Source organism: Prinia subflava, chromosome 3 (genome assembly GCF_021018805.1).
Source record: "Prinia subflava isolate CZ2003 ecotype Zambia chromosome 3, Cam_Psub_1.2, whole genome shotgun sequence".
NCBI lineage: Eukaryota > Metazoa > Chordata > Aves > Passeriformes > Cisticolidae > Prinia > Prinia subflava.
In genome coordinates, this window is record NC_086249.1 from 33,502,493 (window position 1) to 33,758,310 (window position 255,818).

At 40.4% G+C, this 255,818-nt stretch overlaps 7 protein-coding genes and 1 long non-coding RNA gene across 13 annotated transcripts; 4 read left to right on the plus strand and 4 right to left on the minus strand.

Annotated features, from left to right (window-relative positions):
* Nucleotides 1-35,769: 35,769 nt before the first annotated feature.
* Nucleotides 35,770-57,130, minus strand: SLC35F2 (solute carrier family 35 member F2). The gene is made up of 8 exons (XM_063394586.1): nucleotides 56,347-57,130; nucleotides 50,118-50,293; nucleotides 49,463-49,590; nucleotides 44,294-44,453; nucleotides 42,512-42,668; nucleotides 41,680-41,732; nucleotides 41,022-41,176; nucleotides 35,770-37,121 (listed from the first exon to the last, which is right to left on the minus strand). The coding sequence occupies exons 1-8, from the start codon at nucleotides 56,502-56,504 to the stop codon at nucleotides 36,903-36,905; spliced, it is 1,206 nt and encodes a 401-aa protein (XP_063250656.1). The 5' UTR covers nucleotides 56,505-57,130; the 3' UTR covers nucleotides 35,770-36,902.
* Nucleotides 57,131-78,067: 20,937 nt separating this feature from the next.
* RAB39A (RAB39A, member RAS oncogene family) lies at nucleotides 78,068-88,675 on the plus strand. Its single transcript, XM_063394587.1, has 2 exons — nucleotides 78,068-78,764; nucleotides 84,541-88,675. The coding sequence occupies exons 1-2, from the start codon at nucleotides 78,442-78,444 to the stop codon at nucleotides 84,965-84,967; spliced, it is 750 nt and encodes a 249-aa protein (XP_063250657.1). The 5' UTR covers nucleotides 78,068-78,441; the 3' UTR covers nucleotides 84,968-88,675.
* Nucleotides 88,676-94,134: 5,459 nt separating this feature from the next.
* On the plus strand, nucleotides 94,135-125,646 carry CUL5 (cullin 5). Its single transcript, XM_063394590.1, has 19 exons — nucleotides 94,135-94,481; nucleotides 101,891-102,000; nucleotides 104,319-104,418; nucleotides 105,773-105,949; nucleotides 106,712-106,853; nucleotides 107,868-108,013; nucleotides 108,090-108,170; nucleotides 109,373-109,466; nucleotides 112,345-112,475; nucleotides 113,242-113,349; nucleotides 113,912-113,976; nucleotides 115,959-116,091; nucleotides 116,620-116,751; nucleotides 117,390-117,513; nucleotides 118,251-118,426; nucleotides 118,545-118,706; nucleotides 119,382-119,500; nucleotides 120,773-120,896; nucleotides 122,021-125,646. Exons 1-19 carry the CDS (start codon nucleotides 94,458-94,460, stop codon nucleotides 122,213-122,215), a joined length of 2,343 nt encoding a protein of 780 aa, XP_063250660.1. The 5' UTR covers nucleotides 94,135-94,457; the 3' UTR covers nucleotides 122,216-125,646.
* Nucleotides 122,506-128,697, minus strand: LOC134549132 (uncharacterized). The gene is made up of 2 exons (XR_010080006.1): nucleotides 128,578-128,697; nucleotides 122,506-127,207 (listed from the first exon to the last, which is right to left on the minus strand). It is a non-coding gene; the product is annotated as an uncharacterized LOC134549132 (long non-coding RNA).
* Nucleotides 128,698-129,279: 582 nt separating this feature from the next.
* On the plus strand, nucleotides 129,280-143,505 carry ACAT1 (acetyl-CoA acetyltransferase 1). The gene is made up of 12 exons (XM_063394591.1): nucleotides 129,280-129,401; nucleotides 131,352-131,399; nucleotides 133,950-134,067; nucleotides 134,955-135,050; nucleotides 136,167-136,267; nucleotides 137,930-138,073; nucleotides 139,919-140,069; nucleotides 140,602-140,697; nucleotides 141,359-141,472; nucleotides 141,838-141,902; nucleotides 142,545-142,702; nucleotides 143,139-143,505. The coding sequence occupies exons 1-12, from the start codon at nucleotides 129,342-129,344 to the stop codon at nucleotides 143,257-143,259; spliced, it is 1,272 nt and encodes a 423-aa protein (XP_063250661.1). The 5' UTR covers nucleotides 129,280-129,341; the 3' UTR covers nucleotides 143,260-143,505.
* Nucleotides 143,506-143,976: 471 nt separating this feature from the next.
* LOC134549128 (protein NPAT) lies at nucleotides 143,977-166,854 on the minus strand. 2 transcript variants are annotated; one of them, XM_063394589.1, is made up of 18 exons: nucleotides 166,708-166,854; nucleotides 163,648-163,766; nucleotides 162,015-162,075; nucleotides 160,662-160,734; nucleotides 160,127-160,170; nucleotides 159,190-159,420; nucleotides 158,598-158,679; nucleotides 157,443-157,575; nucleotides 156,869-156,960; nucleotides 156,698-156,785; nucleotides 154,889-154,985; nucleotides 154,346-154,477; nucleotides 151,885-153,573; nucleotides 150,516-150,631; nucleotides 150,314-150,422; nucleotides 149,230-149,287; nucleotides 146,018-147,179; nucleotides 143,977-145,264 (listed from the first exon to the last, which is right to left on the minus strand). In XM_063394589.1, the coding sequence occupies exons 1-18, from the start codon at nucleotides 166,742-166,744 to the stop codon at nucleotides 145,187-145,189; spliced, it is 4,401 nt and encodes a 1,466-aa protein (XP_063250659.1). In that variant the 5' UTR covers nucleotides 166,745-166,854; the 3' UTR covers nucleotides 143,977-145,186. The 2 variants fall into 2 exon arrangements, with proteins under 2 accessions (XP_063250659.1, XP_063250658.1); XM_063394588.1 differs by having other exon boundaries at nucleotides 158,598-158,682.
* Nucleotides 166,855-166,884: 30 nt separating this feature from the next.
* ATM (ATM serine/threonine kinase) lies at nucleotides 166,885-223,966 on the plus strand. Of its 2 annotated transcripts, none has more exons than XM_063394592.1 (63): nucleotides 166,885-166,979; nucleotides 168,630-168,730; nucleotides 168,816-168,928; nucleotides 170,130-170,275; nucleotides 170,685-170,849; nucleotides 171,624-171,789; nucleotides 172,067-172,305; nucleotides 173,030-173,193; nucleotides 173,442-173,611; nucleotides 174,155-174,526; nucleotides 175,076-175,270; nucleotides 175,605-175,700; nucleotides 176,186-176,411; nucleotides 176,540-176,671; nucleotides 177,391-177,516; nucleotides 177,639-177,728; nucleotides 178,644-178,812; nucleotides 179,436-179,635; nucleotides 180,175-180,257; nucleotides 180,346-180,501; nucleotides 180,960-181,035; nucleotides 181,173-181,303; nucleotides 181,659-181,779; nucleotides 182,862-183,038; nucleotides 183,789-183,958; nucleotides 184,282-184,528; nucleotides 185,108-185,226; nucleotides 186,530-186,656; nucleotides 187,842-188,041; nucleotides 189,353-189,527; nucleotides 191,137-191,301; nucleotides 191,552-191,684; nucleotides 193,581-193,676; nucleotides 194,385-194,556; nucleotides 194,955-195,096; nucleotides 195,734-195,910; nucleotides 196,297-196,465; nucleotides 198,960-199,047; nucleotides 199,402-199,557; nucleotides 200,324-200,432; nucleotides 201,212-201,300; nucleotides 201,396-201,498; nucleotides 202,560-202,708; nucleotides 203,714-203,818; nucleotides 204,312-204,431; nucleotides 205,319-205,553; nucleotides 206,915-207,082; nucleotides 209,036-209,155; nucleotides 210,494-210,711; nucleotides 211,402-211,609; nucleotides 212,191-212,304; nucleotides 212,691-212,849; nucleotides 214,001-214,139; nucleotides 214,483-214,565; nucleotides 215,844-215,984; nucleotides 216,937-217,053; nucleotides 218,204-218,353; nucleotides 219,081-219,246; nucleotides 220,453-220,539; nucleotides 220,618-220,732; nucleotides 222,116-222,179; nucleotides 222,852-222,988; nucleotides 223,109-223,966. In XM_063394592.1, exons 2-63 carry the CDS (start codon nucleotides 168,659-168,661, stop codon nucleotides 223,290-223,292), a joined length of 9,201 nt encoding a protein of 3,066 aa, XP_063250662.1. In that variant the 5' UTR covers nucleotides 166,885-166,979; nucleotides 168,630-168,658; the 3' UTR covers nucleotides 223,293-223,966. The 2 variants fall into 2 exon arrangements, with proteins under 2 accessions (XP_063250662.1, XP_063250664.1); XM_063394594.1 differs by having other exon boundaries at nucleotides 223,112-223,966.
* Nucleotides 223,967-232,622: 8,656 nt separating this feature from the next.
* Nucleotides 232,623-252,572, minus strand: POGLUT3 (protein O-glucosyltransferase 3). Of its 4 annotated transcripts, XM_063394596.1 has the most exons (10): nucleotides 252,251-252,570; nucleotides 247,469-247,666; nucleotides 246,805-247,091; nucleotides 245,825-246,041; nucleotides 244,255-244,451; nucleotides 243,098-243,292; nucleotides 241,994-242,098; nucleotides 238,574-241,155; nucleotides 236,402-236,514; nucleotides 232,623-232,906 (listed from the first exon to the last, which is right to left on the minus strand). In XM_063394596.1, exons 1-8 carry the CDS (start codon nucleotides 252,495-252,497, stop codon nucleotides 241,030-241,032), a joined length of 1,572 nt encoding a protein of 523 aa, XP_063250666.1. In that variant the 5' UTR covers nucleotides 252,498-252,570; the 3' UTR covers nucleotides 232,623-232,906; nucleotides 236,402-236,514; nucleotides 238,574-241,029. The 4 variants fall into 4 exon arrangements, with proteins under 4 accessions (XP_063250666.1, XP_063250665.1, XP_063250669.1 ...); XM_063394595.1 differs by having other exon boundaries at nucleotides 236,402-241,155; XM_063394599.1 differs by lacking the exon at nucleotides 252,251-252,570 and adding an exon at nucleotides 248,060-248,184 and having other exon boundaries at nucleotides 236,402-241,155.
* Between the last annotated feature and the right edge of the window lie 3,246 nt (nucleotides 252,573-255,818).

Consider the following 255,818-nt stretch of genomic DNA (forward strand, 5'->3'; position numbering starts at 1 on the left):
CTCTCATTCTTTGTGCTGAGGATCTTGCAGTAGACCATGGATGAGCATATAAGATCACAAGTGTTCATTGTTGAACAAGAACAAAGTTCGTCTAACCCAACACACTGACTAATAGGGAAATCTGGGGAAAGTATACAGAAATACAGCTAATACAACATGATCTTTGCCTAAATATCCTCAAACATCTGGGATTCAGTCTACTGGGATTGCTAGATAGGGACTACAAACAGGCTGGGTTTATGGCTCCCTCTTGCTCATTCCATGAATAATTCTAGATCAGGAAACTTGTTCATAGTTAAGCTTTACCTATTTATTGCATGTGTACAAACACACACAGACTCTTGGGAAAAGAAAAGGGCTTAGTTTATTGACCAGGAGGTCCAATAAACACCCCTGGGCTGTGGAATGTGCCTGGATGCTAACAATGAATCCAACCAGAGTCTGAATATCTGACTTCAACTCACCACAGATTAGAGTTTGTGGTTTTCAGAGGCTTCAAATTCTGCCCCCTCCACCCTCCAAAAACCCCCACTTATTCCTGCTCTTCATGAACTAAAGGCATAAGGGCCTTAAAGGCTGTTTCTTTAAGAAGTTGGTTAATTTATCCAAGTGATTCAGTACTGATTAGGAAAGCAGAAAGGAGAGGAAGAGAATGAATGTAGTGATTTTACTTAAAATGCTAATCCAGAAGTTTAGACAGAGTGTTGAATATTTTTCCCATTGTCACTTTTTCTTCTTTTTTCTGACAGATCTGGATGTTCTTAGCTTTCATATGGCCATGCCAAAGCTCCATTTTCATGCCTGGCATACTCAAACTTAAGGCTTCCGTCTATATTTAAAGTTGCTGAGACTATCTCATGTTCTTCCCAGCCTACTAATCAAGTACCATATAATCTTTCAAAGCCATTCTTACACAGTTAGAGGATATTGTGTTCATTTTTGCTCTCAGCATTACCTTTCTTACCAAATGCAGTATATGTATGTATCGTATAGGCCATGAGTCATGCAGGTGTTTCAATTGTTGCCAGCATAATTCCTCATTCTCTGGCAGAGCTCACATCTTTTTATAATATTATTTTCTTACAATATTTTTATTAGGTTTTGGGTGTTGATTCATTAATTTTAGACTTCAGAAGGTACTCCTTTTATTTCTCTACAACATTTTCAAGCAATACCATGAGACAAACTACAACCCTCTGTGGTAATGTACTCAGGCCAAAAAAAGACCACATGCAACCCTGAACACAGAGGGGAAGAACACCTGAAATTGCTTCTAAAGTGCCACAAATTAAATGTAAGATAAGAAAGATAAAGCAAAGGAGGCCTTAATTTTAATCTTTTATAGCTAGCTGTCTCAAAAAATACTAAATGTCAGGTCAGGAGTGAAGAAAACATCAATTCACCTTCAACAGCAGTGATCCAGTCACTCCAGGGACAATCAGGCAGTGAATAGTGTTAGGAGATTAAATATCACAGATGGAATTGTGCAAAAATGCTGTTGAAAGTTAGACAAAAATGGGTGCATTTTACATCTTGGCTCCTGTATTCTTACATCCCATTTCTTCTGAATGGAGCTGAATTCTGGGACACAGCCCTTGTCTTTTACAGGTCTTATGGAAAACCATTAAAAGCCAACTTCCCTCGGTGATGCTGAATGTCAGACCTTGAAGTTAATGAGTTTCTCCAGGAAGATAACTAAAGGCTGGTAGGGAATTCATGGCTATGCACTGGGATGTGCTATCTCTGAGCTTCCTTGTCTAGACAGTACTGATGGATGCTATGGAGAGGGTTTTGAGCTTAAATGCTTTTAAATCTAATTTCAGCAATCAGGATCAAGTTCACAGATATGTGGATTACTGAGGCCACTCTTCCAAATCACCTTACAACATGCTGCCAGACAGAGCTGCAGTTTGGGCAGACAGAGTAGGTAGGAGCATGTTAAATCCCTGAGAATATGAACTCCTGCACTGGCAACATCTTCAGAATCACGGAAGTTGTGACTTTTAGAAACATCTGTCTTCCGATGAATGCCATTTATGAGGTTTATGCTTGAACCAGCAGACTTCTGTCCACAAGCATAAGGTGTTAGCAGAACAGATCAAAAATCTAGTCAGCACTGGTTCAAAGAGAAACAATCTGCAGACTAGTGAAGAAACATGAGAGAGATTGATGGCAGAAGATGTAGTGGAAGAAGAACGCATTCAAATCAGAAACAAAATCAGTCTCTTTAAAAGTGATTTCTAAGTGGTACAGAAAATTTCTACAGGTGGTGGGGGAGAGACTGGTGCAGCAGGGTCAGAGGCACAGGCAGAGAAGCAGAGATTCCTATACTCAGGCCATGGTGTACAGTGCTTTTGCATCAAGAATTATTGATGCCCTAGTAGCTATCAACATGTCACAAGTCTCCTGCAAAGGGTTCAGCTGTCCCAGAACAGGTATGGGCACAGAGCAACAAGGGTGGCTGTGAACCTACAGCCTGTTGATTGCATCCTGGTAAATGGGCATATAGGCAAAGACAGGGTGCTTTTCTCTGGGAAAAAAAAAAGAGAAGAAAAAAGAGGGGAAAAAAAAAAAGAAAAAAAAGAAAAAAAAAAAGGAAAAAAAAAAGCAGGGGGGAAGCTTTGTAAGTAACTGTAAAGTAACTTCTGAGTAGTTTTGCCAAGAGTTTCCACTGATGTCAGTCAGGTTCTCCCCTTACTCCAGCACAGAGTGAGGCATCTGTGCACTTACAGCCTGGTTTGATCTCTTCCATGGAAAGAAGTGAGTCTTCAATAAACTATGTCCTGGCACCATGAAGAAACACAATTTTTATCTCCGTGAACAACAATATCAGCACTACTGGTATGTGACAAGCTTTCAACTTACCCCATACAGCTGTTGTGTGAGTTCTCACATCTCTGAAGTCACTTACAAGGCAGCCCCTAACCCCTCCCTGAGAAGGAGGTTTGCCTTTAGTTACTGAACAGCCACCATCTGTTGTGCCAACACTCCCTGGTAGTTCCAGCCCACGGTGTTTGCATGGTTTGGTGGGGCTGTGGGCTGATGAACTTGCCTCTGAGGGCTCCCAGCCTGGGTGTGCTGTGTGGTCCCTCTGTCTGTGTCACATTTACCTGGAACAGCAAACACAGGTGCCATGGAGCATGTGCTGCACTTCAAGAAAGCAGCATTATTTCTCCTCAGACAAAAAACATCCTGCCCAAATCCTCACAACAAAGCTGTGGCAGCCACGGGGAACTGTGAAACACCCCTGGTTGGCCATGAGAATACAGAGAGGGGGGTGCTCCAGAGGGGGCTGGGAGCTGTCCTGAAAGATTGGCACTGCTGAAGGGGAAAGTGGCAGGAGCAGCCTGTGAAAGCAAAATCAGAAAGGAGTGGACAGGACCATTCTCTGTGCACCTGGGAAACAAATCCTTTCACAGCCCCACCTGAGTCCAAAACACAGTCCCACCTGTCCCAATCCAGCAAGGAAAAATCCTGGAATTTGGACTAAACCTTGCCCAAAATGAATATTCAAATACCACTGCAAGGAGCAAGAAATTCTGGCTATGCCCTACTTGTTAGTACAAGGTTTCATTCCCTCCCATTCTCACTATTTTACAAACACCACCAGCAAACTCTGACAGAACAGTGCACTTGTTTCAATGAGGAAAAAAAAATCAACAAACCAAAGAGCACCATGTTGGGACCTCACCCTCAGCCAGGAGACCATCAGGAAGTAACTAGCAGCTGTAGGCATTTTATATAGTCCAGCATCCACAGTAAGAAGAGAGAGATCCCTTTCCTGGGAACACGGAAAGGAACTGTCCTTCCGTAGGGATGCTCAGAGAAGCATGTGAACAGAACCAGCCAGCTGAAGCCTTAGCCTGGAACCTGTCTGGGGGGTAAAAAAGGAAAAAAGGAAACCAAACCAAATGCAAGCAAACAAAAAAATGCACCCAAAGAAACACCAAACTCCACTAAGAAAAACAAATAGAAAGCAACTGCCCTGCTCCGGGAGTTATGGAGCTCAGAGGTACATAGAAAGCAACACACTTTCATCCAGAAATCAAGAAAAAGAAGCGTGGAGGTCTACAAAAGAGAATGTGTGGGATGAGCTCTGGGTCCAGCTCAGGACTGATAGACAGGAAACCACACTAACCTGTGTATCTGTATTAGAACCAAGAATATTGTTGAATTTAAACAACAATAAAAGCTTATCTCTAGAAATGCTTCACAGCATGAGCCCTGGAAAAGCACAGTTCAGCATTCACCATCAGTTAGATGCTGGGTTTTACAGCAGTCTGAGTTTCTGGATGCTGTAGACAAGAACCTTCAGACAATGCCTGGAACAGGGGGAACCAACAGGCCTGGAAGACTTAACACTCCTGCAAGATTTAGGTATCCTCTACAAATATAAATGTATATGAAGAATAGATAAACCACCACTAAACAGGACCTAAAACATCTCTTCTGGCCCACCACTACCTCAAATACCCCTTGCAGAGATGTTAACACTCACATTTCAATATTATCCATTGAGACAAATCCAAAGCCAGTATTATTTAGCAAGAAAAGCCCATGAACAATCTCATCCTTCTCTCACTGAATTCCATAGAAATCTTGCTATGGGTTTTAGCAGGGGCTGAGCTGAACCTAAAGCATTGGGTTGCATTGTTTTGTGTTCATTAGGAAAAACAGAGCTAATAAGGGCTGGATTGTCTTGGTGGGGGAAGGCAGGAGCAGATCCTCTTTCAGCATGGATTCATCTTTCATTTTTGAGGTGTTTATGTACAGCCAAAGAGAGTCAAGGGGTCTCTAATGACTTTCTAATCACAGCAGCCATTGACCCTGTGTGAGTGGGGTGAAATCTAATATAAAGCTTGACTCAAGACATTGCAGAATAGTTTTGTAAGAACTAATGAAAATAAACTGTTATTCTTTCTCAGAGCAATGTACTTTTATGGAATAACTGAGAAGAAGTAAAATACAGCTAGTGTAAACAATCCAGTAACATCTTCCCTGTCCAGGACCCAGACACTTGCTCCAGGCTTTGAAATGCACCTGAAAAAAACTTTTGAGACTGTCAGGATTTAATACAGAAAAAAAGTCTGAACAGCCAAACTAGTGGAACAGTCCAAAACAGCACCCTCAGCCCGGACCCCACCAGTGCTTCTTTCCTCTCAGTCAAAATCCACATCTGTCGTAATTAGCCATTTGGAGATTGCTCTCCCAATCTGTTTTGCTGGGCATACAATTCTGGGTCTTGGAAAGACAAGTGTTAAGAGTGAACAATAACTTTTAACAGGACTACTGACCAGTCATGTATTGGGAGCAAAGTCTTTTAACACTAGATAGCTGCATCACTAAGGTTAAGATTCCTCCACTGTTTGTGATAAATGTTCTTTGCCCTCTCCTTGTCTTAGTAATCACAGTTTGTGCATCACTGATGAATATTAAACCCACTTTTTGCTTTCTACAAAATCAATTCACACATCTCTGCATGAGCAGATGGAGGCTTCATTACCTGAGGGTGTACAGCTGCAGAGAGAAGCAAGTGAGCAGCACACAGACACCCACACTTACACCCACAGACTTAAGTGTTATGTGGCTGAGGGGCAAATAGGAGACCCACTCCCTGCTCAGCTATCATACCTTTCCTTCCCTTCCTCTGTTAGCACATTATCTTTCATTCCCAGCCCTGGAATAAGGAACTACTTGTTTTGCCCTCTCAGGGCTTGATTAGGCAACTGCTAATATCAAACCTTTGCACTACCAAACCAGCTGGCAGCATGGCTCTCTTTGGATCAGCTCATGAACATAATGCTGCAGCAGTGAAGCTGACCTGCCAGTGTGCACTCAGTGTTTATGGCAGCTGGAACTGGGCACCCCAGCTTCCCTTCACCCTTGAGTGTGCTCCTCAGTGCTACCCACTTTGCACAGTGCAAACACTTCAAGGTGGTTACAAGGTGCTCTGCTTGAAAGTGCTGTTTTGAGGGTATTGGCTCAGTGCACCTCTGGCCCTCTGAAGTATCTTGCAGTTCCTCTTTATTGGAAGATGTGTTATCTGCCATCTTCCAGACCTCTCTGCATCCCAGGAGACACTTTCCAGGTAGGAGGTCTGGCTAAACTGTGAACAAGAATGAATTCCTACCCATTGCAGGACATGATCCAGACTGTGCCCAGGGGGCCAAGAAGGCCAATGGCATCCTGGCCTGGCTCAGCCATGGTGTGGGCAGCAGGAGCAGGGCAGTGACCGTCCCCCTGTGCTGGGCACTGCTGAGGCCACTCCTCCAATGCTGTGCTCAGTTCTGGCCCTCACTGCAAGAAAGACCTTGAGGGGCTGGAGCGTGTCCAGAGAAGGGCAGCGGAGCTGGGGAAGGGTCTGGAGCACAAGTGCTGTGAGGAGCAGCTGAGGGAGCTGGGGGTGTTTATCCTGGAGAAAAGGAGGCTCAGGGGGGACCTCACTGCTCTCTACAACTGCCTGAAAGGAGGGGGCAGCCAGGTGGGGGTCGGCCTCTTCTGCCAGGTAATAAGTGACGGGACAAGAAGAAATGGCCTCAGGTTGCACTGGGGAAGTTTAGATTTTATCAGGAAAAATTTCTTCACTGAAAGGATTACCAAGCATTGGAACAGGCTGCCCAGGAAAGTGGTGGAGTTGTCATCCCTGAAGGTGTCTGAAAATGTGTAGATATGTCACCAGGGTTTGGAGTGACATGGTTAATGGTGAACAGTGCTGGGTTAACAGTTGGACTCAGTGACCTTAGAAGTCTTTTCTAACCTAAATGATTCTATGATTGTAACTCTTCCCTGCAAGAGAAGGCCAGGGGTGCAAGTCAGTGTACTCTTTGGCTCGATTTGATAATATTAACAAGACCAGTACTTTGCCCATAAGACCTAAGGAATCATCTGACACCTAATAGACTGCTCAGGCTGGATGACATGACACTGACCTGTGTCAACTCTGGATAATAGAAGTATCTCTTAATCCAGCAGGAACAGCCAGGAAACCACACTCTGATCCTCTGCAGAGCTCCTGTGGGGCTTGTTATGCTTTTGGAGAGAAAGAGCAATTTGTGCCAGGTCAGACAAGAAACTCATTATTCCAGGAAACATTAGAGGGATGTTGCTTCAATAGCTTGAACTAAAGTTCAGTTTTTCCACCCTGACACACTGACAAGGGTGGAAGTTGTTGATGATTACCTGGTCAATAAGGGCATGAGAACCTTGCTAGCTTGTGTTGTTTTTTCCTATGTGCAATCCTCCTCAAAAAAAAAGTTATTGGTGCTGTGCCAATTATTTTCTGAGGTTTGCCGGCACATGGCTTGGGTATGACCAGCCTGAGAGGATGGAAGGTGCTGGGGAAATGTCAGCCAAGGAGTAATGGAGGAGTGTGTGTGGTGTAGAAGGGGGGCAGGATGCACAGGATACCCTGATCCAAGGAGCCTGCTTGCTCCCCACCCCCAGAGGCATGACTGCATGTCTTTGCCTGCTTGCTGACCCCCAAGCCATTTGACTTGGAAGAAAAAGGTCTTGCCCTGTGAGTGCTCTCAAGAAATACAGTCTATTCAATTTGGTTGGAGGGTAAAGTGGCTGAGCGGAGCCCCATTCAGATTCAGGGAAATGGTGACAGACGAGTCACAGTGACTTAGAAAATGCTGTTGGGCCTCAAGTACTTACAGTGAGGTTGGCAGGACTCAGAGACCACGTCCAGATAGAACAGGGCTGAACACAGCTGGAGACAGAGGTAGGGCACAGAGCTTTCTGCATCCAGCAACAAATAATTTTGAGTATGATTGACCTCACCATCAGTTTTCACTTGGCCAGAAGTGGTACCCAGAATGGAACTTTCTGTGATTAATGGCCAAGGCTGGTGCTTCTGGCTTTACTGCATTAACCAGGCATAACAGAGCTGGTTTAGAAATGTCAGGGAAATGCATCTTATTTTGGGCAGAAAACTGCAGATAAAAACATGATAAATAACTGTATAAATAACTGGGTTTTACCAACTAACCTCAACATCCCTTCTTCCACAGAAATTCAGACAATTACAGATTTAAAAATGCAGTAGGCAAGAGCACAAAAAGCACATCCCAGTTGCATTAATAAATAAGAGATTGTTTCTAAAATCAGGTTATGTGGGCTGCTTTCCTTCCCTCACAACAGTCCTCTGTTCTTCAATCCATAACCACTCAGCTCAGACCCAGGTTATCTTAATTGTTCAAGCTACGAATTTCATAAACACCTTTGGCACCTTAGCAGGTTGATGCCTGTAAAATAACCATAATCTCAGCAAGAAGTATTGCTGATCTCACCTACATATCCAACCTTGGATTTGGGTTGCAATCTCATTAGTGCATGTCTTGTCCAAAACACATCACAGAGGACATGAGGAGGTGATGAGTTTTCTGACTGACCTTCTGAGTGCACAACAGGGACAAAAATTGCAGCCATCTGTCTGCAGTAACCCCAGTGCCCTGAGGGACTTTGTGACGTACTTGGTACCCACCAAGCCCTGTTCCCGTGGAGGAAGGAAATTTGTCCTTCTGAAATCAGACCCACCAGCTCTGCATGTCTGTCACGTTCACTGCTCTGTATTTTGTATTCCCTTTCTGTTGTGTTTCATTCAGGAGTTTCAGATTCCCATCACAGGTTATCAGGTTGCACATGACACAGCAAGTGAGGGAAAAGGTGTGTTGTATTATTTGATCTCAGTCCCACCGGGTTTGCCATAAACCCAAAAGTATCCCCTGTAGGAGGCAAGCCCTTTTACTGAACAATGCACAGCTTGCCACACTTCACACATGGCTGGGTGCAAATCCTTACTTACTTATTTACTTACTGAAAATTTAGCTAAGCTCCAGTCTGCAAAAAAAAAGATGTGGCAGTATTCAGCTAACCATAAATTTGCCAGGACTGTGTCACTGCTGCTCCTTGTCTTTTCTGCAAAGTGTCCAGGCACACAGGAGGAGTGGAGGGCTCTGCTCCCCTCTAAAACCCCAGGGATTCCCCTCTTTGCCATACTGATGGCCCCACCTCTGTGCTTCCCACCAGTCCCAAAGGTACCATTTGTCCATCCAGGACCCACAGGCTGAGCCCCACAGAGGCAGCTGCCCAAGCACGGCTTGTGCAGCGTGTTACTGGATATGATCCTCCCATCTAAAAAGGGAAGAGAGCTATGGGCAGGGCAGCTGGGCCACACCTCCCCCTCTCAGGGGAAATAATGGCCCGGGTTTGTTTTATTCAGCAGCACAGGCACAGCTGTGCAGGACTAACTCTGTGCCAGGATGGTCAGCCTCAGGGTAGCCTGACCTGCCCTTGTTCCTGCCCCTTGCCCAGCTCTTCATGCCTCCTCACCTGGTACACCTTGTTGGACCTTCATTTGAGTTCTTTTGGTCTGAGATTGAAAGCAAAGTGTTAAACTGAGCTGGGAGAGGAGCAGCAGCTCCAGGACTCCTGACAAAGGGGATCCATGCTATTAACAGTGTCACAAGGGAACAGCTGTCCCAATTACAGTCCATGAAATATTTCTGAAATAAACTTCTGGAACGTGATAAGAAGGTCTGATAGGACATCACCTCCTGGAATTAACAAAGCACTAGGAGTACTGTAAGGTCACAGTCCTGCGGCAAAGAGCAGCTCTGAAAGAAAGCCACTGCCCTCCTCTGCTGCTCGGATTTGTAGGATGTAGGCATGTAGTCAAGAGGCCCCTGGTGCCAAGGGCCACTCAGGCACAGGATTAGCCATGACCACACATGCAGCCCTGGAAGGAGGTGCCAAACCCAAGCAGGTCTCACGACTCAGAAGGAAAGACACAGCCTTGTCTTCTCTAGGGAATTCATTCGCCACTTGACTGCCCCTGGCTTCTGTACTTCCACGCAGGCTACAAGAACATTCCCTCCCTAAGCTGGACTGTGGGTCTGCCCAGCCTCTCATGCTGATGTTTAATATCCACCTCCCAGGGGAGGAAGAGGTGAGGCTGGCGGCTGAGGCAAGGTGGAGCACAGCACCCATGCTGCACCCGTGCTGTGGACGCAGCACCCCAGCACAGGAGGCTGCTCAGGAGCCTCTGCTGTGATCTCCTGGTGTTGTACAAGTCAGAGCCAAGTCAGGCAACCTCAGAAAGCCAAACTGTGGGAATCTTATGGCGTTTTCCTGCTTACATTCTAGGCACATTAATCAATGCATGTGGGAGGAGGTCAATCGTTAATAGCCACCCTCCTAATTTGGGGTGTTTCTAAAGGGCAGTGTGCTGTACACGTGGGAACTGCTGATAGGAGGAACACCTCACCACAGGAATATCCTGGTTTCTGCCATAGAAGGATAATGCAAGAAAAGTGGCAACCTCTAATTTCTCCCCAGCCTTTCAGCCTACAACCCCTAATTTCTCACTAGCCTTTCAGCACATTATAACCTAAAACCAGCTGGGTGACAGGACAGCAGTAAGAGGAGACAGGTCCTTGGGCTCCAACAGATTTTACCTGACTTATGCTGCCCGATTTCCTCATTCTGCATGATCCCAGCTACCAGAAAATGTCAGAAGTATTAAATTAGCTGCATTGGGGTTTGTATGCACCTTTTTCTATTAGTAACATTCCCTGAAATCTTCTGGTAAAGACTTATTTCAACACCTTTTTATTTTATTTTATTTTTTATTTTGCTAAAAGCATTTGAGCTAAGAAAGCCTGGAGAAAATCGCTGACACTTTGAGTGAGATTTTTAAATGCTTCTTCTCCTATCTTCCTCTTGGTAGGACTGAGAAGGAATTATTCACAATTTATTTTTCACTATCTTTCCTTCATCACTGAGGTGATGAATTTACATAAATTCATTTGATCTGTAAATACTGTACTATTTCTTAGTTTTCCTATAATATGTCCCTGGACAAATGTGAAAATTTCAGTAGAGAAGGAGTTAATGTTTACTGCAAATTGTAGCTGCAGTGAGCTCAGGGAGAAACAGCACCGCTGGCAAAACAACAGCCCTCTAGGGCCTGATTTAAACCCCAGGAAATCCAGAGAGACTCTGTCATGTTTTCAGTTCAAGCAATACTTATTCTGTCCATCTCTTGGACCTTTCACACTCTTGTGAAAATTGGATGGACCCGCAGGACAAGCTACTGCAAAAAAGTTGAAAATATTTTCAGCTCTACTTATTTAATTTGAATAAATGTTGGATGTTTCATTCAAGAGACAGAAAGAGGAAACCTGAAAATATTACTTATGAAAAAAAAAGAAGTTGGGGGGTTTTTCCCATTCAAAAGCATTATTTGTTTACTTTATAAACATCAAATCCTTTTCTTTCAATTTCAAAGCTGAGGATCACTAAAGACCAAGCTGTAGTCTTTCCATTTCAAAAAGGGCAATCTGGAAAGCTGTTTGCTGTAAGTAGTTCATAGACAATGAAACTATTGCACTGAATCTTTTGTATTCCTGGATAAACCCAGAGGAGAGAATGGGGTGGGGGAAAAAAAGATGAGAAAGACATCTACAGAAAACCAGCATTTTTTTTTTCTCACCTGTCTGTATGATGAAGTCTTAGGTGCAGACAGCCAAAGCACAACTTCAGCCCGACAAGACCAATCTTTCTGAGATTGCCCCAGCAGTCAGTGGAGAGAAAGGCCAAACTCAGCATCTCTGGAGACCCTTCCATGGGATGTCAGCCAGTGCAGGCTGCTGTGGACAGCGGGGTGGTGCTGTGGCAGATGTCTGCCTTGGTCCCAACCACCCCTTGTGGGGAGGGTCTAACCTGCAGCCCCCAGGAATGGGGATGAGCCTTCCTGAGCCAACTTCATGAGATCAGTGCCAAGCCTGCCACAGGAGCACAAGGATCCCTGCATGTCCAGCACTTTCCAGGAAGAGTTGTGCTGCAGTTCAGCTCTACGGGACTGGGACAGCTTTGGTGGTATCTGCAGAGGCCAGAAAACCCAAGAAGAAATTCCTGAGACTGCTGAAGGACTGGGTCAATTTTTCCTTAACACAGTTTGAGTTCTCCAGCTTTCACAGGCCTCCTGCTTCAGTCTCAGGTGGAGATAGGTAGAGAAAAAGCAGCTGTGTAGATATGTATGAGCACAAGATATTTACATTTCTTTCTACTGTAGTCCAAAGAACTACGTAGTCCAAAGAAGGTAAGTTCTTTTGCTGTTCTTGGAGATGGAGAAGAACCAGAAAGAATCATTCCATAACTAGAAAACATTAAGGATGCCAAAACAACCCTCATCTGTTATAAGCATTTTATTCCAATAAAAATCTTCTTCCTGAGAACAGAAAGAACATGGCCATGGCACAAGATGCTCTCAGCAAGGAAGAAAGAGAGTCTAGATATGAAGCCTGGAGTTCATGCAGGATTCACCACTAATCTCTATATTGCAACTGAAATAAATTGTCTTAAAAGTTGCAATCCAAACCCAGCTGGAATCAGTCTCACTTGTCAAAGCTATACTTTTGAAAATATTTGTATTATTCATATACTTTATGTGCTGTAAATATCTTCTGTAACAATCTAGGATAGTTGTGGGATTTTTAAGCCTATTTCAGAAATTATTTTTTCAAAAAGAAACATACCAACCACAAATTTACTGCTCTTGTTCTAGGTAGCAAGATTTCCCTGTTGGCACTGTGACTTTTTATGATTGTGAATATGGATCTTTTACCAGACCTTGGGAGCTTATCATTCCTGTGAGGAGATAATCAGAAGGCCTTCGTGCTTATGGACAGGCAAAGGACAGATTCCAATGGTTTATAGAGGGTGAAAGCTAATCTTCATAGACAGTGAATTTCAAGGAGAGTTTGCCTCTCAGTCATTAGTCCTTGCTGCAGCAGCATCTGAAGTATTCCTTACAGCTCGCAGTTCTGTGTATCCACACCAGGCCTGCTCCAAGGCAGTCTTGAGGCCTGGCAGGTTTCCTGGGACGAGCTGTGTGGTCTCCAACAACCAAGGCACAATGTACAGCCAGAGCCTGCTGTTGACAGTGTGGCCAAGGCAACATCATGCCTCTGCTGCCACGGGTCTGGGCTCCAAAGCTCCCCCCACAGCTATCCCTGGAATGTGGATCCATCCCTGCCACAGGACACCTGTCAGCTCTTGCTTCAAAATCTCATTAAGGAATGGCTGGGCATTATCTAAACCCAGCAGGACTTGTTTGGATGAATTATTTCTACAGTGAGGATCCTGCAGTATAATGTTTCAACTAAAGTTTGGCACTCTTACACTTCCAGGCGTGGAAATCAATGGAGAAGGATCAGGAGGACTGGATAACTCTTCACAGAGGGAACTGGTTAAATAATCCACTGCCCCCTTCAGCCCTTGTCTGACTACTAAGACACAATCCCAAAATAGACATAGCAGATGAAATCAAAGCAACAAAACCACAAAAACTCTGTGTCCTTGGCCTTAAAAAATACCTCTTTACATAGAAGCAAAGTGTTTTAAGATATTTAAGTCAGTGCCTTAGTTGTACAGGGGAAGGAATGTGGGTGTGCAGTTAACTTGCTGGGTGCTTGCAGCCCAGCTGACAACACAGGAGGGCACCTTGACTTCAGGGCCTCCTGAGAGCCACACTCCAATTTGGAACTGAAGGGAGCCAGGACAGGGAAGGAAAAACTCACCGGTGCCACTGGCTCTGAGATCCCAAACTCTTTTCTGCCTAGTGGCACAAAAAAGTGACAATATAACAAATGTGCAACTCAGAGGGTGGGAGGTGCCCATTCCCTCCACCCCCAGCCTGGCTGGGGGCCGAGCTCCCCACAGGCAAGGAGCCACGCTGCAGCATCCCAGCAAGTGCTTAAGTGCATGTTTAGCTGTTTGTGAGTCAGCTGCTGATTTCAGAATAGCTCTTCTCCCTCGGAGTTGAGTGCACTTGAGGAGCTTTGCTGAATCAGGCCGCGGGCAGATTGTTACGCAGGCATGTTATATTCAAATGGTGATGTCCTTAATGAAAAAATGTACCTAGTCTTGTTCCAGCCATTTGAGATTTTGCCACTGACCAATAAAAGGCCTTTCTGTACTCCAAGAAATGTCATGAAAATGCCAATGGAGCTGAAGTGTAACCGGTTTCAGCTTTCTAGAAGCTTTCCATTCCATTAGCCAGAAGCCACGCGTTCAGGCTGTACATGAAATGGTAATGATGGGTACATAACCCTTGCTCTGTGTGTAGCAGGGTGATACCATGTACCACGGCCCACAGAGACAAAGGGATAGACCATGGCCCAGTGTTCCTGCAGTCTGGTCCCACATACTCAGCCAAGCCAGGCTAAGGACACTTTGTACCTCAGTTATTGTCCCCATTTTCCCCAAACTAGAGTCCCTATCATCCCATGAGCCTTCGATGCCACATTTTACAGCACTGGGTGAAAAACATTCCCCACAAGCTGTACTGGGAAAAGCAAACCTGGTCTTCCCTAGGCTGAGGGAGCTGAATCCATGTCTTTAATTTCCCATGTGAATGCTGCAGCCCTTTCTCATTACAGTCCAGGCAAACAGCTGTCACAACAGTCACCAGTGCCACCACTGAATTTAGTGAGGACCCTGTTCCTGGAGGCATGGAGACACAGGTGCAGAAACCAATATATGGGCTCCAAGAGAACCAGGTGACACCTCTGGAGATCTCTGAGTGAGATGTGATGCCAACCCATGCTCCCTGTTCAGACTCTGGAGCCAAACACTGGAGCATGATGAGTGTGGGCAACATAGAGGAACATACTGTTGCTTGCCTTGAATCACTTGAGAGGATACGTTGGATGTGTGGAAATTCAGTTCTGTCTCAGTCCCTTTTCAGATCCCAATGATCATTACTACAGCTAGCCTGACAGGCTTAATTTTGGGATCACTGACCATCTCCCTATAGGTCTTCAATGTCATTGAGTCTCATCCTGGTGGTGGGTCAGTAAAGGAAGGTGTTGTCCTTTGGACCATTGTTTTGCCTGTTGTAGCATTGGTACCTTCTGGAAACCTCCAGGAGGATGTCAGAAGTCAGCCAAAGTGAGGGCAAAGTACTCCATAAAGACATATAGAGAAAAGGCTCCCAGGAATCCTCAACAAACCTCAGAAGTCCTGCAGCCAGGCTGGTCTTGCCAGAAGCAAGAGGTTGATCTTACCACCAAAAAATTATGATCCTGTTTTCTAATTGATTTAGCTCCTGCTGTTTCTTTGCTAATCTGGTTATTTTTATTCTATTTTGCATTTGGCTTTTTGAGGTTCTTTTAAGTGCTGTGATGCCTTCTTTAGTACCGTGTCCTTTAACGCATCAGTTATAGAAGTGCATTTCCTTGCAGTATTGCAGAGGGAGTATTGGTTGGGTTGTTCCGTGTCAGTACAGTGTAGCCAAAACAGAGGCCTGACACCTGCAGAAGAGACGTGCACTAGTCAGGATAACATCAGTAAGAACTTGCCTTCAACCTGGACACTAAAATAGGGCAATTACCAACTGCATGCAAGTATTTTGTAACATTGTGATGGCATCAGTAGGCACAATTTTTCAAAAGCATTTGAGCAAGGTAATCCTCAAAGGGGTAAAGACAACTGTAGTTACACATCAGAGGTATCCCAGTAAAAAAAGTTTCCAGAGAGAGGAGAAAAGCAGGGGCATAGAAATAGATGGGATAAGAACGGTTGGCAAGACAACAGAAAATAGCACAAGTGACATCAGGAACAGAGGAGACCTTCTGCCCCTGCTTGGAGAGGGCCAGTAGCACAAAAACACAAGGCATTAACAAGGAAAATCAAAGAAGAAGGAGACTGCCTGTGCTCTGAGTTCTTCTTTCTGATGAACTCTCAGAAGCTCAGTGATTATGAATGACCAAGGCTGCAGCCAGCACTCCAAACTCTTATCTCTGTGGTATCATGGCTGTCAGGGACTAAGACTTTTCCCTCTGTACTGGAAATGCTTAATATGGTGCAAGAAACACTCATTTGCACATGTCTTGCTATTGAATAAATTTAGAGGATGATTTAAAGTTGATATGATTTGCCCGTCTTCCAAATGCTGCCATCCATGGTCTTGAGCAGCCTGGAGGATATAATGAAAGATATGTTCAGTTACATAGGCAGGACCCACCCAAGCTGTAGGTGTATCTTGTGTCAGCTAATATGTAAGTACAAATTTATTCCCACATTAAGAGCTGCAGGATAGCCAAGGGCTGCTTATGAACTTAACAGTGATATTGTTGCTGCCCTTTGAGTTAGGACCTGGAAACCTGAACATTTGCTTGAGTGGTGAAACACAAATTGCTGGGTTAGGTGGTTATCACTGTGGAGGCCTAGCTAGAAAACAGACTGGGGACACAGATTTGGGTGTAACAGAGCAGCAGGGCAGAAGACCTGGTTTATTTACAAAAACCTACTTTTATACTTTTTCTATTAGGCTTGTGGATTGGAGGAAGGAATTCTCACCTCTACACTACATTGGTGAAGGGGACTGTCACACAGTCTTGTTTGTCTCAGCAGGGAATGTAAAAACAATGGCTATGTTTATAGAACATAGCTGATGTTTACATTAAAAGAGCATGAGAAGGTACGGACTTCTCCTTTAATATGAACGCTCAGCCAAACCAGGAAAAACTCATGACAACAGGAGGTCATTTCCCTGATGGCTTTGTACCTCAGGACTCCCATTTTCAAGCACTTCTAACTATAGTATATGCACATTTAACTGGAGTATTCCTGTTTGCTGATATGCTTCCTCAGGCTGGAGCTGCAAGGGGGACTTCAAAGTCACTGTGTAAATCATTATGAATCACAAGACTTGACACATTTATACCAACTGAAGTTCTTAAAGATTTAACCTGGATTTTGGTTCATAATGGGATCCCAAACATATCAGAACTTTGAATCTGTTTCAACAAGGGCAAGGAATTAAATCAGTCCACTGACTCTGTTGCAGTATCAGGGAAAGGGCTCAGACTCACAATTAAGAGACCCCTCCTTCATTTCAGGTTCAGCTAAGCCTCAGTCTTTTCTGTTAAGAGCTCACTGATCAGTCTCCAGACGTTTCCCTGCCTATCAGGCTTATCTGAAAACCTCCTTTTGGTGTATTCTTCCTTTCTCATTGCCTGCAGTCAAGCATGGATGGTTTTTTTTTCACGATCAGTATGAGCTCAGTGCTGATAAAGATGTTCTGGTCTTGGTTCCTCCACCAACTGCTGCCCATCTGCCTTTGTAATGAAAAGGATGAAGAGGAAAGTGATTTGGAAAAGATGCTGTGCCTATTTACAAGGCCAGCTCGAGCTATAATTAGGCAATGCTCAACTGAATGTGAAGGAGGCCCCTGAACTGTAATGTAATACTTGTGTGGAATAGAGTAGAAACAAATTTAGAACAACAAACCCAAAGACTGGATAAAATATGGAATAAAACAGAGCAGATGAAAAGGGGGCAGGAAAAATGAAAATGCAGGATTAAAGTCTACACTGGATTTTCTATCCACATTTTACACCAAACCTTCTTTTTAGCCTGCAAATTAACTCCCTCTATGTCTAAATGTTTCCATCTCAGAAAGAAAGAGAGGCAAGAGCACAGGGGAGAGCATTTGACAAGTTGCAACTATTTTTTTTAATCTCATTAACTATTTATCTTTACCTCAGGATGTGTAAATAAAAAGCATCCCTCAACTGTAATGCTGCCTTGTACCTGCCAGACCTTCTGGGGGCTCATGGGATCTCCCCAGGCAGGGAGAAGTCTCTGACTACTGATAGCATATGGACCACATTTGGTAAAAATGGGGATGAACCAAAAGTACAGGTATTTGGAGGCTAAATGAATGCACAGAATCACAGAATATTCTAAGCAGGAAGAGACCCAGAAGGAGCATCAAGTCCAGCTCTGAAGTGAAAGGCCCATAGGGCTGGAACCCACAACCTTGGTGCTGTTAGCACCATGCTCTAACCAACCCCATCCGTTCTATCTTGCTGATTCAACATACTCCAAATTTCTGACCTCATATTGATTTCTGATTTTAGTGGAGATGGTGTTTATAAGAACCAATTGTAACTTGACCTAGTTATGCTTTCCAGGTCTAAGAATAGCATGTTTGGGCTGCTGCTGCCTGCCAGGACTGGCAGCTGTGTCTCAGATCACCATCAAACATACTTGAAAGGGTGTTTTCCACTTAAGGAGATCAACAAGATGCCTTTTGCCTTTTTTTGGGTTTCACCTATGGATGTGGGAAAAAATTACTAATTTCAAAGTATTTGTGACCTAAAATGAGCCTTTCAAGAAGTCACCCTCCCTGTCCCTGCAGCAGCCCTCACTCAGCCCACCTCTCTGTGGTGCTCAGGACTCCGCTGTCCCTGGTTCACTGCAGGCTGCACCAGGCCCTAATTTTGCACCTGTCTTTCCATTATCCTTTTCTGGGTTTTCCACTTCATTTTAACATATTTTTTTTCCAAAGATCAAATATACTCATGGGTTTCTGGTGACAGCCAAATGACTTTGATTTTTTTTTCTCCTTTTATTTCTAATTTTAATTTTTTCCTACTTTTAGGATTATAGAGCACCCTCTAGGTAAGAGCTGTCAGATTTCTCTCCCTGAGAAACATCTGTGTTTTACAGAAACGAAACTGAAAAATAATTAATTGCAAGTATTAAAAGTTGTGGGGAGGTAGTGAGGGTGTGGAATAAGGCTCGAAATTTTATTTTAAAGAAAGCAAAGGAGGAACCTCCTCTCCCTCCTCACTGAAGGGTGGTGATGTCTGTGCAAATCCCTGGGTGCATTTCCCAGGGAGTCTGAGGGAGGCTGCGGCTTCCCCAGGGTCACAGCATCACACCCAGGGCCAGAGCCACTGCCAGGGGCTACTCTTGCTGCTGTCTGAGATGCTGAGTGCCAATTACACTGCACATTCCTACCCACTGAGAGCAGCTGACTGGTCCTAGGGACAAAGTACAAGCTTCAGGGCTGCAGTTGGAGGCACAAATGGTTCCTTGCCCAGGGAGCACTGGGGACTGGCGCAAGAGAAATCGTAGAGGAGGCCCCATGGGGGTCTTTGTTGCATGGACACCAACACTCCCTGCCTGAGAAACATGCCTTGTGCTGCTCCAGACCAGGGCCCAGAGACCCCAGTGCCAAGTGAGTGGTGAGGGCCAAGCTGAGTGAAGGGAAAGGTGACTGTCATGCCCTGGGCAGCTCTGTGTGGGAGAGAAGAACTGTCCTCCCTGCACAGCCTGGGCAGATCCTCTTCCCCTGCTACCCCTGTGCTAGCACTCTCTCTGTCCCCAGCTGTAGCATCATCTCTTCCCACAGGTTTGCCTGTGAGATATTAATTTCCCCTTTTCAAGCAGAGGAACAAGCAGGACCTTCACTGGGGTGAGCCTGGGCCCCCAGCTAATTGAATCTTGTTTTGATGACTGTTGGGCAGCTTTCCACCATGGAGTATGGCTGTGAGGCATCTTCTCCCCTACAGACCCCAAGATGCACACCAAGCCCTTTCCTTTTTGGCCACCCACACTATTACTGTACCATGTAAATGTCACCATTTACACTAAGTGCCTAACAGAAAGTCAGAGCCAGCCTCTCCATTCCCCAGACCTTCAGAGACTGAGGATAGGATTTATCCAACTCCATGCACAGATCTCCTGCAGGCAGGAGCTGGAGGATGGGTCTCCACCACCTTTTTGTTCCCTTGCTTCAGCTGCTGTTTGTGAAGACTGTGGCTGGCCAAGGACATGCTGTGGTAGGGCATGGCCAAAAACTGATCCTGACTGAGAGGTCGAAATGTAGAAGATTTAAGACCTATACACTTTCAGCCTTTGAGACAATGGCAAGGAAGACAGACTATTTAAAATATGAAGGGCTTCTCAGTGGAATATGGTGTTTATTAATGAGATGCTTATTTGCATTAAAATCAGTGGTATTTATTAATACTTGTCATTCATAATGGGCATGTTTTGTAGAAACATGTTTTGACCCATCGTTCTTTGTCACCTGATAGCCATTACTAACTGCCACAGCTTTGTGATTTTCTGCTTTAGAATAACATAGATCACTTGAATCACACCATTGTCATCTTTACGACTGAGCACTGCAGAGTTTATGAACAGGAATACCCTTATCTCCTTGGAAATTACATTTAGATAAGTTTAAATTTTAATTAGTACCTCTAATTTATAGTCTATTATCTATTTGGTAAATAAAAGTGCTTGACAACACCTAAAAAGTAATTTCAGTGAGTGTCCTCCCAAAGACACTGTTATCATCATGTTTTATAACAATGGTATTGTTCCAAGATCAGACCCCACCCAGGATGCACCAAGCAGTTATTAATAATAATAATATCCCTGTCTTAAATAACTTGTGTCTGTACTCAACAGTGTAAAAAGAATAGCCAAACAGACAGGTTTTCTTAGCATTTACTGCAAATAAATGCATGAGGAAGAACAAGTAATCTAAAAATGTTACTGGAGGAAAAATCTTTTCTACTGACACAATCAAATATAATGTGCTTAATTCAAATAACCCAGCAGAGAAAACCTCTCCACTCAAATACCTGCAACATTGTGTGACTCATTTGCTGTGCTGTGATGATAAAATTCTCCATGTTGGTTTTGTTTGGCTTCATTTACGCTTTCCTCATCTTCAGGACAGCCAGGAAGCATCACTAGGGCAATCATCACCCTGCTACTGTGATGCATAAGGAAACCAGGGCTGTCGACTGCAGCTTGCTCTGAATTGCCTGGGTAGTTGCTTCTATTCATCCAAGGAATTGAATAAAATTGCAAAGTGTTTCTACTAGGAAGAAAGGCTAAGAGGTATGTCCTTTTGCAAGTATGTAAAGCATTCTTTCCCCCTGAGTATAGAGTAAGAGACCACCAGGAACATACATTGTCTCTGGCCTGGACTCCTTCCACCCAAAGTTTCATGCTTTGTTTCTCTTTTTCTCATAGTTTCACAGAAAGCAGTTCTCTGCCTACATACCTGAACCCTGATGGTTTTTGTCTGTGTCTCACAACTATGCAGCAGCTACCACACCTTTCCTTCTACTGAGGTTTTTAATCAGAGCATTGGGAAACAACCTGGACCCTAGGGTCCAAACTCATAATTTTGTCATATAATCATAGAATTATTTGGGTTTATAGAACCTTTAAAGATCTAGTCCAGTCTCTGACCATGGGCAGGGACATCTTTCACTAGATCAGGTTGCAAGCCTAGTCCAACATTGACTTTAAATTCTTCCTGTGATGGGACATCCTTCTCTCAGGAACCAGTTCCAGTGTCTCATCATTCTCATCACTTTGCCCACATGCAATAATTTTCCAGTATGTCTGAGGGCCTGATATTTCTGGGTCTGAGAGATTTTAGCCTGCTAGCAGCTGCTAACTTTTTTCCCAAGGGAAAATTTCTCAAGAAAGCTGCTTATCAAAACAATCTTGGCAAACAGCTATCCTTTCTCAAAACAATCTTTCTCCAGGTGGTATTTTGCCTTTCTAGCTCTCAAAAAAACCATTTTATTTGTTTCTCTAGTTTAACCAATGGAATTAGAGAGGTGTCAGTCCTATTCACCAATTATGTTAAGTCTGTATCGGAACAGCTTATAAAAAGTAGTTAGAGTTATAGAGTTAGACAATAAATCTTTCTATGCTCTTTGCCTTCTGAAATATTTGGAGTCTCTCTCTCTTTTTTTCTTTTTTTTTTTTTTTTTTTTTTTTTTTTTTTTTTTTTTTTTTTTTTTTTTTTTGTGTCCTACAATGACACTATATCTAAGCAAGGGGGCATTCAATCTTCCCTTGCTCCCCAAAATGAAAGCAGCTGCCATGGCCAGAAGCTTCTGCATGCTGATATGACCACTCAGCCCCAAGCACACTAAGGATTTGTTAATTCTGCTTCTGTTTGGTGGTGTTTTGGATGCACGAAGTCAAAACGCACAGAGCAAATAGAAGCAAACACACAGAACAGCAAACATCCAATCCTTGAGTAAGGCATCAGCCTCTCAGAGGATAATGTATGCAGGACCAAAAAAATTTAAGCATTGACTTTACTACTTCTGCCACATCCATTTTGACCTGGCTGGAAGCTACTTTGGCTCCAGAATGAAACAGATCCATGTCAGGGTGAGGGTATGGATAACATGGACATTAAGCTTTTGATAGGCACTTCCTAGCATGGTAACCAGAGAATTATCTCACAGGCTGCATACACCCCGTGTTCCCTCTGCAGTGACAGTGACCCCTGAGCTAGCAAATATCTTTGATAGGAAGGAGATAGGAAGGAGGTTGAATCTAAGCTACCAACTTGTGCTTTGCTTTGAGCTTTTTACTTCAAAAAGGCAGATGAAGCCTTTAAAATGAAAACCCTTGCTCTGTTTCTTTTTTTTTTTCTTTTTTTTTTTAATTAGCAAGTAACATGGAGCTCAGTGAATGAAAATAACATTGGAAATGAAGAAAATGCTTCATAGAACTACGTTATGCCAATTGTTTTAATGGAAAAGCATGCTTATTTTCTTGGACCCCATTTTGCCTGCCCTACAGCCTTGTTTCTAACCAGACTAATTGCTCTTGTTTCTGCAGGACTTTCTGCACACTTTCTGCGGAAAAGACATGGATGCATGCAATTGTCAATGTCAATTAAAACTCATTTACAGCCCCAATATCTGCACCATGCTGTGCAGTCGCTCAGCTGAGCCACAGACCCACAGCCCCTCCCCTGCCAGAGCCTGATGATATTGAGAGTGGCAGCAGCTTCTTGCAGGAGTGCTGGAGTTGTGCTAATGCTCTTCCCTGGTTTTAATTTAACCAGGCTCTCTCTTACAACAAGATGACAAATAAGAGCCCCAGGAATTGAGGGGATGTGCATGGACATCTAGTGAGTTCATAGTGGTGGTGCTGGTCTAAGAACTTGTCTCTTAGGTGACAAAGGCCTCTGGAGCAAATTCCCACATGCCAAAGGATTGCCTTGCATGTGCATGAGGTGCACAGTGAACAGAAAGACAGCTGGCCTTCCTCGTACTTGTCCACATGGGAAAGGTGATTTTTATTTGGGAATACATCGGTGACCGGGAGCGCTGTTCTGAAGCACCTTATTTGCCTAGGACAGTGATAGGCAATCTGCCACGTGAGACAAAAGTGTCCAAGAGCTCTTGTGCTCTACCTGTAGGAAAGATTTCCATAACATCCCCATTCTCCATATGGAATTTTTTCATATGAGACACAAAAGCCTGCTCAAGAAGCCTGCATCTCTCCGTGCCTCAATATGATACTTTAGTGACCTCTTCTGCAGTAGTAACTTCAATGGCAAACATTTCTTGTAAAATGAAAATAAGATACCTGCAAAATGGCAAATGATTGTGCTTCCATCTGTCAACTTCCTTGAGCTGAAAAAATGTGAGAAACTTCCCATTTCCTGACTACACAAGACACATATTGCTAGAAGAGCTGGATCTTGATTTGAAATATGATAATTTTCAGATCATCAATCCAGGTCTCTGCCCTTTCAGGATTTTCCTTGGAGAAGAGATCCAAGCCAGCTAAATCAATGTACAATTGGATGTGGATCTTGACTTTCTTTTGCCGTTTGTTCTTGTTTCGGGACACCAAAGCTCAAAGGTGTGCTATTGCTGTGAATTCTTGCTCAGATAGGGAAAACTGAGTGTTGTCACTTCCATGACTACTTTGTGAAGAGCCTGTGGAAGTTTTAAGTGGAGAAACAGAATTGGGTTACTACTTCCAGGCTCAAATACTTAAATATGATGAGCCACATTCTCCCAAGTTCAAACAATTTTTTCTTTAAATAGCAAAGGTGTTCTCTTGACTTAGGCTGTTGTTATTTCTTTGGATCATATTTCCTCTGCAAGCACAAGGGCAAGAAATTTACTTTTTGTAAAAAGCAAGATCTTCATCTCAGATCTTCAGAACCTACATGTCTAAAATCTTCCAAGGTGAATAAAAACATCACAGGCTTAGTGCTAAATAAACCTGTCTCTAAATGCTGCCTTGTTTTCCAAGTGCATTGACTTGGTACCTGGACTTCTCTTTTCTTCAGCACTTTTTTGTTTCATGTACAGAGGGGAAAATAGTGTTTTAGACAGTAGCATGATAACATTCTTGCAAGTAGGTCCAGAGTCTTTTTTTTCTTCTTTTCAATGCCTTACATTATGACATATTTTCAAGTTTAAAAACTGCTAGGGAAGGAAATTTCTTCAGAAGTGTCCTTTGAGTCAGAGATAAAAGTGATGCCCAGCAGGTATAGGCTAGCAGTAGTCAAAGAAAAGATGAACTCCCAGCAGAAGCTATGAAATTCACTCCCCCTAGTTCTGCTACTGTATGAGATTATTCTTTATTTCTGATCTTTTCTTTTCCCATCCGCTGACTGTACCAATAAATGTGCAAAAAGTCTGCCTGTGAATCTGCATTCTTAGCCTAATTATCCAGCTGTTTATGATGCTTTCCCTAAGGATCGGACTCAGACTGCCAGCCACTTCATGCAGTGACCCAAGCTCCATCCAGGGATGACACATCTGGACACCTCTGCAGAAGGTGGAGCACACCCCAGGGCTGTGGGAGCAGGCACCAGCTTGGACCTCAGGAAGGCAATATTCAACTTCTATGTTTAGCAACAGTCTTTTGATACACCAGTGAGCATTTAACATCTTCTGCCTCGGTAAATCTGAGGGTTTGTGAAAGTTCACAGATAATCTTTGGAATTATACATTTGGATGCAATGCTATGAACGCAGGAAATGTTAAGATTCTTTTGCAAAGGGGAAAATTTTACCTGGAAAGGTGGGGTAAGAGTATCCAGATGTAACAAGAGAGATGCTGGTGGTGAGAGGAGTGCTTCTGAGAAATCTGCTTTTATCTCCTGCAAATCTGTTTTGCCATTTCAGCCCATATTCCTCATGTGCCCTCACTTCATGCCACACATGTTTAATTTAAACCTGAGACAAGCCAAGAACAGAAACACAAACTCTGTGTCCGTGGCTCTCTCATGCCATCCCCAGCTTCCTCAAGAAAGCCAAACATGCAGAGGAGAGTGACACAGAGACACCTGTTCTGGCACAGCAAATTAAAATGTTGGATTCATTGGTGCTACAACATAAAATCAATGTTGCACATTAAAGGGTCCTTTAATGGACATCAGGGAAGAAACTACATTCTTGTCTGGCTAGATAAATTAAATTTTAGATAATAATATTTTGATATTAGTATTCCTAATCCATTTCTAACTTCCGGCCCTTTAAGATTGTTGAGAAACAAACCCCTCATAAGTTGTTTCTAACTCCAGAAACATTTACAAAGGGAGCTGCTATAACACCTAGAAAACCTGAGTTTGGAAGATCAAATTACTATTCCTAACCAATTACCAGAGCTGAGACAGACTGAGTCTCCTGGCTCAGCTCCTGGGGTCTCAGCTATCAGTACACCTGCTCAGACCACGGCAGTTTCACTGTGTTATTTGAGAACCTGTAATAAAATACCTTATTTCCATGCTTTCTAAGTTACCTGCACTCCATGCACCTCCTCTGTGACAGTATTGCAGGCAGAAACCAAATCAGCCTGTGCTGACTCCTGCCTACCCAAACAGCAACCAACACCCCTGTATGCAAAATGCCTCAAACACACCTCTTCCAAGTAAACTAAATGTTGCTGATGTTCTCTGATAAATAAAAGCCCTATAAACTGTTCCCAGTGTACAGTACTGAGCAGAGAGAAGTGTATCTGAAAGCAACTCCTTTACACTGAAGTTTTATATGAAGAATATGCTGAAGCTTCGTCATTAATAATTAAATACCTTGCTAAACTATTAATGCAGCTTGTTGATGGCTTCTGTTTTGCTTATGGCGTTTCAAAGGTGTTGACTGTAGGCAAGTATAGATCTTTGTGAAGAAAAAAAAAAGCCTTGAAAATATTAAAACATCTTTGCAGTTGAAAGTCTTTCTCCAGACAGGGACTTGAAACTGAAGTGTGCTGTCTGCAAGGTAGTATTCCTGAGGAGGAAGATCTAAAAATCAAAACAGAACTCAGTAAAGTCACTGCAAACAAATCTATTTGGTGTTTGACCAGCTAATGTCAGCCACTTACAAAACACAGAAGTTTCACTGCATAAGGCCACCATGAGAAATATGCTGGGCTAGACAGAAATTATCTGAAGTAGTAATTGGCATTATTTCCAAACTAACTAACACCAAAAGTGGTTATTCAAGACATTCCAGTGCTGAGAAATCAGGTATGAGACTGCAGTACATCACTTTTCCTTGCAGTTCCCCTCCATTTAGAAAGAGCTTATGGATTTCAAGGCAGATGGTATCTAACAGACGAGTACTATCCCAGTTTCTGGAGCCTACCATGACATTGCAAATTATCAGAACTGCATTTTTGAACTTGGAGAAATGTGACAGAGGTTTTCCAATTATTTTTCTGTTCAGAAAGATTTCTAATCAGCTGATGAAGGGTTGCATAGAGAGGCCTGGAGTATTCCAGTCTCAACCTCCACCAAGCAGAGGGCACAAATGCCATAGCTCTGGTGCCAGATTTATAAAAAATCCCTGTCTAAGCTCACTCTGCTAAGAGTGATCCCACTTGGCCACGAGCAATTTTTGCTGTGAGCCACATCCCTCTTCTCCGAACAGCCCTAAGCTGATCCACAAGTAATATTTCTCTGGTGATGATGACAGCCCATTAAGGGCAAGTGTCCCAGTGGACTGCATTAGTAATTTCATGTTAAAATGGAAAGGTTTACATGAAAGGAAAGAAGGAAAACTAAGCTCAGAACCAAAAAAATATTCTGCTAGCTTGTAAGTAGAGTCCCAGATGTGGAAAAGCTCCCCACCTCACCCCAACCCCACATCCTTGCCTTTGTGTTCACACAGTTAAACAACCAACTTCAAAATGCCAACATTAAATCATCTCCTGTTAGTGCAGTAAACCTGCAGATGAGCACTGCTGACCTGTCCTACAGAACACAGGGAGCTCCTGTTAGTGCTGTTATCTGCTGAGCTGGGATTCCCGTGCTGCTCATGGCTGCAAGGCATTGGAATGCTGGAGCCCATCTGCTCTGATGTTTGTGTTAAATGGGTTGTTCATGTAAACACCAATGTAAATGTTCAAACTCATTATTTCCTCGTAGGAAGGTGCTCTATCTGTTTCAGCTAGAAGGGGCTGCTTCTGTTGACTCCTGCAGCCTGCCTGCAGATCTGTCATTGCAACGTGATCTCTAATCAATTAGGCCACTTCAAAACAAAATGAGAATATTGAGTGTCACTGGCAGTGGTGAAGATCTGTACAAAGCAGATAAAGTCCCTTTACATTTTTGACGAATATGAATGAAAATAATAAGAAGGAAAAAATGAAATGTTGCTTGACTCTAGACAAAAAAATCATGTTCTGCTTCAGCTGGACAGGAATAGCAGAGCAAGGAGCAGTGGCATCAGAGGGCGTGTTCTACTGCAGCCTCATCTGCATCACTGAGATTCCCAAAAGCCTCCACTCACAAACAGAGCCTAAGAAAAATAATTGTAGTTTTGAGTACTTTGCAGTTCAGTCCAGTTACCATGGATAATGCACAACTTCCTCCCAATGTCATATAGCACCAATATTTTTTGGTACCAAGTTGGGGCAGAGATATTTTTCTGAGTGGCTGGCCCATCTTCCAGAAAGGGCACTTTAAAAACTACCAAAAAGCTTTCAAATTGCTTTTGTGTAACGATATTGGTCTGGATCCTTATCTTGGCAATTTAACATCAAAATGTCACTGCCTGATCAAAGTGCTGGAATTCACACTATTTTTCTTTGCTTGAAGAAGCAAAACTATTAACTAGGTTATTAGAATAAAAACTTAACAGTGTTGTATTCACAACATTTTGCTCCCACTAATTAATTTCTGATCGAATAACCTGCCAGAGGATCAGCTTACTACTGAGATGGAGATCACAGCACACAGAAGCTTAATTGGATGGGAAGTAGTCCCAGAAGGACACAAGTCCACTGCATCCTGATGCTGTGCTGGATCAAAGGCTGCCAGGGGCTGGGCAGAACTGGAACATCGTGAATGTGGCTGCAAATGCAGCTGCAAGGCTGTGCTGGCAGCAAGGCCCTCATTGCAAGCACCAGGAGAGAGAGTGTGTCCTTCATAATGAAAAGGGTCTTTACCCAGCTTTGCATCCCTGCAGGAGGCTAGCTTGCATCTCTTACTGTGAGAAGTTAAATTGGCAGTTGTCATCTGCTTTCTCTTCACTGCTTTAAGGGAAGGGTGTGAAGGACTTGGTCACAGCTCAGCACTGTCCTGCACTGACTTTAAGGCCTGTCTTGTTTTCAGTACATGGTCAGCACCCCATGGACACAAACCTGTCAGCGTTGTCTGGAGGATCTGGGGCACAATGCTCAGAAAAGTTCTTCTGTGAGGCTAAAGGTCAATCCAGGAATGAGTAACTCAACATGCAGCTTCTCCAAATTAAAATCAAAATTGAATATTGGATCACTTTAATGAAATTAATCCATCACTTCTGCTAACTGAATTGTGGTTAAATGACCTGGGGCAAATTGAAGCAGTCCCTGTGGAACACTTCTTAGCACAACAAGCAAATTAAAAAGAAAAATGCAGGTCTTCTTAAAAACAACCTTAATTCAGTTGTTATGAACCTGACTCCAAGTTCTGCCAGCAGCCTGATAATGCTGCTAAAAGACAGACATACTCTGCTGCAGAAATAAAGGAGAGCAGTTCTTCAGTTCTCCTCATTCAATACTGAGATGAAAGGTCCTTTCCTTTACAAAAAAAGTTACTAGCTCTCAGTAGACCATAATCCTCATGTTTGAGTCGTAAGGTTAACAGCCTGGGTTGGGACATTTGTCTTTTGAAATGTCTTTCATACTTGGATAAATCATTTCTTTCCCTCAATGCAGTCCCTTTTTTGCCAGCAGCCATTCAAAAACGAATGAAAAATCTATGAAGGAATTGCAAACAAAAGACAGCAGACACCTCAAGCTTACAAGGAGTTCTGAAAAGAACTACAGAAAATCCAGATGGGTGTGTGATACAGCATTACATGTTTTATTAGCAGCAGTCTTAGTAGCTCACTGGAGCCTCTGAAGGATCTCCCTCTCTCCTCTGGGTGACTCATTTCTCCCTCGTCCCAAACACTGCAGCCCATCACAGTGGAAAATACTGACTTTGCAGAGCAGCATTAAGGGATGAAGAGCATGCACTCTGAAAGTTCCCATGCTGTCCTTTAACAGAAATAGACCTTGCTGAAAGAAAGCAGGGCCCAGGCGTGTGCACAGACTTGACATTTGAGATTGTCATCACACCAGCACTAATGAAGTCGGCACTAACGCTCACCACTGTTGTACCTGGGTGAAATACGTGCAGATTCCTGACATCCAAGTGATTTGTTGCAGAAATCACTCAGCAGAGGGTAGCAAAGGACATTATAAAAGGAATCTGGAGCATGAGTGAGGTGGGCCTCACAGGTTTAACCTTGCTCAGTCTCCTGAAAAGGTGTCACAACAGGATCATGGCGCACACAAGGATGTGGAGGAATTGCTGGATCTTTCCCTACTGACTTCTCTTGTGATAACCAAAGGTCCAGCTAACTTCTGCCAAAATCTTCACTGGGTGAAACATGGAAAATAAGGTAAAGACTGGCAAATTGTGGCCTCTGTTGGCTGAACTTCCCCAGGCAAAGTCAGGGAAGACAAGCACAGAGCAGCAGCTCATCCTGGAAGGCAGATCCACGAGGTCCCAGCCTTTAAGCAGGGAGTGTAGGTGTAGGGACACAAGCTGTGTCACACCACCTGCCTGCAGAGCCAGTCAATGGGTCTCAAATACCTTCATTTCCTTGCTGACTCCTGGATCTTGCTGCTCTGATCATCCAAGTCAACAACTTCTGAGACCAAACCCAGCCAAGGGCTGCTCCAGGTGAACAGCATGGATAAGGCTGCACTGGTCTGGGCTCCCACAGCCCTCTGCAGCCCCCAGAGGGCTCTCCTGGGGGATTCAGACACAACTTGCTACTGCCTAACAGGGCCTGTGAGATGCATCCCCAGTTCCATGAGATGAGACCTATGGTTGCCTATCACTCACCATTCATGCTTCTTCAGACTCTGCAACTAAGGAACCCCAAAATGATAACCAGCATCTCAGAGATTTCCCCTGAGCCCAGGGAGGATGAGAGCTGAGTACCATGGCAGGGGAGGCAGCTGCCAGCTGTGAGCACAGCTTACAGCTCCACACCTCTCCAGGAGACCAGAGCCTGAGCCCCAGGCAAGGTCCATGATGATCCACAGTCTCTCAGAAAAACCTGCTGTTACTGCAAGTCTGTGTGTGAGGCAGCCAGCCTGACAGAGGATTTCTTTTGCTCCCACTGGTTTCTACTTTCTGCTGAGAAATGTTTTCATGGCAAGAAGCACTAAGAAATATATTACTACATAGCAAAACAGGAAGAGGGTTAACAAATGCAAGGATTAAGTTAAATATGGTGTTTTCATGGTTTTTCTCAGGACCTTCTTCATATCAGCTGCCATGAAGATGGGGATGCTTTCCTCTGCAGAAGCAAGACCTCAGCTGTGGCTGAACCTGCAGTTTTGGTTTAGGGGCCAGAAAAGAGCCTCTTGTATTTACTGGTGCAAACACACCCATAAAGTTGTGCCAGTGACCTGGCTCTGCAGAACATGTCTCATACAGTGTTTTGCATCCAGAGTTGGAGCATCCCAAATTTATGTAGCAACCCTGCACTTGGTGTCTGCTTAAGATCCTCACCAGAGTGGAGGGCTGAGGTAACTCCAGCTCCTGCCACATATTTTTCACATCCTGCTGCAAATCCCTTCAAGGAAGCCATCACCTGTGTATCCCAAAGTGGGCTGCAGAAAGTGAGACTGGACCCAGGTTTCACTGCAGCTAAAATGATTTGGTACCCAGCACCTTCACTGTGTCCTTGTGAGCCCAGACTGATGCTGCCAGGGAGCCCATGGCAGCTCTACTGCTGCAGTAAATGTTCTTTGCAGAGACCAGGGGACACTCACCTTTGGCAAAGGATGCTCCCCTGGAGACCAAGACCATGAGAAAGCCACTGCAGCTGCAGTGCATCCCAGCCAAGGGGTGCACTCCTGCAGGTCCTTCTTGCTGCCCTAGGGGAATCCCCACAGCAGGTCCTGGAAGAGTTAGGGGAAAGTGAGATGTACCCAGCCCCCTGCCCTTCCTCCTGATGTTCCTGTGCAAAGAGAGCAGCAGCTCTCAATAGCAATTCACTTCCTGCCTCCCTCAGACTGAGGAAAACAAGCGGGATAAGAGCAAAATCTCTCTGACAGAGCACAGCATGTGTCGCTGCCCATGAGCTGAGGTGGCATCTCCCGTCTGCGTGCACGGAGCCCACAGGCAGTCCTCAGGTCCTGTTCAGCTAACATGGACATTTCCATGTCAGCACAAGCAGACAAACACCATAGGAAGGGAGGAGGTGCATCTTTGTGCACACTGGTTCCTGTTTCACTACATTCATAGCCTTAATATCACATTAACACAGCAAGTGCATCGATGCTGTAATTGCGTTCCAGCTGTCTGAATGCTCCTCTTAATTTAGTCATGCTACTTTAGCTTTGTTGTGAATTACAAATCATTCTTGCTCTCAAGAAGCAAATCAATTTACAGATGTTGCAGGAGATAGGATTACCCAGCAGGTTTTCTTTTTTAAAAACATGCATGTATAAACTTTATTAAATGAAAGCAATTTCTCCAGGGAAGTCCAACAGGCACTTACACTGACAGCAGAGGGAGACAAATTGCAAAGGTTTTTGAGCTTCAAGGAGCATCACAGTCTCCTTGCAACTGATTTGAAGCAATTCTGCCACAAACAATAGAGCAAAGCAAGAACCCAAGTTGTATCCTGTACCTGTGCAGGTTTTTAAATACTCATTGATTTTTCAAGGGCACAGATATTATGCATATACATATGTTATTATAAGACCATGAAGCATTGGCTTGTTTGAGATTAGTGGCATCTTTTTTACTCTGAGCAAGATTTCTCAGTCAGTTTGAATTTTGCCATGGTTTTGACAAGGAAAGGTGACCCAAGTTAGTTTGAGGCTAAAATATAAAACATTCTTTACTTTGTTACAATGATCTGTATATGAATGGGTTATCTGGTTTATTAAAAAATAATAACTGGTTAAAGCAAAACCATTTTTTCTGTTCCACTGGCAAGCAGCCAACTCTTGTGCAGCCTTTTTCTGCAACGTTTACCCCATTTCCAATCACCCCTTGGTCATGCATTTACTGAATTACATGGTTCTGCTGGGGAAGCTGCACTTTTGCCTTATGATTGCTGTTTCTAATTAAAATAATTAGAGACAGTGTCAACAGATGGTGCTGAAGAGCAGCAACATCACCCTGGTCTGCTGTACGATCAAAAATATTCCAGAGAACTGCAACCACTGTCACCAGCTGCTGGTTATAAACTTCCAGAGATGGGTACTTCTGGAGATACTGCACTATTTCCAGGCATCAGTACATAATAAATTTAAGTATTTCTATGAAAACATCATAATATCTCAAATAAACATCAACATTTCATTTTGTACAATAATAATACATCTCTATAATTTTTTCAAGCCACCTTCTTTAATGTCTTCTTTGGAAGTTGTCTGTAATGCAGTCTCAGTTCCTGTTGTCTGCTCCTTTGGAGTTCTCTGAAGACTGTGATACTATGATTTATGGGGATGAAACACACATTTCACCTGTAGTGCCAGTGATCTTTCTGCCTTGCTGCACAAGCTCTGCTCCTGGTACTGACACAGGGAGATGAGCTGGTGAAATGAAGTTTATTTTGAATAGGGTGGTGTCATGGGCCTGAGTTCAGTGATAGTGACCCCAGTCCATACATCTAAGATGAAAATAACACAACTGTTCCCAGCTGGCACCTTAACAAAAATACATCGGTCTCAAAGGGCATGGAAACTTGCTTTTGGAGGCTGTCTGCTCTCAGAGGGCTCTGAGAACAGTAACTTTCTTCACCCTTTATATATCCAAGAGCCAGTTCATGAAAATAAAATCAATCCTCCTAATTCCAGAAGGGATTAATTCAATATCGCTTTGAGAATTTAATATCAAGATTTAAAAGAAATGCTGTAACCTTACTAAAACCTATACCTTTTTCTGGTTTTGGCTGGGATAGAGTTCATTTTCTTCCTAGTAGCTGGTAGAGTGCTGTTTTTCACTTGTGAGCAATCAGATGCAATAAGTTGACCTGTGTTGTACAAGAAATCAGATTCTTCCTTCTGGCTCTTTTCTGTAAAATCTATAACTTTCAGTCTTGAATGCTCTTATACAAGAGAAAAATTAAATTGTATCAGGAGAGGAGTGAAGGATGCACATTTTAGATACCACTGCACATAAAATCTTGTTGAACCAGCCACAGGCTTCCCATAGCTGCTAAGAAAATCTCTCTGTGCCTCTTTCATCTCTCACATAAATTGTAAAAGTTTCAGTTTGTATAGCCCCTTACGACAAGACACCAATGTCCATAAGAATGGGACACTGCACTTGGTTGGGATCCCTAGATTTGGCTTGACTCCATCCAAAACAAGCAAACTCAATAAATAAATATTGGCATCTCCAAGGGAGAGCTGAATTGCTCCTTCCAAGGACTGCAAAGAGAGGGTGAGGTTGCAACACCTTGGATGTTGTTTCCCTGATTAATCTATGTTTAGGTGTAGTGTCAAGTTAAACATTAAATCTGCAACATCACAGCTCACTGGATTCTCATCAGGTGTAACACTGAAATTGCCAGGACGCTGTACTTTGGTGAAAGATCAAACTAATTGCAAGATCCTTCACTCTGCATTTTTAGGAATCTCTGTCTGCTTGCTCAAAATTGTTCATGACTGATCACAGAGCACGTGCAGCCAAACCTCCTAAATTGATTGAAATATAGTTCCAAGACAAGCAAATATATAACACAATGAAATATCCCACAATAAATAGTGTGAATGAATGGTGCTGACAAGAACTCATGTGCTTGTTCCAGACATCACATCTTCCAGAACTATATGCGAGCTGGAAAAGGTCAAAAACCCTAAAATAGCAGATGTCCACAAGTCCATCCTCTCCCTCAAGCTCTAGAGATGTTAGGACTCAATTAGTGAGTCCTAATTCCTAATTCCTTACTTCCCAACACACCGTGACATTTTGATGCCAGATAACTTTTGCTGTTTTGTAACCAAACCTTGGAGGAAGGCTGGATGTCACACATTTTTATTTGGATTCTTGTGTTTAATGCAAGTGACAGATGGAGGGGTTTTTTTCTCCAGCTTATTCCAATATTCCAGAAAGATTTGTGTTAAAGACTCACCCAGGCATCTTGTCTCAGAGGTACCAGAGGATCTGGCATATGATTTGTTAACCAAACATTTGTTTCCCCACAAGCAATTCATGTGTTACTTGTGCTCTGAAGCAATGCATCTTTCTTCAACAGTCTGCACCCACTTCCTTCTGATTCATGGGACAGACAGCGAGGATGACTGAGATATCTGCCCCCCTCCCACACAAAGCAGGTTCAAGGGATCAGCCCCCCATGCTGAGGACTCTTCGAGGTCAGGCTTCAAGTACCTCATGTGGCCAGAGCTTGGACCACACCATGGTGCTGGTTTGTGATGCAGAGCTCTTCTGCAAGTCACCTTTGCCTCCACTCCACCAAGCCAGCCATTCCATGGGGATGCAGTAGAAATTTAAGGTGATGAAAGGCAGGACACTAGGTGTGCATGACCATCAGCATGGCTGGTCACCATCCCAGGCTGCCAGAGGAGGCCCCTGCAGCCAGCAGGATCACAAGGAGATAAATGGGAGCCATCATCAGGATGGCAAGAGCACAGATTTATTGGCAGAAGGATTGACAAAAAAAAAAATCAACCTTGTCCTCACTGAGAACTTGAAATCCAGAACTTGCCACCTTCTTTGTGGCATTAGCACACGTGAACTTGAGCTACCCCACAATATGCCAGGAAATCTTTCACATGGCATGAAATTACAGCATAACAAATTAAATCACAGCCTGTATCTGTGGAACAGAGTTTTAAAGTTTCCAACTCAGAATATGAGTGTCAAATCACTAAGGTGTCCCAGTGTCCATGCTGGGGAATCTGAGTTGCCCCACACGGCTCCCCTCTCCTTGCAGATCAGCAGAAGTCCTGCCTGGCCAGCCAGATTCCAGCCCCTAATAGAGTCAGATTTTAAAAGTCTTGGAAGAAAAAATCCAGGTTGTGCCTAGAATCTCATCCACGTTTTACACCATTTTGGTTTCAGTGGTCTATATCTTAAGAAGATGAGCCACAGCCTGAGCACTCACACCAGTCCTGTGTTTCCAAGAGCAGTCAAAGCCAGAGTGGGTGCACGCTTCCATTACTTTCAGATAAAATCTATGTTACGTTACACTGATTATATACCACATAATTTTAGAAAACAAAATAAACACCATCCCCCCTTAAAAGGAGCATTCTACATGGGAGAGGACCCAAATGCTTTCCATTAAACATCAGCACCTCTTCACTCTTCTGTGCAGAAGTACACACTGAAAGAGCAGTGATTGTTGCTGCAGTATCTACCATTATCAGACTCTGCACTGCCTTCATTTTCAGAAACATTTGTTTTCCTGTTGCTAAATACACAATCAGGTAAGATTTTTCCTGGAAAATTTTGCTTGAATAACCTACACCAGAAGAACAAACCTGGTCTGTGTCATTTGACCACCAGTACCTTCAGAAAATATTGTGCTTCTTTCTAGAGTAAAGCTTAGCCACTAAAATGATACATTAGCTGGCAAAATTAATGAAAACAATTTTGAGCAGTAAAGAAATCCTAGCTTAACAAATAAGCAAACCAAGACAACTCTCCAGCTAAAGAATACTTTATTCTTTTTTTACTCCATACACCTGAGATATGAAGGCTTGTACAAAATATAAAATAAAACCCCAGTATAGTTTTACAGATCTTAAAACTGCAGACTTGTATTTTTTAAACATTTAATGTAAATATAAAGGTAGGAAAATTGCCAGTGTATCTACTGAAAGCACCTAACCTTTTGGATATTGTATCATTATTGTTGCCATGAGAGTTGGCTTAGATGATTCAATTTTTTGAAGAAACACCAATTTTATCACAACTCTTTCAGCAGAAATGTGTCCTGTTTCAGGGAGAAATTCACTGAGAAGTGAACTTCATTCAAACCTTTTTGCCTTCTCATCCAGAAAAATAAAAAACACTCTAAGTTCTACTGAAGAGAAGAAGAGCCTGCCCTTGCCTCCCCCACAGCTAACAGGAATGCACCAAACAAAAGGCCACAGGGAGAAACAGGGGAAATTGTAAAAACGGATATCTAAACTTTTCATACCAACAAAATTAAAAATAAAATACACGTAGCAGCCCCAGTGGTGACAGGGAGTGCAGCAATATGAAGAGACAAACGATTGGGTGGAATGTAGGCAGCAAATCCTTCCGTAGAAGAATGAAGTCCAGTGGCACCTGGAAGGAGTATAAATGTACTATGGCTTGGAGAACCAGGTCCTGTGAGATGATGAGAAGCTTTTGCAAGATGCTATCTGAGGGCACTCTGCACAGAGGTGTGGAAACCATGAAGCCCTCAGGCAGCATCGTGCAGATTTACATCTCTAATGCAATATAAAACATATCTGCTCCCCATGATGTGACCTGGGAGCTTGCTTTGGCTTAGTGTTTTTCTCCAAGCATTTGTTGTTAAGTTATTTTAAGTGCTTAATTAACAGTCTCTCACTTTCCAGAGACTCCACGTAAATACTAATCTGTCTTTGTCTAAAGCCCAGATTTTCTGCAAGGGCAAATCAATACAGTTTCACCGACTGAGGATCTGGCCTTAAAAGTCTATCAAGTGCACAAAACCCAGCATAGTATAACATGTGCCTTGGCAGCAGGACAGTTCTCTGGATTAACGTTTGAGGGAAATTTGGCAATTAAAAAAAAATTCTCTGTTTTGAAGTGCTGCCATTTCTTTAATCAGTGCTGACCACCACGGTTTCTCCCCTGGTGAACTTCACAGACACGGCCGGGGCGTCACCGTCGCTCTCGTCGAGCTTCAGCGCGGCGTTGTCCTGGCCGGCGCTGCTGGCCTGTGGCAGGACCGTGTGCTCGGACGTCTGCGTAGGAGTGGAGATGTACATGATGAACCCCACCAAGATGATAACAAAGGACACGATGTAAAGACCTGAAAACTGGCAGAGGAGAGAAAGAGATCCATTAAGTTGTGCCTGAGGTAAGAATATGCCAAAGCTGCCTTGTTTCGAGAATGTGAAAGTTACCCTTCCTTGTAAAAAATATTTTAATGAGGATTATCACTATGAGCTGGATTCAGGTCTGAAAACCAAAATTCAACAGCTCTATTTACTCAAAGACTTGGGCCACTGGCTGATTCTCTGCATCTCATTGCCAAGACTGTTGGACAGGGAGATTTCTCAGGTCTACATACAAGAATCTTAACAGAGAGAACAAATGGGTGTAAACACAGTCATACTGAATGGAAGTTGTTTACACACATGAATACTGAAACACTCTACTAATTTTGATCCTGCACAAGCAAGTATTTCATGTTCTGGCAAGAGATGAATCTCTGCGCTATTGCAAGTCACCAGAGCAGCTGGCTCTCTACACAGATCTCTTACCATCTGCAGGGCCAGACAAGTGTTATTGCTGGATCAAAACCAGTTTGCTCTCTACACCCAGCAGGTCCTTGAGGGGACAGAGGCTGGGGCTCCTTTTACAAGACTGGCATTTTCAAGCTGTGAAGTGGTGAGAGCTAAAGAGTACAAATTGCAGAGGTACATCAGGCACTCTATTGTTCACTTGCCTGTTAAAATTCCAGTAATTGCCAAGATTCATCCACCTTGACAGAAAGGCAAATACTTACTTCATAACATCAGATTCAGTAATACCAAGTGTTGAAGTTATCCACAGCCAGGAACACTTCTCAGCAGGTTTATTAACATCCTCCAAATTCCTTTTGTCAAACCACACTGATTAAACACTAGGAGGAATGACACAGCATATCCTACATACATCTGTCAATATGCTCTAACTTCCTTAGCTTCCTCAGACATGCTTGAAAAATATGTTTTAGTTTATCAGGATGAAATGAATGGTAGAACCTAGACAGTGGACACTCCTCTAAAAAAGACTGAGGCATCTAAAATTAAGGCATTGCAATTCCCAGCTGGCAGTCACTTGGCTTGGAAACTCTTGGATGGCAGCACACAAAAGGAAAAGCAGACTGAAACACAGTAGGCCTTGTGCTAAGTGCCCTCTCTCCTCACCTTGTTGGCTGTTTGCCTGGAGGAGCTTGGACTCAAGCGTTCTCTTCACACAGGAGGAACCATCAAGCTCTGAACTATCCCAAGAGAGGCCACAGGATCACCCATGGTCATACCTCTCACTGACCTGTTCCCAGCAAATGGGCAGAGCCTGGGGCTGTATCCAGCCACCTGCACAAATTCAGCCTAAGGCCCTGGGTGAGCACGTGCCTGTGTGCAAGGACCTGAGGCTGGGCAGTCACAGAACTGCAGAGCCCTCTCACAGCGCAGTGCACAAGGCTGGAGGACAATTCCTCCAGGAGTGGATACAGCCACCAAGGCAGGGTGCCAAAGCTGTTGGACTGCAGCTGTCACTCAAGGTCTGCCTGTATTTTTGCATTTATTGACACAGGTGAACATTACCCATGCTGTTCCATCAGACCTATACTCTTTCTTTTTCTTTTTGAGAAGAACTCAGTGGTTTTTCCTGGGTTTCTTTCTTTCTTTTTTTCTTTCTTTTTCTTTCTTTCTTTCTTTCTTTCTTTTTCTTTCTTTCTTTCTTTTTCTTTCTTTCTTTCTTTTTCTTTCTTTCTTTCTTTCTTTTTCTTTCTTTCTTTCTTTTTCTTTCTTTCTCTTTTTTTCTTTCTTTCATTTCAACTATTGCAACAACTTTATTGCTTCAGACACTGATTTCAGTCATACTTTGTGCAGCTGATATCCTCATTCCCACTGCTGAGCCCAGAGAGTACTTTAAATGTTACTGGAGGACTGTACCTCCATCTAGTGTCTGTTTGTGCAGTATATTCCCTTCTACAGCAGTTTATACAACTAATGCATGTGAAGATCTTTCTCAGTATCTCTAGAGGGATTACAGGTATCTATATAATGAGTTCATTAGGAAGCACAGCAGTATTTATTATGGAGTAAAAGGAAAAAAATAAAAAAGAGTTCAAAACAGGCATGAAAAATTCACATTTCACTTAAAACAGAGATGGCTGGGGCCAAAAAGTTAAGTGCATTAGCAAAACACTGTGCACAAGTCAAAATTTTATCAATTCCTGGGCCTGGTCTCTGCTGTAGCTACTGAGTGTGGTCCTTCTGTTTGTTTGTTTCAGAGCAGGCTCAGACCATGGCAATTCAGAGCTCTCCATGGCCCTCCTCACTCTACAGCCCAGCGAAGCCTCCAGCAGCTTGTTGTGAAATATCACATGCTAATGGGGAATACAGAGCAATTCCCTGTACTTTTGCTTGTAGATTCATGTGTCCAGAGTGCTTCTGAATCCAGCAAACATCCCACTTGGTTTCTTTGTTCCATAGGTAAAGAAACTATATGGTTAACTCAGCAATAAGATTTTCTACTGCTAAGAGCCATGTCAAAATTAGGCTCTCAGTTCATGGTTATCTCAGATAACAGATGAGATAATAACTTATATCAGATCCTCTCATTACTAAAGATGTGGCACTATTATTGCTCCCCTTTTTGCTCCTTCATTGTTTCTAACCCCAGATGCAAGTTCCTATTTCAATAAATATCTGAAGTTCTCTCAACACAATCCTGAAGTCTTCACCTGTTCATTTTTCCTTTTGGTACCAGAATACCTTGCTGTTAGCAACTATGAGATGGCCTGCTCCCAGAAAAACTTCTTCCCAAAATAAGCTAAAAACCTGAAAAATAAAAATTTAATAAATCCCTTCCAAATCTCTTCTTCCTCTTCACTGTTATGAATATAAATTTATAATCACTTCTTGAGTTAAGCTATCTGGTGCAAAAATCCACATTTGGAAGTGACTTAGAAAGGATTTAATTGTTAGACCATAAGAATCATTTCCTTCCTGCATTCATTTTTAATGGATGTTTTGTAGTTTGGAGCAAAGTTTGGAACCCAAAACAGGGAGGAAAGCTGAGCTAAGAGACTCTTGAAAAGGAAAATCTAGCTGCTGTCAGACCCTACCATTACCAGACTCTGCACTGCCTTCATTTTCAGAAAACAAATCTGACCTAAAAGCTTCTGGCTAAAGAGAAAGCAACCACATGGAATAATACAAATTAAGTTCTTAAGCAAAGTTCACAAGCTTCTCACTCAGCTCTTCCAGTTGCCAAGTGGCTGACTCAATTACTCCAATTACTGTAATGAGCTAGGTTCTCACAAGTGATTCTGGATGAAAAGTAGAGGGTGGAATGAAATCCTTTTAGCACTGTCATTTAGCTTGAGCAGACACCGCCACAAATGTTTTAGAGCACAATAAAAGTAACTGCCTTTTGGAGAGTGTACAGAATAATACATTTATCTGTATTTTTTCAGATCCTTTATTCTGTCCTTAGCAGCAGCCCTTAGAGAGCTTGGTTCTCATCCCAAAATGTGGGTAATGAACAGATTAAACTTCTGAAAGAAAATATTATTTTCTGAAAATCAAACTGGTCCTCTTTCAGACACCAAATGCCTTTCAGGACAGGGAGATTCAAGCCCTCTCCTTGGACTCTTGGAGTTAATGAACCAGATCTGACATACAGTTCCACAAAGGGCTTTCAGTGAGAACTCTATTATTGGAAAACCTCAGGAAATTATTTACTATCTCTTAACATTAACTTATTCCTTCAAGTGTGAAATGGTTTGAAAATGGCTCTCTGGCTAATGGTGCAAGGCTCTGTCATTAACTAACACGACTCCTCCTGACTGACACCTGCCAACAATGGACGACAGAAGCTGCAGAAATGCCCAGGTGCCAACAACTGTTCCGGGGCTTTTAAGAACAATATGCTTTATTTATAAATTTGGGAGTAGAAATGTAACAGAATGAATGTGAAAGGGAAGGAATGAATGTACTCACGTTGTAGTAAAACAGGAAAAGGCCAAAGAAGAGGCTGTAGAGATCTGAAGTCAGAATCCCCAGGTTGACAGAGGTTGCGCTGGTAACTTCCATCACGACTGGCATGAAGCTGTACAGCGCAAACATGCACAGGGCAAAGGCTAAGAACAGCAGTGCTGCAAAACAAGGGGACAAGTTACTCCTCAGAGGCTTTCAAACTATGCATTTTTCTCCCCTAAAAGATATGGGAATGTACTTGTAAGAGCATGGAAACATGGAAGCTTATCTTGTATTGCAAGAATGACTGTATCTATACAAGAAAGTTCTCGTTCATTCTTACATAAGAGCTGACTGAAGAAATTTAGAGACATACTTCTTGATAACACTTAGTTCTTAGTTCAAAATGTGTCAAGTTTTCCTGTACTTCATTTAGGAAGGACAACAGAAAAATGTTCTTGTGATGTTTCAACAACAAACATGTCAGTAAATAAACAGGTTTCATTTTTAATTATTTCAAGTTATATGTAAAATGAAAAACTTAAAGAAAATAAACTTGTGAAATATAATAATAATAATGCTGCTTGTTATTCAGAGAAAGAAAAGCCCCACCATTTAAAGTCTAAATGATTACAATTTTCCAGTGTTCTGTAACATGTACATTATTTTGTCATACACATACCAACTGTCCAGTTCCACTGAATTGCCTTTATCTGCCTATTTTCCACAAGGGCTCTAGAGTTAGAGAAAAGATACAATACAGTAAAAAAGGGGGAAAAAACATACTCAAATAGAAAATTTAACTACCAAATATATAAGAAACATTTTAATTTATAAGCCATTCTTTTTTGTTTCAAATTTTACTGAATGACACTAGCTCAAACATCTAACAAGCATGAAAAAAACCATGAAAATTTAAGTGCCTGAAAGTCAAAAGCACTGTTATTTAATTCTTATGTCTTCTTCACAGGTGTTTTCAGTGATTTTTATTTGATACACCATTTGACAAAATTATTTACTCTAATGATGAGAAATGAGGACTATATAATTCATTAGACAGACTTAAGTGCATCTTGTCTGTTACTCAAATGTGGTTATTTGTAAGAGTATACATGGCTTTATTTTAAACTTGAGTGTACTATGGAAGATCTCCTGCTAACAATTATCTCCTAATCTTTTCCACAGAGAAAATCCATTAAGAAATACATTCCTATAAACAGTCCTCAGCATACTGAGTGTCCTCACAAGCATTAACAAAATCAAAAATACAGCCAAGTATCCTATGTCTTCAAGTGCAGGAGTTCAGCTTTAAAACTGCTGTAATAAGAGTAGTGCACATAAAAAGGATATAAAACAGATGCTGATCAGGAACAAAAATCAATTCAAGTGGAAGGACTCCCATATAGGCCACATACAGATGCAAAAAAGAATTTAATAACATCATTTCGGGGTATACAAGCAATCATTTGTACTATATTTCTTAATTAGTTTTAAAATAAATATGAGATCCTTACAGCTGTAGACCGCTGATAATAGTCCCAAACAAGCCCACCATTCCTAGAAACTCCACTCTGCTCAGATTTTTCACAATGTATTCCTCACTCACATTAGAAATGGCATACAAAGAAGCACCAAGAAGCACTAAGACATCTCCAATCACCACGTCACTACCTGTACAGAAATATTAATCCACAATAAGGGTAATGCTGCAAACACTTTTTAACTTTCCTTAAAAAAGCAAGCAAATTTATCTTGAACATCTCTATCTTCCTAGTTCATTCCAGGGGAAGGGGGAAGGGGGAAGGAAACCCTTCCTGTGTGTGCAAAGGAGTGTCTGAGCACAGACTCTGCTCACCTCACCCTGCACAGTGTGGAGTGAGCTAAACCAAGAATTTACATGTCATCCCAGCCAAGACACTGCTGCATCATCTGGTCCAATCCTACTTCTGCTGACCTCAGGCACTGTAGGGAATTGAGCAAATTCCCAGTTAGAGATGCTCTCTGCATTTTGAGAATACTGTCCCCACTTTTGCAGTTAGGCCTGATTCAAGGCTTGCTAAAATCAGTCTATTGATTTGGGAAGGGCCTGGACTGAGGTTTATGACATGTCCTGAGTGGGCACTGCAGACAGGTGGTACCTTGTGTCCTGCTGCAGTGTATTTATTCTGCAGATAGGACTCCCCATGCTACAAGCACTCATCATTAAATGTCTCTGTGCATCAGCTAAACAGCAAGAGTATCACTGCTGTTTAAATCCTTTGATTGGTTTAAAATTTCCTTCCCTAAGCAATCACTAAGAAGTTATGTCTAAAATATGAGGGTAAGCAGCAGTAAGGATCCCCAGGTCAGCAAATAAATCACAAGTGCCTGATGTCTCGAGGAAATATTCTTCTCCCTCCAAGAGAGGGAGTGGTACTTGTACCACAGAGCAGTAAAGCTAAACTTCAGTTTGTCTTATGTCTTACTTACGGTAAGGCCCCAAAGTAACACCACACAGTCTTGTCTCTGTGCTGCCTGATGAAGGCAATGCCCTGAAATTTACCTTATCTCATACACTCTAGTTCTGAAAATTCAAAATTCTGATTCAAAATAAGATTGCTATGATATGGGTTGATTTAGGCATCTGTCATAGAGAAGACAAGTCCTGCCCTTATCTGCACCCAGCTGGCTCCTGGCCCCAGAGCTCAGCCTCCCTCACAGAGGTCCCAGGAATCCTGGCATCCTGCCCCACCTCCTCTTGCAGTCCCATAGTAAGCCCCTGCTTCGAGGCTGTGACCCTGGGGACACATGGACCATTTCTGTTGGGTCTGCCAAAGAGAACTCTGGGAGGTCAGCTGCAGAAGTGAGCAACTTTTTATGTGGTACTTGCACCCAGAGAAAACCAAAAATCAGAGAAGTCTGGCTGCCAGCAGGTTGATACTGTATAAATAAGGTTTGCAGGGAGAGGCAGCTTCTTCTGTTCAACCATCTCACATGACAGTCAAAGTCAACAAGCTTTCAGGAAGGAGACTTTCCATCACATTGTCTAATGAAAGCAGCTCATTGTCTGATGAACAATTTAAACTTAACACAAGTGGGGTTTTTTTAAGGTGCAAGAAATATCCAAACATACATGCAAAGAAACTCCACAGCTCCCCATAAAATCAACATCTCCTCTTCCTGGAGAAGAAATAAAAATAGCAACATGTTCTCTTTTAAAACAGAACTGTATCTGCTACTATTTCTGCTTAACAGGTTCCTGTCCACAGCACGAACCATCTCTCTGCTCTTCCCCCCCGCAATAAAGGACTCCTTACCTTCACCTTCCTGCCTTCCTGCCAAAATGTCTGCACCCACCATTGTTCCCACACCCAGCAAACAGATGGCAACAGCAATAAAATGTATCAGCTTGTATCTTGCTCCAAGAATGAACCAGGACAAAGCCATCAGCACGGGAATCCCAAAACAGTCCAGGAGCTGTGGGTACAAAAAAATTGTTTGAGTTAGAAACCCACCCCAAATCTGGACTGCAACATCCTGAAAGCAAATGCACAGGATCTTACTTCCAACCATCAGATGTTAAGGAAACCTGCAGAGCAGCCCCAGTAGATTTGTTTAAGAGAGGGGCAAGACCCACATTTCACCATTAAAAGCATTTTGCAAGTGAAAGAGGAGCTGGAACAGGAGTTCACTTTCTCTTGGTAGGAAAGCACTGATTTAGAAACTCTTCTAATGATGGATCTAATCAATCTTTGCAGCTTCACAAATGAATGCCAGGTTGTTGTTCTGAAACAGCATTGCTCCCCAGGGCTCCATGTACAAAAATACAGAACTATTGATAGGTACAAGTAATCTGATTTTACATTGATGTGCCTGTGACAAGGACCTGACCCTGCAGCTTTGGCTTTGATGCTGACTTATCTTTATTTTTTCTTTGTCTGCATGCTTCTAGGTATCTTTGCTTCACTGTTAGATCCACCCATAGAATCACAGAACTGCTTGGATTGGAAAAGACCTTAAAGTTCATCGAGTTCCAACCCTCCTGCCATGGGCAGGAACACCTTCCTCTCAACCACTCCAGCCTGGTCTTGGACACTTCCAAGGATCTTCTGCCTATTCTCCTTTAGTACACGAAGCATCAAGAGTTAGCTGTGTACTTAACACAGAAGTACACATGCTGTATATGTGCTAATCATAATTGGTTTAATAATTAATTCAACCAAATAGATTTTGTTTCTGAATTTGTTGAAGGAAAGAAAAGGTGTCTTTTCTGACCTGTCTCGGTAGAGTGCCACAGAACTACATACGGGAACAGCCTACAGCAGAACATACAGTCAACTTCCCAAAGGTTCCTCAGACAATACTCTCAAATGTCAGCCCTTAAAACTTGGCCTCTTGAAGCCCCAACAAAATATGTCCAGATCAGTAGGACTGGGGCATAATCCCTGCAATCAGGACGAGAGCCCTTAGTTCTTAATGTTCTTTTCTAGACTCTGCCTGCCTCAGTGCACCACTGCAGTTGACTTCTGTGCTGTGCCATTGTCCCCAAGGGCTTCAACCAAACTTATTAACATTTTGATGATGTCTGGTTTCACTTGTTCACAACTATACATAGTAAAGTCTTACAAGCATAGTGCTTATTGAAGATTAAATCCTAACAGTGCCTCTAATCCTTCCATCTATTTGTCTTTGCTCCTCAGGTTGCCTCCAGCTTGTCCAGTTTATAAAATCTATCCAGTGTAAAAGTACTTCTTCAGACTGTACTATGAGACTTTACAACTATCTGAGTCCCAACATGTGATACCTAGTACTTCAATACAACTTTACACCATAGAAAATATCCCACTGTGACTTCCTAGCTTGTCACAGGTCTTGTCCTCTATCTTACCTTTAGTCAAGACTGAAGAAAACCTCTAACATTTCCTTCAAATTTGACTGTTTTGACTAGTATCAACAATAAGAAATACTACAAGCATTAGAAAGCAAAATGTTTACCCCTCTGATGGTAGACACCTCTTCTACTAATTAAGTAAGCTTTCATTTCCCATTAATTGAGATGCTAGCATGTAGCCTTCCAATCTCCCAGCCGTTTTTCAACTCAGAGAGTAGAAACCCTTTAAAAAATATCTTAATTAGGATGTAAGGGAGTAGAAAGAGCCAGAAGCTCTTTCAGTAATGCCAGATGGGGAATTGCTGCATCCAGACCAAGGACACACTGTAGAACCACAGCACTATGGTTAGAGGACTTGCAGCCAGGACACACAGGCACCAAATGATGAACACCACACTCTGGTAATCTGTTCCAGAAGACAATTACTCTCAATTACAGACAGATGAAATCAGATTTCCAACTACTGGATCTTACCTTCCCTTCATCTAGTATACTACAGAGCTCTTCTGTACAGAATGAAGATCAAAGAGGTGCAAAGCAGACGTAATATCATGATGAATTGTGTCAATGGAACCAATTAAAAGAATAAAGTTTATTTATTGAGGTTTTACAACATTTAGAGCAGTACTGTGCTACTGACTATTTCCAGCAGAGCCTCTTCAAACTCTCATCTTACTCAATTCTAGCCTATATTTTTAACAAGGAGGGAAAAAACAGATAACCTAGTGATTTGATTTACAAATGTTTTAACTCAAGCCATGCTTTGGCCACACTGTTTATAGGAGGTTTTGAAAGCAGGGTAAATTATTAAAAGACGTTTTAATATGTGGTTAATAAATTACCATAGACAGTTGGAGGTCATTGGTTTGCTTATAATTGCCAGCTTCAAACAGCTTTGTAAGCAAGAAAGCTCATCCTGCTCATTCCCCACAAGACTCTGTCAGGGCAGCCTCCAGCTGAGCCCCAGGAGTTCATCCTATATTTTCTCCTATTGAGCCTAGCACTCTTCCATCAGCTGACAATCTCTCAATAGATGCCACAAAAACATTTCTATCTGAATTATCTTCAGAGTGAACACTAAATGTGCACAATAACATGTTACAAACATCAAACCACAGTTATACTGCTTGGTTTTTTGCTATAAATCACAGAACTGTTATCACAGAATATCCTGAGCTGGAAGGGACCTATCAGGATCTTGAAATCCAACTCCTGGACATGCACAGCACACACCAAGAGTCACGCCATGTGCCTGTTGTCCAAATACTTCTTGAACTCTGTCAGGCTTGGTGCTGTGACCACTTCCCTGGGGAGCCTGTTCCAGTGCCCAAATGCCCTCTGGGTGAAAAAACTTTTCCTGACATCCAACCTGAACCTCTCCTGACTCAGCTTGGTGCAATAATAGGTGGTCAAATCACAGCACAAAGTCCTGCCACAGGAAAAAAAGGACACTGGCAGCAAGGAGTATCCTGGCACTGGCTCAGCCACAGCCAAACAGTTCAGCTGTGGACCAAAGTCTTCTTCTGTATTTACCAAGAAATGACAGCTGCCATCCCACTGTTATCACCTTAAAAATCTCCAAACCTCTCCTGTAAACTGCTGGTATTTGATGTCTAAAGGGAAACCAGTTCTGCCTGTGTGTGTGTGTATGTGAGAAAATACATGGAAGTTCCTTGCTGAGCTGAAAGAAACTTACCTTTGAAGCTACATTTCACAGTGGTGAGCTGAAGCTCCAGCCAGACCGCATTTTAACAATGATTACACTGCATTTGGGAAGGTGCCATAAACCTCTGTGTTGTTTTTGTGGTCCCTGGGCATCCACTCACAGCCTGTACTGCAGACAGGACACCAGGCTGGGTGCTCTGAACCACAGGTACTGATGTAGCTGCAAAATTGCTCTCCAAAAACAAAAATAAAATGCCTTGCACTAGAGCAAATCACAGGCTTTTGTGTTGGTTTTTTCTTTTCCTGTATCTCATTTCCGACAACGGTGAGAAGTTGGTGACTTCAGAAAAAGTGCAAGAAACCTCAGGGAAACAGGCAATTGCAACAAAATTACAATTACTGAACTGGCACAAAGAAGCATCAGTCACAAGGTTGCTACAAGGGAAAAAGGCTCAGAAAATGCTTGAGGTTTTTGGCAATTGGACAGGACAATTTTTATACCCATTCTTAATTTTTATGGAAGAAATCATGGGAATAGCTTTACTACTTCTGAGAACTTGGATCAAAGTCCTGGCTTGTTCAGCTGTGAAATATAAGGTCAAACAGTGTCTCACTTGCCAGCTTTACTTGATCTTGAGACTGAAACAAGTCACTCTTAAAAACTTTGATTTCTTAGGCATTATTTGTAAGGAGATTAAAGACCTAATGAGTCATAACACATAAGTATGAAGTGGAAATGTGACAAAAAAACCCAAGAGACACAACTGGTCTTCAACAGCGCAAAGAAAAGTTACTGCAATTCTCTAACGGGAGCCCAGACTGCAGGAATTTATTGCTTTACATGTAATTCTCTTAAACATTAACCCCTATTACTTTGACTTTGTAAAATACTGACACCTAAACACTCCTTTCCAACTAACAGCCAAGTCTTCATGTTACTTTTGTGGGTTTTTTTTTAAATTCAGGTAAGTGAGGCCATGACCCCAGCCACAGATCACCACCACTGCTAACAGCAGGCATGAACTGGCTCAACCTGGACACAGTCCCTACTTGCTCCCTCCTACCCTTGTTCCCACAGCAGCTGTGAAGTGCCACAATGAGTTAACTTGGGCCTGACACAGCTCACCAACAGTGCAGCCACAGGCAGGGTTACTCCTGCTCTGCTCAGTGTTCTGAATCAGTTTGTTCAAGAAAACTGGCCCTGCAAGCTCAGGAGACTGCAGCTGGAGGCAGGAGGAAAGCACTGACTCTTCCAGCAGCTTTTGTCCATGTGGGGTGACAAAGAACCAGAAGGCTTTAGCCCATCTGTTTATAGAGCTTTTTCAGAACACAAGATTTATTCTAGTGCAGCAATGCAGCATCAAGCACTGGTGTTGCAGAGGATGTCTTCCATTACTTCATTTGTGCTGACCTTCCTCCCACCTCTTCCAGAGCGGGCCCTGAAGTGCCACATCCAAAAGCCACAAGGCTGGTCCCTCACGGCATGGGCAGCAACACCAGCTGACATTCAGTGCCCTCACAGGTGGGGTTACATCTCACAGCGCCTCCCGCAGCTGCTAGGACTAGCAAGGGATCCACCTCACTGCCATCAGCAAGAACCTGCACTGAGTGACTGTCATCTGGTCATAAATCTTTATCTTGTGTCAGGAGAAAAAAACTGAGTGGCTGTCAGCAAACTCTTAGAAGTGCTTTTATCAAAATAATTAGGGTTCAACTCAAGAGCTGGCACAGGGTAATACCAGCCAATCTTCTCTGCTTCCTGGAAAGGTTATTCGTAGTACAGGATGCTCTTCCATGTACTGCAGAGAGAAAATAGATACTGGAAAGTTCTTTTCAAGCTTAAATAGCTTCTGTCCTATGAATCTCATTTTAGAAACCAGTCCAAAACTGCGATAAAAACAACAGTTCAAAAAGAGAGATCGGTCCTTACCTGCACACTTGTGAGGGTTGTATATTGGTAGGCTTTTACCATCACAAAATTGGCTTCAACATCAGCCAGTGCCAAAAAAATATACTTCCACCACTTCTGTTTCAAAATCTGCCAAAGACTGTCATTGCCTGTTTTAGGAGAAAGCAGCAATCAATATGTGTTTCTTTCCAACCAAATGCTGCACAGGAATTTTGCTTTTTAGAAGCATAAATGATACCAAGGTTGACTTTGCCTGCCCCTGCTTAAGACACAATAACAGGAAACACAGCCTGGGAGGAGACGATGCAAATGGTGAAAAGCACAGAAATTCTTCCATATGAAGAAAAACACAGCAAGACTAGAGTTGTCTAAAGAGTAAATTAATAAGAATAGGAGGAATACTAAATAGCCTCTGGTAACAAAGTGTGTTACAACAAAGCTTATTTTTCCTAATATAACAGAGGACTTCAAACCAAAGAGCACAAAACTGTTAACAGATATGGCATTCTATCAAATTAAATGCACATTTAACCTGTGAAGTTAATTTCCATGTGTAACGCAGAAACTTTAAAAACTAGGATGACTATTGAGGCCTTTATTTTCAAATTCTGAAAGGAAAATGTAGAAAGAAAAAAATATGGATGAACCAGAATCTCCCATCCCGTATTTCACATACCAGTCCTAAATGCCAGCATTGTTGTATAAGTTACAAGGATCAAAAGATAGTTGATGAAACTTTGCAGCATTGGAGTGTTCACTTCATATTTTTCTGCCAGGTACTGGCTTGTAACAGCAGTCCCACAGATAAACAAGGAGATCATCTGGCCCAGAATTATCGTTTTCCAAACATACCTGTGAACATAAAAGACAAAACAGAAAGCTTAGAATCAAACATTCAAGTTTCTAAAAAAACATTTGCTAGTTTTACAGGGGAAATGCCATTTTTTTAGACTGTCACTTTATTCTTTTTCTACTCCCTACCAATGTTGCTCTGATCTACAGGTAAGCAGGGGTTTGTGTATGCAGAAGGTCTAGTCTGACCTCAGGACAGCCACGTGAGAAGTGAGGCCAGTTCAAACCACCAACCATGGAGACTGCAGTTACTTGCAAGGATCCTCAAACAGGTCACCTGGGCAGGCTCTATCCAATAGCAAGTCCTATTCTTATTAAGCAAGTTTTGAGTTAAATCCTTTGTCCTCCACTGAATTCCATCCTGACTTTGGTCAACAAAGATCTACAACATGGAGACAGATAAAGCACAACTACCTTCAGGCTCACCTGAGACCTGAGTTTTAGTGAGCTCAGACCTTAAGATAAGCAGTGCTAAAGAAACACAAAAGTATTGATGATAAAACCAAAGGACAGCTCGGTTTAGAAGGATCTTCAAAGATCATCTGGTCCAACCTTTCATGGAGGGAGCCTCAACGAGACTATTTAGTGCCCTGTCCTGTTGCATCTTGCAAACCTCCAGTGATGGGGACTCCACAACATCCCTGCAGAGGTCGTTCCAGTGATTGTGTGTTCTCACCTTAAAATAAATCTTTCTTATAATAAAAATCATTATAATTAATACTTATTGTGGATTTTTTCAGTTCTATTACATCATGTTCTGCTGCAACTGAGGATGGAGTTAAGAACACATTTTGGGTAAGATAATGTTTGCATTTACAGCTCTTCTTAAGTCTCATGCACAACCAGCAAGGAAAAAACAAACAAACAAAAGCTCATGCTCTTTTAGTAGCAATTCTTCACCTAATGTAAGATGAATATTCCAGATGTTCCTAGACAAACAGGAGCATGTAACTCTATGTCTATTTTTTTCAGCTTGCTCTTTCTCCTGCCAGTGGAGCTATGCAGATTTGTACCACCCCAGTCTCAGCATGTGCACAATATACGGTGACAGGAGCTCAGCCCTGTGCTGTCTGTACAGGTCTGCTAAGTTCACATTTAATCTGTTTACTCTGAAGACTGCTGATGACAATTTAACTATACAATCAGTTAATTTGTTTCCACTCAAATTAATCGAGCAAGGAAAGAAAGGATCCCATTAGGATTCTGCACCTACCCCGTGCCCCCATCTCTCCATGCTGACTTGTGGCAGGCTGCCCCCGTGTCAGGCACACCACCTGAGAGCAACACTGGCTGTTGTCCCCAGGTGGTGGCTTCAAGGCAGCAAACACCAGCTGGCCCTGCCCTGCTGTGCAATGCAGCAGCAGGCAATGAGAAGGGTGTGCTGGACAGTGCCAAACCCCACTACAATCATACAATCAATCCCTCCTTTTGGAAGGGAGGCATCTTCCTTGCACAGGCTCTAATGCACCTGCATGAATCCTGTTCTCAATTCAGCCTGACACCAAGCTCTTCTGACTTTGAAATTGCTGCTGGGCACATTTTTCTCTCCAGGTCCATTCTGATGAGACAGCAAATCTCTACAAAGTCCAACCGTGCTGTACTTCCAAGAGATTTGAACCCCATGAATGCTTTACTACTACTACTACTGCTGCCTTGCCAATCCCAGGAATGGTGCACATTCACACTCTAAGTATTATATATCATGTGACAATCTTATAAGGTACTATCCTGTCTCATCTGAGTAACTCTTACTGGTGTGTGAAAGAAAAATATTCTCATTTCTAAACAGATTTCTAAAATACATATGGGGGTTTTCATTAAAAACAGCAGGAGAAAAATTTGAAGGTACCTCACTACTGTTATATTTTAACAGATTTCTTTTTCATTTCTTTATATTCTGGTCAATGGTCTGATTGTGCTATTTATTGAACAAATCAGACGCATTCTGACTAATTCTTCTGGCTGGTGCAGAAATATCTTTTTACGGTCATGTAAAGAATTTAAGCAGTTGCCATTAGAACAAATGTGATGTAGGTTAGCTAAAATTTCAAGCAGGCGTGGATGAGGATTTCACCTTGCCCTTTGCCAGCCCTGTGAACTCTGGCTTCTTCACAGCAGGTGAAATGACAGAAGACCCACTGAAATTCAAAGGAGGATATACACTGTGGTGAACAACATACAAAACGTGGTTTCAGGCATTTGAAAAAATATATGTATGCTTTTTATTATTCAAATAAAGATTCTTGCCCCAAACTTCTTGCCAGCAGAAAAGTTTTTCTTTTTCACCATCAGCACATGAGGAACACAGCAAGCCTCAATAAAAGAGTTTACTGGACTAAACTCAGGCTGCACTTGGACTAGCTGGGAGAAGAGTGTGGAGGTAGGAATCAGACATGAATAGAGGCGTGACTGGGCAAAACTGCTGCAGTTTTACTGGAGCAAAGCCTGTGTGCTGCACAAAATAAACAGCACTCGTCATTACACTATCAGGAGAGGTTCAAGCTGCCTTGGCTGGCAGAAGCCCTGATCTGGACACAAACTCCCCTTCACCCACCTCCTGGGTGCTGCCACAGAGAAGGGCAGAAGCACAGGCAATTCCACCCCACAAGCCTGTTTAAGTAGGCTCATTAAACAGGGACTTCTGTGGTAGGGTTTTAAACATTTTTGTCTAGGATATGAGTTGCAAGGGGCCACTTTTCTCCTCCTGAGCTACAGCACCTCCTCTACAGCAAAGGCCTGGACTCCAGTGCAGCATTCTGGCAAACTGGATAGCAACCATGTTCCAATGAGAGGGTAAAATGGGAAAAACCTGCTGCCACTCAAATCTGTTAACAACTGAGCTGCTTCAACCATCATTTACTGAAGACAGGACAGACCCACGTCTTGTAGTGGAGTAACTCCACTACGCTGATCTTCAGCTTTTCTAATAACCAAATTTCCCCAGTTTAAAGTACCTAAGGAATCATCTCCTTGCATTTCTGCATTTGGGAAGAGACACAGGTCCAGAACCTCCAGAAGTGTTTGCTTTATGGTTGCTGCCCTAGCAAACATTGCTATTTAGTTAATAGATGTCTTGGCAGTGCTACAGCATTTACTTCTACCATAACAAAGGTGTCTGACAAAGCAAGCAGGCTTATCGCATCTCATGTCCTTCTCTGTTTTTGTCTATCTTAATTCAGTTTTTTTCTTCTTGCCTGAACAGATTCAAACAGATTTGTTAACATCAGAAAACACACAGAAAGACTTACTCTACCAGAGTAAGAAAGACTTACTCTGCCCTCAAAAAATGTCTTCTGTGAATCCCAAAATGCTCCATACCTGGCAGCTTTCTCAGCTGTGTGAGTGAGGTAGCAGCCTCTTGCCCTGACTGCTCCCCAAGGCCAGCTGGAAGCCTCAGCAGGAAGCAGCAATGGTTTCCCCTCACTACATTTGCCAAAGCGTGAAAATGAATTTCTTTAAACTGAGAAGATATCACCATGCTCCTGGCATGATGCACTGAGCTCACTGCTTATCTTAAAAAATATGTTTCATGTTCTCTAAAACTTGAGAGCAAACTCAAAATCCTACTGTTTGCATTTTGCAAGGCAATTTCTTCTGAGAAAAATGCTTTAAAGACACAAGTTTCCTTTCCTTTTGGTATTGATGTGAGTATCGATGACAGTGACAGTCTTATTAATAATTGATCCCTTTTTGAAATATATTAATTATTTACTTTTCCATGCCAGAGCTTAATTCTCTCTGGTTTTGGGGGTTTTTTTTAATGCATTGGAAAGGACTAATTCACTTTGGAGTCTCAGATGATGCAAGGTAAGTGGTCTGAAAAGGCCTTTAGTTTTATAGTTGAGGGGGGGTTATTGTTGGCTTTTAATGCTTGCTAGCAAGATACTAAGTAATTACTCCTCCCCTCCCTTCAGTCACCCTATCTCAGCTAGCTGTATCTACGGCTTTGAGCAAAACTTAAGTCATTTTGGGATTTTTAGAGCATGTAAGTTTGCCACAAATCAGTCTAAAGTGAACACTGAACAATGTGCAGCTCTCAACATCATGAGAAACTCAGGCTGGCTTTCCTTGGCTCTATGTGAAATGCAGAATAAAAAATACACCAAGGCACTAAAATACAATCAGAGTCTATATCAGAGACAGTTAAAGAAAATTTAATAAGACCACAGTTAACAATTTTACTGGCAAATAGTTTACTAAATCCTGTAATTTTAATGTGAATTTATAACTTACAATAAATACAGCTTTTCAAATATTCATTTTATTTTTGCTACCAATCTAATAATGACATGGCAAAGGCTGGCACCACTATTCACATAGAGTGTTTACTTGCACTTAGTTTTAACTACTGCGTCCTTCATAAACAGAGGGGGGAAGTGACCTTTAAATTTCAATAATCTCACTTTTTCATGCTAGTGGTTAAGGGAAAATGCAGGTTCAGACCAAATCCATATTGCAATACAATTAATAATTAACTAAGAACAACAGAATATATATTTTAAGAACTAACACCATCAGAAGTTAGTTTTTCCGTGTTCTGCCTTGAAACTGACATCAATGAATTTGTAAAAGGTAAGAAACAGAAAAGCACCAGAAATATGTTTTGTAATGGTTCTACTAAAAAAAAAAACAAACAAACTCACAAAGAACAACACACAAAAAACCCCAAAACTAAAAAAAACACCCCACAACGAGCCTAGTTTACTACATACAACTATTAAACCTTCCTATGACTCAGAAAGGCCTCTAACAAAACTGAAGTGGCTGAGCTTGCTGTCACCTGGAGGAAAAAAAAAAAAGAAGAAAAAAAAAATCAATTCAGTATCTCAGACAACTCTTTGTAAAATTCAGTGAAAGCTCTTGATTTTCCTTCAAGTACCTTCCATGGACTCACTTAGTGTAGCCCTTTGGCAAAGCTAATGGCAGAGGTGAGGTTACTGAACAACTCAACAAGTTTCTGTCTTGCCTTTTGGGTCTCTCCTGACAGGCAGGAGGACTAAAAAGAGAAAAACTTGTAACCAAAAGAGAAGATGAGGCTTTGTCCACTGGACTAAGGCTCTGCTTGGCCAGCACACACCATCACATCGTCCAGCAGCCAGACTACAGCTTACAAGCAGGAGGCTGGCACAAAAGCCAGCACCTCCTTGGCTGACAAATCTGATGTAATAACGACCAAACTTATGGCTCAAAAAAGGCCTTTTCAACAGGGACTGCTTTTCCCCACTAGAGGGAAAGTAAAGCTGTAAGTGGATGGCCTAGAAGTCTGAAGGATGCAGTCCTGCTCTTCTGGAAGATAGTGCTTCTCAAGTACCAGCTTGTCTGCACAGCTTGGCAGATTATTTCCCACAAGTTTGCCACGCTTAACTAGTGCTCATATTTCAAGAGATATACCTGAATAGGTCTCTACCCTAAGCTGATTCACGGAAGGAGGAAATGGGGATATTGGTCTTTCTGGACTCCACACCTCATTTCAGTTACTTTGTTCTATTGCCTTTGCTATCCCCCATGACCTGTCCTTCATAACGATACTCATCGAAGACTACAAAACAGATAAAGTGCAGGGGAAAAAACGGAAAACAGAAGAACAAAAACGCCGAATGCATGTGGTTATGCGTCAGAGCACAGTCCTACTCCAACAGAGTCAAAGCGTCACTCGCTAAATCCACGCTCGGCGGAGGCGATCCTGAGCGCGCTCGCACAGCAGCATCCGCGGGCTGCAGCTCGGGCCGCTCCCGGAGCAGCCCCGGCATCCGAACGCCCGCTCCCGGGGCAGCGGCCAGAGCTGCCCGGGCCCCCCTGCGCCGGCCCGGCCGAAGGCTCCAGGCTCCGCTCAGCCCCGCGCCCCCGGCCGTAGCCCCGGGCCCGCACCCCGCGGCCGCTCCCGGCGGCACAGAGCGGCCTGCGCATCCCGAGCGCGCTGCCCGCCGAAGCGCCGAGAGCAGCAGGGGCGCTTCCCCTCTCCGCCCTTCCTTCCCCCGCCCCGGCGGGCGGCCCGGAACCGGCGGGCGGGGAGGCCGGCGCCGCGCGGCTCCACGTGGAGGCCGGGCACTCACCAGGTGCAGAACTTGGTCCCGAGCCGCACCAGCAGCCGGCGCCGAGAGACGGCGGCGGCCCCGGGCGATGGCTCGGCCCCAGCAGCGGGAGAAGCAGCGGCAGGAGCAGCGGCAGCCGCGGGCGGCGGTGCCCCGGCAGCAGCGGCCGCCTCCTCCATGGCGCGGCGCTGCCCCGGCCCCGCGCCCAACGGCAGCGGGCAGGGAGCGATGGAGGGCGGGCACTGCAGGGGCGGCACCCGACGGAAGGAAGGGATGAGCAGCACCACCGGGACAGCGGCACACTGCTCCGCGGACCTCGGCCGAGCCCGGCTTTGTGCCCGCCGAGGGGCCGCCCCCGGGAGGGGCACGGCTCCTGCTAGGGCGGGGGGTCGGAGCTCTCCTGGTGTTACTTCCCCTGGGCGCGCTCCGGCCCTGCAGTTTCCTCCAGCCGCTGGGTTTAGGTGGGATAAGTCAAGGGCTTTAGCAGCGCCTACGCCGACTCGGGGTTCCCGCTCTCCTGCGGGGCTCCCCGGCAGCAGCCCAGCCTGCTGCCCCGGTGCGGGTCCCTGCAGGGCTACTTTGCCCCCAGCCCCTGCGCAGGCATCGAGCCCCAGGGCATGTAGGAGCCTGGCAGCAGCTGCTCGGTGTGCAGGCGGTCCAGGAGCATCTGCCAATTACAGGAGTAAAAGTTCCTGTATACCCTTCAAGTTTAACTTCTGGCAGCTTTCTGCGCAGCCTCGAGTCTCCTAACGCTTCACTCGGAAACGTTAGAAACGAACTCCAACTCCCACTTCTTTGCTGCTTCTTTCCCACACCTCTGGATTTTTCACGTCCTGTTTGTCTTCACCCTCATCTCAGGACAACTCACCTGGAGAACCGGGTGACATTCTGCATACATTGGTGGGGTTTTAGCAGTACTTCTAATGATGCTCTGTATATGTCACAGATTATGGATTTGAACCCCTGAGCTGTCTACAGGAAAAGCAATCTTCTGCCCTCATTGGGGCAAATATTTATCACTGTCCTGGCTGTGCCAGCAGAAAGGATTTTCTGCCACAAGACACTGTTGGTCTCTACCCTCAGCTGTTCCCCACAGAGCACCACGATTTAATCTTCCTCCCCCCAACACCATAACATTTTTTTCAGATGTGTTTTTCTCTGTCATGGTTCTCTCACTCAAATTGTGTTTATTTCCCTATGCTACTAAACAAATTCATCCTCGTAGGATTAGATTTAGGAGAGTCAAAGAGGCATTACTGTGCCATTTTCAGGTTATCGTTACAATTCCATGTACCTGTCATTAATGAAGGTGAATTTTGGTCTCCTCCAAGGGCCCAGGCCCAAATAACCACTAAGGTATTGGCTACGTGGAGAGGACCCCAAACACCCTCTCTGACTCTGTGATGGTGCAATGTTAGAGGTCATTAGAAAAGTTGTATAATATGTTTTGAAAGCATTAATCAATATACTTCTATATTTATAAAATACATACCCATTTTTATTACTGAGATTTTATGTATTTTTCCTTTGCTTGTATAACAGAATAGTTTCTTGGTATTTTAATTTTGAATTCCTAATCCAATAAAAATCCTGCTGTGCAAGAAATCAGTCTGTCAAGATTAGTCTCAGTGTTATGATAGTTATGAATCAGGTCATGCTGGTCCCGATTCTTCACAGTCTAAACTAACAAAAAGTTTAAAAAGAAGCAGACTTATCAGACCCTGTGTATTTAGTCATATCTGAGTTCCACAACTGTGATACTATTATCTTCACATTTAATTTCATTCATCCTATGTCTGCAATCTGCTGCCAGTTTTCCAGAGATGAGGAATCATGTCTTTGGTGCTCTTTGTCTCCATTTAAGCTCAGCTCTTGGAGTTCCTTGCTGGAACAGGTAGGCTGCAGCAGCCTCAAACCAGAAAGACACTGCCAGGCCAGAGCTTTACCCTGGTGCTGCTCAGCTGCAGAAAGATTGCCATGCCCAAGGGCTATCTATGAACTCTAAAAAAATGAAACAGGATAAAGAGTTTGAACAGGCTGGGGTCTCTTTTTAATTTAAACAACAATTAAAAAAAACCCCAGCAACAACAACTGTAAAAAGTGCCCTCTGTTAGATTTTGGGGACTAAGTTCATTGCAAAGTATAATAAACATCACTATTGCAGGAGACTTTTATGGCTCGAGGACAACACGGCCATGAATGCAGAGATATCTGAGATGTCTAAACATGACCTCGTGTTCAGCTACTCCAGCTCCAGGCTGCTGCTCTACTACAATTCAGAGTCAGTGCCATGTGTGACTGTGGCTGTGTGTTTGTGGATCTTTGCTGGCCCCTGAGTTCTCCTCATGCCAGTGAGGAGATGCACGTGGCTGCAGCATGTGCCAGCCAGGCTGACGGGCCCTGCAGACCCCCTTCACTCAGCCCGAGCCAATGCTACCCCTCCAGTGGAATATGGCCCTGTGTGCCTTTAGGGCTGTGCATCCTCTTTCAGAGACACAAACTCTGTTCCTGGGGCTCCACAAAAGTAACTGGTTTCACTGTAACATAGTTTACTCATCTTATCCAGGATGAGAGAAATCTCTGGGAATGACTCCATGTATTTGGAAGCTTAACGGGCCCCTAGACTAACTGGTAGGTATATACCTCCTTTTGACTAAGAGTGTTTAGCAATAAAATTATTGAATTCCTTAAAAATTATATGTATTCAAAAGTTGTGTCAAAAGTATCAAACTCTTTTGAAGTGTGACTGAAAGGAACTAAGAATCCAAGTATTTCTTACAGTTGGGTATCTTCTAGAACAGGTGAGGAATAACTCAAAAGTACCAGCATAGCTTTTTTGCTGCTTAAAAAACCCCAAACAAACAAACCCACCAATCTTTTGAGCTGAGGACAAATAAAATAATTAGCACAGCCATAACAAATATGACAAAGACATAGCTCTGGTATCCTCATCTGCTTTTAACTCCTTTTTGCTAACCAGTTTCATTTCAGTGTGTCCTATCAGGCTGTTCCTCCTGCTGAGAAAATCCTAAGTTTGACTAGGTGATAAAAAGTAGATAACAATGATAACAAGTAAAGGGCAAAGCCATTGTTCAGCTAGACACTTCGTTGTACAGTACTGTAACAAATCTATATTTTTTGCATCTGTGTCAGCCGAAGGAAAGACAAAAAATATTACATGAATTGAAGTCAAAATCTGAAACTGCAGAAGTGATTCCTTCTAAAATGCTCAGCAAGCATAACATCAGGCTTTTTTAAACTGAAAGTGTATGTGCCACTAGAGGTCCTTCATGGTCAGATTATGTTTTCCTCCACAACGTTTTGGGAGGGTTTTTTCTATTCTTTTATCCATGGTATATATGAGAATTATGATTTCTAAATATATTTATTTTGTTTAATGTATTAAATTCTTAGAATAATAAAGTGATTTTATTGTGATTAAGCCTTTTCTGGGAAGATACCAACACATTTCTTCAGATAGCATTTCTTCAGTCAAAGCTCTTGTTTTATTATGAAATAATAAATGTTATTTATTTTTACTTCAATAACTGCATGTTTTCAAATTTGCGATTTTTCATTGTCTTACACCATGTCTTCAACATAATCAATTTTCTCTTAGAAAACAAAGGAAGGAAACAAATGTCAAACTAATGAGAGAAATTAGGATAAACAACTGGAACAATAAAATAAGATGTAAGGTAATTTTTCTCTTCTGTGTCATTATTTTTTTACTTCTCCTAGTTAGAAGCTGGTTTAAAATGTCTGAACACTGTTTGGAAGAACTGTGCACCCTGGGGACTGATATTAAATTTATCACTATAGAACACAATGTAATTTCTTGGGAAACTAGTAACAAAGATTCATAGCTCATTAGTTGGAAATTATTAGGAACTAAGGCAAAGAAATACTTGCTGTTCCTGGGATGGTCATGAGCTGGAAAGGCCTGATAGCTGCACAAAGGGGAAACAGAATCACAGAATGCATCAGCTGAAATTGAGACAGAGATGTGTTACACTGTACAAAGTCCTGGGGGAACTTTTAATGAAAGGTATGTGTTGGTTACTTGTATTTGAGACAAATATGCAGAAAGAAGCAAAAAGATCTGTGGGACATCATGGGTTCATTGCAAAGGCCCTGATAGCCAAAAGATTCCTTACTATCTTGTATCTTTAAAAAAATCTGCAGATGAAGGAAATCAGTATTTTAAAACTAAAATATTGTAATCTTCTCTAAAATTCTCTAAAAAAAATAATTATCTGAGAAACATCACAGTAAGATACTCAGAGGGAAAACACACCTTATGTCTACACTGCCATATCCCGGGCTGCAGGGGTGGTTCTGATGTCTCTACCAAGAAGGACATGTGAAGAAAGATGTGTTTTCACATTGTAATGTCAAAGAAGGTACCTACTAAGCAAAAGCAACTGAATGAGCACAGGTGAGAATTTCAATATATGGTGAGGTTTATTTAGGAGAAAATATCAAGAATGGAGCTTAGGTACTTGACTGTCATTGAAAATCATCAGAGCCAACAGAAGTGGCAAGGCAGATGCATTTTGGGGGCAATCAGGACGAGGTCACACAAGTCTATGCATCTGTAATTCTGATCTCACACACCATCCTCACTTCCCACTCACCTGAAATGTGACCTCCTGCTTGGAACTATACCAAGACAAAAAAGTGGGGTTTTGTTGCCAACATAGTGTTTCCAAGGCCTAAACAAACCAACACGGATGTTACTTTCAGTAATAACTTGCAAATTCTCAAAGGACTCTGGTTTTGCATCCAGTCCAAACAGAGCTCCCTCAAATCTTTAACCTTCCAGCACTGACACAACATCTATAATATTGAAAGAGCTAGTGGGACAACTGGAGATTACAGCTTCAAACCATGAGCTCAGTCTCAGAAAGGCAGACATAATAAAGCCCAAGGACCATCAAAATTTAAGCCTATTCAGAACATGTTGAAGGCTTTTTTTAAAATCAAAACTTTCTGTCCCTGAAATAAAAGAAAATGTTCTTCAACCCTCTGACTGATATCTTTCTCTTAAAAAAATTGCATTCTTACTGTGGTTTTATGGAATAGCATCTCATACCTCTGACTCCGCATCTGCAGGATCCAGTAGGTCCTCTATAACAGGCATCTTCATCTCTTTGGACTATATAGAATAATTTGGGATTTTAGTCTTAAAAAGAAAATCACAAACAAAATAGACTTTTTACTACATTGACCCCATTTTTTAAATCAGAATACCCTAAGACATTGCATTCAGCCTTGCCATTACATGAAAAATAAAATCTATGTAAATTTAACTGCAAAACTTGCCAGTCTGAGATCTTCCTTGATTAAGACTGTGTAGTTTTCATTTCAGTTTACTTGCTTGTCTGTGATGGAGCATTGTTAGAGTAATTGAGACTAAACTTGGAGTAGTGAAGGCCAGAATCCACAATTCCCTGCAGAATGCCAGACTTTGCGCTGTGTGGTGCATCTTTAAATCTTACCACTCCCATACAGACTAGGGCTGAGAAGAGACTAACCAGACCCTGACTAAAACAGGTTTAAGGGTAGGATAGTATTTTATAGGCAGGTGAGTCCCCTGTTTCCACTCCCAACCTAACAGAAGAGTTGGGACAACCTTTCCATGATTGTTTTTACACCTTACTGGCACTGGTACTTTTCCTTCACACCTTGGTGAAAAAGTTGTAGATAACATGATCTAAGGTATCATTGCAATGATCCACCACAAACGAAACATGGATTCCAGGCAGAAGAAATTATTTAATTAAATCAACTAGTGTAATTTGAAAATACTTTAACCAGACACACAGCAGTTCATCCAACTGGATTTGCACTGTTGTAGATCTGGGCGGCATCAATGCAATATTATTAAGACAGGGACCCTAGGATATATCAAAAGATACTCATAGAACTGCAGAGTAGCTTGAGTTTAAAGGGATCCCTGGAGGCTATCTAGCCCAAACCCCTGCTAAAAGCAGGGTCATCTTGAGCAGGTTGTTCAGGATCCTGGCTGGTTAAGCTTGAATATCTCCAAGGCTGAAGATTTCACAATTCTTTGTGTTCTTGTTCCAGTGTCTAAGTATCCTCACAATACAATAGATAATAAATCAATGAATCCTTTTCCCTACTCAGAAATTCCCTTGCTGCAAATCGTGATTGTCAGCCTTTCTCCTTATGCTGTGTGCCATCAGGAAGGTGAAGGGTACAAAAAGATTCCCCTTTTCATCTCCAGCTTCCCTCAGCTTCACCTTGGCTGTCATATGCTGCAGACCCCTGACCATCTCCACTGCTGGACACCCTCCTAAATGCCATCGTTGTTCTTGTACTGGAGAGACCAAACCTGAATACAGCAATGAAGGTGAGCATGCAGAGTAATTTCAGCAGTTTTAATATTTACTGCCTCAGAAACATGGATTCTGCCAAGTCCCTTCTGATGGCTTATATTGTCTTACTAATCTATTGAGTCTTCATTATTTTTGTGTTCATATCTACATTGAAAGAAGTGCTATTTATTCTTAGGACAGGCTTTGTTCTTGAAATAAAAACATGCCTTCTGACATTTTAAATCATACTTGGAGGAAAAACACTCTGTAGAAGCAAAGAAGTGTTACAGAACAAAAAGCAAAAATTGAGTGTCAACTTCAGCGTGGAACTATGACCATTTTTTTTCCTTCCTTTTAGTTTTTGGCAATCCAACAAAGTACAAGTAATATCAGACATTTGAATGGTGTGAAATAAAATTATTCTACATATAAAAAGATACTGTAGAGAAGAGATACTATATTAAAGTAATGCAGAGATAAACAGATTTACTTCTTTTTTTTTCTAAAATCCTTACATATCCAAAAGCCATTCCATTGAAATTCTAGCTTGAAGAAATTTTAGTTAAATAGTATGTTCATTCCTCATAGAAATTCCTTCTCAGAAAAATAATTATCTTTTTTCAAGAACATTTTTTTCAGTATTAAGTATTTAAAGTTGGTGGGGGGGAGGGTTGAATATCTCTGTTCTTTTTACCCATGTTGGAGTTTAGGAGTTTGTATTTTTATTCTGAACAGTTCCTAAACACTTTCTTTAAGCGAGGAGAGAGAGGTGAAGGTTTTGCAAAAGTAGAATAAAAGCTAAAGAGGTTAGGTGTCAACAAGACCTGTGAGGCTGCATTCCACTCTCTGTTTTAATCTTGGCAAGGCATTCCACTAATGAGTAAATGATGCAAGCTGCACCTTGACTGTAGCATTACTTTAGTTGAACTTTCACCTTGTGGGAAGATGTTGGAAGACATTTTGGACCTACAGTTTAATATACATTCCAAGGGAAATTGTTTAGTTGTTCTCAAAAAATGAACACAAAATAAGTAATGTTAATCATGTGTTTGTTTGTTTGTTTTCAGTATGACTGTAAGAAAATACTGATCTTTGAAACACTTGCAGAGCTTAGTTGACAGGTTAGGAAAATATCAAGTGCCCACTTAGCTTCATGTGTGGAAGTACTTTCCTAAACATTTTTCACCAAGAAGTGTAACCAGATCGATTTAGTCATTCCTATTCCTATTATGATTCCATCATAGGACTTAGATATTTTAGGACTAAGATTGATGACAGAATTCTCTTTATCTGATAGTCTTAATATATAAGCAACCTTAGTAAATTCAGTGTTATGTTGAAACACAAGTTAATGAGAGACAAATTATTCTTTTGGGGGGGGAAGTTTTAAAAATATATCCACTTATCTGAAAGCTTAGCTGTTCTATGATAAAGTGTGCTCTGTGTTTCAGATTTTTATATTCTTTGTAACAATGTAAGGTAGTCATAAGTTTGCAAAGCATAGCATTGACCAACATTTTATTTGGCCTTTTTCTTACAACTTTTTCTTACCTGGTCTTCAGTCCCAGAAGCTACAAGTGAGGTCTTTCCACAGGAAATACACAGGCAAAGAGTGTGTGTCCAAGACTGAACAACCATGGTGTAACAGGGTGTTATGACTGTTGCTTTTCCATGCTATTTGGGTATGATAAATGAAATATCCCATGCCAGAAAACTGGCATTACATCTGTGAAAGAAGAAGAATGGCTAGACTGATTTACAGGAATCACTTGCATGACTTTATTACTAAGTCACTATTTTATGAAAACTGTCGTTTTTGCTGTGTGCCCTGTTTATTTTGTTTGCTTTTCTTTTGTGTGGGATCTCTGTTTGGCACACACATTTTTCATGTCTCCCCCTCCCCAGCAACCCCTGGTCCATCAATATCAGTCCACCACCACCATGCAGCCCACTTACACCACAAGCTCTCTTGCCAGCTCTGCCCAGCCCTCCAAAGCAGTGATATCAGCCACAACTTCAGCAGGCACATGCACAGGCACATTCAGCAGGCACAAATGTCTCATACTGCAGTGACCACTTCCAAGACACCTTCTGGTTCTATAACCAGTTCGTACAAATCAGTGGTTGTTCAATTCCCTCAGCATGCTAAAGAGGGAACTCCTGTTATCTCCACTGCATTAACAGTGAGCTAAAGACTTTTTCAAATAGGTCTGATTATTTTTGCTTTATGAAAAGGCCATTGTGTTTCCTGGAGCTGTAAATAGTGCAATATCTTAGACAATGCACACTTAAGAAAAAGAACTTCCTAAATTTGTAGTCAAATATGCACTTGTGTTTTCACCCATCTGGAACTGTCACACCTTTTCCCGTTTCCTTACAATCCAGTCAGAACTTAAACAAAAGAAAGAACAAGGCATTCTGCTATTTGGAAATCACAAGCCAGATTTTGATTTGAGTAAGAGTGGAATAAATTCAGGGTGGCTGCCAAGACTGTACATATACACCTAAACTCCAGCTTTGATCTAGCCACACTCTATTTCCCTTGCATAGAAAAATAACCCAAATCAAAGGACCAGGTAGCTGAACCTGCCAGCTGGCTTTGGCTAGCTGTAACTACTAGAAGAAGGCAAAAAAAAAAAAAAATCTCAAAAATTGTCTCTACAACTGTTTGACATAAATGCATCTATTTGAATGAAATACAAAACCCTGAATGTTTAAAAAGACTAATGAGGCTTAATAAATGTTGGCCAAGGCAAGTAGATTTTATCTTCAGGTCTGGCTTGAAGAAAGCTGCTGGTGATTGGTCTGTAATGCTGAGAGACCTGTGCGTGTTTAGCACCTCCCAGAAAAAAGTGACTGGCTGAACATGTTTAGCCTGTGTTCCCTTTTAAAAGCAGCTGGGTAATTGCCTTCTAGATTATTTGATAATCTCGTATGGACATCTGCTTGTACTAAATAACATTCACTACAGTGTTTCTGTTGGGGCAGTGAACACGATACTGTCATTTCCAAACACATCACAGAGGAGAGAGTAGGAAACCTCACAATCACAGCAATTGGAATTTATTCCAGAAAAAAAAAAAATAAAAATGGTACATCTATAAACCAGTCCGTGGGTATGATCCTGAAAATCAGTGAGACTCTCCTTAGCACCAAGGGCTTTTTCCTTTGGCTTCAGCAAAAGACCTTTGTCAAATCATTTGGGTTTTTCCCATCTTAAAATGGCCTTAGTGCATGCAGACACATCTCTGGCATAGCCCATCATGGACACAACATACCATTACAACTTCTTACCAACTTTAATTACTGCTAATGCAGCCACATAAACCTAGTGTGTTCCACAGAACACAATGGGCTAAAGACAATGTGTTTTAAGCCAAGGTGTACATTTGGAGAGTAAAACACATAGTTTTTCTGTAATTTTGTGTTAAAATAACAGAATTGTAGGATGGTTGAGGTTGGAAAAGGCCTGTCACAGACAACTGTTAACCTAACACCACCGTGGTTACCATTTAACCATGTGCCCAAACGCTATAGCCACGTTTTTTGAACACTTCTAGAGATGGAGGTGGCACCATTTCCCTGGCCAGCATGTTCCAATGCCTGACCACCCTTTCAAGGAAGAAATGCTCCATAATATCCAGTATTAGCCTCCCTCGGTGCAACTTGAAACCATTTCCTCGTTTGTCACTTATTATGTAGGAGGGGAGTCTGACCCTCACCTGGCTGCCCCCTCCTTTCAGGCAGTTGTAGAGAGCAGTGAGGTCCCCCCTGAGCCTCCTTTTCTCCAGGATAAACACCCCCAGCTCCCTCAGCTGCTCCTCACAGCACTTGTGCTCCAGACCCTTCCCCAGCTCCGCTGCCCTTCTCTGGACACGCTCCAGCCCCTCAAGGTCTTTCTTGCAGTGAGGGCCAGAACTGAGCACAGCATTGGAGGAGTGGCCTCAGCAGTGCCCAGCACAGGGGGACGATCACTGCCCTGCTCCTGCTGCCCACACCATGGCTGAGCCAGGCCAGGATGCCATCGGCCGCCAGTGCCCGGGAAGCGCTTGTTTGCCAAGCCCCGGCACAGCTCCATCAGGTGCACCCAGACTTCCAGGCCGCGCCCCTCCGACACGGCCCGAATCCCTCCGCACAGCCCGAGTCTCTCCGTCAGAGTCCGAATCTCTCCGGCACGGCCCGAGTCCCTTCGGCACGGCCCGAGTCTCTCCGTCAGAGTCCGAATCTCTCCGGCACGGCCCGAGTCCCTTCGGCACGGCCCGAGTCTCTCCGTCAGAGTCCGAATCTCTCCGGCACGGCCCGAGTCCCTCCGGTAGGGCCCGAGCGCTCCCGCGCCGCCGCGGGCGGAGGGCGCCCCCTCGCGGTAACATGGCGTCTCCACGGGCCACAGTGACAACAGCCGCAAAGGTCCCTCACAGCCTGCAAGAAATCCCCGCTCCTTCCAAGCAAGAAAGGCAATATACACGGTAACTTCAGCGGTAATTAAGGCATTCAAAGCCTTTTTGTCCTCAACCCTTAATAGGGATAGACTTTGGACTGCCCTGTCCCTTGGATTTAAGGACCATGAGTGTGGGAACAATGACCTTCCCTTTGTGGACACCGAAATTGCAAGGACCAGCCCTACCAGGTGAATGCTCACAAGTCCGTGGGGCCTGATGAGATTCACACCAGAGGTCTGAAGGAGCCTGCAGATATAGTGGCAGGACCCCTCTTGTTCATCTACCAAAGGTTTTGGGAGTCTGGGGGTGTCCCTACTGGCGGGATGTTAGTCCCACCTACAAAAAAGCATGACTCAGAGAACTACAGACCTGTTAGTCTAACCAGAGTTCCTGGGAAAAATATGGAGAGGATTATACTGGGTACTATTAAAAGCCATTTAAAAAAGAATTTATAGTCAACATGGGTTCACAAAGGGAAATTCTTGTTTAATTAATTTGGTATCCTTCTGTGATAGGGTCAGCTCCCTGTTGGATGAAAGGAAGGAGTGGATGTAATTTTCCTGGATTTTAGTACAGCACCCTTCTGGACAAGCTGCCCAGCTGTGGGATGAGTGGGTTCCTGATGTGCTGCGTGAAGAACTGGCTGAAGGGCAGAGCTCAAACTGTTCTGGTGAATGGGGTTACATCTGGCTGGCCATGGGTCACCAGCATTGTTCCTTCAGGGCTCAGTTCTAGAGCGAGTTCTGTTCAGTACATTTGTAATGATCTGGATGCGGGAGGTGAATGCACCATTGGCGAGTTTGCTGATAATACCAAACTGGGAGGTGGTGCTGACCCTCTTGGGGGACAGGAGGCCCTGCAGAGGGATCTAGATAGATTGGAGCATTGGGCTCAGAGGTGATTATTACACTATATTCCATACTGGTGCAGCCTTATCTTGAGTGCCATGTGCAGTTCTGGACCCTACAATTTAAGAAGGATGTGAAGGTCCTTGAATGAGCTTGTCTGTTTTGGAGAAAAGGAAGCTCAATGGCAACGTCATCTCTCTCCACAGCTTCCTGAGGAGGGGAAGTAGAGAGGGAGGTGCTGAGCTCTTCTCGGTTGTATCCAGTGGCAGGGTGTGTGGGAAAGTGTTCAAAGCTGTGCTGGAAGGGGTTGAGGCTGGATGTTAGGAAGCATTTCTTCACCAAAAGGGTGGTCAAATACTGGAGCAGTCTTCCTGGAAAGGTAGTGAGTGCTCCAAACCTGCCAGTGTTTAAGAGGCATTTGGATAATGCCCTTAGTAACATGCTTTAACTTTTGGTCAGCCCTGAAGTGGCCAGGCAGTTGGACTGGATGACCACTGTAGGTTCTTTCCAACAAAACTAGTCCTATTTTATTCTGTTCTAAAGCTCCTATAACAATTACTGAGGAAATGGGGAAAGGCAAGTGCTCTTGTATTAAAAACTCTCTTTGCAGTTCTGGGTAAATATTAACTATTGCTTTGGTAATGTTTGATTTTTAAAGAGTAAAGAGCAGTTTCCTCTGTGTATATATCACACTTATTTGGCACACCAGACTGCAGCATATGTTTTGAGGAAGAAAAAGTGATTTCATTGATTGCTTATCCAGGAAGATCTTTAACATTCATTGTCATACTCTAAATGTTAAGATGTGAGTTCTGCCAAATCAATAATAGAAGGCATACATGGAAACATTAGGGATACACAGATGTTACAGCATTGTTTTATGGCAGAGGTATATTTTAGGAGCTGTGAGGATATTGGACATACTCCAGAGATTTTTCTTTAATTTCTCAGGTTAGTTAAATTTCCAAATTATGTCTCTGCTCTTCCACACTGTAAATAAAATTAGTAAACTGAAGCTTCAGCACTTTTCTGCTGCAAGTCATTCACAGTGACCTTTTGTTGGTGGATTTAATGGCTGTTGCACATGCAATACAGACGAATACTCATCTGAATAGAGGCTAGGGTGCATCCACTTCTAGCATTAGTGTGGTCTACTTTGTGCAGAACCACTTATCTGCAAGTGCTGGAGCTTCTTTCTGTGTTGTGAGAGAAAGCTTTTGATTTGAGGATTGCTGAAGCTGGTAGTCCAGCAGAGGCAAGGCTGCCCCAGCTCCCTGTTGCCAGATGCAAAAGGTTCTGGCATGGGCTATTGCTTGTATTCCTGATAGTCCCACAGAGTGTGTGCATATATATATATATATATAAAAACAGGTAATCACATATCCAGAGGCACAAACATCCTAATGCTGCCTACTCTTTGGCAGTTAAATGGGTTTGGGGTTTTTGGGTTTTTTGTTATTGTGAAATATATTGTTTTATTATGGCCATGGAATGAGTACAATTCAGGCACTCTGTCCAGTAGTTGCCCTGAACCCTTGGCTTTCCACTTTATTTTGCATGACCCCACACAAACCAACACCTACATATGTGCTCTATGGATCTTCCCAGAAACTGTCCCTGTCTCCCCCGGCTCACACTCAGAGACATAACCCTGCAGATGGGTCTCAGGTTGAGCACTGACCCCACAGCCTCTCCAGTGGTTGGTTTGGATCTCTTGGTCCCTCCAGGAGCCAACTGTCAGACCACTCTGGTCTCCCTGGTATCCAGCCTAGACCACCTCCATTTTACAGCTTCCAAGCCCTGTTTCCTCCCACCAACTAATCCAACTTGGTGTTTGCACACACTGATATACATAAAAAGCAGCATCCCCTCCTGATACAAATTTATTTCATCTGCACTTGCTCAAATCACACCTCTCAGGTGGGCTTTACAAAGATCACTAGAACAGCAGTTGCCTTTTGGTTACAGCATCTAGTAATGGTTTCTTTCCTTGTCATTTCATATTTCATACACTTTTCAGTTGCTGCAGTTTGGGTTGCTCCCCAGACTGTAGTCCCCTTCGATGTAGTACCTGCTCCTGCAGAGATGACTTCATGGACTGCAGTCATCTCAGGATGTTTCTGCACCTATGTCTCCTTGTGTGTCATCACTTGTACCCTCACAACTCTCCCAGCAGCTGCTCCTCTTTATTAAATGTATTTCACGGAGATGCTGCATGCTTCTGTACTTGGTTTAGGTTTTGGCATGTGGTGGGTTGGTGGTATCTGTTGCCAAGCCAGCTGGAACCAGCTGTGACCTTCTACACAGCTCGCCCCCGTAGCCTCACTGCTGCCAAAACTCTGCCAGCTATGCACAGTGTAGCATTTTCTTTTCAGTCTGAGGCAACTCACGATCTTTCGAGTTAGGGGATGTGTTTAGGCAGGAGCAGTCTCAGCCTCATCTCAGGTTTCCCCAGCCTTTCACTGCCCTCCTGTGGATAGTACTGCTTGTCAGCTTTGTTTGTCGTGGCATGTAAGGCAGCTTTAAGGTGTTACCTTTCCTTCCACACCACATCCTTTAGCAAATGAAGAACAGCATGCATATGAGTAGCAGTGTGCCAGGTTTGAACATTATTGAGAATCCCTAAAGGTCTTGGATGGTTCCTGCAAAATCAGAGAGCTTTTCTTTTGAACCCAGACACATTCTGGGGCATAAGAACTAAAGAAGTGAGAGCAAAGATGCTCGAATGATATTTAACAGATCCCAGAGAGGTGTTAGGGTGAGGGTTTGACATGTTGATAATAGTTTTTCTTTTCATTCCTGGTGTCAGAAGGTCTGCAGAAGTTCTGTTTCAATTCATAGTGTGTTTTACCTGAGATGAAGAGCACGGATGGAAGGCTTGTCTGTATTTCTTTCTGGAATACTGTCTAGTCTAAGGTACGGGCATATTTCTGACAGTAACGTTAAATGATTCAGAAGGCGTAGCAGAAGTGAAACCTTCTTGGGAGGATGGTCAAGATCTAGTTCTTAACTGGACTGCAAACAAATCCTCAAGGAAAACACCCTTCTTCCCTCTGCATACCTGTCCTCTCTGCTGCTGTTCTCCCATTCACTCATGTCATGCCTTGCTCTCAGTCCCTTCAGTGAGGCAATGGCCAGTGCAGACCCTGGGATCAGTGTGCAGTGTTTCCTTCATTAGCAGCAGTCCCTTTAGGGTCATGCCTGGTGGGCCCTGCTCAGGCATGGTTTTCACTATATTCCTGGTCATTTTTTCCTTCTCTGCTGGTGCTTTTTGCCCTTTCTAAAACAGATGTTTCAGAGGCACTACAAACCCATCTGGTGGCTCAGAGCCACCAAGAAGCTGTGGCCTGCTGTGGGTCAGGAGGAGACTGGCTGTGTCCAGTGTAGCTGTGACCTTCCCACAGAAGCTCATTCCTGTAGCCCCTTCTTGAACCTGATGTTTAGTAGACAGATATATGATATTTTACAAATTACATGTCTTCTCTGTGCCGTGGGAGAGATGGTGCAATGAAGTGGGGCAGCTGGGCAGGCTGGCATTGTGGTTTCATTCACAAGATCCTCGTTCTGCAGGAGACATGGTGCAGCCCTGAAAGGAGCATGGGTGGATCAGTGTGCTTGTTCCTGCTGTGCTCTGGCACCCTAGCACAGGAACATATGTAGGTCTTGGGTTTCCCTCACTCTTTTCAGCTCCCTGAAGTCAGAGGCTACAGAAATAGTCCTGCATCCTGGAGCAGAGTCATAGCGCTTCCCTCCCCAGGGTCATTTTTCAGTCTCCTCCAGTTACCCCAGTACCCTTCCATGTCCTGATTTATAGGATTGGTTAGACAGTACCTCATTGATGATTACACCACTTGTTTTCTGATCTGTTGTTGTTTTCCAGTTCTTGCTTCAGTTACTTCTGGATGCTTTTCCAGTATTTCCTGATGATCATTGGCATAGATTGGCTATCTGTCTCCTGAAGCACACCAAAGCCACCATTCATTCCCACCAGGAATGAAGCCCAGGCGAAGGCCCCAGCCATTGCTGTCTTTCAGCACAAGCATACTGACCAGTAAGCTATTTACATAAGTCCACCTCCTTTTGTCTCCTTTCTTCTCTGTTTTTTCATACTCCTTCCTCCCAGATCCCATTTGATCTTTCCCTCCCCTGTCTTTGAGCCTTCTCCTAAACATCCCATAGTAACAACCCCAAAATGTTCTTTCTAACTTACTGTGACGAGTGCTGTGGTCCTGTAGGCAGTAATTCTCTCTGAGTCTGTAAAGGCTTTGGTGAGGAGTGTCTTCAGTGGACTCAGCTGGGGGTGTCACCCCCAAGCCACAGGGCTGGTGGCTCTCCTGCTTCAGCCCTTGGAGCAATCCTGCCCGGAGCTTGTTCAGCTCTGGTGCAGTTACTGGGGCTCCCCTGCCTGTCATTGTGTCTCTGCTCCTTTGTGTTCATAGGAGAGAGCCTTCAGTCACATAACCTAATCTTCACCTAGTCCATAAATGCTGCATTCATTTAGGTTCACTTCTTGAAGTTCTTTGGGGTAAAAAAAAATCCCTGCGTAGCTCTGTGACAGTAGTCTGTTAAGCCTAACCCCTTCTGATGATCGCCCTAACTGTGAAAATTTTGTCCACTCCATTTCTGTTAGTTTCCTCCTACAAACTGCTTTGTTCTAAATATCCTCATGCAATGCATGCTTTTTGAGCAGAGACACAGTCTCTTAAATTTATAAGAAATTTTATTCACTTTTAAATGGCTTTAAATTCCCATGGACAGAGGGAAGGCTTCCTGTCCTAAAGGCACTCAGTCTGCCTCTAAAGTAAACAATATGGGGCTTCAACAGGATGGTGTTCTGGGAGAAAGACCATGGGGCCTATTTCCAGTTGGAAAACCTAAGACAAGCCTTTACAGCAGAAGCAGGAGTGCAGGGCAGCTGTCCCTGTTTCTTGAATAAAAGCTGTCTCTGATCTACACCACATATCCCATGGTCACGAGGAGATGAGGTGTGATACACAGTTTGCCTGAGCGAATGGGTAAGTGGGTAATGATGATTCCTGATCTGCAGGCACACCCCACATAGGTCAGAGCTTCAGCCCCACCAGTCCTATACCAGTAATCCCAGAGGAAAAGGACTCATTCTGACTGGTTGACGTGCTGGGTCTATGGATGGCAGTTTAGCTTTCATGCATTGCAGTTCTTGTGCTTCAGCTCCTACATGGTATCAGGTGACCACATGTGGTGTTGTTCCCAAAGGACTATCACTTTAACAATTTAATGCCTTTCATATTAAATCATGGATATAAGGTGGCAATGGCTCTGCTAACCACACGGCCTAAGGCCAAGCATCTTTGACTTCTCCATCCCAGAGGCAAATTAATTGTTCCCACTAAAGTTTCTATAACCTTCCAGCCCTCCATCCAAGGGATGTACAAGAGGAAAAACATTACCTGTGCTACCAGCTCCTACTGGATTCATCAGTTCAAACTTGGCAGATGTTATCACAGCTTATTTGTCTGGGCAATTCTTCCAGATAGGCTAAACTCAGCAGAACTTACCATACAGGGAAGTTCTTTGTTTAATATTTGCCAGCAGTGCAGGAGGACTTGTTTGCCTGTCCTAAATTATCTCAGCAATTACATTTATGAAGGTAATTAAAAATAATGCACCTTTTAAGAAGTTATCAGAGATTGCATCTGACCAAAAGTGGGACTCTGTGAAAAACAGATGACCATGATAGTGGGCCATGACTTGTAGGGTTCCTTCAGAAATGCAGTGCTAACAGAAGAAAGTGTGTCTTTAATCCATGTGCCCAAGGGGTCCATACACAAATCTCTGACAAAGAGCATTCTTTGTCAGTGGAAATTTATATTGTTTCACACACCAGCATTTCCCAAACAGAAAGGAAATGTAGGAGACAGACTTTATCAGACAAAAGATGCATAGAATCCCAGAAGGAACCATTCCAAGTGACAGATGGAAGAGTGAGGCACGAGAACAAGTAATTCACTTGTTTAGTGTAGAATAAATTTCCATTTGGGGTTTGGTTCTAAATCTCACCTAAAGGAAATCTAATCTTGCCTAAAGACAGGTTCTTGGGCAGGCATTATCTCTGAAATGTCAATGAGCATGAATTCCCTTTAGTATTTTAGTATTTAGTGGAGCAGGTTACACATTTCTGTATTTTCCTGATACTTCACTGAGTTAGATGTGCATCTGTAACTGTGGCTTTCTAAGATGCCATCTTAAATTGTCTAAAATAGCAAGATTTTCAGAGCTAGATACGTCCTATTGCTCCTGGAATACATGGATGTTTGAGAGAGAAATGCACTTCTTGTAGTACATCTTATCTAGGCACAGCAAAGATCAAGATGTGAGTCATTGCTCTGAGTATAACATAAGATTCCTAACATTTTAAGGGAGGAGATAGTTGGCCAAGAGGGGTTAGACAATGTACCCTATAGTTCAGATACACACTTTTAACCAGTGTGGAACACAGAGGGCTTAAGAGTTGATGAGATGTGAGGAAAAGTATAAAAATGTTTAATGGTGATAAATGTGTTACATATAAATAAATAGAACATATATTATATTTTTATATATATATATATATGTATATATGTGTGTATATATATATATATATATATGTATATATAATATTTGTTGCGTAAATACTCAGTCCTTGATTTTTAATACTCTGTTAAGTTAGGAATTTTTTTTCCCAGGCTTGTCTTTGAAATTATGTTGTAGGTACTTCTGGAAGATCAGGTCTGAACAGTTAGGAGAAGTTTTTCTTGTCCCAGATGGGTGTTTCTCTTCTTCACTGAAACTGCCTCTGTGAGTTCATTCAGCTGGGGAGTAGTTTCACTTGCATCATCTCCACAGAGCCATGTTAATGCCTCACAAAGAGAACCTGTATGTAGATATTTATTGATTTAGATATTTATTTACTTTTCCATAAGTCCATTCATGGATTCTGATCCCTCAGTTGGGCAAGTTGTTTCTTTCCTGAGGTTTGTACGATGTTTTTCTATGCACATATTATCTCAACAACATAAGGAACACCCTCATCAAACAGGGACATCTTCTAAGAGGTTGTCATTTAAGAAATGTCCTTCCCACCATCATGTGAAACCTAGCTGGCTTGATGACATCTTAGAGGATGGAAAGTCACTGCTTATTAGTAGGGAGTATCTCACCTCCAGTACTACTCTGTCAAAAGAAAAGAGCTTGCAGCAAACAAATCAATAGTTTGCATCTATTGAAACTTGCTCTGTGAAAAAATGAACAGCTGTGTCAGACTCCAAACTAATACCCTGGGAATTAAAACAAGCATGGATGGCATCTTGCTTCCAGACTGGTCCCTCAGTTCTCTTAGGTCCTTGGGTGGCAGCAGAAGACATAGTTTCTTAGGCACAGGCTATCTGGGGTTAAAAACTAATTGTTTTCATCTGTGTTTCTCTAAATTTCTACGTAAGAACATGAGCACGTTCTTCAGGAGTGCTGCAATCTATGTAGTCACCTACCCAGTATCAGTGTTGGAGAAAAGTCCATGCCAGGTCAGAAAATGGGAATTTTTAGGTTGAAACACCTTGGATTTGCAGCTTAGTGCAGTCATAATGGTGATAATGGAGAAGATTTGGAAGTTTGGGGTTGTTTGGCTCTTTTATTATTTCCCAGAATTTAGATTTATTCACCCTCCCTGGGAAGAGCAGACTGAAGCTGCCAATGCTCAAGGGGTAGAAACTGTCTGAAGGAAAGTCAGGCTTGTGTTGCTGCTTTAACCACTCTGATCTAACCATCCCAGCTCCTCAAAACAGCAGTTTCTGACTGCTTCTTCTGACTGGTCTGAGATCTTTGTGAGAACTGCGTGCTGTCAGGGCCTCGTACTCACCAGTAAATGACCAAAAACTGAATGACTTGGACATAAAATTCACCCACTCAGTGTCACTTCTAAACAGATAATACAAATGCAGGTTCTTTAGGTAGCATTTATCATATGACTCTCAAAAGATCACAAATGAAGATATAAGTTTTTGCTTTAGATATGTATATACCACAGCCTTTCTACAATGACAAGCTTAGCTAGACAGAGCAGACTGTGGCAGCCTGATAATATCTGGAGACATATTTAGCTCAACTGTAAATGCCCTAGGCAAATTGACTTTGCTCACCTGTTAGGAATTAAATGAGCTGTGTAACTCATTAGTGTGGGGTTCTTCCAGCCCAGATGCACAAAGGACAGCAATCTGCTCTGCATCTGCTCTAGATATTATTCAGTGAACAAAGTCCACCTGAAATTTTTCAGTGTTCACATTTGGCAAGTATCAGAGCCGCTGATATCATCTACCTTGAACCTCTGTTTCACATACAATACTTCTTGTATATAAGTGCCAGTTTTGTCCGAACACTTATGAAAGTAATCATGTCCCATGAAGAACTGCAAGAAGTTTACTGATTTCAGCCCTATGAGGGTTCATTTATCATTATCATTATTAACACAGTTTTACTTTAATTGCTACTTAAAAGAGCAACTAGTCAAGTACAAGCTATGTTCAGATTGTTTTAAGAAGAGCTGGTGAAGGTACAGGGGAGAAATGTACAGGAGTCAGAAGGGAGCACACTCAGAGATACATGCAGACACAGAATCACTGTGTCCCAGGGACTGACTGGATAGTCTGAAAGGTCCCTGGAGAGAAAAGGTTCTTGGAGCAGGTGGCATCTTGCAGGATAAATCCCTCTGGCAGCTCCTGGCTGTGCCTTTTACAGCTTCTGGAGTGCCAGGCCACATCTTTGCTGGAAGGTTCTGGGGTCATCTGGGTCTGTTCCCCAGGGCCAGCCACCCATTCATATCCCAGACAAACTCATTTTGGGGCTGGGAGACATCATCTCCTGAGCAGTGTATGCAGCCCCTCTTCTGACTTCACCCTGCCCTTGGTCTCACTCATCTCCTCTGTGGAGCTGCAAGATCTACCCAAGCCCACGAGGGAAATCTGCCTGGCTCACAGTGGTGACCAAGTAACACGACACTGGCCGTACCAAACTCAGGCAATGAGAATACTCATCACAGCGAATTGCCCCAAAGACTTACAGAAGAAATGTGGTTTCAGATATGCCTCTAACCAGCCACAGGTACTTTAGGGGTTTAGCTGCACTTGTGCCCAATATGGACAGAGGAAAACAGCCTGTGTGGAAAAAAAAAAAATATCACCCATCTCCTCTCCCTGTCCTTTTCACTGTCAAAGTGCCTATTCATATCAGTGTCCACTTGCTGCTGACCTTCTGCCAGCAACAACCTACTTCCCAGCTGTCCCAGCCCACTCAGCTGTGTTTTCAGGCTCACTGCCTATGGCTCCCTCAACCCAGCCCAAACTACAGAAGAAGATGATGCAATTCTGTTTACCAGAAGTCCAACCACATTCCTTTTCTTTTGGCTCTAATGCCCTTACCAGACATCTGAGGACTGTTAGTGTTTGTTATCCCATGTGGTTCTGAGACTGAAAAGAAATCTGAGGAATCTATTGCTAAGCAGATTTATCATAACATGATAGTCAGCTGAAGGTCCCAGGAGGACAAAGATATTTCTCTGACATGGGAATCTCTTCTGATACAATTCTTCTACTACTTTGGGTAAAGGCACTTTCACCAAGACCAAATACATGCAGTTTGTTCCACTGGGAAATGAAGAGTGTATGTCCCTGTCATTTCCAGTATTATGTCCTTTCTCTTGGCAGTTTGTATAATTCTCTCTGGGGATATTTAGATTGCTAACTCTCCTTTTCCCTTTTGCCGCTTTCCCAGCACATCATTACAACCTGGCACTTGTTCCTCTCTATCTGTTGGCCTGCCCAGTTCCCACCCCAGCGGACACCTTCCTTTGCAGGTCCGTGCCCCTTTTTCACCTGCCGATCCAGTTCTCCACACCTCCCCCAGTATTTCTTTTCTGCTCCCAATTTCTTTGCAGAACTCATGCTTTAACAATCTCTCTTCCACGCTTTTCCGTGCCGGCCTGGCGCCCTGCCCCAGCATCCCCTTCTCGCTGCCCAACCCTGCACCTGCTGCCCGGGGCGGGTCCGGACCCCGGGCTCGGGCTGTAGCCCCGGGGCAGCGCTCCCTGGGCGCTCGGTGCGGCGGAGGAGGGCCCGCCTGGCCGCGCACATGACGGCACGGTGGGAGGGCGGCCCCGGCGGGCGGCTCGGCCGCGCCACCGCCCAGCGGGCGGCAGAGGCGGCCCCAGCGGCGGCGGCAGGGCCGGGGCAGCGGGAGCAGCCGGGGCAGCGGGGGCGCGGCCGGAGCGGGGCAGCGCGGTGCTGAAGGGACAGCGCCCGCCGCGCCCCGCCCCGCCCGGGCAGCCGGCGGGGACCACGGCGCGGAGCCGCGGGAGCGGGGCGGGGGTCCCCGGCTCCCAGCCCCCGCCCGGAGCGGCGGGCGCGGGGGCTCCGTCCTGCCCCCGCGGGAGCGGCGCCCCGGGCCCCGCGCAGCGCCCGCCGCCGCCCGCCCGCCGCGCCGATGCCGGGCGTGGGGGCGATCGGGGCGCGGTGCAGGCACCGGCCGCGCAGGAGCCCCAGAAAAAGCCCCAAGGCGGAGCCGGGCCAGGCCGGGGCCGCCATGGACGCGGCGATCTGGATCTACCAGTTCCGGCTGATCGTGCTGGGCGACTCCACCGTGGGCAAGTCCTGCCTCTTGCACCGCTTCACCGAGGGCCGCTTCCCGGGGCCGCTTCACTCCGACCCCACCGTGGGGGTGGACTTCTTCTCCCGGCTGGTGGAGATAGAGCCCGGCAAGAGGGTCAAGCTGCAGCTCTGGGACACGGCGGGGCAGGAGCGGTTCAGGTACGGAACCTGGGATCTTACCCACACCCCCTCCCGCCCGCTCCCCAAACCTGCCGACCTCCGGGCACACCCTGCTGCCCTCCCGGCTCTGCACCCTCCTCATCCGACACATCTCCGGCCCCAAGGACTTTGCCTCGCCCCTCTACACACTTCCCTGCACCCGTTTTGTTGCTGTGCCCCAAAGAGTTCTCCACCCCATTGCCTGCCAGTGGTCCTAGCCCCGTGGCCCACCATCCTTCTTGCCCCACTGCCCACAAGTTCCTTCCCAGGAGTTTCCTTCCCCACCCTTTCCCTTCAAACACACTAGGGGACAGCTACCCTTCTCCTCCTAGCTCTCACCAGAGGGTAACAAGTGGCCTTGTCCTGCTTCTTCTTCCCTCCCTCATCTTTCCCTGAAGTCCTGGACCTAACATAGCAATCCCTCCTTCATGTTTTATTCTTTCTTTGCTGCCTAGAGGCCTCTGCCTAACTCTGCATTTCTCACTTTGTCATCCCCTCCGAACTCATCCTCCCCTGCAGTATTTCACTCTGCCATTAACTCTCCCATGCAATCTGGAGACCAGGCCACCTCCCAAGCTCTTCTGTCTTCCAGCACAACAACATCATCTGCACCAGTGCAGCTATGGCAGTGTGAAGGCCACAGGGCAGCCAGCTGCAGTCCCTTACTACTGTTTTATCTGCCTTCTGCACCTGCTGTGCACTGACTGTTGCCAGGAGTCTTTACTAATACTGCTGCCATTTATACTGTAGCTAAACGGGCTCAAATGCTGCACTGAGTATTAAATACTGGCCATTCTCCCCTCTGTTACAAACAGTAGCAAAACCACCTTCTTTTCCTTCCCCAGAAAAGCCTCAGTCATTTCCCGGTTTACAAGTTGATACTGTCACTCACTCTTGTGTCTCTGCTCTATCTGTAGTGCTTGCCATTTCAGGCAAGTTGTGCATGGATTTGAGTTTGGACTTGGGGTTCCAGAGGTACGAATTCCTGGCACGGGCAAACACATAGCCCATCTTCATGAACCTCACCCACGCACCAGTTGTTAGTGGAATGCTAGCAGGAGGATTGAAATGGGCGCCTTCACTGGCCAGAATCAACCTCTCTGTACTCCCTGTCTTCTGCTGCAACAGTTGTGCAGATTCCCACACTCACCTGAAGAGGTGGGATTGCACTGTTTCACTGGGGGACAACAACTTCTTTTTCTTTACAATAAGCATTAGAGTGAAACCACAAACAACTTTCATGGGCTTGCAAGAGTCACAGCTTCAGATGTATTCTTGCAGGTGGGCTTCTGAAGGGTTAGCAAAGAAATTAACAGTGTTAATAGAAAGGTCTTAGCATTTTTCACCCTTTTTGTGCATTCCAGACGGAATGTAGAATACTTGTAAGTGACTAAGAGTGTAGAATCTCTTTATTTTGAATTTGATGACAAATAGCCAGGATGGCAAATGACAAGACACGTGACTGGAAGAAATGCAAATGCACAGAATCTTGTATATATTTAAAATCAAATGATGGCAATCCTTTAACCCAGGAATGCTCAGGGAATATATACTGATGAGTCATGCAGTCAGCTGCTCTTAAATTTACCTCTGTTTTTTTTCTAATATGTAGAAGGTACAACCTGAAGAAAATGGTTTTAAATATTTGTGTAGGTTTTTCTGCTAAGAGTTTCTTGTCAGTTGGTTACTGAATATCATAGTGTTTATTGTACAGTCTGTTTTACCTTTAGTCAAATAAATGATAAATGTTTTACAACATTACACCACAGGCTACAATGTTGCATTCTGTTCTCAGCTAATGGAGAACGCTACAGATCACAAGCAGAGACGATCTTAGGGAAGAGCTAATTACTCCAAAAAGTTATCTAATGCTGGGCAACATCAAGCAGTTTGCTGTTCTGATTTCCAGTTCTGCTCTGGATCACTTGCATTGGGATTTTAGAGGAGGTAAAACCTGTCTTCAAAGCTCCCTGGGGAGTTCCCCGCATGCAGGGCAAACTACTGCCTACATAATAACGCCCTTCTTTTGGTCCCAGGCATTAGGACATTCCCAGGGGAAAGGGAAGCTGTGACACACCTGTCATCAGACTCTCTTGGAAGATGTTGTGTATTCCTTGGACGAATTATTTGGGAAGAATTCTTATACGTTGCTAGTTCATTGATGATTCTGTAATTGAACTGGATTTTGTGCACTGATGTAGAAATCATCTTTAACATGCCCTGAAATAGCAGCTATTAAATATATTTATTTTCATATCAGTCAGGCATCACTAACCAGAATCTCCCATTTTCTGAGGTGCCACATGGACAATAACAACATAACCAGTAACACCTTTAGCATCTTACTAGAACAAGAACCTACACACTTGCTTGGTATAGACTCAGGTCTGTAATGCAGATTAACGTAAATGAAGGGCATATCCTCAGTTTCTTTCTATCTTCAGATCAGTCATTTAGAGCAATCTGCTACTTTGTCTGTGTTTTACATCTACTTTGCTATGGGTTTTGTTTGTTTGTTTAATTTTCCCGTATTTAAATCCAATAGTATATTTAAATCATGAAACCTCCAATGCCATAAAAGGCTCAGTAGTGGTGCTAAGACTGAGAGTTCATTTCTGTAGGGGCAAAATATTGTGGGGATGCTTTCATTAACCCACTTTTTAGTAGACCAGGATATTAGATACATTCTGGTTCTTGTACATCTTCAAAATAAAACACTATCCTGTTCTTTTTCAGTAAGCAATATGTCTTTTCAAAATTAATACCAGTACAATGTAGTCTTTAGTCATAGTATAAAAATAACTCTTCAAAATTAGATAAAGCTTTTAGTGAAAGTTTGGTTCATCTGGTAAAGATCAGTAAGATCATAATGAAAAAGAAACACTGTGACTGACTTAAAGCCTCCCTAAAGCCATAGTCTGATGTGATTATACAAAGAAGCACAGGATCATAGAATATCCTGAATTGGAAGGGACCCACGAGGATCATCAAAGTCCAACTTCTGGCTCTGCACAGGATGACCCCCACAGTCACACCGTGTGCCTGAGAGCATTGTACAAATGCTTCTTGAGCTCTGTCAGGCTGGTGTTGTGGCCACTTCCCTGGAACAGGGGAGCCTGTTCCGGTGCCCAACCACACTCTGGGTGAAGAACCTTTTCCTAATATCCAACCTGAACCTCCCCTGACACAGCTTCAGGCCATTCCCTCGGGTCCTGTCAGTGGTCACCACAGAGCAGAGATCAGTGCCTGCCCCTCCTCTTCCTCTCACGAGGAAGCTGCAGACTTCAGTGAGGTTTCCCCTCAGACTCCTCTTCTCCAGGCTGCCCCAGCTCAGAGCAGAGGGGACAATCCCCTCCCTTGCCCAGCTGGCCATGCTGTGCCTGATGCCCCCAGGACAGGGTTGGCCCTCCTGGCTGCCAGGGCACTGCTGCCTCATGAAGTGTAAGAAAATGATTTTAGAAAACCCCATAACATGATATTGTATGTATCAATGTTTCTTCCAAAACTTTGTATTGCTTTTTTCTTGAGTTGCTGTTTTCTAAAGCCTCTGTGTTATACGAATCTTTTTTTCTTAGTAATGAGAAAACTAGTTTCAAATTATGTATACCAGAAGTACAGAAAAATGAGTGTTGTCTCTCCAATATATTCACCCAGTTTTTGTGATGTACAGTACGAAGTTACAGGATACTTTTTAGTCATCTTTATTAAAAGCAATACATACACATAATTCAGTATAATGACTTAGATCATCAGCTGCTGTAAATTAGCACATCTCTGCAGAAGGGACTTGTAAGAGATGAGGGTCCTGACTGCTGTGTATAAGCATCAAAAACATGCAGAGGGCTGTGTTTCAGTACTCTGATTCATAAATACATGATATGACATCTTTTTATATAGAAATACTTGGCAGATGATGCATTGCTTTTTCAATGCTAACCTACTTTCTTTCCTGGCTAATGCATTTCTTTGTTTTCAAGGTTTGGGGTGGGGGCAGGGTTGTTTGTTTTATTTTGTTTTGTTTTGTTTTTTAAATGAAATTAGGTTGTATTAGCTTTCACTTCTCCACATCAAATCCCATTTTTGTTATCCACGTTTGCCCTTACTAGAACTACCTGAATTATTCTTTTGCCTTCATTTGTGTTTGCACACACTCTAGAGGAAAAAAGAAATGGTTAAGAAAACCAGAAACAGATCCTTATGGCACCTGTATTTAGTGCTTCACAAAATGTGACACCCCTCACTTATAGTCTTAAACAATTTTGAGAGACAGTGTGCCATTTTTCATAGCCAGGCCTTTTGAATCAATCCGAGGTTAAGATCCCTTTGTCTTCACATTCAGAGAGACACTGCATGGACTCTATTGCTGGGAATGTAGAAAAGATCTTTCTAAGCATTAGGAAAAACAGTCGCTCCCTCTTATCTAAATAAAACATTTCAAATGCTGTTTGCTGTGGCTAAATGAATTTAGATACACCAAGAAATCTAAGTCTTCTTCATCTGTGCACTTATCTATCTGTAATAGGACTACTGCTGCTAATCATACCTCTGTGTTCAAATTGTTATCAAAAACTGTGCAATGGGATGAACTGAGAATTGGAGGGAGCTACTGTTGAAGTTGTGCTATTGTGTACAGTTCATCCTGCTTCCTAAAGTTTTGAGGTTTTGGCATCAGCATCCTCCTCATAATCATGAGATAAAATTGAATTAATTCTTAGCTTAGGTTATGATTTCAAATAATGACTGTTATGCTTCTCATTTCACTTGGAGAATAATTATATGTACACTAGTTATATATTTATGCCAGCAACAAGTGCTTGTGTACAGTCCTTGGTAGGCTGTCACTTCCTTTAAAATGTCTCTTCTCACCTCCATTTTCTCCTACTACTTATGATTAGAGATTTAAAATAATTTTTTAGTTTCTTTCACTCTCTCTCTCTCTATATTCTAACTTTTTTCCTTACTTTAGAGCACATTAAAACTTCTTTCAACCAGAAGAAAAGTTTCCTACTTCCAAAATTTCTTCCAGTGAACATTCGGAAACTTAGAGGGCTCAAAAGTAGAAAATAACTCTTTCCAGCCCTCATGCCAAAAAAATTGTAAATGTATAAAATATAAAGAGCTTTTGAACCCTTGTGTCCCTTGCCTGTAATAACTATGTTTGCCCAGCTCACTCAAAACTTTCAGACAGTTTTGTTCAGGGAATTTCCTTTCTCTGCCTGCTACCTGTTGACTTCTGCAAGCAGAAAGAGTTATGATTATCTTTATAGACATTCTTTTAAAGAATGCAAAGGGATTCAAGTCAAGGAATGCAGAAGGATATGCTTGAACACTGGCAAGTTTGGGCTCCAGGTTTCCCGACATGCGTGACATATGTGAAATACATATTTCAGTCTGAAATAATTGATTAGAACAAAGTGAAGTGCATGTTTGTGTGAAGCTGAAGGAGTCGGACTTTACACCAAAAGTATATATCTCTTCTTCTGTGAACATGTCCCACAGTTTGCTAATAAAGACCACTTTACAGAACAATTCAGCATTCAATATTTGCCCTAGAGGCACTGCTTTCAGGAATGTTTAGAAAGTGAATTTTGAATGTAGGAAAAAAAATAGTTGTCTAGTAGATAAATGAATAAATTTCAATCAGCTTTAAAAAAGGAAAGTTATTTAATAAAAGTTATAAAAGATAAAAACACATTGCCATACGGAAAAGTAATCACTTATGAATAAAGTGAAAATGCATTTTAACTTTCCTTTTCCTTTTTTTTTCCCTTTATAGATCAATAACACGCTCTTATTATCGCAATTCTGTGGGTGGCCTGCTAGTGTTTGACATCACAAATCGACGATCTTTTGAACATGTGAAGGACTGGCTGGAAGAAGCAAAAATGCACGTGCAGCCCTTTCAGATTGTGTTCCTATTAGTAGGACACAAATGTGACCTAGTGTCACAGCGCGAGGTTACAAGAGAAGAAGCTGAAAAGCTGTCATCTGACTGTGGTATGAAATACATAGAAACTTCAGCAAAAGATGCCACAAATGTCGAAGAGTCCTTTACAATCCTCACACGAGACATCTATGAACTTGTAAGAAATGGAGAAATCTCAATACAAGATGGATGGGAAGGCGTCAAGAGCGGCTTTGTTCCAAATGTTGTACATTCATCAGAAGAAGCTGTAAAGCCCAGGAGACAGTGCAACTGCTGAGGCTGTAGCATGCCAAAGAGCCCATGGGGTGTTTAGAAGATGATGCCAATCTAAATGACAGAAAAATCATTTTGAAACAATATTAGATCATGACATAGCTGAATCATAGAACGGTAATTTGGTTTTGTATCCTTCTGTCTGGGTTATAATCCATAACACTTTAAGTGCTTTTTTTCTTTACAGAGTACAATAACTGTGTGTGGTCTTCAGGAAAAGAAATTATTTATTGAGAAAGGGAAAACTAATTCTGTAGCAAGACACTGAGAAAGTGCAATAATCATCATGACAGCGTCCTCGCTCGGGCTTTGTATTTTGAGTACTGTTTAAAATCAAGTCTTGTTAGTTGAGGATCAGATGAGCTCATTACTTTTGTTCATCCTGCCTTAGCTTTAGACAAGAAAACATTATACCTTATACTTTTTAATGTGATTCTTTATGTAAGTGCAGGGTTGCTAATGACCATTAAATTTTAGAATGCTGTAGAATTTGATAACAAAGATAACTGTAATGAAAGCAAACTGAGAGATTGCTCCAATAGCGAACACTTTTGATATGACAATGAATACAAGCCTTACTAAAGAAAAAGAACGTTTTAGAAAAGATTATTTATTTGTATAAAAAGTAGGGAATAGAAACAATGGAATTTATTATTAAATATTTTCTGAATTGCCAACATCACATAGGATCCAGCTGTTATGTGACTTGTATACAAAACAGCCTCCCAGCCACTGGAGTTACCTTTCAGGGCCAGATCCCCAGCTGGGTAATTATCATTGTCACACTGATGCCTATGGAATTATGTTAATTTACACAAACAAATTCCATATTAGCTTTAAAAAAATAAACCTACTTCAAACCAGAAGTAAAGAAGTTTAAAAGTGCTGCAACCCATGGGAACCCAGGCCTTATATTTGAATAGGGTAAGGACAGTTTTATTCTTAGCCAGCAAATGTTAAACTGTTGTTTAAAAATTGAAGCTTTTAAACTAAAACCATTACAAATAGAGCATTTGGAGAGGAAAGGATTTCTGAAGTAATGCTTATCTACAGAGAGCAAAGTTAGAGAACTCCTATTCTAAGAAAGAAACCCATAATAATTTTAGTAACAACAATAGGAGAAATCTGTGATCATGTAGCATTTTACTGAGCTTGGAGTCATCTTCCTACTCCTCTGAATATAACACACACTAGCTTTATGCAAACTAGGTCTAGCATGTAAATACCAAATAAATCTATTTCTATTTTACTGTACCAGTATAAAAGACGACTTGATCTCCAGAGTTAATAAGCAGCTACAATTTATCTGGCATATTCATAACCACCAAACATCAAGCCAGTTATCTTCATATAGAAGTGTGTTATCCTGTACAATCCTCCTTTATCAAGATCAGGCAACAAGTCTATCTAATCTAATTTTCTTCTTCAAGAAGCATATGATTAGTTTTCTCTCAGGTTACCTTTACGTTCTTTTACAATTGTTTTTCAAATAATTTGTTGTATGGGTACAGGTTGTCTGGTTTCAGTTACTTTATACAATTAGGTCAACTGAAATCATTGACTTCAAAGGGAATTAAAAGTTTAAGTTTGTCTAAAGCATGAGCCTTACTTGCACTGAGGGATAGTTACAGTATCATGGAACGATACAGAGGCCTTAATATAAACAGGAATCAGCCTTAATTCATTAGCACATAGAACAATTAATTCTAGTCTCAGCATGCCACAATTGCTGTGAGCCTGATTCTCTATTAAACTACATGTATTGACACCAAATCAACTTTGTTTGGAGGGTATTTTAAGCCCTCTTCACAAAGTAAACATGACTACAGATGCCAAAAGGTAGTGAAGAATCAGGCTGTGTGCATTTGACACTGATTCCCTTGTGATATGAGGCTTATGTTGTGCATCTCAGAAGAGCTCTTTGTTGTTTAATCACCTTCTATATCTCAAATATAGGGCTGATTGTTCTTCCTCAAATTCACAAAGACTGCTGAGACCAAATCAGTGTATATGATCTTCAGTCCTGGACTCAGTCCTCTGTGTGCTACCTGGTTTTTCATGTTTAGCACCATGGGGATGTGGATACTGGTTTCTTATGACATACCCAAATAACTACAACAACAAAAAATTAAAACAGCCTTATAAGTGCCAGGTATTGCTGTGAATTTACATTTCATTGCATATTTCTTTATTTTTAGATTAAAATCTTGTATCTTAAATTTTTCTTCCTGAATACTCTGGAGCAAATGAGCTTTTCATTCTGTATGAAAAAAAAAAAGGTTGTATTAGGGGGAAAAGGGCTGGGAGAAGAGGGGAGTGGAGGGGAGGTATGCACAGAGAAATAAACAATCATCAGAACAGAGCCTTAATCTCTGTTGTCAATGTCGTACCTGTGGTGTCACATTTATTACACTGGGAATAGAGTTTTTAACCAGATTCAACTGTGTAAGGAACTGGTATTGGCAATGCAAATAGAAGTTCACTACATTTTAAAGTACTGTGCACATAGTTGTCTTATTTGTAATTCCTAAAAATGTAGGTTAACATGTACTTTCAAACATTGTCTGTCTTTATGATATATTAAACCACTACTGTATCTTCTCACTACACACTTGCAGTTGATAGAAATGTCTGATAAATTGATAATTTGTCAAAATGTATCATTTTCCTTTCAGAAGTTTAGCAACATGATATGTAAGTAACAGCTTGAATAAGCTGTAGAGTGGGTTACAGTTCAGTGCATGTATATTATTTTTCCCCTCGAGGAAGTATAAATATTGACAATAGAAAAAAATTCCAGAAATTGCAGGAATTACATAATCTTACTTGGTTGCCAAATTAAAAAAAATAAAATATTTAATAAGAAAACACAAACTTTGCAAATTAAGATTTAATTAATCCCAGTTATTAAATAGAAAATGTTGAAAAACCTTGGCAGAGGTTTTATTTGGATTCATAGGCCTAGCAAATGAATGGATAAAAGGTATTGTTTTGGACTCCTAAAATGATTAAACTTTCATTGCTTTTATTTTAAGTCTGTTAACAAAGAGTAAATATCTTCCTCTACTCATTAAAACACTTTACACATTAATTAAGATATTTTGGCTTGTTCATAATTGTATCTGTCCCATGTAAGAAGCAGAAACTGGCCTCATACCTTAGGAATCAACCAAGGAAAAGATCTGGAGGTGGAAAATGTTTGGTTTTTTTAATTTATGCCTTCATTATGGAATAGACTCAGCGATCTAACTTCAAACTGGCGACTGTCGTGTGCTCACAGAAAATGATGCAGGCTTGAGTGAGCCCCCAGGCACACTGTGCTGCCCTGTGCTGAGATCCCTTCTGCTTCAGACAAACAGCTACTGGTGCCCAAGCTGTCTGTCTGAAAGCGAGGGTGAGCGGATGCCCATGATCACAGATATTTCAGTCTCAGCTTTTCAGCTCCCTTAGGGAGGACATGCTTCATTGCCCTCTTTTTACATAATTAACATCCAGGATGAGTGCTTTTTCCCTCACTGAAGACCCCGGCACAACGGGAGCTCCTCAAAGTCTCCTTTGCTTTTTACACAGAGCTGGCACAGCGATTTCAGCAGCCTTTAGTCAGTCTTGAAGAAAAGAAGGAAGGCTGAGGGTTTATTCTCTGCATGTGCATGGAACCTTACCACAAACATGGTGGGCTGTTTAAGAAATCATTAAATACCAAAAAACAATTGTCAATAGCAAAAATTCGTGTTGTTCATTTCTCAGAGTCTAGAGACTATCTGTCAAATAAGTGAATGAAATTAAAATTGTAAAAGTGGAATCGCCCATCGCCTACAGAGGCGATTGGGAATAGCAGGCTCTTTATGGAGGGGAAGATAAATCTTCATTTAAACTCAAACTGAGGAGTTCAAAATCCCAATCCTGATCTGCAAGAGTGGATCATTGTCTTTGAAAGTAGTTAATTCATTTACTTCTAAGAGAAAGTAACGTTTTAGGCTAGGCCTGAGTTATGCAGGGATGGATGCTCAGTGTGTCACCAGCAGAGATGACTGCTCCCTGGGAGCAGTGCTGGCAGCCAGCTGACAGCAGCCCCCAGCAGCCCCACAGGCTACAAGGGCAGCTCAAACCGAGATTAACTGATCACAGGCTGCCAAAGGCTCACCTTGCAGCTGAAGAGCTTCTGCAGAAAGGCAACAGTAGAAGTGGCAAACACAAGATCTGTGCATTGTAAATAAAAGCAATGTCGAGGTACAGAAAGTGGCATTTCAGCTATAGTTCAATTACTGCCATTCCTCACTGCTGTGGCTTCAAATCTGCACAATCTACGCAAACTGAGTTTTCCTGCCCCATGAAAATTGTGGAAGGACAAACCGAGCCTCCTGTGGCAATACAGGCAGTCACCAGGGAGAGGGCTGCACAAGATAAGGGTGGAAGGAGGACAAAGATAATTTCTTCCATGCCCGCACAACCCTGGGGCAGAAGCGAGAGTAAGCACTGCCAGAGCCCTAAAGACCCTGTAGAAATATCCATCGCTGCAGTGGGACTTGTGGGATGAACGAAAGTGCCAAGGACCTGGAATCAGCACAGAGATGCAGGCTGTTGACTCCCTAACTCCAGTGCACCCTCAGGATAGGTTACCCCTGTGGCACAGCTGCAGGAACAATTGGGTACAACAACTGCTGGCACTATGTCTACACTGCATAGTGTCTACACTGCAGAAAGGCAAGTGTCTACATTGCAGGCTGTTTCCCTTTCACCTTCTCCCCCACATGGTTTCTCTACAGGAAGGGACTGTCAGAATACATATCTGGCACCAAGGTGTGACAGTGAGCAGGGCAATAGTTGAAAACTTTAGTGGTAGTTGCTAAGTATTAAGGTACTAAAACTGAGGGGAGGAATTGTGGAAAATATTCCAGCACAATCTTAGTAATAAAAACCTTTCAGGGCTGGCACTGCTCTGCAGCACTTTCGAGAATTGTCCATTTTGGTTAAGTTTTCAATGCCAAGGAAATAGTTCCGCTATTTAGTAATAATTTATATTAGTTTGTAATTTTAAAATAATTACTGCATATTATTCAGGGAGAAAAGTCCTCTCTGTGCAGATCATTTTAGTAATTTTGCTGACATACAGCTTGTGTTGTTTTAAAAGAACAAGCTATGCCAGGATGTAACTTTAAAATACACAAGTCTCAAACCCCATCAATCAGACCATTTAAATGCACGGTTCATTTTACTGGAATTCTTCTCTGCTCAATTCTCTGTGGAAAAGAGTGTAATTCTCAGAGAAACTTTTAAAACAAAAGAGAGGCAAAGCTTACTGAGCACTGAAAAAGAGATGCATATGTGAACAAGTGTCAGAAAAGTAGAACATGTTTTTTCTTGTGGTATCCTCTTTCACTCTACCATGCTTCACAGCCCGGCTGTAGCTCCCCGGGTACGTAGTGAATGGAACAGTAAATTTCTAGCTGTCCAAAAACACTGGGAGATCAAATGTAATTCCCCACAGCAGATCTCGCAACTCTGTGCTTGGGCAAGGAACAATGGCCACATTCTGCCTAACACATGCCATGTGCTTCTCTGTGTCCCACGAGGAATTTGGCCTCAACAAAACCTCTCCCGCAGGTTCTGCCTGCAGACAGTCACTCTGCACCACTCCACACCATCCTCACTGACACTCAGGACAAAAAGTGTAAGGTTTTCCCGCAGGGAAACTATGAGGGAACAGCACTGTGGTCTAAAAAATACATCAGAGAAAAACAAACATCAGGCAGAGAGGTTATTTAGGTTATTTAAGCTGAAGGACAATGTTGGCATGAGAACAAAGGGGTCATACTGAGATGCACAGGATAGGTGGTTCTGGTGACGCTACGATAGCAAAGCCTTGGGCCGCTTTAAGTGAAAGCAACAGTAATCTTTACTGCACATGCAGGCAACTTCTCCAGAATGCCATTGTTATTAACCGAAAAGGTGATGTGAAGCCCAGATAGTAAACACCAGAAGTGTTTGCCTACTTGTTGAAATGACAACAAACATAGGAGAAGTTTGGTCACTGACAGAGCTTCTTTTTTCAGCTACAGGTAGATGTCTGAGTGTTCTTGCCCTTTTAAATGGATTGTCTTTGGTGACTCACGGCACATTTTGTGCATGAGGTCAGTGATAAACAAGAATTTCCCACTGCAAGAAAAACTTCATGTAAAAAACTACTGAACATAACTAGTTTGATGGGATAAGAGTTTAAAATGGACTAATCAAGCATCACATGTTTTTTCTCTTCATGGACTAAGTGAAGATTAGAAGAAACTATGTTCATCTTAATGGTTCATCTTACTGGTTTCAGGGCATTAGAACAGATCATAGAAACATATATTTCTCTCTAATGCAACTCATTCAAAGCCTGGAATCAGTTCATTCCGAGACATCTAGAATATTAGATGGTATTAATTCTAATGACCATCCAAATCTTAATGAGCTGTTCCTTGCAAATCACTTTGAAGCAGTGCACATGTCTGGGACAGTCATCCCCTCTGTCTTTAAAAATCCACGCAAAGGATTAACACTATAGGCCAATGTAATATCAATCAATAATTATTATCTTCATTACCATCAGAATTTAATAATAATCCATTTGTAATAGAATTAAAGCAAATAAAACAATATTGTGTAACACTGAACACTGTCAAAGCACCCTGAAGTGGTACTAAACTACTATATAACCTTAAGACCCATAGACGGCTTTGCTTCACAGATCATTCATGCACAGATCTTCAGGGAAAAAAACCCCAACAATTACAATCATTGTGTAAACCATGCAAAATGAGATGCACACTATTTTTAATATCAGTAAAAAGTACCAGTGTCTCCTTGTCTCTCTGCTTCTCAGAAGTTCAAGTTCTCTTTATTCCTTGGCTAGCCTACTCATAACTATTTCACAAGAGCATATTTGGGCAGGATGCACGAACTCTCAGTACAGTCATTGCTGACCCATCCAGGCCAGCAGCGTAAATGTTACATCACGTCTACCAGGTCCCTAAGGGGACTTAGAAAAGATCAGACCATGAAAAGTACACTGGGTACTCCTACACTTTTGTGGCAACATTTTATAAGTTTGGATGAAAAGTGCAAATACTGAGAAATCCATCATTTTCAAACATAGCATTTTAAAACACTGCCCAACTTCACTGAGCTTCAAAGCTGGTTAAGCAAAATTTGCAGTTACAGCATTCTAATGATTTGTGGTTTTATACTCTAAGCTTTGCATCAAAAAGACCTGAGATGAAGTTTTCTGTAGCAGTTCATTTTCTGGATCTGTATATCAAAAGCAGTTTAGAAACATCACTGAATTGTGGCATTAATAGCAACCATATATTAAAAAAGAAACTAACAGAAAATGAAAAGAAAAAAAATATCAAATAATTGGAAATGCTCACATTTTTTTAAGGATTTGGGCAAAAGAGAATGAATCAGTTCATAGAGTAGTGGCTCAAAGAAATGGCTGCCTCCATGTGACATTCTGTAGAATATTTACCTGTATCTCAGCTTCTCTGGTACTTACCTACCTGTAATATAATACACAGACAGGAGAGAGGAGAGGTTGAAGCACAAATGCAGAAGTCTCACATTTTACTGCCCCTGCTGGAGGCCTCCTAACTTCAGCACTGTTGTAGAACATATGTGCAATGAAAAGTGCATAGCACAATTAGATCTATATTGCATAATTACATATGATATGCAAAACTGTGTCCATTGCATGTGCAATAAATACCAGATACTTAACTACTGATAGTACAGAACATATAATAACAGCAAAGAAAAAATAATAAACTAATCGGAGCATTTGGAAGCTGGAAACCTTGTCAAAATAGGAGATTATTCAACACCTCCTTTTCACTTCTCAATTAAAAGAAGGCCTTAATAGGACTACCACGATTTATTCATTTAATAAGGGTGTAGGCCAGATTTGGTCAGCATTATCAAAACTTGCACAACAGTATACACATTTCTTAAATATTTTGTTACAGCTTTTCTTACACTTCAGGGTCCCTATCCTTTGCAATATGAATTTATCTTCAAATCCTGTGCCCCAGGAGAGGCAAAGGGAGGGCTGCCATCCCTGGTGGCCAGTGATGTGGCTGTCCATACTAATGACTCAGGGCAGGCCAGGTTGAACAGGAAGCATCAGCACTCAGGGCTCTGAGCCTGTATGAAAACCTTGTTGAAATTTTCTTCAAGAAAATTTTTTATGCAAACGCTAAATGTTTTAAGAGAAAAGTGAGATTCTGTCTTATATAAAGAAACCCTTAAATTTTCAAAATCCTTCTCAAAAGGTGCCTAAACGCAAACTTTTCCTACTAAATATTCCCTTGTGTTGGATTTTGATGAACCTTGTGTGTCCCTTCCAACTCTGAAGATGCTGTAATCACAGAATCACAGAACTGGTCAGATTGGAGAGGACCACACGGGATCATCTGGTCCAACCGCCCTGCTCAAGCATCCTAGAACAAAGGATTGTGTCAACTGTTCTTTCGTTTTCCAGTGAGGGGAACTCCACAACTTCTCTGGGCAATCTGTTCCAGTGCCCAGTCACCCTCACAGTAAAGAAGTTCTTCCTTATGTTCAGGTGGAACTTCTGTGCCCACTGCCTCTTGTTCCCAATTGCATGGCACCACTGAGAAGAGCCTGGTGGTGAAGGTCCATCCTCCTGACACCCCTCTTTCAGACACTTACACAGTCTCTCATTCTGTAACTTGAACACTGGTGACAACTGGCACGAAGCGTGGCGCCTTAGCCGGAGATTGGGTGCAGGGCAGCGACCTGGCTTCGCAGCACACGGCTCGGTGCGGGCGGCGTGCGGGGCCGTGCCCGCCGTGCCCCCCGCTCCCTCCGGCCGGGCGTGCGGGGGCCGGGGCCGCAGCACCAGCGGGGACAGGACGGCGGGCCGTAGTTAGTTAGTTAGTTGGTTAGTTAGTTAGTTAGTCAGTCAGTCAGTCAGTCAGTCAGTCAGCTGTCAAGTTGCCCTTACAAACCGCAGCGCCCCGTCCCGCCGAACGCGGGCTCCGTGCCGAGCCCGTCCCGCGGGTCCCTGAGGGCAGCGGCGCCGGGCCGGGCGGCGCGGGCGGCGGCCGGCAGGGGGCGCTGCAGGCGGGCCCGCAGCCGCGCTGGGCGGCGGGGCCGCTCCCGGCGCCGCATCATGTGGGCCCGGCCCCTTCCATGGAGCCGCGGCCGCCGAGCGCCGCCCGGGCGGACGCCGCCATGAGGCTTTGAGGGGCGGCTGCGTGCGGAGTGCCCGGCCGGTCCCAGCGCTGCCGAGCTCCCCGAGCCTCGCCGCGGGACAGGGAAGCCCAACGCTGAGGCCGCCGCCGCCGCCGGTGCTGCTGCTGCCGCCGCCGCCGCGGGTCCGGGCGAGCGGGCGGGCGGCCCGGGGCCATGTAAAGCGGCAGCGGCCGGTGGGAGCCGAACCGAGCTCGAGCAGAGAAGCCGCGGCTGCCGGCCGGGGAGGCCCCGCAGTGGGGATCATGGCGACGTCTAATCTCTTAAAGGTGAGAGCGGGGCCCGGCCGAGTCCTGCGGGAGGAAGGGGGAGGCGGCGGGGCCGGGCGGCCCTGCGGGTGGCCGGACCGGGCAGGACGGCGGGGACGGGGGCAGGGCCGGGGTCGGGCCGCGGGTGCCGCTGCCCGGAGTTGCCGCTCCCAGGGCCCCCCCGCAGGTGAGCGGCCTTGGGCTGCCGGCCTCGGCCCGGCCCGGCCCCGGCGGCGGCTGCTGCCTGCTGCCAGCACCGCGCTCCCGCCCCCCGGCTCTCCCTTCCCAAACACCCCTCGTTGGGAAACAGCGTTGCGTCGTGCAGATAGACAGGGCACGGTGACTTCTCTTTGTTTATTTAAGAAAATCCGGGTGTACGGAAAATGAGTTTTAAGTTAAACAAAGAGTTGAAAAATGTCTTCGCTGAGGGCAGGTGCCGTTATTGGGGTGGGCACCGTGTTCCAGTTTTTTTGTTACCTGCAGTTTTCCTGCAAAGGGAAACTCCCGGAGGCCTTTCGCTTACGTTAAGCAGCTTTGCTTTTGTAGTCGTATGTTTTCAAGCACTTTCCCGGCGTTTGATGGCAGATGTCAGTCACCCCAAGCTGCCGCAGGTCGAAACAGAAGATTTCAGTGGGACAGTGCAGTGTTTGAGCTCAGGACTGCCTGTCCTGATCTTTGCGGTATGTATGAGAAGACTCAGTGTGGCCTTTGAGGCCATGCTAGCACAGGGAGGATGGGCCTGCTTGAAACCACTGTTACTAATGCCTCCAGTAAGTGTTTCTACAGCACCGGTTAACTACAGTGCTGTGATAGGCCAAGGGCAGGCTGCCTGCTTAACTTGAGGAATTGACAATTGAAGATATAGATAAATATAGGCATAAACATGTGTTCAGCGCTATGTATAGTAGTTCATTGTGGTCCTGAAGAAGTACTGCTTGCATTTTATTAACCTGACCTAATTTGGATGTATAGATCTAGCCTGAATCTGCTGGCTTTATTTATTACTCTGAGACATTCCGTGTGAAGAAATGAGAAGTAATTTATCCCCTTGTTTCTTCCTGATATTAAAAAAAAAATCTTTCTATTAAAAAGATACATTTTTAAAAATCTTTCTTTGAAATTAATTTTAATTAATTCCTGTATCTTTTTATGCCTGTAAGAGGTTGGTAGATATTTAAGCAGCTAATACTTCAAAATACTTAAAAATCTAAAATTGAGGAACCCAAAAACACAGGCGAAAAAAATAACGTCCCAGAAGAAGAAATGTCCTTCTTGTGGAAAAGCATGTGTTCAGAGCAGGGCTCAGACATTTTATCCACTTGTTAATGTTTTAGACCATCTCTTTGCTGTACATTTGAGGATTTCTGGAAAGTCCAACATGTGCTTTGATGATACACGTGGTGGGATAGCCCACAGCAGATAGGAGAAACAGTGACCAGTGGGATTTGTCAGCGTCCCACCTCAGCTATTTTGAAAAAGCAATAAGTCATAAAAACAGAGGTGCCTTGACTTGGTGAGATGGCTCTTGCCAAACTGAAGTCCTTGTGTTAACTAGTCATGCTTTTGTCACTGACCTTTGCGTCATCTATCTTTTATATTGACAATAAGATGTATATGCTCAGCATGTTTTAGGAAAAAATGCTGCAGGGATATATCTTCTAAAATAGATCTTTTTGGTCACTCTGAGTGTGGTTAAGCACTTAGCTGACCAATTAGTGAGTTTCCCAATAAGAATGAAGTATGATTCCCACGTTACTGAAGGAAAGATTATACAGTGACTTGCCTTTGTTTATGGCAGAAGATAAACCAGTGTGAGAATTAGAACTAGGGAAGGTCCTTTGCTCCCCAGTTCCGCTTGTCAGTGCTCTCTGAGAAGCAAACTGTTGATTCCAGGTCCGTGTTGCCTGGCAGTGCCTTGTGCCATCTGAGCCTGTCGAACATACTTCTGCTTTCATCTTTAAGGGGCAAAAAAGCAATGTCTGGGCACTGTAAAAATCCCAAGCTAAGAAAGGAGAGGTGTTAAAATCTGTGAGTTTCTTCCATATCTTCTCCAAGTAAGTCTGCATAGTCAAATCTAAGTTGGGTATAGACAGGTCTTAGTTTTTGCTGGCATGAACAGGACCTGAACGTTTTCTTTTGTTTTCCCCCATCCTGGTTCAGCTTTCTGCATAGTTGAGAAAATCATGTGAAATATTCCTTTCTGATTCTATTACCAGATACCAGCTGAATGCGAATCTGACTGGCTGTCATCATTTTAGAGTGCATCATTCAAACTCCACAAGTGCTGAATTTTCCTAATTGTAAATTCTTTTTTTTTAGTGAGGAGCATATTCTTGGAGAACCTTCTTTAAATGCCAGATTAGAATGACCAATTGTGTTGAATCCTGAGAGATTTGAATCCTGAGACAGAACAAACTGCAATGTGGTGGAAATGCTGCAGTACTTAGTAAGAGCCCTTACAGGGTCAGCTGGTGCCTTCCCTACCTGTGGCAGAGCTGCTTTCCCTCGTTGAGGCAGTGCCTTTCTGGTAGGTGACCAAGCCATTTCCAGCAGAGTCCCCGAGAGTTTTTTGTCTCAACACACGTGACATTTTTAAAGTGGGGTACTTCCATTTCAGGGCCCCTGTAGGACTTGTAACTTGCTCTCTTTGCAGTGATGATATGCTCTAAACCAATTCACCCATGTGACATGAAGACATTTGAGTTTTTCTCCAGTTTGTGGAGCAGAAAGCACCTCAGCTTATTGTAGCACAAAGAAAACCTGTAGCCATATCCACGCTGGCAGATCTTGACACTGTTGTAGAGCCTTACTGGAGCTGCCAGCAAGTGCAGGAGTCTATCCTTGCAAGATGAACTCCAGCATGAGCCTGGTATTAGGAGAGAAGCAGCAAAGGAAGCAACAGTTTTCCCAGAGCTTGAATGAAATGAGAATTGCTACTTGCCTTTGCATCAGTTTCAACTGTTTGTCACTGACAACGAGGAACACATTTGAAGTTTTTGAATTTTTTGACTTGAAGTACATGTTTCCAGATCTGTTTCTTCTTGGCTGTTTCCATTTAGGATATCCTTAAGAAGCTAGGGAGTGTTGTGTGCTAGTTAGTTACATACAAAAGCTTTTCCTATGGCTACTTTTCTGCTTTGAGTAGAAGCTTGCTACAAGCATTACACTGATTTTCAGAGCTACTTGAAGCAGAGATTAATCAGACAGTGCTTGTTTCCATCTAGGACATCATATTTCCTATTTCATCCCTCTGTGAGCTGGCTTTAGTATAAATAATGTCTGAAAACAATGAAGTCGTAAAGGTGAAGATGTTACTCAGATGCAGATCAGATGTACAGTAAGACCCAGAGAATGCTGCTTCTCTACAATTCTGTGTAGAGCATCTGGCAGAGACCAGGGCTGAATTTCTCTGTGGCCTGAAATAAAGAGAGTACACAGCAAAGAGAGTTCCAAAGAGACATTTTGAGGTTCAAAGGGGGAGCATGAAGGTCTTGGTGTATTGCCTTGCCTTGTTACATCTGTTATGTTTAAGTGCTTATGCATAGAATTGAACAGAGAAAAGTATAATGTGTAAAGTAGTATGTATTTCAAGTTCAGTGTTAACACAGAACTTTAAATCTTTATGAACAAATTTAAAGAAGTAAATTTTAAATCAAAATATTTCATAAGTGGAGTTATTTTTCAAAGCTTTAAAATTTAAACACTAGAATGGCTACTTAGCCAGGGTGTGACTATCACCTGTAGTCTGTGTTTTCAGAAAAGATTTGATAAGTGGAGTAATTTTATTTCATCAAAAATATGCTTTACTGTCCTGTTTACCTTTCCTTTGGAACTGTGGTTGGAAGTAAAGTAGGAAAGAAAAATTGCCCGGGAAATACTGCTCAGAAATGGCATGTGTGACTTTGGTAACAACTAAGAATTGCCACTGTTTGACCTCCTCTTCTACTATAAAATGTGTTTTCTCTTGTGCACTAGTAGGGATGGAATTAATGAATGGGAATGATACACAGTAGGTGGTATTTAATGCACCCTTTCTTCCTGTAATTGCTGTATGAAATTGTAATGTCATGGAAGCCTAAATCTATGCAGATGATGTTGCTGTAATCTTCTTTGATTTCAGTAAAGCTTTCCATACTGTCTCTCAGAGCATCCTTCTGGAAAAATGTCCAGTCCACAGCTGGATAAACACACGCGATGGGTGAGCAACTGGTTCATTATAGGGAATTGGGTGATGTCAGACTGGAGACCTGTCATAAGTGGGGTTCCACAGGGCTCCATCCTCTGCCCTGTGCTCTTCAGCATTTCATAAATTACTTGGACACAGGGCTGGAAGGGACTCTAAGCAGGTTCCCAGATGATACAACACTGGGAACAGCTGCTGACTCCTTTGAAGGCAGGGAGGCCCTGCAGAGAGACCTGGACAAGTCAGAGAGGACTGTGCAGTCACCAGCCAGATGAAGTTCAAGAAGAGAAAGTGCCGGATTCTGCACCTGGGGTGGTTCAACCCTGGATGTACAGACAGCCTGGGGAATGAGATGCAGGAGAGCAGTGCCACAGAAAAGGACCTGGGGCTCCTGGTCTGTGGCAGGTTGAACATGAGGCAGCAGTGCCCTGGCAGCCAGGAGGGCCAACCCTGTCCTGGGGGCATCAGGCCCAGCATGGCCAGCCGGGCAAGGGAGGGGATTGTCCCCTCTGCTCTGAGCTGGGGCAGCCTCACCTCCAGTGCTGGGGGCAGCTCTGGGTGCCACAAGATAGGAAAGACATTGAACTATTGGAGAGTGTCCAAAGGAGGGCAACAAGGATGGAAAAAGGCTTGGTGGGGAAACATATAAGCAATGGCTGAGGTCTCTTGGTGTGTTCAGGCTGGAGAGGAGGAGACTGAGGGGAGGCCTCACTGCAGTCTGCAGCTTCCTTGTGAGAGGAAGAGGAGGGGCAGGCACTGATCTCTTCTCTGTGGTGAACACTGACAGGACCTGAGGGAATGGCCTGAAGCTGTGTCAGGGGAGGTTCAGGTTGGGTGTTAGGAAAAGGTTCCTCACCCAGAGGGGGTTTGGGCACTGGAACAGGCTCCCCAGGGAAGTGGTCCCAGCACCAGCCTGGCAGAGTTCAAGAAGCGTTTGTACAATGCTCTCAGGCACACAGTGTGACTCTTAAGGATGGTCCTATGCAGGGGCAGGAGTTGGGCTTCATGATCCGTGTGGGTCCCTTCCAACTCAGCTTATTCTGTATTTCTGTGAATTGTTTATTGAACGTAAATAATTGTTTAGTAGGATTTTTCATCCATTAATTTTTATTTCATCTTCTGCCTAATTAAAGAATAAAGAAGGAAATGTGGAAAAATTTACTACTATGTATAGGAAACAAAGTTCTAAATTTCTCTAATGGGATTTCAGGATAAGCTTTATTTGAGAAATTCTTTTTAAGTAGACAGATGTTGCTTAAAAGTGGACACAGGGTTTTTTACAACCGTAGTTGAGGTTTTTTTGTGCTTCTTGGGATTAGGTAGGTAATCACAATCTAAATCATATAAATAGTTGTGTTTGCAGTCCTCTTTCTCCCTATATTTTAAAGTGAAACTAATCCTATTCACAAAGATCGAGCATTCGGGTTTTATCTTCAGCTGTTTTTGGTGAAGGGCTGAATTGCATTTGTCAGGATTTGCAGAACAGATTTTTTTTACCTGTTCCAGAAATCTTAAGGGATCTTCTCTGATGTTTCATTCAAAAGGAAAACTTTTGAGGAAGTTGCTTTTACTTTTTTTATAATGCCTTTTCTGGAACTTCTGGCTGTTCAGTAGTGGATATTTTATGTTCATTATCCTTTAAAGAGGGACTTGGAAGTATCTGTAAGCAGAAGCTAACAATTTTCATGGGGCTAGGAAAGATTGGAGCAACGCATCAAACATTAGGAAATAATTGTAAAGCTGGCTTTATATAGGGGAAGCATTTAGTTGATGAGTTTCAAAAATGATGCATTCAAATTACTTTTTTTTTGCAGTGGAAAATAGTAGGTAAAACTGTCTCTGAATAGGTAAACAATTTATTATTTTATTTTTTATGTTGAAAGATTTGTAGATTTTATCAACAGGAGCTGATTCCATAAAAGCTGTGTTCAGTACCTACCACAATGCTGTGAGGCCTTCAGGTGCTGTGGCTGTAAAAATAGTTACTGTGGTGCCTGTTGCGTCTTCATAGCTTGAAGATGAGGAATCTTTGCACTTGGGAACACCAGGGGATATGGTTGCCAAACTGTGCTTATTCTGAATACTAAATAACAGATTTAATTGTAAATTTCCATGTAGAAATTAATCAAAAGGAGGTGATTGAAGGAACATGGCGTGCTGCTTGTGCTTGTTTATCTGAAGAGATGTTAGTTGCAGAACAGTGCACTTATCAGAATTTCAAGCAGTTAGACTGTGTTAGTTGCTCTATTTGAAGTGAATTCTGTCAAATGTAGTATTTCTAGCCAAGACAATGATCTGTTCAAAAGTAAACAGTGCACTGGAACATAACCCTGCAGATAACTCAGCCAGTGGTCTTTCTGACACAGAGCTCTCAGTCAGTGTATTATTTTAATTGCAGGTTTTTCTTTTTAGAATGTGGAGCTTTAAGCAAATAGAATCACAACATACGTGGTAGAACTGCTGTTTTTCTCTCAAAGTTGTTGGGTTGTTTGGGGTTTTTAAGTAATGGAAGTTAGCCTGGATACTGTGGTGAGATTTTTCAGAATAATCAGAATTATATGGAAGCACTTCATTTCTTTAGCTTTCCTGTTCATTTGTATCGTAAATTTGAAAAATCTACCTTGGATTAAATTTCTCACCATGGTGTAAATAATTTTTATCTGCACCAGCAGTAGTCTTGGTCTTGTGGCCAGTTAACCCACAGGAAGGGAGTCTGCGATACAGCAGCTCCTACGTTACTCTGCTTCCTTCCTGCCTCTTTGCTGCTGATGCCAAATGCACACTGAGAGAAAAAAGGTCCACGGTAGCATCCACAATACCATTCCTGACTCCTGGCTGCCATTTGGATCAGGGTAATTTATTGAAGACAGGTTCACAGCTACCTCCTGACTTCCGTTGCAGGTAATGTTGGTTGGAACAGTGAAGCTGCTCCAGGTATCATCCATGCTGTCTGTGTATAACTCCACTAACAGCTGAAGAACACTTGCTAGAACTTTGCATTGTAGCTGATGCAGTGATTAAATGAAAAAATTGGTAGTTTCTTTGAAACAAATAATAGCTCTGTCACTTCTTAAAATAATACTTATTGTGAAAAGTGTTGTTCAGCTGCGGTGGTGTAGCTTAAATGCTAGCTTATGAGGGACACCTGGAAAATATTTTTATGTTAACTGTAGAAACTGTAGTCCTTAAAGATAACTTCAAATAAGATACTGGTTTATTAACAATACTTTTTTGTTGTTTCTTGTAGAATAAAGGTTCACTTCAGTTTGAGGACAAATGGGATTTCATGCGCCCAATCGTTCTGAAACTTCTTCGTCAGGAGTCTGTCACGAAGCAGCAGTGGTTCGATCTGTTCTCGTAAGTCATTTTTTTGTATCTTACATCCTCATGCTTGATGGGAATGCAGTTATTGAACTACTTCTGATACAGAGAGAAGCTATGTCACACGGATTGTGTGGAAACACAGAACAAAAATACTAGTTTAAGTTTTATTAAGGGGTAAAGTGAGTGCCAGCATCGCTGTAAGTGCGCAAAAGTAGAGCTTTGCTGAGATTCAGGTCTTTGCAAATAGGATGGAGAAAAAATAGCATAGCTTTTGACTTCAGCTGACCATATTAAACAAGTTTTGTACCTGCCCACAAACTTTTTGTTAGAATTAGAGAGAAAATGCCTACTGCTGTGTCAGTAAATTCATTTAAAGGCAGTTTGTTGAATGTTATATTATTCTGATTTGAATGACTTTCTTCTAAAATAACTGAAGTAACAGGGTGGTGCAGTTTAACTGGTTTAATTTGAATACTTACCCTAAGAATTAAATATAAGAGTTTTCAAACAATGCTGGTATTAGTGTGCTTTCTATAAACCCTTCCATTTTCTTCCTTCCAAAAAGCAAGAAGTTGCTCTTCCAGAAGTTTAGGTGATTATTTTTTGTGGCATACATTGTGTGATTTTTTGCAAACATGATATGGAAGTGAGTTACAAAAGAAATACCAGAAGTATATCTAAAATTATCTTTTCCTCAATGGAGTTATTTGTCCTCAAATATAGTCATAATTTAAATCTGCAGACTCTTCTTTCACTTCTTAAAATCTGTCACAATAGTATGTTTTTTTTCAAATTTAGTCTTGTTGCACTCTGTCTTTATTGCTCTTTTTGGTGAGGACAATGTAGTGACTCTTCTTACACCCAGTTTAATGCACTTGTTACACCTTTCTGCCAGCCAAGAGGAAGAGTAATCTGACATGTGATGGGCTTTAATATCTTAGGGTGTCTCTGCTGTAGTAGTTGCCAGAGACGTGGTATAGTCGAGGTAAAAATTCAGTTCTGAGTCATTGCTTTAATTTTTAATAACTAGTTCAATAATTCTGCATTGGAATTGAAACTTTATTGTTTTTTCTTGTAGCTGAATTATTGAATAGAACTTAAATAACTTCATGGCTAAATTAAAGCTATTTGGGGAAAAAAAATCCCACTTCCGTAGGTTTATATTTTTGGACAGTGTTCTTTGTTAAGCTTCTTAATAAAAATGCAAAATCTGTAGGTGTCTTCTACATGGCCTTTGAGTATAATTATCCAGTACTGCTTTTTTTCACTGCTGTCAGGAAACAATGGCATTCTAAATACAGTAACACCTTTTCTGCCTGTGAGTGTTGTGTAAGTCTCACCAGTTAGGTTAGATCTCTGTAAACCCTCGGCCAGCACCTTCAATCTGTGTCAAAGCAATTTGCGAGTTGTGTCTTTTTGGTTAAACTAAAAAAGCTGCTTTTGTGTTGAAATAAGTGTATTGATTACGTAGGAACGAACTAATAGCTTCAGACTATAGGGGTACTTTTCTGCAGAGATGTGGCCTTGTTACTGAGAGGTGGAAGAAGAACCAGAGGATGGTAATGAGTCAAAAAAAGGCTTACTAAGCCATGTTGTATATGATGTGTGGTTAGGAGTGTAACTTGCTTTATTTAGTCTTCAGTATGGAAAGATTAGGAGTTAAGATACACTTGCTGGGCTGTCAGGTAGGAAAAATTTCATTGCAATGTTGATTAAAACTCAGAATTTTGCTTTGCAGTGCTGCTTAGCAACTTTTCTCCAGCAGCCTTTAACTTGAAAATGGTGCTACCACGGCCATGGAATGTTTTGAGTGATCTTATTAAACTAATTGAATTACCTTTTAAATTACCTGATCCCTCAGGGTTCAAATTTCTCTCAAGAAAGGTCTGTTGCCTTCATAGGATGTTGTAGGATTGTGAAACTGTCAGGGAAGGCTGCATGTTCGTGATACCATTTTAGAATAGCAGGAGCTGAATGAGTAGTGATGCTGTTACTGGCAAGTGATGTCTGTCTTTGTCAAAGAAAAGCTTTAAAAGTTGTTCTTAATTCAATAAGGATTATTGAATAGGGACTGAAACCAGAATTGTCTTACACATCTTCTTGACCGTAGCTTTCTCCTAGATAGGTTGCAGTTATTTGCTTCCAGGACTTTCTTTAGAGCTTCAGTCTCTTCCCCAAACATGCTTCTCTCCTATGTGTCACTGGGATCTAGTTGTGTGTTGTTTAACAACGGCAGATAGAAAGTGGATTAATTTCTTAGACATGCTGAAATGATGACTGCTAAGGCCTCATACATTACAGCATTAAATTTTGACTAGCTGTTACTAAAAGGTGGATAAATTGTTTTCTAGAGATGTCCATGCAGTTTGCTTGTGGGATGATAAAGGTCCAGCAAAAATCCATCAAGCTCTGAAGGAAGACATCCTTGATTTTATTAAACAGGCACAAGCAGTAAGTTCTTAATGTTTCATAACTTCTATTCACATCGTTTAAAAAATAGCCAAATAATTCTGACTTTTGTTGGGTCTAAATGCATTGCTTTTTTTGTTTGAAATTTTGTGATGTTCTGGAGATTGTAATTACCCTGCAAACTTCTATTGACAAAAAGAAGAGCCTTGAGCATTTGCCTGGCTCATTGTTTTCTCACAGTGCTTGAAGCTGGGATGGGCAGTGATTTTTGTGGTATATGAAAAAAAGTACCCAAACACAGCATTATTTTTGTTTATCCTACAGTATTTATGGGATTTCTTTCCACTTGAAAACTTCTAAAGGCAGAATTTTCCATAAGAAATTACTGTCTGGAAAAAAAGTTTATGTATCTTCAGTGCTATTTTGACATGTTGGTGGATGGCTTTAAAATAAGCCATATGTACAGTGTACTACAAATATCTGTGCTGTCGGCTCGGCAAGCTCAGCTGTCCAGTTTTATGGGCTTCCCTCCAAACGAGTGACTCTGTCAATAGACTCAAAGGAGGCTCTTGTGTTTGGAACACACACTACAGAAAACATCTTTTGCTGTTTAAAAGAGGGAGTTGTTGTGAAATTAAAAGAATCCTAAAGCATCTTGTGACAAAGGTTTAGAAGGATTCTGTACATTTTTATTTTATCCTTTTAGTGAAGTGATTTACACCACTAAGGCTTTGCTTCAAAGAAAATAGTTTTTTATAGAGGCCTTTGTATAACCAGGTATATAAGTGTTGATTTTTAAGTTGCACAGCCTACCTGCTTACATGCCTAAATGCTGTGCTGAGCTGAGGCCTTTTGATGTGGTTTGTGTTGGCTGTTATTTGATAGACAGGGGTTTTTTGGCATTATGATAGCATATCACAATGTAGCTAAGTTTTCAGGCTTTAATAAAATATACATGTTAACTGTCTGTCTGGCTCTAATGAAAGGTTTGTAGATGCCATTGAATCAAAACTTGTCTTTGTATAGAATATAACACAGTCCTTACAGGTTTATGTTAATTCTTTTTAATATGGTTGTACCAGCACATGCCTTTAGACAAAGATTTTTTTTTTTACTTGCACATGACTTAAAAGGAGGAAAAAAACGTTAATTTAGAAAATATGAACTTACTGAGTACTTTTTTTGCTGCTTTCTTTGCCCTTTAGAAATGAGCCATATGACATGGGTTAATAACTACTTCAAGAAACCAAATGGCACTTCAGTGTGTAGCCTTTCTTAGTGTGATACATCTGTATATTTCAGTTTTACATGGGGAGTTATTTTCAGCATAAACAAAGCCTATATTTTGTGCATCAATTGATTTATAAATTCCCTCCCCTGCTCGCCCCACCTGCAGAGAGTGCTGAGTCACCAGGATGATACAGCTCTGCTCAAAGCCTACATCGTGGAGTGGCGCAAGTTCTTCACGCAGTGCGACATTCTGCCCAAGCCCTTCTGTCAGTTAGAGATCACTCTGATGGGCAAGCAGGGCAGCAACAAGAAGTCCAATGTGGAGGACAGCATAGTTCGGAAGGTGGGTGAGCTGTACTGCCGGGGAGCTTTGCTGCACAGCTGCCCTCAGTAACAGCACTGAGGGCCTTCTGTAGCTCAAGGTGAAGTTGCACCAATCCTGTAATGCGGTGCAGCAGCATTTGGAGCAATCACTAAAAATAATAAACCACACAATGGAATATAAAGGGGCACATTGAGCGTTGAAGATGTTGATAAGAGCCTTCATAACTCATCTTAAAACTTTGCAGTGCTTAGATGAGATGTGGAGTTTTTTATAAACTACAGATGCATTATTTGCATACTGGACTTTCTTGTTGGATAAATGCAGTATAAAACCATCAGTCTTTTTCTTTATGTAACTGTGGTGTTAGTTGAGTTTTTAGTTTTGACTAAAACTGTACCTGCCAAATGGTGAATTACATTGGGGTGTTTGCTTCAAAAGTACCCCCTGGTATTACAATTCCTGATACATTGTATTGCTGGAAAGGTTACTTGACTATTATCAAGAACTGTAGAAATAATATGGAATGAATACATGAATTCATGATTGATTCCTTTAGCTGTCCAGTTACATAAAATAAATTAAAAATGGGAGCTGAATATAACTTCTGTAACAAGTTCAGAGCAAGATCAAGTTCTGACACAGCTGAACTGCTGTGTAGGACCTGAAAATTACATTATAAATTGCTTGATATCTGTTTCTGATGTATTGTATTTCTTTGCACAAACTTAAGTCTGCGTGTACCTTTCTGACAGGATTTTTTTTTCTCTTCCTGATATGCAGCTCATGCTAGACACATGGAATGAATCCATATTTTCAAATATTAAAAATAGACTTCAGGACAGTGCAATGAAGCTAGTTCATGCTGAAAGACTAGGAGAAGCTTTTGACTCCCAGCTCGTTATTGGAGTTCGAGAATCATATGGTACGTCTTGCACACACTGATCTGTTGCCTCCTCACTTAAGTAAATTAATTTTCTTCATACAAAGGTGGCAGTTGTGGTGGTAGGGTTGGAATATTCTCAGCATTTTGTATTGATTTTTTTGTTTTGCGTGTTGATACATGATACCAATATAATTTTTGTTTATAATCTTTAGCTTCTAAGTGATTTATCTGTGTATCAGTTACTGCAAAATCAGTGTTTTCAAAGAGTACTTTCTGACCTTTTGGGGTTTCACGTATCACTTAGTCTGTACTCCTTTACGTACTGTTTCTGATTCTTTAGACAGTTTGAAGAAGTGCTAAACAGGCTACATTTAAGACTTTCCGTCTTTTTCTTTGTTGCAGAACAGATTTGTGTATCTGAAACCTCTGTGATATTTCACTATTGCCTGCTATTTTTGAAAGCTTTACAGCCCGTTGAACTAAACTTGTGGCTAATACTCTCTAATATGGCTTTATATAGAAGTCAAGCTCTAAACTTTTTAATATTCCATTTAATGACTATCCATTTCTCTGTAACAGTTATGGGAAAGTGGAAACTTTTCCAAAGCACTGGAATAAGCTACTGTCTCCATTCTTGCAAAACAAAGAAAAAAGTCTAAAAGACATCGTGATTTCAAAAACAGTGTCTAAGAGAAGCTTTTTGCTCAGTCATGTGGAGAACTTTCCACTTTATTAGGCACTATGCTAAGCTTTTTTATTCCTTCCTTAGAATTTTGCAGTTGTATGTGTATTTATGGTTACCAAGTTTGAATGTCTGAAGTGCTGGAGCTAAGTGTGAATTTTTTTCCCGTTTGCTGTAGTTGATCTGAATGTTTCTGGGAGCAAAGATTGGCCAAATTTGGTTACCTTTGTGATCAGAGTCCATTTATCAGATATTTCAAATTGTTCAATGCAGCCTTTTAATACAAGTCTCACTCTCTCACTGAAATTTGCTTATTATTAGCCACATAAATTTCCAAGACCTGAGAGTAAGTTTGGACTTTCTCTTTGCAGTTAACCTTTGTTCTAATCCTGAAGATAAACTTCAGATATATCGGGATAACTTTGAAAAGGCATATTTGGATTCAACAGAGAGATTTTATAGAACACAGGCTCCTTCTTATTTACAACAAAACGGTGTACAGAATTATATGAAATATGTAAGTAAAAATTCTGTTGTAGCTTTGTACTAAACGTGTTAGTACTTAAAATGATTGCTGTTCTACTTTTGCACAGGCAGATGCTAAACTAAAAGAAGAGGAGAAAAGAGCGCTACGATACTTAGAAACAAGACGTGAATGTAACTCTGTTGAAGCAGTGAGTATAATGTGTATAAAAATTATGTATTTCATAGTTATATAGTATTGCAGTTTTTAGTTTTGTGTTACAGTATTATTTGATAGCAGTAAATTGAAACTGTTTATTTTATGTTTTTTATTCATAAATATTCATAAAAAACGCGCAAAACCACGCGTTACTTTCCAATCTGGTAATCTACAATTTCTGCAAGTGTTTTAATAGGACATGTAGATCAAAAGTAAAAACTGAACAGGCAGGTTTTTATTCAGATTGGTTCTTGTTCTTTCATTTTGAGTTAGATATGGTGGATTTTTTTCCTATGTTTAACAATGGATGAGAATTATGTTTGAAAATAAACTGTCAAATCTGTTTGGCAGAGGATTTCTCAGTGCTCATTTAGAACACCTGAAAGAGTTATTGTTCATTGCAATCAAAAGGAGCAATAGAAATTTCATTGAAGCTGTAATATATTTCCTCTTAGGCTGAAATATGGCCATTTAATATAAAAGATGGGTTTTCTTCTTTCCTTCTGCTTCTTCCTTCTTCAGCAATTTTTACACAGTTCAGATCCAAGAGAAAAATTTAATTGTAATGAATATGTCATAATTGTCTGTGTTAAAATTAGTTCAGGAAACAGGTTATTTTAAATAAATACCTTTTAAATCTGATCCTTTTTTTGAAGTGGATCAAAATGTGCTTTACACCTTTTGCTAAGCTGTGAGTCATTGATTTTGCACAGGTATGAATTGTAGCCCGTATAAAGAGGCTGACAAAGGAGAGATGGTTGTGACGTGTACAGGCAGTTTCTGTTCTAGCCCTAACGCCTTGTTGAAGCCATCCAGCCTGGTCCAAATAGGGTATGCTGGAATGGAAACTATTCTTAGCTCTTGGATGTATACTTGGAAATGAAGTAGGGTAGTTACTGTTCCAAAAGTGGTGACTCCCTTGAGAGAGAAGAGTCGACAGAAATACTTAAGCTCATTAATGGTTTGGAGGAGACATTGCCACATTTACTAACCTAAACATTTTGAAGAAATATGGTTCCTGCATAGATTCTGTTCAAACTGCACATACTTTTATGAATCAGTGAAGGAGTTAGTTATTTTATAGAGCTCATTGTTGAGAACAAGTTAGCTTTTGTGTCATGACAAACCTGAGACACATCAGACTTTGGCATTCAGGTGGTTGCGTGGGCTAATCCTGTGTTTAATATGTTTCAGCTCATGGAGTGCTGCGTCAATGCCCTGGTGACATCCTTTAAAGAGACTATTTTAGCTGAATGCCAAGGCATGATCAAACGAAATGAAACAGAAAGTAAGTGGAGCTTCAAGAGCAGTGCAGGGTGAACCCTGCATGGGCTGCATAAAAATAGATTTGTGTGTAGATATATCAAATTACTGTTTTTAATAGATGGTGGTAGTGTTTCATATAAAAATATTATTGCACCTGAACAATCCCACAAAAATTTATAGTTACATCATTGTTACATAGATATCAGTGTGAGTATTGAAAGTTAACTCTGCCTTTTGAAAGTTTTCAGAGGTTTTGTTTAACTTTGCTGCCATGAATTGAGAAGTTAATGTGATTTAGAAGTCTTCTGTTGGTCCTGTATGATAAAACAAACTCAATACATCATTAAAATGTTCAGGTAGGAAGAGGTAGGAAAAATGACAAAAAAACCAACCCAAAATCACAGGTTAATTTTTCTTTGAAGTCTTGGTATCCTGCAGCCAGGGAGTATTTACTAATGTCTTCGGAGGTTTTCATTTCTATGAAAATGAGAAAACTGTTTTATGACTTAGAATATTATAGAAAATACTCACTTCTAAAGCCAGCATTTAAGAAAATATTTGACCTCAAAACTATGTCATACTGATCTGTTCATCTAGCAGCACGATTTCTGGCAGTAGTCCAGAGCTAAATGTAGCAAGCAATGAAACTTCTTACGAGTATATATTACAGCCTTTGGGAGAATGCAGGAGGCTTATGTAAATGCAGAGCTTCAGAAGGGTTCATCTGCCAAAGGACCTTTCTTTAGAAACCTGTTGTAATATTCACACAGCCCTCTCTTGTGGCTGTGGCTGTCCTGTGGTAGTGCTTGGTGGCAGAGCACTTCCCTTCAGTCTGTAAGAACTGTTTCAAATGCTTCAATGAGGAGTGCAGGTGCACATGACTGAAATGTAATTAAAGACTGGAGCTACATATAGGAAGGTATACATCTGATAGTGTCCTCTGCTGTGCTTTGCTTGTGCATCTGGCTTTCTGATATTATCTGCCCCAAAGAATTCAGTGATGTTTTCTTTATTAAACAGCAAAAAAGGGCTGTTTTGGTGGGGATTTTTGGCTGTAAGCTGGGCACATACTCTTGTTACATTAAGTAATATTTACATGCTGGGCAAAAACAAGAAGGAATAATGTTTTCCAACTAAAATCTATCAAAAATGTCATAGCTTGCAAACACTTCAGAAGTGACTTTCTGTGGTTTTATTTGCTTACAGCCTTGGGGAAGGGAGGCCTAAATTTTATCCTTGAAGTGCAACAGAAATAAGTATGCTTGGCTTTCATGAATACAGAATGAAGGCAGACTTTAGATGCCCCAACAACTACAGCATGGTTTCTTTTCTCTTCAGTGTCATAATGTATTCTGAGAGAAATTCCAGTAAAATACTCCTTTTGATTTTGTTACTTTGAAATCTGCTTTGAAGAATTTATGACCTCTTGGATCCTGTAGTCTTAGGGATGCACCTGGAGTCTTCCTTTGCTACTGATTCTTAAGAGAAACCACTGACCTTTTTTTTAACTATTTATGGCATCACTACTGTACAGAAACAGATGTGGAGCTCTTTAACAAAAACCCATATCTTTTTGTTTCTCTTTTTCTGCCCTTTTTCCTCCCTCTTACTCTTTTTAAAAGCCTAGATTAAAAGATCCAGTAAAAGTTGAGCTTTTTGGACTTCTGTAGGTGAAACAGTGCTGCCATTTGTTACAGCAGATCTAAATTGAGCTGAGAATGCTTCCAACTACATTTTTGTTTTCTGGTTCCTGAAATGCTGTCATTCTGCCCATTACAAGTTGTCTGTAGTACCATTGCAAGTTCCTACTCAAAGTTGTTTGTAGTTTCCGTTCTTGAATTTGCATTGTTATGTTCTAAAAGGATTTTTTTTCTTCTCTGTGCTTTTCTATTTGCTTCTGCAGCAGCTGTTGCGGTACAGATGATGGTAGCATATTTCATCCTCAGTGGTGATGGGATCTTGATGTTTGTTGCTGACAAAAGTAATGCAGAGGAGAAAGCAAAGGCAGGGCTTCTGACTTTTCCTCTTTCACAGTAGACATAACATTGAGGAACTAAGCGAATCTATTATTTTTTTTTTATCAAAAAATAATCAGCATCCATTTGTTCTACTTCATGAAGGAAAGTCCTTTGCCATGCTGAGTTCAAATCTCTGGTCTCTTTAATTCCAGTGTTCTTTGTGGACAGCTTTGTCAAGATGATTATTGATGTTTCAGTGTATATATATATACACACACACACATATTTTAGCAGTATTGAAATATCTTCACAAAAAGTTGATAAATATAAAGCACATCACTTTTTGAAGTTTTGTACTTGTAACTTTCTGAAAAACTAGATAAACTCTTTGGGAAGAAGAGCTTACTGTTTGCATTACTCAGTTTTGGTTACTTCAGAACTTTGCAAGCTTTTATAAAAAAGGATTGTAAGTGTATTGAAACATATACACAGACAGGTGTGTTTGGCTTTAATTTAAAATCTAAAAATGCCTTGAATCCATACAGTTTCCTGCATAAACTCCTGTAGGCTTCCAGCTGAAAGACATTCTTGCCAGGGATTTGAAGGCAGATAGAACCTGGACTTAATCCAAATTGGCTTTGGTTTTAGGGAGATCTGAGTCAAGCTTGTGATACTATATGCATTAGCATACTATGTAAGATACTATATGCATAAGCAAGCATTACATTATAATAAATATCTTTTTTTGCCTTCAAAAGAATCTTCTCGTAGGACCAGAATTAGAACTGTACTTAAGACATTTTTCTTTTCAAGAGATGAATTGGATTATCTGTTCTTCACATATTTAATGGCCCACTTGAGACATGCCTAGGAGAAATGCAGTGTATTTGGGTTTTATACAAGTCTTTGACTGGTGGCTTCATCAGTATTTGTATCTTTCAGAGTTGCATTTAATGTTTTCACTGATGGATAAAGTTCCGAATGGCATAGAGCCTATGCTAAAAGATTTGGAAGAACATATTGTTAGTGCTGGACTTGCAGACATGGTAGCAGCTGCTGAAACTATTACTACTGTAAGTGTATTGGGTTTTAGTAAAATAACAACAGGAAAACAAATTTGCAGTAGTTAAATATTCTCTTATTTGTGGGACAAATGCATGAATGGAAATAATTTGTAAGATTTTTTTGTTTAGAGATCAAATTTTGATCAACTGAAAGTTTTAAATGTCTTTAGGATCACTTTTTATTCTGTATGTTTTAAGTTTTGGCTTTAAAAAGTGATTCTAATTTGCAGTAAAGGTTATAAATTAAGTGTGTGGGATGCTTATACAATACAATTATACTAGAATCTTAATTAAAGAAACCTAATCAATTTTTCCAGAATTAGTAACTTTCTGAAGAAATTTGAAATCTGCTTTTAATCTAAGAGTGGTTGTTCATTGTGGAAATTATAAGAGTTTTTTGCCCACTGTATTTTTTCAGCTTTTTATCATCCTTTTTTCTCTGGATCTAGGAGCCCTAGGTGTCTGCAGCAGTTAGGATGTGGCATGTGTCTTTTATTGATCCTTGAAAATGTCCTTTAAAATAGAACGTTACTGTATACTATCTGAATGTTACAGATTTTTTTCTTTTAAATATATATTGGAAATTCTATCCTGAAAGTCCATGTTTAGGGCTACATGCTGTAGGGCTCTTTAGTCCATAGACTAAAGATAAAATGTACATTCACAGTATACTGGCTTTTTACAGTACAGCGTTTTTACAGATTAGGGAATTACATGTGTGCTCACACTGAATTCTGTGGAGCCTTGGTTTTTTATTTGATTTTTGCCTCTTTAGGATTCTGAGAAGTATGTAGAACAATTGCTCACGCTATTTAATCGGTTTAGCAAGTTGGTTAAAGAAGCTTTTCAAGATGATCCAAGATTTCTTACTGCCAGAGATAAGGTATGTGTTTCTGCTGGTCTTTTGTTCACTGTAAGAATTGTTCCAATTTGTATTATTATGTCTCCAAAACCCTTGTGTCCATTCACTCTTAAATTTAGAAGCTGCCATTACTCTATTAAATATGCAGACTAAAATATTGATGAAACTTACTACCAACTGAGGAGCTTTTAATTTCTGTTGTAGTGCTGCATAAAGTTTAATATATTGAGCTTTGTGATGTTGTAGAGCGTGTACAGTAGAAGATGACCTTATTGAGAACCATGATGTCCGATTCAGCAATAACTTGTGTTTGGAATTTGTCTCATGACTTCAGATGGTCCATGTAATCCCTTCTTAAGTTGTTGTTTGAAGGAAACTGGTAGTGGAAAAGAGGAAAACATCAATTTATTGAGAAATTGAGTCATCGAATTTGAACTCTCAGATTGAAAATGGAATCTGCAAGCTTTGGGCTAATAAAAAAATTGAATTAATTCCATGTTACAGTAGTGTAAAAAGAGAAAATCTTTGCAATTCATATCAGAGAGAAATGGAGTGAAGCACCAATAATCTAATTATTTTTCAGGCGTACAAAGCAGTTGTGAATGATGCTACAATATTTAAACTTGAATTGCCATTGAAGCAAAAAGGGTAAGCCATGTAAACTCTATGTGAATCAAGGTTTTTAAAATGTCTCTTCAAAAAGTAATGCTGTGTTTAAAAGGGCTTTGTGTTATTTGCATTATGGAATTTCAGATTGCTTATTGACCTCTGGTAAGACTCTCTTTGTGTGGAAGCAGATCAGTGAATAACAGCCTGGTTCAGCTTTAATTTATCTGTAGTATTTGGGGATCTGTTCTTTTATACTATGAGTCAGTTTGTTAGCTGAAGTTCATAATGTCTTCCTGGAATATTAATTCCAAAAACCTCAGCTGTATAACTCCACTGCAACTTCAGCAAAGGTCCTGGGGAAAAAAGAGGCAGTAATCTTCATGGGAATAACTGTGGCTGATTAAGGTGTAACCATCCACAAGCTGTTTTCCACCTCCTCCTGTGCCAGTTGTGAGTGTGACCTGTCCAGCTGTTGCATTTTTGTTTCAGTGCAGGATTAACCAGGTTAGTTTAAACAACTTCCAGTAGATTAGGCAGACCTGCGTGACTCAAGAGGAAGGACCATGCTTACAGTGCCCGCTCTGCTAACTCAGCCAAGAGAAGGTAGCAGTCAGTTAATTGATTGTTAACATTTACCGTGTGATGTGCCACTTGAGAAGGAATTTGTATACATTTAGGTGCTTGGGATTGCTTAAATATATTTTGTTGTCTGATTTACTAAGGAAGCAAAGCTTTCGTAGCTGGGCTGCCAGCTTCCCTTTCCAATTGCCTCTGGTTAGGAGTGGATGGTTGTAAATATCTGTCCAACATCGTGGTTCATATTCTGGGGTTGGTTTCGGATAAAGGCAAGCCTGAACAGGGATTAGTCTCTCTCCTTGTATTTATTGGAGGAATGCTGTCACAAAAGACTGGATCCCTGCTTTCTATACTTTGCATAAATGTAGATAAGGCAGAGGAGTTTTTTAGGTATCTTCCAATAGTTTCCTTTCCTCTGGGACCATCCCAATTGATACCTCATTCAAACTGTTTCACTCCTAAAGTGAATCCAGCCTACTGGTTTCTTAGAAACCATTGTGATTGTTTTCTGTTCAGCATTTGTCTTCCCAAGCATTTTGAAGTTGTTTAGATATGCAGCCTGATTTGAGCAAAATGAAACTTCTGTAATATCCAAAAGACTTGTGATCCACTTGTACTTCAAATGGTCTTTAGGAGGGCAGAAGCCATTAGCCTGCAAGCTGCCTTATGAATTAAAAAAAAGGACAAGTTGTGTGAAGAGTGTTAGCTCTGTCTATGCTAATTGATGAGAGGATGAAATAATGAGCAAGAAAAATGGGTTCCTGAGCTTGCTGTGGGCCTTTGGGTAGCAGTCAGTTGGTGCCATCTGACTCTAGGAATAGGATTGGTCCTTGCCGTTGGTTTTATTCACCAGTCTAGACACAGGTTCAGAACGATACCTGTTCCTGATGCGTTTTGAAGAACCACAGTCTGTCTACTGCAGCATCTTGTTCAACTTTAGTCTGTGTTTAATCTCTTAGCTGTTAGTCCATCCTTTATAGCTGTGATGAAATAATTTTATCCTGTTACTATGGGTTAGATGTGTTGAGTTTTGCAGTGTGTGAAGTGTGGTGCAGGAGGCTGTTCTTGAGACCTCATTGCAGCATACTGAGGAGATGAGTGAAACATTTCACTGTAGCATTTGTTAATTCTTTACTGGAGTACTTCTTTCCATGCAATATTTTGTTGTTTCAAACTGTAGTTTCACCTATATACTTCATTGTTCTAAAATTGTAATCAGTTAAAATAAGCTGTGGAAGCTGTCTGAAAGTTGGGCAGTATTTTTTCTTTCAAGAAGAAAGGGTGTTATCCCTAAGTTTTCATTAGTTTAACAAGGATATAAATTCACCACCAGGATCCTTCCCAAGGGGATCTGGAGAGAGTGGCCTGTCTTGTTAGCAATGTGACTACTCCAGAATAGCTGGATTCTGTATGGTTTGAAGAAATACTGTTCTTCTTTTATCTAGTGTTGGATTGAAAACACAGCCTGAATCCAAATGCCCTGAGCTTCTTGCTAATTACTGTGACATGTTGCTAAGAAAAACACCACTAAGCAAAAAACTAACCTCTGAAGAAATTGAAGCAAAGCTTAAAGAAGTGGTATGTTTTTGCTTTTTATTTCTCAGTTATTCTGAAGACTGAATTTGTTTGTTTTATATCCTTATGTGGGTGGAGGCCATGATCTTCAAAAGCAGTTATGCAAGGTGTAATAGTAGAGAAAATAGTTTATTATTTTATTGTGTGTGTGTATTTAAATATTGTAAATCATTCAGTGTTTCATGTCTCCTGTGTCAGTCCACAAATTGATATACTAAATTAATGCCTGTATGAGACTGTAATTTATTACAACTAATATTTGTCTAGAAAATAATACAGGAGATTTTTACCTACCAGTGTCAATGTCTTTTTTGATTTAAGAGAATTTCTTGATGTTTGAGAAATGAAGAAATTGAAGGTGTTATACTATCAAACATTCACTGCTGATACCTATGATATTATTAGCACACTTGCTCTTAAGGCAATGTCAAGTAGCCTTTTTTGTCATAGTCTACAGTGCCATTAGATCAGCATTCAAATACTTGTCTGGCTGACAATGCAAATAAATATATTAAACTCTATTTTTGACAGCTTCTGGTACTTAAATATGTACAGAATAAAGACGTTTTCATGCGCTATCACAAAGCTCACCTAACAAGACGTCTGATATTAGATATATCAGCTGATAGTGAAATTGAGGAGAATATGGTGGAATGGCTCAGAGTAAGTAGCATCCTGTGTTTCTCTGGTTGTGCCTCATTCTTGTGATTAATTAATATTCCACTCTTGAACTTAAATATCTTTCTTGCTTAGGTAAGTTTTATTTTTAATAGCAGGCCACTCAGGGCATCTTATACTTCCCTTCTGTCACAGTTCTGTGAAAGTAAAGTTTGGCTCTTCTCTAATAGTGGCAGTGAGAGATTTTAAAATATTTCACATACATTTATCTAAAGGTTCCATATATTCCATATGAAAATAAGCAAAATGCAGTGTACTTGTTTAATTACATAAATAATTTGAGATCCATTCTTATTTTGAATTTTTATGTAGATTAGAATAGTATTTGCGTGCCTTAAACGTTCCTTCAAATCTCAGAACTCACGGATTCCTTAATGCATGCATATGTTCTTCAGCACTTGAATTTCTTTAAAAGAACCATCATATGCCCTTAGGGGGATAACTACTTACGACCCATGCAAAAAGCCCTTTATATTGCATTGCAGATTCACAATTACTGTCAAGTGATGATACCAGTGTACTTCTTTGTGCTCTTAATTTACTCGAGCTTATTATTTTAAAAATAAAACTTTTTGTTCATAGTTTTCTGTGTCATATTTACTCTGTTCCATTTGTTTATGTAGGAAGTGGGAATGCCAGCAGACTATGTAAACAAGCTGGCCAGAATGTTCCAGGATATCAAAGTCTCTGAAGACTTGAACCAGGCCTTCAAAGAAATGCACAAAAATAATAAACTTGCTTTACCAGGTATTGTTTTCAAATTATTTGCTACTTTTTATTTCTCTTAGTGAAAAATAGCTCTATTAAATCTTAAGTTAAAAATTATGTCAACTGCAGGTTGAACACAGTCTCCATGGCATTGTTGCCCCTAGACTGGATGTGTCTGTAGACTCTGCTTTCTCCTGCAATTGATACTAGAGCTATATCATTCTGTGTGTTGTTTTGGGTTTTGCTTGTGAGCAGTCTTGTAGATGCAGATTCCCTTCTCTTGTAGACAAATTACAAGCAGGAGTTTGAATTGTCATCGGCCAGGTGAACGCCGGAACTACCTCTTTTTATGTCCTCATCATTCTTCGAGTGCTCCATGCTGTGCTCCTCCTTTGTCTGCCAGCAGGAGAGCTGGATGCATGCTATGAAGAGTTTAAATAATATTCTGAGATTGTTTCACTGATAAGAGAGGCTGAGGAACATCAAGTATTGGACCTGTCATGCTGAAAACCCTTGAGTAGTGCTTACAAGCATCATCTGTAAAGCTGCACCAGAGTTTAAGGAGCTCTGCAGCAGCAAGCCAAAAAAGCAGGTTTCGATCTGGCAGGAAGCCAGTGGTGCATAGAGTGCCTTAATGGTTAAGGAGGTATACACCCTACAACCTCCTGAAAATTCAGTCCTTCATAATTGTGTTGAGAGTAGGAAAAACCCCCAAACATTTTGGTTTATCTCTCTGTTATACCTGGAGATTCATTTAATCCAATGTCATCTTACAGCTGACTCTGTGAATATTAAAATTTTAAATGCTGGTGCCTGGTCCCGAAGTTCTGAAAAGGTGTTTGTCTCACTGCCCACGGAATTAGAAGATCTCATCCCAGAGGTCGAAGAATTTTATAAAAAGAATCACAGTGGTAGGAAACTCCACTGGCACCACCTCATGTCCAATGGAATTGTAAGTGTGTAGTTTTCATTGTATCAGTCTTAATGACTTCACTCTCTGTGTGTTTATAATAGTAAGAAAGCTTGTGATCCAGACTGGCTTATAAGTAAAATTTTCATCCTCTTCACAGATAACATTTAAGAACGAGGTTGGCCAGTATGATTTGGAGGTAACAACATTTCAGCTGGCTGTGCTGTTTGCATGGAACCAAAGACCCAGAGAGAAGATCAGCTTTGAAAACCTTAAACTGGCAACTGAACTCCCTGATGCAGAACTTAGGAGGACTTTATGGGTATATCCCTTTCTCTTGAAACAGATTGCTTATTGATTTGTGTACTCTGAAATACTGGATTAGTATTTTTAAAGCACTGTCTGCTAACACTTTGAAACTGAAATGTGAACGCCTTTCTTGGCAATTAATCAGTTGTAGTGCTGGCTCCTTGCACTGCGGCTGAGCACACACAGCCTTTACATTAACACGTTCTCGCTACCCAGTGTTACTTCACAAGCTTTTGGAAACTGCAAGAATGTTTTACCATATGCTGCCTAAAGCACAGAGTTATGATTGTGTTTTGTCAAGTGGGTCTGGTCTAATTCTAAGTTGTTAGTGATATCTGGTAAATACATGTTGCTTAAAAATATCTTCAGTGTTTGCTTTAGCAGACTTCTAATTATTTAGCTCATGAATAAAGAGAGAAATTGTGTAAGTCAGACTTAACACCACTTCTGTAGCCATGAGTCTGTGTATTTTATGACTTTGTATGATTTTGCTTATGCTAACCCATTTCAGAAGGAGATTTGGTAAACTGTGTCCCCTCTCTGACTTTACTAGTTCCAAACAAGGCTGTGTGGTTCTCTAACTACAGTCAGCACAGCAGTGAATTATGCTTGTAGAAAATAGTTGTTTCCATTTAGAAAGTCTGGTGTTTTATTTTCATTCTTTCTCTCCCTCCCCTTTTCTCTGTAGTCTCTTGTAGCATTTCCAAAGCTGAAACGTCAGGTTTTATTATATGAACCTCAAGTCAATTCACCCAAAGACTTTACAGAAGGAACCCTCTTCTCGGTGAACCAGGAGTTCAGTTTAATGTAAGATTATGTTTGAAAAGTAAGATAACAATGTACTGTTGTATAACTAAAGGAATTCACTTTAACTTGACCTTTGTTCTTTGAAGTTTTCAAAATTAACCTAGACACATGCTTTGCTGCCCTGTCCTCACTTATTTTAGTAAGTCAGGCTTCAAGTAGGTGATTGGACTAGATTACCTGCAGCAGCTCCTTCAAACAAATGTTTTTATAATTCTAATTTCTGTGAAATTAAATTTCTTACACGCTTAGGGACGAGGTGCAAAACTGGGGGCTTTGCTGTGTTCCAGTTAGCTGTGTTCCAATAAGTCCATAAAATTTCATGGAAGACAGCCTGTAATCAGAGCACTAGTGCTGTATTGATTATTACACACACAGAGAATTTCAGAAACAGAGGTGATAAGTTAAAAAAAGGAAGTGAAACTGCTTAATAATACGGTGTGCTGTGAAGAGACAGGATTTTTTTGGTATGGCTCTCACCAGAGAGGAGTGTCTTTATTTCTGTGAGAATTGCAGTGTTCTTTTACTGGTGCTTTGAAATCCTTCAAGCACAAGATAACACAGAGAGTATCTAAGTGGTACATACTACACTCAGAGTGGTTTACTTGCTTCTGCCTGCCTTTACTGTCAATGACTATGATGAGAACTGGCTCCTTGCAAGGAACTTCAGATTCTGTGCCTCATTCTAAGCAGCAGCTGGACATCTGGATCTGTGGAGAAAGAGATAAGTGATGAATCTGCTGTCCTGGGGCTTAGTTTGTTGCCCAGAGCCATAATGCTTATTCCTGTCATCAAGATTCTGAGCTTTGGGAAATGAGAGGATATGACAGAAGACACAGGCTGTAGAGGAAGTTTGTGGGTGACCACTGAAGAATGCCATCAGCGTTCTTTGTTGCAATAGCTGGGTTTTGTCCCAGGCAGTTCTTTCATGGAATATTAACTAGTCAAATTTGCTGAACTTTGTTGTAAAACCTTCCTCCAAAGTACCTTACGTTTATTTAACTAAACTGAAATATATTTTTCCGAAATTTTATTGTTTCAGCTACTGGATTTACTTGCAATGCTAGCATTATTTAGGTTTCATTGTGCAGAGACATTGGCATCGAGTTCTGATCTGTCAGACAGCTCTTTCACTGCTGTAATGCTAATAACTATAAGTATCTGATCTATCATGGTACTTGTTGCTGCTGTAATTTAAGTTTAACAGGAATTCTGTAACTGAAAGTATTTTGGGTTTTGGTTTGATTTTTTGCTCACTTTCACAACTTTTTTCAGAAAAAACGCTAAAGTTCAGAAAAGGGGCAAGATAAATTTGATTGGTCGATTGCAACTTACTACAGAGAGAATGCGGGAAGAGGAGAACGAAGGAATAGTCCAGCTAAGAATATTGCGAACCCAGGCAAGTAACCTGCCAGAGGAATACAAAATTCCCCTATTTCTTTTGTTGCATTATCATTACTGTAATGTGTTATCGTTACATGCTGTCCACAGTTGAATGCTGATGTATGAAATGGGTGCCTTTGAATGCCATTGGAAGTCGCTTCTGCTATGTGGCTCTAGATCCTTGTGTATCCCTGATTTTGCATGTGTGTTGTGCACTTGTGGTTGCTGGCCTTGTGTTCTGAAGTACCAGGTCATCATCTTCAAAGCGGGCAGAGCAGATATTAAGTGGTGAAAGCACAACAGTGTGGGGTGGGCGACAGCAGCAGATTGGTAAAGTTGAGTGACACTGGCCACTGCTGTGAATAAACAGCATTGTTGATCTTGATACTCCTTCGGTGTGCATGAAGAGAATAATCTTGGAGGTGGGATCACGCTGTAGTAACAGCACTATGACTTCTCCTTAGAGGAAGAGTTGAAAAATGGATCTTAGCTGTACAAACTGCAGGTTCCTGCTCTGTGGTCGATAGTCGTTCAGTCAGCTATTCATGTCAAATCTTTTGAGCTGACAGTTTAAGAAAAGCCTGAATTTTTTCTGGCATCAGGGATCATTACCTACAATGGAGTCTCAAAAATCCCATTCTACCTTCAAGTTTCCTGTCTGTTCTATCAGTCAGGTTGGATTGCAGGCCGTGCACATTGTGAGTTGTACCACCTGATATAACATATGATGTGACCATTCTGGCAGCAGCAGGATTAATGCCTAGTTGTACTTACTAAATGATTGAGATGTTCACAAGGTATATCACAAGTCACCTAGGAAATTGCAACTTCTGCTCAGGGAGTGAGTGAACGTGTGGTTTTAGTGAGTAATTCACGCTCGATACTGCTTACTGGATTTAACTGCTCCTTTGCCTGGAATTGTCTTATATCTCTTGCATCTTGCCAGTGCTTCATTCTTTTCCTTTATCAGCTTTGTAAAAGCAGTTCTATATAGGCTAAAAAATGCAGCAGATCTCTGATTTCTAAGGAAAAATACAGATTTCTTTGCTGTCTGCCTCATCAGGAGCCTCCTCTTAATGCTGTGTTCATTTTGTCACTTCACACAGGCATTTAAAAATAATTTTTCTTGTCCCCTGCCAGGAGGCTATCATCCAAATAATGAAGATGCGGAAGAAAATTACTAATGCCCAGCTTCAGACTGAACTGGTAGAAATATTGAAAAACATGTTCTTGCCACAAAAGAAAATGATAAAAGAGCAAATCGAATGGCTTATAGAGCACAAATATATCAGAAGAGACGAGTCAGATATCAACACCTTTATATACATGGCATAGTTGGAGGACTCTGCGGGATGCTGAGAACATAAATGGAAGGGTGCTTGGACAGACAGCTGCAACAGTTTGTGCTGCAGAAGGACTTGTTTTGACTTTCGTTACATATTGAAATCCCTGCCTTACCTTACAGAGGACTATATTTTGCCAATCTCATTCAGCTAGCATGATGGCATTCCCTTCATGTTGCACACTTTTAACAGCATGCTGTTTTGTGGGAAACTTGCATTCATGAAGAGCCCATTGTGAACTCTTTAAAGTAGATTTTATTTACACCCACCAGGAAGAATACAGGTTTGGGTTTTTAGATGACCAGTACTTGCACAAGGAAAAAATATTCAAATATCCATGCACTGAGGAACTGCTCTTAGTTTTGTTTTGGGTTTGTTTTTTGTTTTGTTTGGTTTTGGTTTTGGGGTTGTTCTTTTTTTTTAATGCAATTAGGACTAGAAGTAGCACTTTCACATTTGTGTTTTGGATCAACAGAGTAACGTGCTGTCCATCTCTGATCCTTTTCATGTAATAACATGTGAGAGACACAAACACATGTGTCACAACTGATACGTATTTGTTACAGTTAAAACCTGTTGGCTAGCGCAGTGCTTCAATCTAGTAACTGGATTTTAATAATCGACACATTGAGCGACACAAAAGTAATTCCAAGTCATCGGTGATATTTTTCCCTGAGCAAGAGATCATTGTTTTTAAATTGTTTCCTGTAAACAAGTGGATATGTTGTTACCATATTTGGACGGGTGATTTGCTACAATCCTTTTTGACAAGGTAAAAGTTTCTTGAATGATACTTCACTCTAAAAGCAGTTTTCATGGATGGGTCTGCTATAGGAACAGAAATATTAAGTGTATTTCCATCTACATTTAATATTTATATTTCAAATATTTCATTATGACTACATATATCAGGATGCATTAAAGAGTAATTTATGCACAATTCCTGCAGAAAGAGAGTAACACTTGAAGATCCCTGTACTGTTTCCTCAGTGGTAACTTCTATATACATGCAAGGTTAATCCAATTGGGCTAGTCAACATCTTTATATGAAATACAAACCCTCTGCTTTCTATTTTGTAACTGGTAGGGTGGGAAATATACTTCTAATGAAAACGATAAAACGCTAAGGAAAAATACCTTGTTCAGTATATATAGAGAGAGTGCCAAACACACATCAGGAATCTCAACTTCTTAACGTTACCTCTTCCATTCTCCATCATCTGAAGTAGTCATTTGGCACTGCCCAACTCTCTGCTGTTCTGAAATGTCCCAGCATGTAATGGAGCGATACCATGAGTCATAGGAGCAGAGTGCCTGTCTTAGGACAAAGGTAAGTTGCGCTTTATTCAGTTCTGTATGAATATTTCTTTTATAAATTACAAGTGTGTGAAATTATTTTTAATTAACCAGTTGAACTACAACATCTAAAGGCCTCATCTCTGATGATGAAATGGGGAAGAGGATACAATTAACTTTAGGCAAAAAAGAAAGCCTTCCAGTAAGTAAGAGGAGGAGTTTTAGTTTCACATGGTTACAGTAAGGTATGCAGTAGGAGTGGTTGAAAAGCAAACTCTCCAAGAATGGCTGTTTGCACCCTTAAGCAGGCTGTGTGCTCTGTTACTAATGTAAATGCCAGTGTGACTGCCTGAGAACAGTGTGTACTTGGACATCTGTTAGAGTAAGAAATTTTTGGTAGTGAAGGTTTCATGACCAAGAGATGGAGAAATCAAGGCCTGGCCAATTACAATTGATTGAAATCCTACAGCTTGTGTTTTATTGATACTCAAAAATAGATGCTGTTTAAAAATATTGCATCTTTTATGTTGGCCCTGTGGTGTTTGCAATTCAGAATCAAAAGCAAGTGGTGCTCTGTGCAGTTAACCAATGAAACTATCTGAACATCAGAAAACAAAATTCTAATAAAAAAACTTTGTGCTGCAAGACTTTCAGTCTTTGTAACTTAAAAGTAATAAATGCTTACTTGGGATAACTGGGGAGAACATGACAGTCTGAGCACACTCTTCAACGTGAAAAATTCCAACCCTTAACCAGAGAACAGGTGTGAAATGGTCACATGGAAAGAGCTGCCAAGGGGATAATGCTAATTTTGAAGCCATTGGTTTAGATTTAAGAGAGAAGTTTAAGAGACAGCATCTCAAACACAACTGTTTAGGAAGCTGGAATGTATGCAGAAAGGAAAAGGTTGCTAAAAGCTAAGGAGCTATACATTCCCTCAACTAATAAATACAATACAACCTAATAATTACCGAGACATTTCTCAAAACCTGGGATGGAAATAGAATTGGTAATGTGCCTATGACATGGTCATTTTTTCTTTAAGTATATCCTAAAAATGGATGTCGGGTTTTTTATGAAATCTGAGACAGACACCAGCAAATTTGTTAAAGATGCAGAATCACGTTTAGCGTCCTTCATCAGGTCACTTCACCAATATGCACTTAAAACTAGTATCACCTGGGGCACAGGGAGATACCTGGGGTAAGCTGTTCTGGGGAGGCTAGAGTTCAAATCTAAATGAAAACTATTCTTCACTTGCAATATGGCAACAACGCACTTTTAAGGCTGCAATTTTTAGCTATGAATATTTGTCCAAAGACCTAGCTTAAGGAGGTGCTGCATCTGAAAAACACGTTGCCACACACACTGCCACGGTGAATAGCTAAGGAGTGAAATCTGGTGTAGAAGGGGCGGGGGGGAAATCACTCTTAATGGGTTTAATTAAGAAATACTGTTAAATCTTTCTCTGTCCCAACAACTTGGTAAGAATCTGTTTCAATTCTGAAGTCTTCCATTTTCCTCTTTCCACAGTTGGTGTCCCTAGCTTCTACTTTTACTCATTTATCTTTTATTTGTTACGACTGTAATGCAGTTACATTTCCAAATGACAATGTGACATTCTCATTTTCATCTTTGTAAAATTAATATAAATGTTCTGAATGTTCACATCTTGCATTTATCTGCCTTGGGATGCCATTGTCCTGTAAAGTGCAAATTTTAAAAATACAATTGGCAAAAAGATTTGATAGTTTTACAGAAAGATTTGCTATCTCAAACTGTTTTCTATTTTCATCTAAATGACTGGGATGCTATCTTTGTAATTCTTTAAGGTCATATTTGTGAAATAAACAATACATGAAAGCTTTCCTGTCATACACACTATATGTAGTCTGGAGCGTTGAGCGAACACGAATTCCTGAGTTGTAATAACTATCTCCGTATGGTATTTACAATTTTGAATGTGTGCCACTACCAAGATAATAATGCTGTACAATTTTGAATGGTGGTAGTTTCTGTATGGCAGTCCAGCTGAACTATTTTGATGTACTGCTTAATTTTTGAATTTTATTTTTTAAGTTGTATAATTTATTTTCTTGCAAAATAAAAACGTAATTTAAAAGACTACTCATTTAGCAAGGTATTTTGGTGTCTCACCCTACAAAATTTTAAAGTTGAATTCAGGTGGTCCTCCAAAAAATGCCACTGTATGAAATTTCCCAGCATCTCTTATGATGAGAGTAACTCAAAACACAAAAGAGATTTCCAATTCTTTTCTCGTTAAAAATTTTTATGTACCTAAGGTTATATGTAGAGCTATTTAGTCTTCTGAATTCTGTTTGAAGATGAGCTGTAGTCTTTCAGTTTATCAAAGCCTGCCATGCCAAAAGTGGCTGGGAATTGCCTGACTTATTTTATGGCATTTTTAAAAAAAGTTATGTCTGTGCAACTTACTGGGATGAACTTGGATTGGTGAATATTTTGGTCTCTGAAGTTATTTACAATGTGTGTCGCTGAAAGTTACGGGTCTTGCCACCGAGATCTTCAGGTAGCTGATGCTGCAGTAAACTGATGTGGGAACAGTCACTTGCCCGAAGGAGTGCTTTTAATGTAATGGCTTTTCTTCCCTGATTGTCCTTGCCTTTTAATCTCTTTGTACGTTTCAACTCCTTTCTTTAAGTGCACCAGCTAACATCAGTGTTTTGTGCTTTCTGGTACATGCAGAATTTAGAACTATTGGTATGGAATAAAGAGCCATTTTTGAGTGACTGCTCAGTACTGTGCATGGCAATTGGCCAACTGGCAGTTCTTGCAGGGAGAGTTTTGGTGGCAGGTTGCCATTATTTTCAAACTTTTTTCCTTCTCTTAGGGCAATATATAGTCTTTCACAATGGTTTTTCAGAAGAAGTTGTTCTCTAGAGGCCAGTTATCACAGGAGGTCCTTGGCTGAATCAACTCCTACCCCTGTAAATTGATCACAGTTTAGGTAGAATCATTGACCTAAATACAAAAGGCTAAACCTGGTTCATTCTGATAAAGTGAGAATGTGACTTTATTTTCTTCTTTGCTTTACCTGTCAACATAGAATCAGAATTGTTTAGGCTGGAAAAGACTCTGGAGTCCAGCCATTAACCCAGCACTGCCAAGTGCACCACTAAGCCATGTCCCTGAGTGCCACATCTACATGTTTTGACTAAGTCCAGGGTTGGTGACTCACTCACTTCCCTGTTTTAGTGCTTGACAACCCTTTCCATGAAAAAGGTTTTCTTAATATCCAATCTAAACCTTCTCTGGCACAACTTGAGGCCATTTTTTTGTTGCTTGGTAGAAGAGACCAACCCCACCACCCTTGGCTACAACCTCCCTTCAGGTAGAGTGATGAGGTCCCCTTGAGCCTCCTTTTCTCTGGGTTAAATAACCCCAGTTCCCTCAGCTCCTGCTCACAGCACTCGTGCTCGTGCTCCACTCCCTGGATATCTCAACATCTCTAGCTAGACATGGTGCCTGGCATTTGATCCTCATTTATTTTAGTGATGGAGATCTACTACAGAAATTCAGTTGGATACTGAACTTCAGCTCCTGCACGCGACCTGAAGCGCCTTCAGAAAGAACGGCTGGAGGCACAAACGCAGCTGCTGCTTCCCTCTGCGGATCCAGGGCATGGCCAAAGCAAATATCACCTGCTGAGCTAAGGAAGAGCAGCACAGTGTGACTCTTTAATAGTGACTGACTGGACACCAAAAATGAGTGCAATGAGTACATTATAGGAATTCTTGGTGAGAAGAGATGCTGAAAAAATCAAAGCATGTTAGTCCCAGTGCATTAGCAGGTTATATCCCTGAAAAAGAGCTTTACCTGCAGGAGTAAAGGTAGAGTTAAAGAAGAGCTTTCTTGTTTCTGTTCTACATATTTTTGGCATTACTCATTTCTGAAAAATATCCTCATCCAACCTGGATGTTTTTGTTATATGCTACATATATATTTTCAGAGTAAAACCTTGAGTTCTTCCTGAGACAGTATTTGTCAGTTCCTATCTTTGAACTTGAAAACTCTCTAAATCAAAGGTCCAGACTAAACCACCTTAGAACATCAGCTCCTGACAGTCAAGGAAGTGAAGGAGTACAAATGCTTCCCTCACCAGTACCTGTCCCAATCAACCTCTTGCTGCATGTCTGGAGAATCTTTGGATATATATGGAAAGCAAGAAATATTTTACTTTTGAAAGCAAAGACAAAGTGAAATCCTCTCTCATAGGGAAGCTAATGAGATGTAGAACAAAATTAATTGAAGTAGTTTTGACAAATATTCTACTATGTGAAGGTCAAATAATTTTAAAAAAAGTCAAGGTCGCAAATGGATGTTAATAAGTTGTTGTAATACTCTTGTTTTCTAGGTGCTATAGGCAAAGCCTGGTTCTTACAATTTTTTTTCTAGCTTGCTGTACAAGCGGTTGGAAAGGTGCAAGTAAGTAAACGCTGCTTTATGTAGACAGCTCTGGGGAAAGCTTCATTCTGTTGTGGGTTATTGTAACAGTATGCTATGCTAACTCCCTCAGGGATTACAGAAGTGGTTGAGGAGGAGAGACCAATCAGAATCAAACACACATAGACTGAGAACCTAGACTAGAGAACCAGGTTTCTCCTGACCTAGCTCTGTGCACGTTGGAGAGATTGGGTGAAGAGAGGAGCTGTCAGGCGGGCAAACAGCTGTAGAGGTAGTGCTGGCCTTCGGGTTGAAATCGAAGTTGAGACAAGAGAGTGTAAGGAGAGAAAGCACAGTGCAGGAAAGACCGTGGAACTGGGATAGGGATCCTGAGACTCGGCTGGGGTTGAGCTGGCATCAGTCGTTCTGTGAAGGCAGCTGCCCGGACCCTGTTCGGCCAGGTTTGAATGCTGAGGTTACAGTGTTAGGGGTTTATGCCATGGCCAGGCAGGAAGGGGGTTAGGGGGAGTTAAGTTACTGATTCGTCTGAAAACAGCACGAAGCTGCAGCACAAGGGCACGCCAGACACAAAGCGTCCCGGCCTCAGCAACACTCGGCGCTTTCATCCTCACCCACCTTGTGCGCAGCAGGATGTTTCCGATACGGATTAAATGTCCTCGGCTCAGGTCAGTTTAACCTGCAGCGCGGCAGGCGAGGGCCGGCCCGAGGAGGGGCGGAGCGCACCCTCGGTGCCGGAGGGGACACACCCCCGGGGGCTGGCTCTTGTTCCGCAAGGATCTTCCACGCTGTTTCCGTACGCTTTGCTACCAGTGGTTTTCCTTCTCGGGCGGCATCCCAGGCTGTCCGCCCCGTGCCCGGGGCCGCCCCCCGCACGCCCTGCCCCGCCTGGCCCCCGAGCGGCAGCACCGCCGGCGCGAGGAACGCGCCTGGCGCTGCCAGCAGAATCCGTTCGGTTGGAGAAGACCGCCGGGACCATCGAGTCCAACGCGCGGCCGAACACCAGCGTGTCAGTCAACCAGACCGCGGCACTGAGTGCCACGCCCGCTCTTTCTTTAAACACCTGCAGGGACAGTGACCGCAGCGCCTCCCTGGAGAGCGCACCCGGTGCCTGGCCCCCTTCCCTGAAGCCATTCCTCCCGGTGCCAACGGGGCTCCCGGCCTGGGCACACCCCGCGCACGCGGCGCCGACGCCCCCTCAGCCACCGCACGCGCCGGCCGCTCTGACGCCGCCACCCGCCTTCCGCGCCAGCCAATGGCAGGGGCGGGCGCGGCCCCGCCCTGGGCCGCGGGGCCAATGGCAGCGGGCGGGGGGCGGGGCGGCGGCGGCTATAGGCGGGGGCGGTGGCGGCGGTGAAGGTGACGGGGGCGCCGGCGGGAACATGGCGGCTGCAGCGGGGGCGATGCTGAGCGGGCGGCGGCCGGCCGCGGGGCTGCTGCGGGTGAGGCGACCCCGGGCCCAGCTTTCCCTTCTCCTTCCCTGCGCAGCCTCGGTCCCGCCGCCGGGCCCGGAAAGGCTCGGCCAAGGTCACACCGCTCCTGCGGCGGGGTGGCTGCGCCCCTCCCCTCACTCCTGCGAAAACCCCCCGCCCGGGAGGCAGCCGAGCGCAGGAGCGGGTCCCGGGCCGGGTGGGGGGTGAAGCGTGAAGCCGCTGGTGGGTGAAGGGCGGCCTCTCCTGCCCCCGCAGCCCCGGGCCCCGCACTAAGCCCGGCGGGACCTTTATCCGCGATCCTGAGCGCGGCTTTTTCCGCTGTCAGCGCCGGGAGTGCCGCGGCTGCCGAGCCCCGTCCGGCTCCCGCAGCAGCCCTTGGGATGTCCCAGCCGGGACAGGGCCAGCAGTCGGGTTGGAGTCCTCTCATTAAGCTGTGAAGATACAAAACTGCGCCTGTAGGTGCTGTTTCTCAGCTGGGCGGTGGGATGCTGCTGCCCACAACGCCTGTTTGCCTGGCAGCGCTGCGGGCACTGCTGGATGCAGGGGCTGGCCGTGCCTGCCTTCCCCGGGGCGCTGGCATCCCACACGGCGGCAGGGAGCGTGCTGGGGAGGAAGGGAGGGCAGGTGGATCGCATCCGAATTGCCGTATGCAAAGTGAAGGTTGCATTTTACCAGCTGGGGAAGTGGGGCTCTCCTTCCTTCCTCCCTTCCTATGAACACTTCTAGCAGATGCCAGTTGCACTTGGTAAACAATTGTCTGGTTTGTCCAGTTTAAATTTCAGGCCTTTGCAGTAAGGGTTTTTGTTTGTTTGTTTTTTGTTTTTGTTTTTTGGTAGTATAGGTATTTATTTTGTTAGGCAGTGGGTTTTGTTTGGCTTGGTTTAGCTTTGGTTTTTTGACACTAACCCTTGAAAGCACTGCTATTAAAGCCTTGTAAGGGACATATTTTTCAGGGAAAGTTTAATTTGAAACTTTCTGCTCGGTATTATAACCTGAGCTGAGGAGAAAAACAGACAAACAAAAATCTCCAAACCCCTAAACAAAACAAAAATCAAACAATTAATTCAAAACAGTAAAAATAATTAGGCTTTTGTAGAAGGTTTTCAAATGATGAGGAGAAAGAGACAAAATTTCCATATTGCAGGCACAGCCAGAAGGCATTTTCTTGCCTTTATAATTTATAAAACTGATGGTGTTCTTTTGGTGTCCTTAAGCAGTTGTTTTTAATTAGTATTTATTTAGCTCTAATTCAGTAATGGCCAGAAGTTTCCAGTGTGCTGAAATGGCTAAACAAAGTGGTTTAAATCACTGATGGAAAGATCATTCTTTAATATATGAAACAATACCTACAGATATAATTTTGTATCTTTGCACTGCTTAATTGAATGAAGCTACTGGCTAATGAATTAGACTGCTCAGATAACCCCATTTTGGTTTATTATTTTATTTAATTGTTTATTATATGTTTATTGTTTTATTACTGGTGTGACATTCTAAATTAGTTATCTTCATTTTTGTTCATGAAACACCAGTGGAATGGAAGCTGTAGGTGCAAACAGCCACTGTTTAAAAAGCAGAGGGGTTAACGATAGGAATGAATGAAGCAAAGTCCAGGGAAACAGACAGAGGGACTAGTAAACTTTTCCAAGATTACACCACTCACCCCTGGCTTAGACATATGCTGTAGGTGTACATAGCAGACTTGGACAAAATGCATTTTGTGTTGTTTTGGAAGGAGTATTTGTTTATTTTTCAGAAAACATTTTATCACAGATGTTATGGTGAGACTGTACTAGACTACACTTCTTGTAAAAAGCATGTTGCGATTTTTTCATATTTTTCAGTGTTTCTTAGAGATTAATTTTTGAAATAGTGACTTCTATGAAAATGGGTACATTACTGAAACATCCTGGCATTGGCTTTCTTGATATGAGATTCTAAGGACTTTCTTATTTTCAGGCTCTGAAGTGTACAAGCCGTGGCTACGCCTCGCAGCGCACTTTAAATGTAAGTGTAAGGCACTGTCTGACTAGTAAATTGCTGTTCTAGATTTGTTTGTTAATCACTGACATTTTAAAGGAAATAATCCAAAAAACTGCTTTAAAGACAATGTCACTTTTGGCCAAGCCACATTTTACTGCAAAATATGAAATAAAAGTCAGATTGCCGTTTTTATTTTGATTTGCTAAGTGTGGGACAAAATTAGGAGCGTGTCAGCTGACATAAGCTTTATGTAGCTACCAACCTAGAATGGGAAAAGACAGCTGATATCAACTGATCCCTTTGAAATTATCTGTGTTATCCTGAAACCTGCTGTGACAACATAAAAGATGAGGACAAGTGTCTTGCTATCAGTTAAGTCAGTCATGATGAAGGAGTTACAGTGACAGACAGCCCTTCTTAGTTTTAAGCAAGTACCATTTTTCTTTGTTTTTTCAGCGTTTTCTATCTTTTCCTGTCTAAATAAAAGAAACCCTCATGACCATGTCCTGTAAAGCTTTGTGGTTAACTTTCACTGAAACCAATATAGCTGGAAGCAATCGTTGCTGCTTCTTGACAGCTGTCAGAGCAGCCAGAGGTCTGACATGTGCATCTTTTTGGTGCCAGAGTCTCATGCTGCTCTCACAGGGTTATTAGGTGCACATCTGGATGTAGCACTAAAGCTGAGAGGCAAAATAAGAGTCAATTGTTTCGACTACTAGCGTAGGGCTGAATGTCATACCATGTCTTAAACTGCTGCTTACACGTTCTGCTGGCATTTGGGCTTTTGAATATATCCAGGGGTGGAGACTTTACAACCACTCCAGGTAACCTGTGCCAGAGTTCAGTCACACTCCCAGTGGAGAGGTGTTTTCTGATGTCCAGTGGGAACTCCCTTGTGTCCATTTGTGCCCACTGTTCCTGTCACTGGGCACCACTGAAGAGAGTTTGACTCTGCCTTCCTTGCACCCTTCCTTCCAGTATTAATGTTCATGGTGAGGTGCTGCTGTTGAAGGTCTCTGTGGCACTACAACCCTCTAGTGTTTCAGCCACTCCTCCCAGTTTGGTGGCACCAGACCAGCAAACCTGCTGAGGGTGCACCAGTTCATTAATGAAGATGTTACACAGGACTGGGCCAGTCCTGGGCCCTGGGGTGCATCACTTGTAACTGGCCTCCAACCAGACTTTGCAGCACTGTCACCACCCCAGCCTGACCGTTCAGCCCTTTTCTATCCACCTCGCTGTCTGCCTGTCTAGCCCATACTTTGTTAGCTTCTGTATGAGGATTTTATGGGAGGCAAGTGGTGAAAGCCTCACTGTAGTCCAGGTAGGCAATGTCTGCTCTCCTCTGTCAAACCAGTCACTTGACTGTGGAAGGCTGGCAGTTTGTCTGAGCATGGCTTCCCCTTGGTGAATCTGTGCTGATGACTCCTGATGATGTTCTTCTTCATGTAAATGTTTTTTTTAGGATTAGTTGTTTGATCACCTTTCCAGGGATTAAGGTGGGTCTGACTGACCTGTAATTCCCTGGGTCCTCTTTCTTACCCATCTTGAGGATTGGTTTTTCTCCAGTCCTTAGGCCCCACTCATCATTGCTGTGACCATTCCAACAGTATTTAAAGTGACCTTAAAAAGTCAACTGCCAGCTCCCACAGACGTCATGGGGCATCTGATCAGGACCCATGGATTTGTGTAGGTCCAGTTTGCCCTGACTTGTTCCTCCCACCCCAAGGGTGCATCTTCCTTGCTCCACCGTTCCCCCAGTCTCTGAGGCCTGGGATTCCTGAAGGCTGGCCTTAGTACTGAAGACTGAGGCAAAGAAGGCATTCAGTGCTTCAGTCTTGTCCTTTGTCACCACATCCCCTGCCCAAATCAGCAGCAGGCCCGTATCTTCCTTGCTTCTTGGGTGCTCATGGAAGCCCTTCCTGTTGCCTTTGACACCCCTTGCCAGATTCAGTTCTTGGCTTTCATAACCTCATCGGTGCATGCTCAGACTGTGTGCCAGATTCTCTGTCCCCATTTCCATCTCCTGTATGGTTCATTTTTGTGTGTGAGTTTTGGTGCCCATCCTGGCATTTCTACCCAGCTTACTGCTTGTTGGATTGCTCTGGAGCTCGGAGAGGGTAATCTTTGAACATCCACCAACTGTCTTTGATGCCCCTTTGCTCCAGGATGTTCAAGTTTCTTGTAAACACCATCAATTCCAAGGCTGAGCTCAATGTGCTCCACCTGTTCTGTCCCATAAAGCTCAAGGCCTCTCCTCTCCCCCCTTGCCTTGTCTTCTTGACCTGTCCTTCCTGGAGAGCCCTTGTCCCTGCACGGCAGCACTCCAGCCATGTGAGCCATCTCACCACAGCTCTGATCCTCAGCTTCTGTGCTGCAGCTGCACACCCATTTCCTTATGTTTACTCTCCATGCTGCATGCATTAATCAAGATTTTAGTGCTCCGAAACATTTGCAGGATGAAAGAGAAGCTGTGACATCAATGAAATAATAAGTAGATATATTTAAAAATACTGGGATATGTGTGCAATTGTGAGAGAGATTGTGACTTGTACTCTGTTCTTGTGCATTTAGGAGGTGGTGATAGTAAGTGCTGTAAGGACACCTATTGGATCTTTCCAAGGATCTCTTTCATCACTGCCAGCCAATAAACTTGGTTCCATTGCAATTAAGGGAGCAATTGACAGAGCAGGTATGTACACACATTTTTTTTCCTGTGACAAAGAAAACCTCAAGTGGCTCAGTGGCTTGGTAATGAAAAAAACCTGCAATGTCCTGGGTTTTTTGCTCCTGTGGCATTTTTAAGTCTATCCACAAAAACCATTTAAATAAAGTTGACTGTCAGGCTTTGCTTCAATCTGAATTAATCTGCTTCTAGGAGCAGAATGTAGCCTAGGGGTATCTGTGCTAGTCCAAATGTAATTGAACATGGTAGTTGTTTTTGTGGGATGGGTTTTTATGACATGTAAGCTGATGCAAAGGCTACTTGCTGCTGAGACCAGCAGCAGGCCTTTGCTTTCCCTGCCTGCTTTTTATGTGGGCACATGTACTTGAAGGAAAGCCTTGTCAGCCTTTTGATGGATTCAGTCTAGCAAAAAACCAAAAATTTAGGGGAGAGAAGGGTTAATACTACAGGAATTTGGACACCAGGGCCGTTGCAAGAGATGCAGCAGGAGAGCAAACCTCTTCTCTTTGGTGGCAGCTTGCTGTGGCCTTGGCTTGCCCTTGCTAAACAAACAAAACTTTCTTTAGACTTAATTCTAGCACAAAAACAGTTTAGTGGATTTAACTATCCATGAAAATTGAGCTTCTCAGGTGATTAGAGAGACTTGGAAATGTTGACTTCAGTGAAATAACTGCAGCTTGTTCTGCAGGGTGACAGGGGAATTATCTTCTGGGTGGGTCAGCAGTTCCCCATACTCCATGAATATGAGGGTGGAGATCTGGAATGCAGCCACAGAGGCCTGGGTTCTGTTGGCACATGGGTTGGATGTGGCAAGTTTTGTTAGTCTTTGATAGAAAACTTCAATGGGAACCTTTGTCAAAAGGATCCTGAATCAAAACAACTTTGTTTTGTAGGAATCCCTGCAGAAGAAGTGAAAGAGGCCTATATGGGCAATGTCCTGCAGGCTGGACAAGGACAAGCTCCAGCAAGACAAGCAGTCTTGGGTGCAGGTATTCCTCCTCTTGACCCTGGAGTTGAAGGTTTTCTGTCTTTATGTAGCTGGAATCTGTTGGTCTGTGAGTTAAAGCAGAGTGGTGGGCAGCCCTTTGTAGGACAGTCTGTAGATGTTTTCTCCCCTGTAATGGGCGAAGGGTGCGTGTTGCAAGTGGGAATTTACTGCCTACAGTGTTTGCAGAACCTGGAGGGGACAGGACTGGAGACCAGGCTGGCAATTCCACAGTACTTTACATTAGTGATGGATGCTGCTCTGAATCTTTTCAAAACAGCCTTTTTTCTTCTTCAGTATATCATTATTCTTAATTCTTACTGGATAAGGAGTCAGTGAGTTTCCTTCAGCTGTGAGTATGTACAACTCATCTTCCTGTGGAGTCTGGAGCTGACACTGGAAGGATTCACTGTATAATGTTAGCTGTAACATGAAAGTTATTGGGGTGCAGAAATCATTCTCCCTTTTTCTGTGGGGGTGGAATTCCATACCTTAGCATGTTTCTAGGAAAGTCTGTAGGTCAGGAGAGAACTGTGTACTTTCTTGGATCTGTTCCTGTACCTTTCTGAAGGAGAAGGAATTACTTCCATGTTAGGCAAAGCAATAATTATGGCTTTTTTCTTTCACAGAATTCTATAGTGTCTTGAGTCAGAAGGGACCTTAAAGATCTTGTTCCAACCCCCCTGCTGTGGGCAAGGACACCTTCCATTAGACCAGGGTGCTCAGAGCCCTAGCCAACCCTGCCTGGGTCTGTCTTGTTACTAGTTGCTAAATTCTGCACCTTATTTATGCTTTTTCAGCCTTGGACACTCCTTAGAGGCAGGGATCAGGGTTTTGGGAACAGGAACGTTTCTGGAGTCCCTTCCTTGATCTTCCATTTCCTTGTTTCCTCCTTATCACAAGTCAGTTGTTGGAAGGGGAGAAGCAACAGGGGTCTCCAAGAATGACGGTAACTATGGATAAGGGTAGATAAATTGCCTTGGCAAGCTAAATAGTGCAAGCTGGGCATTTTGGGCTTAGATAAGAAAATGTGTGCCATATGAAATATTGCTGAAACACTGCTAAAATACTAAAGGCTACCCTTCAAATAACAGCTGTACAAACAACTTCTTTGACTCAGGTCTGCCAATCGCCACTCCTGCCACAACTGTCAATAAAGTCTGTGCTTCAGGAATGAAATCAATCATGATGGCAGCGCAAAGCCTGATGTGTGGGAGTCAGGTATGTGGATTTTTGCTGTTCTGTGGAAAAGACACACAATTCATGTTGTAGAGCCTGTCCTACCAATGACTGTGCTCTTTGATTTGGGATTGTGTTTTGGCTTGGGGTAATAAAAGCTAATTAGCAAGGGTTTGTTTTGTTTTGTTTATGCAACCCTAATTTTATAGTCATTTAAGTATCTTTGAGTTCAAAACAGAAAAGAAAGTAAATACAATAGTTGGAAAATTCAAACACATTTTTAGAGCTGAGAAAACAAGCTGTTTGGGGGGTGGACTGTTTGGGGGGTATTTACATCATCTCTCTGCTGCTCTACTCCCACCCCACCTACCAGTCCAGCCCCAAAATATAATTAAGGGAATTTTCAAGCTTTCAGTTTTGAAGAGGTGAAGAAATTTTTATAGACTTAGTTTTTGGTGACTTGACTTTCAGACAGTGTTAACATTTAAATGAATTAAATACACATATTCCAGCAATGTTGTTTCCAAGTACAGTAAGGATCTTTCAGGCTTTTTTATTGTTTTTAGAAGTGGAATTTATTGTTGCTGAATAAGCTTTTTCATTAAAGAGCTTGATGAAGGAGAATTCATCTCTGTCAACTTTCTTACAAGATTTTCTATACATTAGGGAAAATTTCTGTCACTTGATGGGAGGACAGGAGAATACATCATTTTCAGTAAGCCATTAAATGCTGTGCAGCAAAGAATGTGGGAGAAGTGTGAATGTGAAGAAAGACATTTCTGTTTTGTTTTTAATTCCACATGCAGAGTATTTTGGCAGCACCTTTGGTTCTCTGAAGTGAAAATATCATCAGCTCAATTACATTTTTTTTGGCTTTTAAAGTAAGTGGCTCATAAGTGAGGGATACTTTTGTGTACGTGTTTAGAACAAAAGTAAAGTGTTTAAGTTTTGATGTCCCTTCTGTGGAAATCACAGTGTAACTGGAGTTAAGCAACTACTTTACTGCTTTGGCCTTGCTCTGCAGAAAACAGCACTTTGTCTGGGGCCTGCTGAAGTTGATGGAAATCTTGTCACCAGACTTTGAACCAGGCCCAGCACATCTTTGTAAACATCTACATTTGGATTTAGTAATTTATATCCAATGACTTCATGAGGGTGGTTGTGCCTTTGGTTGGTTTGACAGATGTAGGCCATGAGCTCTGAATAGAACTGGAGTTTTCAGCTGAATTAATCATACAAGCTGTGCTGCCAGTCTCAGCAAAAGCAGAGTCTCAGCCAGTTATTAATCTCTTAGAGCTATAAATTATGGGGAGGTTGGTATAGGTTTGTTTTCCTGGCTGTGGGCTGTGAGGTATCTGTGGTATGACAGTGATGGTTCCCAGTGGCTTGAGTCAGTGCACACCATTATATAAATAATTGTATTGGCTCTCTCTCCAGGTCTTTCTCTTACGGAATTGAAATGCCAGGGACTCTTGTTCACCTTCTTTCTTTTCTTTATTACTTCATGGCTGTTTCTGCCAGGGTGGATTAACCATCTTCAGTTGTTACTGTTGTTTGCTTTCTAAATGCTTTAAAGCATTTTTTCCACTTTCTCTAAGACTCCTCAGAAATATGAAGAATAAGGTTTTACTAATATTGTTCCTGCAAGAAGTCATGGAGATCACACTGCATGATTACTGATTTTATCTTGTTTCCTTTGGGCAGGATGTCATGGTTGCTGGTGGAATGGAGAGCATGTCAAATGTCCCCTACACCATGAGCAGAGGGGCAACACCTTATGGAGGAGTAAAGCTGGAAGACCTGATAGTAAAAGATGGGCTGACAGATGCTTACAACCATATCCATATGGTAAATATTCCTGCACAGTGCTCATCTATCAGCCATAGATAGACCTGATGCAGATTGAAGAGCTTGCTTATAGTTGTTATGAAACTGCTTCATCAAGCAAGCATGGAAATGAGGAGGAAAATGTCTCCCATTTCCAGGTTTCCTGCAGTAGCTGTAATGGAGAAACTGGACAGACCAACACAGCACAGCAGTTTGTGTGTTAGTAATTAACCTGACTCTGCAGTCTGAATAGCCTAAAGCAGGCATTAAGAGAAAAGTTAATTCTGCTGCTGCTGGGTTGCTGTTGTTCCGTCTGAGGGAGGGAGGGAGGGAGCAATCAAGTTGCTTGGTGTCTTTGAGGATCCCTGCTCTGTAGGATCCAGCAGGGCCATGTTTTTCCCTCCCCCACAGTAGATATCTCCTATCTCCTGTGGGAGGGTTTGAGTCAGCTGGTGTGCTTACTCATCAGCAGGGTAACTTAAATGGGACAAACAAGGGCAAACTTGGGGTGGGTTTGGAAAACAACTGATGCAAAGATAGTCAGGAACAACCACCTTCTTCTTCAGGGAAGAAAAGTTTGAAAACAGAACAGCTACTTCAGCTTGTGAATATTTCTGACCTTTACTGGGGGTAATTCACAGCTCTAGGGCATTATTGATTGATTGATTGATCCGTTAGTGTTCTTGCTGGGATACAGGAAAACATGTAATGAAGAACATTTACTGTGATCCATAGATTTGATTCAGACCTCACTTGTGTATGATTTATTCTTTTTGCACTCTAGTGCTTAGGGTATGTGGGAATGTTGAAATTCATTCCCACACTTAGCTAAAATGGATTTTGATTGTGAGGATTTTATAGGAATCTGAAGTGTGGCTTTGATGTGGCTCTCATGTGAGAGCAGTTGGTTATAATACACAAAGTTTCAGTAGATAGGGACAGTATGTTGGAACCTTTTCTGTCTTATAGCAGATGTAGGTTATTTAGAAAGCCTTAACAGTCTGTGAGAACATGCAAGAAAGTCCATAAGATGGCTTTAGGAGCTCAGTCTTGTCTGTGTTTTGGCAGTAGCCTAAGTTGTTGGTGCTTTGAGGTGTGAAGACTTCGAATTCATTAATTATACAGAAGTGAACTTGCTTATTTGAAGAATTGGAGGGACACAATACTAAAGAGCTTTGTGATTCATTGAGTTTTCTGATGAAATGAGCAGTGGAACAAAACCTCTTCAAAGGCAAATCTTTCCAGTTGACTAAATGATTTTTTTTAAAAAAATTTTGTCATTAGATGCTTAGTGTTGATAATGAATTGTGAGTGTATAATTACAATCATGATTTGCCTATATATAAAATGTTTTGGTTGTTTCATTCTGGTTATTATAAAAAAGGGATACATACTTTTGTTTCTGCAGTTTTTAGAGATTCTGAAAGCTAAGTAAGCCCTGTGTGTTGACCTGTTCTTGTAATCTTTGGAATAGGCAAAGTAACAGTGGAGTGAAAACACTAGGAAAAGAATGTGAACATGTGATTCTGTAGCTGAACAATGATCTTCAGTCTCTGAAGATGTCAGCCCTGAGCACTTTAAAACTTACTTTTGCATACAGATTTTTAATTGGAGAGAAAAAAATTGCCTTGTAAGCAAAGTTCCTCTATGACTTTGATCATCTGGATTCAGAAAACATTTGCTAAATCTGACGATTATATTTCAAAACCAAAAGTTACCATTTGTTCATGACCGTGTAGATCAGAAATGGACACCGAATATTAGCCACATTCAGTTCTGGAAATCTACTAGTCGAGGTTTTGTCACTTGTAGTTGTGCTTTGCATCTTCAGGAATACCAAACTTAACAGGCCTGGTTTTCTCCAAGGGCAACTGTGCTGAGAACACTGCAAAGAAGTTCACTATTTCCAGAGAGGAGCAAGACACCTACGCCATAGGCTCTTACACCAAGAGCAAAACAGCCTGGGACTCGGGAGTACTGAAAAATGAAATAGTTCCTGTCACTATTACAAAAAAAGGTATTGTGGAAAGGTGTGATGAGATGAACTCTGTTTCTCATAGAAAGCTGGAACATTTTCTATGTTCAGTGCAAATTGTGTTGTTTAAGCATGCAAACCTCAGGAACATTGATTTTGATCACCTAAGAATTTTCTGTTAGTTAGACTTTCTGGTGAACAGCAGTCAGTGACCTGTCATCTGGTTTTTGGTTTTCAATTTTTCTTTAATGTTACACACCATATCTTCTTTTTTGTCTAAGTGAAAGGTTAGCTATTGAATTTAGTTATGGCTTAAGGACATCTATTTGTATCTATTTTTTTTAATTTACATTAAAGATATACTCTATGTCCTTTTTGTTCAGCCACTGGGAAGTATAAATGGATTTGCTGTAAATAAATTTGATTAAGGAATAACTTTTTTTCAGTTTATCTAAGCACATTTCTTGATGCACATTTTACATGCATTTGCACTTTTAAACTGAAACAAGTTATTTATATAAGGCAGTATTTAGTAAACTGTTCTACAAAATACTAAACCAAATCTGAATTTCAGGGAAGCCAGATACAGAAGTGACAGAAGATGAAGAATACAAACGTGTCGACTTCAGTAAAGTTCCAAAGCTGAGAGCTGTTTTCCAAAAAGAAAATGGTAAATATTATTGAAAGAACTGCTTAATTTTCTGCCAAGTGCAAGGATGCTTTGTCAGGGTGGAGAGTACTGTTCACAAGAGTCAGTGAACAAGAGTCTTTATTTTTAAATGTCTGCTGACATAGAAATATGCTGCACAACAGCGTGAACTGGCTTGGATTAAAAGATAGTCCAGGAATCTTAAACCAGTGAACACCTCTTTTTGGGACACTTACCTTAAAAAGAGTGACAGAAGGGTTTCAGTTTTGCTCTTGGCTTGGTCTCTGCCAAGTGTAAACTCTTGTTGCTGTGGAGCTGGAGTGGCTTTACAGAGTTGCCATTGCTTCCTGAATCTGTAATTGATAAACCCTCCTGGCTAACTCAAAGCTGCCCCTCATTCACAACCCTTCCTGAGCTGGAATTCTGTGAAAATGCCAGCAGTGCAGCTGCCATGGAAGGCATGATCTAAACTGGCACTGGGATAAGGATACAAATACCTGTGGCTGCATTTGCTTTATCAAATAGATAACAAAAACCAATTCATTTTTAGTTAACTCAGCGCAGCAAGTTTCACCAAATGATTGAGACTTCATGATCCATGAACTCAGTCCTTAACAGGATATGTATGAGTTGTTTTGCATTACATTTCACCTCTGTCTAAGGAGTGTTTTACCTTTTCTAGGAACAATCACAGCTGCTAATGCCAGTACCCTGAATGATGGAGCAGCTGCTTTGGTGCTGATGACTACAGAGGCGGCCAAGAGACTGAAAGCCAAGCCTTTGGCACGGATAGTAGGTATGATCCTGCTTACCTCTAGGGAAGTCCTGGAAAATACTCCCCCAGTGTGCTCTGACTGGGAGTCCTGGCTGGCTGGTTAGCTGGCATTATGGCTGCATCTTCCCAGTACAGTCCTTGACATTTCAAGTATCATACCAGCAGACTTTTGTCCATAAACAGAATTTTCTATATATAATAATAATCTGAAAATATCATTGTGTGGCTTACTTAGGGCACTACAACTTAGATGCACACATTTCACAGACCATGGTATTCAGAATTTTTCTATCTTGGCAGCATTTTTTGCTTGCATGAAAGAAAATCATGTATGATAAAAATACAATGTCTTTCAACACCTTTTTTGATTTTTTTTCTTTTTTCAGCTTTTGCAGATGCTGCTGTCGATCCTATTGACTTTCCAATTGCACCTGCATATGCTGTTCCCAAGGTAAGAATAAAACTGAGTGGATTTTGGAAAAAAAGAACAAATTTCCCTAGCATTCCACTGTTGGTTCATCCCCTCTCAGTGGGTCTTCTTGAATTAGGACTGAAATTATAATGATGTAATAAATACGAAGAGCAGATGTTTTACAGAGGACCAAGGCTAGAATGCAGATCCTGAGACTTAACAAATTTCTCACACCTATTTTGAAAGAGAATATTGTTCTGTATTGCTTTTAGCAACTTTGGACATGTTTACACCTTTTAAGTTTTGCAGCTTGTATGGCGAGAAGGCAAAATAAGTATGGTTGTACAAAGATAGACTCATTCTAAAAGGAACTGCAGAGAAGTGTATGGTGTGAGGCAGGACTGTGTCAGCTTGAATGGACTCACTCTAGCAGCAGTCTCAGTGTTGTGTGATGGAAATGCGTCCTTGGCATGGGCTCTCCATTCCTTCTTTGGTGAAAACCCAAGTTTGTGGTTCAGTCCCTTGGTTTTGCTTTTCCCCATCTGACAAAGAGGTTCCTAAATGTGAATTTGTGAATCCAAGTATGGGCAGCCTGAGTCACTGACTTCGAAATAGACCTACTATTTCTGTAACTAGTTTCCTAATTTTTCCATAGTAGTAATTATTTTGTATTATTTCTAGATTCTAAGTGAGGCAGGCCTGAAAAAAGAAGATATTGCAATGTGGGAAATTAACGAAGCATTCAGTGTTGTGGTGCTGGCCAACATTAAAATGCTGGGCATTGATCCACAGAAAGTAAATATTAATGGAGGCGCTGTCTCTCTTGGACATCCAATAGGGTAAGCAAAATAAGCTCTGGGTTTTGCTCTGCACAGAGGCATTGTCTTCCAGGTAAGCAAGTTTTAAGCAAATAAGAGTATGTTTGATCATTATTATTGATTTGATTATGGGAGATTCATTCCCTTCTTTGAAAGAGCTTTGCTGCATGTAGTACACAGGCTGTAATACACAGGCTGACATGAAGTGATTTCTTTTTCCCAAAGAAACTTTAGCTATACAAAAACTCCATGTTTAAGAACCTTTGTGTTTTATTCCTCTCTAACTCCAGTACTTAATCTGTATCACAGAACTGCAGACAAACTGATTGTTTCAGATTTTTTGTTGGTACTACATTCTGCTGAGTGCCCTGTGGCATTTGGCAGAATATAATACCAACAAAAAAATTCAGAATTTCCTTTAAACTAAGTTATGTTCTTCTGTTTTTCTTGTATTTAGAATGTCTGGAGCAAGAATTGTCGTTCATATGGCCCATGCTTTGAAAGCAGGACAATATGGTCTTGCAGGAATCTGCAATGGAGGAGGAGGTGCTTCTGCAATACTGATACAGAAGCTGTAGCCCAAGTAGGATCAGAAACACAGCCTTAAACGCTCTCTGATCAAATTATACGTGGTAGCTGTTACATTGTATTTATCAGTTAGTGGATGAATTCTGTAACTGCTATTCTAAAATTTCATAAAGGATCAACGATTACAAAGCCTGGCCTTTTATTGCTTGATCAGTGCAAGTTTTTATACAAGACAAATAATCAATGTCAAACTTTAATTTTGGCTTGAAACATGACAATAAAGAATGTTAACTATGGCTCCCTCTGTCACTGACATTTCTTGAAGGCCCTTGAAAAGGAATTCTCTTGGTAACTCACAGAGTGCTGCTACTGGAAATGGCTGTTTTCTCCTAAAAATTATTTGCTGCATTGACAGCAGCTTGGTGCTGAAGATGCTGTTTCCTATGAAAGGGAATGGATAATTCATCTCTTCTGTAGTACCAGAGTGCCTGAGCTGAAACGTTAGGGTGGGTAATGGATGCCCCAGGCAAGAGTTACATTAAGTCTCAAACAGCAAATTAATTTTAAGTGTCACCATCACTATTAAGCATTTCATGCTCAAGACAATTTTTGTGCTGCATGCTCCAGTCCCTCTGACAGTTGTTATTAGGACTCAGTGTTTAACACTGCACTCTTTGTCTTCAAAAACAACTGACCAACAGGATCTTTCTATTCAGTACCTGCAAAGCTGCTTAGTGCACTTAAAAACATTAAGCTCGACACACAACTTTTTATTAAAACAAAAATATTTATTCAAGCTGTAAACACTATGCAGTATTTAGTTATTGGATGGGTTTAATATAAACATCTACTGCATAATCTTGGTTCCTTAGGAATCCTTGTATTCTACCTGAAACATTGCCCTGTTGCTGTACAGATCTCTTACAAGAAAACTTGCAAATTTTTTTAAGACGTCAACAATTTGAGAACAAAGGAAGAAACAGGAGTAGAGAAAATTCTGCAGATTTGGAGCAAGGTGTGCTCATTCAGCAAATGTAGGCTGAGCTTCACCTGCACTCCTTTGGGAGAGGGTTTGTGCAATAGCTATGACAACCTCTATGTTAAACAGAAAAATCAGATGCAAATTTTTCCATGTCTGGCTGAAAATTTAAGAGTTAGACAGTTGAACTCAGCAGTACAACTGAAAGGTGAGGGAACTGACTTTTGCATTAGAACACACAGTAATTCTTGTTTAGCTGTTGCTTCAGTTGAAGCATTCCTACTGAGGCAAGACCCCACACAAAAGCACATTGCTTGAAAACAGCTTTTGCATTTGAGTGACTTCCTATGTAGCAAATACTTTAAACAGAGGCGGCTTGTCCAGATTCAAGTTCTTGTCTGAATGACTGGCTGGGAGAAGCTTCACCAGATGAGAAACACATTTTGAGGTTTTACTGGCCTTATGTTTAGCTATTGGTATTTTTGTTATTTTGTTCAAAGCCTTACAACACAGGTTTGACAGTTACAAATGGGAGTGTGAGCACAAGCCAGTTAGAGCTGAGTATTTAAGTCCTTTTCAGATTCAACAAAACAATGAGAAGTGGCCAAGGCAGCTGCCCTGTCTTAGAGCAGTGAGTGACAAACACCACCTTTCCACAGACCGGCTGCGCGCTTCGGAGGGGTGAGTAGAGAAAGCAGCAGAACACAGACAACGTGGTCTAACAGGAAATGTACAATCTTTCTTACATTTCATTTATACAAATTTACAGGTTTGCAATTTAAATGGCTCTATAATTATGCAAGTGCTTTTTCAAAAATAAACATATACCAACTCAATGATATTTACACTTTGCTACCTGCTTCAGAAACAGCATGACTTTGCTATAAAGTGAAACTTCAGTGCACTGAAAGTGCAACTTGCCCTTTAGAGTTAACTTCCCACACAAAACCTCAGCACCGCTCCACTGAGCTTCAGATGGCCCCACTTCAACTTCTTGTTCATTCATCATAATGCAAAGACAACAAGAACTTGTCCACATCCATTCCTGCTGGAAATGAATTTGGGAGCTTCTTTTTCTGTAGGAGAGGAAAGTAACAACTGTGTTAAATACAAAGAACCTGGGGGAACTGAAAAGCCTGCAAGCATTCCTTTCTTCCTTATCCTTCCATCCACCTTATAGCTGTTCCTGCACAAATCTGCCCCAGAACTCAGACACTGCTGTGTGCCCTTGAGATGTGCCCCTGCTCCGTGTAATGGAGCACGTTCCAGCCTCAGTGTTTCAGGAGCATGCCAAAACTAAGTATGGGAATTACAAAGTTATACTCCTTTTTGGTTATTTACATTCATTTACAGCCAAAGACACCTTTTTGTGTCTCACACCTTGGCTATTTGCCCTTAAATCCTCAAGTCAAAAGCACAGTGCTGCACACTACAGAGACTGGGAGTATCACTCATGGTACTAAACAAGGATGCAAGAACAGCCTGAATTCTACTAAGGCCTACTTTGAGTTTGGCTTATTCCCACATTCCACCCAGAAACTTAGAATTTAGAAACTCATTCATGTTTTAGGAGAAATAATGTAATTGTCATTCATGCCTATTTAGAGAGTTAATAGGAGTTACTTGTGTGTATCTGAAGATTAAACCAATCTTAAGAAAGCTTAGTTCAGATTACACTCAAGAGGCAAAGTTGGAAAAACTGGCTAATCTAAATAGGATGTCAGGCATTTACACTAGCATCTCTGAACCATTCCATTAAAATAGTACACGTGAAGATACCTAATACATATTTAGAATTTTAATGAAAAGAAGCAGATGTTTGTACTTGCCTTGATTTTCTTTTTTTTTGCTGGTGTTGGAGAGCTCTGAAGGTCTTTTCTGTTTGCAGAACGAGAATTTCTCTCGCCCTCATTCAAGTCCTCCAGTTTCCTTTTCTTCACGGTGCTCCTCAAGGCCCTGAGCTGCTGGGTGTTGTCCTTGAGGGGCGTTGCCGCGCTATTCCTCGCGATGGCGGCCCGCGACAGGATCATGAGGGTGTGTGCGGCCATGCTGACGCTGTTCTCGCTGCCCGTCTCGCTGGCCGGGCTGCAGGCGGGCAGGTCGGGCGTGGCGGGTGGCACCATGATGCGCGGCGTGGCGCTGTCCTCGGTGAAGCGCCGGCACGTCGGCGTGCGCATGCTGTCCGTGGTGTCATCCGCGTGCCTGTCCCCGACTCCCGACGGCGTCCGGGGCACCGGCAGCTCTCCGTTTTCAGCTGTCTTTCCAGCGGGGCTTTGCCATTGGATGTCCTGCAGCATCTCCGCACGCTGCTTACTGAAGGGGCTGGACAGGCTGAGGCCTTGGCTGGAAGCTTTGGCGGCTTCTCGCTTCGTCTCCTTGGAGGACAAGGAAACAGACGCTGATGATTTGCCATTGCCAGCCCCATTCGACAGTGACCCCTGCTTCTTGTTCAGCTCCTGCACCGAAGGAACCGTCTTCTCGTTCCACGAGGCAACGCTTTGTTGGCCGTTTGAGAGTTTGGCAGTGTCCTGGTTCTTCTGCTTTTCATCAGTGTCCCTTTGTAACTCGTTTTCCTTGTTTGCTGTCGTCTTGTGGAAGGGATCTGACAAAAGCCCTGCAGTTGCCGCCTTCCGCTCGGGCTGCGGCTCCTTTGCAGATGCGCTTCTGTTGCTACCGACTTCTGGCCTGCACAGAATTCTGGGCAATGTTTTTTCTTTGTCTCTCTTTGGTACCTGTGCCTTAGCAGAGGAGGATGCTGAGTCAACAGCAAATGAAGGGTTTTCGTTTCTTTCCTTCTGGGATGAACTCTTAGCAGCCTGAATCTGGGTGTTCCCTCCTGCAATGGGTAGGACGTTATCAAAGCGAAGCACTCTCCTGTGACTCTCACTCTGCCTTGAATTTGAGCTTGTGCTCTCTGCTGGTGCAACAGGTAAGTTCTCTTCCACTTTCCTTCCTGGTTCTGCACTGGTGAGCTTATCCCAATTTCCAGCCCTGAAACAAGATGAAAACATTTTATTACGTGTTTGTTCTTACTAGGCAACTTAATTTCAATTGGCTGGAAGTCCCCATCCATCTCCCAAAAAAGCTCTCTCCATCCTGAAATACAAGTATTTCATCAGCACATAAAGACCAAGAGTAAGGAATGACAACTGCAGAAAGCTCAGAAAGGCTTTCTTGGCAAAAAGGTATGAAACAGTCTGTACACTGAACAATTAGGCAGAATGAGGCTCTTCAGCCCGGAAAGAGAGATCACTGAGCAACAGAGCTCTGTAAAGAAAGCCCACAAAAATGAAACTATTTCAAAAATGAAATGTACCTTCCAGTAGAAAAACCAGGGGCATGAAATAACACTGGTATTAGGTTCAAAACACAACAAGGAGGTCTGGACAATGGATGTAACTAAACCTGGGAACATTTTTACCTTGGGATATTCGTGGATGCTGGTAGTTTACTTGACCTCAAAAAGAAACTGAGCGCATTCATGACAGGACAGTCGATGCCAGAATACTACTTATGGCTCTGGAAGTCCTTGGAGCTGAAATTCCTAAGAGGCTGCCACAATATTTTGGACAATGTAATCACGTGTGTGCCTTGTACTCTTCCCTTTGCACTTGCTGTGCGTGGTGGGACACTGAGCAAGACAAAAAAGCTTCCAGTGGGCATCTGGACAACAACATCCAAACTCCCTGGGGTGTGGTCTCCACCTGCCAACCAGCCCCATTCATATGAAAAAGCCACCACTGCACTGTGGAAAGAAGAAAGCTTCTGTTCTATCAGCTCATACCACTGTTGCATCTGTGCCCTTTGCCTGCCTTAGGCTGCATTTCCAAGAGGAGCTTTGGCATCATTCATCTATGTCTGTAAGACTCTCTCCCTGCAGATAAGCCTCTATGATTTCTAAGAGGAAAACTCAAGTGTTTGGGATGCTCACTTTGGTACCTCTGAAATGGTAGAAAAGGTCTGAGTGGCAGCAGTTTATTTCCATTAGGTTTGAGATGAGACAGAGGGTAGAAAATAGAAGTAAGTAATTACACCTCTTTGCAGGGAAGATTTTGCTCTCTTTGCAATGCAAAACATACATCTAGAGGTCAAAAGTTAACAGAAAACTGAATTTTTAAAGTGGGATTATCCAAGATCTTGCTTCTGTGGTTTTAAAAAAACCAGTACTTTTTGCATGCATGTATTTGGTATAACTTGATATATGGTTGGGGTCTTTTAATAAGCTGACTTTAATGTTCCTGTTTTATCTCCACTTTTCCAGCATTTTGAGAGAGTTCTAAATAGGTACATTTTTAAAGTATGTGCTATTTTTACAATAAAAGATTATTTCACCTCTAATACTTAAATTGAACTTCTGATCTCCTCCTACATTGTTTTGCTCGTTCCACATCTTTTTCTTTCAGAAGTCCATTAATGGTAAGGAGAGTTACTACAGCAGCCTTGCTTGCTTCCCATTTGCCCAAAAGAAAAGTAGCACCTGCCCCAATAAGAAATTATGTTCATCTATATAAAGTTAGCATGCTGTTGTCCTCGCCATCTTTGCATTCAGTTCTCACTTTTTAAATGACTAGGAGAGTTCTAATCCACACAGCTAAAACACAGAGGCAGAACCCAGTCTAATAAACTCTACTGGATTTGGGTCAGAAAATGGTAAGGGCAATGAGACTGCACTACAAAACCATGGATACCACTCATCTGAAAAGAAAAAATAAAGGTTTTAATCATTTAAATCTCCCAGTAAATGTAACAGGGAATTCTCCTAGCTTACACTCCACTCAAACCATTTTTATTTGAGAGTTGAGACAGGAGAAAGTAAAGACAAAGCCATACAAAATTGACACAGGAACAGTGACAAGACAATTCGAGCACAGGCTGCACCATTTCCAGCACACATCTGTATCAATGCTCCTAGCAGACAGGCAGCAGGAAAGGGGGAACTGCTTATGCCACTACTACAAAAAGCTCCTCTCTTCAACAACATCGGATGAAGAAATTCACGACAGGAAAAAGAAAGCAAGTTTCAATACCTAGCACTACTGACCTCTGCGTTCGAGGATTTGCATGGCTCAAAGGCTCAGCTGCATTTGGTACCGGTTTTCCTGGAACAACAGATGAAGTATCAATGAATGACAAGTAAATAATTTCACAGTACAATGACATTTCACCTGACAGAGAACCAATAGAGAAAAACCCAGCAACAAACTCTGCAGTATTTTGTAACTTTAAACTTTACTAATTAGTAGACTAGCAAAGAGCAAAGAAGAAGCTTGCTGTCTACACTTAGCTAATGCACAGCTCTGGCGAGACAAAACAAACTATCCTGAACTTAAAAATGCACCGTGGGGATTTCCAAGGAGAAGGACTTTAATACAGGGAACTCTCAGCTACCCATCAGCAAACCAGAATGCAAGCTACTATACAATCCTAGCTTTTATCTTGAGTTGAAATTTCATTTTATTTTCATTTTTATAAGTAAACCTACTCTTTTTAAAAAAGGCAGATAGGCTAAAGCACAAGTTGTCCTTATAACTCAATGTTTCTATTTTCAATTATTTTTCTTTACCCTTTCCAAGACTGAGAAATTATCATAACTCCAGTCTTGTTACAATTAACTATTTAAAGAAGCAAGATCTCAATGAAAAGAATATACAGAAGCATATGCCCGAAAGGGCAAAAGGAAAACGGACAGGAGAGTGCATTTCTTGTATAAACATGCAACACTTCTAATAAATACTTTTCCTTAATAAATTTTTAGAACTCCTGACTCTTCTAATATCTGCATTACTATATGGCTTGGTTCCAATGGCAGCAGTAAACTACTAAAAACGAACAAGATGAAAAATAACCTGAAACATAAAGAAAAGTAAGCTTTTAAAACTGCATTGAAACATTGTATCTTGGAAATATGCTTAATGCCAAAACTGGAATTATGTTATATGCTGGCAGTTCTTTGTAAACTGAGCAAACAAGAGTCACTAACTGCAGGTACAGACCTCTTTCAAGTCACCCTAGCAACTGCCAGGAATAGAAGCAGAGATACATAAGAAACCTTTTTACTTATAACTGACTTGTCCTTTAAACCCTCTGCATTTCTTCTGCCCTTCTCAAGAAGGCAAGGCAGGTACCTGTACTGGTCTTGTTTCTTGCTCCAGGAATCTTCTGTGATTTGGGAGGGATGGGAAGCTTTGGGACACTTCCATTGCACACTGGATTAGCCACAGGCATATGAAGAACCTTGAAAGAATCAAAGTATTCTCTTACAATTTACCAAACCACTTCTTATAGCTCCAGCTTTAGTTCTGGAAATCTTTATTTGTAACGTACTACCTGGCAGGCAGGTGCTGAGAAGGTATTTCCGTTCTGTCCTACTACGGAGAGAGGGATCATTCCCACCATTCCTTGCAAAACTGGCTGCACTGGAGATGCAATTATAATGGCAGAACCTAAAAAATACCAAACCGTTAAGATTGTACAGAAACTAAAAATACTTCAGTGAAAGGAAAAGCTTCAAGACAGGATTTCTTAGAATTACGTATGGTCAAAACCTGTTGCAAGAAACGCCCTCGATTTTCAGAAAAACTTCACTGTCCTTGCTAGAGTTCACTACTAGAAAACAGGGTAAGGACCAGTTTAATTTTCAGTTTATAAGGAACTCTCTAGCTAAAGTCTGATTTCCTTTGTAAGAGGTAGCTCAGAATAAAGCTTGAAGTATGATAAACCTATCTTAACATTTAAATTAAAGTGATTCATAAAACCCAATAAAAGTAACATTAAATCTCTTATTTAGCTGCCAGATATATAGAAATTACAAAATATGGCAACTATCCTAAGCACATTAATTGAAAGTGGAAGAATACTGTCAACTGTGAAAGAAAACTGTTCCTCTCTCTATGAAAAAAGCATTGAAGGAACAACTGCATAAAGAAATCCTAATTAGAGGAAAGCTGTCACCCTAAGACCTTGCATGTCCTGGTCTCTGCACTGGCCTCTGGCCTCAATGAAAGGACTACATACAGAAATTCAAAGGTAACTGCAAAAAGTTCTTAGTTTTTGAAAGAAATCTAAATGTAGTGATTACAGCTGGTTTATAGCTGTTTTTTTCATTTCAAAAAGCGCTCAAAAATTTTATTGCTGTAGTAATAAAAATGCTTGTACCAGATTTTAAATCATGGAAAGAAATAATGTTATACTTTCATACTTACTTAAATGTACTTCTAATGCAGACTAGGTTTTGAAAAATGAAACAAAACCAAGGAAGTGATTTGGGAAGGACTAGATACATCTACCCAGTTATCCACACAAAATATGGACACCTATAACACAAAGCATTCCATTTATAACAGGAATCTTATTAAAATAAAAACCTGCTTTATTTAGCCAAAGAAATGGAATCCTTCCCAGTGTAAACCAAAATATGCTTCCTACATCTAATGCTGCTAGAATTATATAATTTAAGCTTCTCAAATATGAGGTGCTTTCTTTTCACTCAAAGCAGCCTGATCAATGACTTTGGGTAGTTCTATTTCATTTCTACTAGCAACTAATACACTAAAATAATGTAACTCCTTGATACTTTCAAGTGGCAGACAGAGCAGTTTAAAATGGTTTACTTTTAATGCACTTAGGGGAAAAACAAAAATAACAAAACCACTGTATAAACACCACATTTTCAGTAATTTTCTAATAATGAGATTACCCTGTGGGAAGTTTGGGGAGGCAGTCTGGTTTGCTGGAAATGTATTGCTGGATCTGGGAGGAGTCCGCAACTGCTGCACCGCTGGAGCTTGGGAAGCCAGTGGCATAGAACTGCCAGGCAATACAACTACATTTGATGGTGTTACAGCTGCACCCAAGGTTGCTGGATCAGTCATACAGGTTGCTATGTACAGGTTGCTTGAATTCCCAAATGCTGTGCTTGTGGCTGGCATCAGCTGGATAAATCCCCCTTCGCTGGAAAGGTGAGTTGAACCTGCAGCTGAAAAACCAGTGCAGTCTTCATTCTGAGTGTTAACCGAGGTGACCACAGGATCCTTAGGTCTAAGCACAAGAAGATTCTGCTCTGCCAGAGCTGAATCCACATTTTTTTCTGTGTCTTCTGAAGTCAGACATTTGGGCAGGCCTGCAGTTTTGGTTGGGGATTTGGCTGGAGATGACAATATTATAGTAGGCAAATTTTCTCCTGTGATGCTGGAAACAGCATTGTTTAACTCTGTGTCTGATGTGATAAATGGATCATCACTGATGATGATCTTGAGGGACATTATGTTAGAAGGATCAACATCCATTGGTTGACTACTAGAAGATACACTGCTTATACTTTTGGCCTCAATACCTGACTCATCTGTTGAGGATGCAGTTTCAGGGAGAGGAGAATGGCATATTTCAGAGGTAGTAAGATTGTTTTCAGTGGATACTACAGAAATGTCTGTACATGCATTATCACTAGAAGAGAAATATAAATTATCAGTGTCTACTTTTGTAGAAGATGAAGGTTCTTGCATCTCCCCTTGTGTACCCTCTGTGTTTGACAGTCCTGAAGCGAGGTTAAAATCTTTCTTACAAGACTTATCAAGTGTATGCTGATCATTTGAGTAAGTTTTATTAGAAGTATCAACAACTTCAAGCTGCAGCTCTGTTTTGTCAAGAGCCGTGATGTCCACTGCAGATCCTGCAGCACAATCTGCCTGTGTGCTCTGGTCCTGATGGTCAGAGGGCTGGCTGGAGTTCTCCTGTGAAACCCCAGGCAAGGCAGCTGGATCACTGGTTACAGTTTGTTCTTTTCCTGCATCTGCTGACGGGCTAGAAATGGATGAGTTGTTTTTTCTCAGCAGTGCACTGTGGCCAGGACTCCCATCAGAAGGGCTTCCAGGAAGTCTTTTTTCAGACAATGATGTATCTGGTGATAATGGACATTTACTTCCGGAATCAGTTTTGTTTTCACCAGCTACAGTATCCTCTGCCACTGAAATCAAAGGAATCTGTGGAGTGCCAGAATGAACATATTCTAAATTAGGACTACTTTGAGAACTATGATTTGGTGGGCCTTTTTCAATTTCCATAGCACTCTCACTTTCAGATACTAATGCAGATGACTCTTTTGTAACGTAGGTGTCTGCACAGTGTTCAGTACATTTGCCATCGGGTCTCTTGTTAGGTTCAGTCAAACCAGACACCGAGTCAAAAGCAATTTCAAGCTCTCTGATGTGTTCAGGGGTAATGGCTGCAAGTACTTCAGTCTGCTTCCCTGGTCTACAGTTTTCATGCGCCTGTTCACTGGCTGGATTTTTCCCAGCCATATCATCATCATTTATGCCGGTCTTCAAGGCACACGATGCTTCTCCTAACTGAAAGCCTTTACAGGACAGTGGTTCTCTAGAATTATCACCTGCAAAAGACAGAAGAAACTAGTTCCATAATTATTAGAACAGAGGGTCCTATTAGAGCGTTTTAGAAATGACTTATCAGTTCAATGGAAAACTGTTTCACATGAAACTAAGTGGGAATAGTGTTACTCATCCTTACATTCCAGTTGAGCAGAATATATATATATATATATAAAAATATAAAAAACATACCTGCACTAGAAAATCAGTTTGTAAATTACTAGTAAATACACATGTAACATATAAATAGCTCAGGTCACTACATTAGATTTCCAGAAGCACAAAAACCATTTAATGATAAAAATCTCTTGGCTCTACTTCTCATATACTTTCTCTAAATACTTGCTACTCATAGACTATTGTTAAGAATGCTGCAAACAGGATAATATCCCCTGTGTCTAGAGTAAGACTTTTTGTGTATTAATTAACAGATACTTTACAGTTTAGAGATACAAGATTAGTATGTTTAGATGTAAAAATATTCACTTCATGTGTTCCACAATGGAGACTGCAAAATATCCATTTATTGACAGTCTGCCTGCACTAAGGAGCTTATCAAGTACAACTTTTAAGTACACTGATGGGACTACTGTTAAATTTATTAGATTGAAACGTTGTAACAGACCAGGTATATCTGTATGTTCATGCAATGTAAATGTCCACATGGGTATTACCAGTGAAAAAAGAAAATTCTAAAATGTACAAATTGTCTGAAAATATTTTCATAATGAAAAGCTAACAGAGAAATCTTAGCGACAAAACAACAAAACCTACATCTGTTAGTTTCTTCTGTTCCTAAAGAACTTCCAAATGTTTCCAGGCTATCCTCACCCACCAGGATTTCGTTTTCTACTCCATTCCGACCAGAAATACCAGGAGGTAAGTTCTTGTTTACCTTGCTCTTTCCTATTTTCAAAATAAAGCACAAAGAATGGTTAAATATGTCATTTTCCACATATATGTCATCACTACCTTTTAAATGAATCACAGTGTAAGTATCTCCTCATGGTTATTGTGAGGATACCCTGAAAATCTGACAACAGCAAACTAGTATAAACTATCATCCTTCAGACCTGGAGAGTCTAAAATAACAGCAATAAAACAGTCACTGAGCCAGCACAAACCCAGATCAGCCACAGAAAAATGCTGTACTTTATAGCTGTGTATAAATGTATCTAGGAATCTAACTGTGTATTAAGGCATACCAATGCCATTTCTCTTGCAAGAGGCCTGCTGAGTTCCTTTGTCAAGCAAAGCTTGGGAAGCTCATCATTCAGGATGCTTTACAGTAACAGTACTGAGTACAGTGCAGCCTACCGTAATAAAAGCAGTCAAACAGAGCCTGGAAAGCTGGATCTGATTCTGTCTGTTCCAGAATGTCCTGGATAGCCTCTTCTGACATATGAATTTCACCCTGAGAAAAGATATGATAGACAACTATTAGACAGTTACTTCCATAACTTAAAAGGAAAAGCAGACAAGAATTGTTTTCTTTTCAGATTGTTTTTGGTTTACTACTTCTGCTCAGCACAGGAACAAAGACTAATGCTGGGTACGCTTCTGCCACAAATATAATGTCTGTTAAAAAATCTTAGTGACTGAAGTTTAAGAAATAAGGTTCTCCAAATCACAAACGTGTCTGTCAGACATTACCCCCTCCATCCTCCACATAGAAGGCCAGCGCTAACCAATAAGGAGGTCTAAATGTCAGGCTACACTGGAAGCTTATGCACGTGGTATGGATGCTGTGAGCCTGTAGAAGCAAATCACTGGTAAAAAAAAATCCCCAAATTAATCCTGATTTCTTAGGTTTGAATATGTCATATATCTAGAAGCCAACACGAAGCAAATGGAAGTTTTATTTCATATACCCATTACATGTTCTATAATATAGCCTCCAACTACTTCATTGTGAAAGGCACTTGGAAAGCACAGCTGCATGGGACAGTGCTCCAAGGTTCCTGATTCAAGCTGACTTGTTCTGTGGCAGCCCAGGAATAAAATGAGTATCCACTACATGCTCAAGCAATTAAACACAGAATTTCTCCTGCCTTTCTGTAAACCCTCTAAGCACTCTCCAACCTTTGATAGGGGGGTTTTAAGGGTGGATATTCCATGTTATGTCCTTGACATTGTCTCAGCAACTCCAACCAAACCAGGAAGTTGCTTTATTTCTCCTCAGAAGAAAGGAATACAGTTTTTAGCTCTGTATTTTGACAGCAAGTGACCTAAAATCACCAAGGAACAGAAGAAGAGCATTTGTAAACCAGACACCTCTACTTCATAAACAGGGAACTGCCTCTACTCTCCTGTCTTTCTCATGAGGGCTGTGAAGATTGTCATTTCCCTCCTTAGAAGTCCTTTTTAATTCTGTGATTGCCAGCTTGAGGCTTATGGAAGAATGAAGGAGAATACATGATCATCTTTAGTTTGTACAAGCAGAATGCACATCTCCTCCAAAAGCAAGAAAATACTAAATTTGAAGAAAAAGCATCATTATTTAGGCTCCAAAAATAATTTCTCTTGCTACACTAAATGATCCATGCTTATCTTGGAGCAAATCACAAAATCAGATCAGATTTAACGTACTTGGAGACAGCAACATATTTTAAATTCTTTTTTCCTCTCTAAGGCTGTTGATTATCTAATCAACAGATACCAGTCAGAAGCTGGTAGCCAATTACTGGTACAAAGGATTGAGTGAGAAGCAGGCAGCTGGTGCCTGGGACAGAGTTCTTAAATCCAGTCTGTGAGGCTACAACTAATTACTGCCAGAAGCAATCCCACTCCCTTGGCTTTGACCTTTCTGCATGCTTATGGTGCCTTGGACAGGCACTGGAAATGAATTCAGAAATGAGCTCCTGCAGAACATCAGTGTCCTGCCAGCTCAGCTCCTCGATCCTGCCCAGCACCACACAAGGTCCCAGTTCACACCTCTGCAAGGGAAGCTGCAGAGCTGCCCCTGCAGAGGGGAGCATCAGCTGTGCTGGCAAACAGAGACAAAAAGAAAGGACAGGAAGAGGAGAGAATATCCTCAGATGTCAGAAGTTCAGCACAGTTCCCATTACTGATCATCCTCACATGCCTGGTCTTAAAAACAATGTGAACAGGGCAATCTACACCCACCTGAAGTCCAAGGATTTCATCAATTGAAGTCTCCTGATCTGTGGGACCACTGTCTGTCTGTTTAGGAGCCTGAGCAACGCTGCCATCACTGCAACACGTACATCATTAGTTCAAAACTCAAAAATAAATCAAATAAGAATACATATGAAGTTTAGAGATTCATTTTATTACCTCCCCAGGATTTTGTTAATGTTTTCAGCGAGCTTCTCCTGAAGAGATTTGTTGCTCAGGATTTTTTCTCTGGCATTTTCAATAACCAGTTGCTGGAAAACAGAAGTGGTCAGGTTTCTATTTTTAACATCATTAGAAAAGGAGCATGAATTTCTGACTGTCTGGTAAAAAATAACTTAAAAATCAATTCAAAGGGAGAAGACTTTTATAACAGAGTCATCTGTGACTGCACTGCTACGAAAATCAACACAAAACATTCCAGTACTTCTACTCTCCTAAAAGTACAGCAGTGCTTATTGTGCCTTCTGGTTTCCATTCTCTAAAGAATTACTGTGTTCTGACAGCCTTCTGCTACAGGTCAGCAAAGCAAATAAGCCAAGAAAAACAAAACTCTACATAGCCACATCAACTTTATGAATTTAGTACACAAGAGCTAGTTCAAATACAAAACAATACATTTATCTTCTAAAGGTAATTTCTGTAAAAACCAAGATGAACAACATATTAAAGACTAGTTCTCTTGAGTTTGAATTTGTTTCTTAAATGTAAAGACCTTCTGTAGGCATATACTCACTGGGAAGTTACCATCAATTAATTCTTCTAGGGGCTCTGTTTCTTTTTCTGTTACTGCTTCTTCAGAGTCTTGAGAACTTCTAGTTGCTGGAAGAGGTCCAGATGTTGCAACACTTTTCCTCTTCTGAGATTCACTGAAACATTCCAGGAAATTTATGACATAGTTTATGAGAAAACTGCAAACAGTAGACCTAATGGTGAGTTAATCAAGTGCTTCTCTTCCTTCTTAGCAAACAGAAGATCGTAATCACCAGAAAATGAACTACATATTGAAAATGTAGTAAAAGCTGGTTCCTATTCTATTACCTCTTACGCATCTATTGTGTCTGCCTTTACAGAAGTTATAAATTTAGAGATTGTAGGTAAACAGCCCAATGGCAAACTGAATTCCATGCCCACTATTCAGCATTTACTGCCCCTCCACTTCATGTTACTCTAACTGGTGGTACCAGTTAATGGATCCTAATTAACTGCAACTCAAAATCAGACTTGGGCACTACCACTGAAAACAAAGACCTCTCAAGGAGCACTTATTTTCAAAGGAGAAATCAAATGTTAGGTTCTGTAAGAATTTAAATGGTAAATAGGAAATGTAATGTTTTTATAGGAGACAGTGTAGACTTTTCTGAAAACATCTATCAGCAGCAGCACTAAAATTACTTACATTAAAAAATCAAGACAGATTAGGACAGATTTGGGGAAAAATGGACATTTGAATTAGAGAATAGAAAATGCAAAACTAGTGTAGGAGAAGGTTCTCACACAACTTCTAGTGCAAATATTGATATTTTTCTGACAAAATTTATTCAATTCAGTAGTTTTGCAAAGTTAAATGCACATTTTTATCAATATTAAGAATTTTCACAATTGAAAAGGACATTTTGGAAGGAACACCAAGTCTCAGCTCCAAGATTATTTGCCTGTGTCTAACACTGGAGTAAAGACAGAATATACACAAAGCATGAGTAGCCTCCCATCAGTTTACTGTTAAGCTCTTTGACTTTCCTTTCCTTTGTGGAACAACAAACACTGGCCCCCTCAGCAGATCTTACATTTGTAACCCTTCACCACTGAGGAAAATTTACACTAAAGGTTAGAACACTGTATAATTTCTAAACAACTGAAAAAAAACCACCTGAAAGCAAACCCTGTTTACCTTTTTCGCCTTCCTGGAGAAAGCAAGTTTGAGTGAAGCTTTCGTTCTTGCGACGTTGGAACTTGAATGTGTATGAGACCTCCTGCTTTATAGAGGGAAACAAACAAAAAACCACAACTCATGATGCCAATACCTTTTCCAGTGACACTGTTAAAGCACTACGAGATCTACATATTACTTACTATGTTCCAATCAATTCCTGGAAAGTCATACAAAACAATTGGGTACTATCATGGAAATGAGGACCATTCCTTTTAAACATATCCTGAAATAGACATCCACTTCATGTGGATCATCCCTATCTGATGAAACAAGTTATTTGGGTGAGGGTGAAAGCACAGAACAGAATAACCACAAATTAAAGCACTTCTGATCTCTCAACTGACACTGGCAAGCAAGTATGCAAAGACCATCTCTATTTTGGGCACTTATTTTTTTTAAACACCTGAACCAGTCTGGAGAGCTGGGGAACAAAGCAAGAATTTTCTGGAACTTTTTAGTGGAAGATGATTAGCCCTGATTTTAGAAAATTTCTATTGATAGCCATAAATTTTTCACAGAAAAAAAAGGTTTAAAAAAATTTGCAACTTACCATGGATCTTGTTTTCTGGAGTTTGTGATTGGTTCACACACAGCGTATTCAGTCTTGCCTGTGGCATGCTTTGATTTATTGTTGGCCTGTGAATTACTTGAGGTGGTACAACAGAAGAGGAATTCTGTGGCCCTGACTGATGGGCTACTGACAACAGTCCTGAGTTTGCAGGAGCTGACTGCTGAAGCATTCTCTGCCTTTTCATTTCTACAATTCCACTTCTTGTTCGTACTGGAAATAAAGACAAGATGAAAATATATGATAAAGGAATTTAAGAAGATTGCTGATATACACACAAAATCTGTTTAAAAAGATTTAAACAACAGAATACCACTCAATCCAGCGAATCTCAAATCTGGGAAGAATTACTATCTATATCTCACACTCTCTTTTCTTACACAGTAACAATACTACAGAGAAAAACTTATTTTTAAGTAAACCAGTTTTTCTTTGTTGATAGTTCATTTTCAGCTTTTGTAATGAAAGAAACAACTCTAATACAACAAGTATGTTTTTCTATTTTGGTTGGATATATGTTTGTATACATAACAAATGCTACAGGACTGTCATATCTTTTTATGTTCCCTTTCTACAGAAATCCAACTGCATTATAATTAGACTGGCTATGTTTTTAGTTCATCTATGAACCACAAACTAAGTCAGCAGTTTCAACAGTGAAGCAGCAGTTTGTAAACCTTTTAAGCACGTAAACTTCCAAAAGATTTTTTTCAGCAGAGAAAATGCTGTAATAGAGAATTTAAGCCCCTTGCAAAAAGCTTTTCTTAGTTTCCTTTCCTAATCATTACAGTAATTTTAGACCACATTGAAGACAACAGATATGCATTACTGATGGCTGCAGAAGGCCCCTATTTTTTGCAAAAACTGGTAATTTTAACATAAAACCCATTGATCCCATGGAATTGACTCAGTTACTTACTCCTCTGATTAGAAGAAAATCTGAAATCTGAATTCTGCATGCTCCTAAAAAATAAAGCAAGTGACAAAAATTAATGGAGCATAATGGAAGCACTCAGCTACTCAGTGTGACAGTACCTATCACATGGTTAATGTCAGTCTAGTTCTAACCAAAACAGGAATTTTCCTTCAGAAAAATCCACTGATTGCTACTTTTATTCTTTCCAACAATGGTCACAGATCCTTCTAGTGAAGCTTACTGTTTCATTTTTGATTGAGTAACCACAAAGGTATCAGATTCTAAATGAGTCATAGTACATTGTTTTATTACAGGAAGGCCACATGCTCACACTAATGACCTCCTTGTCTGCTAGCCCCACCTTAAAATCTTCAAATGTCTGCTCAACTATCAACTCTCACATGCCCATCTTTTTCACTGTCTCTCAGAGGAAACAGAGAGCTAAACCATTGTCATACAGTGATATTGGGAGCTGGTCAACATAGGGACTCACTCTTAGAGTGAAATATTACTTTTCTTGATTTCCAAACTACAGTACCTGATCTGAGAAAGTGTATAGTCTAATTTTTTCCACAGAGATGACATCATTGCTGGAACTTCATTTGTTGTTTCTAAAATAAACAACAAAAAGAAATTGATGCCCAAAACTGATATATGCTGAGAAAAAAGTAAAATCACAAGCAAAATAGTTATTATGGAGTGTTTCAGACATCATCTAACTTTAGGTGCCCAGTTGCCTTCTTAATATTCTATTAATTAGAGAGTCCTAACTCCTAATTTTAAAACTTTTGATTGGTATGGATACAGTTCTGGTTTAGAAGCCTTGATGAAACTGAATTAATGACTATAATTCTTGGTGTAATTTGCACATGGTGTTGACTCCTCAGCAAACACACGCTAACCTAACCCATGCTAACCCCTCCAACTCACTTCAGGAAATGGTATTCATATTCCCAAGTCACTTTCGTGCCTTTGAAAATTATAACCTGGCAGACAGGCCTTTAAAAGTAATAGTTTATTTTATGATATTACCCAAACAAGTAAAAACATTTGGTCTTTTTGAAGCACAGAACATTAAAAGTGTGATGGAAAAGGCAAGTCAACAGTTCAATTTACTAAGTTTTTCAAGATGCTAAGTGCAAAGCATTTTGAAGGAAGTCCATCTGTGTCTTAGTTACCATTTCTGTCAAACCTAGTGTGAAAGGAAGAAAATGTTCAGTAGTGTTCCATATATGATTTTTAAAATCAGGCACCACTAAAATATGATCATACAACAGATATCAAAACCCTGTAAGATTTGGTAACATTCAGAAGCTCAATAACTGCTTTCAAAACCAGCAAATGTTCTAACTCTGTCAACATATATTAGGTAGTCCTGAAACTACTTTAGTTAGTCTTAAAATGAGACAAGAAACAGCTCATACCATAGGACTGCTCCTGACTATTTCATGGAATCACAGAATACCTTAGGTTGGAAGGGATCTGTAAGGATCATTGAGGCCAACTCCCTGCTCCTCACTGGGCTACCTAACTCTAAACCAGCTGACTAAAAGCACTGCCCAGACTCTCCTGCAACTCTGACAGGGCTCAGTGCCATGAGCACCTCCCTGGGCAGCCTGTTCATACACTTTGCACATTTGATTGTATCTCTGTGCTTCTGAGATATAAAAATGCTCACATGTGAAGTGAAACTATATGCTGGCATATGCAAACTAAGATAACCAATTCCTTTTCATCACTAGAAGTCGTGGCTGTTGGCTGTGTAATATGGTAACCTTCAAGCTGTAGCCTAAATGGGGATTACTCGAAGACCATATACCTCTTCCTCAAGGAGTTCACAACAGACAAATAAAAACAAAACAACACCTCACACCTCATTCTGAAGGCTTACCTTTTGTTTTCATGGCTACGTATTCATTAAGAATAGTTGTCAAGTTTTTTCCACACAGAGACTGAAAAAAAAACCAAAAAACAACTGATCTTAGAATCTTCACTAATAATTTCTACTTTACCTGCTGTATCTCTTCATATTTAAGGAGTTCTTTAGCACTCTGCACCAAGCTGACCCTCAGCACAAGGAGCTGGGTAGAGAGCAATCAATGGGACAAAATCCTATTATGCACCCAAAATGTGAAGTCCTCTATCTCAAGGCACAACACGGGAGGTTAGAGCTGTCTGACCTTCACTCACTTTATTTTTATGGAATAAACCCATGAAAATTAGATGATGAACAGCTGTAACACACCAGTGTACCATGCTGGAAAACAACACCAATATGCAAACATTAAGGAACCTCTATCTGAAGCAGAATTTTTAACAGTCACATAGAATTAACCCAGCTATCATATTGACTTGTCCTCTTATTTTAGGTGACACAAAGACAATTAAGATTTTAAAGTTACCACTATCATCTGCTGTACCTTCCTGTCTTGTTTACTAGTGGGAACTCTACATGTCAAATACAGCCCTTTACTGCAAATATTTCAGCTGCAGTAAGAATTTTGACTTAGATACTATGATATCTGGTTTACGTGAACAATAGGAAAAATGTTTCTACTGAGAAAAACATGACTATGAAAAAGCTTTATTAATCTGGATAATCCATTTACATTTGGGTTTTGTAATTTTTGCTGGCCATAGCTTGGTTCTCAACTCCCTACCATCAAAGTACAGATGACTAAACACTTGTAAATAAAATAAATTCAATAGTTTGTTTTGAATAGGTGCATCAAGAAGGTGCACCTTGGATCTCAGACAAGACTTCTACGAGTTTTGACTATTGTGGACAAAATCCCAGACCATGAAATTAACTAATATACTAGAAGAATGAAGAAGAAAACACAAAGAGGACATTCACATAAACACTAAAAGTTTGATACACAGCAATACTGAAACCCTCTAATTTGCACAGTATAGTAAAATTTCCATTTTGTATATTTTTTAAAAATGCAAACTATCTAATTATGCTCTAGCTCTACACACATATCTACAGATGTGGCTACACACTATGCACACACGAAATTCCATCTCTCACCCAGAACAATGCAGATGATACTGAACAGAAAGGAGGATGAACACAGTTTTTGTCAATAGAATTTGGTAGACTCAGATAGATCTGAGATGCCTTACTTAAATATTTACAATGTACCTGAAATGGAATATTATTGACTGCCATGTCTAGAACAGGAAAGTGATCTTCAGTAAATTACAAAAGCAGCCCTGAAATCCATAAAACCCTGGTGACAACACCCCTCCATAAATCAACCTCAAAGCTGTAAGGCAGACTAAGCACCAGACCATGCTGAAACCAGTTTGCATATTTCACACTTAAATGTTTCTTAGTAAGATTAAATTCTAGAAACCAAATAACTGCTCATATCACAGGATGAAAAAACAAGAAACAAATCAAATATCAAACGTTTTAAGCAGCATTTGAGCATTAATTGTTACACTGAGAAATCCCCAATGTTGTTTTCCACGGATGCATGACAATGTAACTTTTTGCTTTGCAAACACAAACTCACCAGCAAGCAGGCTGGAATAAAACCATCTTCTGTACAGTGTTCTGCATATTCTTTCAAATCTGAGCTTTCCAGAATAAATTGATGGCAGGTAGCTTGAAGGTTTTCCTGTTGCAAATAGCCTGCAACAAATCAGATGGAAAATTTTGCTATTTCATCCATTACTTCTGCTCAATAGGTATCAAAGCTGCATGCAGGGTTGGAATAATCAGAGAAAAATTTCTATGTAAGGAAAGGAAAGTGATGTTAATTGGACAAAACATACGTTCCTACCAGATGTTTAACAGCTAGAATCCAGAAGAGCACAAAAAAAAATAGATTGGAATGACACTGTATTTACAAAGTATTCAAGACTAGAAGTGAGGCAATACAAATAAATTTTGGTTTTGTACACACAAGAAAATAAAAAGTTCTTGGCTCAGAAGGCTTACAAACAAATCCTCCACCATATTTGATACTTCAATGGAAATCTACGATATTTTCTTAATAAAATGCATTGCTACGTAAGAGTAATTCTCCACGCATTGTACTATTTCAATATAGGTAAAACCTGTACAGCTGCTGCAACAGTGGATAAGATTTGTGAAAAACACTGGCATTGTACAAAAAATTAATAATGGAAAAAGGGTTTTTCCCCCCCATCACTTACAGTAATTTTCATTTAGGACAGCTATACTAGATGGAAATTGTTCTCCCTACACCCTAAGACTCAGTAGTCACCATCACAGAAAATGTACTTTCTTCTTCAAAGTTTTCTTTTCCAAAATTCCATTCCTCATCAAATATGTTCTGCTTTAATCAAACCTTTTAACCCTGCTTTTATCTTCAAACACCTTAAAGACTAAAAGACAGAAAGAGACCGATCTGAATGAAGGATTCTAGAAAAAAGAACCACAAAGAAAATGCTCCTTGCTCTTAGCAGAGCTTAGCATGGAATGTTTTCAAGATAGGAAAAAACATGTGCCTAGTTATACAATGCAGAATATACATACATTATCTATTTTAAAGGACCCCCAAAATGGTCCACCTCAGTTCATGAATGCCTGCAGAAAAATGAGCCCTTTAAATAAAAACAAGTATCTTTTAGCAGATCTGAGTACAGCTGAAGAAAATAAATATTATTTCCAACAGGCAAGCCCTTGTTCATGTCTTCAACAAGTAGAGAAACTTGGAAGTTAAATACACCCTGGGAATAACCTGAATTTAATCCCAATATATGAGCAGGCCTATCTGACAGAAAACATTAGCAGTGCCTGTGGAAAGGAATATCCTATTTAATTTTTCAAATACATTTTCCTAGAAAAATCTCAAGCCACAAGTTGCTGAAAGTGTATTTCTGGTAAACACGATTATATCTCACTGTTGTCCAGGCTGGAAGATAGGGTATTAGGCTCAGTGGAGCTCTGATTTCTCTTAAAATCAAACTTACCTGAACAGTTACTCAAGAAGTTGCCATTTTTCTTTCTTGAACCTACTACTACAGTATCACAAAGGAAGACTGAATGCTTGCATACAGACACATTTTACATACACCAATTTCCTGGTAATAAAGCATTCCAAAGGCTAAAAATGCCTGTGCAGCTGACCCAAAGTTCTTGTGCACACACTGTAGAATGACATACAAGTATGTGGTCCCTAAGGTTGCCAAAATCAAATGAAAGGCACAAAAGGTGACGTATCTTTTAACACATAGAAATTATTCTATATTTTGTTCTACCTCAAGAAATGTCTAACTCATAGTACACATTCACTCTATTAATTAGGAAAAGATAAATGTTCTTATGCATCTTCCTGTGCGTGAGCTCAGCTTATCATTTTAGTTTCGTTTCATTAACAAATATTCATCAACCTTCACAGCACCACAAAGATTTTGGGGGGGGGTGGCAAGGAATATCTTCTTCTGCAACCTGAGGTTGGTCAGTTTTTCCAGACATGATGCACGCTCCACTCCACAACAGACACAAGAGAGGGTGGATCATTGTCAGCGCACAGGATGTTGCCAAGATTGTGTACTGTGTCTGCAAGTCTCTGATAAACACACAAGATAAGCATTCTACCTGGAAACTTGTAACTTCACCAATCTTGTTTGGAAGAGTGGAATGAAAGATCTCACAGGTATGATTTCAACTCTTCTTTTGCAGTCCATGGAGTTTCTAAAAATTCTGTTACTGCACAGTAATAGAAAACTTGCATCTCTTACTAGCCTTTTTCTCAAGATAGTAGTAAGTAACAGGCCAGGTAGTATTTAAAAACGAATTGTGCTAGGGGAACACTGAAGAAGACATTCAGCTTTAATGGCGTTGGATTTACAAATTGTGAACAATTGAAAATTGAATCTCACAGGGCAAGCTGCCAAGAAATCTTGGCAACCTGTGCCAATAGTTGGGACTGAAATATGTGGGTCATATTTTTGCGTACCATCAATGTGCTCTCACCTTTGGCAGGATCCAAATAATCCAAAGCATAAAGTCATTTAAAAAATTCATTGTCTGCTGCCAATGTCCTGAACACACTCACGCTGTGCCTTCCACAGATTCTGATCACACCTGAGCTTTTAGTGTACCCTCGAAGGTGAGCGAAACACGGCCGGAAAAACAAAACCCCATCTGATCCTTAACGCAGCCTTCCTCGGGATTTCGGGTCACCCTTGAACTCCTCCTGTAACCAGGAGCTGTTTAAGCACGGCTCGGCAGCTCTGGGTCTGCAGGTGGGCACCGGAGAGCACCACGTTTCCTTGCTCTCGTGAAGAACCCGAGCCCAAGGCACGGCCGGGGAGCGGCCTGGTCCCTCAGGACCCGAACCCTTCAGCAGCGAGCTGCGCTCGCTCCCGACGGAGGCCGGGCCGGAGGGCGGCGGGGCCAGCCCGGGGCTGCCCGGTATAAGCCCCGGCAGGGACAATCCCAGCCGGGAGGCACCAAGAGACGCCGCCGAGGGTCAAGGGCGAAGCCGGCTCCGTGTCCCGCCGCGCCCCGGGCGGCTGACAATGCCCGGCAGAGCCCTCCCGGCGCGGCCGGCGGTCCGCGCCTCACCCGTGCATCCCTCCGTCCCTCCCGGCTCACTCACCCAGCACCAGCCGGGCCACGTCGGACGGCAGCAGCATGGCCCGAGGCGGAGCGGGGCACGGGCGGGCGCAGCTCCCCGAGCGCAGCCGGCCGCCCCGCCACCCAGGCGAAGGCGCGGAAACTCCGCCAGCCAGCGCCGCGCCCGGCCCCTTCCGCCGGAACCCGCCGCGGCCGCTCATCCGCTTCCAGGTCCGCCCGCAGCCGCTGCTTCCACACGTGAGCCCCGCTGCCGGAGGCGCGGGGCGGAGCGGGGCTCCGTGCGCCCCGGCCGAGGTGAGGGGCCGGGCCGGGGCCGGGCCGTGTCCGGGCGGGGCGGCCGCGGCCCCGCTGCGGGTGCTGAGGGGCGGCTCGCGGGCCGCGCGGGGGGCGGCGGCCCGGGGCTGCCGGGTCCTGGGGCTGCCGCGGGCCGGGGCTGCCGAGTCCTGGGGCTGCCAGGTAAAAAACGGTGTCAGCGGTAGAAGCAGCACGTGGATTCATTCTTGGGAAATTTTCACTGCTGCTGTTATTGCTGTAGAAATACCAATAAGTACAAAGGAGAGGGCTTGCCTTCTTGAATGCCCAGGCCCTACAGCAGACGACTCCTGTTGCCGCAGTTTTCGATCAAGCACTTGAGAAACCACTGGTGTTTAAGAAGTTTCTTTCTGTTTCGTTCCCAACAAAAGCAAGTCTGCCGGGTTGGGTTTTTTGTTATTCCAGTGCCCAACCAGCAGAGGGACAGAGTGGCTGAGCATTGGCACAGGGAAGAGCTCACAGCACGAACCTGCCAGAGTGCGAGAGCTGTCTGGACAACACTTTCAGGCATATGCTGTGATTCTTGTGTCCTGCACGGGGCCAGGAATTGGACTTCGGGCATCCTTGTGTGTCCCTTCCAAATCAGGATATTCCATGGTTCTTGAAATTAGTAAAGGAACACTTAATTTAAATAAGCGCCGTTGCACAGTACAGGCAACCTTTGCACTTAAAATGTTTTTTTTTTCATGCACATCTATAAGTCACCAAATCTCTGATCATAATTAGTCCCAGCCTGGTCTTGATTGAAGCCAAAGGAAATAAATGCAGTCTAAGACAGTAGATATTTAAAGTTTTTTATATTTAAATGTCTATTTTTATATTCTCATGTAAGCACTCAAGATGCAGTGCTGTACATCATGAATGCCTGTGCTCCCTTGCTTATTACAGCAGCAGCAGCGTATGTTTGGAGTTACTTCCAACTTGTGTAATCTGTCTTTTCCAAACAGGGTTTCTCTCGGGTGCGCTTTAAGGGTGTAAAAGTAGAAGCATGGAAGTTAAATAGAATGTCGTGGTTGTGATCTGCAGCATCATAATTTTATATAGTGCAAGATCTAGCTAATTCCAATATCTGTCAAAGAAGAGGAGGCATAATTTTAAGTGATCACAGAAGGAAAAAGGTTTTTTTTTCATATGACTGATGTTTAATCATCTTTTGATATGTTGAGTCCCCAAGGATTTGTCAATAGATAGTGCATACCTGTGAAAATGTACAAAGTGAGAGCCTTGTTGTCCAAGTGCTGCCTTCTCCTGGCAGTGTCAGGTTAAGAGCTACTGAAAGCTGGTGCTGCTTGCCAGAATGTATTTAGCTCTATCATTCTTACTGTAATTGCACTCCCAGTGGTCTGCCCAGCTCTGCTCAGCACTTCTAGAAAGAGAGGAAGTCAGAGTTATGTGAAGGGGTTCTCTGCAGTTATTCTGTGACTGTTGTCTGTAAGAGCAGATTACATTCTTGACATGAAACTGCTTCAGCTCTGCAACCAGTAGGACTGACCCAGCCACAAATGAGCTTTTCAGTGAAACGCTGAACACCGTGGTTCTGTTTGATACTGAACTTTCTTACTGCAGTCCCCTTTTTTTTTTACTTGGCTATGGTTCAATAGTTCCTGTTTTTTCCATTTCTTCTGTGTGCAGGTATAAATGACTCTTCTTTAAGCCAAACCATGAGTCTTGCATTACACAATCTGCTCGTTTGTTGTCGTCGCCTTGAAAATGAGAAAGCTGTGGAGCGAAGGGTAACAAGTTTTCTTTTGGATGATGTACTTCAAATAGCAATAAAGTGAATCATTAATAAGTATTCTTCTCATAATACATTTTCAGAAGGAAGTTGAAAATTTCAAGCGACTTCTCCGTGATTCTGAAACAGTTCTTCAGCTGGACCGGAATTCTGATTCTAAACAAGGAAAGCAACTCAGTTGGGATGCTGTATTTAGGTAGTTTTATGGTTTTGTCTGTGAACGGTCACAATTTTCTTAAGTGGGACATCATTCTTTTGTTTGTTAGGCCTATTTTAATCCTTATCTTTCTGTATTTTGATTTAGATTTCTTGTCAGCTTATAAACAAGTAATTACCTTAGTCTCCAAAGGAAGTAAGTTTAAAATGGCCAAAAGGGCCACACTCATCACTTACAGAAGACTTCTAGGGAACTCATCGTTAATTGGATAGATGCTTTTCCTTAAAAAAATAATAGTTACTTCCTTTATGGTAAATTATTCTTCGCTTCTGATTTTCAGTGTATAGTTCTAATGTGGATTGCAGGTAGCTTTGTTAAAGTTTCTTGTGTTGCTGAATTCCTCAAGACACAGTAGAAGGACTGTGGCATATTTGTAGAGCTGATCTTTGGTACAATCTTCTTCAGGTGTACTTCAAAATTGGAATAAGCATGAGTGTGATAAGTTCTTACAGCAGCTTCAACCAGTGTTGAATTTCATGGTAAAAGTTCATATAAATTATGACTTTTCATGGTACAGTGTCCTGTCAGCTTTTCATTATGTTTTTTAATTGGACGGCATTGGAATAGTTTTTGTGTCACAGGTGTACCAAAAGTTTTGTAAAAAGTACTTGATAAATTTTATATGTTGCTTTAGAGACAGCAATGTATTAGAAATACACAGGAGGAATACAAAAATAGAGCCTTTAAACTGAATTTGAATAGTAGGCCAGAAAATCTATAGCAATTACAGTGACAAATACAGTGAAAAGTTTAATTTATTCATAGATCTAAAATATAATCCATATATTAACTTTGAATGATAAAGAAATAGAACTTGAAAGCTTTCCCAATAAAAGCAGTTATAAGTACTTTTTATTATTTTGTTTTGTGATGTTGCAGCATAATTTAGCAATGCTTTTTTTCCTAATTAAAAGTTGTATGTTTAGCGTTGTGCAAAATTTAAAGGAAAGTTTGGTTCCTACTCCAAGTTGCTTCTGGGTTATCTTTAAACCTAGCATTTCCTTTTATAGACTATTTTTGTCATGCTTGGACTGTAGTGTATTTCAGTTGGTTTTAGTCTTTGATAATTAGGATTGTGAGAAGAACAGGAACTGGCATTTTAGGCTAAAACAACATTTTCCTATTTTACTTCAGTCATAAGCGAGGAGATCCTTGGTTAATCTCTCTTTTATTTTTGTAGTGTCCTGCAGAAATATTTCCAGAAAGAACTTAAAAACCTCCAGCTGACAAAACCAAATGCATCTGCTTCAACCCAAACTACCAGACAGAAAAAGATACAAGAAGTTGGAAGCTTGGTCAAATATTTCATCAGATGTGCTAATAAAAGTCAGTAATACGCATAATCACATAGAGATACTGGTTTGGTTTGGTACTTAGGCATAACTTTTAATTTTTACTTTGAAGTTAAGTTACCAATGTAGGGTTCATCTTACTTGCTTCCAAATGTTTACTATTTAAATATCTTAATGTGAATCAGTCATTTGTGCTCTTTATCTGCCCTTTTTGATGTTCACAGTGCCTTTTTCTAATTACTCATTTACTCATTACTACTTACCCTAATTACTTGAGTCTATAACTGATATATCCTCCCATTGTTAATTTATATTTTAGAAGCAGTTTAAGAAAATATTTCCTAATAGAACTGTTTCAGAGCTGTAGGTTTTGGGGTTTTGTTGTTTTGTTTTTTTAATTAATTTGGCTTAATTAAATAATCTCATGTTTTTTCTTCATATAGGAGGACCCAGGCTGAAATGTCAGGAACTTCTGATTTATGTCATGGAAATTATAAGAGATCCAACAAGTTGTGCTGCTTATGGTTCTGACTGTAGTAGTATTCTCCTAAAGGATATCCTCTCAGTAAGGAAATACTGGTGTGAGATATCCCAGCAGCAATGGTCAGGTAACATTTTTGAGCCTACTTAGAAATGTCTTTTCCTTTTATAGAAGCGTGTTTTAGATGCATTTTAACGTGTTTGATGCCCTGTTGTGTGAGGTAGTACACAAAATATGGAGTAAAGCAGTGTCAGCCTTGAAGGGCTTACACTTGAAATAAACAAAGCAACAAAGATTAGGAATTTTCCTTTTCTTTCTGTGTACTGTTTGTCTATTGCTTGCTGAAACATAGGTACTGATGTGGAGTCAGGTCATGGATGCCTGGTCTGCGCAGGTCACTGGAGAGAACACAGGGAAGCCAGTGGGGTTTGCTGTGTGGTGGTTGGTTTCTTTGGAACATGGGAGTTAGCTGAGTGTGCCTGTGGGCAAAACTGGGAAGAAATGTTGGCATTAGATCATAAGGAGCACAGTAGAATTTAGTTACTGAGGTGAGGCAGGGCCATAAATCTACAGGAAGTCAGGATTTAATCCATTAAGTGAAACAAGTTGCTTTTATTAAAGGAAGGGTATATAATTTTTGTAAAGGTTACTATAAACCTTTTCTAGTGATTCCACCTTAATGCTTGCTTATAACTCTTGGAGTACATTAGAGAACTCAGTTTTTTTTAATTATAAAATCAGGGGTTTGTTGCTGTTGAAAGTAAGAACATGGATGCCAGTCACTGACCAAAGAGTGGTGGTCTCTGTATCTTTAATGCAATATTTTGTGTCAAGGTTTTTTAATGTCATCCTCTGTAATATATATGTTTATACTTTCCTGTATTTTTTAATACATTTGCAGAGTTGCTGACCCTGTATGGCGATTTATACCTCAAACCTTCTGGGACCATTAATAGAGCCTTAGTGGCTAGGATAATTCACACACTTACAAGAGGATATTGCTTCCAAACTGATGGGTTGTGTTCTGACATGTTTGTCTTCTTTTCAAAAGCAATGCAGTCTGCAAGGTAGGTTGCCAGTGCTCCTTTTGTATGCTAGAAAATAACATACTTTAAGTATTTAGGATTGGATTTGAGTAAAACAGGTCATACTTCTTCAGATATATTTGCTTTTGTCTTTGAATGTCACCTAAGTAACTTCTCTAAAATACTGATAACTTCTGCATTTGTTAGGCAAATCCTATCCTGAATGTTGTTACTTGCTGGTATTTACATTTAAATAATACTTACGAAAATAAATGAGATTATTTCTTTTGGAAGTTTGAGTGTTAGGTTTGTGTTACAGGCAGGAGAGGAATATTGCAGGCCTGGATCATATTGTTGGAGCAATGAATATCTTCTGCAACAAGTTTGCTGACAACTGTCGCATCCGGATTTGCAAAGTAGGGGAAGAAATTTTGCCTACAGTGCTTTACATATGGACTCAGTATAGACCAAAGGATTCCCTGAAAGAATCAATAATTGAGTTATTTCATCTCCAAGTTCATATTCATCATCCAAAGGGTGCAAAAACACAGGGAAGAGGTACAGTAAAAAGCTTTATTTTTTTTTAATTGCTGCGTGTGGTTGTTTTAATCTTTGTACCAACTCTGAAGTCTTGGAGACATTCATGGTAGTGATGATTATTTGTCAGTAGTTTTATGCTATGGAAAGTGAAAAGGAGTGTTCAAATTGTATCCACTAAGAGCAAATTAATTAATTCCATTAAAGGTTGGGGCATCTTTAAGCAAAAGTCTATTTTAATTGCTAAATGAAAATACAAAGTCTTTGAGGAAAGGAAATAATAATTTAGATTGGGTTTAGATTGCCACATGTGTTGGTGTCTTACCAGGTCTATTTAAACCCCGAAATTACTCCTTTCAGTTAAGTCTGACTTAACACTATAAAACTTCTCAGAGAATAGAACTCAGTAATTATGTTTGTTTGTCATGGCCTGTTTTACTTCTAGTATTTTTTTTTTTATACTTTGGATAGACCTATCCATTACCTTTAACTGTATTCTTTCCAGGTAGATGAAGAATTGTTTACTAGAAACTTAATTCCTACCCCAATTACTTCTATATGCTGCTTCTCTCTTAGCTTTTCCCCTTTTTTACTTTATTTATTCTCCATTATAGAATTTGCTTTTCAGGCCTGCACTTGTTGAACTTTGTGTGCCTTACTCAGATTCTGGCTGTATTTTGCATTGTTTAAGTAGGTTTACATACTGTATCAAGTGGGTGATACATGCTATCTTTTAATTGTACAGGTGCATATGACTTAACAAAGTGGCAAAGCATCTTACACAACCTGTATGATCTGCTGGTGAATGAAATAAATCTCATCAGTAGCAGAGGGAAGTATTCTTCAGGCTCGCGTAATGTTGCTGTGAAGGAAAATTTAATTGAGTTAATGGCTGATATTTGTCATCAGGTAACATTTTTATTTGAATAGAAGATTGACTATATAATTACTGAGCTGTATGTTTTGCTGAAGTATGCACACCTTTTGTCTGTGTTCTGTTGTGTTTTGTTAATTCTGTACAGTTCAGGAATGTATTATACTGTATTTCACTAATGTTTCTTGTTAGGCTGGAAGCATTTCACTTTTCTAGTAAATACTGCTGCCTTTTTTTTTTTTTTTTTTTAATTTGCATGCTTTTTAATTTCTCTTTGTGAAAGGTTTTTACAGAGGATACCAAAGTCCTTGAAATTACCCAGTCGTATGCTGTTTCACAAAGAGAGTCCAGTGAGGACACGGCGCCAAACAAGCGCAGGAGGATTGAGCTTGGCTGGGGCGTCATTCGAGACAACGTGCAAAGATCCCAGAAGGATTTTGATGTCATACCTTGGTAATAACATCTTTGCATGAAAAAAGTATCACTCCAGATATCCTTTCACATTTAACATTCTCCTGAATATGTTGTGCATTTAAGCTGGATGTCTGGACATGCTGTAATTACGTATCTAAGCAGTGAACTTAGATTGTCAGAGCATTTGGAAAGTTGCTTTAAGCTGGCTGTGTCATAGTATAGCAACCATTAAGAGTTTGGCCATTTTGGACTAGTTCACACAGTTTTCTGTAATACCTGTCCTGAAAACTTTTCCAAGGCCTGGCTTCTTATCTTGGACCTTGATTGAGGGGTATCTTGTTTGCCATGAGAGACCTCTGAACTGTAAGAAATTGTTAGTGATAGGCTAGATGAGCAGTCTTTACAAGTGAAAATGGTAGAAGTACTGAATCTTTAACTTTGGATAGTAATCAAATCAGCTCAATACTGGAAACTATAAATGAGAGATGGCAATTGAGGAAGGCTTTGTCTGTTTGTTGATTTACTTCAGAAAATGCAAATTTCTGTACGTCTGGTATTAATTGCTTCACTTTTGTTTTCAAGGTTACAGATTACAAGCCAGCTAATATCCAAGTATCCCATGAGTCTTCCTAGCAGTGAGCTGCCTGCCTTACTCAATGTCCTTCACCAGTTACTGCCTCAGCAGCGCCGAGGGGAGAGGACCCCGTACGTGCTGAAGTGTCTCACAGAGCTAGCTTTGTGTCAAAACCAGAAAACTGATTTGAAAAGCACCCACAGGCTGGAGCTCCAGAGAACCTGGGCAAAGATCTGGACTCTCACCATTCGCAGTGTAAGCCTGCAGCAAATTGAAGTGGAGAGCTTTGGGCTGCTTGGAGCTATGATTCAAGGGAACCTTGTTGTAACAGATAAAGAGCTCTGGAAGATATTTTCAGGACCTGCATGCAAACCTTCAAGGTAAAATGGAATCAAGGATAGTGTCTTATGTCTGATTCACATTCCTCTTTACTGTGCAACCAAAACAAATACTGTGTTACTCAATATTAGTGCTGTTGTGACTATTCAAGAACTGCACACATTTGTGTTGTAAGCATTTGAAAATATCATAAATACGTAATGAGACTGAAAGCAGAGGCAGAAGAGTCAACCATCTTCACATTTAGGATGTACTAAAATTTAAAATGGACTAAAAATTTAAAGATATGACAGACAGACAAATGTTAATTCTTTTGAAGTTAAGAAGTATGTTTTCTTCTGAATTTTTATTCTGAAATAAGTACTCCAACACAGTCTTTAAGATAGGTAGGAAATGTCTGTAACAGCCAAGAAAAATGACAATGCAAAGATTGTGATGAAGGAGTTGACCAGTACACGTGCTTGTATACTTGTTTATGTACTTTGGATGTGTCCTGTGCATGCAGAAAAATGCACTGACTTTGCTTTAGAGTGCTGACCAACAAATACCACATGGTTTCTCACAAATCCCCTATTCCATTTTTGTTGCAGTTCTGCTGTACGTTGTTTATCATTGGTGATGTCTGCCTATTCAGTGCCAGAAAATTTGGACATAGGAATGGAACAGAATAGTTCTGAAAGAAATCTGGGTTCTGTGTTAAGGGAGGCAATAATGAAATGGCTCCTGTCCAGCTATTTGGAAGAAGAAATAGAAGAATGTGCTGAGTTGCCACCAGTGCTCTGCAGGTAAAGTTTTTGTAGCATAATTTTACATGTAAGCTCACCCTGTAACACAAAAAATTCTACAAGGAAAAACATATTCTATTTATGCAGAATTCTGTTATATTAAAGCTTAAGCAGAATCTTTAGGGTTTTTGAGTTTCCTGTAGAATGTCATTCTGGGTATATAATTTGGTTATCTGTCCATATCATAGCAGGTATGTGACCTATGCATTAGAAATCTGTAGTGAAAAATTTCTTTGAAGATACATTATTAATCTGGTTAAGGTTTGGGTGTGCCTCAGGAATCCCAAGAACTTGTCTGATTGCAAGAAATACAAAACCATTTTCTTTTTTACAGTGATTTTCCTCATCTTGTCTTACAAAAAATTCTTGTGAGCCTTACAATGAAGAACTGCAGAGCCTCCATGATCTTTTTCCAAAATGATGCTAAATGGTATGTTTTTAAATTAATCATTATAGGTACTTAAGCTAGGAATGCTGCTGTATCTTTCACTGATGCTTTGGAGTACATGCAGTTTTGTCTTAATAAGACTAAAATATGTGTAACTTGTTCTGATGCAAGATAAGACCTACCTACTAGAAGTTAAAAATACTAGTTTCAGGGGCTTTGTGGATTTCTGTTCCTGCTGTGTCAAGTAGGCTGAGATCAGGGACCCTAGCACAAAACAGATGCTGCTCCATAACTGCAGGAGAAGGTATGATCTGTGTGCAGATTTCATGTTTCCATACAGTTCAGTTAGAGCTAGGATGGTATTGTCCATTCCACAGTGAAAGTAAAGGACAGCCAGGGTTTGGAAGCACAAAAATATAAAAATATTTTATTTTGCTTTTTTATGTTTCCTGTATTTAAATAATAGTATTTAAGACTTGTAAGTTATATACAGGCTGCTAAAGTAAAAACTGTGTCTCTTCTTCAAGTGAGCAACATGTGCAAGGGAAAGAAGAAAACAATTTTTCTGATGTTGAAGAGCTGTACCTGCAGACTACATTTGATGAAATGGATATTTTCAGTAACTTTGCAGTAAATGTGGCAGATAGGAATGTGACTGGTTCAAGACTTGTCATCAACCAAAATCTTAGGGAAACACTGGAGAACTGCCTTTTAGCAATGTCAGAAAAGCTTTTAAGCAGTTGTGGTCCTAAGGTAAGCTAGAAATTGTTGTTACATCTTTACATTTGTGCTCCCAAACAGTCTATTTCTAAGGTAAAGTGTATGGTTTCTGTATTTTGTGGTGATGAACTGCTAGTATTTATGCTGTGTATTTGATTTAGTCTAAGGTTGTTGCTGCTGAGCACCTTGTCCGATGTGTCAATCTCTTGGTTGGTGTTCTGGGTTGCTATTGCCACACTGGTATTTTTACAGAGGAGGATGCCTGTAAGTCAGCGTTGTTCCAGAATGCTAAGGTAAGCAGTAATGCATTTGGGACCTATGAAAATTAAACCATGGGATATAAATTAGTTCATAAAATTCTGTTCATACTGACATATTTTCAGAGCAAAGGTATCTCCTCAGAAAAGGTAGCTTAGAGAGGTTTAAATATGTTACTGCTGCTGGAAGAGAGGAGTCACTGAAATTCTGTCAGTACACCAACACATGAGTTTTGCAGTGGAGATTATTCTAAATATTGATACGTCTCTGAGTCACATCTTTCAAAAAAATGGAAGTCATGGACATGTAGACAAAGGACTAATTAGAGGATAACAATTCCTTTCATTTATAGGTCTTCTATTCAGGATTTTAAGATAGTTTGATGGGTCAAGCCAGTGTGAAGACAGCTATTGCTATTATTTTTATTAGTAATACTATCTGAGATGTTTTCTTGTTTAAATACAGAAACCCAAAACTTACTCTTCATGGAGATATGCTATGTTTTTCTTTTGTGATGAAAATATTAGTGTTTCAAGCACATCTAAGCCATGGTTTTGTCACTTTCTGAGCAAAATGAGCACAACAAGAATCACAGAAAAAAAAGTGGATTCATTGATGCACACTGAATATCAAAGCTGTATGAATGAGAATGTATGAATGAGAACCATTTCCTTTTGTCTGTATGTGTGTCCTGTGTAGGTGCCAATGTGTAAGGGCATTTCACTGAGGTTTTCTAACTGTGTTGCATTTTTAGTCTCTCATCCATTATGCCGGAGAAAGCATTTCCCAGTCTAAAAACAAACTAAATGAAGATACCCAGGTCAACACACTGAGGACTTTGATAATGCAGTGTACAAAATGTGTGTGCAATTGTACCAAGGTAAAGTTTATAAAGGAGTTTAAATTTCTTTCTTCATTAATGAGATCGAGAAATTGAGTATCATACATTTAATTCCTGAGAAAAAAAAAATTAACCTGTCTGTACATCTTGCTTCCTTACAGAACAGCGCTAACAAGATGCTGTCTAATATATTCCTGCGCTTGTTAACATCAAAATTTATGAATGATCTGATAGATATTTGCAAGAACCTGGTAAGTACATTCTGTCTGTTTCTGAATGCAGTCCTCTTCTGTGAGAGGATTGTTTTTACAGCACAATAATCTGGAGGCAAACCAAATGACATACATATTACTGAAAAAAGTAAACTGAAATACATTGAGTTTTATAGAGAATTCCTAACCAGAAACATTTCTATTTAGCATTTGAACACAGACTTAGGGTAAAAAAAAGAGCAGATGGATAACATTTGATCAAAACAAATTTATTCTGTTTTTCATGTTTTTAATACTTTGTTACAATAGAAGTATATACAAAAGAATTCTGTATCACATGACAGTTAACATCAATGCACTTGTAAAGGAGTGGGGTTTTTTGTGTTTATGATATGGGTATTAAATATAACTGTGAATTACTCCTTGCCCACTGGGAAAACTGGAAGTGTGGCACAATTGTGTTTAGCACAATTCTTAAAACTTCTCTTTGTCACTTAGAGCTGTAGTCAGGTCTAGGTAGGCAAATTCCTGATTTTCAGCCGAGGAAGAGCTGGAGGTTTTGCCATTTGTTAACTTGTCATTTGGTAAGGAATGTAGTAATTAGTTTCCCTTCAGAAAGTCACATGACTCCCTTTCATTTCTCTGTAATTATGAAGTATGGTGAGAAGCTGGTGGGTCTTACAGAGAGAACTGTTTTTTAAAAACTAGCACTGTCCTTGGCAGAATCTAAAATGCAGAGATCAGTATCTGCCTGAGGAAGCTTCTATCCTAAAGAGAATAGTTCAGGCAAGGTATAGAAAGCAGGTCTGTCACAAAGGATGAAGTTCATCAATTCTGTGTCACCCTTACTGTTCTAGTTCAGTGGAAAACTGCAGTGTCTCTCCTTGTGCTATGTCTGTGGTGTTCCTTTTGTCCCTAAAAGCCAACTTTAAAAGGCTGTGGTGTTTTTGTCAGATGACAGTTACTGGGAAGCCGAGTGTACCGGGAGAGGTGGATCTCAGGAGTGATCCTGACGAGAGTATCATGGAAGTAGATAACTGGGCATCTGATAATTTGTTTGATGATCACTCAGTGACGGACATCAGTGATACAAATGAATCTGGTGACATGCAAATTGTAACTGGTAAGTCTTCCCTACCTCCAGACTACTTCCAAAAGCTTGGTTTTGCAAATACCTCTTTGCTTGAAAGTTACTGATGTACAAAATTGTGCTGCTTTATTAATAGTTGAAGCAGGTCGTGGTTGAACCAGATACTTTCTAAGCAATAATAATTTTCATCAGTATTTTAAAGATGTTAATGAAGTGTTTGAGCTCATTTAGAGAGGATTTTGTAAATCTAATAATGCAAGAAGAGACGCTAACTTTTTCAGAGTCAGAAGTTTTGGCAAAGACTAGAAAATGTGTTTGTAGAATAATTGTCTTTCATTAGATTGTGCTTAATTCTCTTAAAAGTAGTCCTATTTAACTTTTCTTCTTCTCCTGACTAATAATTCTTAACTCTATATTTGGACCTTCAGAGGGACAGGAGCATGAATGTGTTTATTCCTATTAGGAGCTACAAGTACTGATGTTATCTTTCATTTTTAATTTTTACTTAAAATGCCCTAACTGCTCAATAACAAATGAACATAAAGGTTGCTTGTACTCTATTTTTGAGAACTTATATTAGTTTTGTAAAGACCTAAAATGTTTCCACCTCTTCCTATATGAAGAAGCGTTTCTTACATGAAAAATCTTATTTCCAGGTGCTCTGAGCCCATTAGCTGAAGAACAGCTGACAAAGCAGGATTTACTTCTCCTTGAAATTGTGAGATTCTTGTGTATTTGTGTAGCTGCAGCCCGAGTTCCGACACTGAGCTTCCGAGCCTCTGACATTCAGAGGAGGCTGCTGGCGCTGACTGAAGGCAGCGTCTTTGGCAGCACCAGGCCCCTGCATCTGCACATGGTGAGTGTGAGGGGTTTGTACAGCAGACCCGCTTCTGGAATTGTACTGCTGTTAAATTGCGTCGTCTTCTCGAGTATACATTGTCTTTCTCCTGTCATCAGTCCCCTGGGAAGACTTGAAATGGCTGCATTTGGTGATTTTGAAGTGTGTTGTATACAGTCAGGAAAACAGCAGTACGAATTTGTAAGACAGAAAATGAAGAGTTGAGAAAAATAGATATCTTACCTTTATAATTAATTATCTGTTAAAGAACTAGAAATAGTCTCTGTAGTAAAATAATATCTGTGTCTTAGTTTACAAAGGAGGTTTTTTTACTGCCAGGACTAAAATTTGATGATCTGTATTACTGCGTGACAGTGTTTCCATGAAAAGATGCTCAGTCTAACATACAGATGATAGGTGTCTTCCTGCATGGTTTTGTGTAAGATTTAACAAAAAAGTTTCCTAATTTTTCTTTCGGTCTACTTATTTTCCTATGTACTGTTTTCCATTTTGGTTTTGTTTGGGTTTTTTATTCAATTTGGTTTTTTATTCCACAGTACCTGACCCTGTTGAAGGAGCTCCCCACTGAAGAGCACCTCTTGCCTGCAGCCGATGTTGATGTGCTTCTTAAGCCCCTTTCGTAAGAAAGAAACTGTTCAGCCTGTTTTACATCTATTTCAGGGGATTTGGTGGCTTTTTCAAGATACTTTTTCTTTTTTTCTTTACAGTACTGTGTGTTCTTTGTATCGTCGAGATCAAGAAGTTTGTAAAGTAATCCTAAATAATTTGCTCCCTCTAGCAGTAGGGTTGGCCCAGTTTGAGGAACATGCTGAAGAGGCAGGGAATGCCAGAGGACAGTTTCTGACAGTCATTGGAGCCTTTTGGTATGTTATTTAATGCAGGAGTCTGTTTGACATAGCAGTTTTGATTTTTAGTTTTTATCTTTGCTGTCAGTAAGAAGACTGTAGTGCTCTTGTGTGTCTTGCTGTTTGTGTGTACTGTAGAATCTTTATGCAGCACTTAACTTCTCAGATTTTCTGTGTCATGCTATATTTGTAGCCAAAAGTTCATTCACAAGATAGTACCAGAACAATAAACACTACACTGCTGTATGTAAATAAAGACTGATTCTATGCTGAATTGCATCAGTTATTATGACAAAGGGTAACTTCAGCAACCCAAAAAGAATATTGTTTGCAATTGCCAATAAAAATTTCAAATCCCCCCAAACATGCCCATGGAGCACAAAAGAGTCAACTGTGAGCAGCAGAAACTAACTTGCTAGACTGTTTCTGAAAATTGTGGGCAACTTTTTCCATTAATCAAGTATTCTTTGTTTTAGGCATTTATCTCAAGGAGGGAAATGCACGGCATCAGTAAGAGTGGCCCTTTTAAATTGCATGAAAGCCCTGCTTGAGGTAATCCTAGATTTTCTGACATTCATTAGCATACTAAGTATTTATTTAATATGTACTTATAAACAGTATCTAAAGATCGTTTGGATATTGCAGTGTATCCTCTGTACATTTTAAATCACCATATTAATTTTCTTCAGGTTGATCCTCATTGCAAGTGGGCAATCCTTAATGTGAAAAATGCAGATCTACCTGTGAGTGAGGCTTTCCCACATTTCCTTGCAGACAGTCACCATCAAGTTCGCATTCTTGCTGCAAAGTCAATTACCAGGTGATAATGTAGATACTTGTTCTGTTTGTAAGAATAATGCTTAATTTCACTTAACTGGATGTCACTTCTACTGCTGCATAGCTGCTCTTTTCGATACTTCTGGAACTGTAATCTTGACAGAATATAAAAGCCTACCAAATTTTGTTGAAGTGTTCAAACGTTGCATTTCAATTATTCTGTGATGTGGGAGATTGATATCCAGAGAGAAGCTGCTCTATAAGAAAATGAAGAAAAATCTATACAGGGCAATTAAGACAAAAAATGTTATTTTCAGAAAATCAAAATCTTATTGATATGCATAACATATAGTAATTCTGTAGTGTTATGCTAATAATTATTGTTTTTCCTTTTGAAGTTTGTTTCAAGATGTGAAACATAGAGATTCCTCTGGAATGTCAAGACCTCTTCCCCTGAAGCTCCAGCAAAAGGCTTTTGAGAATGCATACCTCAGAGTTCAGGAAGGAATGAGCCATCTGGTACCAACATTAGTTTTGCCTAATTTTGATCTTTTGAATAAAAGTACCTTTAACATGATCATGTTTAGTTTTCTGAAAACATTGATTCTTCTGGTAATCTGAGCTGGTGAAAGAAAGTGATGATCAGGAAATTCCTTTCATATTGAGTCATTCACAGTTTGGCCCACATTAGAAGTCTGTAAATTTGTAAACTGTGTGTTTCAGAGTGCTCTTCTGTATCGTACTATTTGTTGGGGCAGGTTTGGTGCTGTAATACCTAAGAGTCATAGAAAAATGCAGCCTCAATAATCTAGAAAACATATAGATAATAAGGGGCAATGTAAATTAAATTATTTCTTTAAATATTTTACACAGCATAAAACCAAATTTCTAAATTTCAGAAAGATCATGTTTCCAGTGGTATTAGAGCACTGGTTTACACAAAACTGAGATTTGCTTAGAAATTTGAACTATTCAGAAGAAGCTTGAAATGAAGGAAAAGTTACACTTTAGTGCAGTGACTGGAAATAAAACAGTGTGGTGTAGTACTGTGGAATTTCTGTAACTTTTCTTTTAGTGTCTTTCACTTTTCCTCCTTCCTTGCTACCATGCTAGGTCATTTACTTCATCTGCATTTTCCCTTTTTTATTGTCATGCTGTTACCTACCTGCATGTCATCTCTCTTCCCTTTGTCTGCTGTGTCACAGCCTGGCCTTGCTGCTGAGGCCTCAGATCTCTGTCATCTTTTTCATCCCTCTGTACTGTCACCTTCAGCTCTTTTCTCATCTGGTTTCTGTGTTGCTTTGAGTCCTTGTTCTGTCCCCTCAGCTTGATGATGTCTGTTAGCTTCTCCCTTTTCTATTGCAGTTTCTTGTAACTTTTATTTCAACTCATTACTTATCAACATAATGCCTTAACAGGGGAGAACTGCTTTTAAATTTCAAGGTAGTTCTTCCCTATAGCATCAAGGACTAAAAAAACAAGACTTGTTCAGCAGTATTTATGTCAATGCCCTTAATTTTAAATTATATATGCTGATTTATTAACTAGGAAATTGCTTTAACAGAATATTTGCTCAAAGTCTTCATACTTTCTTATTGCAGGTCAGGGGTGATGCAAGTCCTGAAGATCTTTTGGACAAACAGGGTAATGGAAAAGCAGTTTTGCTGATGCTTATAACCATGGTTTTGTGCTGCAGCCCAGTATGTGAAAAGCAAGCTCTGTTTGCTATTTGCCAGTCTGTGAAAGAGAATGGATTAGAGCCACAGCTTGTGAAAAAGGCAAGTCTGACATTTCATTTGATATTTAAGTTATAAATTAAGGTTAGTTGAAGATTGGAAGACTACAAAACGTTTTCCTCAATATTGAAATTTGTTAAATATTGTAAAGGTATAACTAAAGTGGTACTTATATAAATGAATTAATTTGTCTATATAATTAATGATTTACATAGAAATAATGAAATCAAGAAAGGCAATTTTAATGATAAATCTTGTGTATTCAAAGCATAGATCTGATATACAATAGACTTTTATACATTGACTATTGCAGATCTCATTTAAAAAATCATTCTACCTGGGGGAAGTAAGTTTTTTTATGTGGAAAATATGTAAAATAATTGCAGTGTGTTGGAGGATGGTGTGTGTCTTGTGGAATTCTATTGGAGTTCACAAGGGTGTACTGAAATGATTGCTATTTATAGGTCAGCCTTTCATGCCAGTGATTTTTCAAGTGCATGTGTCCTTTTCTCCTTTCTATTCATTGTTTTCTGTTTTTGCACACAGTCTGTACCCTACAAAATGGGTACTGGCCATCCTTTCTTAACTCATATGAGTTAGTTGTAGTTCTTGGTTGCACTTTTGTGAGATATGGCAATTCAAATACTAAAATGGCTTATGCAAAACAGGGGCTGAGTTACACAAATATTCATTAAAGGGCTGGGGGTGCACATGGAGGTGTGATATTGCCAGTTTGCCTTAATACCACGTACTCTCTATGCTATTTTTGCAATCTTAATTCATGCATTTCAGGTTTTGAAAAAAGTGTCTGACATTTTCGGCTATAAAAGCATAGAAAACTTTATGACATCACATTTAGACTATTTGGTGATGGAGTGGCTGAAAATAAATGACAGTGGATATAGCCTGTCTGCTTTTCCTTATGTTCTTCTGAACTATAGTAGCCTTGAGGAGTTCTACAGGTAAGTTTACCATATGAGGAAAGTATTATTTAGATTTTATGTACAATTATGACACAGGGTCTCAAATTGCTAAATGTAGCATCAGGATTTTGTTATAAAGTGATGTATTGAGAACTTTTGAAATGTATTCCAAGCATCACATGTATTATATTTATGCAGATCAGAAATTTTTGTGTGTGTAGCAGTAGCTCAACAATGATTCTCAGTTATACAGTAGTTATACAGTAGTTATACAGTAGAGGGATGATATTTACTATATGATGCTCAAGGTTTTTAAAAAAAGTAATTTAGAGACATTTTGGAAATGTATTTACTACATGTAGGTCTTGTTACAAAGTTTTGGTCCCACACCTGGTGATTAGAAGTCAGTTTGAAGAAGTGAAATCACTTGCCAACAAGATTGAGAAGGACTGGAGACAAGTTCTGGCAGACTGTTTCCCAAAGCTGCTTGTCAATATCCTCCCGTTCTTTGCCTATCAAAGCCATGGAAAGAGTGAAGTAGCAGAGCAAAGAGAAATGGCTTCTAAGGTCTATGACATGCTTATGGATGAAAACTGCTTAGGAAAACAGGTACCCATTTAAAATCTGTAAATTGAGTTCTATGGTGTTAAACAGACCAGAAAGAAACATTTATATATAATGTAAATAGTTCAAATTTATAAGTGTAAAGGTAGTGTTTTAGTAAATTCAAACTGGCTAAATTTTTATCCCAGGGTTTTCAAGGAGCTATTCAATAGAAACTTTCAGGCAGACATTTGACTGAAACATAATTTTTTTCATAATGCAATAATTTTTTTTTTTACTATTCATTGTACAACCCCAAGTTTCTTTGTTGTACATCTGTCACATTTTCCTCTTAAAATATTTTGTTAGTGCTTTAAGAGGAGCCATCTTCTCCAGAGGCAGACTCTATACTCAGAAATAGTAGTAAAATGAAACTTTTTATATATATACTGTAGGAAAGCAGATTATCCTACCTGTGACTGCCATGGAGAAGCTTAACCAGGCTTAGTTTATGAATGATTTGTATGTCGTGGGTGATGGAACAGGTAGAGAATCTAGACTTTGATGTAGGCTTTCTCAGAAGCCAAAGAAATCATTCTGGCTGAAATATCTTTTCCTAATGAAAGTGCTGTTTTTTTCTTGTAGCAAATGGACAATTTATCTCATAGCAACTTGCCAGAGATTGTGGTTGAGCTGTTGATGACCTTACATGAACCAGCTGCTACCACAGTCGAAGAAGGATCTGAGCTAAGTAAATACACAAGGTATGTACTTGTAGGTTTTCTGAATGCTGAGTGTGTTTGTCTAACAATGTGCATTAAAATGTGCTCTTCAGGCATAAGAGGAGGTAACCCTGAAGCTGAGAGGGTTTATTGTTACCCTGAAGCTGAGAGGGTTTATTGTTACTTTAATGATATATCAGAGTCATGCCTTCTCAGGTAGTTTCTCCCCAAGATCAGGAAGGAGCAGCTCTGTAAGGCAGCCAATGGAAGGAATGAGCAGTGGGCAAGGGAGTGCTGTTGAGTGCTGTTGAGCTGGACTGTTGTCTGCCAATTGAGAGAAGTTCAAATTTAGATGGACTGCCCTCTGTAAAATTGGTCAGGTTTTAGTCTCTAAGTTAAAGCTGTTCTTTTAATCGTCTTTAGTAACTAGAAGTCACAGAGAGGTAAAGTTTCTTAGAGAGCTGTTTCTTAGTGGTTCTTGCAGTGGCAGCTCTTGTCTTTGGTAAGGAGATTGGTTAAGGAATGCCAAATAAACAAAGTCCTAATTAATAGAAATAGCCTAGTGCCATAAATATCTTCATGTTTATTAGCTTTTCAGTCTTTGTTGTTGTCCTAAAATATCTCTATTTGCAAAATAATTTTCCAGATTTTTATGTTCAGATACAAACTTTTTGGAAAAACATTGCATTTTGTAAAGTTCTGGAAGAAGATACCTTTATTGTAAAACTACTAAGTTGAAGGAATCCAAAGCATTTCTGTGAAAATCTGCCAAAAATTAAATGGCTGACACTTTAAAAACTCTCTTTAGAGCATCTTTTTGTAGTGAGTTTATGAACAGACTGTGATGTCTGCTTGTAAACAAAGCTCTTCTTTCCGAGAAGGAAATGGTAAGAATAAAAGTGATGAAACTTAGATTATGCACTTTTATAATTGCCATGATGAATTTCTTTTCTTTTTGAGGTCCCAGAAAAGTTCACTACCCTGTTTTTCCTCAACCAGATTGTTCCCACAATTAAAAAATGCAGATGATTTACCCATGACTTGTAATTAGATTTTTGGACTAAGTACCTTAGATGAGACAAATCTGTGAGGTTTTAACAATATGATCTTTCAAAAAAAAAAAGTAAAAGAATGTTAAGAAAGTACAGTTGTGAAAGCTACCACAGAGGAACAACCTTACAAAATAAGGTGCATGTCACTTTTCTGGTTGCTTTTGGTGCATCTATTTGAAAGCAGAAAATATTTTCTAGGAATTCATGTGTTTATTCATCAAAGCTTACTGTATTAAATACAAGTGGCTTGATTTTTAAGAAGAAAAATATAAATCTCTTTTTTATTCATTTAGGGAACTGGATCCTGCTCCTAATCCTCCTCATTTTACATCCTGTGTGATTAAGGCAACCTTGGACTATATTAGCAACTGTCATAAAAGCAAATTAAGAAGTATTGTAGCAGTTCTTTCTAAAAGCCCTGTAAGCATGTAATGATGATTTTCTTTTTCTGTATAATGCAAAATTTCTCTTTTGGGTACCTGTTAGTTAAATAAGACATTTTCATCATTTCTATGTGAGGAAAATGAACAACATTAGACCCTTTTCATGTGTTTGCCTTCTGAAATCGAAGAGGTCCTAAATTCAGGGACACAGTCATGTGCATTATATACTTATATTACTTTATTTATTATTATATTATATGTGTAATATGTCTTATATAAGTGTGTAAATTATGTAATTATGTACATTATATAATACATATAAAGTAGAGAGTATTATTTTAAAGGTTGGTGAAATCTGTGTACTAGGCACAGTTTAAAATGTGGCATATTTGTCACACGTCCCACAAATGTTCTAAAATAATTATATTCGGTCAGTTTTACTTAAATACAACCTACAATTAAAATACAAAATTTACTTACTCTTACTGACAGTGTGAAATTTTATACTCAGGGATATAATTTGACACTTGATTTTCATTTGTTAAATGCAAATATGAAGACATAGAAAATTATACAGCCTTGCACTAAATCATGAATGTATTAGTGTCTTGTAACTTTGTTCCTTAGAAATGTATCTTTTTAATGTTATGCTGTTTTATTGCATATGTTGTCAACAACTTCCTTTGCCTACCTATAAATAATCTAAAAGTAGGAAAAAAACTTTTCTGAACTACATTTTATCTAAATCTTTTGAGTGTAAAAGTTAATATTACTGGCCAGTGGAATGAGTTTTTTAAAATGTTACACAACCTGCCTAGTGTTTTTTAAGTTAACAGTTTTAGCAGTTACAACCTATAGTGCCATGTTCCGTGAAATAGTGCATCTTGCACTTCAAACTATATGTTTGAAAAAATACAGATTGAATTCTTACCTGATGTTTTCATGGGTTTTAAGTGATGTTTCTCTGTTTATAGACATTGTTATAACCATTTGGCTTTCTGAAAAATGTGCATAGCATTTCTCATGTAGGTAGAATAAAGAAAGGAAAATATGGTTTATAGTCCTGTTCGGAGAATTGGTTTCTCTGTAGGTCATTTTTTTAAAGCAATAAATATAATGAAGCTTTTTTTCCCCACGTTAGATATTAAATTTTAAAGTTTTTTCTTGATATCTGTATTGACATTATGAATAATTTTTTTACTCATATTTTATTCATTTTTAGGATTCATTCCAGAAAATCCTTCTAGCTCTTTGTAAGCATGCATCAGATACAAAAAATATGTATAAGAAACACAGAGTTCTTATGGTTTATCACTTGTTTGTTGGTCTATTACTTAAAGAGATCAAAGACAGTTTAGGAGGAGCCTGGGCTTTTGTCCTTCGAGATGTAATTTACACCCTGATTCACCACATCAATAGCAGGTAAACAAAGTAATTATCTCTAGTTCTTCCTGTCTGTGCTCCCCTGCCCCTGTAACCTTACATTGTGATATTGCTAGCAGATGTTCATTAACCTGTAAAATTAATTATAATTTGCTAAAATTAAAAATTAAGTTATTATTCTTTTATCATTTCAGAATTTAAATGTAGAACTCTTAGTAAAATATGGAATGTTTTGTGCTAGCCGTGTATTTAGATGTTTGATATACTGCAGGTTTTGTATCTGTAATAGGCTATCAAATTGTAGAAACAAGCAGTGTTAGGAGATTTTGATGACAGGGTGTTTAGGAATTTAAAGCATATGGCAGAAAAATTCAAAACGTGCAGTTAAGTGCAAAGTAAGCAGATGTTAAATAAAATGTGCTTATTGAGTTAATAAGAGTGTTGACATTTACATTCTCACCACTAAGTATCTAGAGGAAGGTGAGAATTGGTACATGTTATCTTAGCTGGCCTTCAGATTGAGAAAACTGGTCCTTTTTCAGGTTAAAATTTAAGCAGGATTCTTACCTTTTACATAAGAAGACTACAGATACTTTCTTACTTGAGGTTTAATTTTGAGTTTCCCAGACATTTATCAGCCTATATGTCTCTGAGTTTATGTATCAATTGATTCCTTGGCTGGATTCAAGCCAATCAATTCAGTTGATTCATTTCAATGGTTTGAAGCATTTCATACCCTGAGATGTTGAAGACATGTGTGGATTTTATAGTAAATGCCATTATTATGGCATTATTATTGTTATGCTGAACACTGAACTGAGGCGGGGGCTGCTGATGCACTGGAGAGCAATGCTTCCTTTCAGAGTGACCTCAGAATTCAGCCTCACAAAATCCTGAGAACCTGATCTGAATTTGAAGCTGACCCTGCTTCAGGGAGGAAGCTGGACTAGATAATCTCCAGGTGTCCTTTATAAGCTAATTTTTTTAAAACTAATGGTCATTCCAGATAGGGTGGCGTTTGGAGGGCGTGTTTTCCATTTTATTTTGCCTCTGTTAAGATTGTCCTGACAAATAATAATCTAAAACCCTTTGGGGGATTTTTTTTCTTTTTGGTATATATATTTTTAACAAGATTTTATTCCATTTTCTAAAGTGATCAGTTAAATTGACTGTGTTTCAGTTTGTCTGTGTCTTTAGAGCTAATTCATTGGGTCAATACATTTTGAAGTTTAGAATCAATTCTTCCTGATTTTCTTTTCCTTTTCCCTTACGATTCCTTGATGTGTAAAATGTTGGTACTCGAGACAGTGGCAGTTTGTATTTCTTTGATTTCACTGTTTCCTTTGACAGACCTCTGGTGGTCAGAGACGTGTCCAGGCGCAGCTTCTTGCTGTGCTGTGACCTCCTGCACCGCGTGTGCCACACGGCCATTGCGTGCTGCAGCGACGCTCTGGAGACCCACCTTCACGTCATTGTGGGAACCCTCATCCCTCTTGCCACGGACCAGTCTCAGATTCAGGAGCAGGTAGTTATGTGGTGCTGCTTGTTCCTGACTTGTTGGATTTCCAGTTCATGTTCACTGTTCTTAAGGCTCTGTCGATGCTCATGCTCAGTTTTTGTTCTTATGCTTTGGAGATTGATATTAAAACTATTATTTTGGATGTAATACAATGTCTTTAATAAACACAGCTTCACTTTTGGTACTACTGTTTTGCCAAATTGCACATCAATTAGCTAAGCAACTCCTCAAAAAGCTCTGTTGATGATTTAATGAGAAGTACGATAAAGACCTTTGGTACAAGAAGGTGTCTAAATGACAAGGAGGAAATCTGTGCAGAGAATAGATTTCAGTAGTTCAGCTATTTATTTAATAAATGATCATTAATAGTAAGTGTAGCACATAGGCCTCAAAAAGGAAACAAAGCAGTTTCTGTTGTGTGACAAGTATTTTTTCCCTCTGGCATTGCTTTTTCTGTGCATTCTGCTGGAGGTGAAAATATAAGAGGATTCAGACACTCACAGTTAGTAACTCTAGGTGAGAAGAGTGTGCCTGTTGCACTGCAGTCCTCACACTGCCTTCTGCCTTAGTCTGATTCCATTGTACCTTGGGCAGCTGCATGGTTGCACTGTAACCTCTACTGTCCTCCTCCTCCTACCTCCAGGGCTGTGCTGACCCAGCTGAAGATAACCTGGCAGTCTTGTTTCACAGCTTTGTGGTGGTGATCAGATCTACAGTATGTCTGCAGATGTGCAGCTGTTTACACAAAGGCCACATGTCCGGCTATCCCTGGGCAGGAGCAAAGCAGAGAGGACAGACATTTCTCTGAGCTGGAGCTGATGTCAAATGTGAAACCTTCTCATATCATACTCTTGCAGGGATACTCACTCTCTAGTGATCACTTTTCAGTTTCTTCTTTTTTTATTTTTTCTTCTAGCATTGAATGGAGGCTAGTTGATAATTTTCAGGTAAATACAAGTCTTCAAATAAAACACTTATCATTTAGATTTAAAACACCTCAAAGGTGCCTGGATTGAATATCCAGTTGCACTGACTTTTAAATAAAGCATAAAAGCAGTATATTTCCAAAGAAAGACTGGTACCTCTTTGACATTTATTCAAATTGTAGATACGTCGTTATACAAATTCTGCCAGAGTTTGGCGATTTGAGTATTAAGGTATAATATACAAGGCATTTGTCTAAATTCCAAATTACCAGCACTTTAGTGAGAGCAGTAAAGTCCTAATAACACCAGAATTGCTTGGGTGCAGTGTGTTTAATCATTGTGAATATCATAGAGATTATATTGGCCAACATTTGAAATCAGTTTCAAATTGTTCAAATCATTTGAAATCAGTTTCAAATCAGTTTCAAATTCAGAACAAAACTGCAGGCTGGGATTGTAAAAGCTTTGATTTCTGTTTGGGAGGAGGAAGAGCAAAAATGCCCCACTATTTTAGAATATATCTGTGATTTCCCCAAGCCTCTAAACATCTTGCAACTTTTAGCAGTGTAAATAAACTATCTTACCAGTTTAATGAAACTTAGAGAAATACAAACTTTATAACCTGAATAAGAAACATGGCTCAAAAATGTTCCTCTGTCTTTTTTCATTTTCATTTACTTTATGTTCAGGTCCTATGCTTGTTGAAGTACCTGGTGATAGATAATAAGGATAATGAAAGTCTGTACCAAGCAATCAAGTGCTTGGATCCTTTTCCTGAATACCCAGCTTTTAAAGATTTGCGAGCAACTCAGCAGAAAATCAAATACAGTAAAGGACCATATTCTCTTTTGGAGGTAATTACATTCTAAAATACATCTCACAGCATAGTGGGCTTTGTAATGCAAACTTCCCACAGAAGAATAATTTTCTAACTGTAGTTTAAGTGAGATATACGGATTCTTTTATTTCCGGTTTCAACCATGGAGATACTTACACGTGTCCATTTTTACTTTGCATCCACATTGTGAATTTGCTGAGAGCCCCTTCTTTACCTGAAGCCTTTATTTATATGCTATATGTGCTTGATACAGTGTTGTTTTGCAGGAGATCAATCACTTCCTCTCTGTTGGGGTTTGTGATTCACTGCCCTTAACACGGCTTGAAGGACTGTATGATTTACGCAAAAAGTTGGAACAATATAAAGATCAGATGAAGGATCTCCTGAAAATTATCCAGGGTACTGATATCTGATTATGTGTTTTATTTCTTTTCTACCTGGTTTTAGCTGTTCAGTGATGTATCCTATTCTAACTGGACATGGAATGTTTTATTTTTGTCTTGTTTTTTGTATGTTTAACAGTGTAATCATATTATAATTTGACATACAGAGTAAATTGACATTTATGACTCGTGCAACATCTAAAGTGTCTTTAGCAAAGTGCATTATAAATAAACAGATGAGGTGTTACATGGCAGAGAAGATAAAATACCCTTCAAGCTTTGGGCATTGGGCATGTATGATTGTGAATGACCAGGATAATGTAGAAGTATATTGATTTGTGGTTGCTTAATGCATTTTCTTGTATATGACTCCTCCTACTCTTTTAAATGAAATGAAGCTTCAGTTTATTAAAGGTATGTTAGAAAGTAAAACTCTCAGAATAAATAGTAGGATTTTGTTTAGTTGAATTTTGAGACATGCAGGATTGTGTTTCAGCCCTCAGTCCAGATTCAGTTCCTTCCTAGTTTCATTTTCAGATAATTGTGCCAGACCATTTCACTTTTCTCCTCTATATCAACTCTTCATCAGCTTGTGTGCATGACAGGAAGATAAAAAGAGATGATGTGATTAATTGCAAACAAGTACAAAGCAAAATTTGTATAAGAATTGTAATGTTATAAGGCCACAGTACAAGTGCATTTTGGCCCCTACATCCTGTATATCATTTACAATTTTACAGCTAACTCTCTTTGAACAGAGTAAAAGGGCAATAAACTTGTGTGGAACAACTTCCATCAAAAGAGAGCCTTGGGAGTTTGGAAAAGAGATTGAATAGGAATAGACAGAGCTGTATGAACCAGTGAATGGAATAATGAAGCACAGTAGGGACTACTTACCACTTTTATCACAATACAAGAACTGATTAAATAATCTGGGAGCAGTTACACAAGAAAAAACATGTAATTTCTTCAAAGTATATTCACGATGGCACTTACTACTACTTACTATGGAGATTAACAACATAACTGACCTTAATAGGAGTTGGACATGTTTAATAGAGATTATTAGGTAGGAAGATGTGCTCAGGCAAAACATGAGAAGTACTTTCTCTTGCTTTTCTGGAGATGGGCTGGTGGCCTTGATGGGCCACCATCATTGCCTTGCTTTTGCCTTATAATAAAATTCTGTTAAGCACTTGCAAACATATTATTCTATGTATTCATTTTTCTAAAGATGCCAACAAGCATAAAGTCTGATTTCAGGTTTGTACTCCAGTCAGTACTTTTTTTAAAAGTACTGCTTTCTAGGGGTGTTTTTCTTCCTTACACTTATAAATCATCATATTTTTTCCTAGACCATTTTGTTTGGACTATTTATTTTGAAAAAAGACCTCAGGCAGGGAGCAAATATGTGAGAAATGCCCATCTTGAGAGTTTATAATTTGGCAAAGTTAGCTTGGCAACTGAAAACTAAACAAATTCTTAGAAATTCCTAGCAGAAAGCCTAATTTTGAGGTATTCCTTGGGTTCAGATTTAGAACAGAATACTGACTTCAGCTTAAGGGCTGTTAGTGGAGCCATATAGTATGACTCCACTATTTCAAATAGCATTCTTACACCAACTTATGCTAATACTTCATTTATTTAATTATTATTTTTGCATGGAAACACTGAAGATAATAGCATAGGTGCATTCTAGTTTGGGGGAGTCTTTGTCTTATTCAAATGCACAGACATTTTTCCAAGCCATGATGAATAAGAAAAATCAGTAATTTGTTTGGTAGACTGTTTAGGACCATCTTGCTTCAACATTAATAGTGCATGTTGACACTGAAGCAATGTTTTCTTCTAAGAACTTCATATTGCGAATATAGTGACATGCTTGGCATCTGTTTTTCTTTCTGACTGATAGAAAAGCCAGAAGATTCTGTAGTAGTGAAACTGGTGGTGAGCTTACTGCAGCTGTCCAAGATGGCAGTGAACCACACAGGAGAAAAGGCAGTGCTGGGTGAGTTAATTTGTCCCACAGGCAAATCAGGGCTGTCATTGCAAATACCAGGCTGAAACTGTGGTTGTTCTCAGTGTTACTTCCCACTGTGCTTCCCACTTCAACACATCTGGAGAGTATGAAGGAAAGAGCAGAGAAATAGGTTATTTTTCTTTCTGATAAGCATTTAACATCCCTTGTTAAAAGTTATTTTCAAGGTCAGTGGTTTTTTGCTTTATATTTTTTGGTAGTTGTATGTTTTAATGAAATATTTTGCCTGGAAAGCAAATGAGGGACACATTGATACACATTTTTATGTAAAATGTAGATTAATTCTTACTGAGTTTGCTGTCTACTGTTTGGGCTCACATGGGCTAGTGTTTGTATTTACCATACCCTTTAGGGATGGAAAATGAGTGATTCTAACCTTTTCCATTAGCCAGTTTCTGGCAGAAGCAAACACAAAATACATATCTGATATAAGCTGGAAAATCCAGAGCAATAGGCACACCTAGAAAATTGAGTTAAAAAGCATAACTGTAATATTTATGAGACTTAAGCTGAAAATTTTATTCACGTGCAATTTTAATCATAAAGCTGATTAAGTGATTATTTATAAATATTTGCTGATTTTTATCCCATAACAGTCTCAGTTTTAAACGTAGGGTGAGACCTTGTTTTAGTGTGCATAAGACTACCGAAAGACTATAAAACTACATGCATTTGCAGAGGCTGTTGGAAGTTGCTTGGGAGAAATAGGTCCCATGGATTTCTCCACCACAGCTCTTCAGCGTGCTGAAAATGCACTGGATTCTAGAGCAGCAGATTTATTTGAAGATAGAAAGCTTCAGTGCGTCTTCATAATGTTAATTCAAATAAACGCAGCTTTAACAGATAATTGGTGAGTATGCTTATTAAGTTAGTTAACTCAATAGCAAAATAGGAGCCATGAAGTTCTATGTTGTTCAGATCACCTCAGAGTAATTCTCTGAGAGTGTTAGAAAGGTTGGACCTGTTAGTGTGCAACCATGTGCTTCTCCAAGGCTCAGATTATTTACCCAATCAGTCTCAGATGTTTCCTAGAAATTCTCTAGTAGGATGCAAGCCAGAGACCCTCCTCTGTGCTGTAGAGGATAGCAGTGCTATTGAGTGAATACTCAGGCCTTGTTTTATAATAAAATATGCAACAACACTTTAGATTGTGGAATTATTTATCTTGCATACTTAGAAATGTGATTTTGAAAATCAAATACCTGAATGAAATTAATGATAACAATGTTGTGTATGTTGTTTTTTCAGTATTGATGTTAGAGCTGCTGCTGTTTCCTGTTTGAAAAACATACTAGCCACCAAGTCTGGCAATGAATTTTGGGAAGTTTATAAAAGTAAAGCTGATCCCATGTTAATCTATCTACAGCCTTTCAGAACATCTAAGAAAAAGGTACTTCTGATACACCTTATATACATGGCATATGGAGAGAAAAGGAATATCTGTCTTTTTTAAAAAGTGAATTTGAAAATATATTTGAGGTAGGCTTTGATAAATGCCAGATTTGGCATCAATATAATTGCAAATCTGACTGCTTTTGTATGTTTGGTTCTCGTTTCTGTTTTACCAGTTGCAGCTTTCCCTTTATGTAGGACATTACTAATTTGACATTAGAGAGCTGTGTGCTTTTACTTAGACAGACAATTTTTGATTACCTAGTCAATAATGTAATACATTCTTTCTCAGGATTCCAGTGCTATTTGATGCAAAAAAAAGGTGGAAAATAAGCCAGAAAAAAGTGCATAATTACCCATAAGTCAGATACTTTCTAATTTTTTAAAATCTTTTTTTTTTTGTAAATTAAATGTGATGCCATCAATATGACCTTATTGATGTTACCAGTAAAATTTTATTTTTAATACTTTCAAATTTCCTTGGAAAACTTTACATTTGCATGAACAAAATTTATATTGTTTATCAACTGGAAGGCCAGTAATAGTCAATATGTTTTAATGTGTGCTTTGCAGTATGGCTTTTTTAAATGCCATAGAAGTTTTTTATATTTGCAATATATATTTTTTCCTTTTAGTTTCTTGTAGTATCTGCTAATGATACAGAGGCTCCTTTAGAAAGATTGGATGACACAAACCTGTGGATTCCTCTGGGAGAAAGTCACGAGACCTGGATCAAGCACCTGACTAGCTCAATACTGGACAGTGGAGGTGTGAAAAATGAAGTTCTCCAGTTAATGAAGCCACTGTGTGAGGTGAGCTAAATCACACATTTGTACGTGTCTGTGTGCTGTGATGCTTAAAAAATACGATTACTCGTCTTGATAGCAAGTAGTAATTTCTGCTATTATATAATTCAGGGTAGTGAATTATTATGATCACAATTTATTATTGTGATCATATATTGCAGGTACTCATGAAGTATACTCTCAAAATACAGGATTTGAGAGATAATTGCAAACATAGTGAACTTTATACGGCTGCTTTAATTGAATGTCAGCATAGCCCTGTTGAGTGGTTTGCGTGTTCTTTCTCAAGCATTACATGTTTGTTTGGGCAGTTGTGAGTTTGGTTGTAACCCGAGAAAGACAACCAAAAGGCATTTCTTTCTTAGCAGCTGCTGTGCTTTATTCTTTTCTAGGTGAAAACAGACTTGTGTCAAACTTTGCTCCCATACCTGATTCATGATATTCTTCTTCATGACTCAGATGAATCTTGGAGAAATCTTTTGTCACTTCATATCCAGAAATTTTTTACAGCCTGTTGCAAATTTGCCTCATCTAGTAGATCTACTCCAAATTCTGATTCAGGTAACACCATAATAGTTTTGTTTCAGCTAAAAGAGGGATTCTGGTTGTGTAAAAACTATCTTCTGATATTAAATGTATGATGTGCACTTCTAGGCAGGCAGAATTTAGAAGTTTCTTCCCAACTGATCTTTTTCAATGGAGATACCAGTAATTTTGAAGCTGTTCATTGGCAGCACCCAAGAAGAATCTGCTAACTTCTTTTCTTGTTCATAACTGGATAATGTTTAGTACTTGCTGAATTTTGATGTTATCCAATGTTGAGTGCTGCAAGACTGAGTCATGGACTGCCTTTTAAAATGACTGATGGGCAGTTAAATTCCTCTCTTACTTGAACAAGAGCAATAAAATGTAATTTTTACCTGAATTTCCCTTTTGGAGAAGACTAGCCCTTACTTTAACTACTGCCTAATATTGATAACGGTCTTCCTGTACATTCAGAAGACCTGTTCCATTCTAGCAAAATAAAAGGAAGTTGTTACCAAAAGGGCTGCAGCAGAGTATGAGAAAGGCAGCAAATTCATTTTAAAGAAAAGGACCATTTGATCAAACTGTTCATGTCCTTTCTAATTAGATTATGGTTGAAGTTAGCAGAAATCTGTGTAAAAGGAAGGTCTTTGGTACATGCATGGTACATGCACTTTTTTTCAGGAGCTGAAATAAATACAGTAACTTCAGGTCAGGGTAGATGTTTTGGTTGAGCTGGGGGTTTTTTTGTGCAGTAGCTGCTGTGCTATATCCTCTAACTCCCTTCTTCAGTGGCAAGTCACCAAAGGAAAGAATCTGTACCATGTCTTGGGGCAAGTCATGCAAGCTTCAGGTTGCCAGAGAGGAAGAGGAGCCTTTAGTATTGCAGTTTTTACTCAGAGTGGTGTAAATTACCCTAATGATGCTAGGTGTATTTTAAGGTACTTTTTGTGGACTGAAAGACCAGAAAAGTATTCTTTCACATTTTTGAATTCAGGTAACAAGCTCTTTCTATAACTCACAAATTTACGTTGAGATGTACAGAGCGACCCAAAATATTCTACAAAAAACATGAAGGGATTTTTCCAAGTGTTATAAACTTGCAGTTAGTTCAGTGAGAAAATGATGGAGGCCCCTTCAAACACTGTGGTTCACAGAACCACAATCAATTAGTTTGGAAAAGACTTCTGAGATCATCAAGTCCAGCCAGTGGCTGAACACCACCACGTCAACTACACCATGATACTGAGTGCCATGTCCAGCCTTTCCTCAAACACCTCCAGGGACAGTGACTCCACCACCTCCCTGGGCAGCCCATTCCAGTATCTAATCACCCTTTCTGTGAAAAAATTCTTCCCAAAAAGAATTCTATGCAAGGGATACTTACTGAGAGGAAAAAAAAAAAAAAGAAAGAAAACGTTTAGAAGCTTTAAATGGAGTTCTCCAGATGAAAAACTGACCTGGTAAGAGCAAAAAAAAAAAAAACAACAAACAAAAAACAAACCCAAATATGAAGAGGCACACAGTTCATTGTATTAGTGATTGTTTACAGATAAAATGGAGGTGCAGTAGCCAACACAGCAAAGATATTTAAATTCCAAAATTGGAGTCATAGAACATAAGTATTTGAAGCAAAAGTTTTAATTATCTGGTTTGAAACTAGCAGTTTCTTCAAGTAGAAAATGTTGCCCTAAGAAAAAAAGGAGAAAGCTCCTCCTAGAAAACCTACATAAATTTCATTCCAATCCATCAGAATCCAAACTTCGAAACACCAAGCAGTTAGATATGGGATAGTTAAATGCTTCTGAACAGGTTTATTTCTGTTGGTTGAAATACACAAAATGCCCAAATAATTTTTTAATGTGGCTTTTGCTTTCTTTACGGGAAATTGCTACTTCTGTGTCTTACTGTAATGTCGTAGTGATCAAACGTTTGCTTGTGTGCTCCCTATTTCTTGCTTCTTGTAATCGGTAGTTCAAAAATGACCAGAGCAAAGAAGAAATTATTAACCCAATCACCAGAACATAACCTGTAGCCATCTGATTTTTATTTTAATCCAGAAGCAAAACATGGAAACATGGATTCCTTGAAAGTATGTGCCTGTGTGTGGAAAGTAGGGAGTTTTGTGTCACCATACACATTCTAAAATCTGCAAGAAAGTAATTTAATAAGAAGTATTTCTGTGACTCTGGAATAATTTATATGGCAGAACCGTAATGGGAGCAGTCTGTTACAGAGCTTTTTACAATGATGTTAGTTCATCTTTGAATTCTGTAAGAAAAAATAGAATTCATAAACTAATAATGCAAAGATAATTTCATAAAATTGTGGTATAAACTACTATGATGTCAATAACATCATGTAAGGAGAAGAAATACATTTTGTGACAAACTATTAATTTACTTTTGGAAATGCAATTCAAGAAAGTTTTTAGTTATTTTCTTGGCTGCAAAATACACCTTTTTATTTTGTAAATGGATACGTTATGACAAAGTTCTTTGTATTCTTTCCTTTGAAATATACATCCCAGACCAAGAAACTCATAATTTTAGAAGTTTGGATAAAGTATCTCGACGAGCCATGCTTGCTGTTGTTGATTACTTGAGAAGACAAAAGAGGTGAATTCAAGCTTTTCAAAATGTTGCCTTAATTTAATTGTGACTGTTGAAAGATCTGTTGGTGCCCTAGATTAAAGAAAAAGAACAAGGTAGAGAACATGTTGGTTAAAAGAAAAGATATAGTAGTGACTTTGCATTTGTTACAGAAGTGATATGGCTACCCTTAAATGGTTCTAACTGTGCTGAAGGAGTTTTCTAAAACCCTTTTGTCTGATAAACTTCTTGTGGTATGAGTTTTCCAGGGGCTAAGATAAAGTTAGCCATTGGAAAGCTTTATAGTTAATACTGGATTTATTTTATGTAATGCTAGAGAAAAGGTCTGTTACAGCAGTGTTAAAATCTTTATTTAATCAGATCTGTTTCAGGTACAGTTTTTGACGACAGCTTCTGGCTAGATCTGAATTATCTGGAGGTTGCTATAGCAGCACAGTCTTGTGCTGCTCACTTCACAGCCTTGCTCTATGCAGAAATCTACGCAGACAAGATAAATCGGGACAAGCAGCAAGAAAGGTAGAGGAGAAATGCTGTTTGCTGACATTTCTGGTTCAATGGATCATGTCTTGTGTGTCCCCAGCAATGTTTTGGTTTTAGATACATGAAAAGTCAAGAAAGCTTTAAAAATATTCCAAAGATGTGTATATGGACATGGAAAATATTTCCAGTCCTTGAATGTGATCCAAGCCTCAAAATAGCATCACGTTGACTTGTAATCAGAAACTTTTGTTGGTACTGTTGGTTAACTTACAGCCAGAAGTTAACCAAGAGGAGAAGGAAAACCCCAGAATGATGACCAGAATTGTGTGAATAGAGCTAAATGATCCTTGTAGAGCTTTCTTCTATAACAGACAATTATCTTTGTTTTCTGGTCTAGCAAGATCAAAATATGGGACTAGTTTAGGTTTTGTGACAAACCACTGTAAGGTAGTGAAAATAGAACAAAAGTTTGGTTGTGAGCACATACATAACTAATTGCTTTTATTCTTTCACAGAGGAAAGAACACTTCAGGCATTCACAAATGCAGTTTGATCTAATGAAAGATTAGAAATTGCAAGGTGTGGGGGAGTTCTCCAAAAAAACCCACCTTGATGTTAAAATCCCTTGATGCTGGTATTCCCAGCTCAACTGATCACTTCCTCATTCTGATGAGGAGCCATGCTGAATAACCTGGGGATATAACAGATTTGTTGTTTGTGTCCCTTGTTTCTTGTTGTCTCACAACTTTAGTTCTGTATATGAAACTTCATGTAACTTTACTGGTTGAAACATCTCTTTTAGATCTTCTTTTAAAGCAGCTAAGAGTTTGACATTTGAAGAGGAAAGTCAAAGAACACCTATTACCACTTTGAATGAAAAAAGTAAAGAAGAAACTGGCATAAGTTTACAGGTACTTGGGTGTGCTTCCTAATCTGAATGCAAACCTTCTGGTATAATTGCAATTAACAGTAGGTTTCATCTGAGCTAAAGGTAGATCTAGTAGAACTCAAAAAATATGTTTTAAAGTTTTCCTCATACTTTATTCAAAGTGAACTCAGTGGCCTTCCAGACAAGTTAATTTGAGTATTTGTTCACCTGGAACTCTAACTGGCAAGTTTTAAATCACAGCAAACCAGACTATGTTTCCCAAAAGAACTGACTACAGGGTGGTAGCTAGCCAAATATTTTTCAGTTTGTTTTATCACAGATGTGTGTTCATTAAAAATCAGTAAGTGATGTAGAGGTTGTAATTATCAAAACCAAAGAAGTATTATCTCCCTCAGGTTTATTTGAGATACCAAATCTGATCCAGCAGCCTTGTCTAAGTTACTTCTTTCCATAGTTCATTATTCCAGAACTGTGCTTGTGTAATTTTTAAGATGCATTGCCTAGCTGGTGTGTCTGATGCTCATTCAGTACTGTTGCCTTTTGCTTTTCAACTAGCCCATTTAAGGCCCAGTTCTAGATATTTTAAAAATAAATTAGCATTGAAAGTAGGCCTGAAGAGTGTGACTGGACTGCATAATAATTTTATTTCCTATAATGATAGCAAGCTCAGCTACTACATAAATGAAAATGAAGCAGTGATGTTACCTGTAAAAACATTTATAAACTGGTATGAGATATGTAAAACTAACTTGAACTGGTTCCAAAAGAAAGTAATTCTTAGTTTTGTGGTGCGTGTTCTAGGACCTCCTCATGGACATCTATAGAAGCATTGGAGAACCTGACAGTCTCTATGGCTGTGGTGGAGGAAGAATGTTACAGCCTTTGGCACGGTATGATTTACTCATGTTCTTCTGTTCTCTAAAAGCACTGCTTCCATTTACTAGGGAGGAACTTAAGATGAAAACTTCTTTTTCACTTACAACAGGATAAGAACATATGAGCATGAAGCAGTGTGGGGGAAAGCCCTTGTAACATATGACCTTGAGACAAGCCTCTCTCCATCTACTCGCCAGGCAGGAATAATAGAGGTAATATTATTTTATAAGAGGAAATGAGTGTAAGAAGTGATATTCATCATATTGAGTCATTTTTAGTGAGTCCAAAATTGTTTTAGGGCTGAAAGTGATCTCTTTGTTCATTAAGTCTAGCCCATTTCGTAGGCATCCAAACTGTGTAAAATAAGACAACTCAGTATTTATTCTGAAAACATTAAGGTTCTTAGTCCTTTTGCCACTCACCCATAATCCCCATCATGGGGAATGAATTTTGTGAAATACTTAAAAATAAGTATATTCAATATTATTCCAGATTTTGGCCAGCTCATAAAATGATAAGATATAGAAAGTAATGTAATTGGTTATTTTTGCTATCTCATTCTTTAAACATCTCCATTATGAGACTGTGGTTTTTCTGATACAGTAGATTAAAAAAAATGATGTTATTTTGAACCCTTAAAATGCATTGCCATTTTAGCCTAAAAATGTTTATACCAGTTCTATAACAATGTAGCACAGATGTATGTGTTTTTTTCTTACGTAATTTTCCTATGGTACTTTTAATTTCTTACCACAAATTATTTAGTAGCACTGTTAAAACTCATTTTAACACTGTTAAATTCATTGTGGTTGTCCTTCATAGTGGCTTGACATGTAATCCGATTAATTGGTCACAATTATAATGACATTATGGCCTTCAAACAGATAGGAGTTATAGGAAATCTCTTCAAATCCTCATCAGGAGAAACAGTTCATTAAGAAGTAAAATTCATTTTGACTTATCACCCAGAAATGATGGCATGGAGAAATGTGAGCTGGTAGTTAATTTGAAGCACAGTGTGAAAATTCATTTCAAAAAATGCCAGCCACAGTAGTAATAAAACCATTTCCCTGGAGTTGCAGATATCAATAGTGTGATTGGTATCTTATTAAAAAGTTTTCATCTTATGAAGTGTGGAGTTTAGAAATAGCTACAATCCTGTCTTTCCTGCAAAGGGTTCTTTGTTTCTAAAAGTAAAACAAAGCCCTTAAAAAATATCAGTTCAGTTTAATAAAGGAGGAAAATCAATTTTGCATAACTTTCTTAATTCTAGGCTTTGCAGAATTTTGGGCTTTGCCACACCCTTTCCATGTACTTAAAAGGGCTGGAACACGAAAACACTGAGTGGTGTGCAGAACTCCAGGAAATCCGCTACCAGGCAGCATGGAGGAATATGCAGTGGAGCCACATCTCTTCTGTCAAGTAAACCACCTTATCTTCTTGCTAGTTCTCTAAGTAAAAGGCAGTGGAGTCAGATCCAAGCAAAAAAAGACAAGATTAGAATATAGTTTCTGTGAAGCAAGTCACCTAATTCGTCTTAATCATTGAATTGAAAGGCAGTGTTTCTCACTTAGACTTGTCTGGTTTGAATGCACATCACTTTTTGTTTTCCTGGGAAACTGTACACAGGTGATTCTTCTTTTTGATTGTTCATAACGCTAGACTGAAATTTTCCATTTTTGATTCATGTAGTAGTTGTATTTTAAGTACAAGAGAGGGATAGATAGCTTTTAGTATCTAATTTATAAAAAAATGGGGAAAATTTTACTCAGTAAGCCAGGAGAGGCTATTAAGTCCTGAATAAGCAAACACCAGTATTGATTCATGGCTACTTCCTCATAAGGAGTAATGTCCTGGAGAGAGGTACTGCTGGATGCCTGGCTGCAGTTATTAGTCAGGATCTAGTGAGAACTCTGTTCTCTCTTAGTACAGCTGCGTCACTGCAGTTTAGGAGAAATGTTTTGGCAAAAGCAAAACAAAAAAAGTCACATGGTGGAATCTTCAGTAACTCCTTCTACATCAATTTTTAGTAGTCAGGAGAATTTTTCTCCTAAGACTCTTACAGCAGGATGGGGAATGTACTCTGTGTGCCCGTTCTCTTCTCCTGCATGGTCTTAAGATCATTGTTTAGACACACCTGGAGAACTTCACCTGTTGAAGGGCATATGCCATGCCATGATCAGAACAAATTTCATATAGGCGAGCTAGAAAAAGAGTCAAGGTTCAAGAACAGCTTGAATTTATAAAACACTAAATTAATTTAAAATGTTAAGCATTGCATGATTGTTTTTATCATACAAAACAGCAACCTATCCAACTGCAGAAAGTGTACGACTAAAAATATTTCTCACAAAGACAAAACTGACTTATTTATAAAGAAGTATGGTTTTCATTTTATTCTATGTTAACTTCTGTTTTATTTGTTAGAGATGAAGCAGGAAGTCCAGGGTACCATGAATCATTGTATGATGCTCTTCAGTCTTTACGAGATAAGGAATTCTCTGCTTTCCATGACAGTCTTAAAGATGCCAGGTAACCAACTGTATGCAAACACTGTGATATTAGAGAGAGAGATGGAGACAATGTGTGTGTTTGTAGTCACAGTGTTATGTATGAAGGACTATCATGGGGTTTTATGTGCTCAAATAAACACTCATGCATAGAATAAAAACTACTTCCAGATTGCAGCTCAAAGTTTTTTAACCTCAGTTTGTCATCTGTGCATGGGTAGTTTGTGTGCTAATTGAAGATACATTTCCTGTACACATCCCTTACTTTGTGAACCTCTTAAGTGGATTCCAGTGCTGAGTGCTCTTCTTTAGCTAAGCCATCACATAGATTTTGGAATTTTCATTTATTAACAAGCCTATTTTTTTTAAATTTTAATGGTAATACAAAGTAACTCTAGACTGAAGAGTTTTGCTGTTTAAATTCTGTTCACTGTACGGAAACTATGCTATGGATATTTGGAATTACGTGCTGATATTAAATAAAATTAATCTGCTTTTTTCTGTTAAATCCATAGAGTGAATGAAGTAGAAGAGCTGTGCAAGGGCAGTCTTGAATCTGTTTATTCATTATATCCAACCCTTTGCAGACTACAGCTAATTGGAGAGTTGGAAAATGCAGGTCTGCTGTTCTCCAGGTGATTTCTTAAGATTGTTTCACACCACTTCCTCAGTTTTCAGGATTTTTAATAATCAAGGATAGCACAAAACTTAAAATTATATCAACAGATTTTATTCATCAACACCTCAAACTTCATAATGAAAATGACAAGGATTTCAGCTTCAGCTACATGAAGACAATTTTAGATTCTCTTTATTTCCAGACTAGCTTAATTCTCAGTCTAGTTGAGTTATTTGATATCATACCAATATAATGTTTTAAATAATTGTTTTCTTTCCTTTATATTGAGTTCCCTCATAGTCCAAAGGTAGCAGTCATATCTCCTGGCTTCTGGTTTACTTAAGTAACTGAGTCTTCCTCTTCTAATTTCTTTTCTAAAAATGTTTTCCATTTCCATAATGACATCCATAGCTTTACTGAAAGCTGTTTCAGTTTGAATAATTTTCTTCATGGCCCTCTATTACCATCCATATTCTTCCTAAATTCTTAAGATTGCTTTTTAATCATAGGAAGGTATTTATCTCTGCAGTGCTATTAACAGTGAATTTTCTCTGCTGTAGTTCTATCAGTTTGGTAGCTGATAATCACCCTACAGTCTTTTCAGCAGCCCTGTGTTTGAGTGTGATTCCCTTTGCTGATGGACCTTTAACACAAGTTTTTGATGCTTAATCAAGAATATTTACAGAGAAGCAGTTCACCTGAGTGTTGTTGTACCTCATGTTTGTTACAACTGGAAGGCTTCCAGTTTAGTCTGTGTGTGGTAACGATTGTAGGGTTTTATGACTGTTTCTTGAAGTGTAGGTTTTGAACTTTCTCAGCAGTTTACTTTTTACTCATCTTGCATTTCACTGATAGTTAGTGAGAATTAATAACAAGTCTTTTTTATTTTGGGAACAATTGCAGATCTGTCACTACTCAACAACTGAATGATGTTTATTTGAAATGGCAGAGGCAGTCCCAGCTTCTCAAAGACAGTGACTTCCATTTCCAGGAGCCTGTCATGGCTCTGCGCACTGTAATTTTGGAAATCTTGCTTGAAAAGGAGAGTGAAAATACCAAAAGAGAATGTATTAAAGACCTCCTGACCAAACATCTCGTGGAGCTCTCTAGATTGGCAAGAACTGCTAAAAATACTCAGGTAACAAATTTGAGGAAGGATCAGGAACAGATGTTTAGGGTTTTTTTGTTTATAAAAGAACTTCATGTTTTAACAGTACTAATGATTAACTGTATTCTAAGTTTATTCAATAAATCAATCAATCAGAGACTTAAATTATGTGGAATTTATTAATAAATTGTATTTATGGGCATGTTTTTTACAATTTTGTTCATAAGTATAAGCCACTGAATGAGGTGGATAATACAAAAATGACATTGTTAGTGAAGAATGCTCTTCTAACTCTGTTTTTCATTTTGGTGCAGTTTTACATATCCAGCTTTCATTTGCATCATACGTTGTAGTGTTCCAGAGTAAATCTGCAGAGATAACTTCATTGCATCTCTGTATTTATTGTTGTCTTCCAAGTTTCATACTCTCAAAACACCATTGCACTGTGGTAAATCTCTTTCTGTGAATGACTTACTGGGATTTGCAGTATCAGTGGTTTTTTCAGTTGCTGATGCATTTAAGGTCCAGAGTCAGCCTTGGCTTGTTCTGGGTGATGCATCTGGATGAGTAAAAAAGTAACAAAAACTTACAGAGCAACAGTATCCTCCAAGGGCCTCTATAGAAAATAGTTCCAGCTAAATACAGAACCTGGAAAGATGTTTGACACTTCACATATGCAAAACTAAATTAAACTTTGATTTCAGGAAGATTCTAACTCTTTTTTATGACTAATGATAAAATCAGTAGAACAGGTGTCTTTGATTTCATGAATTTGCAGAGGCACTTTAGTCAATGCCTCTGAAGCTGTTTGGGACAATGATTTCAGATATTTTTGTCTCGAGCCTGCCCACCAGCACCATGCAGTGAGTGTCCTGTAAGAGCCTCGGGTTTGTTAAAAACATTGTTTGCTCTTTCTTCTGTCATAGTGATGCTCAGTAGTGAGGATGGTACTTTACCAGTGATAAGTGTGAAGATGGAGGCATGCAAAAGAATTCGTGTATGGTGGTGCCATTTTAAAATTTTTTTTCTGTGGTTTGTAATAATGTATGTTAAGCATGTAAAAATGTAATAATAATTGCTAAGCTATAAATCTGTTAATTCAGTAGGTACTGGTTATAGACTTTCTCTGCCTCCCATTTAAAATGTTAAACATAGATACTTTATTTTAGAGTTTGTGAGGTTTGATTCCAGTCCATTTTTGTTGCAAATCAAGATTTTCTGCAAGTACATTGAAAAATAATTTCATATCTTTGCTGCAAATAAATTCTTAGCATTGGATGGGCAGACTATGCTGCACAAGTAGAGAAAATGGAGACAAGAGTCTAAAAACAAAACTTGCTGTGAGATACAAATACTTAAGGAATTGTTCATTATTATTTTTTCAATTTCAGCTTCCAGAAAGAGCTATGTTTCAAATCAAACAGCACAATCCAAATGGAAATGGAGTTTCTGAATGGCAGCTTGAAGAAGCTCAGGTTTTCTGGGCTAAAAAGGAAGAGAGTCTTGCACTGAATATACTTAAAACAATGATAAAAAAATTAGATGCAGATTGGTTTCAGGTATGTGTTACATAATGTATAAATTTATGAGAATTAAATTAATTAAGATCCTAATTCCACTTTCAGAAGTTTTCCCGCAGAAGAAAATTAACAGCCCATCTGCAGTATTAAATACTAAATCTGGTTTGTACTCTCAAAATGTCTGAAAGCAAAACAACCTGTGTTAGCAAATCTTGTTAGGGATTTTCAAAGTGAGTCTGTAAGATTGGTAAATGTAAGAATTTTTTATTCATAGTCCAACACTAAACCATGTCCTTAAGCACCACATGTACATGTCTTTCCAATCCCTTTTAAATAGGGGTGGTGACTCCTGCACTTCCCTGGGCAGCCTGTTCCAATGCTTGACAATCCTTTTAGTGATTCCTATCCAATCTAAACCTCCCCTGGTGCAATTAGAGCCCATTTCGTCTTGACCTGCTGCTTGTAGCCTGGGAGAAGAGGCCGACCCCCACCTGGCTGCCCCCTCCTTTCAGGCAGTTGTAGAGAGCAGTGAGGTCCCCCCTGAGCCTCCTTTTCTCCAGGCTAAACACCCCCAGCTCCCTCAGCTGCTCCTCACAGCCCTTGTGCTCCAGACCCTTCCCCAGCTCTGCTGCCCTTCTCTGGACACGCTCCAGCCCCTCAAGGTCTTTCTTGCAGTGAGGGCCAGAACTGAGCACAGCATTGGAGGAGTGGCCTCAGCAGTGCCCAGCACAGGGGGACGGTCACTGCCCTGCTCCTGCTGCCCACACCATGGCTGAGCCAGGCCAGGATGCCATCGGCCTTCTTGGCCCCCTGGGCACAGCCTGGATCATGTTCAGCTGTGCTGACCAGCACCCACAGGGACTTTTTCACTGAGCAGCTTCCCAGACACTGCCTGGGGTTGTTGTGACCTGGCATTTACCTTGTTGAACCTCATACAGTTGTCCTTTGCCCATCAATCCAGCCTTTACAGATCCCTCAGGGCAATGTTTGTTAAAATACGGTCTACAAATACTTGACTAGAACTTAATTTTGTGTACCAATGTGGTAAAAATGCCTGTATGTGCATACCTTTATGTTTACCTGTGATGGCATTCTTTGAGAATTTCTGGAGGATAAGACATTTGCTTTGAATTCATGTATATTCTTAAGGAATATCACACTTCAGAAAAACTGGATTATTTTAGGCCAAGTTCTCTATACATACCAGAGCAAAATCAAGAGTTGCTGCTCTTTTGAATTTTGTAATCTCTCCATGAATCAGTTGATGAGGCCCTCCAAAAATTTTGTCCTTCCTTATATTTAGCCTGTCCATGTAAGGAGAATTTGTGTTTTCACAGCTGATGATATTCACATAGATATTTCACAGTCAGTGTTGCCATCTTGGTGACATGGTCTTTAATATGTACTCTGTGTTAGAAGTATTTTGCAAACTTACCCTACTCTACAGTTAAAGCTGAACATCCAGTCTGGAGAAAAGTCCTTTGGAAACCTACTCCTCATCTTCTCAAAACACTTTTAATCAAATTTCCATGTAGAAGTCTGTCTGAAGAATTTGATGATCTCACATGGTTATTGTGGTTCCTGACTGTTACGTATGGAGTTGTCTATGTTGCTGCAGACCAAATGGGGATATTTTAAAATACAGTTCTGGAAACATGCTGTGAATTTTTGAAATTTTTATTACATTTTGTCATTGGTTTATTCTGCTTTTGATTGTTCAAACTATCAGGTATTTTTAAATGTGTACTCTCCTTTTGCCTTATATAGAATGTGAATTTATGTGAATTATATAGAATGTGAATGTGATTTAAGGTTATTGACTACTGTAGATGTGGATGGAAGCTGACTCTGTAGATGCATTATGTGTAATAGGCCGCAGTGACTAAATTCAGGGTTTAAAAGCTTTAGAAATTTCCTACCTCATATGGAAAAGATGTTTTTGTTTAATGCGTCCCTCTCTAATTTTTTTCCCCAAAACTTGCTTCTTCAAAGGTCGAGAATGATCCTCACCTGAAACTGATGTATACGGAGTGCCTGAGGCTCTGTGGAACCTGGTTAGCAGAAACCTGCTTGGAAAACCCTACAGTCATCATGCAGAAATACTTAGAAAAGGTGCATCCAGTCTTTGAAATCTACAAGTGCTGTGTTTAAACGTCAAATATATTTTTATTTTTCTCTATTGAAAATATGTTTTCTTATATAAATAATATGGTTTCACATTGTTGTGTTACACTGTAATCTTGTTAAATGTTCAGAATATGGCTTTGTAGAAATGAAGTGAAACATTTTCTATTGACTTAGAAGTGCAGTGATTACAGCTACTAGTCTAGTTTCCCTTTCCTGTTCCCTATCCCTACCTCTTCCTTCTTGGGACAGATTATTCACTCAGCAGCTTTTTAGTACAGGCATTGTATTTCACTGAACCACAGAATCAGTTAGGGTGGAAAACACCTCTGAGATTGAGTCCAACCTGTGACCCAACACCACCGTGTCAACCAGACCCTGGCACTGAGTGCCACATCCAGTCTTTCCTTAAACACCATCACGGATGGTGACTCTAGCACCTCCCTGGGTGGACCAGGGACATTCCAGTGTCTGATCACCCTTTCTGTGAAGAAAATCTTCCTAATGTCCAACCTGAGCCTCCCCTGGTGCAGCTTAAGGTTATGGTTATGTCCTCTTGTCTTACCGCTTGTTACCTGGGAGAAGAGCCTGACCCCTCACCTGGCTACAGTCTCCTTTCAGGGAGTGTAGACAGTGATAACGTCACCCCTGAGATGCTGCAACGTCTTGTTCTAGTGTTTCAAAGTACTGTAACTTTTTTATGTTAAACCCTTAGCCAGTAATAGAAATGTTTGAATTAATATTTGTCCACTCTGCATTTCTTTATTTCATGCTAATTTATGAAACTCAACATAATTGCCTTTGTCTGTTGCTATCTGTATGCTTTCTTCACTCTGATGATTTGAATCCATGGTTTTCATATATAATTTCCTTTACTTTTGGCACTTTTTGAACTGTCTTCCATTTTTTTCTTACCATCTTTTGATACAAGGCTGTAAAACTATTTTAAAACTTCATGCCTCATTACTGTAAAAGATAAGTGTGGAAAATTCCTGTATTAAAGCTATTAAACAGCTATTAATGCTGTTTCATACAGGATATTCTTTTTTGACTGTTTGCACCGAATCATTTCTAAAGGATGAAATTCACTTAGGAGAAAAATACTCAGCCTGTTATATTTATTTTATATGCATATTTATTCCATCACAGGCAATATTAAATAATCTATTCAAGCAAATGACCCTGCCTGAGCAGGGAGGGAGTTAAACAAGATGAGCTCCTTCCAGCCTCTAGCATTCTGTTTTTCTGTGATAATAGAGTTTCATCAAGTGTCATACAACACTATTTATCTGCTTATTGATCTTACTATTGTAATTTCTCCTTTAGGCTGTGGAAATTGCTGCAAGCCACAGTGGAGACAGCAGTGATGAGCTGAAGAAAGGAAAGATGAAGGCTTTCCTCTCCTTGGCTCGTTTCTCTGATAATCAGTACCAGCGAATTGAGAATTACATGAAATCCTCAGAGTTTGAAAATAAGCAGGCACTGCTGAAGAAGGCCAAGGAGGAGGTCGGCCTCATCAGGGAGCGCAGAGTGCAGACCAACAGGTGAGCATTCACATTCCAGAGACTGGATACTGTGGAGCTGTCACAGGCTCCAGCTCTGCTCTGTGGGTCACATCTCTACAGCTGCATTTGCTCTTCCTCACAAAGCAGTGGCCAGGTCCATAGTGCTTGTTGGGAATGGTTTCTCAACAGTGCCTGGACGTGGGCTAGGCGTGTGATGGGAAGCGTGGGCCAAACCTAAGCCAAGGATACCCTATGGATGATCACGGCCTGGAATTTATGTTTATTCCCTGGATCAGTTCAGTTTATGTGACAAAAATGTTGCATAGTTTAAATAAATGAGTGGAGAGTTTTCTCTATTACACATTTAGTGAGAGAGTAGAATTAAATTTAATACAGAATTCTTAAGGATTTAGTAAGAGTAACTGCAAGTGAATTTCAGCTGCTGGAAACCGACGTCTTCACACAATTGATCTGTACTGGATATTCACTGTTATACCAATATTGATATTAAATCAAGAAGATGGGAAGTTTACTTAGAGCAGTGGGTCTCTGTGCACATACAGCAAGGGAGTAGCTCCCACAATACAGTTTCTTCGTTGCTTATTTCACTGTGTTTGTACATACAGAACAACTGAAAAAATGTTAAATTAGTGAAAGACCTAGGGAGGGCCTTGCTATAAGTTCTTTAAAAAATAATTTATTGTTTAAACATGACATCTGTTCACGCAGATACACAGTGAAGGTTCAGCGAGAACTTGAGCTGGATGAAGGGGCAATACAAGCCCTGACCGAGGATCGTAAACGCTTCTTGTGTAAAGCAGTGGAGAACTACATCAGCTGTTTGCTAAGTGGAGAGGAACATGATATGTGGATATTCCGACTCTGTTCCCTATGGCTTGAAAATTCTGGAGTTGACAGAGTCAATGAAATGATGAAGGTATGTGTTTACTCCATTTTTTCCTAATGCTTTGACCAATAAATATCCATCTTTCTTCTCCTTTTCTGGTGTTTCTAGAAGATGAATTATGTAGCTCCTTAACTTTTCCCAGAAACTTGCTTTTTTCAGTTGTCATTGCTTATCCATTAGTTTTTCATCAGTGAGACCTGTAGTTCTCAATGCATTTTAATTTAACTTTAATTAGCATTTTAATTTGAGAAGTCTGTATGGTTAAACATATCTCAGGATTGTTTACTGTGGTCACCTTGTTCTTCACATACGTTGGAATCTACCCATCTTCAACATCCTTAGGTACATTATTCTTGTTTATATTATATATACTTTCAGGTGAAAAGCCATGAGAGGTAGAATAGAAAATAGTACTCCCATGAAGGACTTGCAACAGTTAGGAGACATGGGCCAAGATGATGTGAAACTCACTGAATTGCTGTTTGATCACACAGTCACGATAATTCTTAATTTTAAAAAATGTATTATTGTTGTTGTTATTATTATTGTTGTAATTGCAGGTTTTGATAGGTGTTTAGTACAGCTCTCTAACTGAGTGTTCTCTCCTGCAGAAAAACGCCCAGAAGATCCCTTCATACAAGTTCTTGCCTCTGATGTACCAGTTGGCTGCTCGGATGGGAACTAAGATGATGGGTGGTTTAGGATTTCACGAGATTTTGAATAATGTAATTTTTGCTTTTCTTATCTAAAGATGTATTGATTGGCTTGGTAGTGCCTACTAATAAACAATATTCACCTTCCTCTGGGCAGTTACAGCTAAACAAGTTACATAGGTGATAAGGGTGTATTAAAAATGAGAGATGCCAAATCAGTATGGTGAAGGAAGAGAACTGGGGGCTTTTTTCATTTCTACGTAATTTATTTTCTTGTAGTATAAGCTATAGAAATATACTTTGAATGTTTTTTCAGTTTTGGAAATACTGTCTAAGCATTACTTTGTATTTCATCTTGGGAACCTTAGATGTTAAAAAGAAATAATAATGTTAATTAAGTATTGTTTTTTTCCTTCTTTACTGTTTTCAATAATGAGATCTTTTTCTTTTGTTGGCAGCTAATGTCTCGAATTTCACTGGATCATCCACACCATACTTTGTTTATAATATTAGCTTTGGCTAATGCTAACAAAGATGAACTCCTCACAAAACCAGATGCAATAAGAAGAAACAAGTTAATTAAAAATGCACCGAAAGAAATCTCCCAGCTTGATGTGGTAACTACAAAAACTTCTATTAATCACATTCAATCTTTCGGTTTTATTAAAAAATGAAAAGAAACCAAAACATGTAAAGGTGTATTTTAGTATAGAGCTCATTAGCATACTTTTGTTAAGAAGCGGTGGGAGGGAAACAGTACTTTTAATAATTAAACCCCCTTTTGTGCATACATAGGTAATTATTATTGAAAGAGATCATTACAGGGCTGAACAAAATATGGTTAATGTTTTGTGCCACAAATAGCCTTGATTATTGCAGACTGTTGTGATAAAAGTGCCTGATGTGTCATTCTGTAAAAGGGATTTTAGAGGCAAGAAGGACTTGAGTGGTTTTATTGTTGAAAGTGTATACTGAAGTGGGTATTTTTTCTGCTTTGAGTGGTAACGTGTTCCATCTAAACAGTTTGCCTGTGCAGTGTATCTTTTGGTCCTTGATATGTTAAAAGCCATGCTGATAGATAATACTGAACTGTGGTCTCATGTTCATGTTGTTTTTGCTTATTAATGTTGTTTAACTTGTCTTTGGAGTCATCCCACATCTGAAGTATTGCCCGTTCTCTCCCCCAGCATTGTAGGCCTTGCATGGGTGTTGTCATTGCCCTCTGACCCCTGCACTGATACATTTTTTCACCACATTTTTAATGTGGCTATTTTTTTTGCCTTTCTGTCACATCTGTAGTTCTTTTGTGATCCCCTCCTTAGGAGTGGGATTATGCTAAACTAAGTCTCTCAGAGCCAGGCACAGAGGGAATGCATGGACAGGTTTCTGTCTATTGCATACAAGATTTTTATTTCCAGCTGGGACAAAATAACAGAAGCAGGCAGATGATGGAAGAACATCTAAAAACCTGTCTGCCCTTGTTACCAAAGAATTTTTGCATGTTTTTTGCACTTTGCCTGGTCAGTTTATTCCCTCTCCATCCCCAGGAATATTTTACATTACTCATTATCTCAGATTAGACAGCACAGATTTTTTTCTTGTAATTATTTCAGGTCATGTCACAAAGGGCTGCCCATTGCTACAGTTTGCTCTGTTTTCATAGGACATATCTCAACTGAATTTAATCGACTGCATGTTATGATGCCTCTTTAATATTAAAAAGTGTAGTTTACAAGATCTGATGTTTGTATTCCATTGGGTTTTTTAGGACAGAATGGAAGCTGCTAGCAGTATAATGAATATTGTAAGGAAAAGAAGAGCTCATATGGTTAGAGACATCGAAGCACTTTGTGATGCTTACATCACATTAGCAAATTTAGATGCTAATCCATGGAAAAATCAAAGAAGTAAGTCTTGGGAAAACTATTTTTTGTTTTAATAATGAAGATAGGTTTTATTTTCTCAGATTAAAAAGTGTATTTCTAAATACTGGTATTTAATTAAAAGAGGTACTAGCATTGTCTTCTATTTTTCATGTATATAGAATATAGTCTGGATTAAAAGTTGTAGGCTCAGATCCTTAGCATGCAACTCCAGAAATCACCAGTTGTCCTGTGGTCATCTTCATCAGCTCAAATAAAAGTGTGCAGTGAGTTTTTGGGTCCCACAAGCAGTGTAAGCTGGGTTTTGTCAATTCAGGTGTATTTTTATAGGTCTGAATTTAAAAATATTCATTCCTCTTGATTACAGAAGGAATAAGTATTCCAGCTGACCAGCCAATTATTAAACTGAAGAATTTGGAGGATGTTGCTGTTCCTACCATGGAAATTAAGGTGACTGAAGTTGAAAAAATATTCACTATAATACCATCATCATAGAAGCACAGAATCATCTTCAAGTTTTTGTAATGGCAGTCATCTCTTCATCCAATTCCCATGGTTTTTACCTGTGGGGATACTTTCTTGTCAGCTGGGAGGTGCAGGGTGAGATGGTTTCCTTACAAGACCTCGTTCCCCAGCGTGTGCTGGATAATGGTTTGTTGTACAATGACAGCTTTGCCACTGTCACCTCTGAGCAGTCTCTCATTAACAAAAGGTGAATACCATAGTGAACTACCTGCCTCACCCAGGGCATTTGGGAATGCGAATCTCCTGTGTTGTAGGAGCTAGCTCAGACTTTCAGGGAGGCACTGAATGTCACAAAAGGTGTGAAAATCAACAGACTTGCCTCTTCTGCTGTTCCTGTGCTTTTACCATTCAGTCATGGGGAATGATCCATTCCCACTGGCATAAGCAGTTGACTGGAGGGGTGCACAGCACTCACGTCCTGATGCCACATGCTCCACCTGGGAAACCGCGCAGTTTCAGGAGTTGCTTTGTGGGCCAAAATCTAAATTTAAATGTTGCAAAGCTAGAATTCCTCGTGTTGAAATCCTTCAGGCTATGTCTATAAAGTCAAGGGAATGCTTTAAGGTATTTGACTTCAGAGGACAGAAGTTGCCACCCATGCTGAATAACATCTGTTTGTAGGGCTCCAGTTGGCCCCAGGTGTTGCTCCTTTCTTCCACTGGATCGTGCTTTGCTTTGCTTTTCTTCTCCTGCAGTCCAGACTGACTGAAATGGCTGCAGGTCTGTGATGCAGTCTGCTGGGGCAGTGTTTCCTTGCAGCTGGCTGAGCAGGATTGCTCTGGGGCATGAGGATACAGGGGGTGGCAGAGGTACAGATCCTGTACCCTGCAGCAGGTTTGGCAGTGTAGATTGGGTCCATTTGCAGCCTAGTTTAAGCCTAATGCTCCCCAGCCATGTGTGAGCAGATTCCTGGGACAGAGCTTGCTGGGACAGGCTAACATTGTGTCACAGCTTTTTAGTGGAAGTCTGCAGCACCACGTCCCTTCTGCCAGTGAGGTGAACAAGGAGGAATCAAAAAAAAAAAATCCTTTGCCCAGCATATTTTCATATCCTTTGTGGTGTTATCCTTGTAGATGATGGAGTGCTTGTGTTAATATTTAGCATACAGCCTGCTAGTGAGGTTTGCAAGCAACTTACTTCTGCTTTGTGTGTGTGAAATGGAGGTAATATTTACATTCATTTTAAATGTATTTTTAATTTCAGGTGGATCCCACGGGACAGTATGAAAATCTGGTCACAATAAGTTCTTTCAAGCGAGAATTTCGTTTGGCAGGAGGCATGAATCTGCCTAAAATAATAGACTGTGTAGGATCAGATGGTAAAGAAAGGAGGCAGCTTGTTAAGGTGGGTTCTGTCAGTTGTAATGACATCTCAGAGAGTTGACATGCTGGAATTTTTTTTTAAGCTCTCCTGTCCAGTTTTCATATATATCATTTCTGTACCATGAGCAGACTTTTCACACTTCCCTCTCAGTTTTCTCAGCTGAGGAATGCTTTAATAAACAAAATTGCAACGTATTAATAAGTAATATAATATAAATAATAAGTAATGATATTAAATAGGTTTGTAATTATGTTTCAGCAGTGCATGTAATGAATATCCAGGAGCTTACCTGACAACTACCAGACTTGCCTGGTCATGCCTCAGCTGGTGACCTGAAGTGTACTGTAAATAAAAACCATCAACATATTGTGTTAAATACCTCCTTTCTTCTTCCCCATATAAAAAAGTATTTGCAATTCAGAGACAATCAAAAGTATGCACATAGAAGCAAAAATCTCTCAAAAAATTTATTTCTCCTTAGACTCAGCTGATTTCATTCTCTCTTTGAATGCAAACATTGGGCAGTTGCTGGGAGAATTCTGTTTTGCTGCTAAGTATGGGTTAGTTTTGAAAGCTTTAAAAAGAAGCATGAATCACGAGATCTGCATCCAGCAATCAGAACTGCAGTGCCAACTGATGCTGCTTCCCCTGTGTGCTGGGTTGCTAAACAATGGTGAATGAAACACCTGTTTTTGAAAAGAGACACACATCCCCGTAAGACATGTAGGTTGGTTGAAACATGAATCAAATAACGTCCAAAAAAAAAAAAAAGATGGTTCTGTTTAAGCAGCTGAACACTAATAGAAAACCAAACACAGAGAAAAAACAACTATTAATTATATTTTATTGCAAGTGATTATTGTGGAAAAGTAACTAGTGTTTAGTGCAGTTTTTAAAATAATTTCTTAACTCGCTGAGTAAGAAATGGATGCTGAGAAGTGTTTTTTAACTGCCTTTTCTGTTTATGCTGAAGGGGCGTGATGACCTGAGACAAGATGCTGTAATGCAACAAGTTTTCCAGATGTGCAATACATTGCTCCAGCAAAACACTGAAACTCGAAAGAGAAAATTAAATATCCGAAGATACAAGGTAACCCTGAACAGCTGTGGCAGCAGAGAAATAAAGCATATTTCCCCTTCTCCTCCTTTTAACCCAAAGCAATACAAAAGGATTTTTTATTTATGTGCTATTAAAATAGTCACTGTGCCTTGAGGTATGGAATATATTTATTACAATTTAATTTTTTTCAAATCATTAAAATAAATTTCTTGATGTCCAATATATATTTACTCTTCAAAGATTTCTTTATATGAACTTGTAATTGAAAAGAAATTAGGTAATGCACTGTCATTAAATTGTAAGTTGCTAGTCATTAAACTTGAACATACAAGTTTGTTTAAGAATTTTCATTAATTTGCCTTGTGATATTCCTTGATTAATAATTCATTTGAGTCTTGCAGTATTCCTTACAATTGAACTCAGAAGTCCCATCTAGGGTCTTTCATGCAGAATTTGAACTGTTTTTTTTTGGCATTGGCAATACGATTCCAAATCGTATTGGAGTCAGAACTGGGAATAAGAATTGCAATAAATTCTTATTGTGAATACAGGAAATGTATTTAAACAGGAGCTTTCCTTTCCTCCTTCTCTTTTATATACTTGGGATTATAATAATAGCTGTGAAGGTGATCTCTGAATTAAGTACTATTGAAGTATAAGCTCTTCTCTTTGGCAGATGAGAAATGTACACTCTGGAATCTCTAAAGGTGCTTATCTGAATAGCTAGCATTGTTATAAGAATTCTCAGATGGAGTTAAAGTCTCATTTTTTGAATAACTTTCAAGTAAGACTCTGGTTTCTGTGTGTGTAAGAATGAGCGACAGCAGGGCAAAATAGAGTGGGTGTTGCATTATGAAATAGAGACTTCTATAAGAAAAGAAAATTGAAGGAAAGAGGCAGTAGCTAATCATCAGGCTGTGCTGACAGCTCTAGTGGAAGGTTCTCTGGGTTAGGAAAAAATTGCAACTATTAGGTAGAAAAAAATTGAGTGAATTTTTGTATATGTATACATGTGCATTTGGAAGACATATTGTGGTCAGCCGCATGCTTCAGCCTTCTTTGTCTTTTTAAACAAACAGAAATGTGCACCCAGCCAGGCTCTGCAGGATGTGTAGTCATAGTTTGGTGTGTATAACCCTCCCACATGTAAAGCTTTTGCTCTGTGGTTTTGCTTTTCCAGGTGGTTCCCCTTTCCCAGAGAAGTGGAGTTCTGGAGTGGTGCTCAGGAACAACTCCCATCGGAGAGTTCCTTGTGAATGCTGAAGAAGGAGCTCACAAGAGATACAGGCCAAAGGATTACTCCAGTTATCAGTGTCACAAAATATTGCTGGTGAGTCCAAATAACTTAAAAAAACACCAAAAAATTAGCTGATTCATAATGTTTACTTGGAGAGGGTGTGGGGATGAAGGGGGGTGGAATTTACAGAGAAGTATTTACTGTACTTTTGGTATTTCTAATAATGAATATGACCAGTGGCATGGAATAAGTAGATATTCAGACTTTTTCAGTTCAGTTCCACAGATGACCTCACCATAACTTTACAAAATTGCAGACAAGTATACCTGTTACTTTATATACCCATGATTGTGCAATAATCTGGTTCCTTTCAAATTGCTATAGTAGTAACAGGATAAAAGTATATTTAATTTTGGCTTTGTGGAGCTTTTGTATGGGAATGAGTGGGAATGACTTTCTCACAGTGACATGAGGCCATCAGATAAGCAGAGGTACCAGAACAGAGTGCAAGGAAAGGAAGTGTCTCCCAACAAGATCCATTTACCTGCACATGACTCTAAAACACATGCACCTGCTGCATCAAGGAAATAGGAATGGTTTTTCCCTTTTTTTTTAGCCTCAGAGTTGTGTACGAAAGTAGAATTGTTTAGTAAGGCAGATAGGTGCATTAATAATTGCTGCAAAAAAAGACAATAATTCTTAGAAAGAGAAGGAAGTGAGAACTGCATTTGATGGAGGGGAGGTGGGTAGAAAGGAAGGAAGAGGTAATTTTCTTCTGAAGCAGTTAGTCATGGGTAAAACACTTCTTACGTGTTTAAAGGATGCCCAAAAGAAACATTCTGATGAGAAATACAGAATCTTCATGGACGTCTGTGAGAATTTTCAACCTGTGTTCCGCTATTTCTGCATGGAGAAATTCCTGGACCCAGCTGTGTGGTTTGAGAAGCGATTGGCATACACGCGCAGTGTGGCTACGTCTTCCATAGGTATGGGATTATTTACAGGGGTTTTTTAGGTTACACAGCCAAAGGGTTTACACCATTTCAGACATAGTGGCTGTCCTGCTTTTGTCACATGTCAGAAATGGCACAGTAGGGGGCAAAAAAGGCCAGTAAGAACATCAGCAATAGTTTTGTAATTAAGATTTCTAATTTGTTCCTCCACACCCCTATTTTTTCTGAAGAAGCAAGAATTAAATTCTGTGTTTCTTTGTTTATATAGTGATTTGCTTTCTTAGATTCTGGAAGTTTGTGGTTTTTTACCTGACTTCATTTCTGTTGTTTTGGTTTAACATTTATTCATTTCACATGTAGCCTCTGATGCTTTAGCTGAATTGAAAAGCTCAATCTTTTACTGTTTTTGTACTGGCATTATTATCCATGGCTGAAATGGTTATTTAAGCTCTGGGATATTTCCTTTGATTTTCATGTCATAATAAAGAAAAAGAAGTATTTAAATGTAAGTACTGTGGATTTTTTTTTGGATGACTCAGTTCTGTACCAAGTCTCTGGGAGACATTTTTTAGTAGATTGTATACATTGCAGTAGATCCCATTTTAGAAGGTAACATGTTTTTGCACTCTCTTTTTACTGAAGGAAAAAAAAAAGAAGTAAATCTGCAGTGTGGTACAATTCAGATGAAAGATTTTTGTAGGAAATACTACTGCTGTCCATGTCCATCAGCTAATAAAAACATCATCAGGTGTAAATAGCAGTAAGGGAAATGTAGTTTGGAGTTTTTCTACTTTCAAGGACAGTAAAGCACTGAAATAGTCTTACATGAAAGATCTTATAATTTGGATTGCTGGAGATTTTTAAAACTGAGTTAGATAAAAGTTGTTTTATTGGGGGAGTTGTTAATGATTTTATTACGCTCTTGCTTTTAATCTTTTTTTCAAAGCTGCAATATTATTTGATAAAATTTGATCTACAGGTAGAAATGGGAAAGAAATCTGTGGAGTAGGTGAAACTATGCACATCTATATGAGAATACCTTTTTGCCATTTCATTCAGTCAATTTTCTTTTTGTATTTGTAAAATGCCATTTGCTCTTTCCTTGGGCAATACCTATCTGTAGGGAAGAAATATTCTCACTTTTAATTTTTTTTCACCTTTTAAAATTACACCAATAATCTTTCTTAGACTTTCTGTGGTTTTTATTACATGGTTTCAGCACTTATATTCTTGTTTCAGTTGGCTACATTCTTGGACTTGGAGACAGACATGTTCAGAATATCCTGATAGATGAACAAACAGCAGAACTGGTGCATATAGATCTGGGTAAGTGGGACAGCAAGAGAACCTTACTTTTCTTTACTTTAAGTTTTTTAAAAAAACTTTTATTGTCCTTTCATTTAGGGGTTGCTTTTGAGCAAGGCAAAATCCTTCCCACACCAGAGACTGTTCCATTTAGGTTAACCAGGGACATTGTGGACGGAATGGGCATCACCGGCGTGGAAGGGGTCTTCAGAAGGTGAGGGCTCCTCAATGGCACAGGGATAAGGAGGCAGCAGAGAACTTCCAGCACTGGGATTGTTACATGTTAGATAGTTCTGGTGCTTCAGAGGGGGCTCAGATTGCTGCTGGTAACACCCTAAATGCTGACCTTTAACTCCTGTGCTCATATTTATATAATCAGCTGACAGTTCATTATTGGTGTTTCATTTTGTTCTCTTGTTAATGGGTTATTGTCACCCTCGTGGAATTCAGGGAGGGCTCAGTGGTTCCAAAGGCTCCACAGCTAACTGCTGATTCGGAATGATGTTTTTTCATATATTCATATATTTTATATTACTTTGCAAGTACAAAATATAAATCCCATAATAGATCTGGACTGCAAAACAGAAGAATCGCAAATGAGTTGAGTTCCTGTCAACCTGCATCCTGCCTTCTGTGAATGACCCAAGGGCTTCCTAAAAAGCAGGACATTTCTCATTCCAGAATTCAATACTTGCGACCTCCAAATTTCATGTCTTAAAAAAAGTACATAGTGTAGGTGTTGTATTTCTAAGGCAGCAATTAAAGTTAGTAAGTAGTTCCTAGTGCTCCTTTGTCCCATGAAGGAGCAGTCACTGCCAATTCTAGTCTCAAGATGATGCTGTCAAATTCACTGTTTGGTATTACTTCTGAAACCATGATACAGAAAAACGTGAATTGTTGGGCTCCAGCTGAAGTAAATAAGAGTATCAAAGGCCCTGGTGCAGATGCTGTGTCTGCCTCAGCCAGCCTGATTTGTACTTAACAGCACAGGTATAACTGGTAAACAAATCCTTGGCTGTGTGTGTGTTCTTGTCCTGAGGGAGACAGGAGGCCTAATCCCTCTTTCACAGGAGTACCTGGCCCAAGGAGAGTTTGGCATTCCTTCCAGGAGCTTCATTTGCTTGGGAGTAAATGTAGGTAACCACTACTGCATCAAAAGTCATTGAGGGAATTTCAGAAACTGCTTATAGTCTGGCTACTGGATCTGCTCATTTCATGGAAAAGAACCCTACCGAGATTCTCCAGTGTGTTCCAGAGCACCCCTGGCACGTTTTCATCCAGCCAAGCAATTCTGCCATTGTGGCACATCCTATCAGGCAGTGTTAACTCAGTGGTTAACTCTGCATATCAAAATATTTCAGACAGTGAAATACATCATCCCTTTCCACAGAGAAATAATAATCGGTGAACTACACAGTCTTCTCTTGGTTTTAGATGTCTAAATTTCTCCCTTTTTTCCCAAGTGAAAATATCAGAGGGGTTACTCCTATGTTAGAAATTAAACTTCAAGTAGAGTACAAATATCCATTATTTAAATTACAAAAATACCATTTCATTTTACCAAAAACAACCTAAAATACTGTAAAATATTTTCTAGATGCTGTGAGAAAACAATGGCTGTTATGAGAAATTCTCAAGAAGCTTTGTTGACTATTGTAGAGGTAAGCATTTTTTCATTCTTTAGGACAGTAACCTGCCAGAATGTCTTCATTTTTTTGTCTTTGTCTTCAAATGCATCACTGCATCAAATACTCATTTAGGGTGTTTTGTACTGAATTAGGACATTGTGGCATTGGTCAGATTTGTTAATTTGTGTAATCTTTGATAAAGTTATAACCAGTTTGCATTTTCCATGGGAACTGTTCCTTCAGGCAGTTCTCCCTCTTCAATACCTACATGCTCCCAGCCATACTGCAACATTCCCAGCAGGAGTAATACTGATGGAATTAAAGCCACTTCGCATAAGTCACAAAGAAGAGAATGAAAGTGATTTTTGAGAGCAGGTTATACTGTGCATTAAAAGCTAATAATTCTCTTTAGTGCCTAACAGTGTATTAAAAAATGTCCTATTCACTGCTGAGGTGGGACTGATGGCAAAACCTTGTGAAGTATGAACAACACAAATACCTGCAAGTAAACAGAGGTAGTTTTGTTGTTCAATCATTCTACTAAGCAATTTAGCCCAATTCTGTTGATGAAAAAAGAAAGAAAACCAAAACAAAACACTAATCCTCCTATTATTGTGGTTAGTGTGAGCATTTCCAACAGTGCTAGGACACTGAACAAGCTGTAATTAACAGTTGAAACTAAAAGAGGTTTATTTTACTGTGTAGGTGCTGCTCTATGATCCTCTTTTCGACTGGACCATGAACCCCTTGAAAGCTTTGTATTTGCAGCAGAGGCCAGAGGATGAGGCTGACATGAGCTCTACACTTGGTACTGGTCCACAAGAACCTCAAAGAAAAGCCAGGTGCAAGATTTTTTCTTACCCTCCTCTTGGTGCACTCATGCCTTACTTGGTGATTTTCTTGCTGCATGTTGTTCAGGAGCCACACCTAGAGCACCTGTTTTTCTTTTTTTATTCTGCCAGCAGTGATGACCAGAGTTTTAACAAGGTGGCTGAGCGTGTTCTGATGAGACTTCAGGAGAAGCTGAAAGGTGTTGAGGAGGGAACAGTGCTCAGTGTGGGAGGGCAGGTGAACCTCCTCATACAGCAGGCCATGGACCCTAAAAATCTGAGCCGTCTCTTTCCTGGATGGAAACCCTGGGTGTGACTTGGAAGGATCCAGCATGCTTTTAGAAGAAACCTATTTTTTTGTACTAAGTGTTCTAACATTTCAAACTGGTATTTCACAAAATTTATATCAGGAGCAACCACGAGGCCTTGTGCATATTAGCCTTTGGTGGATGGTTTGGGTTTTTTTCAGTAACCTGTTACTGAGAAACATTTTTTGTTCTGCTTAGGTTCATCCTACAACCTAAACCACCAGGCATTGCTCTGATGTTCCTTGTGACCCACAAGGGCTTTGCTTGGGCAGACTGGATGTGTTGTCTTCTTAAAACATGAGGTTCATCACTGTTGTGTATCTCCTACAATGCTGGACTCTGGTATCTGGTAGTGATAACATGTCTGTAGAATGGATGATCCAAAAACCAGGACTCATGATATAACCAGCTAAATTACATTTCCCAAAGGGGGCTATACTCTAAATCCTCAGTGAAAGAAAACCAGAGAACTTCATGTGTAATGAATCAAGGGCTTTGGGGGTTGGGTTTTTTAAGCTTAGTTAAATGGACGCTTCTGTATATAGATGACAACTTTAGGTCAAGTATAATATGACTGCTTTTTTTTTCCCAGTTGTAAATTAAATTATGCTGGTACTTTATTTTTATATTACTGTAAAATATTCAATAAGAAATAAAAAATATTCAGTTTTTGTTGCTCTGACTTCCTTGACAAGGCATACTGACTCTGCAATGAAACTGAGCATATTGGAAATGCCTGTAAAGCAAGCAGTCACTGTATCTGCAGTAAACACCTCTCAGAAACACTGAAGTTGTATTCTGAGCACAAAAATCTGATTCTGAGTGCACATGGTTTTACAGAAGACATTGCTTCTTCTTAAAGTAAAAAATTGGGTAGTCAGTGAATATGGATAACCGGAGAATCCATTCAAATAATGGTCTAACTTGCATAATTAATAAATCTTCCCAAAGCATCTTTATATTTAAAAATATAAATAAAGGTTGGTGTACCCGTACATTATCTTAGTTTACATTTCATGCATTTTTACAGCAGTATAAATGAAGAACTCCTGTTCCAATTAGCATTTAATGGGTTTTATTTGTACAGTGTTCCCACAACTTTTATGCTGTGTCTTTTATAAAATATTGTCTGCGTGGCAAAGTGAGTCTTTTGTAGTATATTTTCATGCAGCTGACATAAATTTCTGATGATCCTTGCAACCAAAAGCACATCCTGGCTTTTTTTGTGGGGAGGAAATACTGTCCAGGGGTAACAGTGATCTGTTTGTTCTCTGAAAATGAAAGTAACTGACAGAGCACATGCTCTTTATGTGAAATTTAAAGGACACTTTGGGAGAAATGTCCTATCAAGCAATGGCAGGTACAAAGGAAGGAACAAAACAAAAAGTCCTTGAAGTATTTTTCTTCACCACAGACTGTCCTGGGGTGATCTATAATGTTACTGTATTCCATATTTATCTGCACCCAAAAAATTTTACTGTCTCTTATTAACCATTGTAGTATTTTTGTACATTATATCCTCAGTAAAGGGAGAGCAGATCCTGCTCTCTGACCCTTTTATGTGATTTTTTTTTTCCATCTAGATATAGATCTTTTAGATTCTCATCAAAGTTGTTAACACTTCCAAACAATAACCAGCTTTGCCTCCAGACATGCTTTCCCCAGACTACCTCTGTCTGTGGTAGAGAGTCCTTGAGATTTCCCATAAAGATAGATTCTGATTTTTAGAAGACCAAATGTTTAGTTGTAGGTGTTTCTCAGGCCACCGCAGAGAAAGCAAGGGCTTTGGAAACTCTCTCCAGAAAGTGCTCCATACAGAGTTCAGACTATATAAAATAAACAACTAATAAGGCACTTGTGCTTCTCATGACTCACCTGGAATTTCGGACACCTTCCAGTCATTGTACTCCTGAGCTTACCTTTGCCTGGACACTGCTGTTGGATTTGGGCCCATCAAGCCAAAAGAAAACCTGAAATTACAGAGTTGTACAGTAGCTGAAGCCTGTGGTGTGCACATTCCTCAGCATACCTTCCCAGCCTACTGTCCTGTTCTTTAAGGGAATTTAAGTTCTTACCAGCAAGGTCACACACTGTAAATTTTACCAACACATTCAGTCGTTGTCAGACAGGGAGTTACATTTTTTCTTCAAGTCTCCAGCCCTGCTTCCAAGCCCTTAAACATGCCATGGAACTTCTAGATAGCATTTATCAATAGTCAAGATGTTAAATGAATGCTTTTCATGGGCAGCTCCCAAAACAAATGCTGTCATGGAGGAGAGACTGGTGGAGTGTCCTGACCCATGTTTAGGCAGCTGGCATATCAGGACTAAAGCAGTACTCCCTGGCTGAGATTTTCATTCCACAAAGTCTTGCCAAGATATCTGAAATAGCTCACGCATTACATAAATCTTTACTTGGGAAGTAACATCACCTTACTCAAAAATTAGATCAGTTACTCTAGTCAGACATAAAAAAGGAAGCAATGTCTAACCAAGCTTGCTTAGTGTCTCTTACTCCATTTGTCTTCACATTGGTTTGCATTTCCTTTTTCTCCCAGACTCTCTGCACCCACAGCCCAGTGCATGTAAACACTGGTGAGCCCAACCCCGTGCAGGGCTCTCCACTGTCCCTTCTGCAGCATTTCTGAAACGAGCTCTCTGACAAACTAAAGCTGAGAAAAAGCCAAGGGGTGCTGCCCAAAGCTGAGCACAGACTGTGGGTGATGACTGAGTAGTGTGGAACATCGGGAATCCAGCTTGCTGGACCCATGGCCCTCGGGCTCCCTAACCCCTTTATTATTTAGCAATAAAGGCAAAGACTTCAGTTAAGCAAAATCCAAGGTGAATTCCATAGTTCCTTAGGGCTGATGCTGCGGACAAGCCCTGTGGTTTGGCTTCATCTTCCCTAAAAGCAGTGCTGACTGTGACAACACATCCCCTTCTCCTGAGGAACTTCTGTGTTGTCCACTGCCAGAAGTGAAGCAAACAGTCTTGGACAGAGAGAGAACAATCACAGTTCAGAGGGGATTACTTCAGAGGCAAAATGTATTTAAGTAAATGTCTGTGAAACAGGTTAAAGATTGAAATCTTGATAATAAGAGCTAAAAATAAAGGATCACTTTGTAACAACTTTTTCAGCTTTCAGTATAAAGTTTGAGCATTAATTCAGCAATCTACTGTGCAGAAGCCTTGCGCTGTGCTCTGAAGAAATGCGCTCTGAAAAACTAAATTACAGCAAATGCATTTTGAGCAGAATGTTGACATTGGTGTTTATAAACAGCAGCGTCCACTGTAAAAGCAGCTGACATTTGCTTTTTCAGTCAGGCAGTGCTTGTTTAGTCAGCTTTTCTCCTGAAATTACAACTCCACATCACAATGGAGTAAAGAAAATACAAACAAATACTAGCAAAATGACCACTTAGGATTTGTATCCATTGGAAAAAGGTCTTTCTCAGAGAAAAAGTGAACTTACAGGTGTTACATCTGGTCTTGATAAGAAATCTGTTTCTCATTCTTAAAAGGGAGTAAAAACCTCAGTTCCACTGAAGTTATGGTGTGGATATGGATCATGTAGTGACTTAAAAAACTGGAAGTCCAAACAGGAGTGGAAATGAGAGTAAATACATAATTTACATCTTTAAAACTGCACTATGCATATACTTGCTACAAATCCTTACAACACTAACTTAAAATTTTAAAACAACCAAATAAAATCAAAGCTAGAGACAGTGCTATTTGTGCTTCAGAAATGGAGATATATAAGCAAATTAAATAACGAAGCATCTAACGAAGTAGTTTCTATAATTATGAGACATATCTGATATCAATGCTCTGGGGTTTGGGTCTTCTTTTTTTACCTAATAGTTTCCACTTCATATTGTTCCATTGTTTAAAATTCAAAATTATTTCTCACAAAATACATTTGTTGGCCAATTTTTTTTCTAGACAGCAGCATGAGTCCTAAATTACATCAAACCATTTCAATCATCTCAGTGTAAAGGAAAGGAGAATCTGGTTCTTTATATGATTTTGTTTTGGTTTTTAGACTTGCCTCACTACCTTCATCAGTTGATTATGTTAACACACCTATGCATTGCATAATGTGGAAGTAGATGAGACACACTAAGAGCCCCTTGGCTATGTCAAAACACAGAAACTGATGCCCTATCAGCACACAGCTGTCCTACCAGTGTAATTAAAACCAGTTTTAAATCAATTTATTGAGGTCTGTGAAAACCACTGTGACTGCAAACCTCCATGTGACACACATCCCCTTATCATTATCTCTTATCTCTCCACCTGAATGCTGTCATCTCGTAAAGCACTGACAATACACGAGGCGTTGTGTTGAGGCAAACATTATGCACAGAAAGATAAACACAGACCTTTGAGCCTCTGCTTCTCCTCGGGATATGCAACGATTACTTAAAGCAAAAGTGTCCTGTCATCATTCAGTTCCAAATTACCAGTTTTATTTTATGTAAAACATGGAAGTCAGCCTGTGGGCTCCCTGTTCCTCACTGTCCTTCTCAACCACTTTCCTTCTCACTCCTACGCTATTTTTTGAGCCTTTGTTCTAATGGTTATAAAGTATTTTTTTTTTCCATTTCAAAAGCCTTTACTGAGCGAGGCTCTCAGCCTGTCCCTCCCCTACTTCACTCATTGTTTTCTGGTTTCATTACAGCATCTGCATCACAGTTGTAGCTGAGGGGTCTTTTTATACCTTGTTGCTATAAAAGAACTACTCATCTCCTAATTATAGGCATGCCTGAAGCTTTTAAAGTTAAATAGTGCAGTAAGAAATTGCATGTCTATAAAACCATTTAAAGAAACTAATAGGATTATATTAAAAATATTTTTACATTTTCCAGTTATTCTATATTAGAAATATGAGTATCTCAGTATGGAAGTGATCCAATTGACTATACACCAAGGAGTTTAATGGAAGAGGAGGCTGTTACAACATGTTCTCTATATAAAATAAGTAATTTACTTTTATTGCTGGCTGTCACAATGCATTTAACATATCCAATTTAGGAATAACTCATTATTTTGATATTGGTCTTCCAAGTCTCTCTATGAGGTAACTAGAATTTACTGAAAATGCATTATCATTCACTGAGAAGAAAATCAGGGCTTCCTTGTAGTTGCTCAGTTTTTTATGATCTGAAAGTGATTTATCCTTGCAGATTAATACAAACCAGCTGTTTCTCTTGCAAGATTCATGATACCACTCCCATGTATTGATGTGTGGCCTTTGTCAGAGTTTGTTGGGTTTTTTTAAAATAAAGACACTATTTCCTAATATTGGAAGTGTTAAATAGAAAGAAGGTGCATCAAAGGACTGCATTTGCAGACACTGATGAATTGTTTCTCTTCAAAAAGTACAGTCAGAACCAAAATAAATTTAATTCTAAAATAATTAAGTGCACATGCAGTGGTGTTACAATCTCACTTAACCAAACCCTATGCCAATAATAAAACACAATAAAACCAGTTAATTCCTTAGAGTAATTCAAAAGTGTAGATGTGCCTAATGCTTCATTTTCCTTGTGTATAATTAAATTGAGGTGTACTAATGACATTGTGTGCATAAGGAAAGTTAAGTAAGGAGAAAGAAGAGACAGAAACCAAATCATTATAGAAGGAAAGCAGAAATTTAGTAAAATTGCCAAGATATCTGGGCAAATAAACTATCTTCCTTCCAGCAATTTCAGGTGAGGTAGCCATAACACTTAGTTAAATACCCCAAAAGCATGAGAGATTTACAAAGGATTATGATTTTCCAAGTTATTTAAACACCAAAGATCAAGAGACAAGCATTTCATACCTAAATCGAAGCAAACATGTGTACTAAGATATTTCAAGTAAAAGAACATTTAAGCACTTTATACCATTTTTCAAGTCTCCCTGTAGCACCCAAGTCAGAAGGTTACATACCACAGGCTTGCTCTGCAGCTATCAGAGCTGGAAAGGTCCTTCCCCAGAACAATTTTACAACAGCCAAGATATTCATTACCCTACAGAGAGCCCAGCTTCTTCCTGCTGATTACAGAAGAACCTTAAACAACTCTTGCCTCTTGCTGATGTATCTCTGCTAAGGGAGCAAAGACAGGTGGAATAAATCTGGCCACTAAAAGTCTGCAATAAGAGTCAGGTGCAGCTGAAATCAACAGAAAGACTAAGACTGAGCTGGAAAAAAAAAAAAAAAGCTGTGGGTTAGTAAGAGCAGAATCCCCACCAATCTCTGAGTCAGTAACATGGACAAGTTGTTAGCACTGCAGAGATTATTGTGGATTTAGGAATCTAGTTTTATCCACTTTGACTTGCTTTGCTGAACACATTGAATGAATGCAAATATTCTTAATGCTTTCATGCAGTGGCATTTCTGTGCATCCAGAATGAATACCACAGAGAATACCCCCTATGGTAAATGGATGCTTACAGTACCCAGCCTGATTTTGATGACAATATCTGCTGCAACACCCAGCAACTCTGTCTGCAAGTGGAAAGATAATGATCTGTAATGCTTGCATCCTACAGAGAAATGAGGTCAGAAAGTATATCACTGTGAATATTCTGTTTCAGTGGCAGTATATGCAGCACCCTGAATTACTTGGCAGTACTTGGCAGGCTCTTGATCAGGTTTAGGCCCTTTAGTAGAGAAACTAGAAAATTTGCAAAACATAGTGAGGCAGGCAGGCAAAGTGGCCTAAAGAACACACCATCTACAGTGTCCCAAGAATAATCAAAGGAAGTCAGCCTGGTCTATAAATGCTTTTATAATTATCAAGCAGCTTTCAGGTGGCTTGTATGAATTAATTCCAGTCTATCCTCATTAACTCTAAAAGACAGCTGCCTTCCATGTGCTTAGTTTCTTCTGTTCTTCCTTTCCTTTAGTTTTGTCTTTACTTTGATGTCCACCTTTGTTTTCCCTTGGATCCCAGTTTCAGTTGTTTTCAACCTCACAGTGCATCCGTAACTGTGGGACCCAGAAAGGACTGGAGGCAATCAAAAGTAACTGTCTGATTTGAATTACTGTACTGAGCCTTATTTTACAACCCTGTGCCACAACTATAACGCAGTGAGACAGCCAGAAGTAGAACCCAACAAGCCACTATAGAACGGATCTTACTTTGCATTGCCCTCCCTAACTTGTACAGCACTCATCTCCTGAGGGTAACTGCCCTTCACCAGAAAAGGAAGATACTGCTGTTACTGAGTAGTTCTAGAGTTTAATTTAAAGTTCCATCAAAAACATTCAGGAAGGAGAGCATTGGTGAGTATCCTCCCTGTCAGAATATCCAACTACTTAAAGAATAATAGAAGAAGAAGGAAATTATTCCTTCTGCCAACAAAGTAGATTTTGTCACTGATTTCAGTGACAGTTCAAGACATGCAATTGAATCTCCCAACAGATCCATTTTAAAATGACTTGTATGTCCATTTGTATTTTTATGTAATGTTCACCATTTTGTAAGTAAGCAGAATCTCTGTTTCTTAATCAGAGATTACCAGACAAGCAAATAAACACATTTATTTCTGCATAGCCTGTGACCAGTTAGATATGGTAGCAGCATGTGCACTACTTTGACTTCCTTTGTCAATAATGTGAAGACCTGAGAGATGACTGTCATTGATCCCACCCCAGGTAACGGGAATTTTTAAATGTAGCAAGAAAGAAGAAACTTTATTTCATTTTATTAATCCTTCTTACCATGTAGCATATTATCCTGTATTATTTACTTTATCACAGGCAAAAAAACCCTCAAACAAACCCTTACCCAAACCCCTAATTTTTTTTATTTTAAAATAAACCCTTATATATGTTAGTGCTGATAGATCAGCTAGATGGATAAAATCAGGTAAATAAAAGAGGAAGATGCCTGTACTGGTTAAGCCAGGAGATACTGTTCCAAAAAATCTCTTGCCTTTTATATAACAAAGAGTTTCAACATCCTTGATTGAAGAAGAGGACATAAAGCATAAAAGAAAACACACCCTAGATTTGCTGATGATATTGCAACTCGATTTCAAAGACAAAGACTTTGAAACAGTGATCAAAAAGCTGTGAAAGTAATATAAAGTCTGTTTGAAAGCAGGCCCAAGTATACTCACAAGATAGCTTTTGAAACTCCTCAGGCCAGTTTAAGAGCCAGCTTTTGCCAGAGGCCTTCATCCCCATCAGTACTCCAAATTAACATTTATTACAGAAAGCAATTACATGTAATTTAACATTAAATTAAAATGCAAAGTTAAATCCAGACAAGTATTAGTCTGACAATATAGGGAGAATACAAACAGAGGTGCAATATTATACAAATAAGGCAGCTATAACTATAAATACATGGCATTGTTCTATGGAGAAGCAGAGAGGACGGGGTAATAAGCATTGGTTTAACTGAAAATACAGGGATAATTTCCCTGCTGTGAGTGAATGCTTAAGCCTGGGGAAGTGCCAGGAAAGCTGTCACGGCTCTCAGACCTTGAGATACCAGCCAAGGGAATACCTGCTGGCTCCATGACAGGAGCAAGTGCTCCTGTGAAGTCAAAACAGTACTTGTGTAATCCATGACTTGTTTTCTTTGCTTGCTTTCTTTCTCAAAGGGAAGTCTGTCTCAGCAATTAGTGAACTACTGATCCTTCATGAATTGATAACTTTTTTCAAGAAGGGGAAGAGGAGAAACTTCATAGGTTTAGATTCAACTCAGTATATAGTATTTTTTGTGAAAGAGAGCCTTAGCTTAGTTTTATTCTGTCTTCTTTTCAGGCAACTACTTTTAAGTCCTTGAGCACTATCGGAATATATTTATTTATTCAGAAAATATTTATTTTCCATGCAATTGATGAGTATGGAAAATTTTAACCATTTATTAACTTGGCATAATGTAGCACAGTGATTCACTTCAAGAAGTCCAAAATTTATAATATGGTTAATTAACACAGTTTTGAAGTAAAGGCCAGACCATTTCAAGTGAGAAGCCCCAGAAAATGTCTGAGGGGTTTTATTACTTATTAAATTGGGTTACTTAGGATATCAGTATCACATTTTCTCTTTTTCTATAGAACTAAGGTTTTTCAGGAACAGACCATTTTGTTTTCAGAAACAAGTAGGAGACTGCAATTGGATATGATGCAAGTTTAAAGGGCCAATTTAATGAGTTCAGTGGGTGTTGATGTTGCCTCTGTTGCCCTGAAAATGACAGTTTATCATTGTCTTGGTTTGGAAAGACAGGTGTCTGCTAGGGAAAACTGGAGTTTCCCTTGGAATGGAGAATGTAAACCCCTCTCCCCTCCAAATTAAAATAATTTTGCAATTGAGGGCTTTTAAAGCAAAGATTTGGGAATAGGAATAACAGTTCTTTACTAGGAATATGAAACATACAAATGTAGTAGTACAAAAAAACCAAGCAAACAAACAAACAAAAATCCTAGAAACCCTGAAATAATTGTCAGGAATATGACCTTACACCCTCTTGGTCAGGGTGTTGGAAGCAGTCCAGATAAATCCTCCTGGAGAAACGGATGGGGTTTTTGTTGTAGAGATGATCCTGTAGAAAAGGGTCCATTATGGCAAGATCGGCCCAGCGATGGCGAGATGGGTACAGTCTTCCTTCAGGAATCTAGTGGAAAACCAGATACTTGGTGTTCCTGGGTCTACGATATTACCTGGGTAGGGAATGGTTGGCTCCTCCCCACTGGGTGGAGCATCTCACAATGGGATGATGCAATGTGTTATGTCACTGGTGAGCCCTAATGGCCCATTAACAGAAGATATCCTCCCCAGAGGATATCCTCCCCAGAGGATATCTTGATGAAAGAGATGAAAGAGATAAGAAACACTGCCCCACCTGGTTTTAACAGATGGTCTGTTAGCAGAAGGCATCCACCCTCCTACCTCCTGGAGTTACAAGAGATAAAGAAAAAAAAAATCTCCCCAACTGTTTTCAACAGATAAAATAGAATACACTTTTTTTGGTTACATAACCCAAGACAAGCATCCACATTCATTGGGCTCTTCATATCTGGGCAGAGGTTGTTAAAATTTTACTTGATGCTGTAACCATGAGAAATAAATCTAACTGACAAGGAACTAAATTTCATCTCCATAGCCTTGCCAGTTATGCATATAATTTCTTATTTGCTTTAGGGTTTTAGCTAGTCTTGACAAATGATGGAGTGGTTCAAGGGAATTGATAGAGGGGACAAATTGTTAGGCTATCAAGTTCTCATAAATAAGAATCTGCTTAGGTAGATTTAGATGTCCTGTGTCTTAACCTTACAGATAAGCAAGCTAATTTTTCATTTGTCTATGAACAGTAGGTGCTTTTCCCTAATGTTTTTGTTGGATCAGGTAACTTTCAAGACATTATCTATTGTTACAAATCTGAATGCACTCAGGAAAAATCCAACGCTGTTTACTCTAATGGGACCAGAGTCCAGCCTTTCTGTGTGAACACAATTTGTATTCCCCATCAAAAGTGACTTTTTAAAGGCCTCCTTAATAAGATAATCCATCAAGGAACTGGTGACAACTGCACCTAGTAACCTACTTAACAGATCCAGTTTGACAACAATTAGGCATTACTGCGTGTCATCAAGGTAGGGTGTAACTGGATGTTAAATATAGCAAACGTATTTGACAGTGGACCACAGCTGCTTGAGAAGGTCGAAGGTGGTGACTTCTGAGTAGGAGAATTGTTTGGCTTTGGAGTAATACTGACTTGGGATTGGAATGGAGAAAACATCTACTGCATGTGAGGGTAGTTCAATCATCACCAAATTCAAGTAAATGCTTGAGTTTGTGGTACTCAGAGCTGTGTGTTCATGAAAGACTTCCTGAACATTTTATTTCATTAGATTCATAGGACAGGCATATGATGGTAGATGAGACCTAGAGGAGACCTCATTCAAATTGGCATCTTAAGTGAACATACTGCATGTTCTGAGTTGATTGGTTCAAATTTTACAGGGAAAAGCCAATTTTCCCATGTCTCTCCCCATGTTGAAATAAAAGATCCAATTGATAGTGTGTTTCTGTGACTGGAATGGAACTGCAATGAGGGAAATATCTATATCTATATCTATATCTATATCTATATCTATATCTATATCTATATCTATATCTATATCTATATCTATATCTATATCTATATCTATATCTATATCTATATCTATATCTATATCTATATCTATATCTATATCTATATCTATATCTATATCTATATCTATATCTATATCACAAAAAGATAAATAGCAATAGCCTTTAACGATTCCAGTGAACAATTCACTATACATATAGTATTATTAATATTCAGGAAAAAGTCAGTTTTTCTGGATCTTTGGTAATATTTTAATTTGAGACACCATTTTATCACAGGGAAATTTACTGTCCCAGAGGTAATCAGAATTTGGAAACTATTTCACAAGAAATACTGGGAATTATTCTGCATCTTATCTATGTAGTACCTGCATTTAAGTATTGCCAAATATTTACAACTGTTAGACAGTCATAATCTATGTGATCTCTATCACCTTTAAATGCTTGGGTTTTTTAAAGAGTTAAAAGTTAATTTACTACAAACCAGGTATTAAAATTCACACCTATATTTTAGGTTCAGTTACAGGAAGTTTGGGTTCAGCGTGACTGTTGGTTACCTTACGGACACAAATAAATCTTTCGGGGATTAGAGGAAATACCAAAGTCTAAATAATATGGATCGGTTGTAGTGTGAAAAGGCATGCTGGAATTTGTCAGTGAGGGTTAGTCCACATTTAAAGTACCTTTGTTCCTAAGGCAGAAGAAACCAGAATTTATTGGCAGAGATGCAGCTTCTATCAGTAACATACATTCCTGACATTTTCTAATTAACTCATCTTGCCAAAAAGCCTAAATAAACTTAAGGACATTTGGCAGAATTAGTTGAATCTTTTCACTACAGGATTTTGTTTGAGTGCTTATGTCAGAGGTATAATGTCTTCTTGATTCTTCTGTATCTTATGTTTTAGCAAATAAAATCTTACTCTATAATCCAGGCTCTTATTTTCACTGTTTTGAATTATCTAATCTTGGAGATCACTATCAGTGCATAGTAATACAGGACAGACTGTTCCTGAAATATTCCTTCAAATTTATTTTGTTTATTAAGTTTGGTGCATGTCTTGCCTTCACTATAAAGATTATACCAACATATCCGTAAGAGGCATCTTTTTTTAAAAAGAGTAACAACTTTTACCAGCAGAGTGGTTTTTGTTTGGTTTGGGATAATAATGTTTCTTTTTTTCATTCATGAAATGAAATGAATTGTGCTGACAAAATTACCTTCTTCCTGAGGTAAAAGCTGATGGCCCTGAGCAAAAAAAACCACCGCTTGGAAGCAAACCCAGTTTTCATTCTAAACTATTTTCACACTGAGAACAGATTTCCATGTTAAAGTTAATAAGATACTCAAATATCTTTCTGTTGCAACAGTGAAAAATTTAGTGAGAGTAACATGCAAGATGCAATCAGGTGTTGGACCTGCAGGTTATTAACGTGGTAGCAACCATTTTGGTTTATCGTGGGTATCAGTCATGAGATGACAGATCTCTGCAGCTGGAGTGGTGAAACAGCTTGACTGGGCGTTTTGGTAGACAAAGAATAGCTGCAAGTATGGCTACTGTTGACCCAAAGATAGGCAAAAGCATCTGCCAATGGTGAACAACCTCTTTGATTCACATAAGCTACAGGGGAAGTTAAGGTCTCACAAGTACAACTTGTACTGATTGTCTTTCAGACAGGATAATGTACTTTGTGGGTTTTCAGCAGGAGGGTTATCATGTTTCACATGTCCTGTATGGGTGGGCCCTTCTGGCATTCTGCTGAGCTGTCTTGAGTCTCTCCACACTGTACTGCCAATCTGTGGTACAGATGGATCCTGAATAATGGTTTTAGTGTTGGGAGCAAGATGGGAATATGTCCTGCTCATTCACCAGTGGTCTAGAGAGCATGCTGGGATTTAAGCATATGTATAACTTATAAATACATTAATAGTCTCATTGACTACTTAAAATCAATGACTTTGATTCACATATTCAGTTCATAACTGCATTCACAACATTTTGCAATTGTCTCATACCTGTAAAGGAGATACTCAGCTTCTTCAAAGAGCAGGTCTCATACTTTCAGTCCAGGCCTGTAATGCCAATTTAATGTATCTCACTTCTGTCAAATCTTCCATGTACTGCATGACTAGGATATATTGTGAAAATGTATATTAGTAAGGTAAATTATTGTATTATACATATTAATATTATAAAAGTATAATTAACATTAATATATAACTTTATAGCCTTACAAGCCAACACAAAAAATAGGTGCAAAACTTTGTCAGTATTACCAAAGGAGACCTAACCATGAATATTGTCAGAAGTGTCAGCACAGAAAGGCTATGTTGCCTCTTGGAGACACTCAAGAGCTGAGCTCATCCTTCTGCTACGTGACTAATGCTTGTTGAGTGACTGAAATGTAGTTCACAGAACAATGAACATCTGGAGGTCACACAGACCAACCTTCATCTCCTGGGGATAGCAGTTTAGGATTCTTTTTCCCTTATCTAATTGGAATTTCCCATGATGCAGTCTGTTGTTAGGACTTCTGCTGTGTCCCTCTGAGAAGCCTTCTCTTTCCAAGGCTGACCTAACCCTGCTCTCTCAGCTTGCCCTCACACACCGTGTGCCCCACTGCCTTTATCACCCTTGTGGTCCATGTTGGGTGTCAAGGTATTTCTGGAACCGAGGAGTCCAAGGCTGAATATGGGACTCCAGCTGCAGCCTCACAACTGCCAGGCAGGAGGGAAGCAGCAGCTGCCTTGACCTGCTGGCCACACTCCTGCTAGCACACCTCCTGCTCATCACTGCTCACATGATGGGACTCAATTAAGGAAGTGCTACAGATGTTTAAAATTACTTCAAACAAACATGCAAATAATCCTTGTCCCCTTATTCTCACAACAAAATCCAAAACTAGTACCATAACTGCAGTATAGATTTTCCTATGAACAACTATGAACACAGCAGCATTGTACTCAATACTCAAGCATTAGTAGTCATATAGCCTCATTAAAATGCTATTAAACTTCTCGGACAAGAAGATTCTAGCCATTAAATCCTGTGAACTTAAATAATATATTAATATAAAATCTTGCACTTCATCAGCCCCCTTACAGACAAAATTTTTGCAGAACTGCAGTGCTAAAGGAGCTGATAATATCATAGGTTTATATAATGCTTCTTTTCCCTATTATAGTTTCTTTGCAAGCTTCTCCGACGTGCTGCAACAGGTGATGTATGTTTTGCTTGTCAGCTCTCCTCCCTAACTAAATAATTTACTTTGTAATGAAATAAATGTCGGGCGTATGCTTCCCAGCATGGATGCCTGAATCTAACATTCCATCAGACAAGCTCTGATTATAGGGTTTTTTAATCATGGATCTACAAGGCAGGCCTGGCACAATTCTGTCACGAAACCAGTATATTTGTGATCTTGAGGTAAATGTAAAAAAATACAGTCTAAAATACATAACTGTATCTCCTTTATGTTCAACAGATCAGGATTTACTAGTTCTCATTTCAAGACAACAGTGAGGTTGGGTATTTCCAAATGGAGGTGCCTAAATATATTAGGACATACATATGACATAATATAAAAGCAGTGTTCACTATATGAAGCTATGTTAAAGTTGAAGAAATATGAAAATAAAGAACCTTAGGTAAAGGCTCTGCCTTCCCAACATTTATGGAAGTCAAACCCCTTCTCTGCAGACTCCTGTGTTTGAAGACATTAGCCCCGGGCTTTAGGACATACTATTTCAAACAAATAAACCTACCTCTGTCATCACTGGTAAATCCCTAACAAAAATAGGACAGGTTTTACTCTCTAGTTAAAAACTGAAATCACTACAGCAAAATTTAGTACTGTGGTACGGTAACAGTTTTCCAAAATTACCACCAACAAGAGATTTTTCAAGAGTCGCTGTTCAAGAATTACCACGGAATAATACAAAGTCCAGTCTACGCCACTTAAAAAATCTACTTAATGTATGTAATACACTTCACTTGCAAAACCAGGTTTTCCTCAATATTTAGCATTTCCTGTAACACACCAGGCTGATGGGTATCATCCTCTCATCAAACTCAAATAGATCTGACATATTTTTCTGCCCTGGTGGGGAAAATGTCATGATTGTTCTTCAATACATTTTAAATTGCATATAGTAACACCAATGGAAAGAAGAGAGACTTTGCCTTACCTTCTTTTGGTAACGAAGAGCTATAGTTATAAACTGAACCACATTTTCTCAAATTGCTGTGGACTTGTAGTAAAAGTTCCACCATCTCTACTATTTTTTAATTACAACAAGAAGATCAATGCAGTCATATTTTTCAGGATATTTCTTGCCTGTAAGCTGTAAAAGCATCTGTAAGGCACTCTGTTGACAAACTAGTATTTGCTTTGAAATGACACTTATTACAAAAGCAAGGATTTTTCTGGCAGAGAAGAATTAAGAATAGTTACTTTCTCTTTTTATGAGGGAAGAAAGGAGGGATAAAATATTCACATTTATTTAATTCATAATATAAATTTTATCTGATTTTTCCTTCAGTTTGAGACACTTCTGTTTCAAGCTAGGCAAGTTTTCCTACATAGATATTTCCAAAGAACCATGAAGTATCTATCATGACTCCCCCTATTCTCTCCCTATTCTTCAAAAAATATAAATGAGTCACTTTTGGACTACTGATTTGAAATATGTGGAAAACTTTGTTGTTCAAACATCTTTTACGTTTACTTGCCTTTGCTGAGCACACCACCTCCATAAACATTGGTGAACATAAAAAGCACATGGCATAATGAGTAATTTCCCAAAATAAGATCATGTAATGCAGTAAAAATGACAGTACACATAGAACAAAGTCTTTAAACTAACACTCAGTCTTTAAATGTCAGCTTCAGCAATGGAACCCTGTTCTTCCTGAACTTTGATGTAGAAAATTTTATGTCAGGTGAGTTAAACATGTATTTATAGCCTGAAGTTCTGGGAGTGATTTTCATGCTAAATAAAAATACAACCACTATAAATATGAGTGTTAGCACCAGAACAAAGAGGATTATGGGTACAGACACATGATACAGGTTCTTTTCTTAACTGGCATAATTTAATAAATGACTGATGGACAGTTGCACTGAGCTCTCAAGAAAGCCACAGTTCTTTCCATATTTAGCATACTGCCTTTCCTCCTGTTCTAATGCAGAAATTTTATGTAATTTGCAGCACAGAATCAAGAAAGAAGCCTGCATGACATGTAGAGCACTGAATTTTATGCACCAAATCAGACAAGTCTACTGTCTGAAGACATCTCCATTCTTTTTAGCGTAGGAAAAATTTGGTATCCATGAAAGCTTTATCTGACTGTAGTGAATCAGGAGCTGCTCAGGCAGGCTGAATTAGCCAAGATGGAAACACAGAAATGGGTGCTTGTGAGCACCAGTCTTGGTATTGGTGTCTCCTGCCAGGACTATTTATGCATTTTGAAGTGGGCAAAAATGAACACAGGTATTCAGAACTGCATCCAGGACTAGGATTTTTCTTCTGCCCCATCCAAAGGCAGACTTTATCCAAAAGGTATGACCAGATCCTTCTGCCCTTGTGAATTTCACATTGCTAACTTCATGGGTGCATGTGAACTTCAGCACAAGACCTGAAAACCTCTTGTCCAGTCTGGAGCTAAGGCACCCTCTGGAAAAAATGGCTTTGAATTAAACCAAGGAGGACCACCAGATTCCCAATTGCTTTATGTGGACTCTAACCCCCAACTATTACACAACAGGTAAACCTAGGTGGTCTAAAACTCTGGTAACGAATTTCAGATTTCACATAATCTAGAATACTGTAGATGGTATTGTTGAACTAAGACACCAGTGTTTCCCACGGCCTGAAATTCCCAAGTCCTTTTGTGGATCTGTGCCTACATTCACAGACAGCCACTGGCAGGGAACAGGTCTTCAGAATGGTGACTTGGCACCCAAAGCACTGTGATTGTGCTAGCTACAGAGTCTGTTTAAAGCAGCATTTAATTCTGGTGATTCACAGCCATGATGCTTATAAACATATTTTTCTAATCTCTCCCCTTCCTCTCCATTTTCCTCTAAAATTGATGAGTGTTATATCACATTGTCTGTTACCTGTCACAGACCACAAAATAATCGGGAAGCATGACCAGATCTGATATCTGTAAATCACAAATACTCATTTTCTTTGTCTAGTTCAAAAATTGTTTTGTATACAAGAAACAATCTAACACTGAGGTAAACTTTATGAGGAAATCATAACACTGTTTCAATGTGTCACAAATGCTCCTTTAGAATAACTTGCACTGACTCATGGCAAGATCTTCTGTGGTGACTAGTTCCTCATAAACCTTTGGTAAACAGGTCCCATCTGGAACACGAGCAGCTCTGTGCTCTTCTTCCTGCTGATGCAGTACATCAAACAAATCCCCCAGACATTCCCCACTGTCTGGTGGTGGTCATAGAGCCAAAACTGTGAGAACCAACACTGCAGATCAGAACTAGCGTGAAAAAGGGTATGAAAATACAAGAAGAATACATAACTAAGAATGTCTGCAACTGCATTAGAGTCTTAGATTTCACAGCTTAATTCCTATTCTTGCATTTTAAGTGGGTCATTTTCTCCATCCAGTACAGTTACAGATCTTCCCTTAAAGGCTTTTTCCTGTGGCAACTGCACACCGAGTCCCTGTCGTCAGGCTGAGGTACAAGTTCCATTCCATCCCGTATTTCAGGTTTGCTGGCTTGGCGTTCGGCATATTTCTGAAATATGTAAACAACATTTAAGAATGCTGTAGGCACCAACATATAATTCATGAAGCAGATTTTTCCTCCTCCCTTCCACTCAGAAGCCTACCTTTATCCAGGCTCCTTATGTCATTGTTTACAACCTCTGCACAAGGTGTCTTCATAACACACCTACTAATAGGCTGCATTGCCTCTGAAAAACCTCCTTTCATGTTTCTGCCTATTATTATGGTAACTTGAATATTGTCATCATTTGTGCCTTATCACTTTATGCAGATAATGCATAAAAATGGCATTTTTGTACACTGAACAGTTCCAAACTCTGTGTTAACCTGTGGCTGGTGTAGCTGACATCTAACTGCACAGCAGTACAGGAAAGGAAATCCACACTTTCAGAGAGGAGAAACTACTTTCACTAGAGATTTGCGTTTTCTAAGGAAGAAATGACTACTGGGCCTACACTCTACTACACTACACTCTCTACCCTACACTCTACTAGTCACACTTCTGGAACTTATTTTCCATTATTCATTGTTTTGTATTAGAGTAGCTCAAGATGTAAGTGTGAGAAGTATGAAGGGAAAAAGAAAGAAAACTGGATATACAGATTATTTCCTAAGAGATCTACTGGAAAACAAATACCAAGTGACAATGAAAACAGGGCTGACTGGGGCACAAAAAAATATTACTGATTCTGTAAAAGCAGGGTTTAGCAAAGCTCCCCACACTGATCTCCTGTGAATAATATGTACCATATCTGCTGTTGACCTAAGTAAGGACCAAATATGAAATCTGTAGCATCGGTAGCAGTAGCAGCTGGGAGAAGAGTAATAAAGTTATCTATTGTACCCACCTGGAGCACTTTATAATAGTAGCAGTAAAACCTGTGAGGCTGAAGTAATTCTCTTGCCATTAGTTGTCCTTCTTTAGCAATTTTTCTTGCTTCCTCATCATTTTCCTGGAAAATTCAGATGATACAAATGAATAACAGAGTAATCAGTGAGTTACTCAAAGCCTCACTAGCATTACAGATTTTATTAAACAGGCTATTCAAATCTGCAACTTTAACTGCACTTACTGGTAGATTGCAAAGACATGATTAAAACTGCAGATTTGTTTAAAAAACTGCATTGCTTTTATTGTCACTACCTTAGGGTTATCAATAACAACTTCCATAACTAAATGTACGATTTTGAAAACTCAGTTGATTACTGCTCCACCATTTTGTCCAAGCCACAAGCCTCTTCAAATCTGGTATCTCCCAGATCTACTTAGTTTTACAGAGGACAAAACCACAGCTGTTGTCCAGTCCAATGCAATGGAATTCAATGTCTTCTTTTTAAAAATAACTGCATGAATTCATGTACTTATTCTCAAGCTTTTTAGGTCTGTGTTTCAAAGCTTTTAGTATTCTCCTCTGATTCCTTAAGCTGAACTACAGTACTCTCAGAAGAGAAACTCCTCCTGTGTCTTTTTAACCTTAACAGCACTTTGATTGAAAACACCATTTGTGCTTTAAGTCACAGTTTTTATCCTTTTGCTTACAGGATCCCAGCCTCTGAGCATGTTACAGAGAGCAGCAATTTTCTGTACATTCAAACAGAAGATGCAGTAACTTCTGCTCTAGTCAGGGCCTAAAAAAGCTATAGCATTAATTAAATAGTATCTAGGAACCTGGTTGTTTCTTTCACAATTACCTTAGTCAGTATACTAAGGGTCTGACTCATGAACTCTTCTGCCCATACCTAAAATGAACACTTAAGTGTTGCCCTAAATAGAGACGGTTACTTCAAATAAGGCCTTCCCATTTTATACTAACAACAAAATGTACTTCTTTTATTCCAGGATCTCAATAGAGTTCATGTAAAATATATATCTGTAAATACAAAAGAAACAATTAAGAGAAATTGTTCGTGTTTGTTTATCACTTTGAACCTGAATCAATAATGTAACTTACCTTAGCCCATTTTATTTTCTCTATCAAGTCCTCTAAGTTTCTTTTAACTGGAACATAATGCTTCCAAGGTTTTAATCCAATATAAAAGTGTTCATAGTACTGGGAATCTTGCTTCAATACCAGGCTGTCACCCAGCAAGAGGTATGGAAACCTATAAGCAGCTACAGTGCCATCTACATTCACTTGGTATTTATACTAGTGTGAGGAGAGAGGAAAAAAAGGTGAAATGTTTTGTATTAGAATGGGAACACTGACTATATAAATTATTATTTTAACAGGGAAGAAGTAATTATATTTATTAATTTTCATCTTCAAATTCGTTTTAGCATTAAGCACGTGTAGTTTCATGGTGTTCCAAATAACAGAATGGAAAAAGGATTTTTCAACATGAGGCTGACAGTCAAGAACCTCTGTGTCACATGAACTGCCTGATGGGTATCCTATAGAAGTGTCCTGGGATAGGGAAAGGGCTACAGCAGAGAAGGAAATAAAACTATACTTCAATTCAAACAGAGTAAATTTATTCTGACTTAACATTATTATGTAGAATAATCTGAAATGTATTATTACATAAAGTAAGCTGGAACATTATACTAAAAGTAACCCTGAATGTACTGCTTTGACAGATGTTCTTGGCTGTTACTACATTTCTGAAATATTGATCATCAGAACAGAATTTCAATTGCTATATATTATAATGGCTTTATACAGGACTCTGTCCCCTTTATTTTTCATATCTCTCTTGCAGTAGAATTTATATGTTAAAGTACAACAAAAACACTCACCTGTTTTTCTAATTTGTTACAACAAAGAATTTCTGACATCCATAGTGTACTTGCAATGGATGTAAGTTGTGTCCATTGTTTTCATATTTACCCCAAATAAAAGAAACCCTGATGGTGAGAAATCCGATTTCTGAATCTATTAAAAAAAAATAAGCCAAGATGTCTCTCTAAAGGTCTTCCTTGGTTTTCTTTACAAGTGTGTCACACTAGAACACTGACTGCAGGTGGTTTATCTACCCTGCATGGACCTGTGCTCCCACAGCAGCACAACTGTTTTGTTTACTGAAAAGAACTAACAAAAGCAAGCCTTGTTTTTTCAGCTGGTAAGAACCTGACAGCAAAACTAATCCAAAACGGTAATTTGATTACTACCTTAAAGAAGTCAAAGAAGCCCATCAGCTGAGCCTTCCCCAGCTCTTTTTCTTTTTCTCTGAAGAAGAAATATCCAGTTATCCCAGCATCTAGTAGCTCTGGATTTTCCTTGGATAACTTGACAAGATGAAGACGTTCCTCTCGGCTGTCTCGCCCTCTGAATAAAGCCCGCTCAGTTTTGTTTTCCCAGGAGGGGCCTATGAGCAGGGAGTGAGAAGGCAAAAGCAAACAGCAGTGAAATGTTCAGGATCTGTTCAGTGCAAATAAGGAACTTGGTCTGACAGTGGGATTACACTTGGAGACACGGTAGGACAGGCATGGTTACTCATAACCACTTATTAATCACTTATTAATCAGGGTTAAACTCCCAATTCTGGTTTGAATTTTGGGATGAGAAACTCCTAAATGGAAAATCAGAGAATGTTTTTCTACTCAAGAATTGTGTATTTCATTAACTTCAACTATCTTGAAAGCTACATAAGGGTTATAATAAAATATGTAAGGAAAATACTAATAATTAAAGCAATTCTCCATCCATAAAGCCTGACACAATAACCAAATTTCTTTCGTAAAATCCACTTCTGCTACCCAGCAATTTAGCTAGGTCCTTGAAGAACCACTTAATGATGCCTTAAAAAAGAAAATAAATGGCTATGTTGTGTCCTCTAAACACTTAGCAAGAGTCTGAAAGACTTAATCTCTGCTTACTGCCTGCTTTTAAAAACATTAACTATGCCCTTCCTCACCATTCTGCTGAAAGTTTCCCTAAAGGACCTACTAAATGGAGTAGTTTCTTACTGTCTTCTAATTGGAAAAGCAGCTGTACTAAATGAGTAAACACACAATGCCTCTACCTGATCATTTAACTGAAATATTTAATTTAAAAGCTAATAAAGAACAGAGGAACTGAGAACCAATTAAAAAATGAAATAAAAAAACCCCACAACTTTCCACTCCAGTTTTACTCCTTAGCTATTGCTTATGCCATTTGTTTGATCCCTAAGTATTCTTTAATTTTCTGAGGGGGAGGAAGACACCTGTCAGTAAAGCTGGTTCTTCTTTCAAAGCCAGAAAAGCAATTCAGGAGATCTCACTCTGAGGTATTTTTTCACATAGACAATGTTTTCTCATTTGAAAGAGGCTGCAGCATAATAGCAGCTTACTTCTTTCAGGATGCAAATTAATTTTTTATAAACAGAACACTGGGCCACAACACAGTCAGGGAAAGGGTTACTATTTGATTAGAAGAAACATATTTGAGCCCTCTATTGAGGAGAAAGACCTTTAATTACATTTCGTTTTCCTTTGCCAGGTCACAGCAGGTATCTTCTGGATACTTTTAATGTAAAATTCACATTTATTGCAAACTGGACTTCTTAAATTTTAGTTCTAAATGATACACCTGCTTAGAGGCAGTGTTGAAAAGGGTTTGCAATCTGTAAAGATTAGCTTTTTGTATTCAGAGATGTGCTAAGGCACTTTGAATTGAAGACTTTAACACATTGTTTGAATGCAACTTGCTTTTTCGATGGAAATCACCAATTCTTTTTAAATCCAGTCTCTAATTCACCTGTATTTCCCTGAATGGAAAGGAGATCATTGGTGACTCCCCGCAGGGTTTCCAGAGTCGAGTGGGTTACATCATAGGTAGGCAGGATGATATCTCTGGAATCCACAGAGCCACACCAGGAGATGACAGGTACAGGGCCAGGGGTGTCATTAGCTTTGCGATGCTCAACTGGCCAGTCTCCAACATTGAGGTAAAACTCCACGTCAGGAAGGCGAACCTAAATGGGTACCCAAGAAAGGATAATAACACAGAGAGGCTGTTTGTCACTCTTACATCTATTCCTCAGTTCTCTCATGTCACCCAGACTCAGTGCACCTACAGGATAGTTCACAGATTTAGCTGTGCCTAATGCAGGAAATTCCAAGCTTCTGCCCTGCAAGTGAGTATGAAAGGAACACCCAGAGGCCTCAAAACAGATCAAAGTTAGGCCTCAGCCCTTGGAGCTTTCCAAGCATTTTCATAACTGTCAGGGCCAGCCTCTACACATTACTCCTACCACACTGTTGTCTTGATGGAAAAATGAATGTGAAGTCCTACTTCAGGAATTATACATCTGAAGATACATCAACTGCAGTACTGCCACATTCAAATATGTTTAGCGTGGACAAGAGAGGGGATCTTATCAATGCTTACAAATATCTTAAGGGCAGGTGTCAAGAGGGTGGGGCCAGACTCCTTCCAATGGTGCTCAGTGACAGGAGAAGGGGAAACAGGCATATACTTAAACACAGGAAGTGCCATCTGAATATAAGGGCAAACTTCCTTACTGTGAGGATGATGGAGCCATGGAACAGACTGCCCAGACAGTGGGCTGTGGATATCCAAAACCCACCCCAGAGGTGATTCTGTGCAACCCGTTCTGGGTGAACCTGCTTTGGCAGGGGATTTGGACTAGATGTTCTCCAGAGGTCCTTCCCACCCCAACCACTCTGTGATTCCGTGATACCGCCCTAATAGTCTGACAAGATGCAAACCCGTACCTTCCTAGCCAGGGACAGGAGCATTTCATCCGAGAACATTTTGAAGTCTGTGTACTTCCCTAAGGAGCGCCGGTAGATGTGATTATCAAGAACAGTGTAATGAACAAGAGCACCTCTGGTGGGGCTGAACTTTGCTGGGATTTCCTTAAGCATTCGCTGCAGGTCGATGGTGGGAAACGAAATGAAGTCTTGTGTAATCTGAGGTTCTTGGGATGGACAGGACATCATGTCCTGCCACACCTCAGGGTCTTCCTCAGGGCAGTCACAGTATTCATGATAAACTGGTCCTGTGGAAAACAAAGCACCCAGAGTCTGTATTTGTGATTCTACAGCACACATAATCTATACATTACAGTGGCTTGGCATTTTTTTATACCATGTTTTCCACAGTTTTCCAGGGAAATCCTTCCTATAGTTTCTGGAATTTTGAAGAAATTGCTGAGAAAACAGCAACATTCTTCTCTTTTCAGAAATACAAGACTCTGTGTTATCAGGGTGAAATTACTCTGCTAAATGAAGCTCAGTTTCCATGAACCTGCAAAGCACATGGTGGATTCAGAACTGTTTGAGCTGTCCACAGCTACCACAGCCCAGGTGTTGTAGTTTCAAATATATCCTAATTCAGAACTTTGACACATTACATTGTATCTAAAAATACCCTTACCTTTCAAAATATAAGGTGATTGAGCCACATGCTGATCACCATAAAGAATCTCAATTTTTAAGCCTTTTGTGACACTTCCATACATCCGATACCGCATGAGGAATGTACCATCATTTCTATCCAAAGGCCAAGGGGTGTAAATTCTGGTGACTTCTTTTGGAGAGAGTGCTTTAATTACCACTTTAAACTGTGTTCTCCCTGGCAAGAGAAAAATAAAACCAGACAAAATCACTTTAAGCTATTAGAATCACATCTAGTAAATAAAGGTAAGAAGCAAACTCCAGTGAATTAAGACGGAATTTAATTTTCACTACAATTTTTTAATTATACCAAGGTGGTAAAACTAGTTTCCAGTGATGAAATATCATCCTATCAAATATTTTTAGTCATTGCACACCTCTAAATGGAAAACCTGCAGGTGTAGACAAAAAGTCAAATATTTGATTACAAGACAGAAGGAAAGGCTAACAGTATTTTCAAGCTAAGATTAGGTTTTAAGTTTTCAAGTTAGTGCTCTGAGGAACAATAATTTCCTCTAGAGTAAGAAAGACAGGAAACCAAGTTAAAGTAACAGGAGAAAAGAATACTTGCCAGCTTGTGGAAGGGCAGCTGCAGCATGCAGGGGTCACACAGAAATTGTTCAGCTTTGTGTTGTTGCTGACTGGCTTGCACATTTAAAGTCCCAGCTACTGAAAAGCAGGGATAAGAGAATGATAGCAGAGATGTTCCCTGGACATCTGTCTGACCTGTGCTTCAAGATCACCAGGGTTTCATCATTAATGCACTAAGATATGGAATAATTTATGGACAATATGAGTATGAATAAACATAAATCTGTTATATTCTTTAATTCTATCACAAGTGGTCATTGTCAACTTTATTAATAAAAAGAAGAGAGGGACAAATTATTCATGAAGTGTGACAGTCTAAGCATTGTGAACCAAACAAATACAATGACTGCTACCACCAAGTAGTATACAAAAAAAATGGAACTGAAAAAATCCAGATAAAATCAGGATGTTACTAAAATCTGACTATGTCCCAACAGCACTAAATGACTGAGATGTCACAGTTGACTCTATACTTTGCATCCACAGATAAATGCACTGTTGTGGTAAGTACCAGTCTTTTAATGATCAATCATGTCTTCCTTAGAGCACTGGATCTTGAAATTGGATTCAAGTCAAATACAGTGCAAGAATATTCAGATTAAATTACTCTCCCGAAGGAATGAACATCTCTGCCCCTAAAGTTGTGACTGCAAGTCACAACCACTATTCTCAACTTGCTTCAAAGTAGCTGACTCTAACCAAGTACCCTCTCCCTTTGATTATCACCTAGCATTATTTGGAAGAAATATTCAAATCCAGAGCATGTCATGAGGTTCACAAAGAAAACAGCTTCCTGTTGGTATCATGTCTTTGTATCCCTGTACCCATTTTATTAAACAACATTTTTACTGGGCATAGTGATTTCCCACTGAAGAAAAGTAAGTTTTCAGTTGTCATAAAAATGAGTGAATATTGAAAAATCACAAGACAAATATTACTGAATTTTATATCCTTGTCCTCACCTACAGGAAATAACTACACGGGTCTTTTTCCCTGCTGGTTATGAACATCCTGCTCTAGACATGAGGAGCCCTTGATCCACCCAAAGGACATGTTAGATTTAGTTGGTGGCACTTCAGACATAGGAATCATTTGATAAGGGAAGTGATTGATAACAAAGCTCCCTGGGAAGAAGCTAACTCCACTGAAAGTCAAGGGGAAGAAAACTGAGATTGAGCATTTTACGTTAGTACAAATAATTCGTTTGAGGCAGCAGACTTCTTGTTTGTAATTTACAACATTCATTGTGTAACGGGGCCAAGGCTTCTACTGCATACTTAATCATAACAGCTTCTTGCTGATTTTTATTTTTTTATTTGGAGGAAGTTACCATGGTACTTTCACTCATGTTTTTTGTTTCTCTCAATCCAAAGGAATTATAAAAGCAAAATGTGTCCTTGTTGAATCAGCACTGCTAGTACTTCTCTGTTACCCTGAAAATATGTCTGGGACAGCATTTAAGGTACAAAATAATTTCCCAGTACTGAAGAGAGACTAAAACATAGACACAGTCAAAATGGGATACTTTAAGAAATCAAGGTAATGACACCTGCTTTATGCATTTTTTTTTCTTCTGTGCAGCTTGCAAAAGAGGACAAATGCCATGCACGGAAGAATAAGTGATGAAATGGAGGGAGAGGGAAAAGGTAACAAGATACTGATTTAGGCAAATTGCTAGAGAAGAATAAAAAAAAACCTAGCCACCCTATTTCTGGCATGTATGCTGAAGAGAAAAGATCTGAAAAGAAGATTTTTTTGATTCAACTGTTTTACTGAAATTGTTGCTGGTTACTTTCACAGATGGAAATCACAAAATTGACAGAGTCACTAAAGAGACACACAACTATTAGCCTATACTTTCTGAGAGTCGGATGCAAGAGCACATATTCACTAACAAACAGGTCTTGTGTGTGGCCATCACAAAAGCCCAGGACCATAGTGAACCAAAAAAAAGCCTTGAAAAATATTTGTTAGCAGAGTATGTAGATCATCTGAACAACAGTTAACAGCTGATTTTATCATGGTCAATAGTATATAAAGACATGGTTGGCAGTTGTTAAACCTAGGATAATACCTAGCAGAACAGAAGGATAAGGCATATCCAAGTATTCAAAGAAAATGGTCTGTACAGTTTACACTAAAATAAACCTCTGTATTTTCAGCAGAGATTTTCTTAATCTTTGAAATGATTTTCAGGGAAAGAATGACTTCTGCATCATTTGACATTTTCCTACAAAGGCAGGTCAAACAGTTACAGCCTCTGGGTTGAAATTCCAGTGTAATGTGCAATGGTGCGTATCAATTCTGGTGAACAGACTGGACATTCAGAAAAATGCATTTAAAACCATTTAAATCCATTTGTGACATTCCCAAATCTGGATTTAAAATCTACTAATTATGTTATACAGGTTTTATAATGGATCCCAGTAAGTCCTGGCCCATTTGACTGCATTGCTAATGCACACAAAAACCAGTAATTTGGACAAATTTCATAAATGTGATGCCTTAACCGTAGCTCTGCTGCTCTGATGACAGTGTTCCTGTTTTGCAATGGAGGTGATAATGTGGATTTTTGCTATCTCAAAAGGTATATTTTGAAATGTATTTAGTTTATATTGGGAAGTGGTGTCTGAATAAATATTGATTGTAATTCTTAATGACATGTTACAGGAAGTTTATAGCCAGGGTCCCTATGAATACTTTAACCAATGCTCATGCACTGGAATACAATCAAGTATACCACTCATTTTTTTAAGGATCCTTGGCAATATTATTATTATTTGTTAACAGAGTATGTATATCATAAACAATTCTTGGTGTGGGACAGCAGTTAGCACAGGCCGAGGCAACAGCTCTTCCCTGCTGGCAGCACGCAGGCTCTGTCTTTGACTGGAGGCCACAGCAGCTCATGGGATGAATGAAGATCACTCCATGCCAGATGGCATTGGGACTTGGAAACTTCCTTGTGACACTGAATTTATTAATATACCAACACACGGCGATCAAGTCTAGGTTCTCAGTACCCATGTCCTACCAGTTTATCTTGGAGGACTTACACTAGCACGAGAATCCAACTGAACTTCACACCTTTTCACCTTTAGCCAGCTGTTGTTTGAGCCCAAGGCTCTCCCTGTGCCGCTGCTATCAGCCTCCACTGCACAGGCAGTGAGCGTGCAGTGGCATTCCGGACTGCAATTACAAAACTGCGCTGACATCTAGCACCAAGCTGCAACAGCAGATGGAGAAAGTCCAGACCGGCAATATGTGAAGCATCCACACCTCTGTCAGACTGAAGACATACCCTGTATAATGTATGTGTACTCTTTAATTCTGCAGGCAGCAGCTTTCTAACAAACAAGACATGAAGAGGCCGAGCATACTTGGTAGCTGCCTTCTCAATACCATCGCTGTGAACAGTAAATGATACACAGGAAATTAAGTAGCTTCTACCCTATGTTGATTAGCAACACAGGATTTCCTCTAGGGCTATCTCCATTACGGAATCTGTGACACAAAAGCAATTTTTATTCTGAATTTAAACTATTAATGTAGAGTGTGTGCAGTTTGCAGGAGCAAGCATGCTGACTAGCATCATACCACTGGCCCGCAAGAACAAACCCAATTCCCACCCTCAGGGGAAGTGTCCTGGAATGGCTTGTGCTTGTGCTGAGTAAACAACAAATGAAAATTACTCCTTAACGGGGCAGCAGTAGGATAACAGCGCCCAGAGGGCTCTGCTCGCCGAGACAGAAATTTTAAGCAACTGGTGTGTGTGCGGCATTAAAAATAATTACCACTTCCCAGCTGTGTACTGGGATTTCACGTCCACTACCTCCAGGAGTTCTTTCCGAATTTACTGGTTCTTTGCTGTAAATTCCACACTGTTTAGAGCAGACTCCTGTGAGAGCAGAGGAGGCACTGGCAGCCCCAGAAGAAAGGAGGGTCTGACCATGTGCTTCCCTTGCCATCCCGCGAGTCCCGGGCGGTGCGGGCCGGGCGCGGGGGCAGCCCGGGAACAGCGATGGCACGGAACGGGGAAAGGAAGGAAGGAAGCAAGGAGGAGGGGAAGAGGGGGACGGGTGGGCACCTCCAGCCACGTTCTGCGGCGAAAGCGCAGCCCGGGGCAGGGTGTCCCTGGCGCCCCTGCCCGCCCGGAGCACACGAAGGGTACCTGGCGGGGAGCGGGAGAAGTTGCGTCCGGCCGCGCTGACCGCCTGGATGTAGAAGTGCCGCACGGGCACGGTGAGCCGCGCGTCCAGCCCGGGGCCCCACGCCAGGCTCCGCTCGGCGCTGACGGGATCCGCCGGCTCCGCCGACTCCGCCGGCCGCAGCAGCGGCCCCGCGGCGCCCAGCAGCAGCAGCAGCAGCGGCGGCAGCGGCGGCAGCCCGCGGGTCCCCATCGCCCCGCCGGCCCCCATCGCCCCCACAGCGCCCGCTCGGAGCGGGGTCCGGGCCCTCCTCCGGCCCTGCGCGGCCCCCGCCCGCTCCCCGCCCCGCGGGGCGGCCCAACAGGGCCGGGGCCGGGGCCGGGTGGAGCCGGAGGGAGTCAGGGGCGGGCCGGGCTGTCCTCGGGCGGCTGAATTCGGCGCCGCCTTTCGTCGTTGCCCTGCTCCCCCTCCGGGCCGTCCCGCGGTGTCCGCAGGGAGCTCGGGGGCTGGGAGGCTGCCCCAGCCCAGCCCGGCCCGGCCCGTGTGCGCCGCACCGCGCCTTGCCCGCGGGGCTCGGGAGCGGGTTCGAGCTGTGAGCTTCCCCAGAGCCGCGGAGAATACAGCAGAGCCGCTGCGGGAGCGGGGAGCGGGCTCGGAGCCGCTGCTCTGCGGTGCCTGTCCCGAGAGGTGTTTGTGCCCTGCCCGTGGGCGCTTTGCGGGACGCGCTGAAGAGCAGATGGCCCAGAGTGTGTCGCCCCCCGTCAAATAACACGTTACCTGTGGTTCAGGATGCAGCTCAGCCGGCAGCTGAACAGCTGGCCTGGAGTTTAAAGATGAAAAAATCGTCTTTCTCTACAGCTTATTGTTACTGCCTTGTGTCAGCTGATGTACAGAGACTGCTGTAAAAGGAAAAAGCCCCCAAACCCTGACATAATTTAAAATTCCTCACTGTTCTTAGGATTTGCCATAGCAATTGTATTTTAAGTGAAGGACAGAGCAGGGACCCTGTTAGGACGCCTGGACTGACACCTGGTTCCCTGTCACTGGGCTCACCCTCTGTCCCCGGGAGGAGACTCAGACACGCACCCAAGCCCAGGGGCTCCTGAGGGCTGTGGTTGAGATGCTTCTGGTGGCCCTCAGCGGTGCTGTGATACTTCACAAGGGGGAAAAAGAGCTCACAGTACCCTCTAGGAAATGTAACAACAAAGTAATTTCATAGATTTAAAATGCTGGGATACAAGTAAAGAGGGTAAAACTCCAATGATTTGTCTCCTAAGGTTGTTTTATCATTTTTACAATTTGCTGCTACTAGGAAGTATTTCAAGGTATGAATAGATGGGAGGGCTTACAAGGCTGTAGGAGAATTAAATCAAGATTCTGGGCAAGCTTGGATTTTCATATGCAAAGCAATGAGAGCACAAATGAATTCTGCCTGGTTTTGAATAACATGAACTTCAAGTCTCTGTGCATACAGACCATGAAAAACAGGTTCCTTGGAGGGGCAATTATCAAGTCTGGTTTCCTCCTTGCTTTTGTCTTGAGTCTCTTCAATTCCCTCAGCTGAGATAGCCACAGATCTCCACTGACATACCATGTGTGATACTCTCAACAGGTGAGAGAAAACCTGTGTGGTGTTGCAGGGGACAGGGCAGGGCTGAGGTCAGGCAGGGACATCAATCTGCAGATGAGGTTCAGTCCCTGTGAGGGGAATCGGGGTCAGGCACAGCTGTGGGATAGCTGCCTGTCCTGGGGTTGTCAGCCTGCAGACAAGGCCAGACTCAGCAAGGAGGACAGAGAAGAGATGGTCTCAATGACCCATGCCATCTGCGGGGCAGGGACTGATGGCCTCAGGCTGGGCTGAAATGGTGTCATGAGCCATGGGCAGGGAGAGTTGGGGGAGCCCTGAGGGGGTGGGGAATCAGGGCCTGATGGTGCTCTCAGGCCCCTGTTCTGGGAAGGAGCCGCCCCTGTTCTGGTATGGGCTGGGACCAGCTGCTGGGAATGGCCCTGGGGGTCCTGGTGGGCATGGAGGGACATGGGCCTGCCGTGAGCCCTGGCAGTAACAATGGCCAACAGCAGCGTGGGCTGAATGAACAAGGGCAGAGCCAGAGGTCGAGGAGAGTCATTATCCACCTCCATCCAGTACTTGTTAGACCACATCTAGATCCTGCATCCAGCCTTGCGCTCCCCAGTACGAGACATCAATAAACTGGATCAAATCCAGGGAAAGCCACTGAGATGGCAGAGCTGGAGCACCGGCCCTGTGAGGAGAAACTGGGGCAGCTGGACTTGTTAAGCCTGTTAAGAGATACCTTCGATCAGGGAGTGGACCTTACAGAAGCCCCCAGGAAGATCATGAGATGGTGCAGGGCAAAAGGATGAAAGACAACTGGCATGAGTTGAAAGAAGAGGTGGTCACCCTGTAACATGTCGATGTTATAGACTGAGACACAGGTTGCCCAGAGATGGCTGCCCAGTCTCCATCTTCAGAGATTTTCAAGACTTAACTGGATGAAGCCTTAAGAAGCCAGCCCTGACGTTGAAGCTGATCTGCTGTGAGCAGGAGGCTGTACCAGAGACCTTCTGAGGTCACACCCACCCTGACTTATCCTTTGATGAATCCATGAAATTTCTGTCCCTTCGTTCAAATGTCATCAAGATGGCAGACTACTCCAAGATCATCTGCATACATGCATGACCTACTGGGTGCACAGAGGTCTAGACAGAAAAAACACCTTAGTTCATAAGCCACGTTTCCTTCTGAAGCCAGGCTGAAGGGCTGCATCACTGAGCTCAGGTGCCACAAATACTGGCTGTAGTAATTAAGGCTGGAAGAGTCTCACACTATTGCACAGAACGTGGCAGCCAGGTTTCACTCAGGTCTAATTGCAGCTGAAGGGATTTTCACGTGGAGCTCATCACCTTGTAAAACTACTCATCAAACACTACTTGTGGCCCGTACCTGGAGTACTGGCACCTCCAGGCAAGTTGTAGGTGTCAGCTCTCTAAGGGTTTAATATGTCTGCTGCAAAGATTCTACCACGGATGGAAAACTATTTGTGTGCTGGAGACTCATCAGCTGGCAGGACAAGAGAAGGCAGCACATCCTGCCAGTGCAGGAGGCAAGCCTGAGCCCAGCAGCTGATGTGACTGCTACAGCTACAGCTGCAAGATGGACCAAGGCTGCCTGACCTGCTCAATCCATGGCTTTGTTGGCCATCAGCACCCTGATGATGTTGGCAACCATATTAAGATGCTGGATTTTTTAAAATGGTCTTCTGCATTCACAGCATATGAAAAACAAATACAGTACCAATACATTTTTTCATGTAAATGCAGAATTTATATCAAACAAATAGTTTTAAATGTGAATATCCTGTAAATTATCAACATTTACAGAATATATTTTTGCCAAAGAAAATCTTGGAAGAGTGGAAATGTCAAAATTTGGCTCTGCTAAACTGAATGGAACTGATTGCTATTCAGAAGGTATTTCTCTCTATGTTTTCATGCAATTGACTGTTAGAATACTGTTATTCAGTGTAAATTTTAGTTTACAGATCCTCAACAGACTGCAGTCTTCCACAACGG

What these genes read in the sequence shown, in the direction of transcription:
- SLC35F2 (XM_063394586.1), bottom strand. Translation starts at nt 56,504, where the DNA reads ATGGAGGAGGCGGCCGCTGCTGCCGGGGCACCGCCGCCCGCGGCTGCC. An exon ending in CAACCCTCACAAGTGTGCAG is followed by an intron (nt 44,454 to 49,462) that starts GTAAGGACCGAT and finishes TTGTACCCACAG; the next exon opens with CTCCTGGACTGTTTTGGGAT. An exon ending in ATTATCAGCGGTCTACAGCT is followed by an intron (nt 41,733 to 42,511) that starts GTAAGGATCTCA and finishes CTCTAACTCTAG; the next exon opens with AGCCCTTGTGGAAAATAGGC.
- RAB39A (XM_063394587.1), top strand. Translation starts at nt 78,442, where the DNA reads ATGCCGGGCGTGGGGGCGATCGGGGCGCGGTGCAGGCACCGGCCGCGC. An exon ending in GCGGGGCAGGAGCGGTTCAG is followed by an intron (nt 78,765 to 84,540) that starts GTACGGAACCTG and finishes TTCCCTTTATAG; the next exon opens with ATCAATAACACGCTCTTATT.
- CUL5 (XM_063394590.1), top strand. Translation starts at nt 94,458, where the DNA reads ATGGCGACGTCTAATCTCTTAAAG. An exon ending in TTCTTACTGCCAGAGATAAG is followed by an intron (nt 113,350 to 113,911) that starts GTATGTGTTTCT and finishes ATTATTTTTCAG; the next exon opens with GCGTACAAAGCAGTTGTGAA. An exon ending in TTGCCATTGAAGCAAAAAGG is followed by an intron (nt 113,977 to 115,958) that starts GTAAGCCATGTA and finishes TCTTTTATCTAG; the next exon opens with TGTTGGATTGAAAACACAGC.
- ACAT1 (XM_063394591.1), top strand. Translation starts at nt 129,342, where the DNA reads ATGGCGGCTGCAGCGGGGGCGATGCTGAGCGGGCGGCGGCCGGCCGCG. An exon ending in GCCTTTGGCACGGATAGTAG is followed by an intron (nt 141,473 to 141,837) that starts GTATGATCCTGC and finishes TTCTTTTTTCAG; the next exon opens with CTTTTGCAGATGCTGCTGTC. An exon ending in CTGCATATGCTGTTCCCAAG is followed by an intron (nt 141,903 to 142,544) that starts GTAAGAATAAAA and finishes TATTATTTCTAG; the next exon opens with ATTCTAAGTGAGGCAGGCCT.
- LOC134549128 (XM_063394588.1), bottom strand. Translation starts at nt 166,744, where the DNA reads ATGCTGCTGCCGTCCGACGTGGCCCGGCTGGTGCTGG. An exon ending in ATTTTCTTCTAATCAGAGGA is followed by an intron (nt 159,421 to 160,126) that starts GTAAGTAACTGA and finishes CTTTATTTCCAG; the next exon opens with TACGAACAAGAAGTGGAATT. An exon ending in GCAAATCCTCGAACGCAGAG is followed by an intron (nt 147,180 to 149,229) that starts GTCAGTAGTGCT and finishes ATCTTGTTTCAG; the next exon opens with GGCTGGAAATTGGGATAAGC.
- ATM (XM_063394592.1), top strand. Translation starts at nt 168,659, where the DNA reads ATGAGTCTTGCATTACACAATCTGCTCGTTTGTTGTCGTCGCCTTGAA. An exon ending in AAAACTGCTTAGGAAAACAG is followed by an intron (nt 184,529 to 185,107) that starts GTACCCATTTAA and finishes TTTTTCTTGTAG; the next exon opens with CAAATGGACAATTTATCTCA. An exon ending in TACTCCAAATTCTGATTCAG is followed by an intron (nt 196,466 to 198,959) that starts GTAACACCATAA and finishes TATACATCCCAG; the next exon opens with ACCAAGAAACTCATAATTTT.
- POGLUT3 (XM_063394596.1), bottom strand. Translation starts at nt 252,497, where the DNA reads ATGGGGGCCGGCGGGGCGATGGGGACCCGCGGGCTGCCGCCGCTGCCG. An exon ending in ATCACCTTATATTTTGAAAG is followed by an intron (nt 247,092 to 247,468) that starts GTAAGGGTATTT and finishes TGTTTTCCACAG; the next exon opens with GACCAGTTTATCATGAATAC. An exon ending in ACTATTATAAAGTGCTCCAG is followed by an intron (nt 241,156 to 241,993) that starts GTGGGTACAATA and finishes TACATATTTCAG; the next exon opens with AAATATGCCGAACGCCAAGC.